The 226,642-nt window shown below is 43.1% G+C and overlaps 2 protein-coding genes and 1 long non-coding RNA gene across 4 annotated transcripts; 1 reads left to right on the top strand and 2 right to left on the bottom strand.

Annotated features, from left to right (window-relative positions):
- Nucleotides 1-3,901: 3,901 nt before the first annotated feature.
- fam113 (family with sequence similarity 113) lies at nt 3,902-25,189 on the bottom strand. Its single transcript, XM_035425029.1, has 10 exons — nt 25,089-25,189; nt 24,028-24,142; nt 19,655-19,734; nt 18,002-18,234; nt 13,624-13,774; nt 10,208-10,463; nt 9,827-9,961; nt 9,658-9,732; nt 9,007-9,147; nt 3,902-4,632 (listed from the first exon to the last, which is right to left on the bottom strand). The coding sequence occupies exons 2-10, from the start codon at nt 24,098-24,100 to the stop codon at nt 4,505-4,507; spliced, it is 1,272 nt and encodes a 423-aa protein (XP_035280920.1). The 5' UTR covers nt 24,101-24,142; nt 25,089-25,189; the 3' UTR covers nt 3,902-4,504.
- Nucleotides 25,190-29,806: 4,617 nt separating this feature from the next.
- Nucleotides 29,807-186,557, bottom strand: LOC118231732 (disintegrin and metalloproteinase domain-containing protein 33-like). 2 transcript variants are annotated; one of them, XM_035425875.1, is made up of 24 exons: nt 186,371-186,557; nt 159,701-159,783; nt 126,997-127,073; nt 93,570-93,648; nt 81,723-81,799; nt 70,556-70,739; nt 66,977-67,042; nt 65,296-65,367; nt 63,251-63,417; nt 61,813-61,897; nt 61,211-61,353; nt 59,905-60,082; nt 57,114-57,203; nt 56,314-56,509; nt 53,693-53,801; nt 52,898-53,102; nt 51,597-51,674; nt 48,644-48,752; nt 47,962-48,103; nt 40,230-40,329; nt 36,181-36,438; nt 35,349-35,527; nt 34,907-34,924; nt 29,807-33,350 (listed from the first exon to the last, which is right to left on the bottom strand). In XM_035425875.1, exons 1-24 carry the CDS (start codon nt 186,498-186,500, stop codon nt 33,299-33,301), a joined length of 2,877 nt encoding a protein of 958 aa, XP_035281766.1. In that variant the 5' UTR covers nt 186,501-186,557; the 3' UTR covers nt 29,807-33,298. The 2 variants fall into 2 exon arrangements, with proteins under 2 accessions (XP_035281766.1, XP_035281767.1); XM_035425876.1 differs by having other exon boundaries at nt 159,701-159,780.
- Nucleotides 88,167-100,396, top strand: LOC118231733. The gene is made up of 2 exons (XR_004766134.1): nt 88,167-88,277; nt 99,870-100,396. It is a non-coding gene; the product is annotated as an uncharacterized LOC118231733 (long non-coding RNA).
- Nucleotides 186,558-226,642: the final 40,085 nt, after the last annotated feature.

Here is a 226,642-nt window from a genome sequence, read left to right as displayed (position 1 = left end):
ACTCGGCAGCACCAGCGATCCAGGTCAGTCATGCATAGACTATGCTCCCCTAAAATGTGGAGGCATATGTAAAAAAAAAAGGGCTGCGATTCCTACATGGATCACCCCATATGGATGTACATACCTTCACATTAAAGTGCAGACTGTCAGCTTTAACCTCATATTCATTGTTGCATTTCAAATCCAATGTGCTGGACTACACAGCCAAAACAACAAAATTGTGTCACTGTCCGAATACTCATGGATTGCACTACATACAAAAATTGCTCCCCAGTATGCTGCAATTGATTAGATTACAACACATAGCAAGCTGGATTTTTCTACAGTATGTGGAAAGCTTCAATAACACATTAAGTCCTGGATATATACTATTTTGAGGAAGGGTTCCTGTATGAGCCACTACTATAAGAATTATTTTCCCCACAGATTCTTATCCATACAGCCTACCATTCTTGGATGTATTTTTCAACCACATATGATATATATAATCTCACAGAATGTGGGAGCTGATGCACAAGTATTCACTCAGACTGCCAAACAAATCATGGTGAATTTACAGAACAACATCAGATCAAATAATATCTAGCAGCTAGTTTGCACGAAGAGCAAGTTAGTGTTACTAACTCTTCACAGTAAATTCATGAATTAACAAAGATATGTCCACTTACCGGGAGAACTTCTGGTCACACTATACAGTGATTCTTATAAAGGCTTTATATAGCATGCATAATGCCTTCATAAACATGATACAATGGCCTCATAAATCATACATAACCAAATGTCATGCTATATAAAAAATGGCATACCTTCTTATGTAATATGTTGTGCCAAATGTGATATAATCAACATTATCGCCTGGCTAATGAATAAACGTAATAAAAGGTGACATAAAACATGCTTATGTAGGGTGCTAGGCTAACTGCGACATAACTCATGATGCCACTTGATGTCATGGAACAATCAAAATCAACCCAAGTGAAGTTAGTCCCCTTAATTCCTGTTAGGTCACATTTGGTATAACTTTGCATAAGAAGCTGTTACATCACCCTTTATGAAAGGACATTTAGTTGTGCATGATTTCTGAAGCCATTATGTCATGTTTATGAAGCCATTATATGTGCTATACAAAGCCTTTATGAGAAATACTTAATTCAATGTATGAACAAATGACCTATGCATTAATGAATGAATGAATGAATTAATGAATACAGCCTTAGTTGAATTCATTTCTAGCTTGACAACAACTGAACATTGCATTCCTTGGGACTAGAAACTCAACCAGCTTACCCCCAAAGATCTCACATCCTGACTACAAAGAAGTGCACTGTAGGCAGACTGACTGCTCATTTCAGAAGCCCCCTCACTGCTTTAATAGGAAGAGTGCTAGTCGATAAACCCACAGGCTTTGAAATACCAGACACAGCATGTTTCCTTGTTGGGGGAAACGGGAATACCAATCACAAGATGGAGGTATGTAATATACAGTACCATCCAAGCATAAAACTGGAGGAGTGAAGGAGAGAGGGAGAGAGAGAGCAAGAGAAAAGAAACTCCATGAGGTGGATGCCTCTGTGCAGACACGAGTTCATCGAAGGAGAGGGCAACGTCAATTTTGATAATTCAAGCTTCTGGCTGGATAGCATTTTTAATCTCTCATGACTGCGTTATTGTTAGCTGTTCCCTGTAAATTAATTAACTTAATTCTTCTGAGTCTGAGCAAGGGCTTGCGTACTGGATCCAGAACTCTAATTTAATATAAATGACCTGCATGAATACTTCACTGATTCACAGCACCCAGAATCCTGCACCATAGAATGCATTTAACAGTGATAACCCTACAGGGAAGAAACCTTAACAGGTAATACACCCCAAGGGGGAGAAACCATAGGAAAAAAGTAATTTTACAGCATTATACCGGTGAACAGAGTCAGTGCAGGGGCTAGCATACCAAGTTCCTCACAGACAGATTAATGTCTATCTGTCATAATTGAATTTTCACTTTTCTACACTTTTGGAATGTTAAAATATAAATTTTTCAGCCATTTAAAACCCACATCCTGCTTATCAATAGCCAGGATCCTTTGCATGTTGTAGCTCAGGACAAAATAGCTAGAGGAAAAATCGCTAGTCTGGGAAATTTTGATAAAATAAGATTTAAGAGCTATTTTCAGTTCAATCATCTTTTTAGTCTGAGGTAACTTTAGGGACAGTTTCACATCTTGAATGCATTTAAAGACAGGTCACCTACACTAAAAAGGTACAGATGTCAACTGCTAATCCACATTACCTTTGGATGGTGCAATAAAATGTTATAATGCGTGTGCAAACGCATGGATCTGGTAACAAATCCAGAACGTGTTGACTAGACTGCAGCCCAACACACAATTGGCTCTAAAATCATGTGACATCGACCTCCATATGTTTTGGAGGAAAGCAAAAGCTTGTCTTTCCTCCCCAAAATCAATAGGGGAGGTTGTGGCAATAAGCACAAAGGAATACAATTGGGTGTTAAACTGAGAAGGAAAAAGGTGAAAAAAGAAAAAAAGTTGGAAAGCACTTTTACTTTTTTCTGGGAGATTTTTGTGGAGAAACACGGGGCTGCATTTTCAGGATAGAAAGGGGTCGACAAACACTGGCATAGATCTAAAACTGAGAAAAATCCACCTTTCAGAAGAGACGCGACCCAAAGCACAAGGCCAAAGCTACACTCGAATGACTAAACAAGAAGAAAGAGAATGTCCTAGAGTGGCCTGGAGCATGTCCAATAGAAAAGGCAGTAATATAAAAAAGGGAAATGTTCAAAAGAAACACAAGAATATTTCCATATCACTTTACTGTAAAAATCAATTTGGATAACAAATAGCAAATGAAAAATCCTGACTTAAGAGTTTTTTCATTAGTAAATGTACCTGCCTCTATCTTTGGTGAAACATTTTTTTGAAGGAAAATTAGTAAGATGTATAATTGTTTATACATGCACAATGCAAGATGTACAGAGTTGTCTGTATATGCAGAGTGTAAGTAGAGTTGTTTGTATATACACAGTGTAAAGTGTACAGATTGTACATGCAAAGTTTCATATGTACAGAGTTGCTAGTATATGCACAGTGTCAGGTGTACAGTTGTTTGTATATGCATTACAAGATGCACAGCTGTTTGTATATGTATAGTTCAAGACGTAGTGTTGTTTGTATACGCAGAGTGTAAGGTGTGCAGAATTGTTTGTATATGCACAGTGCAAGACTGCTACAGAACAATGAGCTTCCAATGCAAACACCACTGCAGAATTGAGCACTTTCAAGGTTGAAGGACCGGCACGGCCTCTGCAGTGGTTATGCATGTAGGGTTCCCATGGACCCTAAAAATTTCATTTGCCACCTGGAAAGTCCTGGAAGTGTCGTGAGGCAAAACGCCCCAAAATCATCGTTTCGCACCTGCGCACCCCTTCCGTTTCGGAGTATGAACATTGTCCCGCCGCCCTCCGGTGGCGAGGAGGCCCCGGGGTCCAATTATCAGGGCGAAATTAGCCGTTCCGTTGATTAATCCAGAATGCAGTAATTGCCGCGGCTGCCGGGTATGGAGCCGCTGAGGGGTGACGCACTAGCGGCACTAGTTAGCGCGCTCACCAGCCGGTGCCGCTACTCCTTCATTTTAATAGCTGCATTGGCGACTTCCACTGCATTGCTATTAAGGAAAGCGTGCCTCGTGGTTTTTTGTCCTGCCCCCCCACTCCCCCAGAACGCTTGGCTGTCCCAAAGTTCATAGCAACCCAACCTATCTGTTGTGTTATGAACAAATATGTTTTTTTTGTTTGTTACACTTCCACAGTGTACCTCGGGCTCTGTAAGTTGGTCATACAGCTTCCTTGATTATTGTCAGTAACAGAGACACGGGTGTCTTAAGTTACAATTAATACATTTTTACTCTGAACACATCAACATCAAAAAAGTGCATAATTTGATCTCAACACAAAAGCACAGTGACAGAAAAAAAAAATAAAACCCAACAATGCATGCACATAACCACACACACAAAATATACGTAAAAAAAACATTTCCTTCAACAGAATAATGCACAGCAATACAGAACTACTCGAAGCAAATAAACATAACACCGGGCACTATAATTCAGTAGTCAATACTGTCCATCAAGTAGACTGAAAGACTTGGAGTGCAGTCAATAGGGAATGCTATGAAACATGTGGAGACTTTGTGTAGTCCAACACGAGTTGCATGTACGGATACTGAACGCAACTGAGAATGTCTGCCTGATGACAGTGCTGGGTGAGAAGTCAAAAAGGAGCAGGTGGCTTAAAAATCTAAAAGGGTTAGGGGTCAACAGACAGCACTGTGTACGGTTTATTCAGTGCCCTTAATCTGGGTCAAGGATTCGTTGACAAGTGCTGTGGATTCGGCCATTTTGACAGCAGCGGTGCGATGTCACTGAAGAGCGCCGTGTAAACGATTGGATACCTTCAGCCCCCCCCCCCGGCTGTCGTGTGAACTCAGTACCTGTACAGTGTCTCTCGCGAGTACGGTTTGTTGTGCCGTGCGGAGGACCTCTTCTTCATCACGTAGTGATTCTGCGCCCCCGCGGGAGCGGGGTGGTACGGTCCGCCGCCGAGCCCCCAACCTGAACAGGGCGACAGAGACGGGGCCGTCTGACAGAGAAGGGATCTCGGAGAGCGACGTCGACGCTGCAGAGCGCCGAAACGATCAGCCAAGGCGTTCGCACGCGCTTTTCGCAGCGCTAAATATTCCCGGGAAAAATGCTTTCCTTCGCAGAATCACCGATTCCACAAAATGCACCAACGGAGCGATTTGTGCTATATTGCATTGTCACGCCAAATATCTTCGGTTCTTTCAAACTGACGAGAGAGAACTTACTTACAAAAGAAAAGATTAGACTTGAAGAATCTTTTTCTTTTTTTTTTTTTGAAACCCAAGGAAAAACACAGCAAAGTTTAGGTTTGAAAATTACAGTTCCGAGCAAGAATAAATTTGCAGCCGGGCGTTTATCAAAATGTATATGCATGGCGCTCACGAAGTAGTGTGCCTCAGGTGAATGTTAAGTGGGATGACTTCGCCCGGGCAAGTCTGCGGCAGTTGCAACGTCCTGCGTGTGTGTGTGTCTCTGTGTGTGTGGCCTTGTGCCTGTCCTTGAATCTCCCCTGTGCTTCCCTGGATGCCGTTTAAGGTGTGGAACACTCAGTGGCGTTTTTTCAGGTTCTGATAAATGTTGGTCTGGCTGCTCGGAGTCAGCATTTCAGTATGCGCATAAGGAATAATGATATGCTAATACGCCAATATGATGTGGGCGGCAGTGTAGTATAATGGGTAAGGAGTTGGTCTTGTAACCTAGAGGTCACAGGTTCCATTCTCAGGTAGGACACTACCCTTGAGCAAGGTACTTAACCTGTATTGGTGTATAAACGGACGCAATGTAAATGCTATGTAAAAGTGGTGTAACGTTTTTTTTAAGTCGCTCTGGATAAGAGCGTCTGCTAAATGCCTGTAATGTAATTCAAATAAATCAAGAGACTGCTGCTCCCGTTTCCAATAGGTAGAACATTCAAGTGACATTCCAAGCACAGAGGTTCTCTGTAGGAATGCACTCAGTGTACTAGAGAGAGAGAGTGAACATGCAAATTTGACAGCTTAGTTCGGTCACTGTAGGCCCTTCGTAACGTCTGAATGCTTTGCTTCCGACTGTACGGAGGACGGAGTGTAGCACAGTGGGTAAGGAACTGGGCTTGTAACCGAAAGGTCGCAGGTTCGATTCCCGGGTAGGACACTGCCGTTGTACCCTTGAGCAAGGTACTTAACCGAAATTGCTTCAGTATATATCCAGCTGTATAAATGGATACAATGTAAAATGCTATGTAAAAGTTGTGTACGTCGCTCTGGATAAGAGCGTCTGCTAAATGCCTGTAATGTAATGTAACTGTACACCACGTTCGGAACCTCAGTCCCCAACAGGTGCAGTCTATTGTCATGTTTTTTACGCCGTTGGCATTTGTCTAACTGAAGTGCTCATTTTGAAGGGAAGTCAATGCGCGTGGGTCACGTTCACCTGAAACAATTCACTTTCTGTCAAGCTTCAAAAACACCCTTTCCCCCCCCCCCCTTTCTGATTTGCTTGTCTTCAGACCAGATGCATTACATTTAAGTACGTGTGTTTTGGGGAGGACGCATGCGAAACGGGGTAATTGTTTTCACGTGGGAACTCTTCTCGCGGGAATCCTCGGCCTGTACACGCGACGTTCTCTGGGGAAAAACTGGCGTGATGGAGGGTCCAGGCTCCCCGTGGGCCCTTTAAACGTGTTAATAGCGCATTCACCTATATCTACAGTAGAGGAAGAGGAGGACCCAACAGGAGTGATGGGGAAAATGCTTAACGTCGCCAGGCAGCACGGCCGGAGTTCGGGCGCCCTCGTACTGAACCCACGTGAGTTTGGGTTTCGTACCGCACGCGGCTCCAAGAGGCCGAGGCCTGGCAGCGAGTCAAGGACCGCGTTTGGTGTTTTATTATCTCCCCCCCCCCCCCGGTGCGAAGCGATCTGCTCCGACTAAACAAAACTTGCTCTGATTCTTTTTTTTATTTGTTCCTTTTTAAAAAAAATAAATAAAAAGTAAAAGAAACCAATGTCAAGTCAAACTAGCGGTGAAATCAATCCACACCTCCCAACAGTCCCATTGCAAAACACTGCTCAAAGTTCGCTGGTGGAGCTCGAACGTACTGCGGCGCGCGCTATGGTGCGGTCAAAAACCACTGCCAAACGTCCGTGTGCTTTCCTTCCAACTGTACACGGTCTGAATAGTGTTCACGGTGTGAACTAAACTGTGTTCTCGGCTAGAAATAGCTGTACAAAATAAGTATTGTACCTTACTGAACCTGTGTTTAGCGGCTGTCTATGACCATGAAATGCACTTTTTTTTTTTTTATGTCGCTTTGGATAAAAGCGTCTGCTAAATAAATGTAATGTAATGTAATGTAATGTACACAATGTGTTTTCGGGAGGGTGCACGTGAAGCAAGGTCATTGTTTTCAAAAATCTCTGCCGTCTGCACAGCAGATTGTGCACACGCCCTCCGTCTGCCATACCTAGTTAACAGGGCACTGCCATCTTGAGAAGCAGCCCTACGCGAAAGACGTTCTTGAACGTGGGTTGAAGACGACTGCAATGCAGCATTGAATGATGACCGTGTCCAGAAAAACTTGCAACGTGTCCTTGTTACCATTGCAGAATCACCAGAGTCCCTCACTGTTGGAACGTTCGGAACGCTGTTCCCATTTTTCGTTTGCAACCTGCATATAAATGAGCACATTAAATGCCCTTTATGTTTATTCTCACAAAAGAAATTCAGTTGTACCATTCACGTGTGAGAATGATCAACGGTCCATGCTTGGCTATCACAATTTTTCACTTCCGCAATGACAAAAAGTAGCTCTCAAATGCAGTCTGCCATTAGGGGTGAACTGAAGAAAGGCGGCACCGCCATCTTCGATGAACACGACACCGAACTGAATGTATTATATGAGGGGGAGCCTCAAGTTTTTTTTTTCCTGAACACAGACCTGGAAAAATTTTAACCTGTATTTTGTTCCTTGTTCTCCAGGCCTCATTGTAAGACAGCCTAATAGCATTAATCAACGGTAAGGAACATGACCAAGTACGCAATTAATGCCCAACTGAAGCGCTTATTTGCACAAGGTTGTACGTCCCTTAACCGGGGGGTGTCTAATTTTATCTGAAATGGGCAGGTGTGGGTGAAAGTTTTCCTTCCAGCCCAGCACTAAAAGGCCCGACTTTACTCATCCTGATTTAGATTCGCGGTTTTGATTGATCGGGTCATTTGCTCTCTGTGCTGTGCTGGAGCTAAAAACCGCGCCCACCCCAGACCTTCTCCAATTACACTGAACACCCCTGTGATAACTGAATGATTAGCTGAAATAATAAAGAGTACCAGAATGTTCTAATTCCTTAACCAGCAAGTGGCACCAGAAACTCCCATATCCACTTCTTGGTGGAGGAGGAGGACAGAACTAACGGTTTTAAAAACATGATACTACAGAGCACTAGATGTTAAGATAGCTCAGATAATCTGGGGTTATTCATGTAAGTGAAAATGAATAGGCCACCCACCGACACTACTGCTCAGCTCCTCGTAGGACTATCATTAGCGCTCACGTTTTCTTCGAGCCGAGTTAGCTTCCGCTAATTAAACGGCCGCACAACCGTTCACATTCTACGGGAAAGACAAAAACTGCTGCAAACTAAAATGTGCGCTGATTATTTTGTTGCGCCTCGCAACGAGCCGACAGCGTCTCGGCGTGCGATGCGTCCCGCGGGCTCACGTTTAACCGAACGGCGAAGACGGTAAGAGTCGACAAGCGCAGCGCGGCCGGCCTCCACTCGCTAGCGTCGGCGCTGGGGGAGCAATCCACTAAAGCTCCCCCCCATCAGCATCGGGAGTCCAGAGGTCAGATTCTTCTGCCGCGCTCGCGGGCGAGGAGCGGAATCCGATACGCCCAGCTGGACCGCGTTACATTACATTCACTTACATTACATTACATTACAGGCATTTAGCAGACGCTCTTATCCAGAGCGATTTACACAACTTTTTACATAGCATTTTACATTGTATCCATTTATACAGCTGGATATATACTGAAGCAATGCAGGTTCAGTACCTTGCTCAAGGGTACAACGGCAGTGTCCTTACCCGGGAATCGAACCTGCGACCTTTCGGTTACAAGCGCAGTTCCTTACCCACCGTGCTACACTCCGTCCTTAGCTTTCACTTAGCAGACGCTCTTTATCCAGAGAGAGAACGTTAGGGCAAGGGTTCAAACGGGCCATATGGAAATGCAGGGTAGCGCTTTGCGCTCGCGATGGGGGACGGCGGGGGAGGGTGGGTAACAGTCGTTCGCCGTCGGCGGGAACGCGCGCCGGGGCATGCTCTCGGCCGACCCGGGGCCACGGCGCTCGAGCGCGGGCCTTACCGCCGTGGCCGCGTCTGCTCCTGTGGTCGTTGAAGCTCACGTAGCCCGCGGCGTGACCCGTCCGGCCGAAGGGGGAGTCGTCGCAGAAGTAGCCGTGGGGGACCCAGTAGTCCGGGGCGGGTGCCCGAGGCCAGGGCAGCGCTGTGTGGGGGGGGGGGGGGGGGGGGGGCGAAGAGAGACAAGTCACCCGAAAATGCGGGAAACAGGGAGAGGGCTTTTATGTGGCCAGAATCAGTCAGCTTTTCTTTTTCCTTGGCAACAACAGTCTCACTGGCCACATGACAAATACATACAAACTAGGTGCCTTTGACAGTGGTACGCATTCACAATAGCTGAGTGATAGAGACTGATAATAGCTCTTGAAACAGAAAAGTTTTACCCTTACATTAATGTTCCCTCTGGGAAAAATAAAGTTATTCTACTCTATTTCAGTGTAAGACATGGAAATATGGTTTACAGAGAATGCAAATGCTTATTGTTGCCTACAGACATAATGTTCCAGAACTACAGCATGCATATTTCACAAAGAGACTTCCACTGAGGTAGTTGAGGTTTCCCCAAACTGAATTTGACCAGAACACTCCTTGTGGGAATGCATGATCTCCAAACCTAATGAACTCATTCCAGCGGTAGTAGAGGGCCGTGAACTACCTGGATACTGGTGGTTGGGATGAACTTCAGGGAATTCCATGTAGGGGTTGAAGTAACCACGGTTACCGCAGGGCCCTGGGTCACAGAGAAACACTGGTGGTGACTGACTGGATCGCTAATCGGCCCACCCGCCTCCCCCTGTAAACGGCTCAACGGCTCAGGACTTTACCGCCATAGCGGTAGGGGTCCATGGCTGGAGGTCGGTTGTGTTCCCGGGGAATCGACGGCTGTGTCCTTCTGGCCTGCTTCCGCTTTGCCTTGGAAGGAGCGGGAGGAGGAGCGGGAGTAGGAGAGGGGAGGATGGCTGCAAAAGAAACAAAAACTGTGTTCAGCATACCCAAACGGACGCACACCAACACACCCACACACGCAAACACACATCAAGGCATGCAAACACACACACACACAGAGACACACACATATACACACGCATGCTCACAGACACGTGCGCGCGCACACAAACAGACACACACACATAAAAACACACACACACACACAGGAACGCACGCGCACACACGTAAACGCACACAAGCACACAGAAAAGGCTGACCGTGGGCGCCCCCGGCGGCAGGCGGGGGGTGGAGCTCCACGCCCCAGGCCTGGGCGGCGTGCTCCAGCAGCAGGCCGCTGATCCGGCGGTGGGCGGCCGCGTCCCAGTGCACGCCGTCCCGCGTGCGGTGCTGCAGGCTCAGCCGGAAGTGGAAGTGGAGGTCCAGCACGTCCAGCCCGTACGCGTCCGCCAGCCTGCCGCCGTAGAAGTTGGCCTCGATGACGTCGTAGCGCAGCGTGGGGGCCATGTGCTCCACCTGCGGGCCCCGCTCAGGGTTAGGCGGTCGAACGTCCGCGCGCCTTCGACGGCGAGCGAAATCGACCCGGAGTTTATTGAATATGAAGGGCGTTTGTGCTCAGCCTGTCGAAGCGCTTGCTTTTGAGCACAGGCTGCAGAGGACAACAGCATGAACACTGCTAGGCTACACGTCACTACCCGACTGTAACTGGGGGCAGTGTTGCCAGATTGGGCGGAATCCCGACCAATCGGGCTAATTTTTTTATATTGCTGTGTGGGGGAAAAAAAATGGCTTAGGTCAGGTTCACCGTTTTCAAATCTGGCAACATTGACTGGGGGGTCTGCGGTCAAGGGACAAGTTTGTCTGGCAAGGGTACAAAGCGTTTAAGTGGGCCAGAGGCCAGCCAGTTTGCTAACTAGTGGAGGGACAGATGAGCACGTGCAGACAAATTAGACCTCTCCTGAAAAACAAACTTCCCATTCGATTCACAAAACTGGAAAAAAAGAAAAAAACCCAGAATCTCCATTAATCTATGGTACTGACTACTTATCAATCACCAGGAAAAGCAGCCATGACAAATGAACTGCTAACTGAAATCAATAAACTAATTATGGCTGGGTGTTCATCACAGAAGTCACACATTTAGTTCTTGTTTTATGTTGCTTTTATACTTCTTTTCTTTCTATTAGTCTTATTTGTCTAGCTGTATTCGTCTTATATCACTATTTTTACTTCTGGGTAAAGCACTTTAACTGCTTTGAAAAGTGCTATATAAATTAAGATTATGGTACAATTATTCTGTGATATTTGCCATTTTTTTGCCAGTTCTGTGACTTTCTGTTTTTTGTCCATTTCTTCAATTTCCTGTGTTTTAGTGCTTTCTGTGGTTTTTTCAGCAGTCCCGGATGATAACGGTCAACCTTACCTTAGCCTACAGCCTGATTTGCATAGGCCTAAGCATTTTAGTCATATTGCAAAACGCTGGTGAAAGTGTGACAATGTGTACAGATTCTGGAATGCCCTGCGATCAAGATGGGAGGATGGGGGGAGGAGGGGGGGGGCGGGGCTACAGATTTTAACAGTCTTATACATTGAGTATGGGTGGGGGGGGGGAATCATTAATTCACCCCGGGTTCTTCAGGATACTACCACATAAGCTCCCACAGTTAAGCACCAGGTGCCAACAAGTTACCAAACGCATCAGTGATATATGCCTCGCCTCGCCTGCCATGTGAAAGATGAGCTTGAAGGCAAACCCATATGCGCATACCCCGATATACACATCGCCCCGTCCTAGCAGTTGCATCCGCCGGATTGAACTCAGCAATTACAGAAGGGTGGAATCTCATTCTAAAAAAAAACACTTACCTCTGTCACGCTTCCAAATAAAAAACAAGTCTTTCTGTTCCTGAGCCGGCGCCAGCGCTTTCCCGCGAACGTCCACGCCGGCGGGCGTAAATCAATTGCGCCTGAGCGTCAGCCGATTAATTTGTTTGTAAAAAATAAATAAATAAATAAATAAATAAATAAAAAAGCCATCCTCGGGTTCGTGGCTCGGGGCTCCTGTTCCAAGTGAATTACTACTGGGAAAATGATTGTCCCGACTTTTTTTTTTTTTTTTTTTTTGCTCGCTTGGCGGAGCGAGCGCGTCCGCTCGCGGACTCCGGCCTAAACTGCTCGAAACGCAACCGAGGACCGCCCGACAGGAAATTGAACCCAGTGGGACGGCGTCCGCCCGGTTCGCTTTTCGAGCCTCGCAACCGCTTTCGCTTCGGAGGGGGGGGGGGGGGGGGTCTGCCGGAGAACCCGCGTTAATCTGGAGCCCCGGGATGGCGGTGCGCGCGAAATCCAAAAACGAGTCTCTCGAGAATAACGCCCCTGTTGTGCGTTTTTTTTTTTTTTTTTTTTTTAACGCAGTGCTTTTCTCCCCCCATTTTCGAACGCGAAATCTCATTCCGTTCTGCGGTCGCTTAGCCGGGTCTATTTTATTGCGCGTGTCGGCGAACGGCCGGGTGTTTGATCGAAAGGGCGTCGCGCGCGGAGATCTTATCGGGGCCCTTTTGAACAAAGCAGTAAAATATGAGCGTCGTTTCAGCGGCACTCTGGAGCTCGGCGAATTAAATGGTGGCCGGAGGGGGGAGGTCCGACTGCCAGGCTCTGGAAGCTGTGCTCATTTATATCCATCCAGTAAAAGCAAACCCAAAAACCACATGCGTATAATGTGTACGTTTTAAAAAGGACCATTAAGCAAACTTCTATAGCAAAGTGGTCATACAGCCTGATTCAGATCAGAGAATCTCAAGTATATGCAACCACACACTGACGTGAGACAAGTAATCCACATAAAACCACAGCTGCCTGATTATGAAATTGTTTTGTAATCAGGAGTAGAATTGGCAATGTAATTTTAAACTCGGCAAATTAAGCAAGAACCTTTCTTGATTTCTTTTCATAGTGCTTACAAGGGAAGTATAAGAAATATGAATGTAGCAGCAGAATTTTTTGATTGGCTCTATTTTGAATGCTGAAAGGATTTAAATACTGTAAATGAAAGACCTGACCACATGAACGTTATTTAAAACTCTCATGTGTTTGTGACTACACATCAATGTACACCAATCTTAAGCATTACCTGATTAGAATTATTACTGTAGCCTTTTTTTTTTACTTGGTTGAATAATTATGTACTTATCTCCGTTTCATTAACTTCTTTTTGGCAAACACTGATTTTATTGTGGTCCTCAACATTAAGTGCTTGACTTTCTCCATAATATAATCTTTAACAATAGTGCCAAGACATGTTCCTTGTCTAAAATTGACAGTAAAGCCAGTATTTCTCGATTGCAAGTGAAATTTCCATTACACGCTTGGCTTCTGATCCGAAGAGCATTTCAGTATGCTGCTTTCGTCTCTCTTTCCCGTTTGGTTGACTGCTTATTCCGAACTTGGCGGTTTGCATCTCTGAGATGTTACCGTTTAGAGGTGACTGCAAGGTTGCATGACATAAGCATCCCTTTTGTGTATATTGATACACAAGTGACATTTAAAGCACTGGATTACACAACCAGTAAATTAGCACACCTTAGCTATTTGTCCCAAATGATGAGACTTGGATCAATAATTAAAAAAAAAAAAAAAAAAACAATTCACATAATCATAGACAAGGACAGACACGTACCTCTGGCACCAGGAAGCCTCCGATGATCTTGCTGCCCAAAGGCATGGTCATGTTCCACAAGATCAGGCATTCCGGCGGAAGGACCTTCTTCATTTGCAGGAAGAACTTGTGGAGGTTCTCCCTGTAATCGGTCACCCACTTTGGACCGTACCTGGAAGACATCGTTGCAGCTCAGTCACTCAACACCGACTTGAGGAGCGGTGAACCTGCACACTACCCAACCCCAAAACCGTGCCCTTCTTTGGGACACTACTCGCAAATGAGCGCGTGGTTCCCTACCCTACTGATTCGACTGGTTTCAACGAAGTCCCTCTCGCAGCCAGTCAATGGCTTGGGGACAGATATACAGAGCAAAACATTCTCAAGGTGCTAGCCCCCGCGCTTTTGCCTTCCTGCGAGAAAAGGTCCAACCCCACCCAACCTGAAAAGGTTCTGGAGCTGGGGTGGTGTGGCGACAGACAAAGCCTCACAGGAGCAATTCACTCTGGGTAAAGATGCATGCACTTACTTTTAAATTCAACCTGAACACAAGTGCCTATTTGCTTAACGGTAGGACTAGGGCTGTTACGTTGTCACGGTTTCACAGTAGGTCACGGCGTATGATCTGGTGGTTACTATTAAAATACATCTCTGTCAATTGAGCGGTCATATACAGTAGCCTATATGCTTTACTTTTTTCCGTTCTTCCATAATTAATGGCAAGCTGTCCTGTGTTCAAATTGTGCTGCTGTTCTGTCTGTTCAGAAAATATGTTTACTTGCCATGATGCCTTCTTTGTGATGTCTGTGCATTTTGTAAATGGGCACATGATATTGTGAAAAAATAAAACAGCGATGTTTTTGGTCAAGCTTAACATGCCGTGAAAATCTCACACTGTGACACCCCTATGTAGGAAATCGGTTGGTAAGCTGATCCGGGAACAGTATCTGAGAAAACAAAATACTACAAACAGTACATTAAGAGGATGAAGGACATTTCATGTAATGATGTTGATAACTGAAGAAGTTGTACAAAAAAAAGAACCTGAATTATTTAGGATTTCAGGCTGCGGGATTGGTTGCACTGAATGCATCGTCGTCATTTACACGCATGGGATGCGCGCACGTACCCGTTTGACACCTGTCAGTTCACCGGCCATGCAACAAAAGTGGCACGACGAGTCTTGACATGTCCACGCGTACCCGGGCGGGGTCAAAACGCCGGCCTGACCAAATGCGAACCCGCACAAAAGCGAGGTGTTCTGTATTCAATTAGCATGCAACGCGGCGTCTCTCCCGTACAGTGAATTTATTATACAGCGGCAGGGCCTGTCTGGCACTTCGCTCTGCGGGATGAAAGTTTTCCTGCCGCGCACTTAACCTGAAGCTCAACCTCTCCTCATCAACATCGGCATTATCGTTATCTTCAAAAAACCCCCGCCTCCGCTGCCGAGCTTCCCTGGCTCCGCGCAAGACTGGGACTACTTCTGGACTGCAAATCGCTCTCTGAGATCAGGGTTCAGTAATGCCGGCGGGAAGCGGGGGGCGGGGAACGCGACCAGGAAAAAAAAAAAAGAAAAAAAAAGAAAGGCGGAGTCTGGTGTCGCCGCTCCATTTCGCATTCCGACCACTGGCGTCCCCTATGAATTATGCAGCGTTTGCGGCACCTGCCCCGACAGCCGCAATTCATCACGGCGCACTGTACCAGCGCACCTGGACACGCGCTGGGTCTGGTTCTGACCGGCGGGGCCTCGCGTCGAACACTTCGGCGATAAGAGGCCGGTCACAGATCCCCGAGCATCGCCACTGTCACCGACCGGCAGTAGGAAACGGAGCTCGCCGCGTGCGCCATCGTACGAGTGTTACTTCCTCCGTGGCGCAACGATTTTCTAACAATTACTCTTCCGTACGCCTCTCTCTCTCTTGCCCAAACTGAGGAATTGGTTATCCGGCTTAATAGTACGCGTAAGCTGATGGGACGCCTCCTTTCAAGGTTAAATTCCTCCCTTAAAATGGAATTGCGAACACATTAATCAAATAAAGAATGTAGGAAGACAGAGCACAATTGAAAGTTCTTCAGACTGAATACAGACTACTGTTCATTGAGAGACTCTAGGCCTGGATTCAATAATGCTATAGAAATTGCTAGAACAAACTTGCATCGTCTTATGTCTAATACCCATTTTGCAGTATTGATGAAACTGTAAACGCGTTTGAGTAATCTAGAGCTCTCAAAGAATTATGATAAGTTCCTTGGGCCCTTAATCAAATAACTGACACCAGAATTTCAATTTGCATCAGAAATCAGATCCCCCTTTGTACTCATGAGATTTGTCACTCCTTGTTTAAGAAATGCTAAATTGGAATCAATTTAATCAGATGCCAATGAAGAACTGTCTGAAATGATAGTGTGTGTGAATTACTCCACACGTTGCTTAGATAAACTAGGCTATGTCCTCAAGCGCTTAAAAAAAAAACTTCAGCTTTCTTTGCACTACCCTTAAATAAAGCCTTATAACTTTGTGGCAACACACAGCAGAGACATTGTTAATGACAGTATGTGAAGGGCACATGTCTACCACCAAGACTGAAGTCACCTTATGCTATTTATTATAGTATCAACTTATCAACTTGCTCTACTGTATATATCACAAAATCCACATCAGCTAGAGAGAAAATTGCAGAGAAAATTTAGATTTAGAGAAAATGGGTTTTTCCTGCATAGAGAATTTTGAGGCAGCAGCCTCTATCAAATTTTTGTGCCGCCTCCACAAAATTCTGACTGGTGTTTGGCGCAAATAAACAAATGTGAGCGTTGTGCTCGGGGGATTTCTATCATTTGTAACTGAAATGGGGGCACTGCGATACATCACCATTTCGGATTAATCGGCACAATGCACCAGGAAAGGCACTACCCAAGAACGCAAAGCTACAGCGCTGTTTGCATGGAGTGCATGATCAGACGTCGCTCTGAGTCTGAGGCGTTCGCTCAGGTAGCTAAAATCTTGTTTTCTTTTGTACTTATTTTCCAAGAAAGTTTCCTTAATTACATCCTATCAGTTTAATGTTTCCAATGCTGCAGACAGAGTACCATAGAACAGCAAATGTATTTTTAGAAAGAGTTTGCAAGGAAGAGCAGGTGAAGACATCTGATCATTACAGGCCATTAAAAAGTATAATTCACCTTAATAACAAGATGCGTTAAATTTGATCACGTGATCACGATGAAAGTACTGCCTCTGCCTCATTTCAAGCCAGGAAAACCCCTGTATCATACATGGTTCATTGTCAATACGTCAAAAGCCATCAAATTCATCAAGGGTTTCCAAGGAAAGCCTGCTTTTCTCACTGAAGATTCACTTTCTTCAATAACTTCGCCAGAATAAAAAACCTTTTTCTTCCATCATCAGTTTAGAGCCCGTGTTTTTTACGATACAACGCTAAGCTGTTTCCAAAATGACCGCTGAGATCTAAATGGCATGTGCTGTCTGCCTACTGCCCCCCCCGCTGTGTTGGCTAATAAGAGCCTGGCTGCTCATCGCTTCTCAGACAACAAAATGGAAATCGGCTCAACACGTTCTCCCGAAACGTCAGATTGGTTTCTTTACTTGTCCGTCATGTTCTAAGTGGAGATATTTCGAAAGGATTTGAAAATTACAAATGAGAAAGTTCATATTAAAGCTGTAGTTTCCTGAGCCATTTTGGATTACAAAAAAAAACATTTATATGGACAATTGAACCATCAAGATGCAAGTACTGGGTATACCGGAAGCGAATGTAATATAAATACATTCTGACATTTTAAAACTTTTTCCTGGATAGTTTATTCAGCAATTTTGACAATTTGGTGATTTATTCTGAGGTGCTGCCCTGAAAGCTACAAAGGTATAAAATTTATTCATGCAAAAATATACAGTGCAAGGCAAGATGACTGCAGAGTTTAAGAAAAAAAAAAATTGGTTCATGATGTTGTTTATGGTGTAATGAGGGGTCTGGGGAGGCTCCCTTTTGTTTCATTGCCCAGAGCTAGCTGCAGACGAGTCTCCTGGAGCCTCTGAGTGTGAACTTGCAGACGTGTTTAACGTGGATAAGTTTTAATAAATTGGCGATTTGTGATAAGTCATAATTCTGTGGACGGTTACCACTCAAACCCACTAAGACAGCAAATCTGTGTTACATCAGAAGAATGAAAGGTACCCACAACATTCATATAATGTTTTAAGCATGAATCATAAGGCCCGTTTGTCTGCATTAGTGTGTGTGACTGTTTGCATGAGCGGGAAGTGTGTACGCGTCCGTAAAGTACAAGCATTTATCTGTGTGTGCACGCGAGAGAATGCGTTTGCACAGGCGAGTTATGACTACGTGCGCACGCGTGATTGCGTGTGAGGGTGCGTTACCTGGACAGGTCCCACACGCAGGAGTTTATGATTACCACGTCAGGCTTCAGGCCATTCTCGAAATCTGCCAGGATGCTCTCCATGTAGCGGGAATAGATGCGGGTCAAGAAATAGAATCGGACCAAGTGGTGGTCCGAGCGGAACTGGCGGACCTCTCTGTAACCTGTCCCATTGTTCATGGGACCCAACTGCCCCCCTTCCACCAAGCAGTCCTGCTCAAAGTTCATCTCCCCCTACAGGACAAGAAGTAGAAGAGATGTGAAGCAAGTGCATTCGAACAGAAAAGAGGAGGGGCTTCACAGGATTAGATGGGAGTTATCAAGAGGGATTAGACAGGAGTTATGGAGCAGCTATCATGAGGGATTACACAGGATTTAGGAAGTAGTTTAACAGGGATTAAATAGGAGTTACGAGGCAATTTAACAGGAGCGATTAGTCAGTGGGGGGGAGGCTAATTTGACAGTTATACATGTGTTAAAATGCAACCACAGGGTTCAAACATGAACAGACCTTGTTCAGCAACCCAAGAGAACGGCAGGTCTATAGAATACTTAAGCACCTGATTTTAAAAGACAAGACAGATAACACAAGATGAGATATACTTAATTGAACCCCACAGGGTAATTTGCATTTAACTCATCCTAGGTACTTGAAAGCAGTGGGCAGCAATAGTGCAGTGCCCAGGAACCAACTCCAGTTCTGAGGCCAGTGCCATGGTCAAGGGCAATGGCAGGAGTATATAGCTAACCTGACTTTCAGTGTAGTAGGAAACCATAGTGCCCGAAGGAAACTCACAAAAACACGAGGATAGCCAGCAAACCCCACGCAGAGAAGACCCGGGCGGCTGAGACTCAAACCCAGAACCTCCTTGTTGCGAAGGCTCCAAATCCAGAGCACACGACTGACCAAACAGGATCACAGCACAGAAACACTTAACTGGACTGGGGAAATTTTTGTGACATCAGTGTTTCCCCGGTCTGGAGGCGCACCACATACGGCGATTTACATTTTAACTTATCCCAGTTACACCTCTTCCTCGATAACCTGTGGATTCTGATTACTGGGGCTTGTGGCAAAGTAATAAAAATAAATGTTGGGGGGGGGCTCAATTACTAATAAATGTTTAGGAAAAAAATGGAAATCGAAATCTCCTTCTCCCCCATCTTTCAAAAACAAGATGTCAAAATAGTAACGGACCAAAGTGTGTATAACCTACCTGTTGCCCCCTCCCCCCACCTCCGAGTAGTAGCCATTTGTAATGTTTAACACATGTACAGACATTGCATGAATGCAAATCAACAGACATCAAAACCGTACCCCCAGACACAAATAACAGTCAATGCCCATTCAGAAAGGGAAACTTGAGAGCCAGAGAGCCATCAATGCCATAATCCTGCGCTCCACTGTATTTGCAAAGAACGGCCTTGGCCTTTTAAGTCATTCAAAAATGAGAATCAAGCAGCAAAGTTTTTAATTTACCACTCTCTGGATTTTGAGGTCATGTTATTCCCAGTGGATGTGCCTATTAAATGCATATTAAATGATTCACTTGAAACTGCTGAGAATTTCTTGCAGGGAACGGTCTCTAAATGCACCTTGAAAAGGTTGTTCCATTTCAAAACGGCAGGCTTTGAAACAGGACATCCATTTTACCTTGGTCTTCAGTTGAGCCGTGGTCAGGTATTTATCCTTCTGCAGGAGTAACACAAGGTCCTTGTACACTGCCCGCTGTACTGGAAGACAAAGGGAATCATCCAGTTTCAGACAACATTCAGCAGGCACGGCAACATCCTCTCAGCAAAACATTCACAGCCATTATCCAGCCAGAACAAACAGCGTCGGTGCAGTGAGTTCAGCACAGGCATTCATAAATATGTTAGCACTGAACAGCTGGATTTCAGTGTCTCACCCTGTCTGCTTGCCCATTGGCTGAGTGCATTTAACAAGTGTCCAAAAGAATGGCTGAGGACAGTCAACTCTTTTTAAACTTCTAATAGAATACACCAGCGATAGCCAATCTTGATCCTGGAGATACACCGGCCAGTAGGTTTTCACTCCAACCTGAACAAAGCACACGTCAACAGCTAGACTTTTCATTGAGCTGCTAATTAGTACAATTAGGTGTGCAAAATGAGGGTTTAAATGAAAACCTACAGGATGATAGATCTCCAGGAACAGGAAGCAATTGATGCTCAACCCGCTTCTACCCTGTACCTGATGCAGATTTCCTTCTGCAGGACATAAAGGTATACTATGCAGTTATTTTGTAGCCTTGCTGTGGTCCAGTGTTTACAATCAAAGTTTCCTCCTCTGTCTTCAACCCCGCCCACTCAACCCAAGTACCCAACTCTGGCAAACTAGCTATCTAACGTAGTTAGCTGGATAGCTAGAGGTAATTTTACTTACAGGTCCAACAGAAAACACGCCAACTCTCTGTCACTTTTCATGCCCTTTGTGAACTTCAGCTGTCGCTATCAAGGAAAAGAAATTCCAAGGTAGACTTTGATTTCTGAATGAGCACTGTTGGAGAGTCGCTTCAGTTTGCTGTACTTGTGTTCCTTTACTTCCACCATTGCAGTACCTAGCTAACAGCCTCTGTGGTCACATCCTCCCCACCCCACACAGAAAAGAATGTCATGCCCAGAAATGTCCTAAACACATTGTAGAAGAAAAAATGCACGCAGAGGAGCACAGATTTGGCAACTTTGTGCAAAGACAGAGAAAATTCCAGTGCATCATAGAGCTGACTTAATGTGCTTATTTTATAATATTTTCAAGGCAAAGTCCTGCATAGTATAACTTTAATAAAACTGCAAACTGACTCTGAAGTGCCAATTCTTGGTCACGAGAAAGTGGCCATTCCTGCAGAGTTTGTGGACCGTGGAGGCGTGTCTGAAAGGATATCCACTCCAGGTAGGACACTATTCCTTGACCTTTGCAGACCATTAATGACAATCTTGCTCTGATAAAATGGAGATTCGGAACTCTTTCAATTCTGAAAAACCTCTCTTTATCTCTAGAGTAAAAACAAAATATACATATTCCTTGAATAAAAAATCCATGTAGGCATTAGGGTAAAACAATTTAAAGAAATACTGGTCAAGGCAATTGCCTTGTGCATTGGTGCTTTGCATATACAGTGAGCTCCATAACATTTGAGACAAATACTTTATTTTCTTAATTTGGCACTGCACTCCACAATTATAGATTACAAGTTCACAGGTACAGATTCTCAGCTTTTATTAACGGCTATTTTTAAAAAATACATTTTGGTTTCACCATGTAGAAATTACAGAACCTTTTATTCATAAGCCCCCCCATTTCAGGGCACCATAATGTTTGGGAAATAATGGCTTCACATGGGTGTCTGGTAAGTCAAGTGTGTTCCATTGCTTCCTAAGTGGTAAATGGTAAATGGACTGCATTTATATAGCGCTTTTATCCAAAGCGCTTTACAATTGATGCCTCTCATTCGCCAGAGCAGTTAGGGATTAGGCGTTAAGTGTCTTGCTCAAGGACACTTCGACATGCCCAGGGCGGGGTTTGAACCGGCAACCCTCCGACTGCCAGACAATCGGTCTTACCTCCTGAGCTATGTCGGTATAAGAGACCTTTCAATATGTTGTCTTGATTCTACTCTTGATTGCCTTTGGCCGTTCTCAACGTGTGGACCAGAGTTATGTCAATGAAAGTCAAGCCATAATCCATCCATTATCAAACCAACTTTACCTGGCGAGGGTCATGGGGGGGTGCTGGAGCCTATCCTAGCATGCATTGGGCGAGAAGCGGGAACACACCCTACACAAGCCACCAATCCATCGGAGGGCGCACACACACCATTCACCCACGCACTCATACCTAGCGGCAATTTAGTCTCTCCAATTATCCTAACTTGCATGTCTTTAATAATTTATCACTAATTTAAGACAATTCTATTTTTAGATTCCTGTGTCTAAATTAAATAAGAAATTAAATTGCCCTGGCACTTGACTATGTTCATGATGCCTTTGACAAATTTAAGCAAAACCGGTCCCCATAGTATCAAAGATCCACCACCACACAGTAGGTATGGCAGTGGCGTAGGTTTCGTTTGAACATTGGGGGGGAAGGGGGACATTAAGCGGGGAGTCTGGAGGTCCTCCCCCAGGAAACATTTAGCGTCAAACACTTCATTTCCTGCATTCTGGTGAATTTTTATGCACCAATTTGTGCCTTTTCTGCATCAATTTATGGTGGAAATACTTCTTTCATGTTTTTATTGGGGGGGGGGGGGGGCAAATGCACGTGTTCTAAATATTGAGGGGGACGTATCCCCTGCGTCCCCCCCGAAATCTACGCCTATGGGTATGAGGTTTGTTTCAACAGACACATGCTTCGGTCAGGACCACGCGATTCAAAGTTAGAATCTTTACGAACAATTTAAAAGGCAGCAAGTCTGGCAGTATGGCTCTGTTCCAGAATCCTTCCCAACCATCCACACAAGCATGCATGAAAAAGGCAGGGAAAGCAGCAGCAAAGGGTACACAGAGAACAGATCCAGCAGCAACAAGGACAGTCTTAGAAACACATCAGGGAAGAAGCTGAGGTGGAGGAGAGGGTTTTGACTGGCAGTGTGCATACATGCAGGAGCCAAATGAGTCGGGGGCCAAATGAGTAGGGGGGGCCATTTAAATGAAGCGCCCTGTTACGAGAATGGAGTGAATGGACTGTGATAGGTGAACATTACTAACACAATGTTCAATTTCTCACTGAGCCCACCCACTGACACTTCGATTTGCTGATTGTTCCCTATAAATACTTTTTTTTTCTGGGAAACCTTCAAAATATTGGTATGGAGGAGGAGTCTTACTAGATTTAGTGCCTAGTTTGCTTACCAGTAATTTGGATGAAAGAACCATGATCTGTACGTGCTGTTACTTTCTCTGCATCTTCTTTGAATCTTTTGAAGCTATGGGCATTTATTAATTTGACTGTGCCATGTGTCTGTCAGTTGTTCGACCTTAATGTACGATTCATCTATTCCAATCTTTCTACTCAATGAGATCACTTCGACCAGACTTTTGGCATGCTCCACAAACAATCTGTGTGGTTCCCCAGAACTCTCGTTGCCCAACAACTCCCAAATCTGTGCCAGCACAGATGTTTCTGGTGCAATATCAATTTTCAGGTCCACAAATCTGGAATAGAAATGACAAACTCAACTTTTCTTGCTTTTTTCCATTTCACATTCCTCCCTCTACCCAGTGTATTAGGTCAACTAATTGCTTTTCTGAGGGTCACAATTGATCTCTATTGCAATTGTATAATTAGTCTAGAGATTGTGACAATCCAACCCCTACGGTGTTCCACAGAGATTTGCATGGTAATTTAAATTGAAATGATTTTGGTTCATGAGCTCCAGATAAAATGGTGTCCCAAGTTGTGGAGAAAGACATTTCTATTTTTTATCTTTTGAAAGTAGGACTTGTTTCATACCAACTATAGGGTGGCAATTACAAATTCTCTGTCGCAACATGTGATTTACACAACATACCTATAAACAAAAAAAATAAATAAATAAATAAAAATCAGAACATCATTTGTCAACTTTGGGAAGAAACATATGAAAAAACATTCTGTGCATATTTCTCAATAAGGTATAAGGTATTCAGGTTGAGATACTGTTATTTAGAGTATCTCCAATAGCAATTAATGTTGCACACAGACTTTGAATACATCATGCCTATTTGAGGCTTAGCACATTGGCACAACTGAAAATGAAAAATATTTTTTGTTCCTCATATTAATTGGCATACATACAAAATTATTTTCAACAGTTCTTACCAAAATTATTGAACAATATCAGAGTATGTGTAGATGCGTACATTTACAAAAAGCCTATTTTGACACAACTTATATAAAATTTGCATCTCCCAATTCACAGATCCAGGATAAGCATCCCCCTGAACTTAACCCCATGTGCATCGCAAAACAAAATGACACTCATCTTTTTTCTGAACTTGGCGCTGCATAAATAGGTTACTCACTGGAGTCTCCGAGAACAACAACAAACTTGTTGTGTAGAAGCCGACTGGCCTGCCTTTGGGTCACAGACTTCATGATCTTGAATGATGCTGCTGATGAGGTGGAGAAATCAACTGGCTACAGGCAGTGAGATGGGGGAAAAACATTACAAGGAGAATGCTTATAGTTTATTTACTACCTTTTTTTGGGGGGGAGTGGGGTTGGTGGATGGTAACCCACGACACAGTTCAGAACTACAGCTACAGAACTTGGTGAAAAGTGAAACTGCTCTACTGCAGCTGAATGTTTAAGGGAAAGTACACTATTTGTAGTTTATTGATACCATTTCATTTTTACTTTATTGGGCCCAACTATTTGTAGTTTATTGATACCATTTCATTTTTACTTTTTTCGATATTTAGAGAAACTTCTGATGACCCCAAACGCCCTACACCTGGTATTGTAAAGCCGGGAGGGGAGAACTGAAGCCTCTCGAAATAGCCTAGTCTATTATTAATCACAGCGTAACCGTTTTCACGGCGATATAAAAACTTACACTAAAACTGAAATATTAACAAAATGCGATATACCACTTTAACATGGGCAAATAAAATGGAGTCTTCTTGAAAGTCAGTATTTTCTAGTTTTAAAACCACCTAAATCCGCAAGACACCTTCTCCCGAATAAGCATCAGGCTTCAGGTTTGGTCTGGTTCTGCATATCAGACGATAGTTTTTGACGTTACCCAACTGACCAAATGGATGAAGCTCTGCAATGTAATTTAGCTATGCTCCATGGCAAACAGTGGAAAGTTACCGCATCTAAATTAGCACTTAAAAGTTAGCTTGCTTGATAACGTTACAATTTACTTTGTCTTATCAACCGTTTAATTAGCTGCAACCTGAACAGAAACACACATAATTGTTGTCCACCACAAAGCTATCCGACATATAGGCTATTATATTCATGAGTTTATCTGGGTTTTCCCTAGTGTTGATCTTGATGTTTCGATCATATTTGGAACAGTGCACATTATCGTGCTGCAGATAGAACTAACCAAACTATGTTAGACTAAAAAACTCACCTTTTGAAAAAGCGTCCCAATTTAACTGCACGATAATCACTTCACCTGTTTATATTCCTGTGCGAAGTTCATCTCGGACAAGACGATCCTCATTGGCCAGTCACGTTAGCTAGTTAGCCAGGCTCAGCGAATTAAACTTTTCCGCAGTTACATATTTTCAGTCATTCCACGCAAGCTATTGGAGCTGCCAAATGTGTGTGAGTTAATTGCTTCATAAACGTGAAACATAAAGGCAACATTTAAAATAACTTCCGGATGTCTAACGTTACTTCACTGCTGTATTCCTTCGTTCTTGATCTCTCCATTCAGTCGGATCTGGCAAGATGCAACACTCATATTTACAGATATTACAGATAGAAAATCTGTTTTTTTAAACTAAAACAAAAATTTCCTGTCAAACAAATCGTATTTTAGGTAGGCTAACTGTTGAAGATTTTACGATTTTACAATCGACCCACAAAAGCCCCCCATCACGCTTTTGTCAGAACTTGAACACGTGGTTGCACGCACATCAGACCACCGAACGTGGTTCTCAAACTTCGGTCCTGAATGCAATAAGCGTTTCTTACAGGAAAAGAAATACGACTGATGAAAATTCCAGGGGGACCATTGGGTATGCTGGTTTTCATTCAATCCACAGCAGAGCTGACATGGACCACAACCATGCCTAGGCCACACAGTTCAAGTTTAAGTAGTAGGTGTGACTGATGTTGGAGAACTTTGGGGCCACCAAAACTCTGGAGTTGCCTCTGATCCACACTCCAGTTGTAATGTCAGATATAACAAACTTTATTATTGTTTGATGTTCAGACCTATGTTTTGAGGGATGAATTACCGTATGGTGCCACATTTTTCAGAAATATCTCTGCACCACATGAGGAATAAATGTCTCATATTCACAGCCCAGTCAGTCATAACAACTCATTTTCTTCTGTATGCTACATAACATCTTTAGAAAGTGAATGACCTTTTTATCACATCCTAGAATCACAGGTGGAATGAATTGGTTCTAATTACTGAAAAGTATACACCATTGAAAATAAATACCGAGCCAAACCTGCATTGTATTCAAAGGAGATTAAAAAAAACATTCTGACAGAACTCAACCACCTGTTTTCAATGGTTTTAATTGGTAGGCTATGACAAAAATCAACATAGCATACCACAGAGGTTTCCAGAGAACTGAGTTTGAGAACCCCCTGGTGTTAAAAGCCTAGAGCAGAACAACTTTGTTCTTAACCCTGATTCTGGCAGGGTGCGGTGTGTCTATTGGTTTATGTCTTAATCTTAAAATCAATAAAGATTTCAGACCCAAGAAACCAGGAAAAGTGATTTAACTGTGTAATCAGCTGCTTTAATTGACCAAGGAAGTGCTGAAGAATAACGAAAACCAGCAGATGCTGCAGGCCACCAAAATCAGGGTCGAGAACGTCTGCCCAGAGAAAAAATTTAACCAAACAAGAGGTTGTTGGTGAACAGACTTCCCCCCCTCCTGCTTCTAATGCGCTCCCCGATCTAATCTGTGCAGCGAATGGAGTTGTTCTCGAAGGGACCATTAAAAAAAGAAAAGGAGCACACACTGTACACAAAGTAAAAACAAGTAAAAACCTGTTTTTTTTTTATTTCTGCATTGCTGTAAATTGAAGCACTTTCTTTCCTGGAGTTATTAACACAAATTATATTCATTCACAAACAAGCAGGATTATATTCATATATTAACAGACCTGGGTCAAATAATTTCAAATATTTCATGGCCATTCAAATACATGTATTTCCATTATTTTATTTTGAAATATTTTATTCCAATTTGATTTTTTCAGAGCATTCAAATAATATTTAACAACATATCTGAAATATTTATTTCATTTTTTGAAGGCATTTCAGATACCTTCAGAAGTTAAATTCCAGTAGTTTAACCCATTGTTGCCCATGTGAGTAAATTATATTTGAAAATGGATTCATTTCACTGTGATGGTGATATTTTGGAATCTTGGGGTGGGGGATGGGGACTGGTATTTAAAAATAGTTTAGGCATTAATTAGTGTCTGACTACAAAGAATTATCATTAACTATGATGCATGCAAATTATGAAAGTATGAAATTGTTAAATTACAGCAAACCTGTCTGAACTCATCCCTATTTCTCAATTTTACATAATTTTCTCTGGTCTTCAAAGCTGTAGATTCTCAAGACTGGGGTTGGAGTCAGACGATTAATACATGTAGAACATTTTTTATTTGAAATATTATTTTTAAAGTATTTGAAAACAAACTGAAATTGCATTTTGTATTAATTTCTTGAAATTAGTATTTGAATCAATCATTTAAATGACTTCACATGAAAGTTTTTGTTCCATTTACCAATTAATAACAAATACCTCAAAAAAAAAGTGGTCTCAGCTTCCCCATGTTATTTGCAAATAACTGAAATACACTAAACAATTAAATTGTAAATGCAACTCTTCCGAAGGGTAAACTTAATTGGAGTTAAATTACTATATTAAAGTTTCAAAGGGCAAAGCACTGAAACATCTCTGATGTCATCTTTTAGTTTATCTTAAAACAAAAATAAAATAAAAACTCTTACCATGGGTATTGTGTCCCCTCATCCTTTTTGTAAGCATCATTTCAGCATAAATTGAATAACAAAGAAATTAATTGGATTTAAGTTCCTCCACATCCCAACCAAGCCAAAGTCACCCCCTGCCCCCTTTTAGAAATGAGACCAACACTGACGCCCATAAATATTCAATTAGCCTATGTCAGCAACTTTATAACTTGGTGAAATTTTCAAAATGGATGCCTGCCAAATCTCTACCAAATCAAAAAGGCCAAAAAGACTGCATTTATTTAGCAAATCAAAAGTATTATTTTCATAACCACCAGTGGTTATGACTCGTTTGTACAAGATATGTATGTTTCTAAATCTCATTGAAGATCAAATGCTGTTTAATTTACATTATTTGTTGCATGAAGTGAAACGAGCCCATTAAATGTAATGTTTCATCACTGCTTTTGCTGCTGAAGGTGTAAAGCTAGCTTTGTATGAAATCAAAACTTCTGGAATTATTTGTCTTGGTGACATCACAAATGGCATTCCCTTTTAGTACATAAATGTGTGAATTCTTCCTTGCCCTTCACTTCACGTGACTATTTTTCTGATCTTTACATACATTAATAACAATACACATAGTCCAGCACTGTTAAGGGACCACAACTCAACTGGCTCAACTTTGGGGGAGGAGTTTAGTCAGTCAACAACACTACTATTTTGTACAATGTCTTAGACACAAAATCAAGTTTAAAAAAAATCAATTTTCCATATTGGCATTGTATTATGAGGTATAACTTTCCATGTATTTGCTCTTCTATGGGATTCTGTAACAAATGCCAACAAGACAGTGTGTCATAGGAGGGTGGTGATGGTGTCTGAAATAGGATGAGTAACACCAACAGCCTAGATCAGGAAGAGCCTCTAACTCACATTTGAGCATATGTTTCCCAACAAGCATCTGGGGGCCCCTGTCGTTCATCCCCAGCCTTTCAATATGTCACTAATTTGTGAGAGTGACTGCAGTTGTCTGCCCTGAAAACCACTAGAGATAAATCACCATTTTTATAGAAAAAAATGAAATATGTTAAAATCATTCCTGCATTTACACTTGAGTGAGTCATTTGATCAAAGTACTAATAATAAACTCTTATTCTAGAGAAACTTTTTTTTTTTTTTTTTAATGTGCACCTTCTGTGCTGTCATTGGAGGTAAAAATGCACTTTACTAGGGAAAACAATACTGTATTTTCCAATGGCTTAACTTTCATATGTACCACATGATGGAAAAATTAAATGGAATAAGAATGCTGTTTATGATCTGAATAAGTTTCAGCTAGATTGCAAAGTACCGCATAACATTCATAATAATATAATAACATACTGTTCAGAACAAAAAAATAGAGAATTTTTTTTAAGCTGATGAATTCATTTGTAACCTCAAGGTAAGAACTCCTTTGCTTCCATGTTACCTTATTTAACAGTGCAATGTCTTGTCCTAAACAAGTATTTTAAAAAGACAATGGAAAATATAGGAGGTGCTTATTTTTGTATTTGCACATTTGAGAAACTGGGTTCTGTTAAGAGGAAAAGGCATCAAAATAAGATGAAGCATTTATTTTGCATTAAATATTTTTCAAGGAAGAGGAAATTTAATTATCAACATGAACCAAGGAATTGGAGGTAAGAACCACAATGGCGACTGTCATGTTAATCAAGCTTTAATACCAACCGTGCTCCCTGCTGCCCATTTGAAGCTTATTTTTAATTTCGCAGTAAATTTGCACTTTGATGAAATCACCAGAAGCTAAGCTGATGGGCATAAAATGCTGGAGAATTGGCAATTGGAGATCTCATGACATCCGTAGATGGAGCTTCTGTGTGCTGTCAGTCACTTAGCACTCATCAGCACTCCAAACATACAAACATAACATATCATTGGTTGAAAGTTGTTGGTTTAGCGAATCCCTGCTGACACGTGTTGCACCATGAAGCCTCATTACACCCATCAACTGAAAAATGAAACATTCCGGAGAAATCCCCAGTGATGTCATCATTTCAACTGCAGAATGTAGCCATCTTCACAAGCTCAGCACAACTGAAACATTTGTTCACAGCCAGACACACAACAACAGACAAACACAAAAAGAGCAGACTTTTTTTGTTTGCTTTTAGCAGTGTTCTTTATACAACAAACAAATTGGCAGTGCTTCCGACAGGCAGTAAAAAAAAAAAAAAAAATCATTTTTCTCAAAAGCACCAGTACGGTTTCATCCCAAAGCAACACCAGTGCCTTGGACAATTACTGTACATGTGATTTTAAAAATCTCCACCACCTGTCAATCAAGTATAAGTGACACCCTGCCAATTACTTCAGCAGTGGGAGCCGACGCACAAATGATGTGCCATGTCAATTCAACATTTTATTGCTCTTAAGAAGTATGACATACCATTGTTGACTTAAATCCAAGACTCTACTACACGTATGGACAGATGATTCAACAGGTAATTCATCAAATGCAGCGTAGGTATCATAGCTAATCAACGTACAAGGCTGCGACATCAGGCAATTTCTCTTTTAACAAAGCCAGGCCAAAGAATCCATGGGTTCCACCAGCATCTTTAAGCATAAACAATTTTGCCTTTGAAAGAAGGCTTGCACTGGACCTTTTCTGGAGACATACCCAAGGCTTATCTCTACGATGGCTGCGGTGGTTGCAGGCGCGAGTGTTGTAAACATGTTTTTATTCAATCAGCGTGCAAACTGGAGAGCCGCTCTTTGATTTCTATACAATCACTTCAGACAAACGGCATTTCATTTCGGTCACGTCGCCCGTTCGCCATTGATTCCAGCCCCGGGGGGGTGGGTTTCGGTGTTGTAGTAATGGGCTAGAAAATGTCTGTATCGATAAATCTCTCCCTGCAAGCCCATTCCTCTTCGCTGACGACAGCTCTTCCACTCGAACCCCGGACGCCCCGAACATATTACTCCCCCAAGATAAGTGTTGTGGGTTGCAGATATCCAATTTTCAATTTCAATCATTATGGTTATATATATATATATATAACAACATGTGTGTGTGTGTGTGTATATATATATATATCATTTTTAAAGTTAAAATGTATAATTTCAGGTTGCCAAATGCCCACATTTTGAGTTGATTGTTTGGTCTATCATACACCATGACTAGATAGTCTGAGGTCACCTGCTTTTAACAAGTGACATACTATACCCTCAGGAAATGTAAAAATTTGGCTTGTAAATTGTATAATTCATGTGGAGGAATTAAGTTATGTATCCACAAACTAAGTGAATGAATTTATTTCAAAGTTCATAATTATTAGTAAGCCCGCCAACCAAAAAACTGACGTGTTGAAACTGCACTGATATTTGAAAACAATAAAAACCTTTTTCATTTACATGTTATACAGATATACTCCAGTTTAAAAAAAGACATGACTGGCAGTGGCCTAGAGCACAAAGAACATTTTAAAAATCTAAGACCAAAATGGCTTAACATGGTCCTCCTAAATAAGGCTTTCTCACCAAAGAATTGTCTCATAGCAGATCACCCAGGATGGCCAAATGATTTGTGGAAATGCTATTTCAAAACACATCGTAACAACAAAATACAAAAAAGCTAAAAAAAATAAAATAAAATAATAACATAAAACTTAAGCACAGATCTATGGAAAATCTAGGGTCAAAATTAAGGTATTTATACCTTTATAATTACAGCCGATGTCCATTAGAGGTCATTATTGTCTTGTTCAGTTTCAGTGTGATGTGTGGGTAATGCATTTTTCTACCCTGAAGCAGTAGTTCATCAGCATTCCCGTGTCTTGCTAAAAGCAGATTCCTCAGAATTGATCCTTTTCTCCTTTTCATCACGATTTTCACCAGTGGAAAACGACTGCATATGAAGACCCCTTGTAGCTGGTTCGACATGGTACATGAGAAAAAAAAAGTGTGCTCCATTTGGAAAATGATGCTGCCTACACTACACTATGTGTGTGTGTGTGTGTTGGGGGGGGGGGGGTGCTATTGTTATAAAAGTAAAAAAAGAAATAAATTTAATCTTCAAAAAAAAACTAAAAAGCTGAAGTACCTCATGCTGCCTCTTTACCCAAGCCAAAAAGCAAAACTGACTGTAACATCGCAGAATAATGCCTTGTTTAAATGATGTGTGTTTTTGTGTGTGTGTTTGTGTGCGTGCGCCTCTGTTGTGGTGGGGAGGCGGGGGGGCGGGGGGGTCGGGTTTGACACACACAGGATCTGTGATATGGAATATCTACTCGTGGCAATAAAACGTGTGCCCTATGAAGCCAGATTAAATGAATCCAATTCATTTAAACTCAGCGGGAGGAGAGATTGTGTCTCTTCCAAAATTTCAGATGGAACGAATAAATTGAACTCCAGCAGTTCCCTCAAACCGTGATTGTAACTGCAGAAAAGTGCTGTTTGAAATCGCAAACTTCCAACTTCTTATCTTACTGACGGGCAACAGCTGTCTTTTTTGTTCTGCGCATTTTTTTTTTTTTTTTTTTTTTTTGCAGGGAGCCGCCTGAAGAGGATATGGTCGCGTGATGGTCATGGTCGTGACGTCAGGTGAAGAAAGTTTTTTTGCGGTGCGCGATTCAATCAGTTATAAATCTTGGAGGGATAAACAAACAGAGACACCGAGATCACGGTACGTGTGCAACGTGCTTTGCCACATCTTTACCGAACGTGCCCGTCTTCACCACCAAGGCTAAAGCCACAGAGCAGGCTAATGTTTACTGAGGTAGAGATCTGTTAACGGCGCGCATGTATAAGATCGCTACTTTTCCATAACTTACACGTTCGCTCTGACAGAAACTTTGACACCAGCTGTTCCACAAAAATTTAAGCCTCCCGAATGTACAAGAATTCTTTTCATGACATGGTGAAAACAAGGCGTTTTACTCTCCTAAATTTGTGTGTCCTTGAAATACAAATCAGCATCCTGAGCGAGTCAGAGACACTGTAAGAACAGAAAAAAAAAAATGACTAGGAATGTTATTTCAGCTGACATTGGCAGCCTGTTTGATGCTTTCTATGATGGTGTGGATAAGAGACTGTGACCTGACCCATTTATATAAAATAGCCTACGAAGGTATGATTCTGGAACATTTTTTTTTTTTTTTTTTTCAAACAACATACAGCAATGAGTAGCGCAAATAAACAGACAGACGCTGAACTCTTTGGCACGTTACATGTACAGCTGAAGAACGAACAATCGGACGACGACGCTAATTCTAATTCGGTAAGAAAACGCTATGGTTATACATATGGCGTGTTAAACCCATCGAGCGAAGTGAATATCCCCGCATGACGACTGCCCGCCCGAGCTCCGCCCCTTTGACTCCGCCAGCCTTAGTCCGCAGCCAATGCAGAACCGCGTCCTCTCGTGAGCTGGGTGTGGCCGTCTCCAAGCGAAAGCGCGGGTTCGCCTCGCAAAAGACGAGGACCAGAAAGTCAGGCGGTAGGGTCGCCTCCCGCCTCCCACCAGCCACCTCCGTCTCGATGATGGCTCCCTCGGCTGGACAGCGTGCCCCTGTACCGGCTCTCCGACGTGGGCTTTTTAGTGCAAATAGTCCTCTCCTCTCCGCCCCCCGCCCCCCGCCCCCCCCTTCCGAGGGTCATTTTCGGAAAGGAGACGAGGCTACGTTTGGTTTCACTCCCGGGACAGTCCTGGTGGAGGGGAAAATAGCAGAAAGTGACAGTTATTGCCGTTAGCAGCATTGCTCTCTCTCTTATAAAAACTACCTAGCGCTCCCAAGGATAGCATCCAATACCAATGAAACGACCCTGGGATTTTACAACATTGTGCCACTGTAGATTGACTGTATATTCATTGGCTTCACTGTGGCTACGAGTGTCTGGTCCCTGTAGGAGCAGATAGTTTTTTTTTTTATTTTATTGCGGTTTCCCAATTTGGAATGGGCCGATCGCCTCTGTAAACCTGACCCACTGTCGCAGTGTCCTCTGCTAACTGGGCAAGGCCACAGGCTGGCGCGCGTTTCTTCCAAACACAAGCAGCCGGGGCTCGCCGCTTCTTTCAACTCCGCAACCCGCTAGCCGAGTTGCCGCAGTTACGGCGCTAATGGACCGTGCAACCGGGCGCGGGGGCCAGATCCAAGACACCCAGGACCGAGGCCAGAGGAGCCGCTGTTACCAAATAAGGCAGGAGGGCTCCCTTTCTCTCGGCAACGCTAACGGCCAATCGCAGTCACCGACACGTCACCCTGCAGCACCTGGCTCTGGGTCACATTCCAGCACTGCGCTCCACACAAGTCCCCAAGGACCACTTACGTAGGAACTTTTTAACTACAAAAAAATAGATTATTTTTTTTTTTACTCCCCGTTCCCGCACGACGAATAAAAACGGTCCGAGGCGGGAGACCGGTGGGAAACGCGATCTTTACGCGTCTGCCGTAAAATGGCGGACGGTCGCACCACAGCCCGCGCTCATTGTTGAGACGACGTGTTACAAAAGTGCTGCGACCGTCCGCTCGCCGCCGATTGGTTTTTTTTCTTCTTTCCCCTGTAAAAACCGTGAGTCCGGAGATCTGTACCCAGAGCTTTTGAGTCCCCCCCACCCACCCCCCCCCCCCCCCCCCCCGCAATTCCAGGCAGATTTACACACGCTGGGTGGAGTTATTGGCCGGGCGGCTTGGGATGGAGTTTTTCGGAGACTCCGTAGAGCCTCGCCAGCGGAGCCGTAAACAGCCCCCCAGATAAGCAGCTACGGGGGATACGGCGATATTTTATTTCAGAATGTCTGTCGGCCTCCAATTTCGACGGGAAGGAAACACAATAAAAAAGCCGGGCTCCGGAAGGGATTTAAAGCACGCCCCAGATTGGATTGGAAAACAAGAAAAGCTGTTTTAGAACATAGTTTTCGAAACACTGGTGGAGATTCCGTGGGTAGGGGGTTTGAACAGGGATGGTCAAGGGTTCGAACTGCAACGCTCTATTGACTGTTTCTTTCAGCAAAAGTGTTTGGCAGTGAAACCCAAATTACAAAAACATCTAAGGATCATCTGCTTAACTGCAAGCTTGGCCAAACAAACACTCACCCTTTAATTTTAAGGTAACTATAGTCTTCTTGAACTTTTAAATTAACACATTAAGCTCCATAGAAGCAAATATGCAAACAGATTAGTGAAATCTGTCTTAAGGGGTACCTGTTAACACACAAAGACCAACTTCAGCAGACAGACGGACGGAGGGAAGACAGGACTTACTTATTTGGTGGGGAGGGTCTGCAAACATAAGAAAACAACATGAAAGCACAAGTGAGATAAGAAGAATCCGGAAACAAAGCACATTCTAAATCAACAAAAAAGCAGAGGCTTAACAATAGTGGAACCCTTTTAAAAAGAGGACAGCAACACAGCTGGCAGGCTACTTTAACATATTTACATTACTACTGCATTTAACATCAATGGTGTGAAAACTATGCAGCTGGGCAACTGGAATCTACGTTTCCAGGCGCTCGTTTGTAACTTGCATGCGTTGCATGGAATGTTGGAATGATTCTGCTGGAATGTTTCATTGGAGTTCATTGAGCTGAGCACTGAAGATGGCAACGTAGAACTGGGGCGGGATTTGACCCCGTGACCCACAGTCTCTGAAACCCTTCCCGCCAGGGTACTCAGGTGAAAGAGGGGGAAATTCGGGGCCCACCTGAGCGCTCTGAGCGGGGAGATGGCCGACACCTTCACCACGGGTTTGGGTCCGACGGCGGAGGGCATCATCACCATCAGCCCGCTGGAGGGTTTTGGCGGAGCCCCGCGGGCCGGGCTGAGGGGAAGGGGCCTCTGGGGCGGGGACGGTGAGTGCCTGGGATGTGACTCTGACACCAGCTGAGAGAGAGAGAGAGGACAGATGGGGGGCGGGGGGGGGTGCAGAGAGTAAAAAGAACCTTCAGTGGAACTGTCACGTTCTCAATTTTCTGTCGTTACAGGAGAACCGCAGTGAGATCCAGGCACAGAACCGCCAGCGTGGTAACGCAATCAGCATCAAAATAAGATTTTGCAGTTCTACATCACCCTGTCACTTCTCATCATTTTACGAGGGAGCGGTCTGGAAAATTCAGAGAATACGTGCTGGAGATTAATCATTCAGCAAAAGATAAGATTCATAAAAGATTCATGGAAGAAGATAAAAACAGGGTTACTGTTTCTTTTTGTCAGGCCTGACAGATCGGAAATAAAATAAGCTTCGTAAGAAATGGGTTGGAGATTGCAGACATTGGACTCCATGGTAATTAATTTAAGACAAGATTCTTCACACAAAATAAACACAAACCTACAAGCTGCTAACAATATCCTGGATCAACTTACTCAGACCTTCAGTACTTCTATTATGACAGAAACTAACTGATCCAGGCTTGCCCATCAATACTGCTGATCTAAACCATTTCATGAATGATCTAGGGTGGGGGAAACTACCTACAGCTTAAAAGAGCGACTGGTTCACGAAGAGAACATGCGGCAAAAGCGGTCGACTGGCTCACCAGTGGTGCTCGTGCTGGACTGACCGGCAGGGGCTTCTTGGGTGGGTTGAGTTTGTGAGGCGGGTGGGCCGGGGATTTGGGGGGAGCGGTCGGAGGTTTGCCCATGGGCAGGGGTGGGCGGGGAACTCTGAGGTCACGCTGGGCGTGGGGGGAGGGGGAGGGGACAGGGCGCAGCGGGCGGACGATGTTGATAGGCTGGCTGGTGGGGGGGGTAGGGGCCGGTCTGAGGGGCAGGACCTCCTTGCTGGTGTGTGGCAGCTGTGGGTACAAATGAAAGTGTCATGGTCAGAGGTCAAAGGTCACAGGACAGCTCACTGTACAACACAGGCTCCAAACAAGAACAACACAAATACGCACCGAATAAGTGAAAGCAAAACTCAAATTCACAATTTTCTATTGAACCTCTCTCACCTTACTCAAAAATTATTGGTTTACCAAGAAGCTAAATTTAATATTTGGATTCTGTATGAAGTGATATATATTTTAAAAAGCAAAGGCAAAATATACGTGAAAGCAAAAAATATTTGTTGTAATATTCTAATTTATAGCAATGATTTCCAAATTCATGTATATGATTTCTACGATGTACAATTACAACCCGAGTACTTTTTTTGGTTAATAGCTTTCAGTTTCTCTCTATGCTTTAGGCCATTAACTTTGCCTACCTTTTTTGCAATGTTTTGGTTTTTAGAGAATTCTAGAAGCTCTGCTTATTTGTTGCTTGCAGTTGTCAACTCCAGATTGTGATTATTATGTTGCATCTCATTATGGTGTGAAATGCACTTCACTTTTGTTGCTCTGGCTAAAAGCATCTGCAAAACTACTAAATTATAAATTGTGAACAGCATTATGCTGTGTCTTTCTGAAAGCAAGCGCAGTAAAAAAAAAATTTGAGATCCCCCTAACCACTTGTTTGATAGTTATGAGAACCCGTCAAGGGTGGTGCGCTGAAAGCACAGAAATTGCACTTCAAATGCACATTAGACTAGACTGGAATTTTCTCTCATTTACACAACTTCCAGTTTGTCACAAATGTTTCCAGCTTTACAGTATTTCCAAATACGAATATGGACAATTTTGTTGGTTGAAGGCATACAGATAAAGATGTGTCATCTCTGCAAACTGTTACTACAAACAATTAGTGCAATTACTTATGAAGCATAACAGCAGAACAATTTGTACATACGCACAACATTTGACATTTAAATTGTCAGGGAAGTGAGAATTATGTAAATTTCTGAATTACGTGTTTAATTTCTGAATCCTTCGTTTGACGTCCGACATTATGAATACAGAATGCAAGTGTATCAAACAGTTAAAACCCCTCACTTATCCAACATGTAAAATCAATTTAGTCGATTTAATTTGTTTTATTATCAATTATATTAATTATTAATTAAACGCCAAATTTGTTGATTGACAGAGCAACCTGTTGGATCAACCTTTATCAAATATTCAACTCACAACCAGATTAAAATGAAGAAGTTTACAACAAATAAGTTTAATCCTTTAATCCTTAATAAGACAAGGTTCAACTATCCTTAAAAATAACAGATGTTTCAGACATGGACAAAAGAAATGAATGAAAGAAAATAGCACACAAAGCTTTCTCCCAAAATAGCCCCAGACACAAGAAGTCTAAAAACCAAAAGACAGCTGAATCTTCCAAAAAGCCAGGGATGAATATGTAAAAATACCAGCTGAACCGTAAGACAGAAGCATCAGATCCTACGTGCACCAAACACCACACAACACTAGGCCCAATGTAAGGTCCAGATTCCTGCAATGGCAAACAACAAATATCCACCCCAGAATGTCCACCACAACAGATGTTACTGGCTGATGTTAAGCCCCCAAGAACTACTTTCTTCCTCCTCACTTTGACTCTTACTCTGACTCTAACTAGAAGACAAAGAAAAGTCTCTATTTTAAAGCAGTTCTACAAGGGAAGGGGGCATGGTTGAGAGAGAGGGGGTCAACCTGTCGGCGTTGATTCAGTGAGGTATGAAGTATGGGGGTGGGGCTACAGTCAATGAGGTGTGAAGTATGGGGGTGGGGCTACAGTCAATGAGGTGTGAAGTATGGGGGTGGGGCTACAGTCAATGACAGTCTTGACTGAAAACTGGTCCTTTATAGAAAGATCAAAAATGGCTATTTCTAAAGGTTATCCAGCTCAGCTGTCAAAGAAAGAAACATGGACGTTTTTCCAATTGCTCCTGACAACAAGAGATGAATTTTTGTAGACAAATAATTGTTCAGTTTCGCCAGCTGTGATCTCTACCTTCACGCAAAATATTTTCCATGTAACAAAACCAAATCGTTCCACGTTGGTTTCCGCTTTTAACTGAAACTAACTCTAAGAACGGCGATCTATCAGAACTCAACAACCATTACCTATATAGACATTAAGATTTTCCCTCAGTGATTCCAATGAAATATCAAAGATTGCAGTCAGATTTCAGATCACAAGGAACATTCTTTGTGTGGCATATAGCCATGCATGGTTGCTGACTGTTTTGGTTTCCTCCAGAGGGCAATAAAGCCATAAAACTTTCAAAGAAGAGAAAACTTTTCAAGACACCCCAGTTGGAAGACCTCCGGGGTGACCGTACTTGCCCAAGGATGTTCACCTTGCTGTTTGTGGAGCGAGGAGGGAGATAGAGAATAAACAGGCAACATCCCTATGGTCACACAAATTATACAGTCTGTTTCTCAAAGGTGATAATTTGAAAACAACCTATCCAACAAAATATAACCATGAAATGATTTCATATTTCAATTTATGCTCTTTGTAGGGTGATATGCTTGCCTGAATGAAGATAGTGAAAACCGTCTTTTGGAAACCACAGTATTGCCCAAACAGCATGATTTTCAGTTGCATTAGCTGTATTTTCAAGCCTTTTTATTTGCTTAAAAATTATTCAAGATAACCAATCTGAAGTTGTTTCCAGTCATAACTAATCTCCAGTGCTACAGAGCGTTGCACATTAGCTCTACCTGAGTATTAAACCACTGCTGACACATGTATTTTCTGTTATTTCAGGTAATGTTGTTCTCCCTGATATGATGCAATAGTCAGAGGAGGGTTTCCCAGAACAAAGAGATTGCTTCAACACGTTAAACTTTGTGAATTGGTTATGAAACTGGCTACTAAAACCCATTCCAAAATATTCTCAATTCCGCACTTTAATGGCCCTTTCTCTTCTGGTTAATTTATAGTCGTGGAGCCGTAATCGATCTTTGAATATACAGCGAATGTTGAGCAAGGAGAGAGAGAGACATAACCGTAGTTTTAGACATAGCTGCTGCCGTCCTCCATCTTGGACATAGTTGTTTTCCTCCCAACTTTACTCGGGGGTCCTCCAGAGACACAGCTTAGCTTGGCGTTCAGTTTTTCTAAGTGTCTGGCCACAAAGCACCCCCTCTCTTATCTCCAAAGCACATTCTGTACGGCTGCTTACAAACGACTCACAATTGCACATGTACTGGACTGTGGGGTTTTTTGGTTTGTCCAGGGGAAACATACACACAGCAATAAATGAGAAAAGGGAGAAGTCTACTTCTCGAAAGTGGACAAAGAAACAAAGGAGCGCCTCTTCAAATACAATTGTTTATCCTTCACTCTCGCAAGATATTTGTCTTGTTGTATGAAAAATTGCCAAAAGATATTAAAAAAATGAAATGATTATTGTTCAAACAAAGAGCAAAGATGTTTAATTAACTTCTATCTTAAAGAGCATGACGTGCTGTTGATTTAAAGACGGTAGGTAATTCACAACTGCCAGTGTGCATTCATACAGTGTATGTCTTATTTCAGCTGCAATTTAATTTGAAGTTTCTGGGTTTGCGAGCCAGTGTATATTTGTCTTTCAGAGAAAGTGTTCATAGTTAGTATAGCCAGCACACAGTACCCAGTAAATTGCCCTCACAAGGCTGACTAATAAAAATGGCTTTGTTCTTTCACAGAAGAGACTCAAATGCACTGCCTGCATATTAGAGGAAATAGAAGAGACGGCTCAAAGCATCAGTTACCCAGGCCTGTGACTCACCTTCTTGTTGTTGATGTTTTTGCCAGATGACCCAACCACCTTCAAGTGGAACGCCGGATTCAGGTGTCCGTTCTTTACCTTCTGATCAGACGTGTCTTTCCTGGGGTTGGAGGTGGGTGGAATAATAAAAAAAAGGTGAAAAAATTCAGGTTTTTCTGGTGCAATATCACAGAGTTGCTCGTAAGCAGATTCCATTTAGAATGGATCTGAGGCTGGTGATGCTTTCAGTGCCACTGGAAATTGGACTTGCTGTTCCCGGGAAACATTTTCCCTCCTGTCTAATTTTATACACTGCAGGCCGAACAGCCCTTTTACGACAATCCATATGAAAATAAGCAGCGTACATTATTCAAATACGCTTGTGTACATTTTACCATGCTGCATGCGGGTGCTGTTGAAAAGAGTCTACAAAATGAGCATGAAGTTACAAATGTGAGAGTGACTGTAATGTAGTTTCCAACTCATCCATGGATCACTTGCTCTGTTCCAACACAAAGACACAAGAAAGAGAAGGTAAATCCCAGGCCAGAATGTGAAAGATTTCACAAAGACAGCATTATCTGTGTTTTGCATACACAGAACAGAGAAAACTCACCCAACAAACTCTAAGTATACCTCTGATCTGCTACAAGGGAACATTTGGGAACACTGGGGGACATACTGGTTAGAATCCACTCGGGTTGTGAGATAACATTATGACGAGAATGTTTCCCAAACAGCCAAATACCATGCACACTGAAGAAGTTCCATGCATGTCACAAACACAGTTACTGGGAACATCTCCTGAGGCTCTGGACAAATGTAGGTGCTAGGAGCATTTATCCTGGCTTTCGCAGAACGTTCTGGGAGCCAAAGTCTCTGAGCTGGGCATGCTGTCGCTCGGAAAGTAAAATGTTGAAAGGTCATCCGAGAGCCCTGGCAGCAATATCCATTCTTCCTCTGAGTGGGCATCTGTCATGAACTGACACCCAGTCCCCACCTCAACCCTCCCCCCAAAACACACACACCCCAATCGTACAATCCTCACCCTGGCTACAGCACTTCGGTAAGTGGCAAAACAGTATTATCTAAAATAGTCAAACCACCTTTATGACCAGTCTGCTTTAGTACAATGTACTACAGCAATCAGGGGTAAATCTGTACAGCATGTAAGTATATGGACAGCACCACAATTTTTTGTTGTTTAGTCTCTGTACTCCAGCACACTGAATTTGAAATGAAACAGTGAATATGAGGTTAAAGTACAGACATGTCAGTTTTAAAAGAACACTGACCCCTAACTGACTGAATCCTCCCATCCCCAGCCAAATGTGCGTCGCCCTATGGAGCTACTGGCCACAGTCGGCACAGACACGGTCCGGATTCGATCTGAGGCTGTGGGGCCATGCACCATAGTGTGGTGCCTTAACTGAAGCCACCCAGTAGCCAGTGCTGATTTATATATTGTCCTTCCTTCCATCCCCTCCTCTCTTAGCTGTTTTCTACACTTCTCTTTCTACTTCTTGAACCCCACATCAACTTTGATAAATTAACCAGATCTGATAGAGCAACAAGAGGGGGAAGAGATCAATTTATGTTAAAAACTGTTTGGCTCTTTCTGTCCTACAATCTCAATCTGTACCAAAACAAATTGAGTTCTTATCATTAAGTATTTCACTAAACTGTGCTGAATCCATAATTGCTGTGGGGGCCTGGCACCCTCCTATGGCTACCTGTAGCGCTATTGATAAGAGTACAGTTTTTAACTCTGAATGAAACTTCAGAGTTAGCGGTAATTGGTGATCTGAACCTTGACTGGCTATTCTCCGCATCTGTTAGTCTGAAAAATTATTGTAGTGAATTGAATCTCACACAGCTCATTACTGTGCCGATGAGGCCTAGCTCAAAGAATCCCGAAAAATCTACCCTGTTGGATTTATTTTTGATAATATATTTCATAAGTACACAGCCAGTGGTAGTCTTGCAATTGATGTAAATGATCACTGCCCAATTGCTTGTATTAGAGATACAAAGAAGCCAAAGCTCCCATTATTATCAGTATTCATGTCAAAATATGAACTTCTTGCGATTGTGCTAGAATATGTGATATCCCTGAGCCTTTTTTTGCTAAGCATTCTCCCTTCAAGAAATGTAGAGTTAACAACAGAAACAACCTACGGTTCTAAGATGAGCCGTCAAAATGTTTAAGATTGAGGGAATGGGACATGTGCATCAAATTCTCAAAAGAAGTGACAAACCTGTGGGCAGTTGCGGAAACTGTGCACCAAAGAAATGACAAAAGGCCTCGTCATACTAATTTGTTAATACGCAGTCTCATTTTGGTGCTAATCCTGCACAATTTTGGAAAACAGTTAATGTATTAAATCATAAGCAGGTTTCCTCTTTACCTAATCATCTCATTCACGGCTCAAGCACCGCATCAGAAAAAGGAACCGACATGTAATATTTTTAATTAACATTTTATTTCTGCAGGCAGTTTATTTGGAAAAAGCATCCCTATCCTGTAAGATCACTACGGCACAGACTCAAAGGCGTAAGCAGTCACGCTGGGCCAAACTTTTCTTTGAGACTGGCATCCGTAAATGAGAGCTGGAAGCTTTGTAGTCCATCAGCCCAAAAAAGCTATTTGTGCTGATACTCTTGATCTAAGACTTTTATTATTGGCAGTGCCTTTTAAAGGTTCCCCACTACCTCATTTTAAATCTGACTATCACCGCTGGAAGCATTCCTAATGTTTGGAAAGTAGCATATGTCTTACCCTTACAAAGAGGTTGTGATGTAAGTGATCCAAATAACTACCGTCAAAAAAATCGAAGCTTTCATGCTCGGCTAAAATTCTAGAAATGTTAATTAATAGTCAAATCCGTTCATATCTGTCTTATCATGGTATTTTAAATGCCCACCAGGCTGGTTTCAGGCCTGGTCACAGCACTCTGACAATGGCCTGTGAAGCAGTAAATCACATTGTCCGCTGCCTGCATATAAAATAACATTGCCTTGCCTTGTTTATTGACTTGTCAAAAGCCTTTGATACAGTAGTCCATAAAATACATGTAAGTGGTTTGAGAGCTATTTAAATGGCAGACCACAAGCAATTAGGCTTGATGGGTATCAATCTGTTTTCAAAGGGCGTGCTACAAGGCTCACCCTTGGGCCCTCTGTTATTCACATTATATAGAAATGGGTCATCAGTTACCAACAGCTTGATTAATTATTATGCAGCTTACACTGTCATTTATGCCTCTGTCAATTAATCTAGCTTTTTATTAAATTGCAGGCTGATTTTTCTGCCATTCAAAGTGCTCTCATTAGTCTTAAGCTTGTTCTAAACCCCACTAAGACTACCATTAAGCACTAAAGAAAGTAGATCTAAATAAATAATTGCTTTCAAAATTCTCAACAAGGATGATATAGAAATTCAAAGGGTCTAATGTTATAAATATTTGAGTATTTGGTTAGACAAAACTGTATTGTACAAGATATATGTTAACAAAGGACACTGGATTCAAATTGTGGTGATATTCTCCAGAAGTGAGGATTGATTGTCTTATATTTAATTCAAGTTTTTAACCCAATTATATCCATTAAACTATAATGAACACTATTAGATTATCGTGACCTGCAAGGACAGCAGGTAAGGACAGAATGGGCGTGCATCCTCCCCTCATTAATATTCATATCTGTAAGACACCTCATATGTAAACCATTCATTGTGGCTAGGTTAGAGCAGGTTGTCCAATGCAGTAACATTAGACTCCCTGACAACATGAAGGAAAGCAACATAAGCAAGGTAAAGTTAAAGCTGCAGATCATTCAATGTGTAATAACACTATAACACTGAGCCACTGTACACTAATATCAGACTCAACAGCAGTGTCTAAATCCAGACACTACACCCGATTAAAGAAAGGCTTCCACATATCTGAACTTGAAGGTTATTGTCATGGTTCTGTGTTTTCCCTCTGTCTTTCCTTGTTGGGCTGCCAGATGGCGGCACTTCTGTTTTGTGTCCTGCTCCCCCTGTTTAATTGTATTATTGTTTTCAATTGTTCAATTATTATTTTTTGGTTGTCTCGTTTTCCCTTCCCTCTCTGTGGCCTGATTGTTCATTGTGCCCTCCTGTGTCTTGTCAGTGTCGTGTCTATTTAAGTTCCCTTCTCCCTGACTCAGGTGCTGGATCCTTGTTGGTTGTTTGTTAGTGCGTGCCTCTGATCATGTTCCTGCCCCGTGTGTTCCTGCCCATGTTCTGTTTTCAACGTGCTTTTGAACTTTTGGATTTTCTTGCTTCCTGTGTTTTTTGAAGTTTTCTTTGTGTTTTGTGAGAGTTGCCCTGCGAGGCCTTTTGTTCGTTTTTGTTCCGGCTTTGTTTGTTCTCTTTCTTGTTAAGTAAAGCCTTTGTTTCTTACCTTTTGGAGTTTTTGAGTTTTTTCCCTTCACTCTGCTTTTGGGTCCTAACCCCCCACCAGCTCCCCTGACAGTTATTTAATTATTTCAAGATGACGTCATGCATACTGACTGATTCACTCAAGCGTCCGTTCCACCATGAGTGACACTAGCAGCAGCAGTTGAGCAGGAGCTGAAGGGAGGGAAGGCACGGCACCATGAACCAGAACTACATTTTTAGCAAAGCCACAGTGTTTGGTAGATAGCTAGTGCACTCCAGCTATGAGTAGTACTCGCGAAAATGGGCACTACAAATATTACGCTTTGGGGTTACTGCTCTATGGGCCTCTACAAATTATATGAAATGGGCCTCCAGAAATGAAACCCTTTTCTTGGGTCTCTTCATTTTTTGGAAAAGAAAAAAGTACATTGGTTTTTATGCAACCAGAGAAGGCACAGTGCTTAGGCACTGCCAGCCTACTGTAGCTTTTCCACACAAAAGTGGCAAGAGCATTTTAGTGACATGCATTGTACCCAGCTAACCCCGCTCACAGAAAACCTGGTGTTTAGTCAAGGGGGAAGGCAAGCCAATCTCAGCTCAGGCTTTTCTACATTTTTTTTTTTGCAAGAATTATCTGAAATTATTTCTGGGTCATTTGTGAATGCAAAAAAGTATTAAAACAACACATCAGCAAATTATTCACAGATTTCAGTTTCCTGGACCTTTAGGATTTACAATGGCCCCTCACAGGAATACAACGGTCTGGAAATACCTCATATTAAATCAGAACTAGGGAAACCCGCCTTTGAGTTTTATGCATCACAAAAACGGAATGATCTACAGAGTAATTTAATATTAAAACAGTTCATTCCACGTAATCAGTTCAAATTATTGTTGTATGAATTGATTTAATTGAGTGCACTTGTTCTTAAATATTTTATTGTTGTTTTACTTGTTGCTTGTATTGCTATTTTTATGAGTATTTTTATTGTTATTTTCTCATTAGTATTTTTCTGCAATGAATTATGTCTTTTAGATATAAATGATATTTTACCTCTTTTACTGTCCTACTGCTTTTGTGTATTCAGGGTGTCATTGTAAAAGAGAGCTTAGCTCTCAACTAGCCTTCCCTGATTAAATAAAGGTAACTGAATTGAACACAAGACCACAATTAGGAGATCGGATGATAAATCCCCTATTGCACATTTTAAGTAAAGCTAACCACTGATTTATCCTTTTGTGCTATACAACAGATAAAAGTATCCCACGGGTAGGGGGAGGATTGTAACAGTGAAAAACAACTACTTCAAGCAGAATGTAGGTGGATTTATTATATTAAATCCCCAAGGATTAAATTTAAATGTTCTCTACGATATGTGATTGTTACCTAATATACTTAATAAGATAATGCTGTCTATGGTTCATTTCATATATGTATAGGAATATGAAATCTAGACACACTTCCTATGCTCTCTTATCCTACTGGCTAACATCCTCTGGGCTAATTTCTTGATTAATGAAGGTGATGAACCTACATGGTTCAGCTGAGTGCAGTTTGCTTCTTTTGAGGACTAATGATGGTATAAAACAAAAAAAAACGACTTCTTTCTTTGTTTCACCTTTTATTTTGTCTACATTTTTTTTTACACGAGCACATGGGAATAAATACATTTTTTCAACAGTATATCTTTTTTTGGATTTTCTCTTTTTTTTATGTCAGTGTGCAGGTTTCTTTCATTTCTTCCTTCATTTATTTTTGTGACCAATGCTATCTATCAGGATTATATAAAGAACGTGAACTATTTTTGGAACACTTACACACTCACTCTCTCTCTCTGTCTCTCTCTCAGTCTCTGTCTCAGTCTCTGTCTCTCTCTGTCCCTGTCCCTGTCCCTGTCTCTGTCTCTGTCCCTGTCCCTGTCTCTGTCCTTGTCTCTATCCCTGTCTCAGTCTCTCTGTCTCTCTCCTTCAAAGCACAGCCTCGCCCTTGCATCCTTTCTAAAGGAAGTGGCCGTGCTGGTTTGTGATTGGCCTTCTGAAAATGGTTGCTAGACAAGCAGAAGCAGCCACCGAGAAACTGGTCCTTGGCACCAGTGCCGTGCTTGTGAGTTGTCAATAAACGCAGTCCCGCTGCCTGAAACCAGATGAAAGGAAATGCGTTTTGCCGACCGAGCCGCTCAGAGCCCACCTGCGCCCCTCACTCACCCTGATGATGAGGGCTGTCACATGACTCCTCCTCCGCTCATACATACGTGACATGTTGTCACATCTGAAATGCCGAACGCTAAGCAGGGCGGCGTTTCCCTCCGCTTTCGTGACCCAACGAGCCACCCGCTAAAAGAGAAGCCCTCTCTTCCCAGCAGCGACATTTCTTTCATTGCCCTGTCCAATATGCCTTCCTCACCGAGATGTATAAGTCACCGAAATCACATGTGAGCCTGAACTTTATCTTGACACTGAGCAGAATATACCTCCGATGTGATTCTTTGGAAAAGAAATATATATTATAATGCTCAGGAAATGTCAGACAAAGTAGACAGAGGGCATGTGTCAGACATATCGGGCATGTGTCCAGCTGTCTCTCCCGTACAGTGGAGCAAAAATAACAAATGTGTATTACAAAAAGAAACAAAAACACCAGGGAAAATGGGATATCTTTCAGTTAAGACTGGAGGAATAACTCAGCTAAAAATACAATAAGAAAATCAAATACTTCAATCCAAATCCATTTATGAGCAGAAATATTTAAAAAGGGCGTTCAGGGGTTAAGAATTTTTCTCCATCTCTAAGCCTGGAGAAGCACATAGAAGATTCATCAAACTGCCTGTGCTAGGCCTCATAATTCTGCCATTATTAAATACCTGTAAATTATTTCCGGATAATTCTTTTCAGTGTGCTTTGGTGTTGTCTGACTGTGTGCGAGAAGCCGCACACAAAAGACCTCACCTAACCCCTGAAACGCTGCAACAGTCTAAGTTTCGACAGAGTCTCGCAATGTTAGTGAAATATCCACACGGAGAGCATACGCAGTTTTGTGCGAAATAAAACATTCGATCTCCAAAGATAAAGCGAAGAAATAGTGCTCCGGGACTTTAATGGAACCAATTAAAATGCAGTAGCGGTCCGCACTTCCTCAGGAGACCCGCTCAGTAGTGTGCAGTGCGGCTGCGATTCATGATCGCCAAGCGCAGAGAGATATCGCATAATATTTTAATCTCAGATTCACCCGAGCCAATGAGAATACGTTTCCCCTCACAGAAAAGAAAAAAAGAAAAAACGCTCCCACGGGCTGAAATCAGTGAGTCATCAACCCTTTGCCCGGTTACAGGGGGGTGAAATGCTGGTTACCTGTTCTCCTTGTTCTTCTCCCTCTGGGCCAGCCATTTGTGGAGCATGGAGGTCTTGGTCTTGTAGCAGAAGAAAGCTATGAGCACAGCTGGCAGCAGGACCAGGAAGGCAAACAGCAGCCCTACCACCATGCCCAGCTGACCTGAGAACAGAACCAGACCGTTACGCAAACAAGACATAAAAACGCTCAGCTGAAGTTAACGGTCCTCGAACGCTCGACTGGAAAATACAGGGTCAAAACTCTCAACTATATGGTCCAGAAAATGTGCACAAAGACGAGCGCAGAACCTGAAAGTTCAACAGAAGTAGCACAGAACTTAAAGAGCAACATTGAATACAGGACTTAGCTTTCAATTGAGCAACCACTTGAAACATAGCAGGAGAAGAGTTCAATTATGTATATACTGTACAAAACTGAGCAATTGAAGTCACTCTGACCTTCTGGTTTCACAGTGTGGATGGAAAGCTCTTTTAGAGACCTAGCGTACAACTGGATGAGAAAGCCTCAACACTGAGGTAGCTCAGGCCGCATGCTGGCTTCAAGCTCCATATATAACAGCGGGCTGCAATGAGAGGAGTCCTCTGAAGGGGCGCTCTGAGTGAACGACGGTTTCGATTGCGGCAGAGAGAATCGGTTCACGCTGACGGAAGCGGAGGAGGGGGAGGGGGGGGGGTGACTCACTGTCGTACTGGACGGGCCCGCTGTCCACGCTGCCCCCGAGGCCCGGCTTTTCGCAGAAGGGCGGGGCCCATCCGCGGTTGCAGTGGCAGTTTTTGTTGCTGTTGCACACCTGAAACGCAAAAGGGAGAGGAATGCTGGGAAAGGGCAGGGCGCTGTGTGACGCACGCCGAACGGCTGGGTTGAGGCAGGAGGGCGGACAGCGCAGAGCAGCTCTCCGAATACAAACTTCAGCTTCTTTATTTAAATGTTTAAAAATAAATTTGGTGCCTAATGTATGTCTGAGCATGTCCGATTCACACCTTAATTTCCATTCATCCACTTTCCAAACTGCTTATTCCTGGTCAGGGTCACGGGGGTGGAAAGGGGAGGCGGGGTAGGAGGGGGAGGGGGGCTAGAGCCAATCCCAGCATGCAGTGGCCGAGAAGCAGGACTACACCCAGGACCGATCAGCAATCCACCGTAGGGCACGCACACCATTCACACACATCCATACCTATGGGCAGTTTAGACCCTCCAATTGACTTTCATGCCCCAGCGGATATAAGGACAGCATGCAAACTCCCCACCCCAATTTGGAATGGCCAATTATCTGCAACCTCAGCTGCAATCATGCACCAACCCCACAGTCGAGTCGGGAGAGTGTGAACATCCCAGGTCCTCGCCCACATTTGGCACTGGCATGGTCCGGATCGGACCCATATTCGACAGTAATTAGACAGCAACGAGGTGCCTTAACCGAATGAGTCACCAAGCAGCCCATTTTTTGTGATTTTTCTAAATGGATCTAGCCATAGTAGTTAGGGTGAGATTCTGAGGGTACAGCATCAGTGCATTCAGGCTTTTGCATCTCGATCCATAGATGGACGGTTACATGCCCCGCCTCCAGGAAATATAACGGAGTGGACGGAGTGTAGCACAGTGGGTAAGGAACTGGGCTTGTAACCAAAAGGTCGCAGGTTCGATTCCCGGGTAAGGACACTGCCGTTGTACCCTTGAGCAAGGTACTTAACCGGAATTGCTTCAGTATATATCCAGCTGTATAAATGGATACAATGTAAAATGCTATGTAAAAGTTGTGTAAGTCGCTCTGGATAAGAGCGTCTGCTAAATGCCTGTAATGTAATGTAATGTAATGTAATAACCTATCGCCGTTATTTCAGTATGTGTGTTATGGAAGAAGATTCAAAGCTCCTCTCCCATCCTCTGATTAGCCGGCCACATAACCGCATTTCAATTCAAGCAGCTCCATTTTCTGCCCACCTTACACAGCACAACCGTGGGCGTTGTCCTGTTGCTAAAGAAAGGGGAGCTTGTTTTCCCATGAAACTCAGTGGTAATCCCCAAACTGCTGCACAGAGGCGGCAATGGATTTTCAGAAAAAATGCGAAAGAATGTAAATGCGGGCATTATAGGACACGAAAAGGACACAACATCTGACGCTACGTCCTAATGCTTGTACTTCAAAGTACTGCCCGGGCATGAGGCACTGAGATCAAGTGGCAAGTTCCAGGAGAGCCTCCGCTCAATTTTTCGGTTTCTTGTGCGCTTTCGTCGAACCTTTTAATCCCCGAGACCCTGCCGATAATCCCAACCCTAGCGAGCGGTGCTCATTTTGGGCGCTGATGTGCTGACTGACGGCGATATCCAAATCCACCAAAGACCGAAGGACCGAGGTGTCTTTGAGGCTAAGGCGTGGGGGGCGGGGGCTGGTGTGGGGGTGAGGGGTGTGGGTGGACGGTGGCGGCGGCGGCGGTCGCGTGCTTTTGTTTGCTCGGCAGCCCATCTTAAACCCCCGGAGATTAATCCGAGCCGAACAGCGGCGCGAACGAAAGCCACGGAACAAAAGGCGTTGGGAGTAAATCCCCCCCCCCCTCAAATCCCCCCCTCCGGATCGCCACGCTTTGAATGCAAACAAACGAGCGGCAGGCGACGACAAACGAACACTCGCGAACGGATTACGGCGAGCGGATTTTAGGGGAAATAAACGGGGACGGACGCCCGTTCGGACGCGAGCGGCTCGGCGACTCAAGAGGCTCCTCGGAAAAAAAACACGACGCGGAGAGCGTACCGACGCGGGCCCCGCCCGTTCCGACGCGCGAGGCGGCTGCGGGGCGGCGAGGAACCCGGAGGGCCGCTTTAAGGGGATTTGCGAGTACGAAATCGCACCCGTCGCGACGGGGCGGCTGGAGTTGCCGCGGCGGACCAGGGGATGGCGCTGAGACCGGGTTCGGAGGGTGAGGCGGAGCAGGGTGGCGAGGGCGGTTGTGCGGTCTCTGCTTCTGCTTCGTCCGGCCTGGAGAGCCTCGAGAGCGCGGGCTGTCAATCCCGGACGTCGGATTGTTCTCTGGTTGGCTGCGGCCTCCTGGACAAAGCCTAAGCTCCACCCCCCGCAGTATCCACGAGAACCCCAACACCACCCCCCCCCCCCCCCACGTCCTAAGGCCCTTGCTATAGGATTTGGGCGTAGCCCCGTCAGGCCATCTTACGCCCATCCCCTTTCTTAAATCACATTCCCTTACACCTCAATCATTACTGTGGCTGTTACATATCAGCCCATTGCTGTTTCATCAAAAACCAGGCAGACAGGCAAATGGGCATCGCTATTAAAAGTTTATGGAGTCGGTCAGGGAACACGCCACACACACTGTCCTGCCTTCTGGGCGCTTAATTGGGCAATAAGCCCAACGGAGCCATTTTTTTCCTTCATCATCGAAACGAATGGAACGGCGTCGCAGATTGATCGGGTTACGAGATGAACGGGATTACAACCGCGGAGACGAATGGGAATGCGTCGCGGAGACGAATGAGACTGCATCATTGAGATGAATGCGATGACATCATAGGGAAGGGAGGAAATATATCACAGAAAAGAATGAGGTGGAATCGGAGGGATGAATGCGGCTACATCACAGAGACGGATGGCTCTGAGTCCGAACCCGGGCCCACTACCCACCCCGTGTCCGTGGCAACGAGCGATGCACTGCTCCAGGTCCGTGAAAGAGGCGTTTTGGCAGCGGCGATCTCGGCACACCTGCAGCATGAGAGACAAGGGGTGGGGGGGTGGGGGGGGGGGTTGGTAGAGATGGCACGTTTGGGAAACTGGTGCAGTGTTCATTTCAATGCCGAGAAGCCCACAGGAAAGATTTTTCTTTTTCCAATCAGAGAGAGGGCACACCCGAACGTGTGTGTGTGGGGGGGGGGGGGGGGCTCCTGGGGTAAAGGAGAAGCTCTGAGCCTGGAGAACAATGCTGGCAGTAATCAAAGGTAATCCATAATTCATAATGGCACACTGAGAATTACAGCTGAGAATATGATCTGATGTGGGGCGTTGTAACAACACAAACTCTGAACAATCTGAACACAAAAAAATGCAAATCATAAAACCCTTGCTGTTTAAGTTCTGATATTTGCTAATGCTGTATTCATCCATTATTCAGTTAAAGTCAAAACAAGCAACCTTTGTTTTAGAGCTGTAGCACAGTGCAGCAGTGTGGTGTAGCCCTTAGGGCATGAATACTCAAATCCGGCCCTCAAATCCAAATCCGGCCCAGGTTTTCTTTTCTCCCAGGTAATTAACTTAACAATAAGTACTCCTGACTGACTGGACTGTTTTTACATCTGACTCCCAGGTAAAGGTAGGGTGGAAAACTAGCAGTTCCCAGCCCTCAGGGAAAATTATTTGAGTAGCAGGGCCTTAGGGAATAAGGCTAACAGGATTGATGAACAGAATATGGACACTTATGATGATGGATTTCCTTCTTATATAGGGGCTTTTCATTGACCTCAAAACACAAAACAGGGGAAGTCAAATTAGCCACCAATAGCCTGTAGCACTTGACCAAATCTTATCCAAAAAGGGCCGGTGTGGGTACATGTTTTTGTTTTAGCCCAACACTAAGACACAAGATTCTACCTATCACTGTCTTGATTGAAGACCTCAATTAGTTAATCACTTGAATCAGGTGTCGTACTGCTCGACGAAAACAAAAAACTGCATCCACACCGGCCCTTTTCGGATAAGCATCAGACAGCCAGCACCAGACTGAAACACGGCAGCCATTTTGCACTTTCTGAACTTCGACTAACAAGCCCAGGCTAGTTTCTTCGTATTGTCACATTTCATATCATACCCAGCAGCAGGTGTTTTGAGTGGAAACAGCAATCCGAGCTCTAGCAGGGATCAGGGATTGAGACTTGAATAGCCTGTGAAGGTGGTCTGCTGACCACGGGGGGGGGGAGGGGGCGGTAACCTACCTTGCCCTCCCCGCACTTGGTCCCGGTCATGACCAGCCCCGGGTCCAGGAGGTCTCCCTGCCCGTCCTGGGTGGCGTAGACGTAGGTGCCCCGGCACTTGATCTCCATCCCGTTGGTGTGGATGGTGGTGTCGATGGACACGGCGTTGGTGCCCTTGGGCTTCTTGGCGGCGCTGTGGCACTGGATCTTGCCGCACTTGGCGTCGCTGATGGCGAATTGCAAACATTGCCGGCAATAAGCGAGGTCCTTGTGCTTAACTGTACATAACATCCTTTTATTAAAAAAAAAAGAATCAATTTTACTGTTCACCCTATCGCGTAAAAAAAAAAAAAATTTAAGTCCCTGCTGTAAGTCAGCTGCAGAAAACAATTATCGCTTGCAGTGCTAGCCTCCCATTAAGCCTCATCAGAGATAAACATGAACACAAGGGGAGAAGACAGCGAGCAATTGCTGGGAATGGAGATGGACCAGCACACTGCAGCACTTTAGCAGAGTGGTCTTAAATGGGAAATGTTTTATTTCCTCCTTGTGGGACCACAGCAGAGTCACTGTTGACTTCGCATTCCTTTCTAAATAGTTCTAGCCCTTATTGAAGCTGTTTCAAAGGGTTGTGCTCTGAACAAATCAAGCCGGTGCTTAATGAAGCTAATTTGAATGGAAAAGCTCCAGGTTTTAATGAATCAATCGAGGCTGGCAGGGTGCTATGGCAACAGGCGCTGAAGTGTGGGAGGAGCCAGGGTGTGGGCCAATAAGCCACGCGTGCCGGGGGGTGTGAGGCGGGGCCAGGGCCGTTACCTCTTCTGACACTTCATGTAGTTCCCCTGCCCGTCCTTGCCGCAGTTGCCGAAGGCGTTCCCCGCGGCGTTCACGTCCTGGAAGCAGGCGTCGTGAGCGGGACGAGCGCCTGCGTACAGAGGTCACACACACACACACACACGCACACACACACACACACACGCGCACATACACACACACGCACACACACACACACACGCACACACGCACGCACGCACACACACACACACACACACACACAGACACACAGACAGGTGCACACACGCACACACACACACACGCACACGCACACACACAGAAACACTGATTTTTCCCCTTTTATAAAATGCTTAAAATGCAGAGCATTTTCAAGCTCCTCTTAAAGGAGAACATAAGGAGACTTAAACCTGACTACAAGCAGAAAGTGGTTGACTGAACGCTGAGCAGCTTTTGTCTGACCTGTTCCTGAAAATATCCAGCTGTACAGAGACATACATAGATTTTCATTGACTGTTGCACACATAAATGTGTCCATGTGCAAAAATGTGCTTGATTTCGACATACATGTTTAAAATGTTTAAAAATGAAAAATGTATGATGAACGATCAATTTTAATAGTCTAATCTGTAGACTGTAAGTACTCAGAGTACAGGAACACTAATTAATCACACTAATCTTCTCTTTGTGCCCTCTGACCTGGATAAACGTTAGAACCATGCCAGTCGTGAACCCCGTGAAATATTTTCTCACTCAGACGATCACATCATACGCAACATATTCAACAGACATCTACTGAAAAGGTCCCTCTGACTGCTCTGAAAAGCTGCTAACATTCAAGGTTGTGCCATTTGCCCTTCGTGTATAATCAGTGCTAATGCAAGCCTCTTCATTTTTGCATTTTAACGCAGTCTACATTAGCGGTCCAACACACTCACGAGAGAACATGGCGTTCCGAAGGCGATGAAAAGACTTCTGAGCGCAGTTAATTAATGCTTTAAAAAGAAACTGGTCATCTCAAATCGAAGTTATGCTTGTTCACTTCATGAGAGTGTCCAAACTAATGTTCCTTTACATTCTGTGTTGTATAATCAAGGTCAACTCATTTAACGGTGTATTCATGCATGCTCGAAAAAAACACAAAACACTAGCCGGCAAAACTTTCTGCACAATGATCCATTGATGAGTGTGCTGATGTATAATTTAAGCGATAAGTCATTCAAGCATGCCTTCACTAAGTAACAGAATCATTTAGTGCCTAAATACATTTGTTTAAATGCCCAGCCTGATTACAACAGAGTGATTCAAATAAGTCACCATCAATGCCGCTGCTGCAATATTGAGCGAAACCATTCATTGGTTCTGATTCGTAAATGTACTGGGAACGCCCGCACGGAGAACGGGCCCATTACGAGATGACAGATTCAAATATTAATTTGTGATAATGTGGCTATGGGACATTAAAAATGGAAACTCTGACGTGCATACTTCTTGAAGAATGTGGATGTAGTTCCAACCGATTCTTCTCGCAAAATATAAAGCTTCTCGGCGTGGAATTTCAGCTTTTTTAGACGCTCCTTCCTGATTTGATCGTCAGAATACATTGCAGTCTAACAGCGCTGAACCAATCATCCCCTCGATGAATTAGTAACAAGAACCATTGTGTGTGTCTGGAGAGAGGAGGAGACGCTATCTGCAACTCTGATGAATCGACTAGACTTTCTCAAAGAGAGTACTGATTAGCTGTATTCAAGTGTTACACCAACCACTGCTGTGTGTGTATGAATATTAAGCACATGTGCATACATTTCTGTGGGTATATGAGTATTTAGGGGCATATATAAATACACTGCTGTGCGTATATGAATAATTAACAAACACATCCACATACACTTCTGTGGGTATATAAGTATTTAGGGGCATATATAAATACACTGCTGTGCATATATGAATAATTAACAGACACATTTACATACACTTCTGCGGGTATATGAGTACATGAGGGCATATATGAAATCCCGGAGCTGTGCACTGTGTGTATATGAATAATTAACAGACACACATACATACACCTCTGTGGGTACATGAGTATTTAGAGGCACATATATATATATATATACACCTCTGTGGGTATACGAGTATTTGGGGGCATATACAAATACATTGCTGAGCGTACATGAGTAATTAACACTAACAGACACATGTGCATGCAATATTATGAGGCATATATAGGTAACTGTGTGTATATGACTATTATTTGTGAATTCTGTCTGTTTACATGAGGTCAGAAGTTACAGACGTTAATGTTTTTAAGGGCTGAGAGTCTGTGGTCATTGCAGGAAACCCTGAAAAGTGCCCAACTCTCGGTACTGTATGGGTATGGGGCATACCACCCCCGCCAGGCGTAACTTGGCGGACGGCATATCTGCCATCCCGATCTACAACAGCGGTGCCCGATCGTGTGCCACGGAAGGCTGAGAGGACGCGTGTTTTTGTTCCAACCAATCCCTTCGCCTGCTGATGCTAACCAGTGAAATCATCAAGTGCAGCGATTGGCCGGAAGTAGAAGCCTGCGTGCTCTGGGGCCTCCGCGGCACGCGATTGGGCGGCGCTGATCTCCAGGCGATTGGGCAGGCGGGTCTCACCGTGCCCCCAGAGTTGCAGGCACTGCTGCTCGTGGGTCAGGCACATGCCGCTGTAGCAGTAGGCCCGGCCGTACTGGCAGGCCGTGCCGTCCAGCAGGTAGACGTTGGAGGGGCAGTAGGGCGAGGCGCCGGTGCAGTATTCGGGCAGGTCGCACGCCCCCGCCGGGCCCCGGCACATGGTGCCTGCCTGCTTCAGCTGTGGGGCGGGGGAAAGAGCAGGGGGGGGGGGGGTGTGGTCAGTACAGCAATCCATCAAAACGTCTGTCAGGGCATTCATACGTTGTCCATCTGTCAGTAAAATAATCCATCAAATACCTTTCAACCATTCAGCAAAACATCATGTCAACAAAGCTCTCAATCAAGTAATATAGCTATCAGCAACACCATCCAACAAAAAAACCATCAAAACATCCATCATCTGTCAGTGGGAAAATGCATCAAATATCTATCAACGAATCAGGAAAACATCATATCAAAAAGGCTCTCAATCAAGTCACTCTATCAAAAATACCAATCAACCAGTCCATGATCAATCAGGGAAACAGCTAAATCTAAAAACATTTCAATCAGTGAAATGAGCCATCACTGTAATTACGATCATCATAACAATATCATGATTTTCACAGCTATTCAGTCATTACTTAATTTACTTGCCGTTTGTTTGTAATTGATTACTTGTGAAAAGCTATAATCATGAAGAAAAACCGAAGGAGCTAAAAATCTCCACCAGGACAGGTCGGCAGGTATCTCTATGGTAAATGAGCCCGGCCCACAGGGCGTTTCGGGTTAGGGAGGGGTACCTTGCAGTCCTTGCAGCAGACGCCATGGGCACACTGTGCCCCCGCCTTCAGCGTGCAGTTGTTGGCATTGCAGCAGGAGTTCTCACACTCCTGTGAAAACACACACACACACACACACACGCACGCGCACACGCACAGACAGACACACACACAAGCATGCATGCACGCACACACACACACATACACAGTCACATTACAATGCCTGTGGAAGAAATATGCACAACGTAATCTGAGCAGACGCGCCCAGTTTTTGCATATGTATTAGCAGCTGACGGCACTGCAACAACAAAACATGGTTACAGACAGTACAGAGGAAAAGGAGGACACTATATTTGGGTGTTTACATTTGGAAATGCGTCAGTAAGAAGTCCGGGAGACTGGTCCACCTAGCAAGCCGACTAGGCTGACTAGCTAGCTAACTAACTGTGCGCAAACTACATAACATTTTCCCAAAAGGGATCAATTTATTATTGCTGTACCCTCCGACGCCTACCCTCCAAGACCCGCGCTTGGAGTAACCCCTTGATTCATTAATCTAACTTGTCAGCTATTTCTTGGATCAGCAGTTTTCCTCCCCAGAAAGGAGCAGTTCTACCCAGCTGAGGGGATATTTCTCCAGCAGGCTAAAAGCAGAGGTAAAAGGCCTGTAAAGGGATTCTGCAGTGTGACAGGCCGAGCAACTGCGTACGGCCTCGGCCAATCCCAACCTCTCTCTGAACCCCCTCAACCCCCCCCCCACCGTCCCCCAATCAGTGTGACGGTGGTAAAGCGCTTCGCAGTAAAGGGAAGGAACAGAGAGGTGATGTGGCGCCCGCCGTTGCCATGGCGCCGTCTCCAGCCGCGCAATCGCATTAACCTGATGTGGGAGTCTGGGAACGGGATAAGAGGCAGCAATTAATCCTCGGGGAGGGAGTACGGGCGGGAAAATGATGAGCCCCAAAACGTGGGAAGCGGACATGAGATAGCCAGGCCAAGCTCAACCGGTAGATTTTCACAACTACGATTGTGCGTATTTTGAATACGCAAGACCACCTGGAAATGACCTTTAAAATGACCTTGCAACGGGTGACTCGATGTCCTGAGGGATAAACGTATAGCTGTATTCTCAAAATCTCTCTTTGTGGAAGCATACCTTATATGGGGCCTGCCAATATAAAACCGTATGCAGTTTACCTCACATTACACACTTATATCATATGTAAATCTAGCGGGAGATACTAATTTCTAATTTCCTGTGAAGTACTAAAGCGATTAATCCCGGGGAAAATGTTTTGTTAAAGGTGCCAAGCACACCACAGCCCAAAGAATGCTGCCTTATGTGTATGCTGAAAGATGATGCATGAATGTCTAACCAAAGACTTTCAATTTCCTCACATTGCAATATTATCCCAGTGGACCTCTAGCTAAACAAAACCAACGGGAGAGATAAGCAAAGAGAAAATTAAGACTTAAGTTTAGGATCCTCCAGTCCCTGAACGCAATAATCCAGTAAGTTTAAAGGGCACTACCACTTGGAAAAATAACATGAACTCAAAATGCAAAGAATGCCAAATTAAAAATCTCATTGGGTTCCTGTTGCTTCCTTTCTTTATTCTTCTCTGTTTAATAAGATGTGTTTATAAACACGATGCAGCAATGCACCATGGGATTGCTGACTCTCCGGGCTGCAAAGCCTCCCTTTTTGAAGGGTTGACTGTTCTTGGCAACAAGGGTTGTGGCTTTCAAAGTCATTTGCATTTAACCAAATGCCTTGGTGTCAAATCAAAACTGTTTTAATCACACATTTTGAAACAGGAATGAATTAAATAAGGGAAATTCGTACTACTATCGACATTTTTTGTTAATGCTTTGTTCTCAGTAGAATTTCCCCGTAATCTTACTGATAAGTTAAAAAACTGAGTGCGTGCCACTGGTTTGGATGACGCACTGGGCAGATTAACAGATTTTTAAGTAGACTGATACTTAACACTGTTATTCTGGTTTATTGCCTGTGAAACACAGAAAAGATTAAAAGTGGATTTGTGCGTTACAAGTAAAGGTGCAAGTAAAATTGCATCCACATCTTCACTTTGTTAATTTGTGATCTCTAATCTGGTCATTTCAGACTAGTACACTGCTCAATGTAACGGCATAATTAGCTGTTTTAGGACCTCAAAAAATAATTGAACAAATAATTCAGCCCAGGAGAAACATGCTCTAGTCTGTTCAAGAGGCAGACAGGCAAAAATACAGTGAATAAACATCTTTATCTTTATCTTTTTAATTAACAAAAAATACCTCTCCCAGTAAATTTCTAATATAAGGTACCTACAGCTGATTAAATGTCAATTGGGAATAACAGACTACTATTGAGTTAAAAACCCAATTGAGCCAAATGAATGAAGGCAGCAGTAATAGAAACTGGTGCATACAACTCAATGAGAAAAGACGTGGACACAGTTCTTTGGAGCCTTGAACATTTCTGTGACTCGGGTTTACTCCACATGGAGTGTGATGAGTCCAACTCATCACGCACCATGTACAGTTAACCCTTGAAAGTGTGATGTCACAAAATGTGATTATAATGTTCTTAACTGAACATTCTAATGCTGATGTAACAATCATTACTGTTAACTGAAAGCAGCGGAGTTCTAGAACACTGTGAAACAACAATTTTGATTAACAAAAAAAAAAAAAAGACATTCCAAAAAAACCTACACTTCAAAGCAAGTAACAGAAATGTTCAGTGTTCTGAAGAAGGTGCATTGAGCTGGGTTTGGCGTTTGGGTTTAGCTCAGCAACGGAGCCTCACCTCCGGTTCCCCGCAGTCGCACTCCTCGCCCTTCTCCACAAAGCCATTCCCGCACCTCTTGCCCCCCACCAGGTCCGTCATGTTGGGCATGTTGAAGAGGCACATGCCCCCTCCCTTCTGGAAGTAGTTGTCCAGGTCCCTCTTACTGCAGCGGCTGAAGACGCGGGGGAAGGGGTGGCTGCAGAAGGACACGGCGGCCGTCAGACGCACCGTACCCTCAGGGGGGCGGCCGCGTGTCCGTGAACAAAACGGATCACTGCTAATGGATCGTGCTTTTCCTACGGGGCTCACACGCTGACCTGGGTCAAACACGTACTTGTTTTGGGTTCAAATACTATTCTGTGCTTTACTGAACTTGGTCTGGTGTATTGGAAACAATGAAATACTCTCAAAAAGTGCAAGCCCTGCCTGCTGGTAATATTTGCAGGCTCAATTACACCAGGCAAGATCAATAGAGCACAGAAAAGCATTTGAATCCAAAACAAATACGTATTTGACCCAGGTCTGCTCAGACACTAATGAATGATGGAGAGAGGAAGGCTGCCTGCAAATTTTCTGCAGCTTGGCCTCTATTTGGTCTGCATTTGTCTGTATTTTTGTCTGCATTTTTATGTTTGTCAACTTTTGACAGAATAAAGTATTCATCCAACGGTTTTTCAGCTGTGTTGTTCATATAAAATAAATACTCAATGAAATTAATGTAATTAATCTAGCTAGTGGTAACATTTCCTAGTAGTAATTAAACATGAAATAATACCAATAAAAATACAATTTTCCTGGTCATTACTGGGTGCCTACACAGGCACACAATATACGCCAATGTATCTCAATAATACAAAAGCAGAAATATCTGGTACATTTAGCAATTTTTACATTTTACAATTTTCACTACACTTCAATAAATTTCTTCATACAAAATGGCAATATATCATTTTTAGTATCAATTTCAATTTTTTTGCTGATATTTTACTAATAAGGCAACATTTTTTCTTGAGATCTTTGGCATGTGTAGTTAATGTAAATGGTAAATGGACTGCATTTATATAGCGCTTTTATCCAAAGCGCTTTACAATTGATGCCTCTCATTCGCCAGAGCAGTTAGGGGTTAGGTGTCTTGCTCAAGGACACTTCGACATGCCCAGGGCGGGGTTTGAACCGGCAACCCTCCGACTGCCAGACAATCGGTCTTACCTCCTGAGCTATATCGCCCCATAATGTCAGAAAAGCCTTCCATTGTCTTAAAATAGGACAATGGCAGCATATTTGATATCTATATCAAGTCTCTATAGCGACAGGGCGTAGTTACCCGGTGGCTGCCGCCATGACGCAGCCGCCCTGCTCGGGCGTGGCCTCCACGCAGCAGCCCTCGTTGTCGTGGCTCATCCCGAAGTTGTGGCCGATCTCGTGGGCCATGGTGGCCGCCGCCCCGACGGGCAAGTCCGAGTGGTCCTGAGGAAAGAGAGAGCGGGAAAAAGGGACCACGTAACCACGGATACCATTAAAGACCGAGACGGCCCGCCTTCATTCTTACACTCCCGCACCCGCGACGCTAATGACTCATGTCAAATGCCACGCCCTTTTCTTGCATGGCGATCGATGATATGTTGGCCTCTGCCTCACAAAGCCCAAAGGTCTGCCCCCGTCCTCGGTGTTGGGGGGTGGCTGTCCGTGGCTTAGGTCAAACGGAGCGACCCCCGATCCGACCCCCGACCCCCCCCCCCCCCCCCCCCCCCCCCCGCCTTGCCCCTCAAACCCTGTCTCTCCTGAAGATCCCCTCTCCACGCGACAGCCTATCGCCATTCTACTGCAGTCCTTGACGGTTGCTCATGGAGCGTGTTGTCGCGGGCGCTAAATCGTTGTTCCTGCCACTCCCCCGTCACGCCTGTCAGGGGGCGGGGGCCCACGTACCACATTGATCCCTCCCGAGTTCTCGTGGCTGCACATGCCCTCCAGCGGCGCCATCCCAATGGTGGTCCCTTTGAAAATCACCCCCCTATGACAGACAGACAGACAGACAGACAGACAGACAGGCGGAAGGGAGCGTCACTGCACTGGCCCTTTAGGAAAGGACCCGTACGGGCGGGACGGTTTATTACGGTGACGGCAGGTGCAATTCTGCGCCCGCGGATGTAACCCGGTCGTTCGCAGCCAGTTTCCATCGGCAGCGCGTTCCCTGCTCCGGTCCCCTGGGATGCCGTGACAAATGAACAGTGCCACAACCTCGGGACAGTGAGCGCCTCTCTCCTTTGTCAGGCAGTGATTGCAGACTCCGCAGGACTCTTTTCAATCGGTAACTTAATTAATTCATTTAATAAGTTCTTTTAGCCGGCTGTGCTGTACGACTCCACTGGAGTGTGCCAGGTCAATTATTTCGACCAATTATATACTGGCGAGGCCAAGAAACACAGAATATTCTGTAATGTAACTGCTGTTGACTTGTTCGACAATAGACGCCAAGAATAAATTAGCCACAACAAAAACGCATATTGACTTTTTCCAAGACAAATGTTTAATGGGTTTAAAGGGTGAATTCAATGTAAATGTAAAACTTGCTATGCTGTCCACAGTCTTAAAAAAGTCCTCCACTACTTACTAAATGTTCAGTGCGCTCAACTCTGATAGAGCGCATCTGATCCTTTCTGGCCTCGGATAAACTCTGTTATCCGAGGTGAACTGACACTGAATATTTTACTGTGCACCTGAAGCTAATTGTACATACTTCTAATTATCTAATGTCATGGAATTAATAGGATGCATTGCACCTCCCTGACAACTGTAGCACTTGCAAATAATGTGGCTGTAATTCATTTCAATCCATTAACGTTGGGCCGACGGCAAATGCAAATTCTTTGAAAGCTGACGGACACTGATGACTGAACCTGTTTCAAAAGGTTAATCAAATATCTCTTCATCACCCACATGTTAGAAGGGGGATGTCGCATTCTCGCTTTAGAAAAAAAAAAAAATATGCAGAGGATATGGAAATCTTTTCCTCGATATACATACTGTATGTAATTAACACAAATAAACGTAAGAACGTGTAATGTAAGGTACAATATACATAAGTAAATTTGTGTTTCCTAGCCACCCAAAATAGGCAGAACAGTATCAAGTTCAGACACAACGTACATTGGCTGGTCAGTATTTGTGTGGGCAAACTGACAGACAACCGTGACAGACGCCAGCACAATTACCATTGAGAACGTTCCAGTGTGATGATGTCATTGTTTTCTGAGTTCAGATAAAGGTTATTTTTGCATTTCCCAGCATGTGCCAGAAGTCATGTTGCCTAGGCGGCACCACAGGCCTTTGTGACAACACACTGGCCTTGAGGGTGGCCACTCACGTGAGGAGCTGGGCGTTGTCGTGCTTCTTGCGTGACTTGAGTTTCTGCCTCCACTGCAGGAAGGACCAGAGCGTAGCGTTGGGCTCCTCGCTCACGATGCACTGATCCCGATCGGTCCACACCTCCAGGCCGATCAGTGGAACGCGGATGTTCAGGGCCCTGTAGAACTGGGCCAACATCACACTGCTGTTAGAGATAAGATTTTGTATATAGCCCTGTTAAAATGGCCCCGCATCATCATTTCTATATACACTGTTACACAGATTCCTGATTTGGACCAGTACACTATTAAAAGGATTTCACATTTAAATTTGGCAGTGGTAAATTTGTGATTGATTTTATTGTATTTATGGTATTTCATTTTTTAATGGTAATACATTTATAGTGCTTCATACTTAAAAGTACATTTGGTAGGTGGGTTGATGACTATTGACTATTCCTACATCAATAGTACAAGAAGCAAACAGTAACAGAAATCATACTACGCTTAAACAAGGGTTCAGTAGGGACAAATCTAACAGCAACAGCAGGGGTTGCGTGGAAAGTAAAGCTGAAAGTAAAGGGATGTGTCTTGGTGAACGTCATCACCCTGGTATGGAGTCACAGCGGTTTCCATTTTAATTAGCTGAAAAGAACAATCGTTATTTCTGGATACATTATAATAACATAACAACAAACCAAAACCATGACAAACAATAACAATAACACACAAAACAATAAAACACGAGTAATAATTATCCAGATGCTTATAAGCACATAAAGCAGAGCGAAAAATAGGAAGTGTGTATTGACCGTTTCAGGCTGTGTGTAACTGGAGTTTACAGAGAGGAGGGAACTTTCTGAGGAAAACCTGCAATGATTGGCTATATTCGGGTTTACACGTTTATACACATTGCCCATTTGCGATCCTTTTTTCCGCATCACTATGCAACCCTAGGCAACCTTAAGACAGAGAGCCAATAATACATGCTGCTCTACCTTCTGATATAAAGAAATACCAGAATAAAATCAAACAGAAAGGAAACCAAAGATAACTGAAAACATGTTTGAACCAAAAAAAAAAAAACCAGACCAAATTACAGCTGGTTAAATTATCGGTTAGTTTAAACTAAGGTCTACAGCTATAAAATGAGAGTAGCCAATTTAAAAATAAGTTTACAGTTATTTAAATAATAATTCCAATAACAAGATTCTAATTATTTAAATTGCTCTACCAATTTAGCAAAGGAACATTCAAGTTACAAACTTCCATTTTTAAGTCTAAGAAGTCTTACTTCACACATATATTTACTTAACAAAGACGTTTGAGACTGTAGAAATTGTCCCTTTTTCCAGCAAAAAGTCCTACATGATCACGTCTGCTCCATATATTCAATATCTATGCACACTGAGAACACAAAAACATGGCATCACAGCTCAAAGGAAGTCCTGGCTGGTGAAAACAGCTAATTTTGGTACTGTGCAAAACTTGCACAGTACCAAACGTTTTTACTGACACACTCCTATTGCGTTTCTTAAATCCATGTTGACACCACAAGGCTACTAAACATGGCTCAGGCAAAAAAAATAAAAATAAATGAAAAATAAAAATTCTGGTCGCACAGTATGAAAAACAGCAATTCCACTATCACCCCGCATTCTTAAGGCTGTCACCAAACCAATGCCCACAATATCAGCTGAACAAAAGTGCTTAACATCACAACATTTATTTAACTTGGTTCTTTGTGTATAATAGAACTACTAAACAAAGATTATTTTGAGTGCAGAGTGTATATAATGAGTTCAACAAATGCACCCAACATACTGCAGTTTCTTTGGGAAATGACAGCCATCTTCTATACACCACACAATAGCACCTCCAAAGTCTTACAATGAGAGAACTTAGACCAAACTTGTGCGTAAAACAACTCTTGAGATTGCGCAATAAGCAATTCATGCAATAAGGAATTTAAGGGGAGCACTGCAATTTAATTTGAGAAAGGAAACTGGGGGGGAAAGAAAATATAGAAAAAGACTGAAAAATCACCCAGGCGGGGTCGGCTTACCTTATCCACGTAATTGGCAATCTCCATGATCCTCTGCTTGGTTTTGTTGAGGTCCCTGTTTTGCCTTTTGTACTAAAATCGAAAGAAAGACGAGAGGATTGGACTCAATGGAGTGCACTGCTACAGAAATGCAAATCAAGGCTCTAGGAAAAGTGTCTGGAAAAAAACTGCCCATTACGGTATATCCTCTGCTGCACTCGTCACTTCCAGAGATTCCTCTACGTGCACGTTCTGGAAACTGAGCCCTTGACTCCGTTTTTAAATCGCTTGGCGAAAAAGGCAAAATGACACATGGGGAACACCATGGCATCTTCTCTGTGATCACACCTGGAGCTCCTGTTCTCAAACAACACTCCACCATCCAGCCATGGCCTGATATTTTTTAAGTTTGGTACCCGGGTCATAGTTTCTGATGTTCGGGCACTGTTCCAAAATAGACTGCAGATTCAGTCAAGGTCATCCCGGGAGCACGAAGGGAGATTTGCGCTTATGGTCAAATGGACCGCCAGACTCCTCTGTCACAGTGAGTAACTGTTCTGAATTACGCCCTGGTCGTGCGTAAACCATCCAGATGACAAACATGAAGCAGGAATTTCAAATAAATCCTTTGTGCGCAGCTTAAGCAAGACTTGAGTGTGTCAACACTGCGGCCTCAATATGAAATATATATAGACTCCCAAGGTAGTAAAAAGTTCAATGATGCCTTTTTGTGACTGTTTATAGTGAGATCTCCAAGTTCTACACATCACAACGTTACAGAAGAAACACCAGCTCCTTCAACTTGTAAGATCCGTTCTACTAGACAGAGATTTTGAATCTGTCTTTGCCAAAAAAACATATTTGATGTTTATGGCTGTGACTGACTTCACCAACTGACTGACTAAGTGAGATATACCCAAAATAAATGTTAAATATTAATAAATATCTTTATTAATCACCAGTGTAATTGGTAAGAGGTTAAACAACACAGTGAATTCTGGGGACACGGTGCTAGTAGAAAGAATAACAAACCTGAGCGAAGCTGCACGTGCCAAACCCATGACAGGCACTTAACTTAAGGTTAGCCAGGATTCCTTTTGTAATGGTTTCATTTGTGTTGGTTTTGTGAATGTGCAAGAAATTGCACAGCACGTCTCTTCTGTGTGCCTGGCTGGCTACCTTTACACCAAAACAAGCACAAATAACTGACGGATAAAAAAAGAAGTTCTATGCAGGATACCGGGCTCCCTGATTCTGATTTTGTAAGAATAAGAATCAAAGCCAAATCCAGGGGTGGTTTCATTAATATGCTACAGGATAGAGGAAATACAAAGGCCAATAATTATTTCCCACCATAAAGACTGCGTTGCTATGTACGCCCACCCTTTGAATGTAAAAAAAAAAGAAAAAAAAAGCATAATGACATCACATTGACCTCGGCTTTGAGCAGCTGGAACAACTTAGTGATCTGCGCTTCAATAGCAGCATTAGTGCATGCTTCAGGCTAATTAATTAAAGGGCATGACGGGACAGGTCTGATTAAAATTATAGCGCACTCTTGTAATATAAAATGATTGATGGAAGGCTCCGCGGTCGCTTTCTGCAGAAAGTATGCAAATGGAGTTCTTTGAACTGTTTCATTAGCTCTGTGCGTGTTCTGGACACCGCGGGTGTCCCATCGCCATGGCAACGGTCGGCTTACCAGCGCGCTGTCTGCCACGATGTACAGCTCCATGTACTTTGTGGTGCCCCAGGTGTCCCGTCTCACCTACGGACAAGAGAGAGAGAGAACGGGATAATGGCCCCGGCGACTCGGGTTCCGCTGTGACACGTCGCCGCTGATGCAGTGCGCCGTGTCACGTCGCTGACGCCGCCATCATCGCGCCGCCGAAGACCGGCTAATTTGCGCGAATCATTTCCGAGTAAGAAGACGGGGAGAGGCGTGTACGAAATCGCAGTTACAAAGTGAGCAGTTCATTGCCAGCGCACACACTGTAACTCACCGCAGGGAGGCTCAGCCCTGACCCTGCAGGGACTCCAGCGTCCGCAGGCTTCCGTTCCTGCAAGCTTCTTAACTGAATGTTTCAACTCGTTAGCTCGTCTTCGTGAACCAATTTATTTTCTCCAAATTAGCTTGGTTTTCCCTCCTAATTGCTGAGTATGTTACAGTAAAGATTTACAGAAGTTGGAAAGCCTACCGGACTTGGGCTCTTGTGCTCTGCATCTTCCATGGGTGTGGTTGTTAAACAGCCTGACTGACACACGGGTGGGGTCATTGAAGAGCTTCACTCTAACATGGGCAGGGTTATTAAGCAACCTCACTTCAGGGAGGGTGGGGTTTTTAATCAGTCCTACTGTCAAATGGGTGGCATCTACCCGACTTGAAAATATCATTACCAGTGTTCCATTTACAAAGGAACACTGACATTGTAACTGACATAGCAATTCACCACTTAGAATATGACAAGCAAAACAAACTTAGCCAAACTTATCAATTTTAGAGTAGGAGTCATTGGTTCAATTTCTCAGCTGATTATAACCATTAAGCAAGTATTGAAGGAAAATGTTCAAAAGATGTATTTGGAGCACCTGCAAAAGTGACTCTAAGTACTGTCTGCAGGGACTGTATCTTTCTTTTTTTTTTTTGAAACAAAAACAAATCTCAAAAAATGTTGGCTGTAGCTCAAGCTCTGTGGAATTACTCATTGCTGTGGTTACTGGTTAGGACGTCCTAGACTTTTGTACATACCATGGTTTTAGTGTACACATCAACCAAACTACGACAACAGTAACCTGAGAACTTTCACATGTATCAGGAGAAAACAAATACACGACTAGATAGATAGATAGATAGATAGAGAATAGTTTACAGTTATATCTTGCTTCCTTTGTGATGGTTACTTATTTGTCTATAATTTCTTTCTTCATTGCCATGTGAATATTTTCATGTCATACATTTAGGACTACACTTGGATAGCATATGGTCAACTGTGCTGTCAGCTTCAGGGAAAAAAGTCTGTAATTTCTTCCAGCAATTTGCTTATAGCAATTTCAGTAGAACCCGTCTTTAGTTGACTGACGTCGTAACAGCAACTAAGGGGGCGGGGGTGGGGAGGGGGCACTTTTGAAAAGGGCCAATTTAATCTGTCTACCTTTTATCCTGGCACTAGTTCCCCTGCTGTGAGACATCTGCAGGAAACCCACATAGCATACCAGCAGGTATTTTGGGATTATAGCCACTCTACTCAGGTTTCAGTGTCAAAAACAAAACACAAGACCGCATTATACTGGGCATGCTTTTGGAGAATGGCGACCATGTACATTAAACCAACATATACCAACTGCAGCCAAGAAACTGAAGACGCAGGGGCGCCACCAAGAATTTTGGGCCCCATGAAAAGATTGGACACTGGACCGCACCGTTCCAGAAAATTCTACGTTCTATTTTTTTTTTTGAGGGCCCCTGTCAGTGAGGGCCTTTGGAATCATCTTAACCCCATCCCTAATGGTACCCCTGCATACATGTGTCACTTCAATCTCTGAACTGCTAAATCATTGTTGGCACTGTACGCATCCTGGCTAGGTCTCACTTCTAAAAGAGTTCTAATCTTAGTGTGACTTCCTAGTAGAATAATGCATCCATTATTTTTCTCATTTTAATGTGTATCTCTAAATAACATTGCAATAACATGTATGCACTGCACTCAGCAAAGAACCTTGAGGTAATGTGGCTCCACATTAGAGGTAATATAACCACCATCTCAATATTTATCTGGGAGACAGGAAAAGGTTTCCATCAAGTCTGCCGAGACCACAGTCGGGAATCACCGCAGACAACCAGTCATTAACCAGAGAGACAGGGAGAGAGAGAGAGACTCAGGGATAGAAACAGAGAAACAGAGATAGAAGGCAAGAGACCTAGGGAGAGGGTGGGAGTGAGGGAGGGAGAGCGGGAAAATGAGAGAGAGAGACAGAGAGAGAGATACGGTCGTCTGTGATTGGAAAAGGCAGAGTTCTATAAAAATCCCATTTAAGCAGAAAAGCTAAAAGGCTGGAGGCTTGGGTGCAAGGCTTTGTTAGGTGGGCAATGCACAGCTTCTCAGTTAAAATTCACCGCCTCTTGCCATCCTTGGACAATACTGCACTCCCAGGGGAATGAGCTAATTGACAGGCAACAGCCAGAGGATCCGACAAAGGAAGGCGCGCCGACACCGCGCTCGTTAAAAGGGTATCGTGGCCAATGGCAGGTTTTGTTTTGTCTGACCTGAAAGTGGTCGAGCGGTCCGTTTTCTCGGCAGGACTAAACGCCTCTCCGCGCGGGACGGCTGAATATGGAAATGCTAACGTAGCAGGCGGCAAAGCCCTCCGAAATTAGCGTTCAGGCATACATATGCACCAAACCACACGGGCGAGCGCCCGTCATATTACCGACAAAGGGATCGCAACAGAGCCGGCCGTGGCATGAACGCTCTATGCACCCCATCCCCGTGCCACACAATTCCAGTTTAAGTGGTGGGTGCGATTTATGTTGGAGCACTTTGGGCCACAACACCATTCTTGTTTAGGGCCACCAAATCTCTAGAGCCTGTTCTGGATCACAACTACAAATATGCATACCACCCTCACAGACTGCAATCTTGAGTGCATGACTGTTGTTTTGATTTGAAGGCTCACCACCATTTGTCTATGTTTCTATCGTAGGATATATTTGCGGGAGAATGTTAAATTAATGCATTGTGTACACTGTTAAATTTGTCAAATTCATTGATGAACTCATTGTTATATTTTACAGCATGTTTTAAGCCTCTGTGAATCCTTTTCAGTACACTTGGCTGAATAAACCTAGTTATGTCAATTGGTTCCACGTAACTGAGTTCAGTAGCATCAAAATTGTACTATTCAGCCTGTTCACATAACTAGGTTATGCATAAACATTTCATTTTCTGAGTGTACCCATTCTGCTTTACTACCATCTATATAATTAACCTGAATCCCAAGCATCTCCTACAACCCTTTGAAGTGTGCTTGGTGTATTTGTACCGCTTGTGTGAAAACCCCTGGTTCACAGAATTATAAATTGACAGTTTGCATGATTAAATACAAATGTGATCCAATAATAATCTAACTCTGGGCTGTACAAGGTTTTCTTTACAACACATTAACTGCTCACGGATCACTTGTTTATTTTCATGTTCCCTTTCCATTTTAATTAAGAAGAGGATGAAGCAAAAGCTTGCCGAAGACACATTTTTTTGCTGATCGAGAATGCAGTGCCCCTTACCCTTTGATGCAAAGGTTTAAGGAGACTGGAGACAGGGTCCAGGTGCCCCGACTGGTGGCCATGTCCGCACGTGCCCCGTTTGACCTGCACGTGCTCTGTGCGGTAGATTCTGTGCTGGGGAAAGTCGAGCCCTCCGATTGGTTCAATGTAGTAGCTGTTGTCTGCGTTCAGGACGATCAGGCCCCTGTGTAGAGAACGAGAAGGTAAATGGCGCAGGGCGAGAAGATGGAGAACACTAAAGCCTCAATTTAATTTAATAGCAGAGTGCTGCAGCCTGAACCCAAACTAATGCATTTAAACAATTGTAATACTTTTTTGTTTGTTACACATTACGGTGTTTGTGTTTGATGAATAATATTACGGAGGACTCTAATAGAAACAAAATGCACTATTTCACCTGCTTAGGGCTGCGTTATGTTGCTTGGAACAGCAGAGTAGAGCCATCCATCCTCTTGCCTTGGCACACACATTCAAGCCCCAGGCAGAATTCTAACAGCCTCTACGCTCTGACCTGGTAATTAGCCATGAGTGGTTAGGCCTCCACTTAACCGTACCGTAATTGTGGGAAAGAACTCTGTAATCAGTCAGCAAATCACCCACTCACTGAAAACAACAGCGCAGAAGCTATTCCTGATGCTCCCCTATAAGTCACACGCAAAAACACACGCACACTCAAAGCGCAAACACCTTACACACTCGTACAGTCATTCACAGACACTCACAGACACACACACACACACACACACACAGCTGAGCTTTTCCCAAAAATGTAATCAGAGAGAAAAAAAAAGAAATTATCCCACTTAAATCTTTTAAGGTTTTACGTGAACTATCATTTCAGAAAAAAAAAGCTCTGTCCTAGGATGGCCAGGGCAGATGTTCCAATGAAGAGAAAGAGAATCGTTGCCATAGCATCAGTGCTGTTGACTACCTGGGCTTTTGCATGACAGATTTATACAGTGGATGGCAAAAAAAAGCACATTTCCAACAAGACTGCTGTATGGACATCCCTGGGCAGACAAGGTGCGGAAAGAGAACACCCCAGATGATGCATCACGTACTTGCGTGTGTCACCAAGCTTTTTGGCTTTCACTAAAAGGGCGTTCTCAGTGAACAGCGCACTCCTGCACCTGTTGCATTGCTTGTAGCTTCTCTCTTTGCAAGGCATTTCCTTCTGCTGAGTAAAAAGTGTCTCACTTCAAGTTAAAAGGAGCAGACATTGTGGAAGTAGAAAAAAAAAAAACCTTCAGTGAAATATTTCACTATACTGAATAGAAAAAAAATAATTAAAAGGCTTGCCTGCTTGTTGTTGAAAGCACACACACAAGGAAACAAGCCATTAATGTGGCAGATGCCTGGGAAAATGCATCTAACGTTGCACCTACTCTTAACAAATAAAAATGGAACCGCACTTTGGTGCCACGGGAGGGTCTTATTTCCTAGGCAGGGGAGTGGGCACGAGGAGCCCTGAACTTGGCACAGGGCAGGATGCACGGCACCACTGGAGACCCTGATAAAAGCCAGGCTAAGAGGTGTAACTGATTGGTCGGCGGGGGCGGGCAACGGTGGGGGAAGGATCAAAGATCCCTGGAGCCCCCGATCAGAAATTGGCTGGTCGGGTCAGGGCGCTGGGAAACAGCCCCGTGGAAACAGGCGGCTAAACCCATTTCACCAAGTGTGACGCACACAGCTCGCTTCCGTCATCCTCCCTGGTGTGCTCTGCACCATTTCAGCTCTCTCTCTCTCTCTCTCTCTCTCTCTCTCTCAATTCAATTCAATGAGCTTTATTGACATGAAATACATATAGTGCATATTGCCAAATCATGTAAAAACATGAACAAGAGTTCATATTTCTAAAATTATAATTGGAGTTCAAATATAATGAAATTAAATAGTGAAAGTGTAAACAAAAATCTCAAATTTGTTTCAAATTGAAATTCACAGAAAAGAAATGAAAATGTACATGGAAATGGAACACATAAAAATAAAAACATAAACGTGTAGCTCTGTCTCTATCACTCCCTGACTGCACTCTCTCTCACACATATTGCCATGATGTTGATGATTTGTGACTAATGTTTATTTTTATCCCTGTTTGCTTCGGGTTTGATAATGTGTCTATTGATGTTTTTTTTGGTTCTTTATAATTATTGTTTATTTTTTTTTTTTTTGTAATTAATTGACAATGATGTTCTAATAAAGGGTCTCTCTCTCTCTCTCTCAGCCTTTTTTTCAAACTTGGTCTCTCTGTTCTGTAGTTCTGTGAAGTGTCATTTCTCTTTATCTTGTCTCAGTGTCCTATAAACAACTCCAAACAAATGCACCTCCATTTTGGAGCAACTCTACTTCCTGCTCTACCAGTTAAGGTGGCAGAGTGTGGCTCGCATTCCCTCCTCCCAAACTGCTCCTGGGCAGACAGTCAGCGTTCACCTACAGTACTTATCGCTCTGATTCTTTCTGCGTCGGAACATCCACACCATTATTCGCTTCATCTCTCCCTCTCTTCTCCTCTCGGTCCACCTCTCCTCTCCACCCCACCTCTGTGCGCCCCTGCCTTTGCGACAGCGTACCAGCTCAGCTTGTTGTTGGGAAAGGACAAACAAAGTTATAATGACTCCCTTACCCAGGTCTACGGGGAATATGAGGAGGGTACATCATTGCATTTTAGTTCCCTCTAATCTTTAGCCGTGAGCCTCTCTGAATTTTGAGGCGTGCGGAAACAGGAATTCCCCTACGGTCATAGCTTTGTCATTTTCGGCAAAGTTTGAGGAACAATGAATTACTCCAAGCTGAAGTGTGAGCTATGCTGGAGAAGATCTGCCTTGTGTTGAATACTAATTGGATGCTTCAACCTTGGCCAAGCAGCAGCCCAAGGCTTCTATGATTTAACTTTCGAATCTCGTGAAGTTCATCCTCTGGATCTTGGTCATATGAGTTAGAGACACGTGAGGCCTACTACCACTGCTCCAGTTTGCAACTATCGATCAAGTGCCACTGCTTCAGCCTCTCCTAATACACACAATGGGTCAGTCTGCTAATGCTTCAGCCTCTCCTGTTACACACAATGGGTCAGTCTGCTAATGCTTCAGCCTCTCCTGTTACACACAATCGGCCACACTGCTAATGCTTCAGCCTCTGCTGATACACACAATGGGCCAAACTGCTAATGCTTCAGCCTCTCCTGTTACACACAATGACCCAAACTGCTAATGCTTCAGCCTCTCCTGATACACACAATGACCCAAACAGCTAATGCTTCAGCCTCTCCTGTTACACACAATTGGCCACACTGCTAATGCCTCAGCCTCTGCTGATACATACAATGGGCCACACTGCTAATGCTTCAGCCTCTCCTGATACACACAATGGGCCGCACTGCTAATGCTTCAGCTCCTCCTGTTACACACAATTGGCCACACTGCTAATGCTTCAGCCTCTCCAGACACAAACAATGGCCCAGTCTGCCCATTCCTCAGCTGCTCATATAACATACATAGCCTTTCTTTCCCCCAAAATTGATTTCATTTTTAACGATTTTCTAAATACATCACAGACATCTATGCAGGCAATGTACAGAGCCACTGGAGACACAGTCGAAACACACAAAGACAATTAAATACAATGAACCATGTCGAAGAACAAATGCCTAAAATACATTACAGCGTAAACTGCACATACAGCTAGATGAGATTATACAGGGGCTGGGGCATTAACCGGCATTAACAGGCACATGCCATAGTTTGAAATAAATAGAAAATTTAGCCATAAATAGGAAATGTATTGCGCAAATTTATTATGTTATTCAGAGAAAGGACATCAGGACAGGACCATGGTTTTATCAATAGAAGCCAAGGGGTGTGAGGTGAATATCTATCAACAGAAATCTGTAAGATAAATATCTGCCTCATGAATAGAAACCACCGTGCTGTGAGATGAATAGATGATTTATCTGTAATTTCAACTCCTACATTCAGGAATGATCCACATGAAATGCGTTTCGCCAAGATGAGGCTAACAGACTCAAATGTTTTGGTATACGCCTTTGTCACTGAAATGGTGTTGTATGCCGGTGGCAGTCTTTTATGCCTTAACTCTACGGCGTCACCACAGGTGTACAAGCTAATTAGAGGGGAGCTACCAGTCAGAACCTCTATTTTCAGAGGTAGGCTATTAAGGAGTTCTTAACTCGTGGCAGAAAATCAAAAAAAATCCATAAAACATCATTTTCACCTCCACCATTTTCCTGTCCTGTCACTCCACTTTTCTGCTAAGCTATGAAGTCAATGCACTTAACTGAAGCACAGCTTCTCCAACTGGAGGCTATTTATGTCTTTTTTTTCCCCCTCTAAAGGTCTGACAAAAATAAACTGCACAAAGCACAGTCATGTGACAGCCAAATCATTCCTGTCGGCTTGCAGATGCTTGTCTTGATGAAAGGCGCAAAAGACAAGAGGAATGTTACACTTAAAAAAAGCAATGCTGCGCTATCAATCACAGCCAAACCCCCTGATATGAATAACAAAGTTTGGGAGCCAGGGTTTGCTGAGTCGACTTTTTTTTTTAGTATGTTTTTAATAAGACTGAGGTCTTTGACCAAGCACAAGTAATTTAATTTGAAGCTCAGTAAAGCTGTCTGACATCAAAATACAACCCAATGCAATAAAACACAACTTTATTTATCTATCTGGGCTCAGCTGAAAAAAAAAAAATGAAAAAAAAAGTCTAGCACAAAATACAGCCCATGAACAAAGCTTGCGCATTACGTCCACCATAAGTACAGTACACCGTAAGCAACACACAAATTATGATGTGGCCCTGCAATCATTCAAATAATTAATATGAATAATAGTGATATGGTAAGGTTGATGTGGAACAGAGAATAAATAGTATTTGTGATTTAGTGCCCAGATATTCATTTACCAGGCCAGATGCTGGCTGGGTAGACAGGCTGGGTCGTGGCCTGGGGCAAACAGTACTGCTAAGGAACATGCTGTATATCTGAAATACAGAATGGAGAACATTGGTAGAACCATCTATCATTGAAAGGGTGCCCATGAATCCTGAGGCCTCTGATCTCCCTCTCTGCACTACAGTAATGTTACTATGTCACCAGGAGTGCTGCTCTGTATTACAGTGCACTGCAGCTGGTTATTGCCTGTTAGACAGTTCCAATGTACCTCCCAGGGCGCGACCGTGTATCACAGAATTCCAGCGGTGGGGCTTATCTGGCCTCACACCTTCAGGGGGATTATGGGTCTGATTCGGTCAGGTTTAACGCAGCACCGGCTGTTCCCGGCCCCGCGCCAGTCACAACCCCCCCCCCCCCCGACCCCCCCGAGGCGTACGCCTCCCCTCCGATCCGCGCTAGCTCTCCTGTCATACGCGGTGGCCTGAAGTGTGGGAAATAGCAATCGCAAGTGGACCGGAGGAGTGCACGCGCTGCACTGCTCTCTGAGTGGGTGCAGGTGGTGGAGCGGTGACTCAGGAAGAACATTTGGCCAGCTGCAAAATTTGGGGCGAGAAAAACGGAATGTCCCCCTTTGCTGAAATTTGTTACTGTGCACTAGCGAGTGTGACAAAGTGTGATTGGTTTAGAGTGCGGTACAATATTTTCCTGAAGTTCTTAATGGGAATGAAAATGTAATTGTTAGATTTACAAAAATGTAAAGCCCTTTAAACTGCTGATCTTTAAACCCAGGTTGGGGGATTCAAATGTATACCGCATTTTGCAGAAGGTTTTTACAGAATTTCTCTGCAGCAAACTCCAGTGATATACATGTTCAGAAATAACTGCAGGTTCATTCACATATATCAGAGAAGTGCCCTTTAATTAAGGCCTCACCATTGATGAGGTCAATAGGCTGTTTAGATGTGAGCTAGATAGATATATGTGTGTTCTTCCCTCAATGTACAATGATATTAATCAAATCAGAGAAGCTTAATGGGAAAGGAAATGTCAAGGTTGCGTCTATTATTCAAATGAAAATGTAGTTTATTTACAAGCCCTCTCAACCTCTGCGCACCACCCCCACTGATGTTAAATTAATTCCTAATCAAACTAACAAACGAAACACATTTTTGCAGCGAGAGACAAAGATGCATGCTTGTGTAGGTACCATGGCCTACAAAAGACACTAAACTACAAAACCCATATGTCCACCTCAGACCGACTCATTTAACCATGCCTCCTACCACAACTTTCCTGTGACAGTATTGGCTTACAGTAAATTTAAAACGCGGAACCTTCAATGAAACGGAGGTTGCCGTTGTTTCACGCTGTGTTCCATTTTCCTCTCCCCGGACTCGCCACCCTTCTCCCGGTCTCCCTCTCGCGTGAGGCCACATGCCAAGAAGAGTTCGCAAGGCCTGCAGCGGAGCAAGGCAGCGTATAATCTCGGCTACCGGCTGCGGGAGCAACGAGGCGCTCCGAAGCGCTCCTACGATTAGCGGTGGCGGAAGAACCGGGAGAGCCAACGCACGACCGACGCATCCTGCAGAGAAAGTCCCACTAGGCAAGTGACCTGCGACAAGGATCAGGCTGCGTGTTTTGGGACCAGGAGAGGGAGAACAGCTTCCCGTTCTTCATGACAACTCCCACAGACTTCGCACTGGAAACTAGGAATCATTTCCAACGACGGAACCAAAGGACTCCAGTAAAGGCTGTAACTCTGGGCATAGCATAATTAGCAACGGGCTGATTATACTCATTCACGACTAAATGTACATGACGATGCGAACGGTGATTGTGTTTTAATGATGAATGTGAACACTCTGTACGTTCAGCTGGCTCTAAGCCATCCACCGCTCTGCGTTAGTTTTAATATATGTCATGCATTTCTTGCATGCGATCGATTTTAATTACTAACTGGTCTTAGCACGGCATGTTGGTCTCGTTAAACATACACCCATAGCCATATAGCCAATATCCTTCGTGTTTGGCACGCTCCATGCGCCATCACTACTTACAGCTTCTTCCAAAAACCCCTCCATTCACACACTCCATTTCGTTCCTTTGTTCTCCGTGAACACGCGTCCACGGTACACCACCCCCCACGCAGGAAAACATGCACGTGCACGCACACGCAACATCCAACACTCCCCACAAAAACACGCACTCACTTAGTTTATTATACATCGTTGTAGAGAATTGTGCTTTGCCCTTTTCGGGTACTCTTTGTTTAATAAACTTTATTATATTTGCACGGTTGTCTGCATTGATATTACTCTTGTGTTGAATTGAGTCAGCCGCTGCTAATCAAAATAACTTTAGAGAATACCTTCACCTCTTAGCTAAATCATTTATATTAATTTAGCATTAGCTGAATGTATGATATTACGATTTGGTTGAGATTGGCTATTAATGTGTAATTTTAATAATAATTCATTTAATGATTAATTTAAACTACCAATTTCTAGTTTGTATACTTAATTTATGAGACTGATTATTATATGCTGGCACCACCTGTGAGCATATTGATGTACATCTTCTACATTTTGGCGCCCCACTATGAGAAGAAGCAGCATGCCCCTTTACACTTCAGCAGCATGATGTGGCAAGAAAAAACGTTGTTTTATTTTTTGGTAAAACAATCTGTTAACGTTCCTTCATAACAGTCACATATGACTCCTTCACACACATTACATAGTGGGCTCTGATTTCCAGAATTAATGTTGCACGGCACATGGGTGCAGTCGATGGCACAGTGAGTGGGCGTAGTGGGCACAGCAAGTGAATGCTGGTATTTTCATCAGCAGAGACGAGGAGCGTACGGCTCAGAGTCTGTGGCACAGGTGAAACATGGGCTGAATTATACTGAATATATTATCAATGGATGTGGTATTCTGGATTTATTAATAGCCAATCGAATAGCCTCTTTTCATTCCCTTTAAGAGCTTTGTGCATTCCAAGGGACACACTGCCAATTTCCACAGCCTAAGACTGCAATGGAAGACATAGTCTAAGACTGTTGGAGTTTATTCAAATTTTCTTTTGCCAGAATTTTAATAAAACAGATTTTTTTTTTTCCCTGCTTGCGGGATTTATATCAAAGTCAAATTGGACAGCATATGATCCATGAAAACTGACTGGAAAGACCGGCTTTTCAATAGGCTGTGAATATGTGCACATCGAACGGTATAGTCCTGAAACAAGCGATCCGCTGCACACTGGGCTGTAGCTTGTGCTGTAGATGTGGTCTGAGCAGGTGGGAGGAAGAGGGTGAAAATGGCAGACTAGTCGGACACCGATATCTGACTGACTGACACATCCCCAGCAGCGGCTCTCCTCCCACTTCAGCGAACAGCGAGTCGTGGAATTACCGAACGCCTCCGAAATCGAAATCCAGGACGAAAACCCCACTGTGCCAGTGCGACGGCTCACAACATGGCATGCGCCGGCCAAAAAACAGAGCCCGGCATCTTCATATTCGCTACACAGACATCTGTAAATGCGCACGTCCATAACTACGAATAGGTACAGTGCATGGTGTGTGTAAAATAGGTATGTCATGGTCATGCTTTCATCAGCAGTGACATGAAACATATCATTTCTACTACACCTTATGACACAAAGATTGACAAAGGTGTACGATCTATTGCAACATTCTTTGTTAACAGGGAAGAATACAGACCGGAACGTTCATCCTCCTGCATGTAGCCAGCCACCTCTAGTTTTTTTTTTCTTACATTGCAGTCCACCAGCTGAGCTCTAGAGCCATAGTGCCAGAGGGCTGCACTGCTTTTACTGTTGATGCAGGCGGCCTGCATGTCTGCGGTTGACCAGAGCCATTGCTCCTGTGCACAAGCAGGCAGCGCTCAACGGCCCCTTTTATCGTTATCTTCACTGTAAAATGCACACCAAGTTGACATCCAAAGGTTTGCTGGGCAAGTCTAAGTAATCCCAGGTGGAAAACAGATTGAGTGCCAGAAGGTTTTTTTTTTAACAAGTTTTTTTTTTGTTTTTTTATTTTGGTGCTAATGAGTCTTTGTTTCTCCCCGGCTCATGTTCTCTCATGCTGGGGTTCCCAACCTCATTACTGTGGGTTTTTACCGCACCTATGCTTAATTACATTTTTATTTGACAGCACTGTATTTATCAACACATTCGCACCACAAAAAGGGCCCTTAAAATAAAATGTTTTCTTTTCAGACTGCTATTTCTTCTCCCAAAAGTGTCTGAAAAGAAACATCACATTGATTTTTTGGTAAAAAACAAACAGGATGCCGAACATTAGACCCTGCGCAATCAACCTTTGGTCAAACATTTGAAATGTTCAGCAAGCCGCGAGACGTACGCTTATCACTACATGAACAGGAAAATGAGGCTGCTCCCTACGGATGTACATTAAGTAATTTATACACTGGAGAGAGGAGGCCTGACAAAGCATGCCTGTTCTGTATTGATATTCACTCCAAATGCATTACTGATTAGCCCATGAGAGCTGCTGTGAAATGCAATATGCTATTAGCTACACAAGAAACAGTCACCAAATAACCAATACCAAATTGCCCTGTGGTGGCCAGAGTAAGAGGTTTGTTTGCTTTTAGGAAAAAAACCCTCACAAATATCACCTGAATGAAATATGCTTTATATCATACTCAATGTTCTCGCTTGTTATTTATGAATAACTATTAAAAACTATGAGCTTGATTGAATAGGGTCTTTGATGAAGAACGTTAGAGGTAAAAACATATATCCATTTATAACATCTTGCTTCCCTTGAATAAAACCAATTTCCTAATCAGCGGTGGGTGTGTGTTCCGCGAGGAGGGAAGGGGCATGTGGAGATCCTGAGAGAATGATGGGAAATACTGGCACCCGTATATTTCATTTTGATATTCGCAGGGCTGTCAGCATTTAGCACATGGTCTGCATTCGCCACCTTGATAGGTACTCAGAGGGAGCTTGTACCTTTTAAAATGAAGATCATTCTGTAGGAAGATCATTTATTAAAAAATAATGGCATTAGAGGGACAGCGGCAAACTGACTGTGCTTTATTAAAAACTAGCACATTCTCTATGGCAAGTTATTCAACTGGCCATAGAGAATTACTCCAGGACCTGGGCAACTACAGTTAGTGCTAAATTGAGGAACCCTGGTACGGAAAGGCAGAAAAATACATTTATCTGCCCCCTACCAACTCACATTTTTTTCCTCTAGTTTGCAATATGCAATCAAAAATGTACGCTCATCTGACTGTCGCAAAATTCTGCATCAACTCAGGAGGGTCACAGCATGTGTGACGCTCGACACACCCGCTGCGAGAAGACCGCCTTTTTTTATCGTTTTCTTATCCTGCAACTGAGCGACCGTGGCAGGACTGCCCGGCGAGGAAATGGGGATGCGTCACTCACGCTTTTTCTGACCTTACCCCTTTCCGAGGAAGCTCTTCTGACGAAGCCTGTTGCTAACTGCGCAGTGACATTTTGGACAGAGGGAAACGTTCTGTCCTACATAAGGATGTGGTGGATGTGGTGGATGCCCCCCCCCCCCCCGTCTCTCATTTCTCCATCTACGGTTCAACGGAACTGCTTTGCATCTGCATTTCGCTTCTGCTTACAGGGTCAGACGGTTCCACCCGCTTCCTCTTTTCCTATTTTCTTTCTTTCCTTTTTTTTAAAACCACAAGCTCCCTCTTGCTGACCAGGGTAGCCTGCAGAGGTGAAGGCTGAGACCGCATATGTGAAAAGCCATAGCAGCTACCCAGCGATAACGGTCTCAGTTGGAAGCACAGGCTTTGAGGAAACTGGACTCGTGTCTCAGTGGTGTGTTTCAAACATGAAGATGCAAGCTTCAAAATCCCTTTGTACAATGTTACAAAAGGGACAGCTAGGCCCAGGCTATATGGAAGAGGTATCAGAGAAAACTCTTGTCTTGACTCCATGATTAAATCACCCACCATAGAAGGCTTACATGTGCAAATGGTTTCATCAAGTTAAATGATCTGCAATTCTGTTTCCTGCCATTCAAAGTAACACAAATTATACACAGGAACTGAAATATAATTACATGGTAAACAGATAAGTAGAATGATGCAAATCTATTTCCAGAATTTCTGAGGGACTTCAAAACACAATAAACATAAAATACATTGATTATAATCCTGGCTCCCATGAACCTCCCCCCCCCCCCCCAAAAAAAAAACCCAGAATCACATGATAAGATACCTTATTCCGGAGCAAGTGCTGAGGGCTACCCAGGAGTCCGTGTGTCCACTGACATGCCCATGGTAGTAACAGTGATCCTGTAAAGAGTGAGAGAGCCAGGGGGAAGGGAAAAAGAAAGAGAGAGTAAGAGACCAGGAGGAACAGAACAGACAATGACAAAGAGGGGAGGGGGGAGCGAAGGATGACAGAAACAGCGGGAACGAGGGGCAAGAGTGAGATAGCGGGAGGCAGAGATGATGAGAAAATGAAAGAAAGGGCAGGAAAGAGAGAGAAGAAGGAGGAGGAGGAGGGGAAAATAAAAGCCATTAGAGACTCGTACATTATGTATGACACTAAAATCACTTTCTGCCAGAGTTACTGCAGTTAGCTGGTCCACTGTGGTGCTTCGAAGGCATCGCACACGAGGCCAGAGTCACAACAGTCATTAGAGCCAGAATGGGGCTGAGAGTTGTGCTTTATTGTACAAATAACCAGACCAGACCCAATAAAACTGTTTTCTTCTTAACAAAAAAAACAAAAACACGCACAAAATAAACTTTGGCACCCTGGGATAAAATGCCATTCGAAAGGTCAACTGGCCGGAAGCTTGGCACTATTAAAAAAAGACCTGAAACTTATCATGGTGTGCCAAATTTTTGTTTGTATATGCATTTAAAAAAATATATATCTTTGTTACACCTGGGCATATTTGGCTGTCTGAGGTGTGGACACTCAGTCATTCTGAAGCTCAGGCACCATTATCTCAGAGGTTGATTGTTACACAGCCAGAGAACTTGCTCTGTGCCCTGTAGAGTCTGGGATATTGGAGAATTGCAAGACTCCGGGTCTGCCCTCGATGTTGTATATCAATGGCCCCAAATCCCTCTCCTCATTCATAACAGAGGATTACTACCCTCTCCGAACACTCTGTGCCCACCGACTATCGGCACATGCTGGCTTTTTTCAAACAGCTTTCCGGAGAATTCTGAATTTGCCGTCGTCCCCTGGAGGAACCACACCAATTTACAGCTGCAGGAGTGAGACACGCTTTCTGAAAATTTAACCACCGAGTCGACATGGGACCTGTTAAGAGACAGAGTGGCTGTCCTCAGTCAGTATAACTCCTTAAGTTGACTTGACAAAGTTTTTTCAACCTTGAGCGCTCTTCTTCTTTTATTCCAAAGAGACCAACCCCCGTGTCCCCCGCACAGACGCGGACAAACACACTCCAAAGTGGTGTAAAAAAAAAAAACACAAAAAAAAAAAAAACACACAATCCAGATGGGAGGCTAACTGCCCTGAAGGAAGACGGGTCAAAGACTATCAGCAGCATGTTGTAGATTACAGGGACTCTGGCCTTGCAGCCCAAAGTAATCAGGGTTTGCTCCCAGGTGGAGTCCTACAACCGCACTCTCGAGGCAGCCACTTACCCTGAATTACACCAGCACGTTGCGTCGCCGTTCGCTTTTCACTGGATAATTCACAAAAAGTGAGCCGTGTCAACCTAGGCTTCGCCCTGGAATCCGCCGAGCAATAAACAATACAAGTGAGAGTAACGGAACCATACAGGAGGTGGCCTTCTAATGAGTTCCCCCCAGGACTCACAGTTTTATCTGCAGTTTATTTATCTACAGTTTTATCTGATAAATTGGTGGCCAAGGCAATCTCTGGCTATTCTCAGACCTTTAACAGGTCAGAGATGCTGGCTCAGAGCTGGCAGAAAAATGGCAGGTACCTGGACCCCCATTTCTGGGGAGATGATACCAATGCAGTAATTTAATATGTGGACATATATGTCCATATTTAATAGAAAGACTGAGTATCTTCTCTGGTGATGCTCGGCCAGGCCTATGCTGCAGCTATCTTCAGCTCCTGCTTGTTTCAGGGGCTGCCTTAAGTTTTCTCTTCAGCATATGAAAAGCATGTTAATTTGGATTCAGACCAGTTGAATGACTTAGCCAGTCAAGATGTTTCTGTACACTTCATAATTCATTCTGCTTCAGCTATCTGCTCTTACATCATCAATGAAGACACTGTGCCAGTACCTGTGGCAGCCACACATGCCCAAGCCATAACATTCCCACCATGTTTCATAGATGAGGAAGTGCTTTGGATCTTGGGCAGTTCCTTCTGGCCTCCATACTTTGCTACTGCCATCACTCTGATATTGGTCTCTTCTGTCCACAAGACCTTTTCTCAGAACTGTGCAGACAGTGAAGCTTGATAGTGGTTTGCTCTCTTCTTAATGATGTGTGAAACAGTTGATTTTGGTAAGCCTAAGGTTCGGCTTATGTTTCTGACTGTTTATTCATTTCTCAGCTTCACAATGACTTCCTTGACTTCCATTGGCACAACACTGGTCCTCATGTTATCAAACGTCAACAGACTCCAAAAACAAGCCTAGGATCAAGACTATATTGTGAAAGCCTCTTATATGTGCACTAAAAAAGCAATTGAACATACCTGACTAATCAGAAACACCTGTAAAACTATTTGTCCCAAACATTACGGTTCCCAGCAATGGGGGGAGGGGGGCCTATGTATAAAAATGGCTGAAATTTCTGCATTGTGAAACCAAAATGTATAATATTACACTTTAATAAAAGCTGAGAATAAATAAATAAATAAATAAAAGTTGCACTTTAACCACATGTGAATTGTTTGATTATGAATCTAAATGTGTGGAGTACAGAGCAAAATCAATTTTTAAAAAGTATTTCACTCACTGTATATGCACATATATGTTGATGTATGCTAGATCATGGGCCAAATTTCATGTGACATATGTTTAAATATGTAACTTCCATCTCAATATATCTTCAAGAAATATGTTTCATTCATGCAAAAACCCAACATTTGCATACACGTCAATCACATATATGTGCACAAATTTCTGTATGGGTATGCAGGGCTGCCATTGTGGGATGCAGAAAATATGGGATCAGAAGGTTTTACTGCATTTTAACAGGCTTTATAACATTCAATCCATCTCTATGACAATAACTGCAGTGCTTCTGGGCGTCACTGTCACGGGTGAAGGGAACGCATTTTGGGGGATTACCTTACTGGCTGTGCTCGAGCTAGCCTTCATAATGAAAGCCATCAGTGCCACGATGAAGCAGAAATTCACGCTACCGTGAGTATCTGGTTAATGTGTTTTCGACTTATTCCCCCAAGAACAAGCACATGACACTGACATCCCATGATTTTTTTGCGCTTTTAACCAAAGAAAGATAGTAGGGATGGAGCTCATTTCATTTTCTGTCATATTCATATTATGCCACGAGTTTTGTATCTGAACCTGGTTATTTCTACCCCATAAAATCAACGTTATTTTACAATTGTGCACATTGTGTATGTTAATTACACACCCAAAAAATCCTTGATGGTGTGCTCCATCAGGGAATGCTGCCTAACTACAAGTGAGTTCAATAAATTAAACAACAACAACAACTAATCACATATGCTTAATGAGTGAAAGATACAGTCTAAATGACTGGTAAATACAGTCCAAAATGATTGGCACCCTTGATAAAGATGTATAAGAAAGACACAAAACGAAAAAAAAATAACACCATTACGAAAACATACTGTCATTTTTCCATCCATAGCCATCTCAGCATCCTTGCAGAAGCAACCGGGTTTCTGGCTAGAATGTCCTGGTACTTAGTGGAATTCATTAGGCCATTGATCTTAACAAGATAATAATGACCCCTGGACCATGGGCAAAGAACAGCCCCAAAGCATCACTGATCCACCATCATATTTGAGAGCAGGTATGAGGTGCTTTTTCTGGAATGCATCCGCCTTTATACAAACTTAATGACGGTGTACATGGCCAAAAAGATCAACTCTGGTCTTATGTGACAATAGTACCCAGTTCCAGTCCTAGTTTAAATGAAGATTTGGAAAGTACAGACACTTGAATACCATTCTTTGTGTAACCTTTCCAAAGAGCCTGTAAGTATTGAGGTGGTGTGCTATGGCTGATTTTGAGAGGTGTTGACTCTAACATCAAACTAAACTCTCAACTTTGAGCTCATATCTGTTTAACAAACATCTACATGGTATTCTTTCAATCAATGGTAAATTAATTAACGAAAGAAATACAACATCTCCCAGCTCCCGAATAAAATTTGGCTTGCACATATTTTAGCCTGTGCCATTATTTTTTAGACTACGATCACGATCTGTCAAATTATGGACCACCAAGAAAGCATGTATGACTTTATGTTATGAGAAATGCACCATATTAAAATTTCTGGTTGGTTATTCTCATGTTTCTTAATCTGTGCCTTTCCTACAGTACCATAACAGCAGCAGAAAAGGTTTTCTTGCAAGCTAACATCACCAAGGCAACCTTATCAAAGTTACATAGTAGTTATCTATCAGTAATGAGGAATACATTTTTATTTTATCTTTATTTTGGAAACATTCCACTCACATCTAAAGCATTGTCAGTCTCCGCATTCAGATTTTCCAAATGATGACATTTTGTTTGCCTGAGTTTTTTGTACTGTGGAAAGTTGTATTTATGAGGGCATACATTTCTAAAGTAAACACCGTGGACATGTGGTTACACCGAGAAGTGTCACAGCCTGCAGCAGATTTGCAGCCACTGTGGGTTCCAGATTAAAGCTCATCTGACAATAATTTGTAGCCTATTCCATCAATTTGTGCGTTCGCAACGTAAAGTGAAGTAAGATAAACAACTTGAGTGGCTGAGGTGGCTTGCAGTTTCAATATTTAAATGATCAATTTGTTTGTCCCATGTTTCAGCACGCATGCCTTCTGAAGACCGAGCCAGAAAATGTTCATCACACTGGCAACAAAATATGAGCCTGTTAGACAATATATAAACTATAATAAACACAGCAAGTGGCACAAATTTTCCCTCCGTTTCATTTTTTTCAGTCCACTTACATTCCTAATAGCACGGGTCACTGCACCTTTTTAACACTGCAATAAAAAGTGGACAAATAAATTTGTTATTTTTGCTCTGCGAAGTATTAAGCAATGCAAATATCTTCCGTTCTTTGCTAATTTTTGCGTAAAGGGAAAACGCAAAAACAGATTTCAAATGATCTTACGGATCAATTTGTCATTCAAACGCGACCCCCTTTAGTTCTCGAGTGAAATTGTTTTTCTTCTTCCGTTATCACGCGCCTGTCCAACGTTACCTTACATTATTTCCCGCCCGACGGATTCCATGAGAGGTTTTTTTTTTCCCTCCCCCCTCCTTCCCGGCACCACACTTAGGGGATTATTCGTTTTACTGCTTGCACCTCAATCACTACTTAAATGACAATTCCCAACAATTAAAGGGCTTTGTCTGCTCGCCAGACCATGAAATTAGCTCATTTATTCTGACAGCACAAGCGCGAGGTTTGAGGAGAACAATATTGGAGGCGGTCGGCCGCCCGCGGTCGGTGGGATTGGGGCGCGGGGGCGGGTCTCGGCTTCTCCGTGTCGACAGGCTCCCGCGCGTACGCCGCTTTAAGACTTTGCCCTCCGCTCCATCCCTGCTTGCACGTCATTCGTCCTCCAGGGGGCGCTGCTCCACAGTGCTTCAAGCTGTACTCCTCCACGCCAGCAGCGGTGGCCCGTAAAAACACAATGGATATCTGTTTGGTTTTAAACACTGCGAGAGTGTCGTGTCAAATAGCACATTATGAATATTTGTACAACGTTATGCGCACTGAGGGAGTTTTGTGTCAAATAATGTGCAATAAATGTTTCACAGTCTTAAACACAGTAAGTGTGTTTAATGTCAACAAACACTGTTAAAGTCTTCGAGATATTATATATCCACTGGCTGGAAGGCCTAGGATAATATCCACAACTACATTAAGTATTCAGAAGGGCCCCAGCTAACAAGATGTTATGAAAACGCTGGAAAAAAAATTTATGAGCATAATTGATAGCAAAAAAAAAAAAAGAAACGTTCTTGATTCCCCAAGCCCTTCCAAATCACCAGTGTTGTTCTTACAATGTTCTGTTTGTGTTTGGAAAATATTTCCTTAGAGACTATTTGAAAGAAAAACACCCTTCAGTCTGATTTTGTTCTTGAAAACGCAGCCCCTACAGGCCACTTAATACTATGGAGCAGCTAGCACCAGTGGGTGGGGAGATGTACGTGCCACTGAGGATGACTGGGAAGTTGTGGAGGGTAATTGTAGGGGGGGGGGATCAAATTTAATCTAGCGGCAATGTGCTTGAGTGACAGCACAGACTGGTGGTTTTCTTTTTTTTGTTGCTATTTTTCTCCCATTTTCTCCCCAATATAGTCGTTATACCAATTCCCCATGTGAATCACGGTCCTGGTCGATGCGCTATCCTCTGTTGGTCTGGGGCGGGCGTAGACTACCACATGCCTCCTCCGATACATGTGGAGTCGCCAGCCGCTTCTTTTCACCTGACAGCGAGGAGTTCCACTGGGAGAGCATAAGGCGTGCGGAGGTTCACACTATCTCCCCCAGATCCCCTCCCTGCTGAACAGGCGCCCCGACCAACAAGTAGGAGTCGTTAATGCAACAATCAAGCTGGAGGATTGAACCCGGGTCTCTGCGGTGGTAGGTGAGTGCTTATACCTCTACACTACCCAGACGGCTCTGCCTGGAGTTTTTAAAGTATGTCGTTTAGCACAAGTCAGTTGGCAGTTTGCACAGCTATAATATTTGATTTCCTTAAGGACGTTTTCAATGCTTGGGTACTGGAGGGGGATTCAATTAACCAAATATCAGTTAGGCTTATGGGGAAAAAGCTGGAATTCAATCTAGGAATGAACAAAGAGAGCAGATGATTTTCTTAATCTTTTTCAATCAGTCTTTTACGTTTACCCAGAGTGCAATCTAACTGAAGCAGACGTCCGTGAGCTGCGACCGGTCCGTTAATTCGCACAAGCAACCGTGTCTCGTTCAGCTTCAAGAAAAAGACACGCGCAGTGTTTACAACGGTTTGCACCGATACAGACGGTGTGAGCTCATGTGCCTGAAAGAGGAAGTGGTCATGCCCATCTGTCTTTTGCCACTGTCTCTTTGTCCAGATGTTTCCTTGAGAAGTAGAGCGGGTAGGTGGGGGATAAATATGGCACACCGGCTCCCCTGCTAGCCCGATCTTCGTGCGTGCGCGCACTTGCGTGAATGTGTGCGTTTCGCGTGTCGCGTCTGCGTGAACCTGTAAGTGTGAGCATGTGCATGCGCCCGTGTCTGTGTATGCGTGTGCGTGTGTGAGCCTATGTGTGTTTGTGAGTGAATGACTGCACGCGTGTGTTTTTAAGTTAACAGCAAACCCACTGGCATTTCCTTGAGTGATACAGTTCCCAGAAATGGAGCAGATATTTTTCTTTCATTAAACACGCTTCTTGAACAGCAGAGTGTCATTGATTTCTCTTTCAGTCTACATGCGGAGATATTGACTGGGTGATTTAATGGCGAGTTCTAAGATAATTATACGCCCAGATACTGTGCAGACCATTCTTTTCCTTGCCTTGACATCCATGCCACACATTTTCTTTGCTTTATTGACAGTGTGCATTGAGACCATACCGAATAAAGCAGTAACACTGTAAGAAAGAAGGAGAGAGAGGACATACCTTTGTGGTATAACCTCTAAGAAATTGAAATGCTAAATAAAATAACAAATCTTATAAGGCCTTATAAGGTGAAGTCTGCATAAGAATCATATGTAGTAAGGCTCAACTACGTCTCCCAGAGGGCCAGATTCCTTTTTTTAAATTGAGCATACAGGCAAAATGCAGGGACTCAACACAAAAACAGCTGTTCTGAAAAATGGTAAAACACAGGCATACAATTATCATGAAATGAAAGCCGATTTTGCTTTCGCCTCATATTCATCTTTTGATCTCAAATCCGAATGCCTTACGTGTATAGCAAAATAACGAATTTCACTCTGCCGTTGCCCAGGGGCACTGTACATATGCACCGAATGCCCAAAAGTATGTGGACACATGACATCCAACATCTCATCCAAAATTATAGGCAACAATAGGGAGTTGGTCCACCCTTTGCTGCTGTAACAACCTCCACTCTTCTAAGCAGGCTTTATACTAGATGCTGGAGCATTGCCGCAGGAATTTGCTTACATGCAGCCAGAAGAACATTAGTGAGGTCAGGCACTGATTGGGCAGTTAGGCCTGGTTCGCAGTTGGCTTTCCAATTGATCCCAAAGGTGTTCAATGGGGTTGAGGTCAGGACCTGTGCGCAGGCCAGTCAAGTTCTTCCACACTGATCGGGACAAAACCATTTCTATATGGACCTTGCTGTGTGTCTGGGAGAATTGCCATGCTGACACAGGAAAGGGCCTTCCCCAAACTGTTGGGGAATCACAGAATCATCTAGAATGTGATAGCATGCTGTAGCATTTGCCTTCAGTGGAACTAAGGGGCCTAGCCCAAATCATGAAAAACAGCCCCAGACCAAGAGGTGTCAAGATACTTTTAGTCATATAGTGTATATATGGCAGGCAGAGGATCCAACCCCACTATGGCACCTTCTGAGCTCTGAGCTCTGTGCTATCCACTACTCTCCCTGCTTTTCCTGTGTCTGCAGCATAAAACAAACAAAAACTCCACCCTCCTTTCACACACACACACACACACACATATATATATACACACACACAGACAGATGACAAATTAAAGGAAAAACTAACACAAAGTACCTAACACAAAGGTGCGTGGCCACCACAAGCTTTCAGAACAGCTTCAATGCTCCTTGGCATGGATTCTCTGGAACTCTACTGGAGGGATGGAACACCATTTTTCCAAAAGATATTCCTTCATTTGGTGTTTTGATGATGGTTGTGGACAGCACTGTCGGTTCAAAATCTCCCATAGGTGCTCAGTTGGGTTGAGATCTGGTGACTGCGAAGGTCATAGCATATGATTCACAAAACTATTTTCATCATCATCAAACCATTCAGTGACCCCCTTGAACCCTATGGATGGGGGTATTGTCATCCTGAATGAGACCACTCCCTTCAGGATAGAAATGATTCATCATCAGACAAAGGTGATTACTCAGAATAACTTTGTTTTGATTTGCAGTGACCCTTCCCTCAAAAGGGTTAAGTGGACCAAAACCATGTCAGGAAAATGTCCCCCACAGCATAACAGAACCACCAGACCCCCTTACTGTGGGGTTCAACCTTTCAAGGCTGTACCATTCTCTTGATGTACGTTACATACTTGTCAAGAATATGGTGAAGGATGACTCAACTGATCATATCACTTTTTTCCACATCTCAGACCAGTGCCTATGATTTTTGCACCACTGAACTCAAATGTGCATTTGTATTTGTTATGAGGGGTTTATGCACTGTAACCCTGCTATAATATCAATCTCTATGTAGTTTTCCACAGGCTGCTCTTGCTGACACAGTTTGATCATGTCCTACATTGACATTCTCAGTCACCTGAGGAAGAGTTGCTCTTCTGTTTTTCCTTACATATGGTACTAATGCAAGAGCATCACGGTCATCGAATGTGCGCTCTCGACCACAATTTTCGACTCTATTTACTGATGTCTTTCCCATAGATCTAAATGCAGTTTTAGTCACTTTAGGCACTGTTCCTACAGAAACATAAGCCAGTTGAGCAGGCTTTGTGACTGAAGCTCAGCCCAACCGTGCCCCAATAATGAATCTCTTTCACAGCCACTTAGATCTTGTCCTCTTTCCATCTTGTTCCAAAATTGAGGTCAACTGGGCCTGCTCAGCATTTTTGTACATGCTATAGAGCATGATAGGATGTTAAGTGCTTAATTGTATCTTGCAGTACACCTGTATGGAAGCATCTGCATTCATTATGTTTCTTCACTCATTTATTCAGGATTTACATTTAATTTGTCACCCACATATACATACATATACATTTAATGAGCGTAGACTAAATGTACAATTATAGGTAGCTGTTTTACACAAGCAAATGGCCGCTCCCCTCACAGATACACACAAGTTTGATTTACTGAGAGGTTTGGATATCGGTCTATGTTTATGATGAAAAAAAATAAAAGAGGGTTATCAACCAGGCCTCATTGCGGCTGGCTCTTAGCCTGGAGCTCTGCTCCGGTCTGATTGCTTCCGTTGCCCGTGCTAAGAGCATAACACGCCCTGCCAGCAAACGTCCTGTGCCGTTAGCAGCCCACCGTGCCACGTTTGTCACTTTAGCGTGGCACTTGCAGCGCGGACAGCATTAAACCTGGCCGCACAGATCCACGCAAATCCCGTTGTAATGCCGACACGTGTCGTTTTCGTCCGGGATGGAGTGGTTCTTGTTCGGGATGATGCAAATGAGCAAACTCAATCAATCGATAAAAAATATACTCGGTGTAGTACTCTGCAAAAAGGGTCCGTCAGCGGGCACTTTAAAAGCAATGGTATTCATAGTCGATAAAACATAAATAAATGCCTAGTCGATCTAGACGGTCCTCCCAATATTGAGTCATCTAAATAGTGTACTGTAGGCGTGGGTGATATGGACTAAAAAAAATGATGTTTCTTGACCCTTAAGCCCCAGAGCCAAATCGAGCTTGCCACTGGAGCTTGCGGCACTATTCCGGTGTTGCAGAGGCAGCGGGGAGAAGATCTTTGACCTCATAGCCAAAGTGAGAAGATCTCACAGCCAAAGCGAGCCGCTCACAGTTCGCACACGAATCTGACGCCGCGGTCAGAGACGCCGCGGAGCCCGGGGTTCGAGAGATTGCCGCTCCACCCGCGGCAAGTATCCGCCAGAGAGGTTCAAACGGTAGCGGAGCTCAGGATTTCGCCTCCCCAACCCGGAATCGAATCTTCGCCGCCGAACATTAAGCGACCTGCGACTTGCGCTCTGCCTACCTGCAGGTGACCTGATGCTCGCTCATGTTCTTGATAAAATCCATGAAGCGACCCCCTAACCCCATACGAGACACTGTGGGCGTATTTAAGATCTATCGTCTCAGCAGTTGACAAATCTTAATCTGCTCGACCCCCCCCCCCCCCCCCCCCCAACCCACATTTCTAGTGTCTAACAGATCATTGAAAAAGTAGCCATTCACCCAGAGCTGGAGCTGTTGAGAAAAATAGCCATGGCGTCCCATTAAAACGCCTGGCATATTTCACTCCGTTCCCCTCACGCACAGGGAATGATTAAATAGCGAAACTGTGGCCGCTCTGCAGATTGAAATATCCTTCTGAACGCGCATTGAACAGGAGTTTAACTCCGTCTGTCGCAGCAGGGCCGAGGAGACTGATGAAGAGGCTAACAGATCCGTGAAGATATGTCTCAATGCCCGTGGGCCAGTTTGTTACAGAACAGCAGTATGTGTCACATGAACGATGTGAGAGCCAGACTGCGATGATGCCATAAAGAACGCGCCCAAAGGGGAGGTAGTGTCATAGACGTGACAAATATAATTGATCTGCGAAATCACCCCCTCGAGTCTCTGGCTTTTTTCAGTGCGAGCGCATGTACTTGTTTGTGCGCATGTATGAGCGTATGTGTGAGTGTGTATGTGTGTAGACTGTGTGTGTGTGTGTGTGTGTGTTTCTATGCTTTGTGTGTGTGTGTGTGTGTGTGTGCGAGTTAAGAAAACACGGTCATGAGGTATAGCATGTGAGACTGTTTTTCTCCTTGCGGATGTATGTCTGAAATATCATGTGGTGGGCTTGTGATTTTCGAGCTGGAGGGGTGACAGGGAGAGAGAGAGAGAGAGAGAGAGAGCGAGACGGGGCAGGAGAGAAGAGAGAGGGCGAGGAGAAAGCGAGCGAGAGAGAAAAGAGATGAAGACATCGAGAGAGGAAGAATGGAGAGAGAGGGGGATTGCGGGGAGCGAGAGCGGCAGGAGAGAGAGCGAGCGAGCGCTCACTTACGGTGTAATTGGGACTGAGTATCACAGGCGTGCCGTTCGCAGCATAGTGGGTCTCTGTGAAGTCCCGCCCGAGGAGCTGACTGCAAGAAGAACACAGACCAGTCAGATCTGCTCATTAGTACCTACCAGCTACAGCCAAAAGCTACACTCACTCAACTACCATTCTACATACAGTCATTCCAGACAGTAATTCCACATATAGTAATTCCACATACAGGTATTCCATACTGTAATTCCATACTACATTATAGTAATGCAAGACTGAGCAATTTTGCATACAGTATTTTAGATGCAATAATTCCTCATGTAGTAATCAAGTAATTACAGATAAAATTATGCCACATACAGACATTGCAGGTATATTTATTCCGCATACTGTAAACTGAAATTCAGCCATTTTAATGAAGTAATTCCACATGCAGTAATTACAGACATACTCCCTGTGGGTGGCACGTTACAGAGCACAGTCCATTCAGCCAAACGAATTTCTGCCTACACATCCAGGAGCCAGTGAAAGGGAACTGTGATCAGTCTACCCGATCAGGTGATGGAGGCATCTTCCTACCTCTCTCACATGGCCACAACAATTTCTCTAGCTCACGAGCTGCAATTTGGGTTTTCAACAGGGGAGTCCTTGAAGGCACTGTAAGGGGTCCCTGGCCAGACTTGATATGCAATGACTACATATAGATTTGGGGGGGGAGGGGGTGGGTGGGATGTAACCCTTTTTTAACATGTGATGGGTGTCCCCTGGATGTCTTTGAGCCTGGGTAGGGGGGTCCCTGGATCAAAAAAATATCGAAAACCCCTGCATTACGGTAATGCAACGTGACCGTGAACTTGTGGTGGTAATTTGTACACGAGCCAAGAAAACCAACAAAAAAAACACCGTCCAGAACCGAAGGTTCAGGTTGCTTCGAGTCCTAATTTTGTTATTTTATATCAGGCAGAGGTCGAGCTCTCTAAAATTTGAGTGAAAAGTACTGTGTGAGCTGCGAGGCAGTTGTAGACAAGCTTGTCTAAACTAAGCTATGTGAGTGGCAGAAATGATGCCTCAGAGCCAGTAAGAAAAGTTATTGTCAGGGGAGAATGAAGTACAACAGCAACCATCAAAAGGAAAATCCGAGGTCTGGGCAAACTTTCACATGGTTGTGCAAATGCCAACGGGCAACACTGCGGTACTCAGTGTTGCCAAGCAAAAATTATAATAATAAATTAAGCTAAATTAATAAGCTAGCTAGTGTCCTCGAACAATAGCAACCATAAATGTGAAAAAAACAGGTGGCTTGTTACATTTTCAAACAGACAACAAACTGATTTTTTTTTAAAACAAGCCAAAAAAAACCACAACCTGTGACTGCATTTTTTCCAAGAAAATTATTTTTTAAAAACAAGCCCAATAATAAGTGGAATTCTGGTGATACCCTGCTTATGCAGGCCTATGGTAGCTGTACAACTGGAACATTAACAGTTATGACATATGGGGAACTGCATAAGCCTGCAACCGTGCACCCTCCACTGATCCTACCCAGACCTCAATTGAATCTTTTCCAAACAGAACTGATGCACTGACTAAAGTTGAGTTCAAATCGGGTTGGGCTTTCAAAATGGCCGGGCTAAAAAACTATGTGGGCTCATATCGAGTCGTGCTGAAATTTCAGGACCCGTTGCAAGCTCTACCACGACCAAGGAGAGAAAATTTCGTTTTCTTAAGGGATTGTCCTTTTTAGGAAATGTAAAGATTTTCTGTATTTTTCATGTTTGATATCAAATCACGCCAAGCTCTGCCTTGATCAGTCTCAGTGCTCCCTGAGTCTACATTGTATATTTTACTGTGTACACGTAATCCACCAAGGTGTTGTGACTTTTGTTTTGTTTCAACTGTATTACAAATGGATTTGAAGTGCCAGGGAGATGAGGGGTTCGGAGCGCTGAACGTTTCAATCCACTGGGCGAGTGGACTTTCATCTATTCAACTCAACTCTTAGCGTTTCAACTTAGCACGGCCGTTTTTGAAGTAGATCGCGCATTTAATTGCTTTTTCTGTTTTCAATAATGCACACTGTCCTAAATCTGTCCCGCTTGAATTGTTTATTGTTTGTCCTTTGTGGATAATGCTTTTTGCAGAACTCTGCAAGCAGGGTTTTTGTTGAGTATTCTATTTCACAAAATTATGCTCTCAGAGCAGATGTCGTACTTCAAAGTCACATAATGCAATTGTGTTAATAGCTTGTGCTCAAAATATTACATTCATGTTTTAGAGGTTCATATTTTATATTTTTGGGTGTTACAAATGAACTTCTCTTTAAGGCACCATAGTGCTCACTTTGTTCTGTGTGAAACAGCAGAACTGGGGTCATCTGCACTGAGTAAGACTGACATTTTCTATGTCTTCATCGGTGAGTGCAGTGGCTGAGGGGTAGCTAGTTATCTCACTCTTTCTCGCTCGCTTTCCCCCCTTGAGACAAGAACTGAATGTGAGTTTAAGTGCCACCGAATGACTAATAATACAGTGAACTTTAAGAAATCGTGCGGTGTTTTGAACAGTGCTTCTCTAACTCGGTCCTGGGGACCACTGTGTATGCTTGTTTTCAATCTCTGAATTTTAACAAGCTGCTCATTTTTTTTTAATTACGCTTTTTGCGTTTTGAGGGATTACTTACCCTCTTAAGCCACATTATGGCAGAAATAGCTAAGCATGCCATGAAGCCCCATATTCACATTGTGCTATACTGCAAAATATACAAAAGTTTAACGGATCAACTTAAACACTGCGGTGAGTCAGCAGACTCCTAATTGGCGAAAGTGTGAACACCTGGACACTAAACCATTTGGTATATAATGACAAATTCAAAAACACAACAAATAATAATGAGCCAAACATGTGGCTCGAAAAAACAAAATGAAAGAAACACACGTTCGACAAAATTAGTTGAGCAAGATATTTGGATGTAGCAAAGACAGAGGACAGCACCAGGTTTGGGAACCACTGGGCGTAATAAATATTCCGGGTAAATTAATCATTGAGATTACATTTTTCCCTCTCCCACCTGTTAGGGATCACCTGTTGGTGGTTATATACCAACTATTGTGCCTTCTGGCTACTGCGTGTATGCACGTATTGGTTAGAATTTCTGCTGAAGGACTAATGTTTCTTTGAGTACCATCCCTCCCTCTCATCCATGGGCAGTGATGCCACACGGCCCAGCGCCACAACGAGTCGAGCCACCCTGGAGTCCAAAAAAAACGCACGCTTTAAGCGCTGGTCGGGTAAAGCTAGCTCTGAAATGTGTGGCTCTCCTTCTCTCCTCTTCCCATTCCCCTCCATCCCTTTTTTCAAGCCGCTCCCTTTTCTCTTTCGCTCTCCTCTCCGTGTCGTGGGGCCCGTTGAGGGACCGAGCAGACCGGACCACCTTGCGTCATCCGGTGGGGTTGTGCTCTCGGGTGGAATATTTCCGCCTCAGTCAAATCGAGCCATCTCATCGTATTAAAAAAAAAAAAAAAAGAAGAAAGAAAAAAAGAAGCTTTCAAAAGGGCAAAGCTACAAAGTGCACAATGATCACCACCCTTCAGCTCCTTTCACAAGGCAACCTTTCAAAGGAAGAGCACTTTATCAGCTCCCTGTGATCACCGAGTTTGATGTGCTAAACAAAATAAATAAATAAATAAAATCCATCCCCCAGCCACGGTCTACTCAATTAACAAGGAGCGTATAAAAGAGGCGGCTTTGGTGGAGGCGGGGCGGTGAGGGAGAAAGCGCAAGAAAGCAACAGACCCCCAGATTCAAATCTCCGGTGTTATTTGATCTCCTGATACTGGGCTGTCACTCAAAACTCCCAGGCAAGACGTGCGTGATTCCACGTTGACACATCTCTCTTGTGCGTCTTTTCCCGTTATCTGCAGAGAACAGAAGTGGTGACGAATACGTCTCACAGAAGGACTGGCGAAGATCAGGGACCAGTTTGTTAAAGGTCAGGTGACACTGGGGGGGGGGGGGCGGGCGGGTATTTGCACAAGGTCTGATGCATAGTAGCAGGAAACAGTGTCAGAAGGTTGGGGGGGGGGGGGGGGGCATGTTATAGGATAATATGTGCCCGCTCACTGCCCCCTGCTTTCACCAACTCATGTTACGTCCCGCACAATGAATATTAAGGCTCACCCTCCAGCGGTGGGGACACAGGCAGTACTGTTCCAAATACTGTGCACAGGCTGCGTTGCTACGTGATGCAACTTGCAGCTTACAATGGTCCTGTCAGTCATGAAACAAATTATGTTTTTCATTTTTTTCTAAACTGAGTAACCTGGATTTCAAGAGCTTTACATGCATTTCACTTCAGAAGAAAAAGGTTAAATTTAGTTCTTACAAGGTAATCTCCTTTTTGTGAAGTACCGTGCAGTTGCTTGAACGCATAAGCGGTACAGAACATGATTATGGCCATTACAGATGACGGGAGCACTGCTAAAGGATTCCTTTGAATGCCTGACAAATTTAGTAACACCTGATTATATGCTGCATATTTCCTTGTAAAGCTCCCACCCAGGAAAGCTCCCGTCAAGTTAGAACACTGAGTCCTAGTGAAGGAAAAATGGAAACCTGCTGCCTTCATACACACAAAAAAATTTACACACATACAAGATGGCTGTGGCTCCTGAAAGATCAGATTAGGTTTTGATCTGATTTTTTTTCTAACAGCAGGAATAATTAGAGGACTGAAGTTAGATGGGAACTTCTCCCAATTGGCTGTTCAGTGCATGTTATGAAACAAGTCTCCACTGTTCTATACCAGTGGGTTGGAAAAGAAAATCCTCTCAAAAAAATGTACTTCATTCGGAAACTGAATTTTGTCTCTAGTTAGGACAAGGAGTTGGTTTCAAGTTTGGTACTGAACCTCATACGAGGGGTGTGTGCGTTCTGAATTGGCTTGCGTTTCAGTTCGTTGTAAGTTTAATGATCTAGTTTCTGTCTGAAATGAGTAAATTGCTAGCACAGTTTAATACACTAAATAAAACGCACATTTTGACACGTGACACTTTAACAAAGACGTAAAGACAACACACGTGCACACTGGAATCACAAGGGAATCGCCTTACCCAATTCTGTTTCTAATGACAACATGAACACATTCAAGAGGATATAACCCTATGGACGCAATAAAGGTTAAACCATCCTAACTCAAATGGATGGTTTACCCACGGAATGACTCCTTTTCTTGTCTTGAGAAATGTCCTTTGACCTGAAAGTGCTCTGCAGTATCTTTCTGCTGATTCGATTAGACCGTCAAACAGGCTCCACAAGACCTCATGTCAGAAAAAATCTAAGTCAAAGAAAGAGGAAGACACAGGTTAAGGCTCTGCTACATTCATAGCATACCTACAATCAGCTTGGCATCGCAGTGCTCCCATTTCAGGAGCATTTGCTCGTGAAAATGGATGCGTGCTAACCGGAAGAATAATTCAGGAGCGCATCTACTAATTGGGATTTATTAGAAGCACAAAAACGTCAGCGTAAAGCCCGGTTCGGGGAGATGGGGCGTGAGATGGCGAGCTGATGCGATAGACATGGTAGAGTTGGGATGAAATAGCCACAGTTCCTGTCCTTTGTTTGTCCTTTCAGACATTCTACCCTGTTAGTGCATCCTGTGGCCCTGCAGCCATAGGGGTTTATGGTCCCAAACACAGGATGGAGTCACAGGAATTTCAATTGCTTTACACCAGGCCCGTTTTAGATGATACACACACACACACACACACACACACACACACACACGCGCACACACTGCAGAAGGAGAGAGAGAAATGGGCGCACATAACAGAATGTGTGGAATGACATTTGGTTGTGCAAATCCATCCAAATAACCATGAGTTACAATTTTCAGTGCACCGGCATACGACAGCGTTAGAGATATATGACAGTTGTTAGAGATATAAAGCCAACCCCCCCAAGGGTACTCAGAAATATGACATGTTTATAGTATTATAGCTGTCCGTCAGATTGACCTTTTTTAAATTTATCAATTAATCAAGTGTTCCACATGCTACAGTTGCACTCAAATACATTCCTGAAAAACCTGGCAAGGAAATTCTAAACTTGTAACTCATTCAAATAGCCCTCAACCCAGGCATTTGAAAGAGAGACATGAAACTGTCACATGATGCATAACAACGCACACAAACATAAATACACATTCCTTGAATAAAATGAGACCTGATACTGCAAGGCAATTTTTCAGTATGTGCAGAAATACCGCTTCCGACAATTGCAATAATCCGCATTCACGGTATTTATTGCTATCATCAACAGATACCGGAGACAGATATACGCGACAGAACCGTCAGAGCCCGAGAATGCAGAGAAGCTGGGGGAGTGCCGGAGTGGGCGTCGGCTCCCTCGCGGCTCGCAGCCCGACAGCAGACACAGCCGAAGGCCGAACGCCACGCCCCCCTGGCCCACGCATCCTCAGACCGGCACGCCCTCGGCGACCCAAAGGTAGGAAACAGCCTAAAAAAAAAGTGCAGACTCGGTGATCTTCGGCGTCGCTTCATTAACTTCTCTGGCTGTAATTGCTCGGAAAACAAGGGAATGACGCTCACTGGAGTGTCTGTAAACTTTGCGGCGCTTTTAAACCACTTTGGCGGAAGTTCATGCTGAACGGTTAGATCGCGGGGACAAATGAGGTGATTAACTTCACGCTGCTTTCCTTCCAAACGGAGTCCCTTCTTGGCTACTTTCAGCGGGAAGCAGCAAATCCACTTTCTTATTGCATATATTGTTTGACAAGGTATCACGTTGGCTCAACTAAAATTTCAATAAGGGAAAATTGTTTTTTTGTGTTTTTTTTTTTTTTTTAACGAAAAAAAAAAACAAAAAACACGCCATTTGGCAGAGAGAAAATGTTTCGCGTCAAAGTCAAACCCGGTTTCCTGCGTTTCTTGTGCAGACGCCGGTGCCAGCGTGCAATTACCCTTTCACAGCACGCATTCACACATCCCAGACAGAGAAAGAAAGCTGCGAGTCTTCCCCTTCTCCTTTCTTTGGTCTCCATACTCTGAAGGAAGTGGAGGAACGAATGAACTTCCTGACCCCCCCCCCCGGAGGTTTAAAACGTGAGCATGAGCGATTCGGCGGCTAATTGGATTATTTACTGGCGACGCTACCGTCGCTACGAGTGCGCGCGATCGGTCTTTCTCCGCCGCTATAATTATCTTCGTCGCATGCTTCATGTCTGATGCACATTAAAGCGCGTGAAATCTCTTACAGAGTCTCGCACATCAGGTAGGCAGGTAGCAAGTGCACTTGTTTAAAAGACAGGTTTGATATCAATCACTCAAATGCGCAGCCAGATCAAACAGACATGATTCCACTTTAATTAATTTAAGTAATTACCATCGGTAATATAAGTGCAGTGGTTCCCACTTCTATTAACACATAAAACAAGACTCAGGGCAGCTGCTGCATAATACAGATCTAACATCCAGTCTCAAATATATTAATTAATAAAACTATTTTTTTCCATAAATGTAACTGAAGGGTATACATATCTGAATATTAGATTAAATCTTCTTAAATAACCTTCAATGTCTCCAGAAAAGACCCGTCATAAATTCAGTCCTGAACTAATATGAAGGTTAAGAGAAAATGCACAAGATATCACTGCTGCCTTTCCCTCAGTGACCACACGGCAAACTCCCTGAAAACAGGCGTAGGTGTCATTTCTTATCCATTAACCAATAGCCTGCTGTGAAGCGAGTGAGGGGGAAGACAAAGAGGGCGAGGGGGGAGAGAGCAAGAGAGAGAAACAGAGAGAGAGAGGGGGGAGAGAGTGTGAATATTGGGAACATGTTTATAATGTAGTTTCCTCAAAAATGTTAATAGTTTAATTTAATTGTTTAATTTTTTCCTAAATTTTTATCAGTAATCCAACCAATTACACTATGGCAGTCAGGTGGTGTGGGGTCCACTATCACAACACAAAATTGGCAAAATAGGACTGTCTAGTTCGATCCTACTGTACATGCGGAATTGTGTAAAAGTGTCCTCCGGGTTCAGAGGAATACCACAAACAATGCGGTAAGGGCAGAATTAGGCCAATAGCCACTACTAATTAACATACAAAAAACAGCCATAAAATGTTGGAAGCATTATAAAGTTGATAAACCCCTTCTGCTACCATTACAAAGCCCTGAAATGCCAAGAGGCGAACATACAGAAGAGTCCCCTCATTCAATTGGTCCCGATACTTAGTGAAGTAAATACTAACACTACTAATGATACCCAGGACAGAGACATCCTAGTTCAGAGAATTTTACCAAACAGAATTCTTGCTGTATTAAAGAGCTGATATTTGATATTAAACAAAACAAATATTTGACCTATTGGACAGAAATACAAACTTGATCGCTATTTGGCCCTAAATAGACAGTACACCCAAGGGCGCCATAAGTTAGGATGATTCCCAAGGGCACTGACCTACAGGGGCACTCAAAAAATATTCCAATAGGATTTTCTGTGAAATCTTTTCATGGGGCCAAAAAGCCCTGATGGTGTCCCTGTTCACACCACGGCTGATTATCTTACCATGGTGACAGACAGCAATCAGAGAAAAACATTGACAATGTACAGGCTCAGTAAAGCACAGCCTAGCCATCGAAAAAGGCCAACACAAGCAGACCTGGCTGAGACCTGGCTGTGCTCACACTGCAGTTGGGGAGTGGTGGGGACAGAGCTGCACTTCCCTACAACATGTGGAAATTATCAGGACAAAAGGCAGACACTCTGTTTGAATTTCATAACAACATGCCCTGAATTCGAAAGTTTAAATGACCACCAAAAGCTCCCATTGTTGTTAGAGGAGCAGAGGTAATGTATAACACTTGCAGCAAATTATGTTGAAGCTTTCTGTAAACAGAGGGACAACCAGTGACCACCTATGTGAAGAAAAGTGCAGATGTTAAAACGGGGTGAATTTGTCTGTACACTGTATGCCTAGATCTGTGTTTATGCGTTCAAGTGCATATGATCTGTGCTTTGACAATATAGGACGTATCTTATCATGCCAATGAAGCATTTTTGAGAGAGAGGGAGGGAGGGAGACAGAGAGAGAGAGAGAGAGAGAGAGAGAGAGAGAGAGAGAGTGAGAGACTGAAATTACTGACAGAGTATCTCAGTGTGTTTACAAAAGAGCTGGAGACACTGGTCCCTAGTGGGCTTGGGAAAGAGCAAGCAAGGAGAATGCACTCGCGCAGATGGATTGAGGAGCAGCATTTCAATCATCTTGATGCAATTAAATATTTAGGTGTTATTCAATGTGGCAGGGAGCATACTGCCATAGCAGCCAGAGAAAAAAAAATGTAAAAATGAATAAATAAACTGAAAAAAACGTCCCAAACCTTTAAAACAGAGCGCCTTTTCACTAATTAGTCTGGATCTGTTACTGCATCACGACAGCTCTGACCCACTGTCAGCAAACACATGGCAGCTAAATGTGCCAATAAACACTATTTAATGGATCGGGGCGAGTGGCTGCGGTAAGTTTGGAAAACGCCTTTTTCTTGCCAGGCCCGTGTTAGTTCTCACTTTGCAAATGATGAGACAGCGCCCTGGACAAGAGCCGAATGAGGCTGACGGACCAAACAGCGGTGTCTAGAGGGAGCCTGGATGCTGTGGTTTGAGTAGTGCCCGAATGCAGTGGTTTGAGTAGCGCCTGAAGGCTGTGGTTTGAGTAGTTTCTGGAGGCTGTGGTTTGAGTAGCGCCTGAATGCAGTGGTTTGAGTAGTGCCAGAATGCTGTGGTTTTAGTAGTGCCTGGAGGCTGTGGTTTGAGTAGTGCCTGAATGCTGTGGTTTGAATAGTGTCTGGATGCTGTGGTTTGAGTAGTGCCTGAATGCTGTGGTTTGAGTAGTGTCTGGATACTGTGGTTTGAGTAGCGCCTGAATGCTGTGGTTTGAGTAGTGCCTGGATACTGTGGTTTGAGTAGTGCCTGGAGGCTGTGGTTTGAGTAGTGCCTGAATGCTGTGGTTTGAGTCATGCCAGAATGCTGTGGTTTTAGTAGTGCCTGGAGGCTGTGGTTTGAGTAGTGCCTGAATGCTGTGGTTTGAGTAGTGCCTGGAGGCTGTGGTTTGAGTAGTGCCTGGATGCTGTGGTTTGAGTAGTCTCTGGATGCTGTGGTTTGAGTAGTGCCTGGAGGCTGTGGTTTGAGTAGTGCCTGGAGGCTGTGGTTTGAGTAGTGCCTGGAGGCTGTGGTTTGAGTAGTGCCTGAATGCTGTGGTTTGAGTAGTGCCTGGAGGCTGTGGTTTGAGTAGTGCCTGAATGCTGTGGTTTGAGTAGTGTCTGGATGCTGTGGTTTGAGTAGTACCTGGAGGCTGTGGTTTGAGTAGTCTCTGGATGCTGTGGTTTGAGTAGTGCCTGAATGCTGTGGTTTGAGTAGTACCTGGAGGCTGTGGTTTGAGTAGTACCTGGAGGCTGTGGTTTGAGTAGTCTCTGGAGGCTGTGGTTTGAGTAGTGTCTGTATGCTGTGGTTTGAGTAGTGCCTGGAGGCTGTGGTTTGAGTAGTGTCTGGATGCTGTGGTTTGAGTAGTACCTGGAGGCTGTGGTTTGAGTAGTCCCTGGAGGCTGTGGTTTGAGTAGTGTCTGTATGCTGTGGTTTGAGTAGTGCCTGGAGGCTGTGGTTTGAGTACTACCTGGATGCTGTGGTTTGAGTAGTGCCTGGATGCTGTGGTTTGACTAATATAGTTGAGTTCCTGCTCGGGCTAGTACCTCTGCTAGGCCAGGCCTGAAGTAACCAAGCAGCAAGCTGGGTGGCAACCTTTCATTTATTTTATATAAGCTTTATTTAACCAGGAAAACCCCATTGAGATCAACATCTCTTTCGCAAGGGGGACCTTGGACCATTAATGCAATAATAGATTCTAAAATAAGGGTTTGCTCGGCATTCTCACGACATGTCTTAATTCAAAAGGAACTAACTGAAAAAGAAAACGCACATCTTGTTTGGTGAGGTGCAGACCAAGTTACTTTACAAAGACAGCTTGCGGCTGAAACAGTGCTAATAAAAATGGCGTTGGAGGGAGCAGTGTGCACGACCTTCCCTTTTTCTTTCTCTGTGCAGGCCCCTAACCTGTGGAATGCTTTGCCAGCGATAACCAAGTTCTACTTTGAATCCCCATTTACGAACCCATGAGTGAGTTATTTAGTGCTAAAAGGAGGCAATCAAAAAGCAAGAGGACACCATTTTTTTCTCTATTTTCCTGACAAATTTGGAACTCTGTCAAAATGTCTTCGGTCAAGCAGCCTGCATGTGTTTTTAGAAAAACATGAGTGCTAGTGTGCACCATCTTGAAAACACATGTGCAACCTGGCACTGCTTCCTCCACAGGGGAATTAGCTACAGACAATTATGTCCTGGCCATAGATGTTATCTGAACTGTAGGGCACATCACTGAACAAACAGAAGTGCCTCAGTTCCCTGCCTCACTGGAGAGCCCCCTGAAATGTAACTATTCTGTGCTGAGTATACTTCTGTGTCCCTCTATGTGTCTTGGCCCTAACAAATAATAGAGTCTTTTTAAAGGACTCTGAAAACTCAAACTCAATCTACAGTTGTCAGACTGCGGCACACTTACTGTAGGACCGCATTACCATTTATAGATGACATTTTTGGAAACGATCCTTTAAAAAGCATATTATTTTTTGACCTTTCTTAGGTGCAGCCTAGAACCTGTTTCCTATTCACTGCATTTCATGTTTATGCTAGTTCTGAAACATTCATGGGTTGAAAGAGTTTCTACATTTTGATTTACTTTTGCCCACAATTTCTATTTTGAAGAATATTTCACACTGTAACCAGTGCAATGAAATATTATGGTCAAAAACAAATCTTTTCAAAAACATTTGTTGAATTCATTCATTTTTGCTTATTCATATTTTTAAATGGCCTCAGGCACCGTGCCTATTTCCAATTTTTAAACAGATTATTATTCAGGTATCCCCTGGCCACAAGAGATTCCATACAGCTAAATTGTGAACCTGGTGCTACCTCCAGGTACATTCTGTCAGGGCAGATGGAGAGTGGTTCAAAATACAACTCTTACCTCAAATGTTCGCTAGTTACACATGGTGTGCTTAACTCTTTCATTCTCGCCCGCTGTAACATTACTCACAATGTCCTGGGTGACCATAACCAGACGAAATCAACTGTGACCCAGTGAGGTCACGTTGCATTGTTATTTTACCCCGGCAGATGATGTGACAGCCTGCTTCAAGACAGCTTCACAGTGGTAAGTTGTTGTTCAACTAATGCTAAAATGCTGAAGGTGTATTTTCAGATGTCTGGAAAATTCAGGTTGAACACCACAATAATACCCTCACTTTAAGAACCCTGGGGCAGCTGGACGAGCCTCATGGTCTGGGATTGAATCTAGACCGTGACAATGGGGAGTGCGGCCAGTATTTCCATAGGGTGATGCACAAGTGGTAGTTGCCAATTGGAAGGGTTCAGTTGGTTAGGGGTTTTTGCATTTCATCACTCTTTGGAGATCCCCACTGGCCAATCGGGTGCCCTAGGACTACATGTCAAAACCACTTATGAAAGGTCTTTCTCTGAATATAGCTTGGCTATAGTCTGCGATGTGAAAAGAAGCAAATGGTGACAGCGCATGTTTTGGGGAACCATGGACTCAGCAGTGGGGTTCACGCATAAATGCGGGTGCAGCTGTGGTTGCAGATAATTGGACATTCCAAATTAAGGTAGGAATTGGACCCTGGGAATGTTCAGCCCCAAGACATTTACAGGAGCGTACCATTTTATGAAGTTGTATGCCATTATGAAGTACCACATTTATCGGCAATTGTTGTTGTGCCCTATGCACCAATGCCCTTAAAATGCTGAGACTAATTCAGACACACCCCTTTTTGAGCTCTTCTAGTATTGTTGTAACACAGACAAATTTTGACCTCACTTGGTGATTTCTTAGTATTCAGGCTCTCTCTAGTCTTATTGTTCCTATTTCCAGTTTCTGTGAAGCATATTCATGACTCTGCGTCGTTGTAAAACTGCTAAACAAATTAAAAATATTTTTTTAGTTTTGTTCCCAGACCTTTTTTTTTTTTTTTTTCCCACCTTAATCCATAGTGCTGGAGTGGGGATCAAAAAACATAAGTAGTATGGAAAAAACTTTAGTAGCTGGCACTGCTTAGAATTTATTTGATGGCTTGTTTTATTCAATGAACCTCTGTGGGTTCTTCTGACAGATTGTTCATTGTGCTCTAATTTGTTTTTCCATACTGCTCCCCTTCACTGGCAGTTCTGAACAAGCAAACCAAGGGAAAAATTGATTGATTAATATAGTTAATTAACCACAAAACAAATGCTCAGATTCAAACAACATTTGAACATTTGAACAACATAAGGGGCGATATAGCTCAGGAGGTAAGACCGATTGTCTGGCAGTCGGAGGGTTGCCGGTTCAAACCCCGCCCTGGGCATGTTGAAGTGTCCTTGAGCAAGACACCTAACCCCTAACCTCTAACTGCTCTGGCGAATGAGAGGCATCAATTGTAAAGCGCTTTGGATAAAAGCGCTATATAAATGCAGTCCATTTACCATTTACCATTTGTCCTTAACATTTATTTATGATTTTGAGTTTTTTTTCTCCTTTTGGAGATTGGTAAACTTGTTGAAGAGAGTTCACTTTTTTGATGTTTGGACAAAAAATAATTTCAGTTTTCATGTATGGTTTTGATTGGCCCAAACAGATCTTATGCGCAATGCACCCTTATATTTGCACTCTCTGATGACTTCCTGGCTTTCAATGGCAGGTATCAAGGAAGCTTGTGGGTTTTTGGTTTAAAGCAAGAAAACAAAAGTTCAAACTCCAAGCAGTTTGTATAGTGACATTATGTTTCACAAAACTGTCTTGGCCAAACAAAAACGGGAAAAAAAAAATATCTTAAAAAAATTCCAGAAAGTGAACTATCCATTTAAAGCAAAAGAATAAATAAATACAATTCAAGTAGCTCTGAATCAGCTTGTACAGTGGCGTTATGCATTCGAAGACTGTATGTGTGTACATAACCTAATTCTATTTTTAAAATATAGTTTAATCTTCTTTTTCAGTTGGAACAATTTCATTCGGCAGATGGAATCTGAAACTGCTGCACTGGAAGGATGTTCATATGCACTGCCTCTTGAGAGGTAGCATCGCTTTGAAATTATCTGACGTGCATTCTCTTGCTTTAGAAACCACAAAACTGCTAAAGCCCCAATGCCAGCAACATATACACTAAAATGTACATAATATTTTTAAAAGTACAGAAAGTGAAATATCCCTTTAAACTGTGGGGGGAAAAAAAAAACTTTGACTGAAAAAAGTTTGACTGAATTCAAGCAGGAAATATATGTCTAAGGACTGTTTAGAGCCAACAAATCAAAAATATTACTGATTGTACAAATTATTATCATTATTACTTTTTTTAAACTGCACAGATGTTTTAAGATGGAAATCCAGACATTTAAATTGGACAACGGCTTTCAGACAGTAAGACACTAGAGCCAAATGTTGCAAAAATGTGTTGCGTAGCATGCCGCCCTGAATAGTTAATAATAAGTTAAGGGTGCTCTTGTGTTCCTTTGAAAGAAAAGATTAGTCAAAAAAGAGTGCCCTGCTATCAGGAAACCACAGCAGAAGCAGGATGATTGCCAGTAAGGCACTATCTGTAGAGGAGACTAACGGAAACATGAACAGAAACCAGACACCATCTATAAGCGAACGCTACAGAAGAACATTCACTGAAATCTGATCCATGTACTGGGTCAAAAACTGACATGTAACTGACAAAGTTAGATGAGGCAGACAATGGGTTCTGAGGAGCCTGGGGCTGGCCTCACTCGATGGTGATTGGAGGGATATCAAAACCTCACAATCTTTGTGGAGTACGCTGTGTTCTGCTAGATTGAGGGCTCGCGAGCAGTTCGGATCTGCATCAGGGCCCACAACAGTGTGGAAAGCACAGGAAACAGATTCAATCAGAAATCTTAGCTGAGACAAAACTTGCTGTGAAACAAAAAAGAGTATTTAACACAATTTCTGAATAATAAGTTTTGGGGGAAAGTGACACATTCTACATCTGAAAATCATGCAGATGCATGCAAAAAAAACCAGGGAAACAGACACAGAATCATTTATAACCACCACCAGCCTTGAAATGCATTCCGAAACACTTTTAAGCAGAAGTGACAAATCTCTGATGGGCGGCAATGCATCTCGCAAAACATTCACTTATGACAGGAGTGTGCTTCCAAAACCACAAAAAAAAAAAAAAAAAAGACTTTATTGGGTTCTTGGCTGGGAACCTTTGGTCTGAGGGTGGAGATTTCAGAATTTTACTTTCTCTGCCTTCGACTGTAATACTGAGGAAACGGTACTCTCCCCTCCTCATTTAAGTGAAGCTGTGGTTCTTTTGGCAGGACTCTGACAGAGCCGCAGAACTCTATTGGGAGATGAGTTGTCCTGGTTTCTCTGTTTGTTCCTTCTGTGAATATTCTGTGAGTAAGAATTAATTTTTTAGACTGGAAGTTAGACTCCTGCTCTCCCATTTTTTTTTCTTTCATGAAACACTGTACTGCCATTTATAAGAACTTAACCAGTGCAAGATTTCAATAAAAGCTTTACTGTCAGAATCACCTAACATTACAAACTGTGCTGTTCACCTGAAAGAAATGAAAGAACACTTGAATCCTGCTTCTTTTAATATTTTTTTTTAACACAAGCACACATATACACACACACACACACACACACACACACACACACAAAACTGGACGCAATGTTGCCTCTGAAATGGAAATGGTGCTTCCTAAGGTATTCTTCCTTCCGTTTGTTAAGCAAACAATGCTTTCCAGGTTTCACAATAACGCATAAACAAACAACAAAAGAGCAGCCAGCTGCTCCCTCGTCGGATGATAAAGCCGGTATCTGCCTATCCATCCTGAAATTATTTCTGGTTCTAACACAGCACAATAATAATAATAATAATAATAATAATAATAATAATAATACATATAGCTGCAAGCAGCAAAAAGGGGGCACAGTGCTATAGTGCCTCCATGTGACCAATTCTGGTGGTTGCCTAATTTGATCTCATTACTGTAATGTTCCCCCCAACATTTGGTTGAAATATATGCATTTGTTTTGGAGCTGGACTGGGCGATAGCGCTAGGAGGAAATGTCTAAATGTTTTTCTTTACAAAATCCTATGGCTGAAAAACAATATGGTTGACAGCATTGGCCTGATTTGCAAGTTAGGATATTTTAATCGCCATATAAAAATGCTTCCTATGATAGTGCCTCCAAAAGGTCGAATTTCATGAAACTTGCTGTGTACCCCATGGCAAAGAAGGTTATCAAGTTTAACATCAATACAACAAAGCATTGTGGAGATATGGCTCACATCCTGAAGCCTTCAGCTTCAAATTTGTCTGTTTACAGTAGCCATATTTTTTGACCTACTAACTAGGGCGGTGGGGGCGGTGGTGCAGTGGGTAGTACTGTCGCTTCACATCAAGAGGGTCCTTGAAAAAGGTCTGGAGCCTTTCTGTGTGGAGTTTGAATGCTCTCCCCGTCTCCGTGCAAGTTTCCTCCGGGTACTCCGGTTTCCTCCCACAGTCCAAAGACATGCAGGTAGGCCAATTGGAGACTCTAAATTGACCATAGGTATGAGTGTGTGAGTGAATGACCTGTATGCCCTGTGATAGATTGGTGACCTGTCCAGGGTGTACTCCTTTCTCTCGCCCAATGCACGCAGGGATTGGCTCTCGTACCCCCCCGCAACCCTGCCCAGGATAAGCGGGTATGGATAATAGATGGATTGACAGAACTATCTTTTAATAACTTTTGGTCTCAGTTCTACGAAGATGATGCCAAATGACAGTTATAACACCATCAAGCGGCTAAATGGTTCCAAAATCACTCAGTGACAATATGGATATACCCTCCATGAATTTTGGTTTCATAGGTCTCACTTATGTGGTTAAGTCTAAACTGGGAACAGAGGAAAATTGGAAATATCAATTCCAAAATTCCAAGCAATCTAAGATGGCAGCAACATTTAAGGCACATATATATGTTCCAGATTAGGAAATTTATCACTAATGCAAGTTTAAAAATGTCTAAATTTTTTATTTTATTGTGCCAACTTTTGATTAAATTGATTCTATATTGCCGATATTGACGGGGACAGGTGTGTTCAACTTGGCAGAACCTAAGGATTATGGAGGAAAAATAACCATGGCATGGCAAAAATCTAGCCTCGATTTTCACCTGTTGGTGGTGCTAGAATGGTGGATGGACTGACCCCAAACTTGCTGTCTAGATATCTTGGCCTGTCATCCATCAGTGTGCCAAATTTCACAAAAAATCCACCCAGCAGTTCTATGGGCGCCCATAGACTCCCATATAATAATACTGAAAGATTTTAACAGTTACAGATCCCTTCACACTGTTAGTGTTTTGCCCTTAATAAAGCAGTCATAGAGACAACAATGCCTTTCTGGTCTGTAGAAACTTACACATATGCCATCTAAAACACACTAATAGCTTACATTTCGAGGATTAGGGCCTATTTAATTCAAAACTGCAAAGCTGTTAGAACAGCAACAAGTCTCCAAACTGAAAGAGGGCAAAACAAACAAAAAAAAAATAACTCCTTGGTGTTTCCCTGCATAACTGAGCCTTCCCCCCAAAAAGAACCCTATCTTCTAAATCTTTGCATATCAAGGACGCAAAAAATAAAGTGGAAATGAATAAATGATGCTGTGTGAAATATTTATTCTTGTGCACCACTACTTCCAGGCCCGTGATGCAAAGGAATGGAGCGGCGTGATTTATCGCTGTAATTCCTCTAGACCAGCCGGGTCCGGGGAGAGCTCATTATTGGGAAGGGGTCGTGGGTGGAAGGCTTGGCCATTGGAAAAAAAAAAAAAACGCGCCACCGCGCCCCCTGGCTTACGAATGTTTGAAGGGTGACCTCACACTCGGTGTCTGCGATGCCATGGGGTTCGCCCCCCGGAAGAGGGATTAGTGCCCCGTGCTCCATCTTCAGGGCTGCATTTACCCAAGTAGAGTCATTTGCCCATTATGCTCTCCCCGGTCGACACTCCTATTGAAGTCCCGGCTTGCTAGCTGAAATCAGCCTCGGGCAACTTACCGACTTACTGGAGAAAATTGCGCAGCGTGAAGTAGAATGATGGCCCAGGGCTTTTAATGACAGCATACGACCACGTGCGCTCAATGTTGTTCGGTTACCAATGGCTGCCCTCTGTGTCTGTAAGGGCTAGCAAATTGCAATCTGCTCACCAGGGTAAAGACCCAGTTTGAATGTCAAGTGGACCAATCAGGAGCATGCCACGCTCTAAGGGGTGGCGTCAACTTCTCGGGTTAGTTATTCATGAAAATGGCAGGAATCTGTGAGGAAAGAAGTTATTTCGTTTGCTGTCTGTATAATACGGCTACAGTACACACCAAACCAACGGTGTGGTTGACTTTTTATTAGCACGCGAGGCACAGGTCTGGGTCAGCTAGTCCGCATTAGCACGCTTTCCTGCACGGAGGAGAGGTTCTCCCTGCGCTCGTCCGAAACAGCCAATGAGAGGTTGCCTGCGCCCGCAAATGAATCTGACAGGTAGGGTACCGGCGGACGCGCCGTCGGAGGTTCAGAGGAGACGACGGGGCATTTTCAGAGTCGGACATCTGTATCCGCCTGGCCGCCGTCGGCGCGGTGGCGCTGTTCCAAAGTGGGATCTCTGACGCGCGTGAGGCGGAGCGGTCCCGCAGAGCTCTGGCTCCGACCAGCCGCTGCTCCTAAACCCTAACTCCGACCTGTTCCTCGCTTTCCGTCTGCTCCTGCCTCTCTTTCTCCCACGCCCTCACCAGAATCACCGCAACCACACGGCAATTTCAAAATCAAATTCAAATATTCTTTTTCCGGCCTTACAAGTAATCGCTGCTGCTAAAGCAATTACTAATATGAAAACACAAATAAAAACAATGGGCCATAAAAAAAAAACTATGATTCATGCTCCTTATATATAAGGCCACACACAAGCACACGGATACACATACAAACACACACACATACACATGCATACACGGGCATGAACATAAAGACACTAAATGGTCGCTCCCGTGTGTGACTGAATATTAATAAAATAGTATTCAAATTATTATAAAATAATAATTAGTTTGTTGACTCAGGGTGTAAATGTGATCTTTCATGGAACGTTTTGGTAATAGTACTTCTCTAACAAGCACAAGATGTGGTGCTTGTTCAGGAAGTGTTCTAACCCTTTTCATCCCAAAGCCACTTGAAACAGGACCAAACTTCTCAACTGAAACCTGCTGCAAGTAGCTATTAACAATCTGCACTACGAGTGTTCACAACTAAATCTGCTCCACAAGGAGAAAGTCAGCTGCATATAACCTAGAAATCCAGAAAGAAAGAAGTGCAGATCAAAACAACAAATGAAATCAAAAGTCCATTTCCAGGAACGAATACAAAAAAGAAACCTGCCTTCAATTTGCACAATAAATGCACGGCATGTACTTACATTATTTTATCTTGATTTAAATTATTTAAATAACAGTTTGCAATTATCAGTGGAATGGGTTCTATGCAATAGACTTTGCTTGGAGGGAAGTTTTCAGATTTCTGCCAGTGTTTGATCAGAATGGGTGGTGAGGTCAAGGTCCACACAGTATTCTGATGGTAAGAATAATGACTTAAGTTTCTGTAAAATCCTTCTTTTGTGATAAAAGGCAATCTAGCTGAAATATTGCTAATATTATCCAATCACATTCAATTAACATTCCAGCTATTTTCTTGCTCAAAATTGTGCCTATAGGCAACTCAGTACACATTTCTGTAGTTAGGTCACTGCGCATAAAATTCTGGCAATTCAATCTGTAATGTGCCCAATAGATAAGTTTAATAAATGTCACAAGGCACAATAGTGGAGCTTTGCTAGGAGAGCTCAGCCCTCCAGTTGGTCCTCAGAAACACTGTTCAAAGTCAGACACTGACAACCAATGTACAAACTCTGAAATTCCCACTTCCAAACTGGGATTTGGTAATGTTAGGTAATGATTTGTAAATCATTGACAGCAGAGAATACCTGGGATCATCCCTGCCATTTAGGTGGGCTTACACACAGAGCTTTTCAGGCTAGGTTTTATAGAAAAGCCTGGAAAGTGAGGCTAGTGGCTATTGAAGGCTAATACACATTTTACTTTAGAAATAGCACGGGCATATCTCATAAATTCAAAACCATTTCCAAACGTACTTTGTGGTGCATTTGTTCATTATCGGGTAATTCGATAACCATCATTTATAATGAACTTGCCAAGTTAAATAGGCAACAGGTAAGGTATTTTTTCAGAACTAAGCATGCCTGTTTACCACAGAGCCTATTCTCTGTGAAATAGTATCAATGCTACTTCGGTGGCTTTAAGCGGAATATGACCATTAACTGTGAAGTGCTGTATAAATAAGAGAAAGAAAAAAGAGGTGGCTAGACTCAGCAAACTGGAACATTACGCCATTACCATTATGCATGAATAAATCACAAGATGATTTTCATCAAAAACATTCTGAAACCTAACCAATCTATTTATGACTGACTGACCCCAGTTGCCTCCGATTTGAGATGTACCCTAATTGTGCTGAGGCTTCCCACTGAATTCTATGAGAGCAAGATTGATGACGTCTGACATCCCTCTCCAACTTCACCATCCTCTCTTTATCTCAAATTTGCCCTCTCTCTCTCTACACTTCTAAAAGACGCAAACTGCCATATTTTTCTTTTTTTTCTATCAGTCTTTTTTTTTTTGTCTTTGCCTCCAAAGCCTGCGCAGTGCTCCAGTGACTGCATCACACCCTAAAGGCCACAGAGCGCGGAGCCTTTTGCCAGTTGTGCCTCCGGGAGCCTGGTGCGTTATTGGGAGAAACTAATGAGGCATTAAACCAAAGAACCTGGCCAACTTGAGCCCATCCTCCCCCCTGGCAGACTGATGCAAATTATGTACAGCTGCTGCGAGCTCCCAATCATTGTGTGCTAATGACATAGTTAGGTCTGAAACAAGGCTAGGGGCCTAGCCTGGCACAAAGCGAGGTGCTTCACTATCTGAAAGGCGCAGGAGCTCATTCAAACCGGCTTCCGCAGGATGACAGAGGAGTCATTCGATGCTGTGGCGGGATCGACCCTCCTTCCCCTCCCCGTTTCTGAAGAAAACAAATCAGCATAAATAGAAAATGGAAAAAAGATAGCAGGATAATCCTCTCCCCTTCTCCGTCTCCTTTTAAACCTTTCTCTCTGCATTTATTTCTTCGCTGGTGTCTGCCTCGGTCTCTTCCTCTTTTTCTCGCTCACCTCCAATTGTGTCTTCTCTCTCTCTCACTCTCTCCATCTATGTCTCCCTCCCTCTCTCCCTTTCTCCTTTCACGGCATGCAGTGCTAGTCAATGTATGTACAGTGCAACTCATCAGTCCCTGCTTTTGCAACATCTGCTTCTGAGTGGGTTAGCCAGCTTGGTGTCCGTGTGGATCAGGTGGATTACAGGAAGAAAAAAAAAGCTCAACATTGATTTACATCACAATAACACTGGTTGTGGAGGGGCAGAATGCCAAATTAAAATAAATTAATTCCCGGGGAAGACGATTTGGGTTTGGAAGCAATGAAAGCACCAGGATGTAGCTGAACTCTCGCTGTTGTTCTGGCCTAAAGTACTCGCAGGATTTCGCCTAATTAAGGCCCGGCGAAGCTCATCTGCCTCCGAGATGATGCTCTTTGATTGCGCGAGGCCATTTTCGCTGAGCTCTCATCATTAGTGACTTTGAGAGATAGGATGCAGATTGCTCATTTCCCAAAAGTGGGAGCCGCATACATTTGTTTTGAGGGAGATGAAAATGTAATTGATGCAAAAAGCTCTCCATTACCATAAAGCCACGGCTTACTCTTAATCCACTGTCGAACCGAGACATTTGAAATTCAAATTTAATGTTGCATATAAACGGTCCCCACTGTGTGGTAATTGGTGCTGTGTTTGCGTGCGTGTGTGTGTGTGTGTGTGTGTGTGCGCGTGTGTATGTGTGTGCATGTTTCTGTCAAGTGCCAACTATCCACGTCAACAAAGGGTGTCAAATTGGAACACCCTCTATTTATCTTACAGCTCAGCTATTCAGGAAAATGAAATATGTATTTGATGCCACTTATGAATAGATTATTCATGAGTGGGTAAATCATTTAAGCTACCATCTAAGCATCAACATTTTCAGCAATCCCTTTAGTAATAGCTCTTACACATTGAAATATGTGTACGACCTTTGGAAATCTTATTTTCATAACATGCACATCTTTTATTATTTTTTCCTCACAACAAAGCCACGAGTAAACATTAGAGAGTCAGACAGTGCAGTGGCCTTGTGTGTCCTGTGTTTATTTCAGTGAGCTTTCATTTTGTACACGGTCAATCCATTAACCCCCCACCCCCCAACCCCCCTTCCCATCCAACCTTGGCAATCGTCCAGCAGCATCGAAGGGTCCCGGTGGGAGGTGTCCTGCCAGCGGAGCTTTGGGAGGGGAAACGCGAAACCCCCCCTCCCCATCACCCCGCCCCCCTCTGACTCCGACCAGTTCTCTGTCCCTGACCCAGTTTCTCCCCGAGACAGATTAAACCTCTGAGGCGCGCTGCTGTTCCCAAGGCCGGGGGGTGACGTTGACGCAAACGCAGTGGCCGTCGCACGCCCCCGCCGTGTCAGGATCGCCCCGTCTGCCGTGGGAATACTCGGGAGCCTTAGCAACACCGGGACTGCCGACCGCAATCGCGCAAGTACGGGCAGGGCCAATGTCTCCTGAAGATGCTTGCTGGCTATCAGCCTGCCATTTTTCATACCACTGGTGTCGGAGTGTAGCACAGTGGGTAAGGAACTGGGCTTGTAACCGAAAGGTCGCAGGTTCGATTCCCGGGTAGGACACTGCCGTTGTACCCTTGAGCAAGGTACTTGACCGAAATTGCTTCAGTATATATCCAGCTGTATAAATGGATACAATGTAAAAATGCTATGTAAAAGTTGTGTAAGTCGCTCTGGATAAGAGCGTCTGCTAAATGCCTGTAATGTAATGTGTCGGGAGGGGATTTTAGGACCTCCCGATCTGGACCCTACACTTTGCTTTCTGCTGGCCAGAAAAGCACACCCTTCAAGTAGAGTTCATAGTCTGGTCATGTTAAGGAATTTTAATGCGCATATTTCTGTTGTCATTTCATCAACAATAACGGGTGAGAGAAGATGAAAGAAGTTGACATACCAGACTGTATGACAGCTAAAATTACTTGTTATTCACATCATACGTTTGGTGACGAATGATGACTGCTGACTGTTACAGACTGATCATGCAGTGAGTAAGATAACTTCTTTCTTTGCCAACAGGAGGCCAGACAATGAGGTGGAAAGGTGAAGGATTAGGCTAACGTCAGCTAACTGGAGCATAAGGACATACGCTATATGACCAAAAGTATGTGGACACCCCTAGTCTGTGGCTGTTTTTCGGTGCCCTGCGATAGTTTGGTGGCCTGGTGTATTCCTGCAACTTGCCTGATGCATGCTGGGATAGGCTCCAGCACCCCCCGCGACCCTGCCCTGAATGAGCGGGTATAGATGATGGAGGTAAAAAACACCATGAAAAACTGGTGTTGAAATAACATTGGTATTGTAATGCTGTGAACCGTCTGCATTTTTACATGCCACTGTATATGATATGACTGGATATTGGCCTGACCCTAATTCCCATTATTAAGGCTACAGACACTGCTCAGTAGGAAAATCAAACGTCTAATAGATGCAACCCTACAGGAAACTGCACTGTTAATGGTCAGGGTCTTTCTGGCCTTCCCTAAAGCATCTCCAAGGCAACTCGCATTCCAACAGCCAGAAACAGCCTCCAGCCTGGCACCCCAGAGAATGTAAATGCTTCTCTCTCTCTTTCATGCTCTTTGTATGAAATATTTTTGCCTCATAGACACAGACATAATATTTATGGTTGCATATTACATGTACATTACACACTGTAACTACTATTTTACGGTACACATATTCATGATCTCTTAATTTGTTCATGCATATTTCATAAATATATTTTTTGTTTAATGCCATCGCGCCTTACTCACAGTCAACGCGTCGTAAGCTAATTATTTTCCCCCACCTCCCCCCCCCTCCTCTCTCTCTAGTTCTCTCTCTCTCTCTCTCTCTCTCTTTGGTTCATTTGCTCCCTGCCTCGTTTATCACTGCTGGCAGCCCGAGTGTGCGTTCGCAGGTATTCTGCTGATAAGGGGGAAATCGTAGCGGTTGGTTAGCGGCGCTGCTCTCGAGGTGAGATGTCTCAAAGACCACCTGCTCTCAGAGCGCTGCGTCGAGAGATAAGGCCGTCCCCGGTTTCTCGTCTTTTAAAAGCGAACCGCCGACAGGACCGACGTACGCCGCCTCGCAGGCTACCTTTCGTCACAGTGTCAAAGAACGTTACCGGGAAGAATGGCACGCGGCAGAACTGCCGTGACTTTACAGTATGTGCGGAGCCTCACGTGCACGATCTCATACGGTATATTCGCATGAAGACAAACTCGCACTTAAACACTTATAAGCATACTCGCATTCTCATGCACGCATGCATGCACACACACACTCACTAAAATACACACATGAAGCAAGAACTCAAACACACAGTCCACATCCAGTAGACAGACACATACATACACACGCACACATCTGCAAATAATTATACACACACACAGATGCATGCACTCACACACTCATAAGCCCACAGACACACAGACACACACACACACAGGCAGTGGCAAACACACAAAAACAGACACGCGCACACACACACCCACACCCCAGGGCACTTATCCTTTGCATCACCTGACTGAAGACCGAAATACTCTTTGCCCTGCACCTTAGACACGTATCCCCTCTGACAATGCTGACGTCAGGCCGCAAGCAGAAACCCGCAGCCCTGCCTCCGTCTGGCCTGAATCATGACTGTTTATCTTGCAGGGCTGAGAAAGCCATGCTGAAACAGGCAGCAGCAGAGCGCTCTCTCCTCAGATTCCTCCTCCTCCAGTTTCCTCCAGCCTCTCTGACATCCTGTCTGAGACTCAGTTTTCCTCCAGCCTCTCTGACATCCTGTCTGAGACTCAGTTTCCTCCAGCCTCTCTGACATCCTGTCTGAGACTCAGTTTCCTCCAGCCTCTCTGACATCCTGTCTGAGACTCAGTTTCCTCCAGCCTCTCTGACATCCTGTCTGAGACTCAGTTTCCTCCAGCCTCTCTGACATCCTGTCTGAGACTCAGTTTCCTCCAGCCTCTCTGACATCCTGTCTGAGACTCAGTTTCCTCCAGCCTCTCTGACATCCTGTCTGAGACTCAGTTTCCTCCAGCCTCTCTGACATCCTGTCTGAGACTCAGTTTTCCTCAAGCTCTGAGTCAAATCCGCTTATCGACAATCCATATAAAACTATGACTCCTTCGACACTGGCCTGATTGTTGCCTCGTCGTAAAACTGTATCGCATCGAAAATATGAAACGCTGCCAGAATGCGGCTGCGCTTACAATAAAAATACGAATAAAAAATACAATTAAAATGCGAACGCAATTAAACAGCCTCGCTTTGAGTGCAGAGTCCCGCACAAACTCAGATTCGGTCTCTGCCGCATCTGTTAGGGTAATGAAACTGCGCTGTTGGAGACGGGCACTGCCTTCACCTGGACTCCGCCCATGACAGACGGCTTTCTCAGCATCCTACTACGCATTAGATTACCGGGGCTTCGACAGGACGCAAATAACATTCCAGCTTTAGTGCGACCTGGCAATGGTCCCCAACTCTATTAAAAAGCTGCAATTTCGAGATCCCTAGACCTTCAGATCATTTAAAGTCTGTGTCACAATACCGAACAGAAATCAACAAAATAACAATGCTATTACTATTAAAGCACTTTTACAAATAATAATGACAACAGCATTAAATTAACCTGGGAGCACGATGCAGTTGCAAGGCAATTAAAAAATATTGGGCCCCACAAATCATGGGTACGATCACATTTGACTGCGCATACAATTTACAAACCGTCAGCATTCATCGTCTCATACACCTGGGATATGCACAAAAACAAAGGTCTGCACATGTGTCATGAATCCCATATTGGGTTTTCATAGGAACAAAAGTCAGCATAATTTTTTTTAAAAAAGCTTTGTGAATGAGGCCCATTGTCTATCCCAGACAAATGAAAAAAGGATCAAACATGAGCACAGACTGAAAATGAAAAAAGGAATTGAAAAAAAATGGCTCATGGCCATGCGAATCTGAAGTAATATATCCTACTCATAACCACCTAATACTGAGGTCCAGCCTTCGGGGGGAAACAGACATGGCTGACTTTCCCCATCATCGGTTGACCTGAATTGACACCGCAGCCGTCTCCGCGTGCCCCGCAAATCCCGCAAACTGGCGAAGCCTTCACCCCAAAATTAGCACCTTGGGGGAGCGGGATTACCTCAGCGCCGGTGGGTTTTTTTTATGTTTCACCCCATGGTTCCGACAGCAAGGGGAAGACGGAGGGGACACGCCTCCCCGTTTAACTCCTTTCTTCTCTCGTTCCCGCAGAGAGTGGTTTACGCGCTCGGGTCGAACCCCGGGGAGCGCTGCGATGTGACGGGCTAATAAAGAGCAGGTCGGCCATTCCCTCCGCTCCCGCGCGTTCGACGTTCGGCTAACAATTAAAAAAGGGAAAACGGCACCGCCGCTTCGGGAAAGAAAACGGATTTGTCGGCATTCGGAGGCGTGGCCGCATGAAATCTGTCGCGCGGCGTCCTGGTTTAACCCCGAAGCCCTTCGACCGGAAGGGTGAGAAGATTTTCACGTGAGAAGCTTTTAACGAGTCAAGTAAACACAGCATGGTGTTTAAGGGCTTTATATGAGAGGCCACGACCCTGGGTGATTCAGAGTGAAAGTCTTTAAACACAGCCGAGCGTTGGCTTCAGAAAACTGTCTTGAGCCTGTGAATTGGTCTGAATGGGCTTTCTTCGTACGACAGGGCCACTTTGCCCCAAAGGCATTATGTGACTGGTTTTTAACTATAAATGGCAAAATCCCTCCGAAAAATTGCGCCGTGGAGAATTTATTCTTATTTTCTCCTCCTCGAGGGAAGAAATGATCTGAAGTCTGGTAGATTCAGTAGAGCGCACTCCTCTTTAAACTATTATGCTTTTCTTTTTTCTTGCTGTAAATACCGGTGCCGAACGTGGGACTGAACATGTCCAATTCCCACCCTAATTTGGAATGTCCAATTAGCTATTTGCAACCGCAGCTGTGTTCATGCACGCTCCACTGCCGATTCGGGATAGTGTAGACATCCGGGGTTCTCCTCCGAAACACGTGATGTCACCAGCCTGCTTCTTTTCACACCGCAGCCCACGGCCAAGCTTGCATAGGGTGGAGTCAGAGGAAGACATTTCACAAGTGGCTTTGGCATGCAGTCCACAGCGGCCCGATTGACCAGTAGGGGTCGTTACAGAGTAATGAAACACGGGCACCCAACCCAATGAACTCTCCTGTACCCTGGATGACGCAATCAGAATGTGCACTGGCACTGGCAGTGACACATTCTGGGTTCGATCCAAGACCATGGGGCTCATCAGTGCATCGCAGTGTGGTGCCTGAACCGACTGAGCCACCAAGCAGCCAAAACTATTCTTTGTTTTTTTTTCTTCAAATTTGATTCTTAAGAGACATGAATGGAGCTTGCTGGTTCTGCGTCAACACTTGAAACCATTATCAGAACAGGAACTTCTGGTGCTCTAGTTGCAAGGATATTGTTAATGTCACTAAACTCTTTCAAATTTTCATCCGCGCTGTAAATGAGCAGATTCGTACAAAAAATAAATAAATAAATAAATACACTTTCCTGTGGGTATATAGCTGTTTGTCTGAAAAAGTTTGGGAAAACTTGCCTATTTCCCTTAGAATGACTAAACACCGTAACTGAGCAATAAGGCCACATGGGTAGTCTCTAATTACAAAAGAGGACCATTCAAAAGTAAAACATTCTCCTTTGCATTTACACTCAAGTAAAAACACCAAATATAAAGTTTAGATGGTCATAATAGTTTCTGTAAAGTACTACTGCAACCCAGAGACAATAAATAAAATAATAAAAACATTTTTATAAAACAGCTAGTTGGCTAACAGTAAATATTTTCAAACGTGTTAACCAAGTACATATATATATATATATATATATATATATATATATATATATAGCTTATATATATATATATATACAGTATATATAGTGAGCTCAATAATGTTTGGGAAAACATGTTTTCTTCTTGATTTGGCTCTGTGTTCCACAATTTTAGATTTGTAATCAAAGATTATTTTTATACATTTTGGTTTCACCATATACTGTATAAATTACAGTACTTTTTATACATAGTCACTCCCATTTCAGAGCAAATGGCTTTGCAGGAGTTTCTGATTAGTCAGATGTGTTCAGCTGCTTCCTTGGTGTGGGTGTAAGATAGCTTTGAGTATCTAGTCTTGATTCTAGGCTTTTGATTGCATTTGGAGTCCGTTATTGGAGCTTGTCAACCTAACCAAAGTTGTGCCAAAGAAAGTCAAGGAAGTCAAGTAAAAAAAAAATTAAAAAAACAGTCAGAGACATAGGCCAACCCTTCGGCTGACCAAAATCAACAGTTTAAAACATCAATAACAAGAAAGACAGCACTGGTGAGCTCAGTAATCACAAAAGGAGGCAAGCATGGATGTGTCAGTGCCTACAGTCCGCTGAAGACTTCACAAACAGAACTACAGAGGCTGGCTACACTGCAAGGTGCAAACCACTAGTTAGCCGCAAAAAAACAGGATGGCCAGGTCACAGTTTTCTAAGAAGTTCCTAAAAGAGTCTGCAGAATTTTAGAAATGGTCTTGTGGACAGATGAGACCAAGACTCACCTATTCATTTTTTCCCATTTTCTCTAGCATAAAAAAGTCTTCCACCCTCATCTTTATCAAGGGTGCCAATAATTTTAGAGGACACTGGAGCTATTGATATGAGAACCTAATAAACCCACTAAAATCTCAAAGTTCATATATTTTTACATATATTGCCACATTTTTACAGAAGAAATACTAAAAATGAAGGTCACTTTCTCATTTGATGACACGATTGATAAACTTTACCAAATCTCAGATGAAGAAATTTAATGAAATATGTGAAAAGTCCAGACAAGGCGTAATAGTGTACTGGCGTACCAATTAAGCACATAAGAGTTCCAAATGAGCTCATCTCATGAATTACTGATGAAAAATTTTTTGAGTTTAGTTTTGAGTACAGCGTCTTGTAAAGATTAAATAGTGATTTTTGAAAGTCTTTCCATATGCCTCCAGCATGCATTGAGACAAACTATAATACATGTATCAGACATACATGTTTCAGAGATCATATCTTAAAAAAAAAAAAAAAAATGTTAATTGTTTGCATGTACTTGCATTTATTGTAAGTTAACTGCATATGAGTAAAATCAAAACAGCGTTATCCTACACTGTATTTTAACACTCTGTTCTTATCAGCTGGGCTTAATATAAGCATAGTATGCTTCATTGGAATAACTGTGTTCCATGATAAAAGTGGGAATAATATATTTGAATCAGAATACACTATGAAAACAATTGTTTGAGCTACTAAATAAAATGTTGGCTATGACACTATGCAAGGTTTGTATTTACCATGCTTTTTTTTTAATAGTTTGCTTTAATTTTAATGTGTTTTGTTTGTGGAATTTTTGAAAATACATATTTAACATGAAAAATATATTTAAATGTTATACATCTATTATGTTGCAGGATGCAAAATTATGCTACTAGTGTTTTTACTGTTACACGAGGTGTGATTACCCATATTTTATCAGATATTTGTTTTATGGGTGATTTGATGTCATATGCAAATATTAAAACATTAATCTTCGAACTTCACATAAAAACCTGATCTTACCAAAGAAAACAAAGAAAATGTCTGTAAAATGTCACCTTCTGAAAGTCCCCTTCAGAATAAGTTTTTGCCCAACTTTTAAAATTCCTGGCAAGAGGTATGTGCATATGACCATCCATAATTCAATAACAACAAATCTTATCAGTTTAGAATGAAAAACTGGCATGGATATAAAAGTTGATGAATTGGTAGAGACATAAAACTGCACAAAATAACTGTTTTTTAAATTCAAATCCAGAAATGGAAATGGGCTTAGTAGGTGCACTTACATTATATATTGTGTGCAGGCCAGTCTGTAAGTATTTGAACAGCAACGTCTTTGTTGTGTGCACTCTACTCCATATCGCATATTAAATTTGAAATTAGCCAATGAATATGAGATTAAGGTGGGAACAGTCAGCTTTAATTTGAGGGTAGTCACACGCATATTGGGTGATTCGTGTAGGAACTGCACCCTTTTTCATACTTATTCTACACCCTCCATTTTAGGGATCGTGAGTAAGGCTAGGTGTTTGACACAGAAGTCACATGTCACGGATTCCAGATAATTAGTAGAATTATTTTTCCATTTCCGCTGTTTTTAGTGCTTTCCATGATTTTTGGGCAGTTTTGGATGATAACTGCCAATCTTAATGTGCCCTACAGCGTTAGTTGTATATTTGCATAGCATTTTCACAACATCGTCAAATTCTGGGAGAAACAAAGTGTGACAATGTTTACAGATTCGGGAATGCACTGGGATCAAGATACCCAACCTTGTCAAGTTGTTTCAATCAGATGCTTGAGCGCCCCTGTCAACAATGTCGATGCCCAGCGCTCCGACCCCATTAAAGTAACAGTCAGTGACAAGAGGCGCTCCATCAAAGGCCAAACTTATCAATGTGCAACATGTACCAAAACAAGCTTTAAAGCAATAAAAACGGACACACAGCAGCCAAGTTTTAGCTCCGGAATGCAATTTCAGCACGCTCTATTTCTAACAATGTTCTGTTAAATTAAAGGCAAAGCTCCATGCTCTTTCTTTCCTATCTATATTTTACTCGCAGCCATTTGTTCCTAGCCCATTGATTTTTTGAAACTTCAGGCACTTGTTACCGTTGCTACAGTTGCACTTGTTATTTTGATTGTTTCCCACTGCTACACATGAGATATATTAACTTATTTTTTTTTTCAATGTTTTGTTAGACTGAGATTTCTACTTTTTTCAGTTTTCTGTGATTTTCAACAACTTTCACTTCACTATAAGTAATTGGACCAATTAACATAATCGAAAATAAAGTCATGATATTTAGCACCTGGTTGAAAATCCTTTGCATTCTATGACTGGCTGAATTCTTAGGATTTAGTCAAGAACATTCCACTTTTTGGCCATGAACATTTGGTTGCTTTAGCAGTATGTTTAGGTTCATTGTCCTGCTGCAAGGTGGAACAACGTCCAATGAATTTTGAGGCATTTGGTTGAAACTGAGCAGATGTTTCAGCATAATTCAGAATGTATCCTGTTTGCTGCCATCAGTAGTCACACTATTAATGAATAAAAGTGAGCTAGTTCCAGTGGCAGCCATGCACAATTCATAACACTACCACCACCATGTTTCACAGACGGGGTGATATGCTATGGATCATGACCTGTTCCTTTCTCTCTCTACACTTTCTTTTTCCATCACTTTGGTACAGGCTAATACTGATCTCATCTGCCCATAAGACTTTGTCCAAAACTCTGCAGTTTTTTTAATGTACTTTGTAACAAACTCTAACCTGATCATTCTATTCTTGAGGCTTACCTATATTCTTGAGTAAATTGGAATATTCTTGCAGTGAATTAATGAAGTGGCACACAGCTGGCCAAGAAACAGATGAACAGTAAACTGTCCAATTCCTTCAGTCCCCTAAAATGGGGGGACAATACGTAAAAAGGCCCTACACACATCACCTAACATTGATGTAAATACCCTCAAATTAAGTTTGACAGCCTGTAATTTAACCTCAAAGTCATTGTTTCATTTCAAATCCAATGTGGTAGAGTACAGAGCCAAAACTGTTTGAACACTTGCAGACTGCACTGTGTATGCACTTACTAAGTCCAAGTGTCCAGTAAATACTATAAATACTGACAGTCTGAGGCATCCTCAGACGGTTTATATTGTGTTCTAAGTTGAAATCCATTTCAAACTTTATACACGGTATTAAATTATGTACATTGTCATGATTACTATTATTGACCAAACAACAACAACAAAAAAAAAACAAAACAACAAAAGTACTAACAATTTTAGGCTATTTTGCACAGCCCTATATCTGGCTCTCAGACAGGAGATCCAGGGTGTCAGAGGTAAATCAAACCATGTAGAGATCTAGCGCGATGCAGTGCACTCTGATAGTATGATAACATCACAACGGAGGACGCCCAGTGATATCACCAGATATCCATCTGGTTTAGGAAGCACGATGACACAAACAGAACATTTCTCAGTCAGAGATAAGATTAAATGGTTTTCTGAAGACGGGACTGTCAAAAAAGACTGTTCTTCCCAGTCCACAAACAGGAGAGATGTTCAGCTAATGCTCATTGGGCACCACTGATGAACTCTACTGTTTGAGTTTGATTGCGGAGAGCAGACGGAATTGTTTGCTGTGACCTTCAGATAAGGTGCAGCCAATAAGCAGGACTCTCGTTAATGGGAAGTGAAGTGCCCTTTCACCATACTGTCAGTCATCTCTGTAGTACACAGGTTACGCTGTGTACACGGCTGTTCCTCAAGAGATTGCCAGGAACAACTCTCGTACCAGATGATGGCCTGGATTCACAGGCTTTTAGGTACATGAAAGGGATTAACAAAGTGAACTACAAGAGATTCTTCAGGTCGTACTGCCAGTAGAACGAGAGGGGCATAGAAGGAAATTAACAAAGGGTAAATTCCACAGACATCAAGAAGCATACCTTCATACAGAGAGTTACTGTGTGGAATAGCTTGTCAGGTCATGTAGTAGAGGCAGGAACTCTGGGGGTTTTCAAGTCTAGTCCTGAGACAGTGCAAGATACTATCTAGCTGAAGGTAAACGGTGAGCACTTGGTACCGTTTAGTGTTAGGAAAATGAAAAGCAATGTTGGGCTGAATGGCCTGTTCTCATTGTTGTGTTGTGCGGTGTTGTGTCATGTGGTGTCGTGGTGTTGATGTTGGTGTTGGTGTTGTGTTGTTTTGTGTTGTGTCGTGTAAAACCCCTTGTGGCTGGTGGGGAGGTACCATGGCCCCCTACGAGAGTTTTTAGACTTCCTCTCAGCTGGGACTGAACCAAGGCGTGTGGCGAGGAAGGGGGGGGGGGAGGGGGTAAAGGCACTTACTGATTGCGCTCCACCTGCAGCAGCAGCTTCTTGCCCTCCGCCGTCAGCACGATCTCCCCTCTGTCAGGAAACGGCGCCTGCGAGACGAGAAGGCGAAAGGTCTCATCTCCGCGATGCCACTTCTCGAGAAGGACTAAAAAAAAGTGCCGCGTGGACGCCACGGCAACGACAACGCACGTGCAAATGCACTCTTGCACACAAACACACCCATGCACGCCAATGCAGTACAGTGTAACCTCATGGTGCACACATCACACACACACACACACTCGCACAAGCAAACATACACACACATGCGTGCAAACACACATACACATTCGCATGCACACACACAGGAAAATGGCACTCTTGTGTCGTCCAGGGTCGTGCTCATCCTGGGTCCAAATGGGGCGAAGCTGAAGGAAGAGTTCAGCTTTCTTCATCGTTCCCACTGGAATGTCTCTGAGCGCCAAAGACTACAGGCTTCCATTCAATAAATAATCACAGCAGTTATATGTCAAAATAATTGTGTTGGGACAGTTATGAAATGCAGATCAATGCTGACCTCAAAACCCAATAAAATTGCAAGCTGCAAAGATTCTCCTCTGCCCCATTTCTGTGTTTATAGCTATTCCGCATAGGAACACATAGTTATCTCCCTTTTGATGGACAGAGACCCTTCCTCAATAGAGGGGACTGTGGAAAAAAGCAGATTTCTCCTCAAGGCGTGAGTCAAATAAGTTGCTCTTTCAGTACACAGCGCTGCATGATAATTGATCGATTATGATAATCAACCATTATAATAATGCCTTATCTTCCTCTAATCAAGTTCCTCTACTCAACATTTCTAAGGAATACTGCCACTCCTGGACAGCACAAGAGAAAATGAAATGGATGATAAATACATTTCCAGATAAACAGAAATGTGGAATGCATATTTGCAGCAGTTCAGAGGCTAAACTCACAGGAGACCGAAATAAATGAGCGTCCTCAATTTTGAACTCTGCTAGTGCGGCCACGGACTGGCAAAGAGAAGGCGTGAGAAGAATGCTGATGAGCACAAATTATCTCGGTTCAAGCTGGGCTCTGGATGCTGGCAGTTTGAAATCCCAGGGTCCTTCAAAGTCAGTGGGACCTCAAGGGGACAAAAGAACCACCCCCACATTACAAACCCCTCCCCCCTAACCACCACCCCCCCCCCCCCCCCCCCCTCGCAAACCCCTACCCCCTAACCGCCCACCCCTACCCCAAGCAGGCTATCACTGACTCAAACAGGACACATTTTTGAAAGAGACCACGGTGCGCTTCATTCGATGGTGAATAGAAACAGGAAGGGGGAGGCGGGGGGGGGGGGGGGTGTGATATCATAAAGCCGCGGTTGACCGAATTGCCAGCGCCGGCTCGGCGGGTAATCTGCTGCTGCTCTCTGGAGCGCCGAGCGCCGAACGAGGCAAGCTGCGCTCGCCGATAGACGGAGCGTTCCGAGCGGGAGGGGGCGGGGCCCGCCGTCTCCGCGATGCCCTCTCTCCGTGGACGCCGCCCCGCAGAGATGCGCGCGGAAGCTCGATGCCCGCGGGTCTCCCCGCCCCCCCCCCCCCCCGGGCATCGAGGGTCACGGCGGCAGGCTCCGATGCTAAGCTCCTGATTAAGCGGGTCTGACTCGGCTGCCTCATCTCTTAAAAGCCACCCGCTGTTATATCTCGGTTACGCTTACGGGCGATACTGGAAACTATTCATAAGAAATAACTTCCGCTGAAACTTGCTCGACGATGCTGTAATAAGGGCATGCTTTTTGCAAGCGTGTTGCTAAAATGGATATGAGTGCAGGTGTTTCTGCGAAACGCTTCAATTCATTTCGGCTCATTAAAACGATTAGCACTGCCGGCAAGAACGCAGCTTCATTAATTAAGAGTAAGTGCTGGTTTGGGGCCTCTGGTGGCGCAGTCCGTAGAGCGCTAACCACACGCTCGTTGCGAGCCGCGACGTTGGCGGTTCGAATCCGACAGCCGTTCGAATCCGACCACCGACCTTTGTCGCACGTCTCTCCCTCTCTCTCTCCTCCTAATTCTTCCTGTCTCTCTACACTGTTCTGTCAAATAAAGGAACAACCCCCCCCCCCCCCCCCCCCAAAAAAAAAAAAAAACAAGAGTAAGTGCTTGTTCAAAGGTACTAGAAATACAAATTGAACAGCTAATAAAGCTTGAGACAGCTGGCCCAGATCTGCTTGACTGACAGACACTAAAAAAAATGCATTGAGTAAACAACTTTGCAACTGTATCTTTGCAAAAGTAAAACTGTATCTCAGACAAAAAAACATTTAATTCGTGAGCAATCCGAATAAAAACGCAGAGGTGTCTTTCATAGCATCGGCGTTGAAATAAATACTCGAGCTCAACCTAATAAATTAAGAGCTTAGCTGGAACAAAAGCCGGGATAGAACGGTGTGATCCTGCCGGCTCATCGAGGCACGAGAACAAAAAAAGCGAAACGCGAACCCAGCTGCAACCGCCTTTTTGTAGCGCGAAAGCGATCCCCTGGCGTAGGCTTAGTGTTTTTACCCGCTAACAGTGATCACCTAAGCTGACAAAAGAGGCCCCCAGGGTCGCGCTGAACTTCACGCTCAGACGGAATCCCAGGTGCTCGGCGGATCCCCGGGAGCGCAGAGGGAGCGGATGACGACGGCGACGGACGTCGCGTTCCATCACGAACGGCAGCCAGGGGCCGCAGATTCATCGCTTTCGCAGTCCCGGGGGCTCATTCGCTTGGCCGCAGAAAGACCGGGACCCGACATTTCCTCGCCTGCTAAGAACGCACCGGTTTCGTTCTGTCGTTCTGTCATGTGGGACGTTTACGGGCTCGGGCCCCCTTGCGCAAAAGGTCGAGGCGCCGTGTCGTTTTCGATCGTTTCAAAACCGGAGACCGGGGGGAAAAGCTCGGGGGGGGGGGGGGGGGAGGGCTCCCTCCGCGAATCGGCCCCGGGGAAAAGCCGCTTCTCCAAATTTCGCTAAAACCCGAGAGATGCGAAGTCGCGGTCCTCTAAGCGAGATTCTAAATATGGCTTTACCATGCCGCGTGCGGAACAAACCCTACACCCCCCCCCCCCCCCCCCCCCCCCCCCCCCCAGTCCCACCCCCCCCCCGCGGGGTAGCGGTAAATATGGCAGGAAACGATGCGACCTCAGCGATGCACCTTGGCACACAAGAGATTCTGGCTGGTCGTGGGCGGCGAGGGGCGCACCATTTCCTCCCATCTGAGCGCGTTTCGGCTGAAGAGAAGCGCGCACAGGAACCGCAGCGTGGTGGTTGGGTAGCGGAGCGTAAAAACTGCAGGGCTCCGAGTTCACGATACTAAAATGGGACTTCCCTTCGACCTGTGTACTCAGCTGCAACTTGAACCTGTATCCTATCAGCTGCGTTAATGGATACAATGGCATAATGTGCCCAGGAGCAAATAGCCAATACAGAGGTGGTGTTATACGGCGCTTAACAAGAATGCGTTTGCCAGAAATTACTCAGCATAGAATGCCTAGTACACAATGACTCTCTTCAGACTTGGAAACTGTTTTCTACTAAATATGAACAACAACCACCCCCCCCCCCTCCTCCCACCCAGAACACAAGATGACACCGTTCACAGACGTAACCCCACAGTAACAAGTGGCAGTGCATGTGGCCCAAATGCACAACGACAGGACACACGCTGTCCCCTGCTGAACATCACGCCCTGGACCGCATTTTATCAATTACTTTCTCAGAGGCCCTTCTATACCAGACCAGACATCCTGTTTTCCACAGGCCGTGCTGGCATTCCAACCCATTTTCATGTGACCCGACTTATTCTGAGAAAATTTAGATTTGCCCCATATTTCACCAGCACCACATTTCAATGGGGTTTTTTTTTTTGGACAGTGTTTGCTACTACTGAAGGTTCTCTTTGCACTATCTACATGGCCTTCCAGTGAATTTGGCCGCTATATTCTTTCCCCAGGGTTGCTGCGCAGCTCATCCTTTCTCCAGTTATTCTGTGAGAGAATGGCAAACTTGCTGAAGAGGTTCTGGTTAAGCATGCAGCTCATGAAGCGTAATTGGTCGGTCGACTCAATTTGCACGGTCACATACGTGTATGTCTGCCTGGTTACAGTAACCAGCTCTTCTCAATTTATTTTGATTTAGGAATGTGTTAAACTGTCATTTCAGAACGTAAATTTTCCATTGTTTCACCAAACCCTGATGGAGGCCGTATGCCAAATATGCTGGTTTCAATACCAAGCGCAGCGACAATATTTTATCTGCTTTAGGGGCTGCTGCTTCCTTTTTCGTGCACCTGAGTGGTTTAGCATAGCGGCGGCAGAGCGTTATTTTTCTTCCACAAAACCCACAGCTCCTCCACATCTCTTCAACTTTCAAGGGCACGACTGGTGAAATGCCCCATTTCTCAGCCAGAATGCCATCGACCAGACGCAGTCAGTAGAAACGATAAAAACGCCGGCTGGGAAAAACCGCCCGACAAGAGACGCCGTAAAAAAAGACCCGGATAGCGTGGCGCGAATGAGGGCGGAACTCGGCGAAACGCGGCTTCTGAGCGGGTTTCAATGAGACGTCCGCGGCGGGCGTAAACGTCACTTTTAAAAAGATGAAGAGGCCCGCCTGCCCGCGGGCTCGTTACGCTCTCGCGTTTTACAGCGCTCGCTCTTATCAACGCCCGGCGAGACACTAATGCTCCCCGAAACAGTCTGAGGGGGAGAAATTCAAATCTCCTGCCATCAATCAGGGCCCGCTAATGAGCAGGGAAGCTGCGAGCGGATTGGCTAACGGAACACGCAAACGCGTCCAGTGGGCGGGCGGGAGGAGGGAGCGGATACGTGGCGGGGCAGCGAATGGGGGGTTGCGGCGCTCGTATAACAACCCGCCTTTTAACTGACAGCGAATCGGCTCCGTAATTAATCGACATCCACCGAATGCCGGGGAAGCTCAAATTAAATTACTAGTCTGAAAACCTCCCAGAGGGCTGTTGGGGGGGAAGTGGAGGGAGGGAGGGAGGGAGGGAGGGGCAAAGTGGACCTATTAATGCAGTCTGTGAGAACCCCTATGTGCTGAATATGACACAATTACATTTTTTTCTTAAAAGGATTCAGAGAATCGCTTTGGGGGAATCGGTCGTGATTTTTCGAATTCTGTAGATCCAAATGCGTGGGACGTCTGAGGATGTGGCCAAAGGGGAGGAGGGGAGGGGGGGAGGGGAGGGAGTGGGTGGGAGACATTCGCTACGAAGATTGAGTGAACCTTAAGAAAGCCGGTAATGCGATTACGCAGCCCGCGGGCTTCGGGCGCACGGTCACAATGGCAACTTTGTACCAGCCGCGCAGTCGCCTGCTCCCCCCCCCACTGACGCACGCGCTTACTCAAACGGAGCGCGTTCGGTTTAGGTACGGGCTGAACGCGTGAACGCTTCGCGCGTCGTTCGCTGTCGCGGCAGTGACACTGCGCTGTTGCGTAACGCGGACGGGAAGGAATCGTCCTTTTGAAGGCTTCTCGAAGGCGGCGTGACCGTGGAGACCCAGCAGGGTGTGACCGATTAAGGTCAGCGCTTACACAACGGCGCAGAACACTTCTGATATCTTCCGAGGCTGCGCGTAAGGCCGAAATCCAGGGCCTGGATACAATTTCCTCTCTCGCAAACAATAACATGTTTATTAGCCACAGTCACATGGTCCAAAGACAAGCCCTGACAGAACACTGGACTGAACAGTACCGTGTCTTACCTTAGTTTGGTGACAAACACAATCACACAGGTCAAGAACAAGACGTCACATATCCCGAGACTAAGGATTACCTGACATTAACACTACAGTACCAGCATGCTTCTGTTCCATTCATGCATGGTACACTTGTGGTTTACCTCATTACTTTATTTAACGTGTAGAAACTGTAACCCCGCCCCCGCATAAACTCTGTTCTGCCGGGTGTGTTAATTGGTCTAGAGCCTTATAGGCAGGGCCTGAAATCTGAGAGTGTGTTATGAACTGTAAATTCCAGTTCTACTAGGGTCTACCAAGTGGACTACTCTCTCCCCTAGGGATGACTTTTTTCTCAACTCAAAGGAAAACTTCTCAGAACATACAGAGCAACACATACATGTGCACACACACACACACACACTTCATAGCACACGCAACGCACAAAACATTCAGCCAACCATGGGGCACCTAGGAAAGATATCAACATGCAAGACAAGCATGGTATATGTGGCAGGAAGTGTGTGTGCGTGTGTGTGCATGTGTGTGCGTGCGCATGTGTGTATGTAATCAGTATGAAACCATAAGGGATGAGAGTGAATCCTAACCCACCACTCCCCCAGTCCTCGCTAAAGGGCCGTCATGTTCATAACCCAGAGCCAGCACTGCTCGCCCACCCACCCACCCACCTCTGGGTTGCGAGTTACGGCCTGCAGGCGACGGCAAATAGAAAGAGAAACATCTGTGCAAAATCTATTTGAGTTCAAACAATGGCCCCAACCCAAGATGACACACTTCTCCCTACCTCTCCAAGAGCTATACCAAGGCCTGGTGGCAGAAAACATTACTTGATTTGGCAAAGGCTTGAGCGGGAATACCCCCTTTCCTAAAGGAGAAAATACTGCAGAAATAAAAGGCAGACAGACAATACTGAATTTAGACACCACAGCTCTTATTTATTTATAATTGGAGAACTGTTTGCGAGAGAAATATTAAGGTATATGAAAATACCAGGGGCCAATATAATTTTTTTTTTATTCTATTACTAGAAAAGCCAGCAGGAAGACCAAAATTCTCACTCTGCATCAATCTCCTAAGGACTCGACTAAGAACGAAGGGACCTCTGTCCGTCCGTACCCAGTCTATGGTGAGTCAGTGGTGAATAACGGAACAGGGAAATGATTGTGGCTTAGTTTCTGGATATGAAACAGTGGGTCGGATGCGGGTGATATACAAAAGGGGAAAAACGACAAGACTGTCCACTGTGCAGTGTCATTTTGTGTTACTGCACTCTTAGCCAGAGTCATTCCAAACATAAATTATGCTTATTTATTTAATACGTTGTTTAGTTACAAGGTAGAAATGGAAATGCCATTATGAGAAATTAGCCTTCACCTCAATTTGAAAGTTAAAGGGAGCACACGCTGGTGTCAAGTAAATCAGTTTCCACACAGTGGGTAAGGAACTGGACTTGTAACCGAAAGGTCGCAGGTTCGATTCCCGGGTAGGACACTGCCGTTGTACCCTTGAGCATGGTACTTAACCAAAATTGCTTCAGTATCAGTATATATCCAGCTGTATAAATGGATACAATGTAAAATGCTATGTAAAAGTTGTGTAAGTCGCTCTGGATAAGAGCGTCTGCTAAATGCCTGTAATGTAATAATGTAAAAGTTTCCACATGCAACTGGGGTTTGGTGGCTTGACCAGTGCTCATTTCAAGCCTTCAATCTCATAAATCTCAATTTACTTCCTCTCTCTGTGTATTTCCCCTTTACATTTATCTTTGATTCAAATAATGTGAGAACATTCCAGAACCCCTTTTACAAATTTCACTGTGATGGACCATGGCTGCAACAGTTCAATTTCAGCAATGTGTCCATTCTAAATTAGCGCTTAATTCAGCAGCGACTCCTAAACAGTTTCCCTGAACAATCACCCCCCTCTTACCCCCATTTTCCCCATTACAAACAGCTGACGGTATGGCTATCTTAAACAGGAAGTAATAACCAGGAACAAACACGAATGACTGTTTCACTTGAGAAGGAAATTGCATTTGGGTCCACAGTGACATTGCGGAAGTGTGGTTGTCGAACCACACAGAAGAATTAAAGAGGGAACTGAGATGTTTTGTGATTACCATCCAATACATTTGAGAACATTTGTAATGAATACACTATATTTAAAAAATATGCACAGGGGAAAGAGGTGATGTATTATGGTAAAGGAACCAAAGTTGCATTACCATGTGTTTGCAAGTGTAATTCATCACCCCTAATCTGTGGATCCGTCACTTGACCTCATTCTCCGGGTTCCTCTCTCGCCGTCACAATTCAGCTCGGCTTCTCACCCTCCCTCTATTGGTCCTTTCGAACAGTAAAGTCTTTCTCAGACCACTGAAAGGCATTTCCCTTTCAGCCTAAACTTTCCTCAGAAGTTCCTTCTGAGCCCATTTATGGTTACGATGTGGTGCCCGCCCAGATATGACACATGCGACCGTTATGAAACATGCCTGTCATTTTTCCTAGAAAAAGCACAAAATCAAGAGTTGTTGGGCTCAGCGCGAAGGTCACATGAAAAGATGAGGACAAAGAAAACATCCGCGGAATTTTGCCTGCAGCCAGAATGAAAGACCACTCTATCGCGTACAGTGCATCACTCTCCACTGTAGGCCAGCTGGAACCCATGCAGTTACAACAAAGGACCTTGATCGTTTCCATCATTACGGCTGAAGGTTTAAGAGAGTGTGCCCTTGGGATACACTAGGTGCACGGCCCCCATGTTATTGCAGAACTAATGTACAGTCCTCGATTCGTCCAACTGAAGAAATGTTTATTGATATGAATAGGCAGGGGCACCGGTATGCAGACACATTTATATATTAATTTCATAGACACGTTTGTGTGGTGCAGGCTAAATATGTACATGTGTTATATTGATAAATGTGTTCAAATAAATGAACAGTAGTGGAGAGGAATATTATTACTCCGCAGAAACCATTTCAACATGGTATATACGTATGGAGGGCAATGTGTGAACTTATCTGATGCAAAGAGATCCATGTCCGCTCTGCTGAACATAGGCCAACAGGCCTGACCAACATGTGGGCAGAGATGACATAACAAAGAGAGCTCATCCCCGCTTCTGGGCTAAGGAGGCAGCCAGCAAAGGTAGCCTGCATGTCATTCCCGCCAGGCTATCTATTTAGTCGTCTATTTAATGGTGCTAACAGTAGCACATAGCAGCTTCGTCGTACATTTGCTCCTACAAACGATATGTGAGAGAACACTGCTTTCTCAGTGCTTGGATTGTGCTAAAAAGAATACAAGGGTGAGTATTCTACACAAGGGTGAGTATTCTATTTATACAAAAAAAGAATTACCAACCCATGCGCTCAAAGAAGTTTTTAACAAACTAGGCTATATAACAAATGAATGGTGTGTTGACTTCTCATAAATAATCATAGAAAGGAAAGACGGGAGCCTGCACTCTTAATGAATAGACATAGATTATGAATGTCTACGCAACAAAATCATTTTCATTTCTATTTGGACAAAGAGCTACGCAACAAAATCATTTTCATTTTTATTTCTATTTGGACAAAGAGCTACGCAACAAAATCATTTTTATTTTTATTTCTATTTGGACAAAGAGACAGACATGTTTCGGCCTAAGCCGAAAATGAAAATGATTTTGTTGCGTAGACATTCATAATCTATATCTATTCATTAAGAGTGCAGGCTCCCGTCTTTCCTTTCTATGAGTATTCTATTTACCCATGTATACAAGGCCTAGCATGTTTAGACAATGATGCCCCAAAGGCTCGTGCTTCTAGTTATAAGAGGAGCTTGCACTGAACTTACTGAATATAGATACCATCCAACCCAAACCTAAACAGGGTCCAGTTGGTGCAAACACAGGAGCAGTAAAATTAATATAAAGCTCGTCAGCATTAAGGGAAGGCACCACCCCTTAATAGGAAAAGAAAATTCCCTTACTCATATCAAAATGAAATTTTACCACACAAATACAAGGTTTTTTTCTATTATGACTTTTCATTTTTTTATTTTTAAAATATGAAAATGAGCTATTTGCTCATTAAATATGTACTAATTTGCATATAAGGTATTCGATATTTAAGCTCAACAGATCAAATCTGAACTGTTTTTTTTTTTTTAATGTGATCGATAACTCAATAGTTAGGGCCTGTCAGAGACTTTTGTCAAAATATTGTTTTTTTTAATTAATCATTCCAAAAACAATATGTACATGCTGAAAAAAACGTTTTTTTTTTGTTTTTTTTTAAAACCTATTTTTACTGATAAAATACCACATAAAATGAAAATGACAACACATTAAAAAAAGCCTCTGACACGCCCTACCTATAACAATTAAGAAGAATATAAAATTATGTAGCTGTATCTATTGTTAAAGTTGAGATAAATTGACTACCCTATGGGCAATATACAGTTTTGAAGAAATGGCTGTTAAAGATTTGCTAATGTAAATGAAATCGAAGAGTTCTGCTTGTCTTTCGCCCATCCTCACAGTGACAGCAAAGGAAATAGCCACATATGGTTATACTGGCTATACGCCCCAGGAAACAAGCTTTTTAACGATATATGATTCAACCAGGTCAGTTTTAAAACCGCGGAGGCATTTAATCATAAAAGATGCTATCATAAGCTTATTTTATGCTTCGTGTTCTTGACGATGGTGTTATATTATTATCTAAATTAACTATTTCTAATGATTACTTATATTTAGTTTGTTCATTTTATGAAACTACAGAAGTTATAGAAGCAAACTACCAAAAAATATCAAAATTGACATATGGAACCAAAATCATTGTTTTTGACGGTGGTGCCTCCCCTTAAGAAGTAAAGAACACAAAGTGTAACCTACTCAGCTGTAAAATGAGATTAAATACTGATTATCTGAGGCATTTATTCCTGTGGGGAATGCAGAGCCTTCATATGATTGGCACGCGTTCTGGCCAATTAGCACTGTTGTGTAGGCTCTTTCCCTGCATGGGTGTGGTCACAAAGCTATGAAGTCGGTATGCCAGAACAAAAGGGAATCCTCATTCTGTTCCTTCATCACTGTCTGTTACGATGGAATCATTTTCAAACATAGTTAGTATATTGGTAGTATGCATGTAGTAAACGTATAATAAACCATATGGTGACATTGATAAACTACACAGATTGCAGAAGTTCAAAAGATGTCAATAAGTTAAATGCTTTGAAATTATGCTAAATGTTATTCAGACACATTTTAAAATAGTAAAGCAATGTCTAGTCCATTAAAGTGCACACCCTTACTAAAGAGTAACACTCTTCTATATTTCTATTTATAACGCTTTAAATATTTCATGAATATTATAAATAGCAATGCCTTGATAAAATTATTTTCTAACAAAATATCAAACATATTTAATTCCAAAAGGAAAAATGCCCAAATCAATTGTGGTACGCGGCATCATCGGCCTTGAATAAAAAATAAAGATGAAACAGTCGGCGAGGGCAACCGCGGATATTAGCTCGGCTCGCGCTCACCTGCTCCGGCGGATTAGCTCTTTCATCTCCCCTCGTTCGCGAGAGCTCCCCCCGTCCCCTCCCCCCCCCGAAAAGCCGAAGCCCAGTCAGAGCGCACAGAGGCCCTTTGATCGTGGGCGCTGGAGAGCCTTATTGATCCCGCCTCTTTCGGTGCGCCTCGGAGCACCGCTCCCCTCCGTCGCCGACGCTCTTCCTGGCGTCACGCCCCCCAAACGATGGCCGTTTCCCCCCCCCCCCCCCCCCCGGGCTGACGTCGTTCCCCGGGGTCCTCGACCCTGTAGGAACCCGGCTACTACTATCTTTTGGAATGGTCATGGTGAGGATTCATACTGTTTTTGGGTCCCTCGTGACATAAATGTGCCCCTTTGCGTTTCGTGTATTTGCGCGCGACTGCAGGTGAAGTAGACTGAAAGAATTTCCTTTCGATATTTCACCTCATAGCCAAACTACACTGTTTTTCTTTTACACATACACACACTGACAAAGCATCAGGCGGTGATCAAATGATGAAAACAGAAAATGAGAGAGAGGGAGACAGCAAGAGAGAGAGAGAGAGATAAGGGCAGAGATAGAAAGACAGAGAGAGAGGAAGAGAGATATACAGTGAGAGAGATACAGAGCTTGGTTAATTTACAGCAGGCTTGCGAGTGTCGGTACGTCTGTCTGGGCTGTGTTTTTCTAGGCTTCGTTTTCCCCGGAGTCAGACGCTGCTCCTGACACGTACGATACTCCTCACGGAACCCTGCCACTCTTCCCGGCTGGCTCCCTCTGAAGGCGCTCGGCCCAGGAAGAGCCCGACGTGAAAAAGATCGCCGCCCCTTCAGGACACTTAATGAGCCCTCCACTCCCGGCCATCTAATGAGAGACACGTTTTGGCTTGCAAATGCCGGCAGGAATCATTTCTCTCTCTCTCTTTCTCTTTTTATGTTTTTTACGTTTCACCCTTTTTTTCCCCTGCGCTTGTCATACACGGGATCGCATGCTTCCTGTGTGGTTCTGTGTTATTTTCCAAGTTATTAAAAAAAGCTGGACATCGGGAGAGGCTGGGGGAATTAGGGGGTAGTTCTGACCCAAGGGGTGAGGGGAGGAACGGATTTAAAGGCAAAGCAACAATATTTGTGCGAGATGTGGGCCATTTCAAAAGACCTTGTTATATACTTTTTTAATATGAAACTGCCATGTATTTTTCCTGCACTGAGAACCAACAATAAGATGAAAGGAAGGCCCTCTGGAACCATGACTGGCACCTTATTGATCCATAAAAAAATATGAGAGCCTTCTGGCGGAAGCTCAAAGCTGATAGATGCATGGAGAGTTTTTTCAGTTTTTGCTTTTGAATGTGCGCAGCCACAAAACAGGGATTTTGAGTGGAAGAGGCTCCTCTTGATTAGTCCTACAGACGGACTGTCCTACACACAGGTCAACAGGCTGGGGCAAAACAAATTGGCTCTCCCTCCCAACACAAAGGTTTTGATGTTGCACTCGTATTCAGAAAATAAACAAATATTCAGCATTGCGCTTGGGAATCCACATCCTGCTTAAGCCGGGAATATTCAGGGGTGGAAATGTTCCATGGGAATTAACGGGAATATATGGGAATTAACAAGAATAAAATGACATTTACCCTGTCATATGCATGTAGAAACACAAGCCTTTTACCTTATCCTAAGCAGACGTAATTGCAAAATGCTTCTGACTATTTTGTTAAACAAATGAGTTTACTTTTTACATGGTATTATTTCACCAAACAACAAAAACAGGAATGCTGAATAATGTATTCCCTCTAATGGAAGAGTATTCCCTCTGTCTATACAGAGAGTTGCATTTCGACTGAATTCCCATTAAATGGGATGCTGACAATTATCTGTGCATGAGATGCAAAACTGCACTGCACATGAGATGGAAGAATGTAAACTACAGGGTTGTACTTCAACTGAATTTCATTAAATGGGGATATTTAAACCAAAATATGGAACAATATTTAGAACTAACTTTAATGTGCATTTTCTCCAAGAACTATTTACTAGCATAAGCTCACATTTTATACTGAAATTGGGAACGTTTCCCACAGTCCCAAGCTTAATCTTACATGGAAATTTTCTGGAAAGCTCCCAGGAAATTCCCGGAAATGTTTTCCAAGCCTAAACCTTCCTACCCCAACAGAGCTGTTGCAGGAGCTCCAGGGCTTTCTTGTGCTGTGCCCCTCTATGCTCTGGCCCGTCATGGACAGACCCTTTAAACAAGCAAAGGCGTGAACATTATGCAAAGGCATTGGAGCTCCCCAAACAATGCTGGTGCTAAAATATTAGGAAAATATGACACCCCTCTACACAGATAACATGACGATGTCATATGTATAAGTTCCTTATGTTCACTAGTGAATACATTTTAGTCTCATCTATCCCCATTTCAAAGAAAACTGAATTTCACCACTTCATTCTCAGCCATCAGTTGGACAGTTAGCTTTTATTTCTTTTCTGAAATGTGATTACAGACAAAAGGAGGAAAAAGAAGACCCATCTAACTGTCCTCTGCTACATTATGATCATGAGCCAATCAAAAAAATTGCAGTGAAATATGCAAAATAAAATTCCACAATGCTACTGTGGTGCATGGTTTAAGAACTGAGGCAAAATCTGTTGATGCCAATCCTGTGTGTGATACCGTAACCAAAGACAGTAACAGCTGTAACCTTGAGCAAGTTTGTTTACCAGAACTGCCACAGTAAATATGCACTCGTAAAAAACTGTTGAGTGTAAGAAATGCTAACTATGCAAGTCATCATGGGTAAGAATTCCCTCACTAAGCAACGGTAAACAAATAAAATAAATAAATAAATATCATTCAGAAAAAAAGCATTTATTTTATACTGGATAACACGCACACCACACAACAAACAAACTCTGAAAATAGCAAACAAGCAGAGGATGTAGTGGCGTGTTTTTCTGAGGTACATCTCTCTAAGCCTGTGCACAAATGCCCTGCCAATTACAAACATGGAAGGCATCTGCAGACCAGCGAGAATGCAAATCCTCTATCGACTAAGAGTCAGCCGGCTCAGAGGCGTCCGCATTTGCCAATTACACAAACGGGCCTCCTGTCAACCTTCAATGGTAGAGAAGTCCAGTCCCATCATTTGTATAAGTTTGCATAAGTTCTCTCGACAAAGGCCACTTCAAATGCCTTTTAAATGAAACGACTTCCCTGACTGACTGGCAAGGGGGCGAGACTGGCCCATATTCATCTGAATTCCCTCACCCCCTGCTTCCACTGGCTGTTCCCCACCGATCTCAGATCAGTATCTCAGGCAGACTGGCTCCTGGTCGGACAGTCATGCCATCCCTGTTTCTGTTTAAACTTGTGGATGAGAAGAAAATGGATGGATGAGAGGTGGATGAGATTACCCAAAACCGATTGGGCTGTTTAAAAAAGGATGTTAAATTGAAGGAGACGGCTTTAGTATTCAGTTAGCGTGTCTGCCTTCTCTTCTTGACCACGTTCGTCCGCTCAGATGAAACGGAGAGGCCCAAATGAAGCAGGGCAGAGAACAGAGCCATTTTTATAGGCTTTGAAAGCAAACTTCGGGACCAAAAGTCAAACCAAGGTCATGACTCCATTGCCTTTCTATGATTCATTTTACTTGCTTATACCCCTTTATCTTGGGTGACTGACATGGCTAATTTAACTGAAGAACTGCATTCAGAAAAGATCAACACTCAAAATTTTCAGTTAAGATGAGGCCAAAAGATTCAAATGTTTTGGCATACTGCCTTCATCTGTGAAATGGATTTTCAATGACGAAGCGAAGCGAATCGCGCAACAACATTCAGAAACGATCTGAGATTTTTGTTTTGTAAAATGTAAATTACTTTTCAGATTTGCTGCACGATTTAGGTACTCCATAGCCTACCAGAAAATAGTGTCTGTGATTGGTCGCTCATCTCTGATTAGCCTATACACCCCTGGTGATGCTATAAAGGTAGGTATATGCAGACTTCCATCAGCAGGCAATATGCAGAAACAAATGAATCTTTATGACTCATAAAATGTTCAGTGTCGATCTTCCCTGAACGTTCGTCCTCAATTCCAGTTTTAACCCAAAACGCCAAAATAAGAGTGCAATCATTTACATTTAAATTGCATATTATTTAAAAAAATACATAGTATGAATTTATAAAACTGTACATTTCACTGAAGAAATTCAATTTATGTCCCTTGCCAAGGGGCACAAAAATTATGCCTAGCCTGGGATTTGTGCCTACAAATTTCTGGTTATAAGTCTAATCCTGTATACTTCATACAGCACCACACTGTCACCCACTCAAGAGATTTGGTCAGAAGGAAAGCCAAGCAGATATTCTGAAAGGCTCAGCTCTTCTGAGCGGACAAATCAAATGCGCTGCCATCTGAGGCTCTGGAACGGACTTCAACCTAGATAATGCAGGGGGTTTATAATAGAATAAATCCTATTGGCGTAGTCTCACGGACTACAGAAAACATGGCGACGCCCTTCATAATTAGGACATTACAAATTAGTTCTTCCTTGCGGAAAATGTTTCGATGGGGTCTTAAGAGCGGCGAGGGAATCGCTTAAACGTGTTCGCGTCCTGAGAAATTCTCCGCTCTAGATGCATTACATAACATATGCAGCGTAAGCCTGGATAAGCCAGAGTTCCTTGGGTGTGCTGACACAACCTGTCAAATGTTCTGAATTAGTTTTTTTTATACAATGTGATAAGACGTGACTCGTGTGGGATGTGACTGGCGTGGGAATTACAGAATGCCTCTCTGGTTCGGGCCTGCTGGTTCATCGCGAATGCTGAGACCAACACACGCCACACACAAACAGACCAATCACAGAAGATGTGTGAGGTTCTGGATTTTGCTGTTAAAGTGCACGCGATGCTTGGGCTGTGCGTTTGTTTTCCACTGGGTCTGCTGTTGAGAGCGGGGGGGTGGAGCAGCCACGAGAACCATGGGTGGGCTGGGAGACGATTCTTGACTTTCCCAAGAATCTGCCGGGAAATTCATGGAAATATGTAAATCCATTCCAGGAGTTGATAAGATTAACGCAAACGTCTGGCGAAAAAAATATTATTTTTAAATTCGGAACCGAGATCTTGAGAGCTGAGCTGTTGTGCTGGCTGTGAGTGAGAACATGCATACACATGCTCGGGTAAATAAACGATGCTCTCCGGGGCCTCGAGTGGCGCAGTCCGTAGAGCGCTATCCACATGATCAATGCGTGCCGCGACGTCGGCGGTTCGAATCCGACCGCCGACCTTTGTCGCACATCTCTCTCTCCTCCTAATTCTTCCTGTCTCTCAAGAGTGTTCTATCCAAACAAAGCTGAAAAAAGCCCCAAAAAAATATATAAAAAATAAACGACGCTCTGTCTTTCACCCTGGTTTTCGGAGATGTGCTGTAATAGGAGAAGAAGAAGGTTCCTCTAAAAAAAAAAAAGAAATAACATTGCTAATTCTTCAAGCGTGAGAAATATCTGCTTTGAGGATCTAAAGTCAGACTGTTGCCGTGACGCATTAAAATGCGCTCTATGTTGGAAGACGGTTCGCTTCAAGCGATAATCTAGATTCGCACCATTTACGGATTCGATTGTTCCCTGGAATGAAAAAACATCAATCAGACTACGAAAAACAGTAATCTGACACCATAGCCCTTTATCCTTGGCTAATAAGACCTTCTTTTCTCTTAACCTTAAACAGTTCTTTTTCTCACTATGAACAGCATTTCTTTTGCATAAGCAAAGCTGGTTAAGTTACGTCCAGTTCACACACACACACACACACAAACAGACATATAGTTACAGTATACATGCATTCTTTCACATACAGCTATGTATGCACTGTCCCACACAATAACTCATATGGAAGGGCACTCAAAGCTATGAGTCATTGCCTTTAAATAACAGCAAGCCAGTTCCCAAGGGAGCGTGCTCAGAGAGCCACTTAAAGTGGAGGATTTCGGCCAGCGTAGAGCCCCGAGTGAGGGCCTGAAACGCAGCAGGCCCAGACTGTGAGGAGCACAGGATGGGGAACGGGAGACCCGGCCTAGATTACGCAGCGTCTGACATGAGCATTGGCATCGGAACTCTGCCTCCCAAATTCACCAACTCCTACCAGCTCGCATACAAAAACCAAGCTGCTTTGAGTCCTGCTTTGAAGGTATCGGCCCAGAGCAGATGAACAGGTGGCGCGAACGCTGGACGAGTGGATACGGGTTCCCGTCCCATCAGGTTGTGAAAACTCTCAGCTGCCTTGGGGCACCTGCCAGCCCGTGACACTGTCCCGTCTTCTGATACCCACAACGCGCTGAGGCAGATTCCCCAGGTGTTGAACACTGTGAGTCTGGCTACGTTGCGGGGGAGGGTTGTTGCATGTATCAAAGCAACAGGGCAGAAACCATCCCCGACACTCTGTTGCTTGCTTCGGCCAATCCCTCTTCCGGAAAGAGCTGTTCGCTCCCTGAAGCCGCTTTGTGGAGACGTGCACACAACAGTATGAACACCAGCACCAAGGGCCCTCATTTCAGCTTCTCCTGGCTGTCAGTTGCGGTCCTGTACCCGGGTCTCCACTGAGATTAAGGTACATCTGCCAACTGGCATCGGGTCTAATTGGCAGGTTTAGTGAAAGGATATTGATTTGGAACTGATCAAGCTTTTATTTATCTTGTCATGCCATGTCATATTCATATTAAGTCAGAGAAATACTAAATTACTTATGTGTGTGTGTTTGTGTGTGTAATGTGCCAAGTGTGAGTCTAGGTCTGTTTCTAACAGAAAGCATGACTGTTGTGCAGCTACCGTCACTGTTGTGCCATTAAATAATGAACCCAAGCACTCCGAAAGCCATTGTAAGTTCTGAAAGCTGTATAAGAGTACAGTTTGTGGTGCTAAAACATATCTTTTGTGAGGAATAGCCCAGCCGGCTCATAACGGGCAGCTATATACGGACCCGTCGCTATGGGTGGGCCTAAGGGGGCCAGGCCTACCCACTCAGAATGCCGCTCCCCCACCAGAAAAAAAAGTCCTAGCGAAGGGACTGTGTACACGAAAGCCTGTCAGAGTGCACGGTGGTTCAGTCATCAGTAATACCGGCAGGTTTTTTTTTCCCAGCTAGTTCCCTTTGGGGAGATCTCACTGCTGGACTGCTGGTGTGGCAGGAAGCGCGGCCATTCCGTGTCAAGGCTCGGGACCCCCTTCTCAAATCCGTGGGACTTAGAGAGCCTCGCCGACAGCAGCGCACACAGTCGCCTTTTTCTCCGTGCCAACTGTCAATCGCTCCGAAACCTGCTTCTGCCGTACGATCGCAGACAAAAACGCGAACGTGCGAGCGCGCGTGGGACCGCGCCGCCGACGCGCAAAGTGCGTGCGGTCACGAGAAAAAAAAAACGGTCTTCCTATATTGCGTTCGACCCCTCCGGGGTCCCGGGTCCCATTGTAATGTTTTAATGCTCCCTTGCCGCGCGTCGGCCCATTCCGATTTACTCCCGCGCCCGTTAGCCCGTTAGCGCCGTGCGAGAGAGAGCGGGCGCTTTCGGGGCGGGGAGCGCGAGGCTCTTCGTCCGCCGAACGCGCGGTAAGCGAGAAAGGAGCGCGCGCGGCGCGGCGAGCGGCGAAAGCGACCGCGCTTCTGGCGGGGGGGGGGGGGGGGGGCGTCGCGCTTCGGTTACGCTGGGTACAATCAGCCAGGGGCAGAAACCACAGCGCGTACGCGGGAGTCTGAATTTCAGCGGAAGCGCTATCGAACCGTTTAAACCGCTTGCGCAATCCAAAACCTACGGCGTTACACTGCCTGTACGTCGGCACGCATCGCACTGTGCCGCTCAAGGATCGATGCGTTTCCATCCATGCACTTAATGCAGCACGTATAATAAGATTATATGGTGGAATACCTGAATAAAAAACGAATGCATTAAAGAAAGGGGCAACAGCAGATTTTGCCTGTACGAATCTGATTACCTTTTTATTATTAACTTTGGATGCCATTACTTCCGTCGCGATTCAATGCCAACGCCGGTCGCAGTGCTGCGTAAAAGGACCCCAGGGTGGTTCTGCATCACAGCCAGACCCAAAACCCCCCCCCCCCCCCCCAGAGAAAGCGCTTAACTACAACGTGCCGAGCCATTTCATTTCCAGCGGATGAAAAGAATCGATGCGGGCTGACGATTACGAAGCCCCGGCGTTTTAAGGGAACCGGCCGCGGGCGCGCTCCGAGGCGCGGGGGGGGGGGGGGGTTAGGTTAGTCGGAGCGGACGTGGGGCCGCTCGCCGAACGGGTCGGTCTCGTCCGTTCTCGGGCCGGCGGGCTCGCCAGCGGGCCGAGGTTTCCCCGGGTCCCGGAACGCCGTCGTTTTTTTTAAAATTATACAAAGACAAAAATGCAGACTCGAGAAAGGGGTAAGGTGACCTACGTGCGGAGACGCTCCACGGGCTCGGTAAGGACAGTCCTCCACCCAAAACTCCCCCCCCCCCCCCGCACACTCATCCATCTACACGCTCCCTGCTGCCAATGAGGAGGGGTACATCTGAGTTTACATCTCTGCATATTCACCTTCTCTCCCGTTGCTGCGTCTGTATGGACGGCGTGGAAGGCCTCGATTCCTCGGCTGAACTGATTAACTCGGACTGACGCTCGGAAGTCAAGGTTTTCTCTTTGACTGGGAGACAGAACTCTTTAATGTTCATTCTGTAGTTATCAAGCCGTATGCCATATCATAGGCTTATAAGGTTTTCTGGTTGGCAGGTTTTCTTCGTTTTATTTTTCCATAAACATTTTTATGTAGCTCTTTTAAAAAACATTTGTTTCGGCGATTAGCCTATAAATGTTGAGTCCACACACAGAAACACACGCACACACACACACACACAGAGTCCAGTTCTCTCCCTCTTGAAGAAAAACTTGCCCTCTGTTTACCCTCTGTCATTTTCTACCTTCCCGAACAACCAATGGTTTCTGTCGCCCCCAGACAGCTGCTGGGAAAAAAAAGCACCTGGTGTATTTGCTTTAAGCCCCATACCTTGGCCCATTATCAACAACAGGCATCTCGCTCACTTCAATCTTTCAGGACAGCCAGTGAGATTGGTCACTGACTGCCAAGTCTTCACTCCATTAACCTCCTGTCACACAAAGCAATTTACAAGCAACTAGCGCTGCCTGCAAAGGCCACGTTTGATGCGATGCCATGCAAATTCACTGTTACGCCACGCGATTTGTGAGCAATTCAAAAGGGATTTACATCACAAATGACCCGAGCGGCATCAAATCACGTGCGAGGTGCCGTGACATTTTATTTTCCGTGAAAACCCTGTTCGTAAACATCTCCGGATTACACGTTTGCATAGCGTACCTGTAAAACCGCGTTTAAAAATGACAGCAGAGAGCTAAATCAACAGATGGAGGAAACGCTATTGGCCGAAGCAGCTGGAGGTGTGAAGTGCACTTCCTCGGTTAGAAGAAACAGAAACGGGGAAGCAACGGACGTGACAAGATGAAAGGAGCAAGTACATCATTATGCTCAATGTGAGACGGTACGTGACATGGGTTTGAGCACCGATTGGACGCCGCAGAAAACAAATTGCAACAAAAGACAACCGATGCCTTGTGGGTAATGAGTTTCAACGGAGTGGCTTGTGAATCTCAGATTTAGCTCTGCGTGCTAAATGAAGCAGCCCCAGGTGGCTCAGGTGGCGGATGTTGGAGGCTGCATGTAAAATTGCTTCGTGTCACCTGAGCTTCAGTCGGCCCCTGCTCTTGAACACAGCCGTCTGTCCCCAGTGAGGGCCTCTCTCGCCCTTCCCCCGACACTGGTGTTAATCCAATGTGGCCCTCCCTTTTCAAAACGTTACACTGCAATGCTCCATAGAACAGATTCCATTAGGCCACAGTATTGATTTCACTACAGCCTCACCGCCTGTCATAATATTGCGGCCAATCAGCATTTACAAGTACATATAACTAGGCTGGGAACTGTGGGAAAGAGCCCACCGTCACAGCTAAAACCCAAGGGTATGGATAACCCATCAAAGTGTTAATTAGTGCAGAAGACTAGTGTTGTGTGATTGTTTTATGCAAGTCATCCGGTCGAAAAGAGTTTTCACAAAAATGCTTGAAAGACTCCTCGGTCTTGAGCTGAATCAAATGCTACAATAATAAAAAAAAGCACTAAATCCAGTTCCCGCAATAATGATGCTCTTCGGCGTACAACAGCACGGGTAATTCACTCTACCGCTGCAGGGGAAATCACAAGTAAACTCTGAATTTAATACAAAGTCAGTGAGTGTTCATTGATTTTTGGACCATTTTAAATCATTTCAAAGATTGGTAATATCCTATAAGGGAGAGAGTAAAAAGCATTACCCGCTGTGTAATCAAATCCAATTTTGGCTGGATTTCATAAACAAAAAAAGTCACTTAAAGGTAAAAAAAAAAAATAATAATAACAATAATCGCACCTAGGTGCTCGCTTGGTTCCAGCTGGAAGCAACACTGAATGCAACTTCAAATTGCGCGTCCAGGTACCTCTGAAATGACCAGCAGGAAATGGAAGCTCAAGTGGTCCACAAAACACGGTGATCAGCCGAACGTGGAGGTTAAGAGCATGACTGGAACAATGAGAGCGATATGTGGGAGTGTGGAATCAGGAACTAGGTCACCACAAACTCCGCACTACGAGCCTTTTGAAAGCTTTTGATTACACATCGGTAATCGTCTCCCATTGACTCCCATTAGCACCCCATTCAGGAAATAGTCCTAATTTACAGGTACATTCAGGAATATAAGTATAAATATTAAAAAAGGAAAAAAGAACCTTGCGTACAACATGTTTCTCCGTATAAGGTGCTTAATGCAGCAAGAAATGAATCATAAACTATACAAGTTCCATGAATCATGAACAATATTAATGGCTTTTTGCAAACCGCACACTCAGTACAAAATAATTGCACTCTATTGCATAAATGGCTCAGTTAACTGACACAAAGGATGTCAAAGACGTGTTCCGCTGTAGTTTCTTTAGGTTCTCAGCAGAGGTTTTCGCAGACTTGTGCCATTCAACTGTGACATTATGCAGTAAGGTCTAACACACACACAAGTACTCACAAACACACACACACATGCGCACAAACACGCACACACACACACACACACACACACACACCCGTAAACACACACACCACAAACACGCACACGCATGCACGCACACGCATGCACACACAGACGCAGACACACACGCGCACACACGTGCACAGACACGCGGACACACAGGTGCACAGACAAGCACACACACACGTGAACACACACCCAGAGACACACACGCACAAGCACATGCACGTGCACTGACACACATACACACACACACACATGCGCACCGACACGCAAAGACACAAACGCGAACACACACATACACACACACACACGCATACACACTCGCACACGAACACGCACACACACAAATGCAATACAAACACACACTCTTTCAAAAACTGCCGGGAACAGGGAGTAAGTGATCGGACCGCTCGACAAAATGACAGAGAGGGATTAGAGAGTAAAACGGTCATCCAGCCCCAGCTCTCCAGAAAGGAGCGGAACCGGGGACTCTGACAGGGCCAACCGGGGTCCGGCGCCACGGCCGCGGGCTTCGTCTGCCTCGGCGGATTCCGTGGTTACGGCGTGCCCGCCCGGCGGCGGCGGCGACGACAGGGGGAATTCGGCGGGGGCACCCAACCTGCCTCCAGCGTGCTTTTTCTCTCCAAGGGGCGGGGGGGGGGGGGGGGGGTCTCCCGTAGAGTCTAAACTCTCAGCAATCTGGCGGAGGCTGCAGGCCAGAGGCCCGCTCCGGATTATTACGCTGTGACTGTGCGTTCGTTCGCGCGCGCGGCCGCGTCCGAGCCCGAGCCCGGCTCCAGCGGGCCTACGCCTCGCTCGCTGGCCGCTGCGTAAAGGCTGCAGAGGATCGGGCCTGTGATCGCCTGGCTCGTGAGCGGCGGCGGCGGCGCTATCCGTTACCCGGCAGGAGAACAGAGCGAGCGTGAAAAGTGAGCGCGTTCCGAGCAGCCAGCTCCCTCCCATATCCGCTCGGCACACAGCTTACTCTTTAGGAATAAAAAGGCCCAGGCACTGCTGAGGCTTACACAGCTTTATAGAGGATGGAAGGAGATGGGGAGAATGGACCAGCAGCTGCTGGAATTCAAATGCAGCAATCATTTGTTATCAAAATAGGAAACATTTCTAGAATGTACTTGAATATAAAAGCTATGAGTAGCATACGATCGAGTAATGCTAATAATCGATGTAGAAAACAAGTACAGTAGGCAGAATTCTGCTTTTGGAGTGAAAGAGTGGCATCACATGCTCGGAGTGGTGTACAACTTTTTTTGTTTTGCTGCTGTATTGCAGCCAGGGAAAGGCAGTGCTGGCAAGTGCTAATACTCCAAGCCATGAATAACATGGAATAGCTGCACGAGTTTCAATTCGCTGTGTATCTGTGTATGAACACGTGTGTGTATGTGTGTGCGCACATGCGTGTGTGCGTGTAGGTGTGTGTGCACGTGTTTGTATGTGTGCGCGCATATGTGTGTGTGTGTGTGTGTGTGTGTGTGTGTGTGGGTCCACATGTGTCTGCACACTCATGCGCATGTGTCTGTACAAATTAGGGGAGGTCTGCTCATCAGAGAATTATTTCAAATGAACACAGTTCATTTCTAAAGAGAGATCTTAAGATGCACCTCGTGTTCACAAGAGAAAAATCCCGCCTACTTATGCCCTTCTTGTCACAGGCGTCCCTCAATTACGGGTGTCTGCATTCCTAAAGAAGCGCACACAATGTTAACTAAAGTACATAAGAAAGGACTCGCATCTGTTTCAATGGGGCGCGTCCTGGCAGTGCGTTCTGAAAAGCGTACATCGTGCTGACAAAATATTGGCTCAGCACTGATTCATCCACTCTTTTTAACTGCTGGAACACAGCAGTTAAACAGTTTCCCTGAAGAATAACTAAGAATCTGCCGCTTGAAATTACATTATTTTACAGTCACAATATGTCCCTTCACACACACACACAACGCTTTTGACTGGAAAATAACTCTGGCGGTGAATGAAAAGACTGGGCTTTAATAAAATATTTGGATTCCATGCACTTTTCAATGACAAAAGCGAAGACCTGCGCACCATACTGAATTATAATTAAGCCTAAGTTTTATTTTATACCGCAGCCTGTACAGTACAATCATGGCTATATTAGAAAAAAAAAATTCCCTTTTTATTAATAGCACAACCATCAGCAGCATACTTTCAGTATGAGTCTCTTGTCTGCAGGACTGACCTCGAGAACTAAAAACAGAAGTGAAATGTACTGGGTTGTGCTCACATCAGAAAAGTGCCACCTACAAACCACTTACAGTTCAGTTCCCGGAAGGTGTCCCTTAGTGGTCAAGACTTCAGAAGGACACTGCCCTTTTCTTTTAGTGTGAATACAGCATATGAATATAGAATATGAACTTGAACCATGAACTTTTTTTTTCTGCTTATTAAAAAAAAAAACATTTTAAAATGTTTTTATAAGCATTAACGTCATAAACTGAACACCGAGATGGATATTTGTAGGTCAGATTGTTTACAGCAAGTTAGCCATGGAAATTCACTGTGGACATGACATTCACTCCACAAAAGCACATATGACGCACTGAACTGGAGTCCCATTGTGTCTGATTAGACTGTTTGCCTCTATAGTCTCTATGGGTGTCTAGGTAGACCATGACTCAAGAGCCCTGCAGTGCTTGGGTAGACACCGTTTCCACAGTCTGTATGGGGTCTAAATAGACTGTCTCCATTCACCTCTGTGGTGGCTGATTAGAGTCCGTCTCCACAGACTCTATGGTGTCTTGAGGGCCTGGTGGTCCCTTGGAAACGTGTAGCTGGAGGGAAGCCCAAGGGTCTGGCTGTGGGTTTATCATCAATGCCCAAAAAACCTCCCAGCCTCAGGCCTGCAGGCCCACAATCCCTCAATAAAACACTAGAATCAGCAGCACATGAACTCAGAGCACTTTTCTCTGACACAAGTATCTCTTGTGCGCGTTTTCTTGACGCACGCAACCTTCCTGCTTTTCTGCATGCGAGGAGCCCACACAAAGCTATGGAACAGACAAGAGAGCTCATCTAAGACTTGGCAATATTCTCTATAACATTTATACCAACAAAATTTAAATTTATATTTCAGAAGTATAGGCCATCTCACATCAAGACTGTTTAGAAATTCACACAAGCGTACACCCAAGAGACTTTCTGTTAAGATCATCCTCTGTCGTCTGGTATACAAATTGCGAACCGAAGGTGGAGAGGTCACGACTCAATTCCCCTTTCCGTAATCAATTTTCTCGGGGTTATGCGTCCTTTTTAAAAAAGCCATCCTTAAAAGCCACGCCGCTTCTCAGCGTTTGTTTTCCCCTGGATGAACTACCCGACGTCGTGCCCTGAGGCCTGCACCGAAGCTTTCTCAGGCAGCCTGCCGCCCTCAGGGACAGCACACACATGCAAGAGCGGACCTCGGAGCCGGGGTGAAGCGGGAAGGAGCAGACTGAGGAGCCCAGTGCCGTGGGGTGGCACCGTGTTATTTCGGGTACATTTCAGCAGACCCAACCCCCGCTCCCTTCCCTTCCCTGCTCTCCTGTGCTATAATCAGGCACAGATGGGAGATGGTGGTGGGGAGGGGGGGGTGGTGTTGGGGGGTAACTGAGGGGTTTTGGAATGTGAGAGAGGGAAAGTTAAGGCTCTCTCTCTCTTACACGTCTTACCTAGGGTCTGGGTTTGGCAATCTTTCCAAGAGCTTACACCTTCAAAACAAGGCCCAATGGAGGTGAAACATATCCCATGTTTCCTTCTGCATCTATTACTTTTGTAGGATTGCCATGCCAATAAGTGATTTCCAATGGGGAAAAATTCCATTGCTTTTCACACAACCCTTGTGTTCCTACCGTTTTCACCCAATCAGAGATTATTCCAGTAAACAAGCATATTATCCACTCTATAAAGCTGTGTAAGTCGACTAGTTCAGACAGTGGCTTGCCTAGCAGATGATCAATTTATGTTCTTGTGTATTTGTGCTTAGTCTGTTTCAACCCTCTAACTTGGGTGGATTAATGAAATAAAAAAGAAAAAAGACTGTTGTAACTGTTTATACCAGTCTTAAAAACTGAAAATGGTGAGTGACAGCACCAACCTTGCAGTGAGGCATCAGAAACACACAGTCAGCCTGAGTGAGTCTCACCCATCAGAAACACACAGTCAGCCTGACTGAGTCTCTCCCACCAGAAACACAGTCCCACTGAGTCTCTCCCATCAGAAACACACAGTCAGCCTGAGTGAGTCTCTCCCATCAGAAACACACAGTCCTCCTGAGTGAGTCTCTCCCATCAGAAACACACAGTCAGCCTGAGTGAGTCTCTCCCATCAGAAACACACAGCCCTCCTGAGTGAGTCTCTCCCATCAGAAACACACAGTCCTCCTGAGTGAGTCTCTCCCATCAGAAACACACAGTCCTCCTGAGTGAGTCTCTCCCATCAGAAACACACAGTCCTCCTGAGTGAATCTCTCCCATCAGAAACACACAGTCCTCCTGAGTGAGTCTCTCCCATCAGAAACACACAGTCCTCCTGAGTGAATCTCCCATCAGAAACACACAGCCCTCCTGAGTGAGTCTCTCCCATCAGAAACACACAGTCAGCCTGAGTGAGTCTCTCCCATCATAAACACACAGTCAGCCTGAGTGAGTCTCTCCCATCAGAAACACACAGTCCTCCTGAGTGAGTCTCTCCCATCAGAAACACACAGTCCTCCTGAGTGAGCCTCTCCCATCAGAAACACACAGTCCTCCTGAGTGAGTCTCTCCCATCAGAAACACACAGACCTCCTGAGTGAGTCTCTCTCATCAGAAACACACAGTCAGCCTGAGTGAGTCTCTCCCATCAGAAACACACAGTCCTCCTGAGTGAGTCTCTCCCATCAGAAACACACAGTCCCACTGAGTCTCTCCCATCAGAAACACACAGTCCTCCTGAGTGAGCCTCTCCCATCAGAAACACACAGTCCTCCTGAGTGAGTCTCTCCCATCAGAAACACACAGTCCTCCTGAGTGAGTCTCTCCCATCAGAAACACACAGTCCTCCTGAGTGAGTCTCTCCCATCATAAACACACAGTCCTCCTGAGTGAGTCTCTCCCATCAGAAACACACAGTCCCACTGAGTGAGTCTCTCCCATCAGAAACACACAGTCCTCCTGAGTGAATCTCCCATCAGAAACACACAGCCCTCCTGAGTGAGTCTCTCCCATCAGAAACACACAGCCCTCCTGAGTGAGTCTCTCCCATCAGAAACACACAGCCCTCCTGAGTGAGTCTCTCCCATCAGAAACACACAGTCCCACTGAGTGAGTCTCTCCCCTCAGAAACACACAGTCCCACTGAGTCTCTCCCATCAGAAACACACAGTCAGCCTGAGTGAGTCTCTCCCATCAGAAACACACAGTCCTCCTGAGTGAGTCTCTCCCATCAGAAACACACAGTCCCACTGAGTGAGTCTCTCCCCTCAGAAACACACAGTCCCACTGAGTCTCTCCCATCAGAAACACACAGTCAGCCTGAGTGAGTCTCTCCCATCAGAAACACACAGTCCTCCTGAGTGAATCTCTCCCATCAGAAACACACAGTCAGCCTGAGTGAGTCTCTCCCATCAGAAACACACAGTCAGCCTGAGTGAGTCTCTCCCATCAGAAACACACAGTCCTCCTGAGTGAGTCTCTCCCATCAGAAACACACAGTCCTCCTGAGTGAATCTCTCCCATCAGAAACACACAGTCCTCCTGAGTGAGTCTCTCCCATCAGAAACACACAGTCAGCCTGAGTGAGTCTCTCCCATCAGAAACACACAGTCCCACTGAGTCTCTCCCATCAGAAACACACAGTCAGCCTGAGTGAGTCTCTCCCATCATAAACACACAGTCCTCCTGAGTGAGTCTCTCCCATCAGAAACACACAGTCCTCCTGAGTGAGTCTCTCCCATCAGAAACACACAGTCCTCCTGAGTGAATCTCCCATCAGAAACACACAGACCTCCTGAGTGAGTCTCTCCCATCAGAAACACACAGACCTCCTGAGTGAGTCTCTCCCATCAGAAACACACAGTCCTCCTGAGTGAATCTCTCCCATCAGAAACACACAGTCCTCCTGAGTGAATCTCTCCCATCAGAAACACACAGTCCTCCTGAGTGAGTCTCTCCCATCAGAAACACACAGTCCTCCTGAGTGAATCTCTCCTATCAGAAACACACAGTCCTCCTGAGTGAGTCTCTCCCATCAGAAACACACAGTCAGCCTGAGTGAGTCTCTCCCATCAGAAACAAACAGTCAGCCTGAGTGAATCTCCCATCAGAAACACACAGTCCTCCTGAGTGAGTCTCTCCTATCAGAAACACACAGACCTCCTGAGTGAGTCTCTCCTATCAGAAACACACAGTCCTCCTGAGTGAATCTCCCATCAGAAACACACAGACCTCCTGAGTGAGTCTCTCCCATCAGAAACACACAGTCCTCCTGAGTGAATCTCTCCCATCAGAAACACACAGTCAGGCTGAGTCTCTCCCATCAGAAACACACAGTCAGCCTGAGTCTCTCCTATCAGAAACACACAGTCCTCTTGAGTGAGTCTCTCCCATCAGAAACAGTCAGCCTGAGTGAGTCTCTCCCATCAGAAACACACAGTCAGCCTGAGTCTCTCCTATCAGAAACACACAGTCAGCCTGAGTGAATCTCCCATCAGAAACACACAGACCTCCTGAGTGAATCTCCCATCAGAAACACACAGTCCTACTAAGTCTCTCTCATTAGAAACACGGTCCCTCAGAGTCTCCTGTCACATAACATTCACATAGTCCCCTGAGTCTCTCCTGCTCACTGTACCAGTATGAATATTAACATTCAGAGCAGCTTTTTCATGTACCCTTTCCCTGTGCAGTATTTATTAAGCACTCTGATCTCTTTCCTGGAACTCGTCAGAAGTGCAACATGCTGCATCAGTTAAGTTTCCTGTCGGAAGAGGACTTGAATAAATAGGCACGCTGCACCCCACCAGAAGGGTGATGCTGCAGGGAACCAGCTGCCTTTCAATTACCACTTCCAGTTCCCACCGGAACGTCCTCTTAATCTCAAGGACAAATACACTAGAAAACACTAGAAAAAAGATTCACTGCAGGAGCAACAGAGACCTCCAATCCAACGAGTAAAGCAAACACACACACACACATACACACACACACACAAACACATAAAAACGTACTGACACAAGTCACACACGTACCCAAATGCTTAAAATCACACACATATTGACCAACGTAAGGAACACACACAAAAAGGCAGGCACACACACACACTCACATGCATACACACTCACTCTTGCTTGTGTCCACCAGGCTAACAGTGGGTTCCACAGTTTTCTGTATTTGCAACAGGTGACACCGGCTGTGCACAGTGTATGGCATGGATGGAGCAGCACATAATTGAATCTGAACACTGAATAGAAATTGTAAGTTGAGTCAGACAATGGGGGAAAATTGCTTCCATTTTCTGGGAGATGCAGCAGCTCTGTTAACCTGTTAACCTTACTCTCTCTTTCAGAGAGAGAGAGAGAGAGAGAGAGAGAGAGAGAGACACACAGAGACAGAGAGCGAGAGAAAGAGAGAAAGACAGAGTAAGAGAGAGAGAGAGAAAGACAGAGAGACAGAAACAGAGAAAGAGAGAGAGAGAGAGCGAGAGAGAGAGAGAGACAGAGAAGGAGAGGGAAACGTTCTCAAACATTACGTCAGTGTCCTCCACTTTTCAACATTAGTTTAACATCACTTATTTAAAGCCAGCTGTCGCATACAGGTGCACATTACCCTGGGATAGCTCTAGTCTGCCACCGCAGGGGCCCTCCACCGCCCGCTATCTTAAAGCCTTTCGCCCCGGGGAAAGCCAGCCAATAAGCTGCTCCTTAATATTCCGCCCGACGCCCGGGCCTCGGCATTGCGAGCGTGCTTGCGAGGGCTTTAGTGCTCCCCCGATGGGCCGGCTGGCCAGGCGCACCGCGAATCGCCTCTCGCTCGCACCGCCAATTACCGCCGGAGCGGCTCGCCCGACGCCGATTTATGCCGAGACACGCCCCGCCCCGCCCCCTTCAGCGCGGTGGGGCAAGGACAGCGGCTCTCGTTAAGCCTCTGTTAAGCCCCCCCCCCCCCCCCCCCCCCCCCCCCCCCCCCCCCCCCCCCCCCCCCCCCCCCCCCCCGCCGCCCGGGGTCTAAATTGGCCGGCCTACCGGCGATGGCCGCTTTTCACCGCGCCGGTGACGCCACACCCGCGGCACGTGGGCCCGTCGCGGAGCGAGTAACGGGAGCAGGCTGCCGTCCAAATCGGTCCCTCTCGTGGGCGTGCCCTCACGACCGTCGAGGCGCGCGCGTTCAGCGGAGCGGCGGCTTTTTTTCCCGCCGCGTTCCGCGCCGCCCGGGGCCCGGCGCCTGCGACAGACGTTACTCCGCGCCGGGCACGTTCCGTTCCCACGGGCGGGAGGTTGGCTCGCGTTCGCGTTTGCGCACAGCCGACTTGTTTCGACGCATTTCTATCCCCGTTTGGAAGGGAAGGCTCTGGTCAGGAATCTTTGGTCCCTTTTTTTCTGGTGGGGGGGGTGGGTATCAGACACTGACTGGGACGTGGCTGCACAATGGCCATTTTTTCTGTTTGTTCGTTGGACCGTTTGAAAACACACTTTGCCTGGCGCACACACACCGAAAATGTTTGAGGGGAAACACAAAACCGCATAAATTTCATTTTTCGCCGCGGTCCCCTTGCAAGCACAAACGTTGCCAGGGACAGATGGTTCCAGCGGTGCTTTCAGTGGCTTCTCGGCGCATCCCGCTCTGTGGCAAAACGGCCTGTCTGGGCTTGCTTGCTGTCAAAGCCGACTTCGCTCTCGCACCAGGCGCTTCACGCAAGCCCCTGGCAAAGAAATGAGCCGCGGGGCTCTGAAACCGCAGAACCAATCAGGACAGGACAGGGACCAATCAGGACAGGACAGGGACCAATCAGGACAGGACAGGGACCAATCAGGACATGACAGGGACCAATCAGGACAGGACAGGGACCAATCAGGACAGGACAGGGACCAATCAGGACACGACAAGGACCAATCAGGACAGCACAAGGTACCCAGACGGGGCTGAGGCGAGTTCTATTTGTGAATGCGCAGTCTATTAATTTTTTTTTTCTGCTGGCTTTTTAAAAAATGTCTGTTTTCTTCCCAGGACAACCATCATACTAAACGCAGCCCCATGCACTCGCTGCTCGACTAGTTTTTCGGCGGCGAAGCACATATACCTCACAGCGGCAGATCACAGAAAGGCAGAAATCTTTCCATCACAATGAGCTTTTCTCAGTGGGATGGCTTGCCTTGGTTGACAGGTATGCATTATCTGAATAATCTGTGCATTCCAAATATTATATTAATGATGCCCTGCTGCAGTAGGGTTCTTTTCCTTCATGTTACAATACTGGAAAACATATTTCCAATGTAGAAATTTAAATTGCAAACTAACTTTGAGTTGGACGTTGGCTCATTTTCATGAGAATTTAGATAAGCAGATCTTTATATTGATTCCACATATCAGGGTAGATGGCTCTGTGAGTCCTTAAAATTTACTGGCACATAGACTGGGCTTTACTATGCTATCAGGACTGATTGGTTGAGTACAGGTCCAGATACAGGGGTCTGCTGTACTTTCTGCTGCTTCTCTCAAGTCTCAGACACCAGATGCTCTCTCTCTCTCTCTGCTGTGCCGTGTGTTAAAAGGGCAACAGGTGCTGGCTGCGACGTTAACTCCTGCCTACAGGCCACAGTGCCCTGTGCGCGCAGTTCTCGGTCCCCGCAAATTCAATTAGCGTTAGGCTTCAAGGCTTTTAAATACGTGGGCAGAATCTCTTGGATGACCCGGGCCCCTTTTTAGACTGGCTTCTCAGGAAGGACTCATTTCTGAGAACCTTCCGGAAACAACCTCTCATGAGAGGTTTTTACCGTCGGCCCATCCTCCAAAACCCTCAGTAATAGACATTTAATAGCGCAACGGAGCATGAAAATTTCATTTTCCTCAACAAAAACGTACTTCAGTCGGAAGAGAGGCTTCCGTAAGAGCTTCCGCATGAGGGGAATATGAGATCTGCAGCGAGGGACGACAGTATGCCGTTTCAATTAAGGAAGGGAAGAACGCAGGAGGGCCGTCGTCTGGCGTCCCGCTTTGGTACAGAGTCGCAGACGGCCAGCCCCCGCCCACGGCAGCGGCGAAGTGCCCGGAGGAGCAGATGGTTCGGACGTTAAGGGTAGCGGCGAAAGGAAACGGCTCTGACCTGCAGCGGGATCCCGGCCTCCCTCTTGTTCCGCGTCCGGGAGAGCCAGCGTGGCACCACGGTCTGTCCCCGGAGCTCCCCTGCTGAGAGGACACAAACACTGGGGGTCAGCGCGCAGGAAAGCAGGCGTCTCGCCAGGGGCCTACTGCCGGATCTACTTGGCAGGCCCCGCCACTGACACAAATTGAAAACGCATCTGCCGCCCGTCTCCGTGCATTAACTCCACCTATCTCTATGTCTATTGGGAGGACAAAAAAGATATTTTGCAAGTCTGTATCGCCGACAGTGAGACGTTGCCTTTTTTTTTTTGGGTGGGGGTGAGGTGTGTATTGTCTGTTTCATGTGCAGCTGGGATGAATCACTGAATGTCAAAGGCCAGGCAGAGCTCAGCCACGCGTGGCCTCCAAAGAGCCTTTCAGGTCAAGACGAAGCTGTGAACCCGGCTCTGAAGCCCTTATGAAAAACAAGACCCCCCCCCCTCCCCCGTAACACCATATGAAGCTGTACAGAGACAACAGACCAATGACATGCTGCAAAGGGGTCTGCACTTTCTCACACTGGTTTGAAAATAACATCTAAGGCTACTTGAATATATGAGGAAAAAAAGAAATGGTGACAGACAAAAAGGAATAATAATGACAAGCTGATGTGTGCTGTTCCCAATAGTTAATTAGTGTTCAATGGCCAAATTCTCAAGGCCAAGACCTCAAACAGTCAAATAATCTGTTTAATCCCCTGTTAAAACGGGGAATGCTGATTTTAGCGCCTTTTAAGTAAGTAGGGTACAATTCTTTTGTTTCGATTTTAGTGCCTGAGAAATAAAATAGCGGAAGCGGAGACTCCTCCCAAGATAAATGTATGAATGCACAGCAAGACAGAAAAAAAGAAATAAACAAAAAGAAAGAAAGAAAGAAAATGAGCTTTCCTTGCTCAAAAAAAAAAGGTGGTATCTCATCCAAAATCGTGAAGGGGCTAAACCCTAGCCACAATTCATGGTGTAAATACATTCTCTGAAACTAACTTCATTCATATAGTGGATATTTTGAGAAACCCATTTCACCATAGTTGTACTCAGAATCATTTGCTTTTGCAGAAGAATTGAATGAAGATTTGGTTGCTTTATATTCAAATTACCCCAATTTTGGCTGTCAGTAATAATTATAGATCAACAATAATTTGCATAACAGCGCAATGTAAAACTCACCTGATTTGGAAACTAGACATTCAGAAGATTCAGATTCACCACACCTTCATTTATTTTGTATCGCTTTGTTTTTTGTAATCCAATTGTAAATTACCCAAAGTTTAAAAGTGCAAATGGAAATTTAATTACATTTTTTTCTTTGCTTAGTTTAGCATTGTTTGTTCAAAGTACACCATTTAACAATGTACTGCTCCAGTTTTATCCTACTGTAGTGAGACAAAATATTTATATATTTTCAGTAAGAATTACAACCACAGGTTGTGCTGGTTTGTTCCTTCCCTATAAAAAATGCGTAAATAATTCTAAATATATTATGTCATAATACTTCATTGTAAAAATTAATATAAATAAAACATGAATTCGTTATAATCCTGAAGTTTCAGAAATTATATATTTTTTTCCAAAATATTTTCATTGGCTGTATCATTGAGTCGTTAACTTAACAAGCAGCAATCTACAGTTTTACAAACAGGTTTTATAAGTTATTTTCTACTACAAATGGATATGCTCAGAATTTTAAATCCCATAAATGTAACATGAGATGTTGTGAGATGTGATTGGAATACTAATCTTGCTAATTGTGCAACAAAGTTTATTTTAGTATAAAAAGCTCACAAATGCAAACTGGCAGGCTAAAACCGGTAGCCTTGGCTTACAAACCGTGGCTTATTGTCGCTAACTTCACAGACCTTTACAGCAGCACAGTAGTTTTCTTCTTCGTCACCAACGCCTTGTACCAGATGTTCATTTCTGTTGATTACACTTGCAGCACCAATCTCCAGCAACGCTGCCGTTGTCAATGACGGCAATCGACTGTGCCCAACGTTTTTCGAACTAGGCTTTGTTCTTGCCGACTCCGGTCACATGTTTCTCAAGGCCGTGTGGAGAACGATCAAGGCGGCCGCCTTGAAATTATCTATCCAGGAAAAACCCCAAACGGCAACACATGGTACACAAATGACAGCTCGATCCAAAATGGCACCACGTATCCGCCAATGCCTTGCGCCCCAATGGCTGTGACACATTTTGCCACACGGGCACTCCCTGTTGCTAATGGTCTCCACCAAGGTTTGAGACAGAGCCAATGAAATGAGACCGACTGAAGGCATAATGAGCAACGTGCCGGTCAGCATAGGCTGTCCCCAGTAAAATCAAACGATGAAAGCGTGCCATAAGAAAACAGTCCGTTGGCCCGCCGCTTGTTTAAAATGAGACTTGAGGAGGCTTCGAGGGCAGGACGTCTGCGGTTATAAGCACTGCATTATTAAAACCAGAAGCCAGCTGCATCACAATAATTGTACTTGTTTTCTTGCTAAACAAGCCATTGACCACAAATTGGCTGCCTGCTCAGGCTAGACAAAAACAAATTGTTCAGAACATATGAAATGTGATGAGAAATTTTTGATGGGATGCACATCTGCTGATACATACAGGAAAAGCCTCATTAAGCATCCGCTGAAACAACTGTCAGTGTGTTAACAAGCAAACCGCAGTGGATTAAAAAAAATCTCATGGAGAAAACTATACTATAATGTCCATCTGTGGTAATTTAATTTTGAAGATTATAGGTTTACGTTTTTTATCCTGCTTTATCAATTTTGAATGGTGTTGCAATTCATGTCCCTTTTGATTTTTCGGGCACAGATTGCTTGCGGAGAAATGCACATACAACAACAGTCACTCGTATATTCTTGGCACTGGATATCGTCCCGATAGATCTGTGCAGTTCCGCAATAGGCAATTGTTGCTTAAAGCCTGATTTATACATTGTCGCATGACCCTTTTGACAAGTGTGTGATAAAAATGAAAGTGTCGCATGATATTTTTTTACTTATACTCAGGCAAGGCCTGTGGGGAGGGTTCACATGGCAACGCCCAGTGAAATTATTGAGAAACGGGAATACATTTTATATCTATTTTTGTAAAAAAAAAAAAAAATTTTTAATTAAAATAAATAAAAATAACTGAAAAAAGAATGTGGTCCATCACTCAAGCCAAACAAGGGAAGAACAAAACCAGGCGAATACGCTATGTACTAGCCTTGTTAATCAGATGTGATACATGCTGGATGAAGACAAGCTTTTCAACTATTTTAGGTTATTTTTGGCTAAACGGTTCAATGATTTAATTAACTGCATCCGTCACTAAGGTTTTCCTCTTATTCCCACCACGTTTACCAACACCAGTCAAAACCAAAATAATGAGGTGAAGCAAAAAAAAAAAAAAAAGTATCCATGACAATGAATTTCAGGGTTCCATCTGGCAGTCAAGTCAACACTGCGTGACAGAAATTCTAGAGGTGTGCAACACTGAACAAAAAAAATTGTGGGAAGTGTTGTGTGAAGAGCATTCTAATAACATATTTTTGGATCTTACACCTTAAAGGGTTAAGTGTGGAGTGACCCTTGGGTGGTCCTGTGTTGGGAAAGGTTTGCATATAATGGCACTCAAAAGTGTTGTGACTCATCAGTGCTGCGTGCACAGCAACCTCAGAATCTTCCGGGGCGGGTGTGGCGAAGGCGGCCACTGCGGGCGCGGTGGCTCGGCTCCGGCCCGTGCAGGTGGACGCCGCTGGGAGTCAGGATCCATCGCGTACTGACCTCGCCCCCCCGTCACCAACCTGTCTTATCTCCAACCAATCAGAGCAAAAGGTCAGCGCCGCTACCGCGTACGTCTTCTCCTGCCGGCCAGCCAGGTGTGAGATTAATTTAGACTCTGGATAATCAGGCACATGCTCGTCCGGCACGGCGCTGTGGGTCGCTGCAAGATAATAAACCACCCCGAGTGCACAGGAACAGGGGGCTGTGACATCTCTCCCAGCTCCCTGAACTAATGAGACCCTGTGCACTTATCTTTCTTTCCAGGAAATGAAAGCATAAAAGGTATTTTTTCGGCACTCTCCCCCCCCCCCCCCCCCCCCCCTCTTTTCGCCCCCCCATGTCTTTTGAATTAAATGAGAGGATGCGTCATCGAAAGCTACTGAAGTCAAGCCCCTGTTTTCACCTGCGACTCAGCCGGGTGACCTAGAGTGAACAGGCTCTGAGGTTTTCAGCGACGCCCGAGGGGCACCATCTACCTCGCTGATTTGGGCCCTGGTGGTGACTTCAACGACTCATAAGAGCTAGTGGTGCTGGGCTTAGCTTTTTTTCCAAAAAAGCACAGAAAAAAAGGGTGCAATCATTCTGTGGGTTATAGAAGGTGGGGGGGGGGGGGGGGACAGGAGCAGAAATTGTGGTGATTTAATTCGGTGCTAAGTGCGACCCCCTCTAATCTCTCCTTGTGAGATTCTGACCTGCTCTGTAAAACCGGTCCGAGGACAAAGGGATGGTGCTTGGCTGAAGTTCCAACCCGAGGCTGAGACAACATCCAAACAACACAGATGAACGAATCATACCTAAACTTACAGGAAACGTGTCGCGGGGTTTCGTCTTCACTAAATTAGCGCGAGGCACAAGATACACTGAATACCGGGTGGATTTTTTGCATTTGTTGGCGTGGACGGTCAAGTCGTTCTTCCTTCGCATCGTGATGTTCCCTTAAGGGTGTCACGTTGAGTTCCTCGCTGCAGCCCAGGAAAGCAGATATTCCTTCAGCAGGATAATCCCAACCCAACAGCGCAAGAGGGACTCCTCCGGTCAGGCCGCGCCAGCTGTGCAAGTCGTGAAGTGCTCTGGCACAGTGGAGCACAGAATGAAGAGGCAGCGAGCGCCGCATGTCACCTGCATACCAATCTGCAGTCTCCAAAAGCGACGGAGGACACGGCTGTGATGGAGCAAGCCTACAAATACGAAAGGATATCTGAAAATGAAAAATGAAAAAAAATACCGGGGAATAAAAGACGATAAAATGGACAGAGGATCCCTTATGAAAAAAATCATGTGGAATTTGCATGCGAAAAATCATAATTGCACACATGAATTTCACATTTGCACATGTGAATTAAAATATTCACATGCGAAAAAAAACATTTCACATGTAAACTGGACATTTTGACATCTGATGGCTTTTTACATTACATTACATTACAGGCATTTGGCAGACGCTCTTATCCAGAGCGACGTACAACAAAGTGTATAACCATAACCAGGAACAAGTATGACGAAACCCCTAGAGAGAAGTACCGGTCCAAGTGCAGGGAACAACCGCATAGTTCAACTTGGACCCTGGTGGTTAAACTGATTAACACTAACAACGAGAACGGCAACAACGCAATCTATGGAAAAATAAAAATACAAGTAGTCGTTAAGACTGGCGCATCAACTAAGTCACCTATTAAACAGCTGCCTAGTTACACCCCTAAGTTTAGTCATTTACAGGGGGGGAAGGGAGGGATGGGGAGAGGTGCAGCCTGAAGAGGTGGGTCTTCAGTCGTCGTTTAATGAGACATTTGCATCTTCACTTATTCAAATGTGAACTACAATTTTCACATGCACAAACGAAACATGTGACTTGAAATAGCATAGGCTACCCATTTCCGCTGTCATTTTATAAGTGGGATTATATTCATAGTTCACATGTGCACTCTAATGTTGGGTGTTCACATGTGGTTTTTGAACATGTGATTTTTTCACAAGGGATACACCTCCCCCATGACAAAAATATGTGTCAGCATAAGACACACTCACTCCAAAACACAAGGAGTCTTTATTCCAAAATAAAAACATTACATATGGTATATAAATGTTTTTTAGCACAACAAAAATTGACTGGAAATGTCACAGGTCAAGTTGTGTATTTTCATTTTATGTAGATATAATATGTCTAGCGTTACAGGTTGAAGAATGTGTCAGTATTTCAGTGTATCGGTCAAAATAAACCTGTAGCAGTAGAGTGGCCATCTTTATTGCCCTACCCATGGGTTAATTCACCCTGTCACACTCAGACACACGGTTGGTGCTGGCACATGAACTGTGGCTCTCAAGCTTTTTCGAGGGGCAATTTCAAAAAATAAAGAAATAGTCACATAAAAGCAGTGTTCAACCATGAATGCGAGACACATTTTTCTGTGGCACATGCTGCAGATGGGTTCTCTCCAAAGGGTTGTAACTTGCTCAAATGCTGAGATTTTCAGCCAGAAGACATGCCCACAATTTTGTGTCTGGGAAGGGTTTGTACTGTAACTACTGGTGATTGCTTCATTTAAAGAGAGAGAGAGAGAGAGAGAGAAAAGGAATAGCATAGAACTGGGCTTCATCAAAATTGCAGTTTTTTTTTCAAACTGTAAAACAAAGTGACTTGATTTTTTTTAAATGGGGGCGGGGTGTATTGTGCCTCTTCATGATGTTAATTCATCTGTGGATGGTCCTGCAGATTACATTTTTAGACCTTGCTGCGCTCCCTAAAAGTCATCATCCTGAAAAGCTATTCTTCAGTTGTGCTTTTGTTTTTGTTTCCCTGTTTCTTTAAGAATCATTCGCTGGCTGCTGCATCGATTGCCATGTGGGGACCTGAATCCGATGCTCGTAAAGTGCCTCACAGGGTGCAAGATTGCTGCTTCTGTCATTTTTGAGACAAAAAAGTGAAGAATATAATCTGCTCCCATATCCAGGCTAAATGCCCACACAGGACAATTATATACGTTGGTCTTGTGGGGGGGGGGGGGGGGGGGGGGGGGGGGGCTAAACTGAGAGATGCTTTCCTTTCTCAGTATGGAATTCCTGCTATAGAAACTGTTTTCCACTGTGTATTTAACAAGGCACACGGTGTAAGAAGAGCAGAGGCACTCGGAAAATGAAGCACTCTCCTTGTAGTAAGAAAAAGGAAAGTCTTCTTCGCTGCATAGAGCCTTAAAGGCTGGAAACCATTTCATTTCTAATTAGCTATGCTATAACTACAGATCCTACAAACTAGAACCAAAAGACCACATTATTTACATTGACCTATATACTAGACATACTGACATCAGTCTACTGCCTAAAAGGGCCTGGTGCCCGTGCCCATAAAGACTAAAGGCAGATACACACTGAATTCTCACTCGCAAACTCTTGGTGGCCATCAGGCAAAGCAGGGAGCTCAGGTAGGTTCTGCATGCACAGGTAGAAGGCGCATTCATATTGTACCTGTACACACGGCTAGAGTTGAGCGAGTGAAATTATTTATAATTGTGTAAAAAAAAAAAAAAACAATTTCCAGAATTCATCAAGGGAATACATTTCTTTGAAGTGAAGAGGCGAAAACAAACAGAATAAGTAAGTTTGTGTTTAATATTATATGTAAGTTTAATATAAGATTGCCATCCCATTCTTCCAGTGTGTTTTAAGTTGCTCACCGCCCACCTTGTGAATTTGTATGAACCGCACAAACTCACCATGTGTGATTTTGTCAGTTTTTTATTTTTTCAGGTAGCAAACAGTCCCCATGTGTACACTGAGATGTCATCACTCACCAAGTTTTTGCAGTTGCGCACACATTCAGCAGGAAGGTGATTGGCTGGGCGTTTTTTGACCAAAGAAACCAAACCAAATCAAAAACCTATTTTTTTTTTTTTTTAAAGGTTGAAACAACCATTTAAATAAGTAACATGTTTTCCTCTCCATAGGTTACCAAAACTTGAGAGGACAGCACAATATCCGAGCCTGGTCAGAGGGTTGTTTCCTACTTCTTACCACAGAGAACATTTGCAGCTCTGGAGCGACGATCTCGGATGACAGACTCAGCTCGGCCCCAACTTCATGACTTCATCATTTCGCCCCGTGAAAGCCATTAGCCGAGGCTAATGGGCCCGGCGAAGGCATTAGAGGCCCGCAGGTTTTTAATCACAGGGCCCACTGAATGATGACACTGGCCATGGCCGCGGCACCGCGATCGGCTGCCTAATGAATGCGGAGAGCCCTGAAGAAAATTAAGTTTCGTCAGCGTCAAATCACGAATCACTAGTCTATTTCCCTCTCCCTCTCTCCACCGCAGTATAACTTCGGCGGACCTTGTGACAGCACTCATGCAACTCCATTTTGACAAATGGTCCCTCTCTCGCCAAAAGGGGGGCGTTTCAATGCGTCAGCCAGAGTGCGCAGGACACCTCAGCTTATTACAGCGATGGCTCTCAGACCAAACGCCTCATCTTAAGGGAGGGGCCCTATGGTACGCGTGGAGCTTTCAAAGACGCTAAGTGCTGATGTCACTCTAAAAAATATAGTTAAAAAAAAATGGGGTACACTTTATAGCATGCAGTTTAGAAAAAGAGATGACCAAGGCCAGCGGGAACAATCAGAAATGTGCTAATAAAGGTGGAATTAATTATTCCCGTACCCTTCCACGTTTTGTTTCCCGAAAACTTTGTAACGACCTCAAAAACTGCTGCTTCGTCAAATTCGTTACCATCCATTTCTCCCACAATGCTGATTATGACAGGAAAAAATGGAAGAGATTGAGAAGAAAATAAAACTGCAGAGGGTAAGAAAGTTTTTTATTGCTTTTGCGTTGGCCTGCTGTCTCTCGCACATAAATCATCCGGTGCCTGCACACGGGGCCCATCCCAAAAGGGCAGCCGGAGGAGTCCACTGGGTGGCACTACGTCTGTTCCACGCACATGTGACACTGGCCTCCGGACAGAGACGTTTATGGGTGGGGGTCACCAGTGGGAGGCTACTGGGAGGGATGGTGCCAGGACCTGGCATTAAGAATGAGGAGATGCAGTCATAGGGGAGAAGCAGTAAAAGTCTGCTGCGATCAAGTTCGATGAAAGGGGTCCAAATGACACCTTCAATACCGGCTCAGGTTCCAATATTGCTCCCAAAACCACATTAAAATCTCAGAGATGCAAAATGCATAAATAAATAAATAAATAAATAAATAAATAAATAAATAAATAAATAAATAAATAAATACACTGACTGCTTAAGCAAAAACTTCTTTGGACTTCGAGGTAAACAGTGCAGCCAGGTCAAGACATATCTGCTGAATTTCATTTTTAAATCTTCCAGAGGGATCAGCTTTTTAATGGGTACTTGAATACTTGGCTGTATTTATGAAATATTAAATGTGCCAAACAGAAAGATGATTCATCTCCATTTCCGAACGCAACTGAAAAATATGTGTGCGTAAGCATGCGTGTGTGTACGTGTGTGTGTGTGTGTGTGTGTGTGTGTGCGTGTGCGTGTGCGTCTGTGTGTGTGTGTGTGTAAAAAGCTTCTTAACTGCATTTAGGTGGTTCTGAAGAGCAACTAACACTCCTTGCAGCCACAGGTATGATGAGTGCAAATAAATCAAATCAAATCAAAAGCTGGAAGACTCTTTTGGACTGTCACTTTGGGAAGCCAAGCTGACGTAACTGCCAGCTTCCTCTTAGAGCTGACATTTTCTGTGATGGGAGTGAAATGTTAGGGCTTCCAAGTTACTGGAAAAACTACCCAATAAACACACAGGATTCTAGATGGGCATGGGGATAAATTTGTCATCATAATCGACATTATAATAAAATGTAATTGTCATTTTATATAAATCGCAGCTGCCTATGACCAAGATGAGTTACTCTCGACTTGCCTTTTGGCTTTGAGGCGCTCTGCCCATACCTCTGTCCGCCACGTGCTTTAACAGTCAAACAGAGCCACTCTGTTTGCAGGGGAATCTTGTTCAAGGGGACGAAGGGAGCAAGAGGAGACCCTTTATGCTTCACAAACAAATTCTGATATTCATATAATCAGCGGGGCTATGAGTCAGCAGCACATTCAACGTTGAAGGCATATTTCACTTTGGTATAACACGCAATTTTGTAACGCTTACCCCATTGTATGTGCACAGCGGGAATACTAGCAACATCAGCTGTCCCTGCTGATCGTTAATGGTATCGCCGTTCTTCCCGGATGTACATCTCCCAATTCACTCCCATTCATTTTGAAATTCGAAATTAAGTTTTAAACTACCAAGGATAATAGAGCAATAAAATAGTATGATCATCAAAAGGTTTTTTTGTTTTTTTTTTGGATTCAGATTTAGATCCTTTCCCAGTAGTCTCATGCTGTGGCTTGACCTCTGAGAGGTCCTAGTTCCTAGCCTGTGAACTGTCCCAGGAGGTAGCGCATACGCTACAGAGTGCCCGGGCTCCTTCCACCAGGGTGGCGTACTCCTACAGGTGCCACTTGTTCCAGTCTAGGTGCAGGGCAGACAGAAGGATCCCTTGTCCTGTGCAACACCTGTGATCCTCCAGCTTTTACAGGAGTTGTTTGACAGGGGACGGTCTCCTGCTACACTTAGAGGATTTGTGGCAGCAATATTTGTCACTCACACATCCTCGAGATTGTCTGCGGAGGACAACCATCTGATTAGGAAGTTTCTTAGGAGAACCCAGCGGTTTAGGGCCCAGAGGGCATCCTGGCTTCCTACCTGGGACCTGGACCTGGTATCGAAATCTCTAATGTGTGCCCCATTTGAGCCCCTTCGACTCTGTGGAGCTGAAGTGGACTTCCACGAAGACAGCGCTCCTTTTAGCTATGACATCAGCTAAAAGGGTGGGTGAACTGCAGGCTCTCTTGGCACATAAGTGTTGCTGTTGATTCACGCCTGAGGGTGTGGTGGTGGCAGCACTTTGTCATAACCCAGCCTTTCTCCCAAAAGTATTGTCCCCACGTCATCTAAATCATTGAGCTGCACCCCTTCTGCCACCCTCCACGGGACACAGAGTAGGACCACAACTTGTCTCTCCTGTGCCCTGTTAGGGCCTTATAGGTCTACATAGCTAGGAGTGAACATCTCAGGATGACAGAGCAGCTGTTAATTTGCTATAAGGCAGAATTGCTTGGTCTGCCACTGTCCATAGCTAGGCTGTCCCATTGGATTGTGGACACGATACAACAGGCGTATGCTTCTTCAGATGCGACCACACCCCCAGCAGTATGAGCTCACTCTATGAGGGGCGTTGCTACCTCATGGGCGGTGTTCCGGGGTGCATCGATGCCGGATGTTTGCGCAGTAGCAATCTGGTCAATGTCCTCTATTTTTACCAGGTTTTACAGTCTGAATGTGCCCCCCACTACCTCCTTCACGGTTGGCTGCTGTGACACCCCCCAGCCCTGCTAGGTCTGCGAGGGTGACCCTTACCCTACGGCACAGTGTTCCGGTATCAGCATTGCTGAACTGGAACCTGTGCATAGGATTGTCTGGCACCACACCTTCAGGAGCAGGTGGCTCAGCATCCGGTGGTCCCCATTCGTATGAGGTGTGGCATCAGTGTCTCGCTGACGTCGTCCCTCGTGGGGTGCTGCAGAGTGAACATGGCTCCATATTTGTATTTAGCCAGTTCACTGTTTGGCACTGTATATAGTCCATTCGCACCCTCAGCTCTTAGCTGCAGGGCACCGCATCGCCATGAAAGCAAACAGGCTCCATGGCTAGGGGATTGGCAATCTGGTGTCTTGCCGTTACCATCCCTCAGCTTCAGGTTGCTGCAACCGCCTCGGTGTAGTTCAGCATCTGCTGCCACATTCCGCACAGGTTGCATCGCATTTGGAATCCTCCTTTAGAACTCCTTCCTACTGGCGCTACACTGTTTGTCAAACACCCTAGCCTAGCTTGGGTTGTTAGAGCACGCTCAGTCTTTCACTGTGCTTGTGTCTGTCTTTGGTGCCCCAGCTTGTGCACTGCGGCTCCAGGGACCTGCACCTTCTCCTTGCGATGGGTCTTACAGGGATTTCCCATACATATGGAATACGTATCTGGGTGGAGAGATAGTGTCGATATGACAGAGAATATTCAGTTATGTCGTAACCTCGGTTCTCTGAGTGAGAGACTATCTCTCCACGCAGACACGCCAGAGAGTCGCACTGAGACGTGTAAATCAAAGAGGCTTATATAGCTTAAGGTCACGGCCAAGGCGCATGTGCTAGCAAGCTAGGGTGTCATACAAAGCACCCATATCACATGCCACCGGTGTCATAGTCCTGTAGTGAGGTTTTGTCAGGTTTATTCAGAACAAATACAATTTCAACAACCGATGAGAATTCTGTATGAGTGTAGATCCCAACTTAGTGAAATGACTCTAGCCTACTGATTGATGGCAGTGCTAAATAAAAAGTGTTTCAATACTTAACGGCAAGAAGATGCCAGTTCCGTTAAATGATGTCAGCTTGTCAGCAGGTCAAAGGTCCTGGCAGGTGCGGGATTCCAGTCAAGACGACTTGGATGTCAGATATTGTACTTGGGCCCGTGCCAAAAGGGAGTTATTGAAGGAAAGTCTGAAGATACATGTCCTCAGGATGCAGTACCATACATACTACATAGCCTAACCAAATGGTCATCAGCCATCAATTCTATAGAAAAATATACTCCTCGTACTGAAGTAAACCCATATGAATTGTAGTACTGAGCTGTGCAGGCTGGTTTTAAAGAAGAGGAACTGAGCCAGTTAGTTATCCCCTTGATAGCTGTGCACTGTCACACCCTTAGGACAACAGGTGGCTTCTGTGGATTAAGCAGGAGAGGACGGGGGTTCATGGTCTGCAACGTATCGCCGTTTCAGTTCAGTGCATACAACCGCTGCTCTAACTGCAGACAGCGGAGAGAGTGCGAGAGCCCCATCAAAACGCATTCCCCCATCTTTCACCCGGCAAGCTGTCACTTAGCACCCACGGTTCACAGAGAAAGCAATAAGTCTGACAGCGACGGCGACAGTGAGAGCGCGAGAGAGAGAGACACACCGAGAGGCACAGAGAGAGTGAGAATGACTGACAGACGCAGAAAGAGAGAAGTGAGATCGAACTGAGCACGGAGAGTGGCCAAAGAAAGAAATAAAATTGCTCCAACCAAAAATTTCGCAAACAAACACGAAACAACTGCCCACCCTCCAGAGGGAGAGGAACTGGATTTCAGTCAGAGCAAAGTACAGAGATATCACTCTTACCTTTTTAATTTAATCACTTTGTGCCCAATTAGCTTCTTTTTTTTGCAATATACACAGCATGAAATTTCAAGCAAAAAAAAAAAAGAGACAGTGCAAATGGAGATCAAACTGAGAAAGAGGGGCAGTGAGAGAGACAGTGTCAGAGAAATTATACCTATGCATTTCTGCCAAACAGCGCATAAGATGGCCTTACAATGGCAGAGAATTTTTTTTTTTTTTTTAACAGCTCACAGTGCACTCCACGTAATAAAGAGCAGGCTCAACAAAACTCAAATACAAATTCAAATTTGAACCAAACTCTGAGTGTGTTATTCAGGATATTGTGCTGTCAGGAATGAGATTTGCAGTCCGCTCAGTCGGCTAAATCGCAATGAATGGAATGGGCATCTAGTAGAGACTCAACATATTGAAGCTGGTTGAAGCGGAGAGACAAAAAATCAAAATAATACATACATTGGTCAACTTCCCCTAAATAGCAAATCTCCAAAAAAAAAGTGATAAAATTGTCGATTTATGCTACAGATCAAAGTTCTAAACCCCAGAAGATAAACCCTGAAAAAGTCCACCGATCTTGAAGTTTAAAAACCAAAAAAGCCAACTCATGCCATCTTCTATCAGGCAGACAGATTACAGACAGAGACAAAGATGCACTTTCTCCCACACTATTTGCACATTACGTAACCCTTAGAAGCCGCTGTTCTAATTATTTAAATTATTCCTCCCTTTGAAAAAGATGACAGAACAAGACAAGCTGTCAGACCAACAGGGGGAGGTACACACAACATCATCAGTTGCCTGTGTTGTGACATTCTGTCAGAGCCTGTCAACCAAGCAAATGGGGCACAATTTCATCATTATACTTAAAAATTTGTTATAAACTATTTAAAAATTGCCTCTAGGTTACTTTTTAAAAACCATTGAATGATTTTTTTCCCATTTTGTCCCCACTAGTAAGTATGTCTCCAATAGGCATGTGCCTTGTTAATATGATATTGGGCTCTCCATTCTGGGGCCCCAAAAGGCCACAACACTGTCACAACAGCAAATGAATATTCTGGAACCTTTGTGCCAAGGTTGGTATTTTTGTCCCAGTTATTTTGGTGCTTGCCCTGAGTGGGTCAAATGGGGCTTCGTCAGTCATTTGGGAGATGTATCCTGGAGCAAAACATATGGTGCAGTGGTATTTAATAGATATACGGGTCTAAAATATGTGCTCCCAGAATCTTAGTCTTAAAGGTGGTGCAACCATGCATGAGTGCTTGATGAGGGGTGATTGTGAAGAAAAAATCACTTTCTGAACATATAGGCTAATACAGCCATTGACAGATAAAGATACAGACACAGATACCACAGTTACAATATCAATTTTGAAACCACTGGGGTGGACTCCCACTACAGCTACCATTTTCTTTTGTCTCAGATTACCGAACCGGTTCAGCTCAGATTAATAAACTGGTGCTTTAAAACCAAGGGAATTGGAATAAATGCAGTTTGAATTCATAAATCAATAATAACTTAACTGATGATATTTGACTGAGATTTAAAGTGATTTCTACAGGATCACTATCAATTGCTTCTCCCTTGACAGTGGTTGGTGGTAGATTCCGATTGAGAGAAGTACCGGTTAGTATTGTAATTGTATCTTTATTTGTAGTCCCCTCCTTTAACAGCTCAAGTACGCAAATAGCCTGTGCATGCAGCGTCTCCCTTTGCTTGCAAAAAAAAATCTAAAATTATTATAATTAGTGTGAAGGGAAGAGGAAGCACATTAAAGAACACCTCAGCATATTCTTTTTTTAATTTTTTTTTTAATGTGACATTCACACAAACATTGAGAGCCGAATAGGAACATTTTATTTAATGCAATGTTAGCACACTGAAGACGCGCAGCCACTTGCTATTTAGGTCGATGGCTATTTATTACCAGCAGAATAAGCTTTCTTTTTTTTTTTTAGGAGAGCGGGACAATCTGGCCTCCTTTCGTATTTTCTGCATTAATCAGACAGGTAGAGAGCAAAGAGGGTTACAGACAGAGAGCCACTGCCCCCGTCGGGTGGGGGGCGGGGGTCTGGGCATATGGCTCGCAAGTTGGTTATCATGGACTGAATCACACGTGTTGTCAACAGGCTCTTTTTCATAAATTAAGTACCCACCAAGCCTGCATTTTTTCATCTAAATTAAGTGGCACTTTACAAGTTTACCAAACCCCTACCTTTTTTTTTTGCTTACTTTATCTGGTATTGTACATGTACATTAATAGCAAGTATTGCCAATACTTTTATAGACAACATGATAATTACTTATTTTGTTGAAATATCAGAAGGAAATATTACCATATAACATTGAGTAAAATTTAGCATGTAACACATAAGACATAATTGAGCATTTTTTCTGTAATACTTGTCACAACTTGTTCGTTACCAACTGAAATGTTGTCTTGACGCAATGCATCCCAGTGCACCGCATTCTTTTGACTTCTTAAAACACTGAAACTTGTTTAGTGCCAGAGTTTGACCAAGCTACTGCCACCTGCCTTCACATCCTCGAAATAAAATTTAAAAGTGCATGAATCAGAGTGAGGAGGAGTGAGAGTGACAGAGAATGAGCTCACAAGCACCTGCCTTTTGCCTTTGCCTTTCCAGTCAGCATTGACAGGAGCAGCTGCGGTATTGGTAACTCCTACCCGTCCATCATCAATTGTCGAGATGGAGCCGGAACAAACCCACTCGACATCGAGAGGAATGGCTGTGGTTTGACAGCGAAGAAAACAAGAAGCTGCGCTTCCCACATACTCAGAAATGACCCACATCCGTGAGATGGAGGGGGGGGGGGGGGGGGGGTCGGGGGGGGGGGCGATGCGTCAAGCTTCTGAAAATACCGCCACGCTGAACCCCTGACAAGGCAGCGAAGCGCTATCAGCAGCGGATGAAAGCGGCTAAATGAGTCGCCTCCCCTGCAGCACCTTGACAGCATCTGAACAATGGCAGGCCACTCTGGCGCTAATGTGACGCTAACGCGGCAGCGAGGCCCCCGGGGAGCAGGGATCCGCCGCTCGCGATCCCGTCGCCCCCCGACCGGCGGACTCGCCCGCCGGGCCCCCCCTTTCGTCTCTGCGCCGGGGCGCTCCGCTCTCGCCGCAGGGGACCCTTTTCGAATTCCGGAAGAAACGGGGAAAGACGGAGGCTTCCGCCGCGGTCCTGGCGGAAAACCGAGGGCGGCGACGGGACCCGTTCGGCAAACCGTCGCAAACGAACTCGTCGGAAAAAAAGACACAAAATGGCTCCGCGGGCCGAGCCGCTGGGAACGAGCGGCGTGCCACGCCCAAAATCCCGCACGTGAAGCGTCGGACGGGGGGGCCCTGCTGTTATACACTTTAGCCTGGGAGGGAGGCCAGACACAGATCAAATTTAGCAAAACGTTCACATTGGCCAAATGCAGGGGTTGACAAATCACATACCTATGTGGTAATTCTCTCAGCATCGGCAACCAATTCTCTCGGCCTCTCGAGGCCTATGCCAAGACGGAGTAAAACATACCGTGAGTCCGAGATAAGACTTTAGCCTGAATTACAATAACCCGCGCCCCACTGCACAAAGAGGTGACCGGCAGTAATGGATCTCCACACTATAGGACAAATAATTACACAGTGCCCAAAAGCAATGTAAGCCAACGCCTGATCAAAACCTCTCTAGCCAAACTCTAGTGTCTTATCGCTCACTGCCACAGATAAATGCGGACGGTGCAGAGGTAATGAGCAGTGCATTCAGAGGGCCGATATAAAGTACAGTTCATCTGCTCAAGCTGCAGTGGGCACACAGTCACTTCCTTATAAGGGAAAATAACGAAAGTGACAAAAAGCCTCCTCGCTACAAACAAATGGTAAATGGACTGCATTTATATAGCGCTTTTATCCAAAGCGCTTTACAATTGATGCCTCTCATTCGCCAGAGCAGTTAGGGGTTAGGTGTCTTGCTCAAGGACACTTCGACACGCCCAGGGCGGGGTTCGACCCGGCAACCCTCCGACTGCCAGACAATCGGTCTTACCTCCTGAGCTATGTCACCCCACAAACACGTACAAACTGCATACTGTAGCAGTTCAACACGATTAATCGAGATTTTGTCATAAAAAATAAAGTACGAAACATAGAGCGTTCACCCTTCAAATGGGTGGTGTCCCCGTCTGACATACAGCATCTATACAACATCCAAAATGATATGCAGAAGATTTTTTTTTATTTTCCCCCCCACCCCTTAATGTTCTAATGCAAGAGTGTGCGGATTTTTGTTTAATTTAGTCAAAAGGGACAGAGCACAGTAACCGACATATCAGCAACTATGTCGATGACAGATTTATCTACACAGCTCATTTCCATCTGCTGTCCTGTAGCGGGGGGGGGGAATATGTGCAGACTGCGTGATGAAGTAATAAAGGACGAGCGTAGAATGACGGTGCGCAACGATGCATCGAAGGGGACATTTTGGCTCCTCTGACCAAAGGGTTTCCGCTCGTCTCAGACTGTGCAGTGCTCCTGACACAACAGAGGCAAAGGGGCGACATAGCTCAGGAGGTAAGACCGATTGTCTGGCAGTCGGAGGGTTGCCGGTTCAAACCCCGCCCAGGGCATGTCGAAGTGTCCTTGAGCAAGACACCTAACCCCTAACGCCTAACGGCTCTGGCGAATGAGAGGCATCAATTGTAAAGTGCTTTGGATAAAAGCGCTATATAAATGCAGTCCATTAGGGGCCCGTTCCAGCACTCCTGCCTCCACCCTGCGAGGGAGAATTCACATCACGCGGGACAGGGGCGCGTACAGCAAGGAAATGGGGTTCTGTGGGTCTTCGCCACGGCGTTCAAAGGCCGCGGCCAGCACGGCGGGGAGCCGTTTCAACTGGGGAACGTGGCAAAGCCCCTAACCGGAAAAAAGGCCCGCGCGCTTGCTTACCTCAACTGATGCACGCACACGGTGGCAAGGTCACATTCAGCTTGCCTTTTTTTTTCAAAAGCTCATATTACTGCCATTATATATCAGCTTTATAGAACTTTGGTTGTTGCCACTGACTTACAAGCTAGAACTGTAAGGTTAGCTGCTGCAGACTTCTGTGTTCTGATCATGTTTCATCATGGGGGTCACACAGAGTGCTACAAGCCAGGTTCATACTGGGGATGCTAGGCAGCTAATTAGAAGCCATGCAGGATGCAAGCAAACTCGACTTCACATAAGCAAGCTAACAGGACATCTACCTAGTTAGCTATCAGATTAAGTTCTGGTTAAACTAATTTCTCCCATATTTATTGTTCTACTGTAAGGTATTTTGTCTTCCACTGAAATCAGTGCCATGACTAGTGGGTGAATGACCTGAAGTTTGGCAATCAATAGAAAAGATTCACCAAAGTTCAACTCAGATTAACTCCACCCCATCATGAATATTTATGAATAACTGAGCGTCAGGACAATAAACTCAGACAAAACCCTCTAGAGAACAGAATCATATTCAACAACCAAGAAATGCACAAGGCCCATATAAATATCTTAGCCCCATATAAATCCTGTTCAAATTAAATTACCACTGATCATTTAATGTGCAGTGAAGTGAATTTATAGGAACAAAATTTTAAAATCCAATCGTGTATGTGCATTTGAATACTAATCAAGCTGTTAATTTACCTAATTAGGTTATTTTCATGTTTAGAGGGATTATTTACCCTAATAAGCCATGTAAATACCACAAAGAGCTATGCAAGTCATGTATAATAAACCTCCCATTTTCACGTTGTGCTACATTACAAAGAATTCCATTAAAAAAAGAAAACAAAATTATTCTACTGATAAATCTAAAGACTGAGGTGGATCAATAGGCTCCTAATTGGTGAAAGTGTGGACACATGGGCACTAAAATTAACCATTTGGTAGATAATGATAAATTATCTACCAAGTAACAAGCCAAACCTGCATTGTGTTAAAGGTTTGATTACCCAAAATAGAAATATCTTTTAATATCATAACCCAAATTTTAAATTTAGTACCTTTCAGGGACACGTCAAATACACATACTGGCATAGCCATGTGGGCTACAGACTCATTCTGTGACCCAGCTCATAAGCTCCTGTCTTCCATTTTGGGTCCTCACCCATAGTTTAAGAAATACTGCTTTAACGTATAAGATCACAAATATGTGATCAGAATGTTCTTAACTGAACATTCTAATGCTTATGTAGCGAAACAATCACTGCTGGCAATTGAAAGCAATGGAGTTCTAGAACAATGACTTTTTGTCCATGACAACAACAAAAAAACATTCCAATAAACTTACCTTTCAAAGGTTTAACAACAAGTAAGGAACTTTCAACAATAGACAGACTATAGGAATGACTCATCTCCATAAATCACAAAGATGTGAAATAGTTTAAGTTGTTTTTTTATATTCTTACTGAGAGTGAAGGCAGACGCTTGACCTCTTAAATTTAAAACAAGGTGGACTGAGACTTTGGTTCCCATGATGAATCAGTGCTCATTCCCCTTTTTAAAACATGTGGTTTTAATTAACTGTCCCAGGGCCTGGTATCTGTGGGAAAACCATGAAGCAACATTCCTGTCATTTTACCCACTGACACATTTGCAAGAGCTTATTGCAAACATCTGATGTCACTCAGTTCATGCTGTGCAAAAGGCTAGCTGGGTAGCAAAATTGCTATGGCTACAACTTGGCTCGCGACTAGGACACCCATGCTGAAAATATGGGCTGAAAGATCTCCGCTTCCCTTGCACTTTGCACATAAAAAAAACAAGACACAATCCTGCCGTTTGAAAATATAAAATATAAAAACACGCACATATATGTCACTGGCAATTAGGGCTTGCACAAATTGATTACATAAGAAATAGCATTAAAAATATATCAGTGTACAACTATTTAAGTTCTGTAACAGTCTTTTTTATTGACATTCGTTGTCTTTGTACCACCATAAAAAAGATCTGCAGGCTATTTTCAGTTTTAAAACTGTTAGCTGGTATTTAGAACTCTGTTGCTTTTCCTTAGTGCTATCACCCACTCATCCGTCAGCTACGTTTGAAGTGTAGGAGATGCAAAGACAGAAGCAGAGGTATTGCAATTGTAAGCATTCTGTAATTGAAAATAAACATAACTGGTGACTGGTATAAACCTTTTTGAAAACCCATCATTACAGTAAATTTAACCATGTCGATTTTCATAACAGCCAGTAAGACAGTTATTCTGTGATCATGACTGCCCTTGGCTAAAAAACAGCAAAAAAAGCTGCACAAACAAACCCAACACTTCAAGCAGTGTACTGCAAAATTCTCCACACCATGGGGAGTATCTTTAAGCCAGGTGGGTCCTATAGGCAGAGGTGGAAAGTCCAAAAAAAGAAAACGTGTTTCTTCCACCCATAAACTCAGTCAGCTGATTCCCGTAATTTGTTCTACCTCTTGGGTGAAGGATTGTGGTAATTAGCAAATCCAGGTGATTGGAACAAAACACTGGGATAACTTTTAATTTCCGAATCTGGATCTTCCATCTCTGCCTGTAGGCCCACGTTTTTCTTCACGCTAAATCAGCTGCATGTCAGTGAGCCTAATTCAGAGTAAACCTATCCCGTCACCCTGCCAGGACAGTAAAAACAGTGCTGTGAGTTGCGGTCTTACAGGGTGGACTGTTGACCCACAAGCCACGGGTTCAAAGGCTAAATGTGAATCAGGGAGGGCAGACAAGGTCAGCTGATCGCTTCCTCCAGGGACCGCACATGCTTTTTCGGTTCGACGACCTCCTTCCGCGAACGCCCGGGGCGAATAAACGAACCACGGGCAGAAACCCAGGAGGCCCAGACAGAAAAGGTGCTTTCTCAAGGCCCTTGCGCCTAGCGGGTCTTGCTTTGTAAGCACCACATTCATTCTGCATGCGCACTAATTACATCTTTGTGCCCCCTCCCCACACACACACACACATATAAATACACACAGACATTGACGCACGCGCGCGCACTCACGAGATCAGGCTAAAGAGCTGCTCGACGGAAGCAGAGAAACCAAATTAAAATGAGAGCTCCGACCATTCCAGAGCCGGGAGGAGACTCTCTGAGCGCAGCGGCATCGGCACAAAACGATCTTCCTGTCAATGCCCGGCTCTCCTTTCCCGCTGAAATACGCCCACACTCTGAAACGTAACTGCCCCATTTACCATTCTGTCAAAAAGAGCACCAGACAGCAAGAAGTGCCGCATTCTGTGAACAATATTTTATTGAGTATCTTTTATGTAATGACCAACAGTTTAAATCATTGAGAGGGGGCAAGGACAGCTTTTTTTTTTTCTTTTCCAAAAGACAACATAAAAACTATGTTATGAATACAGGCAGCAATGAAGTTCACAACGCTTTACCAACTGTTCAAAGGACAAGAGCTTGTTCTTTTAACGCAGCATATTTGCTAAGCAGACACCACCCTGGATCAGTGACTTGATTTATGTTCGTATATACATTATTTATTCAGCTGGAAATGGACCAAAGCCACGCAGGTCATGTCATTTTGCTCACAGGTGCAAAGGTGATGCTCCTGGGACTGGAACCCATGATCTTCAGGTTGCAATCCCATCACCAAAACCACTAGAACTACACACTGCCTTAATGGGAACCTATGGCTATTGATAAAAAAATAAATTAATAACTGCTATTTACTGTCCATGTCTAATTTGTCTCTGATATTAGATGTTTCGACAATGGCTGAATTACAGTATCCATCTAAACAACAAACCTTTTATCAGTATCGGCTGTACGACAGAAGAAAGGAGACAGTTTCTCAGTCTCGCTATATAATAGTTCATACAAAACTAGTAAAACAATGCATTTTCAAAAAGAACGTTTCCCCATAATAAATGGAAGAAACGGGAACCAATTTTTTTTATTCAAACTGTAGTTGTTCTGTTTTTCAGTGGTACAACGTAAATTGCCAAGTTGACCCTTGAACAGGCTCACCCACAAAAAAAATCCATAGAAAAACGATATTGCTTTCCGGAAAAGGATTTACAGGAACTCATTTACATAAAGAACATCTCACGGTAATGTCTGTTAAAAGCCACAGTGAATCATCTGTACTCTGTACAACAGAAAGATGTCATTACCAATACATGTAGCTATATACAAAATAAATCTGACACGTTTATCATGCCTTCACATGTCAACACAAACAAATGATATATAAAAAAAAAAAAAAACATCTGTATCTGCATTTCTTGTACTCTTAATTTTCAGAATTAATTTCATGGTCACTTTTCAGAATATAGCATCTCACATGTAGGGTGTCTAACTCACAAATCCAAGCACATATACTGCCGTTTTTCCGTTCTCACATCATTTGGCAGTTTATTAAATGGTTGATTAAAGTGCAAAGGAAAAAAACTATGTTCACTACTGGCTTAAACTGGTCACTGTTAGTTTAGCATTAGGATGCCGTCAATGAATTTACAAAAAAGGTCAAATTATAAGAAAAGCACTCTGGAGTTTGATTGAACTGGCCTTTGTTTAGCTTATTTTATTTCCATCTGCTAGGAGCAGTGTGGGACTGCCGCAAAGGACTGGACCATTATCACAGTAGGAAATGATCCCTGTTCTACCCTGTTCCACCGACAGCTGAGCCAGGATCAGCTTAAATCAACTGTAGTTATAACCCAAGATCTTTGCCAAAAATTATTAAGCCGAATTGAATCCGGACCGTGCCAGCGCCGACTGGCCTACAGCCCTGCTAGGCAGTGCCCGGGATGGGTGTGAGTTTTGGCTGGCAGAATGTGGGTCTCTCATCACGCACCAGTGAGCCAATCTGGCCAGCCAGGCAGCCAGAATCTGCCTGCACGAGCTGCACGTACGGCGGGCTCCTCTGACTTAGCATCTGTGAGAGCTTCACCAGTGAACAGCAGAGTGACACGAAGCGGCAGTTTGACATTGCATGCAATAATATTTTTCATAAACTAATCCAGCGTCAGTTGTGGGGACAACGTTTTCATCACGATTCACATGAATACCGTAGCACGGAACTCCGCCTCCCCAAATGATTATTATTTTTTGAGCAACTAGCTACTTCATATCCCCATTTCGTGATCAACAATTTGGAATTCCAAGCTTCAACCCTAAGCCCGTTTCACTGCTGCAGCATCCTCCTTCAGTTCAGGAGGGTGCACCGAAATGGGTAAATCCAGCCACCACTACTTCTTGAAGTCCACCAGCTAAGCTGCACAGCTACCGTAATGGGCAGGATGCAGGTGCCTTATCAATCGGAGGAGCCGCCATTGTGTGGCATAGGGAGGGATGACCCTGCTGGCTGAAGCTTCTTGGTATCTTTGTGGATATTTATGCACTGCCCTGTGAGACTCCCTGCCACCAATGGCACTGTCACCGTTGAAATCACATTCCGGACTGAGGACGAATCACTGCACTACGACTACAGTGTGCACCGCACATGCCACCCGAGATGCATGTGGCATGTGCTCTGCAAACCCATGCCTTTGCATAATAAATATATTAATTATTGAAACTGATTGTAGAATTTCAGCACTGTTCTCAACGTAGATTAAAACACATTTTTATATTACTAAGGAAAAGAAAATGAATGACTCCCGTATGCTGTTCAACATGCTGTACTGAAACCTGTGGATTCAAAGACTTGTACATAGACCCGCTCTTCAGTGTGCCGAAAAGCAAAGCAAGACTGGCTGCATCTTAAATCTGACAGGAAAAAAATGTGTAATTAAAAGTCACGCTGAAGTGATCCCTATATGACCCAAATCCTATGTACTGTATTAGGCTACATATTATATCACGAAACTGCAGTGTATGTACAAATTTAAAATGATCTGTAAAAAAAATTGGCCCATTGCAAACAAGTAAGCAAGACCGAGTCCATTTCCCATATTTGGTTTGAATTTTTGGACACATTCGGAAAAGGGCTGGGTCAGCGAAGTCATTTTGATATTTGGGTGATGATTTCATGGAGTTACCATTTCAGAGTTTTGTTTTTTTTCATTGAAAACCTTTCCGTCATTAAATTGTTGTTTTTCCCTATTTTGACTGTTAGAAACACTACAAAAACAACTGCCAAAAGCTCTGGTTTACCCTGGAAATAGAAAGTAAGCGTGGCTGTGAAGAGAAGTGGCGTAATACCATCCTTCAGACTTCAAAAGTCATTTAATTTTGTTGCCACTGCAAGCACACAACTTTAAAAATTCCAAAGTGCTTTGCTATGATCTGGAATGGCCCTGAGTGATAACAGCGCACTTCCACCCACACCTGAATGAAACAGGCAATTGAAAAACAGTATGGCCACTTTAAAATCAGATTGACATAAGCAGACTTAACCCCTGACACCAGTCATATTCCAAGCTGTCAGTACCTTTAAGAACTTAAAAGTGTGCAGTTATGAGATAAAGTAGTACTTGGGGCAGAGAACAGCTTTAGCAACACTTCTCTCAGGACCAAAGGATACCGATGTGGAGAGCTCACCACTTTGAGCTAAGAGCAACTGCAACAATAAATGATTTGCTGTTGTATAGAGCAGGCCTTCCAAAAACTTAGTCACCACCCCCTAATACATTCTAATAACACTGAAACTTCTCATTTGTAAAAAATGTGTCAAGTAACATTTTGAAGCTTTACTGAGGATAATTTACCTTCTTAATGCCATATTATATCAGAAATACGTAGGCTACCCAAACAATGATGCAATGAAGAATGTTCTATATTCATCCAAAGACTTTTAATCAGACAAGCAAGTTCTCAGAAAACAACTGCTTTCATTTACGTTCAACAAAGAAAATTTATTTTCAAAGGGTTCACAATTGTATTGATTGAATGATCGCCTCAGACTGCCAGGATAACTGAAACCAAACCGTGGAAAATTAAGTTCAGAGCTAACGCAAATGGCCATAAACCAAACCTGCACCGTGTTAAAATTGATTAAAGTAAAAATACAGAGAATGAAAACATGTTATCTACAACCCAGGCCTGCAGGACCTACAGTAGTTCGCCAAGCTCTGGCAGCCTGTAAAGTAAGCTGTACCAGTGACCTGGGACTCAACCAGCAGGACCAGTTCGACGGTGAGGGGTGTCCAAGTTTTACAACGCACAGTAAAGCTTCTATTTATTGGGTTTTGGGATTTAGGGTCCACGTGTCAAGACGGATGAATGAGTGTGAAATACGGCATTAGGTAATTCCCTAAACAAGAGATCAATCGTATCCCATCGCGAGGCACGTAGCCTAGGTTAAGGGAGACCTCGATGGTAAATGTGGTCTGGAAACTATTGTTCTGAAAACAGCGGATATGGCATAGGATACCTGTTGCGCTGGAAGATTATTAACACACCCGCGGGGGGAATTACGGAACAACAAGCGATTAACCAAAAATGCTACTTTAAAAATGTAAAATGTACTTAGTCCTACGGAATAGTTATCTTTAAAGGAGTGCATGTGTGTTTGGGTCAAAACTACTGTGGAAATATCTTCTGGTTAATGTGGAATCTGTTATAAGGACATGGTTTCTCGAGTTTCTCATTACAGCTTGAATAGAGACCCTGTTTACTTTCAGGGTATTATTTATCCTGCGTCCAAGCGTCACAACACGCAAAATGCACTTTCTAAAATAAGTTAAACAGTCCAGGCTAAATTAAATTGTCCATTTAAGACAACTATGCACAATTCTTTATAGAACATCAGTCAGTCCTTTTGGAAACTGCAGCTAAATCTGCCCCAGTAGCAACACCGACGGGAGTATTAATCTGTATTTGCAACGTAACTCATTCACTTCAGTTGTCTTTGGTGAATAGTTTTATTTATAGGCCTAAAGGAAATAGCGACACATTTTATTAAAGCATTTTCGCAAAGAAAACGTTTTTAAAGGTAGGCCTGTGTTTAGGCTACACTTAATTGCCTATGGTGACATTGTTTGGCGTCTATGCAGCGGCGTGCTCAATTGAACTGTGAGTCACTTGATAAGCCTATTCAAATAGTTGAATATAGATAGGCTATACGGCAAGATTAAGAAAACACTTCACAAAGCGAGATACCAAACGCTGCTTTTTTTGTTTCACCAAGGGCAGAACTGCCTTTAACCCACTCGTTTACTTTTTAATGTACGATCAAATAAAACTGACACATAGGCTACTTCATGTCACAAGACCTTTTCCGTGACAAGCATAGCCTACATTGAATGTTTTCAAAGTAAACACAGAGTAGCGAACAACAACAGAACTATTTATATAGCCTACATCGCTAGAGATGCTGACATGCTCCTATCCTAACATTTAAAAAATGTATACAATGGCTGCTTCAAGATATCTGACATACTTCTTGAATGATTCCGTCTCAGCAGTTTATCCTTTTATGGGAATAGCATCGACAATGAGCCTACATTTAAAGTTCCACGGTTACAAATTCCGCACCCCAATTTTCTTTTCTTTTTTAAATCGAGAGAATCCCGGCAGGCAAATAATCCCCGAGAACGTCAAAACAGTTACATTTGCAATAGGCACGATTATTTTCAAAACATATCATCAACAACACTCGCGTGCAGGCACGCGCAACTGGTTGATGACAACTTTCAAACTACAAAGAGGGACGCGTGCACTGATTTACCTTGTTCTTTGCTTTCTCCACTCACAGTTTCCAGTATGATGTTCAGTAGAAGCAGTAACACGAATAATATCGAACGTCCACATTCCGTCGATATAATGAGAATCTTTTTCTGTCTATGTTTGGTGTACATCACTAGTCCTCTAAGTACCGCTCGCCGTCTCCTCTCTCCCCCTCGTTGATCGCACTATGTCCTTCTTACTCTCTATTAGAAATAGGGGCACGCAGGAAAACCAGAAATGGATCTCATGGTGAGCGCGAGCTTTGCTCTGTTGCCCGCGCAGAGAGTGACGCCACGAGTCAGATTTAGGTTTAACAACGGATCGAAATAAATCTACGAATGAAATCAGTTTTCCATATTACCCATTTAGGTCAATTAATGTAATGTATTAAGAGATGTGGGCATTTTTCAAAAATCATCTTTATGAAAAAAAAAATCGTGTTGCTGCTTGGCAATATGCATATGTAGGCTTACTAATGAAGATACCATATAAAACATGAACAGAAATCACTGTTCTGCCTCATTTTACTTGCATTTTTCATGAAGTGACCAGAGCATAAAGTCACAATAAAAGCAATCTATTTCCTCACAGTCCAATCCAAATTCCATTTAAGAATGCACATTTCTTTAGAAAGGGTTAGTGATCTTTAGCCTATAGAAGACAATTTCCTGGCAAGTTTATTTTTCCCATTTATAAAAAAGGCACCTTACATTAGGCTCGGTACTGGCATTTCCACCAGTACTAAGTAATTGAGAAAATTAAATCAGCCTACAAACCTGTGTCAATGAGCCATTTGTCTAAAAAGCTATCCATCCTCTTTAATGTTGGAGATAAGCCATTACTAAGACTTTAATTAAGGCAAACTCCTGACACATCTGACTAAAAAGTAATGGAATTAATTTATTTTAGCAGATGAGCTTGTACATCGTATTCACCATTAATCTGCAATGGAGGTTAGAATGGGTTGGGGGATGTGACTGAGAAGAGCTTACAGACATTTGAGCAACCAGAACATTGCTGTGAGGAACTGTCGCTGAAAAAGATATCCCTGCTACAATGCAGCTGAGCCATTTTCATTCTTATCTTGTATGCCTATAGACGACAGGGATTGGAAATGTTTTAATGTTAATATGCTTTGTGTTCCACATTATTTACCATCAAATCCAACATTATTGCTGTTGTTGTTGTTGTTGTTATTATTATTATTATTATTATTATTGAGAGTGGGAGAGACAGAGAAAGAGGCACAGAGAGAAAGCTGTGGCGACATGTTCAGCCGTGTTTCATGTGTAACTGAATCTCACCCTATTCACCACGTAGGGGCCTCTGTGGAGATACTGCCTGTAGTTAAAAGCAAAAAAAAATTTTTTTAAAAACTGTGCACAATATTACAGAGAACAAAAAACAAGTTCACTGATCACAGAACATTGCCCTCTTCTCATCTTTGCATTCTGTTGCCAAAGAATAATTACTGCGCCATTCTGAGATACACAGAGAGACTGATGAATATATCAAGCTGAATGTAATGCTTTTCAGTGTGAGGGTGGCATGTCTATTTGTTTGGACTGTTGGATTTGTGTCTGTTTGAATAGATAATGGTTATTGTAAAGCGTTTAGAGTACAATCTTATTCCTGCACCTATCATCATTTATTCCTTTTACAATAGGTTGTATCTATTTATGTTATCCTAGGCTCAGCAGATGTGAGAATCCAAGGTAAATGCCTATGTTTTAACATGCAATGGAATTTAAAAATAATCCTGCCAATCATATGTGGCTGTAAAATCAGAGTGTGGAAAGGGCAGAAAAAACCAAAAACACATTCCTGAAGTTTTTCAAAGATGCTTTCTAAGGGGATGTTTCCGCAATCTCTTCAACACAGAGAAAGAGTGAGGGAGAGAGAGAGGGAGAGAGTGGGGCACAACACATTAATGGACTGTAAGACATGGAGATAGACAACTAGCCTTTGCTGAGACCAGTTTCAAGACGCGCTCATAGCTTTTAGGTTTTAAAATAAAGCAGCATGCAGTCGACAGGTAATCACCTGCTTTTCATTATACAATTTATACTGTGTACACTGGAATTCATTTAGCTAGGTCAGCACAATAAAACAACACTGCTAGTACACACTCACTAGCCCATCACCACCAACAACAACAGGGTGACTCCTGCCAAGAGCGCCAAGAACCTTGGTGTGATCCTTGACAACAAGCTAGCCTATGAGGCCCGCATGCCTACCATCAACCGCTCATGCAGAGAAACAGACTCTTTACTCTTTCTTACTTGGTCAGGCCCACACTCTTCTCCTGCCTGGCTCCCAGGTGGTGGAACAACCTTCAGTCGGGACTGCAGAGGCAATCCAAAGTTTGTTTTTTTTTTGCAATATGAACCCTAGTGCCACTATGATGCACTTCTGCTGCTTGCTTTGTTTTAGCTAGATGTATGTTGCTTTTTGCTTTATATTAATACATATGTGTGTTCTGTAGTCTAGTCCCTGCTGTCAATGCACTTATTGTTTTCATGGCACTTAGAGGTTAATTATTCACTCTGCAGGTGTTGGATGTTCACTCCTATTACTTTATAAGATAAAAGTGTCTACTAAATATGAAATTGTACATTTTAAACTGTAATGAGGCATTAAAAGTACATTGGGGAGACAAACACATAACAGATACACTTGACACTTGACAGCCTACATAGACGCAGTGTACATAGTACATTTGCCTGGCACCACAGAAACTGTCCCTTGTGCTTGATGTGTCTCCCTTGTGGAGAAGCCTGATGGCCAATGGGATAAGGCTCCTGCCTCTGGATTTTATTTGATGGGAAAATCAAAGTAACACAATGACTGTCATACTTCACCACACTGCACATCGATTCCACATATCTAATAATCTACCTGTCTAATGAACTATCTCTGTAGCAGCTCAGTCTGAGTTTTTATTAAACAGTGTTATAATTCATATCACATAGCTATATTATTACTTAGAACTGTTGTTGATAAACATGTGATTACACAGGCATTAACGTGGTCTTTTCAAATTGTCCAAGTCATACAGATTAATCAGAAATAATAAGTACAACGATCTTGAGATAAGATTAGAAGTAAATTATTTTCCTCATCTTCTGGCACCCAGGTATGCAGAAAATCACTAAACACACAAAATTACAATGTTCACTTTCTGAATTATTTTTATTTGTTGGATACCAAATCTTCCAATATACCAGGAGACTCCTATATCTTTCCGTTTCCACATTTTTATATGAATAGCATGTTCCAGACAACAGATTGCAATCTTCCATTTTGTTATGGTGAATTAGAACTGAGATTGCTGTGTGGCAGACATGGATTTAAGAGACAGAGGCTAAAATGTTCTCTTTTTGATATTCCGATGTCTCTGCCATATTATTTATGATTCTTTGTGACTGACATGCTATATAATCCTAGAAGGTAGGAGATAACTGCCAAGCATGGATCCGGGGGTTTATTTTAACTTCAACTGAAGACGAGACCATACTGATAAATAGATTAGAGCCTCAGCCTTTTGTCCCATTTAGAAGAACATATTAGCTGAACATAATTCTTTCATTTTTTATGTTTACAGGACTTACTGAACGTTACTTTATTTATAGAAATCTGTGAGGTACATGAGCAATAGGTTATTTGTGAGTCTCTACCTGCAGTCAGCAATGTCACAAACAAATCAAACGGTCCAAGCAAATACTCACTCTCTACTAGAATGTATAAAACCTGTAACCTCCAATCAGGTGTTTACCTAACGGAAACCTTAGTCCAAGCATATTTGCACAGCTTACAATTTCTCATATTCGCCATTCACGTCAACTGACACTTACGGCAGCAATACAGTGTACAATTGATGTTAATCACCTAGGAATCATGCCAGCAACCTTGCCTTTCCCTTAACCACTGTGTCATACTGCTGCCGTAGATTTTAGATGACTAGGCTAAATGAAACTTCTTTGAATAATCAGCAGTCCTAATGAAGACAGGAACCCATTAACTAAACACATCATTATCTGAATTCAGTTTGACGGAAATTTGATTAGCTGCATAAATGCAAGATAATCAAATGAATGAAGCCCACTGTACATCATTTCCTCTTAGAGGCTGCTGCTATCTTTTGTAATTATGATCCGACCTTTATTTGAACCTGGGAACTTTACAGTGGCAAAACGATGTCCTATTCTGTCCTCTAGAGAGAGCCAATCTACACAGAAGCAGCCTCCTGTTAAAAATGGAAAATCTTGAGTAGATGTGTAGAGGACTGAAATATTTTAACGCTGAACACACCTCTCTTCTTTATCACATGTTTCATGCATTTATGTAATTTCTTTTCAAATACTACAGTAACTTGACACACTCTGTATTTGCTATCATGATGTATTTGCTGTCATGCCATAGCTCTTATCCTCCATGTCATAAGAATGTTGCAATTGCTTCCATGAAATATACTGCATAGAAAACTCTGAATCTCACATGTCCACAAAAATGTCACAGAGTTCCTTGCGCGATAAAGAATGAGGAAGGGGGTATTACATGGGATTGTATGATCTCATCCCAGGTGTTAGTGTCCTGCTCACAATGACATCTGAATCCCCTTGGGAAAACAATAGCTTTTTTTTTTTTTTTTACAAAGCACAGTGGCCTGTGTATTCATCCCATAAGCATTATCATAAGATGTAAAGAAGTCCTATTTTCTTTCCAAGACATTATTCATTCTGCTGCCTGTCTCCTGACAGACAAGATCAACAGAAGGGATGCCATTTACAATCTTCTGTTTTAACCTAGTTTCTTTGTCCAATCAGCTCTGTGTTGCCACTTTAGCTTTGCAATGAATTTAGTGGGATACTATCACAAAAAAAAACAAAAAGGTACAGCAGCTTTAACCGCAATCACAACAGGAATAACAACAACCATAGCTACAATTAAAGTAATAACCAACATCTACAAACAATCAAAAAGAAAAAAGCTTGATAATAAACATAGCATCATCTACAATAGCAATAATCACAATTGCTAAATGGACACTTATTTTGTAGCTGATAGTAATCTTTACAAATACCTTCCTTTTGAAAAGCACTGGCACAAACAGGATTAATGATTCTTTAAACAAACAAAAGAGAGGATAATTCAATTATTAAACCCAACAGAGGCACTGGAAGGTAACAGTCAGAAACATTCTATACTAAGTTGACTTGTCTGACAACATTGTTAAAAATGACATTACTTTTTTTTACATTACTGTTACCTGGATTTTGCATGATTTAGCAGAATTCTTTCTTTCACCATAAAATATTGTAATCAGAATTTTACTGTGAAATCAATGCTTACCTGGATTTTACAGTATTTAACAGCAATGTTTCACAATGTAGTTACTATATTGCTGTGAAATCAATGCAGGTTATGGGAATATTATTACAAAATATGATGAAATTTGAATATTAATTGAACTTTACCACGCTGCATTATGAGATATGGCAGCTGTTGTTGAAACCTAGTGGCATCAATGGCAAATTTGTTATCGACTATCACACAGATACGGTCAGTATTACGGTCAGTATGAATTTATCAGAAGCTTGATCAATGACAACCATGAACATTTTCCTTTTTTGCATTTCTACTATGCAAAATGATGTAAACTATTATGCTTAAAATATAAATGTACAACTGCAATAACACCATGCAGCAAATATTATCAACACAAAAAGTATGGCAATACAACAATTTCAAAACCTCAGATTAATGCATGAATGAATGAATTAAATAGAACATCACATTTATATTGCTCTTTTCCAGATGTACAAAGTGCTATACAGTGAAGGTGTAAGCTCATCTAAACAACCACCAATGTGTAGCACATACTTGGGAGATGCACGGCAGCCATTTTGCACCAGAACACTCACCACACAACAGCTAAGGTGGAGATAAAGTGAATAAACAATGCAACTATAAAACCTCAAAAGTAAACACAGAACACAGTCCAGTCAGAAAATTATGTTTACATGGACATCCACTCAAAATCAACTAGTTTTCTCAGAAAAGTACAAACTCTCTGGTTGAAGCCGGCCGTCTTTGATTTTGAGTCCCTCACTGGGTTGATGCCCAAGAAGCACTTGTAAACAAAATGCCAAGACCAAAGCTTTCACTTTCATAGACATTTTTGACATTGTTTCTCCAAGGTACATGCAATAATGCTTCTTTCCTTCAAACACTGAATACAAAGAAAATGACTGAAAGCCAAGTGAGATATGATGCCACATTCATCACTCAACAACACAACCTAAGAAACGTGGTTCATCAGAAGCATTGCAGTTGTAAAATGTTCAATTAAGCTGACAAGTCGGCTAATAATTTCAGTATAAAATGATGTCAAATCACACACTGCCCGCTTCCCAAATTGTTTAACATTTGATATTAGATGTAGGTTACTTACAAAGATAAATCATAAGCAACCTTATTTCAAAAAGGATTAATCTCTGAGACACAAAATATCATTCATTCACTCATCCATTCATTGACTTTATGATTTTAGATAACCAGGCGAATGTGAAGTTAACGCTACTACAGCTGAGGCCAAAAGATTACATACACCAAGGCTAAAGACATTCAAACTCCATTTTTCACAACTCCGCACATATTACCGTACATTTCCTCTGTTAAGTCAATTAGGGTATCTACTTAATTTCCATAAGAGGTAATTTCAAAACAATAGCTAAGAGACAGATTTATTTCAGCTTTTATGTACTTTATGAACCAAAACCACAAAAACTGGCAAACACCCAACACACTGTGAATTCCCCAGCTCCCAAATGCCTCTTGTCTAGGCCTGGGAGCCAGGCCTCTTATGGAGCCATTAATTAGGTAATAGTCCACAGCTGATGTGGCCATACCTGTCTGTAGTGCTGGCACTAATTCCCTTTCTGGCATTACAATATTTTAATGTAAAATATTATTGTTACATCTTGCAAAGGCAAGTCATTTTTAACAGAGCAGCTTACACAGGGGTTCCCCAGGACCAAACTTTAGAACCACTGTTCTAGCGCATGGATGGGGCCCATAGTTTGATTTCAAGACTAGACTACGACAGTGCTGACTGTGGCCAATAGCTCTGCAGAGTGACGCACAATCACTTTCAGCTTGGCCCGTAGACGGGAGGGTTTCAGCCACAGCGTTCAGTGGTTTTAGCGGACCAGCTACTCATTGCTCACTAGTGACCACCACTGGTCAATCAGGCACCTGCAGGTCCACCTTCAACTCACGTCTGCGCGAGTTTGACTTGTGAACTGTTGTGGTGTGACAAAAAGTGAGGTGATAAGAATCAATAGTGGAGATTGCAATGAGTGTTGAGATTCTCTGCAATAAAAATGTAATGAAACACTATTCTTCTTCCGGGGGGTCTTTTGGAGTCTTCTGCTACAATACGTATCCTCATGTTCTCATCTCTTTATGCTACAGATATCCCCCCTAACATTTCCGAATATATGTCATGCAATTACACTTGTTTTAGAACTTTTTGTTTGGATTTTGGTACAATTGTGGATTGTAGCAACAACTTTACTTACATAAGCAATTATGTTAAATGAAAAGAACTTTTCTACACTCCAAATTAATTTTGTATGTGTATTTATACTAAAAAGTTGTGTGCAATTTTTTTCTTTGCAAAACATGGAGACACATGGAAAAACCCATTGGGATTGCAAGTTTGTACCAAGGTTCTAAATTTTCCACACAAGTATCAAGCAACCAATTGTGTTAAAAGCATCAGTTAGATCGAACTTACCTCATATATCCAGACTCTGCTGCAGTGTTTGATAAGAACCTTGTCACAGAGTAATCTGTAATGTTTGAATTTCTAACCATGTAGAACCAGGATTTTAATGGCCTATGATTTATACAAAGGTTTTATATTTGCAGGTAATTCTCCCTTTACCAGATGGCATCTAACTGAGAAGCTTTGTGTATATGAGCAACTTTACATGCAGACAGTAAAATGCTCAGTGTTAATTAAACTCTACCAGAGTTTATATGAGTCCAATAAGGAGCACAAATGTAAATATAAAAATTTTCACTACCACAGTTGATTTAGTGCATGGGCATGTTCCTATTAAATAAGTGCCATTATGGGGATGAGATTACATTTTAAAAATGTGATTATAATGAGAAAGAGACTGGAGATTGAAATACTGTTATGACCGTCAAGATCTATTTACATTTTATGAAAAAACTGCCTACAGCATCAATTTTACTTAATTTTAACGGCATAGCAATAATTGTTGGCTAAATCATAATTTCAATACTGATCCTTCTGAAGAATGAGGGTGAACAACTTATCTACAGGTAGATAAATATTGCTGAAAATCTGTCTAGTGCGGGTAATTTCTGTCAAGAACAGGACTGGCAAGGCCATAAAACACTTAATTGGGAAGAAAGTACCTGTATGTACATAAACCCATTCAATGCAATCACTTTTTGGTAACATTAGTTGTCTCTGAAAACATTTTATAATGAGCAAATTCAATTGTATTTTTTGAGCTGTATACAAGTCAATACCGGTAATCTTAATGTTTAACTCTGGGACAGACTCTTGGTAGTGGAGCAGCTGAAGCCAATTTCTCCTCTCTCAGATATAATATTGCACTGTTCTAAATTAGCAGGGGAAAGGGCTACTCACCTGGAAATCTTAAATGGTTGAAGTGTGAAATATTCATGTGCAACTGATACTCCTAAATAATGAAACTATGTATCAGCAAAGAAGTGCAATGCCATACATCTTTTTATCAATAAATTTAGACAAGAAAATATAGTAAATGTAATCAATGTTATTTCATCTTTTATCACTGGATGAAAGTTGTGACCCAGACTATGACAAAACATTGCTTGAGTTGAATTATTAGCAATTAATTTGAAGGTAAAAAGCACAATGGAAGAAAACATTAAGCTAACATGAAAACTAGGTGAGATAATTGGAATGAGGTGAATAACTGTATTGATTCAAAGTAATAAGAGCCTACAGCTACTGTAATTGTTATATTTAAATTATTTTTAAAATAAAATCACCTCAAAAACTAGAAGCTAAATGCTAAGTGAACTAATAAATCATTGATGTCGATGTGGTAAAGATTTCAGTAATTGTCAGTAAATAATTTACCATCAACTTGACAGCTTCATTCATCAGGAGGAGGAGTACCACCAAAACAAAAGAAAACGTAATGAAAACATCCTGGATTCAAATCCCTTAGAACTATTTTTATGGCACAGTAGGACATATCAATAATGAATTTCTAGTATTTGCTTTTTTCCAGGTCTAGTTTAGCTACAGTAAATGTAGCTTTCATATGGATTTTCACATTGCAATAAAAAAAATAAAAATAATAAACAACACTCAAAAAATGACAAGTAAAAAATTGGAGTAATTTTCAGAAATATTCACAAGATTGTATTAAAATGCAAGCGTGATTATTTCCCAGTACTGATGTGAGATATTAAACTGGAGGCAATTAACTCGGGGAAATAAATTCTCATGGGATAAAGGAAAATCAATAATGTCATAATGCAATGAAATTAGCTGAAATCAGTGGCTGTGGCCCCTGGCAGGTGAGAGAGAGTCACTTCTGTGTACAGAATTCAATGAATCACATTATTAACTCATCCCTGGCAGATCCTGCTTACCAGAAGTGCACTTTGACTTGTTACTATAATTAATTTCATCACTGAAGGCAAGAGCTAATATGTAAGTACAAGAAATTACAAAAACAACTATTACTCCTTGGTCCTTAACACTGCTGCAAGTGACTGCAGATTTCTGCAACTCCTTACTCCAAAGCCTACTTAAAAGGGAGAGACGAGGTGAGTTTTGGGAGCATGCCCATAGTGGCACGTGTAGCATAGTTACGCAGTCAGGCGAATTGCTGGATATGTGGCTTGTGTAACATTGCTGATGGAAATGAATATGCCCCTCTTGCTTGGCATCCAGAAACTCCCCCAAAAATGCTTGCTGAATATGGAGACCACAAGAGACAGGCTAGGCACTTAGACAAATCCTAAAACCTAGCAAATGCACAGGGGAAGACAAAGCACTTAAATACTAATAAACACAGGTGTGGAACATAAGCAACAAGGAGGCACAGATGAAGGCAACAAAGAACCAATAGTACAATGAGCAAAACTAGACCCACAAGGACAGGGAGCTGGCGGCCTCTTGTGGCTGCTGGCCAGAACTGCGACACCGGCAAATCGGGACGTGGTTCTGGCCAGGGCAAGGGCAAAAGCCTGACTGAACTGGATCACAAAGCCTGACTGAAATAGATCAGAAAACATTGAGTCAGATGCATTGCAGTGTGGCAGTGTGTGTGTGTGTGTGTGTGTGTGTGTTTGCATTAGAGCCCTACCGATATAGGATTTTTGAGACCGATACCGATACCGATTTTAGAGGGGAAAAATTCACAGATTACCGATATGGCGGCCGATAATGAATTTTTGAGCTGGAATGAAAATAAACCTTTTCCATGTGGATTGTGCTATTGTGATATGACCATGCAAAGGTACTCAGAAGGCTGCTTTCTTAAACAAATAGCTTTATTAAAGAATATTTAACATTATTATTATTATTATATTATTATTATTATAATATTAACATTATTAACATTGTCAACCAATTTTAGAAAAGAACACTGAGAAAATAGTTCCAGGTCACATGAACATTGCTGATGAAACACTAGGTGGAGTGCTAGAAACGCCTGTGTGTCAGTGTTAAAAAAATAATAATGATTATCGGTCTTACATATCAGCCACACGTCGTCTACCGATACAGATATGGTCCAAAAATGCAAATAGCGGCCCTATGTGTCAGTTGGGCTCTAGTTTGTATGTGTGGAGAACCCCTTACAGGTGGTCCCACTTTTCCCTTGGCAGCATTCAACCTATGACATGGACCATTAAATTTAAGCACACATTCTTGCCTCTACGGTCTTTGGCTACCTTTGGTCCAGGGTCTACCTCAACAGAAGTCAATCGCCACTCACCAGATCTGCAGTTTACACAGCTGTCTGTGTCCCAACACTCCTGTACGGTTCAGAGGCCCGGACACCATACAGCACACACATCAGAACCCTGAAGGGCTTTCACACCAGATGCCTCCAGCGCATGCTGGGCCTGTCAAGGGAAGACAAAGTCTCATACAGCAACACTTACAGCTGTACTCAGACCCCCAGCATCGACACAGTCCTGGAACAATGCCATCTGCATTGCTTGGGTCATGTGATCTAAATCATATGCAAAACCACCTCCCACGGTGGATCCTGGCAGGGCCGCCTACTCTTGTTCTGGGAGATCTACCGTCCTGTATGTTTTCATTCTAACCCTAAAATAAAACACTCCATTCAACAGCTAGTTGGGCTGTTAATTATAGGAACCAGGTGTGCCAAATTAGGGTTGGAATGAAAACCTGCAGGACAGTAGATCTCCAGGAGCAGGGTTGGGCAGCCCTGCGGCCAGCAGTAGGAAGAACAAAGATGTGCTGGGGGACAGAAAAAGTGATACAACAACCACATCAAGATATTTCAAATAAAAAGTTCTGCATTGTATGACTTTAGGACACTAATATTTATAAATCTATGGAGTTACTGGATCTTATATTTTTGTTACTAATGGCCATACTGTGCACAACCATAACACAGATCTGATGCGCAATGCTACATTAATAAGCTGCTTTCCATTGTTGAAATGAAACACACTTTCTTTTTCTCTTTTTTTCAAGTGCATATTCTCTAAGTGTAAATAGAGTCTGATGTTTTAGTTGAGGGGGGTCAAGATGCTGCATTTGTGGTCTGAAGCACCCAAGCAGAATAATGAATTTCTACTTAATTGCACCTACTACTTACTACTTACTACTTTTATATAAATTTTCTTAACTTTTAAATCTTTTTTGTTTTTCATATTTTATCTTCTTTTTTTCTTTTTTTTTCACATTTGTTGTCTTTGAATGTGTTTGAATGTGAATGCATGAGTGCCTGTACATTTTTAGGTTGTGGAAAATTGGGTTGTCAAAGTCGTGAGTATTCTTATTGTGTTTGCAGGAAGACTTAGCCGGAAAGTTGTGGTTCAGTGGTGGTACAAAAAGAAATGAAAATAAATTAAAAAAAAAAAAAAAAAAACTTTGCCACAGTATTGATATTCACTTCAGCCATACAGCAATGATGGAATAAATTGCAAAATGCAACTTGTGCAAACTGGATACTGCCTTTTCAGACGATTTACCTCTGTGAAACAACTTCTCACTACAAAAACAAAATTAAGCTACAGACTGCTTTCTGAGGATAGACATTTAAAGTCAGTATTAGCCAACAGATTGAAATAGGCAGGTAGTTAAACTGAGTGGAACAGCTGTCATTTTGCACACTCAGTGATGTTATTATGCTGCAATTCTTTCAATATTGCTGCCACTGACAATTTCAATGATATTTTATGCTGTCCTAAGCATTTACATGCACAGTTTTAACTAACAACAAAAACTACTAACAAAAAACCTTTTGGCAGCTCAAATTTCATGCTGTTTCAAACACAGCCTGTTCTTCACATTTGCCTCTGTCCTCAAACCCACTCCCTTCCACCAGCCATCCCCCACCCCCAGCCATCCTTTACCCTCAGGTAACTTTGTATAGAACTCTTGAGCACACTTTTCTCAGGGATGTTTAATGAAAGGGGTCCTACCCTGGTGTTTTTTGACTCTGAGGAAGATGCCGTGGACATCGATTCGTCAGTCCTACCCTGTTCATCAAACAGTGACTTTTGTACTGAGCAAAGTGTGCTCCGGTGTTCCTTAATTGAAGTGTCCAGGTAATGAATTTTTTACTGTATTTTGACTGTCCTGGCAGTTGAGGACCTATCTAGTCCTATTTTACTTAACTGGCAAGAAGCGTGTTGGGCATCTTCTTTCATATAGTAACTTTGTATGATTTTGAGGTTTTGAGAAGGTCAATGTCCGCTGTAACTAACTCACCCCTTTCTCTACCGGTCTCACATTCTGCTAACCGCCCAACATCTCTGTCCTCCATTTCACTCCTCTCTAACTCTCCAACTGCTAACATCCCACCACCCTGCAACCAATTCTACTATTATCAACTGCTTTGTGTCAATCATCAAGGCGTCTGCTGCTCTTAAGAGGGCCTGCGTCTAGGGTTGCCAGATTTATAATTGTCAAAACTAGTTGGGGACTGTGGTGGGGGGTTTGCTCTCAGAACCGATCATGGACTGGGGGTGGGGAATGCGTGCCATTGGAATGGGGGGAAGAAAAAGAAAGTGGAAATGGAAGAAATTCCTTACAAACCAGTGGTCAAAATAAAATCAGTTATTCAGACCAGCCATTTACATTGTCCAGTCAGGACCACAAACCAGTCCTTTGCAATACATTTGAAAACTGGACATTCTGGTACAAAATAGGGAATCTGGCAACCCTACACATGTTACTCCTCTTTCAAGAAGCCCTTTTTGAACCAAGTAGATGAACATAATTACTGGAATATCTCACTCCTCTCATTTTATCTAACACTCTCAAGTGTGCAGTCTGCAGTCCGACTGTCTCTCCAGTTCCAGCAGAATAACCTCCTTGACCCCAACCAATCAGGTGTCTGGCTGCTGAGACTGCTGACATCACAGTCAAATAGGCTCTTCACTCAGTGAGAGCTAAGCCACTTATCCACCTTGACTTGTTTGTTCCATTCAAAACTGTCAACCACAGGATGCTTCTCTCATCCCTTGAGGAAATGGGCATCACAGGCTTTGCCCTCACGTGTTTGCATCAAACCTTGATGGACGACCCTACCAAGTCACACAGCGTCACACATGGCTTGGTGATTGATCCTCTTCATACAAAATCCCTTCTTCCGGTTATCTGTGCTCATGTCGTATTATTGTTACACTGATGACACTTAACTGTTTTTATTATTTTCTCACTCGGACACTCAAGTTCACGCACATATCTGCATGCTAACACTTGTCCTCCTTTATCTTGCAGGTTAAGAGTAAAGCACTTTGACAGTGGCACTTAACTGATTGTAACTGCTCTTACAATACTTGAATATACAGTTTTGTACATTGCTTTGACGAAAGCTTGTGCTAATTGATTAAATTGTGAATTGTAATTGTGAAACTCTGCCATGATAGTCAACAATATCTGATTGCTGTTTCTTTGAAACTTGAAGATTCTACAATGTATGTGATAATACACAAGTTAGCATATGACTATATAGTGGCTGAGTCTCCCTTTATTTTATTTTGATTAATTGTAGAGGCAAAAATTCTAGTTTCGTTTAGTTTCCTGAGCAGTTTCCTTTGCCTTTCTTATTTTTATTTCAGTTTATAAATATATTTTTAATGGCTATTTATCATTTTTTCAGTTTTGTTTATTATATTAACCATGGTTCTACCAAATTATTTTAGTTCTAGCAATATACACTACCATTAGACAGTGCTTATGCTACCAAATAGCTTTACTTACTGTATAGCTTACATAGAGAGTAAAATATATATTTTTAATGGAAAACTCTTAAATATAAATACTTACTTAACTTTCAAGGTTGCATTGACAACATGGAGTCCTCCATGGATATAAATTAATGTATCTACAGTATGCCTACAAGCAGGATACTTTGTGTGTCAAAGCACAGAGAAAAGCGTTAAATAAAACTGGATTAATAGGAGAATACCACTGAAATCTGCTTTAAGCCCAGGTAGATGCCTTTCAAACCTCTGTGAATCTATTGCTAACAGTGAGAAAAAATTATGTTTGGCTGTTTCTAGCTTAATTAAAATCATAGGGGATCAGTTACAGAGTAACAGAAAATACAGTACAAACCCCAAGTTCAATGCATGCTAGGAGCGGTTCTTGCCACTAAAAGACAATGTCAGTGAGGAAACATTGAAAGGTGAGTTGCATTCTGTGGTTGTGAAGATGGCTTCTGACAACCCATCTAAACTTCTTCTAGCACTGTTAATTAATGAACGCCTCTATCAGTTTAAAAATGCATTAATAAGCGTGATTTATTGTGAGAAAATGTTGTCACAGTGGTTACTTTTCATTCCGCAGTGTCTTCTGAACTAGCTCATTTTAGATGCAGTTGTTGTTTGAGGCATCCATTTCCTGTTTTTAATAAATTTATTTTAATTTATAAATAAATAAATAAATTAACTATTAATTAATGAATTTTTTTTTTTTTTTTTTTTTTTTAATCAAAGTGTCGATTTATGGCTCATTTCTGTTTAATGCTCACTTTTTGCACAGATCACAAGATATTTTCTGTGGTACTGGAGGATTTCTAATACTTTCAAAGGAATGAAAAAGAGAAAATCTTCTGATAATCATTGGCCAACTTTGGGAAGAAAAAATATCTGTATGCAATGCATTATCTGTGTCTTTCTAAATAGGCTGTTCGTGGTGTATACACTTGTAGGATAGCCTACTGCATGTATTAATCAATGTCATCCTGCTGGAACTTGGCTGGTCATGTACAATAAAACAGGAATGCTCCCTGTAGACCAGATCCACAATTTCCTTCCACTGAAAGGTGTTTAAGTCCTCAAACTATTAAGTATCAGGTTATAATAAACTGGAACAGAGCATGTGGCAGGAAATAGTTGAATACCTGGCATAATTTATGATTTAACAGTAAGTTCAGGAGCTAAAAAAAACCCTCCAAAATGATAAATCAAAAGAAGACGCAACAAGAAGAATTGTTCTGTCACTCCAAGTGATTAAATGATGTTCACAAAGCATTGTTTGGTTCGCAGGCTTTGCCACATAAATATTACATAGAAAAAAATGTAATTGCATTGCTGTTGTAGTAAGTTACGACACTTATCAGCAAGACACAATCAAATTTTCTTTGATTTTATGCAACCTCAAGCTAAGCTGAACTTAGTGTGTGTGCATGTGTGAGTATGTGTGTGTGTGTGTGTTTCTATGCTTTGTGTGTGTGTGTGTGTGTTTGTGCGTGTGTGTGTATGTATGTGTATATGTGTGGGTGGGTGGCTGTTTAACATGTTATACAGAACAAAACAGCTGCGTTTTGGCCTCGACCACTCAACTTCCATCATGAAGCAGGACCCACTTCCTGTTTGTCTATCATCGCAGTGCAACTTCAGAGGACAGGGACTCGGACACCAGGAGAGATACCATGAGTGAGCATTGCTCAGTTCTCCTGTTGCTTCTCTACGTTGGCTGTGTTTCTCTCCTACTTGGAGGAACCAAGACTTCAGGTAAATACTGTTGCCAATTAATGCATGGTCTGGGACTCCGTCACTGTCTAATGCTTTAATCATAGAACAGAAAATGACCTTATATTTGGTTTATATGAGGCACAACTTTCCCGTAAAAATGTCAAACAAAGGAAAGCAATGTATCTTACAGTGTAATGGAGGTTTCAGATTTACTTCAGAGACCAGCAAACCAATATCTAAGTTTAGTAAGATATACATCTCTGGAATATAACCTGCAGCTGGTTACCCAGTGATGATGATAACACAGTTGTAATACCATCAATATCATATTGTAACTATATAATTAAGAATGCTGTTACAGGTGAGCTATTACTAACTACTTGGATTAGGGTAACAGCTGAAAATTGGAACATATCCCTTATCATAACTTATTTAAACCAGTGTACAGTCTCCTATTTGGACAACATGTAATGTGCTTAACTGTGCAAGCCTGTATTGTTTCTAACAATTAAACTGATGCTTTGTTCCAGATTTCACTCTCATGAATGTATATCAACCCCCTCACATTGAAGCTGAGATCAGACATCCAGTCAGGTTTACTTGTGAATTCGACTATACAGGCGACTCCGATATTTCCGAAAAGGATGTTTGCAAAATTATTCACACAAAATGATCATATGAAGGATTATGATACGAATGTGGAGTGTCTTCAAAGTGTCTATAAAAACACCATGTCCTGCAAACTAAGGATGCAAATGTGCACCACTGCAAAGTGTTTTTTTGCGATTAAAAAAAGTGAATGCTTTAAATTACATTTTTTTGAGCGTAAGAACATTGGGAAGATGGTGAAATTGCAACAAGAGAGGAAACTTTTTTAATGCATTGCAAATAAATGTGATGCTTTGATAAATGGCACATTTAAATATATGTATACATTAAAATGTTCAGTGTTCAATCAACTCTTACAAAGTACATGTGGTCTCTATATGTACTCTGTTAGATCTGAATTAACACTGGACATTTTATTGCGTAGTGACACTTTATAATAAGGATGCACAAACTGACATTAACACAAATAGCAGTTTTTTGATAGTAAATGTAATTTTAAAGTCAAAACATCTAGAAAGAATAAATGAATGATTAGATAGTTACTCACCCTTACACACGCACACTGGACTTTTTCTGTGTTTATTTTTACTGTGTTTTGGATAATAAAACATGCCATCCGGGTTTAAACATAGTAGCATATATGGTTCTTGAGACCTACAGGGGACAAAAATGGTATTTCTGTTGGGAAAAATGGTCCAATCTGAGAGTTTTCACACATTTCATACCTACAGTAAGAATATTACTGTACAGCAGTAATTACAGTAAAATATCAGCACACCTGTCTAGCCTTTGGCAGGTGCCATGGAGAAAATTAGCATATGGCATAAATAAAGAAACTCCACGCAACATTGCAACTGCAAAAATCACTGCACTTTAATAAAAACATTCCCATTAGAACAACAAGAATATTCATACAGAGAAAATCCCACACTGTACTAGACTATAACCAACAAGAGATTCCAATGACTGGTGATTCCAGTGATCAATTAAGGCATCAATTTTTGACCAATATTATAGGAATAAAAATTGACCAATAATATAGGACTATTTTTATCCATTGTTATCATGAATAGTATTTCAACACATCATAATAAATAGCAACTTAATTTGTCATTTATTTACAACATCACATTTGACAAGAGTTCATTGTTTAAACCCCTAGGGGCCAAAAGTCTGCAAAGCAAAAATCCAAAAAGCTTCCCTTTAGCAGTACATCAAAATTTCCACCCCATTTTTACCTTCTCAATCCCACAGAAGGTCAGAAACATTATGATTACATTACATTACAGGCATTTAGCAGACGCTCTTATCCAGAGCGACTTACACAACTTTTTTACATAGCACTTTACATTGTATCCATTTATACAGCTGGATAGATACTGAAGCAATGCAGGTTAAGTACCTTGCTCAAGGGTACAACGGCAGTATCCTTACCCGGGAATCGAACCTGCGACCTTTCGGTTACAAGCGCAGTTCCTTACCCACTGTGCCACACTCCGTCCTATGGTTACAATTATTACAGTGAACAGCTACTGGGTAGTTCCTATCATTCTTTTTTTATTGTACAGGTGTGCTTCCTGAAGCTCTGTTCAAGTGCTCTAGGTTTTCCTATGGACTGTATCTCGGACGACAAGGACAAGTTATCACATATATAACACAAGTAGAATAACGTGTGATGACCATTTTTTTCTTTATGACCAGAACTACAATGGGATCAACTTTTGCTCAAGATTACGAAATTTTATATGTTGGATTATTTGAAGAAAAATTGATTTACCTCTCAAGCAACCCCTTCCATGACAAAGTCTTTAAATGGCTTCTTCATCTGAATGACATTTTCTATATTTTCTTGTGCTGTGAAAATAAATTTAAGGCCCTAGGGGGTTAAACAATGAATTCTTCTTGAATGCAATGTTGTAAATAGATGACAAATAGAGTTGCTATTTATTATGATTAGCGTTTAAATACTGGTCATGATACCAATGGGTAAATATTAGTCTTATTGTGTTATTGGCCAAGTTAATGATGCCTCATTTGCTGGTGCCTTAATTGATGATTGGAATCACCTGTCGTTGGAATCTCCTCTTGGTTTATAGCCTACCACTTCAGTGTGGGGTTTTCTCTGCATGATGATTCCTGTTGCTCTAAATGATCAAACGGTTTTAATTATAGCGCAGTCATTTTTGCAGTTGCAGTGTTGCATACAGTTTCTTTATTTCTTTCATACACTTTTCACACATACTGTAGAAGGTTAAATAAAGAACTAAAAAGTCTTCCCCTATGGAGACAAGCCATAGAACCCACAGAGTGTACACAGTCCTGGCCACCGAGAGCCAAAATGTCTGCAGGGCCAAATGTGGTTCTAGAGGGTCCTGGTTGTCTGAACCCTTTTGTTCTAGATTCCTTTTCGTCTGAATAATTCTGCTTCAACCTGGAACTTAACGGTATGATTTAAATAAGGTAGTTGGGTTATTGAACCAGATTAGCTTCACTCTTCTCAAAAAGTTCTCAAAAACATTCTCAAAAAGTTACTGTTTATGAGTACTGCACAGTATAATGTCTCGTTTTAATTCAACTCTAGCATACAGTTTGAGCCAAACAGAGACCATATTTACTCTATAAGAGTTAATTTAACACTGAACACTTTACTGTGTAGCAATCCCCCTGAAACCCAGCCCTCAAGGACCGTATTTTATTTGTCTCTACCACAGTTAGGCTAAATCTTACAGTAATTAGACTGAACAGGTATCAGGTAAAATCTGTGTGATGTAAAGCAGTGAATAATGGTAGTGATCCAAGCCATTAAACCTCTGAGGAGTTACTAAAATGTGTAGTTTATTCATGAACACTTAGGCATACTTTCTCTACCTCTCTTGATGGACCCAGTGCAGTGAGTGTGACCTCACACTCAGGTTCTGTGGCCAATGGCTTCGTGAGTGTGGCAGAGGAGTTCTCTGTGAACCTTAGCTGTGCTTCCGACGGGAACCCCAGTCCAAAGATGCAGTGGCTGAGGGGAAACATTACAGAGCTGAACAGCACTGAGGATCTGTACATTCCTTCGGTGCTAAAGGAAGATGAGGATGTGTACTGGTGTGTGGCACAGAACCAGAATGGACAGAGGAACACCAGCATTACTCTGCTGGTGACAGGTTCTGGTGAGCTTCACAACAAGTATCTCTGATGAGCTCTGATTACTACATTGCAAACATTTTGTACATTTCATAATTACCATCTTAGTCTGTTTTATTCACGTCACGTCATACACCTTGCACTGACAGACCCAATCAGAAGTTATCCATCTAAGAGTCAATAAATCCATTTTTTTCCTGTCCCACAACAGGAGTGTGCACATGATTGCTGGTGAAACTACTGTTAATTGGGATTTTCATATTGGTTAATGTCATCATGTTTACCATCTTCATTATCAGGAAGACCAAAATGGGCAGATTTGAAGTTAAGGAGCTCTCTGTGCCACAGACATCACCTCCACAAGGAGAGAGACCCAGTCCCCAAACTTCCATTGCACCTGAACCACATTCTTTATCAACCAATGAGATTCCGCCGCATTAGAAGCACTGGAAGGGGAAAAACTGATAGTTAAATGTTGATTTCCTGGTGTGGAGTGCCCCCTGGTGACACTTAGTTGCAGGACTAACCAATGCATGCATTTTAAGATGTAAGACCGAGGCTTTTGAATAAAACAATTCATGGAAATATGTTTTGAGGTGTCTCCTAAATTTTTCTCCTTATACTGGACAAAGCTCTCAGTGCACAACTGTATAAGTTACACCATGGTTTACTCAGTACATTATATCTATTTACAAAGTTAAATTTTGATTAAATACTTTTTGAAATAGAGAGGCTATATATAGTTCTGCTCTCCTGTTAGTGTCCTAAATGTTTATGCCAAAACTGTACATTATCATATTAAAATACTTCCTTGCTAACTTTGAGGAATGTCCAATCTCTTTCCAACCAGACAAAGTTCTTTATGTTTCATTGTGTCAAAAAAGTTGTCTTTGTGATGTATGGCATGGAAATTTTTATTTATGGCATTTTATAGTACGGCATTTAGAGGTTTGCAGTTAAATGCCCAGTGTCGATGGAGAAAAAAGAGAGTGGTGGCAACTTTGTTGAAGTTCAAATCGAGAGGTTTTTCTGTTGTGCTGCCCTTCGGCCACCAGAGGCCAGTACAACTTCACTGAAAATGCACACCAAGGTATAGAGAAATTCATTGGGACTTGTATTCTACCCATCAAATTCCAGGTTGGCAAAGAATGCCCCATGTATATACAACACTAAGAGTTTTGCACGTTTCAGGGTTTTCCATAGAAATAACTACCATGACAACAAACATTAACTTATATACCCTTAAACCTCTAGTATACAAAAACCAGACACAGTGCCACACAGGCACAAAGTGAAGTTCTAATTATTGCATGTTTCTTCCTTATCTTTAGTGTTGTGTATGTTCATGTGCATACAGTAGTTCCCAATTGCAGTTCAAGAATGGTACTTTCTGTCAGCCATCAACAATCTCAGTGATCATTTATTATTCCTTATATATGTCAAAATTCTAATCATAAATTGGATTCTGTATTATTTTTATTCCCAGTTTTGGGAGTAGTGTCCATGAAAGCAAAGTTATGCTTCCACATGGTTTTATATATTGGATCATATTAATTGTATGACATTCATTCATAAATTTGTATTATTTATATCAATTGTGAATATCAGTTTTTAAATTGTGTTGGTACTTCTTTTTTTCTTAGGTGGCATGCACCATATGAAATAGTTTCAACTAAAATTCAGATGTTATTTTTTGAGTATTTTTCAATTGTTAAAAAAATAATAGATGAAACAACTTGGTGGGCAGGATGACCTTTATGCATTGTGCACCAGCGACCCCTTCTGGTGAATTGGGTGTCGATGCAGTTTGCCTGTGCAAGTTGCATATGAAGCATGCTGCTCCGATACAGTAATTCTGCAAGCTAAGCTGGTGGACTGCGGAGTAAAACAAAGCAGAGGCTGACAGCATATTTTTTTTCAGAGGAGGCCCGCATGCTTGGCTGCTTGTCTGAAAAGTTACTTTTTACTTTCAGTTTTCTTTCCTTGGCTTCCCGCCCAGGAACACCTGCGTCTGTAGTCTCTTTGGGCTGCAGCACAACGGGCTGTCTGACAAAGCAATATCTGTGGCTTGGGGACGGGGTGCACCTGCGCGATGATGTCAGCACTCCTGTCTTGGCCACGGTCACCTGGCGCGTGGCACACCCACAGCTGAAAGATACGCCCGCCTGTCCATGCGCCAGAGTACTTGCTGCACCCAAAGTACCTTCTGCAGCCAGACAATCACTACAGCAATTAGGAAGGATCACAAAGCCTCTTTCAGGAGATCTGCAGATTAAATATTTGCATTTTGTCTGGATAATTACATCTGCTAATTGACCAAGAAAATGTAAGTAAGGTTTTGTTTGCAAGTTGCGAGTGCAGCTGTCCTTCCTAACAAATTACAAATAAAAGGTCTAGTAATCCATTCTAAATGCAAAAACAAAACATAAAATAACAATTCTGTCAGTGGAGCACAACAGAATGACATCACAGATGCTCTACTAATCAATAGTGGGGATACAAACAGACAAGCAAAAAAACTCAATATAGCTGTAGTGAACAAAGGTCATTCAAAAATTGATGTCTTTGCCAAGCACCAATTGCATTAAACATATAATGCTAGAACATGATTTTTGTAGAGAATGGCATCACATTGAGTTGATGTTCTCCTTCAAAATCACAAAGGAATTTCGTTTATAACTCAGACTGCAATGTAATATGAACATACATGCATCCCTCAAAGGATTTACTCTTGAGGTGAACAGCATTACATTTTTACACACTGTTGTGAATAATGCTTACAGTGCCCGATAGTTAAATCACAGATAGTTAAATTTTAAAGGCCTCATATCAACAATGATTAAAGTAATAGTCAAATAACAAGTTGTTTGCACACTAGCACAAAGTAATTGTAAATACAAATAATCAAACTAATTTCCAAGCAGACTTATTAACAGTTAAAATAATAGACACTCGGAATCACAGGCAAAAACAACAGTACACAATGGAATAGAAATAGAATGCAATACAATACAATTTGGAAGTCTTAAGATCAAGAATCAAAAATAATTTTGGGGATTATGAACAACTATCAAAGATACCATAAAATTTGTAAACTTGATATGCCTGCATTTAAGTTTATGAGGATAGAACAGTAATTCAGATGCAGTCTGCAGAATGCCCGGAGAATAACAGCAAAATGGCAAAAATTTCTGCTGTGTTTCACAGCAGGCAGTTACACTGCACATTGCCCCAATTTTTATTGACCCCAATCCGTCACAGCAAAAATACGGATCCTCAGCCAGAGACTGGCCATTTTGGGAAGCTTTAGAAGGGGTCACCTCAAATGAAAACTGGTAAGCACATGAGCTCATAGGGTTTCAGAAACGCTGCTTTATGTCCAGCCTTCTTCCAACTTAGCTTGGGAAGGGTTGAATGAGTCATTTCGCATAGTTATTAGAATGATTTCACATGACAATAAGAAGTAGACAAAGAATCATTGTTGCATGATTCAGTCATTATCCACAAGCGGCAAAAGGGTTGCTCTGCTTAGACCCAGGGACCTTGGGAAACTTATATTAGATGAACTGGCCCTTATTTGTCTATTGGCAAAAAAGTTCCACAAAAGTTTTGTTTGTTCCGGATAATGACACTGCATTCAATTTAAATTAACTGGAAAAAATATATAAAGTTACTTTTGCTGCAACATATAATCCTGAATTCCCCTAATACACACTGTTTGAATATCATTTGAATGAACAAATGATTATTATTATTATTATTATTGTTGTTGTTGTTGTTGTAGGGTGGCATAGTGGTACAGTGTCACCTCACAGCAAGGTCATGGGTTGGTATCTCGGCTTGTGGCCTTTCAATAATAGTAATAATAATTCCGGGTTCTAATGAGAACACAGACATTTCTATTTTGCTTTTTCCTGTTCTGTAGATTTCTTCTGCATTTCTCCAGTTAAATTTTTACAGTTTTGATAGATTCAGTCAAAATTGTATTTCAATTGAGGACTGTTGTAATACTTTTCAATTGCATAAAAGTTTGGATCAATTACTATCGATTGATTGGCTTGCAACACCCATACACTTGTATTTTGCATCCTCCATCTAAGGATGTGAAAAAATGGAAATGTACACTGATGATTAGGTGAATGCTGAAGGATATGGTTTATAGGTCCCACACTAAAAATACATGAATGAAAAAACACATTTAAATTGTTGTTTTTGAATGAGGACCACGTACAACACAAAGTGTTCTAATCCATCTAAGTCCATCAGTCACCCAATTGCTACTGGTTTAATAGTATAAAGTAGAAGTCTTGATATTTTTGCTTGTCTGTCGTGGTGGTGGCTTTGGTCTGATATGCTTACTTATTTGTCTTTCTTGAAGTCACATTGATATTTAGGAAAATATGGTAGCTGGAGGTGTACATCTTTCAGGAATGTTCCTTGAAATATAGTAGAATTTGAATGAATGTTTCTGTCACTTTTGTTTTTTTTTTCCTTTTGTTTTCATGACGAGTTTGGGAGAATATAATCAAGATTTTCCTACTGTGGAATGAGCCTAGTAACATTCCGCATAAAAATAATAATTGAAAAATGTTAAATGTCTTTTTCAATACCATTCTGTGCTTTTTGACCCCTAAATTGCTGCTTGCAGATACATTTAGTTTTATGCTATTGGTTGCATGAAACAATCAACGCATGTCAGTATTAGCTTCTGAGACTCACAAGTCATACTGGAAGCTCATACAGAGAGCAAGTCTCTTTACAAGAGGGACAGTTTGCTATGTTTAACTCCAGGTGGAGCCATTGTTATACTTTTACTAAATGTGTTTCCGTACTGTGTTTTGGGTTTATAAAAATGTGTGGACATATACTATATGCTATCAGGCATATGCTATGATTTATGACAATACCTACAATTGTCATAAATGGTTATCGTACACCCCCTTCATTTGGTAAGCCAAATAGGTTTAATCTAACAAATGTTAAGAAGTCGAAAAAGCTCCCTGTATAGGCTACAGTTACAGCCAATAAGCAGCATAATAAACTTTATCCCTTCTTCAAGGCAAATGCGGCTACCTGTGTAGAACTCATGGTCCCACCTCAATTACAAACAGGCAATGTAAAACTTTGGGACATAATGCATCAGCGTGGGGGGTTGCTGGGTGACTAGTCCTGGTGAGACACTGTTCTTGTGCATGGATGGTCCCCCACAGTATTGGTATGTGCTAGTGCTGTAACTGGCAGCCCCATAGGGCAACACAGAAGTGGCACCCAGGGAACAAAAGAGTTTCAGTTGGTTGACATTCAAAAATGGGTCTCATTGTGCACTAGTGACCTCTATTGGTTGATTGGGCACTTCCTCCAACTTGTAGACTGTGGTGTGATACGCAGAGGAGATACTTCAGAGGAGAGCACATGCTTACCTGTGCTTTTTCAGATCAACAATGGAGGCTACAGTAATAAGTACTGATTATGAGTACTCTAGGGCATTCCAAAGTGGGAGACAAAGAGAAAAAAGCCTGAAATGAACGCATCACCAAACCTTATCACACACCAGATTCTTTGAGACAAGAACTAAGTTAGTAAGTTCACTCCAAAATGGCTTCCTGTGCAGATGGTTGTTCACAGAGAATGGCCAAAACAGCAACTTTTAGCCGGATAACTTGGAATTCAAGCACAGATGCTCCATTCAACATGTAGTGTGAGGGCATCTTGGTTTTGGGTTCTGCACACCTGTACATCAATGAGCAGAATCATTCTAGTCACTGCTTACCAGGTCTGATAAAGGTGCCAGACACTGCAAACAGAATACAAGTGGACAGATAATTGAGACCATCCTAGATGAAGAAACTGGTGCATAGCCTAACTGGTATGTGTTTCCGTATCATGAACAGAAATTTAACTAACACCAACAATGTTTGACCGGATTTGCCATGCCCAACGTAATTTTAATAAGATTTATAACATGAAAAAACATATCTAACTGTATTTTGTTAAATTGCTAACATAATAACCATACGAACTGAACCAAACACAGTGAATTTTGCCTTTAACACTCATGATAGCAGCAATATAAACGGTTTGTCCTGGATTAGGGTTACATTGGTTCATGATCATTGAAAAATGAAATATAAGACGAGAGCCCAGCCAGTCTCCCCCTGATGAAAATTCAGTACCCCCCTGAACCCCAACCCCGCACACAAACAAGCCAGCTACCTCCTCTCCTTGGCCTGATGCCCCCAACCTCCAACCCCCACCCGCTGATTTATAGATAATAGTGGTGCCCCCCACCCAGAGCTGTGGACCCCCTGAAAGTGTTCCCCATTGCCCCCTCCCAGCAGAGATAGAATTTGGCCCATTCATTAGTCTAAGTGGATGAAGCTGCCTAATAAGGGCTCCCTTCCCCTCAATAATTGCTGTTGATTGGAGCAAATGAGACCCTAGTTGCCAGACAGGCGATTCACGACGAGGATAATCCAATTCCCAACTCAAACTAATAGGATTTTTACTCTGGGCTGGCCTCATGTCCGTCTGCGAACTCTGGCTGGGTCCCTGCGCCCTGTCCGCTTCCCGGCCTCTGGATCATATCCGCGCGCTCCCCTCACGCCCCCCTGACACACACAGATACACACGCGGCCCTCTGGACAGGACCACATCCACCCCCCCCCCCCCCACCCCCACCATTCCGTGACTAATCCACCCTATATGGCAATAAACATCAAGACCATTTGTGAAGATTAATGTTTACTGAACAAATAAAGAATGGAGAGACAGGCTCTGAAGTCCAAGGAAGGAGAGGTCTTGGGCATGGTTGGGCACATCTGGGCTGGGAGAAAGTCACAGTTGAAATGCAAGCCACTTAGTCTCCATTGCTCTATCCCGGTCACTGTAGTGTGTACTGATGTATATCAGAAATGAGGTTTTCCCACACTCATACATGTGTGCATACAGGCATTACATACACACACACAGAATCCAGAATCTTGTCAATAATCAGCCAAAATATTTTACATGCCATGCCTTTTTTCATCTCTTTCCACAGGTTACCAGTATCGTGACACGGATAATTATGGTCTTAGCCTACGGGGCAGCAAAAGGAAGAGCATCCTCTTACCTACAATGGTTTATCAAACTTTAGACCAGTACAACCCGCAACATCTGGTCACCTTGCTACCGTTTTTCAAAAAGGTCCATCTTCCCAGGCATTTCTTTTCTCTAGCCCCCCCTGTGGTACAATATGCTCCCTGCAACAGGCAAGTCACTGCACTGCCAAAAAATAAAATATTAATGGGTATTAACTGACGACTTATGGCTTTTCTTGTGGGAACTTTCATTATTTAAACCCATGAAAGGAAGCGGAATATCGCAGATAATAAACCATTTTCTCCGCTGAACTTATCTTGAGCAAAAACGAAATTGCCGTTGACAACTGCCCACCGTTACGTTAACGCGGTTACCACCTCAAAGGTCATGATCACTGGCTCCAAAAGTGGGCCCCATTTCCACATTTGGACTTTGTCATTAGAATGATAAGGGGACGTGCTGGTGCCTAGGCCCCAAGCCTAATGAAACTCCACTCCATTAGTGCCGAATCGGACAGATTGCTCTCCGGGAGAAATGAATTGAGTTTTTTGTATTTGTGAGATCATTCTCCCTCCATTAACTGCTATTTATCCCATCTCTTCATCACGGCTAAATCGCGTTAGGCAGCCATGATTAGCTGGGGAGGCCTCCCTTCTTAAGTGGTAATTGGGTTTGGCGGCTCGGCTGATAGCGCCATTAGGGCCAATAAAGACCCAGTTTGGCTCGCTGAGTGGAACAGATTCTTCAAGACTAGACGGCAGATGGAGCAAGGGGTCAGTGGAAGAAAAAAAAAGTTTGAGCGTCTCAAATCTCAAGTACTTATTTTTTTCCCCACTTCATTTTAATCCTTATTTTGCCCTCACGGAAAGGAACCTCATAATCGGCTGTTTTCATTTTTTACATCCTGGATTCACTAACAATTCTTTTGTTGAGATCCTAGCACCTGTACAAGTGAAATAATATTACAATTCTCTGTGGGTTACTTAATACGGGCCAGTGACTGGATATTGGAGAAAACTGTTAAAACAGTCAAAAATGGTTTGCCACTTATAATTCACCTAATTGAGATTTATATTGAGCTACTTGTCTCCATACAATGTTAGAGGATACATTTACAAAGATAACATTCATTCTCCGCCAGAGTGTAATGTTACTTCGTCACTTTGAAAGCAAGTGGTCTGAACTGTCAATGAAAGCCCAACTGGTTTGCTGCATTTTCTAGATTGTTAACACGGTTGAATTAATTCAGAGAAGTTTCAGAGGTAGCCTTCAATGGACTGTGTGCAGAAAAGAAAAAGAAACTTGGGTATGGATGGTTATTCACCATGTGATTGTCCACCTGAGGATAAAGATTTAATGTTTTTCATGTGGGTGGGCCTGATCTGATTTTGAGGCCATATGGAAATTATAAAGGTTTTGTAAGTTTTGTAAAAGTTTGTGGGTGTGTGTGCATGCGTGCGTGCGTGCGTGTGTGTGCGCGTGTATACATGTGGGTGAGACAATTCACTTCAGTGGACTGTAGAGCTGTGTTTCCCGCTATCCCTTCCCCAGGGAAACTCTAATGAGAAAACACTTCAAATGAATTATGTACAACCATATTTAATTATTCAACTTGAGGCATGCACCACCAGTGACTTTTGGGAAACAAGTCTGATGTCATTTTGGACTTTATTTATTTATTTACCTGCAGAATGTTTTATCTGTTGGTTTATTATTTTGCATCAAGATATACCTGATATGTGAAGCATTTGCTGTATTTTTTTTTTTTTGCATTTTGGAATAATGACCCTAATCACTTTTTTTCACAAGTTTAAGCAGCATGATTTTCTGAACATCTTTGTAGTAATGTGGATTTTCTTTAAAGTGTTTTCACTTTAGTGCCGTTCATAGACAGTCACAGACTATGTGACAGCAGTGTGGCTGTGGATATATGCAAAGTATGGAGTATGAAGTTACAGCGTGTAAATACTCCTTGATCTTCCAATGTAGTGTATATATAGATGCAAATGTTTCAACATGTGTTTAATTTCCTTGAGTTGTCAAAGCAGAGTGCGTGTTTGTGTATGCATAGACTTGTGTTGCAGATGTGTGTGCTTTATACATGAATATTTGTGTAGGTGTGTGTGTGTATGCGTGTTGTGTGTTCAAATGCAGAATGTGTCTTGTATATGCTGGCATGTTTTCTATGTATACATTTGTGATTATGTTGCACATATGTGTGCGCATGTTTCGGTTTGTGGAACATGCATACACGTATACCCACAATGACCCTGAGTCTTTTGCTGATGTGATGATGACGATGTGCATGTTTGTGTGTGTGAGAGAGAAAGACAGAGAGATAGAGTGTGTGTGTGTGTGTGTGTGTGTGTGCGTATATGTGTTGTCTACAGGACATGCCTGTATTCAATGCACATTTCAGTGAGTGCAGGTTCAGCTCTGCACCAAGGGTTTAACAAGTTATACTGTCCCTTCCACAGCTGACACCCAAGCTTTTAAGGAATTTCCCACACTTATTTTATTTGTTTCTACTTGCTGGGATATTTTTTTAGAAGGACTGAAAGCATTTTCCATCTTTAACGTAAAAGATTTGATGTCCCAGGTAAATGTTGATATTCTAGAGTCAGGATGTAAACAGCAGTAAAAGGCCCTTTGTCCTCTCTTCACCACAATGAATCATTGCCTTTGTGTTATCAGGGTCCACTTTGAATGATCCCCAAGGTGATGTGTATATGTCCCCGGTTAGCACTTACCATAATACGATGAGCATTCAAATGGTAATACCCTTTCATAGCTTTTAACATCTATGCTTTGAATTATCTCCACGTATGACTTCCTCTCTGTGCCAGCATAATAAAATAATTGCCATTTTCGAGGCTCCACAATGGCTACCTCATCATTCTGTTTTCAAGGAGCGCATTTCTTTCTGCAGAAATTGATGTCTGGATGGCTATTTGCTCCCCTCTTCTTGTGTATGCTTATTAAATGATCTTGTTTTCCCAGCATAAGGGGCCCATTTCATAGAGAAAGGCAATCTTTCAAATAGGGGGGGAAAGTAATGTTAAAAAAATAAGAGGCCATCGATCTTAATAGGATTGTGCTTCCCTTCCCTTTTCAAATGGAAACATGGCAGGAACCGACAACATGAGCGGAGAATAAAAACAACTTTAGGACTTTCTCCAGAGACCGCGGTTAAGAGAACTCTCACAATGGAGGCACGGCTCGCTGAATGAGCTCATGCTTTCCGTGGCCATAAACAAGCTGTTTAGACATCGTGGCGTTGTCTTTCCCCTCTCCCATGAAATGGCTAATCCTCGCATTGACAGCACAGTAAATTAGTCATTTAGCAGGAATCTAGTCAGAGCTCTAACCTGCTGCTGTACTGTAGCTCTACAGTAAGGGCTGCTGACTTCAAAGGTAGGAGGAAAGGAGAATGGGTCAGAGAGTGGATCCTAAAAAGCAGTATGAGAAAAAAAGTCATGAAAATTATTACAGGAGCCAATTTGAAGACGGGTATCAACAGAAGGTAACAATTCATTTATAATAATTTAATTACATGGGTGATGTTGGCGGTTGAGAATTCACTAGCAAGTCTGAAAACAATACACTAAGCTCTCTGGTAAAATAAAAACAATAAATAAATAAATGACATTCAGAACTTTTGCAGCACTTTCGGTGTGCGCATGTATTTCTTTTTTTAAATAAGAGAGTGTTGTTTTTGAAACAGCGCAGCGAAAGTGGGTCTGATTGCTGATAATGCTGGAATGCTTTGCTGTACTCCCCCTGGTTTCTGTCAGCATGTGCTGCTTTTTCTCTCCCTTTCTTTAAACTGCTTTAGGCCCGAGGTTCAAGACTGGACCAGCAATATCAAGAGCTTTGCTTCGTACGGTGGCCGAGACGTGTCAACGCTTTGCAAATTCGAAAAACACAAGCGCATTAACGGAAAACACAAATGCAAAAATCACAACACAAATGCAAAAGCCACAACATAACAGAAGTGAGCGACAACGGATGTTGACAATGAAACGGGCTGACTATTTATTAGTGCCTACACATGTGGAAGAGGAAAGTGTAAGTGAAACATTGTTCGCAAGCTAACTATGATTACTATCGCTATGTGATTGTCACAAATGAGCAATGTTGTTCTTTATTTTTTCATATTTATGTACTCTGCCATCTAACGTTAGGCTATTATGAAGCTAGCTATGCAGTAACGGGACAAACATCGGAAATTAGCATATGCTATAAATGCTGTGATACATTGCATTGGATATTGTTTGACAATAATCTATGTTTAAATGTATCTGTCCCTATTGAATAAGCATTAAATAATGTTAGCATTACGTCATTTAGCTAACGTTAGTCAATCAGATGAATGTAACCTAAGCTGTACCCACGTATGGAGACATAGCGATATTAGGCTAACGTTACAGTGAAAGTAGATTAACTGTAGAGATCGTTCTATGCAAATGTTGTGTATTTTTAAACACGCTCAAGCAAGGGCTAGCAGACCTGGCATGTAGGCTAGGCTAGCCCACTCTCAATCCATCATTGAACCACGTGCAAAGGAACATTATATTTAGTCTGTCATGTATGGAACACCAGTTTTCAAATGAAATAGCTGAGTAATTTCCTTGATGACCCAATAGCCTAGATGGTAGATTACATAAGTATGAAAATATAAAGACCCCCTTTCTTCCTGGCTCACTGATGTAACAACTGGTTTAAGCTCATCTTAACTGGTTCAAGATGGTCTTAGTTGGTCATGTACCAGCTCTTGCTGACCATCAAAAGTCATGTGAAAACATACTTTAAGATGGTCATCAAGCTGGTCAAACAAACTGGTCAAGATGGTCAAACAAGCTGGTAAACCTGTTTAAACCAGCTACCAGCATAAGCTGGTTTTTAGCTGTTTTTTTCAGCTGGGATAAGAGGGACACCAGAAGCTAAGGTGGAAAAACTATAATCGTTTATTCTATGTACAATAAGGAGTATGGTGCAGAAATAAGCTACTATATGGGTCTGTGTATGCACCAGTACAAATGTATTAAGCTGCAAAAGGGGGTGGCATAAAAATATTGCGAGAAGAGTAGCTACAGCCCCAACGCCGCAGCTTGTTTACTAATTTTGCTTTGAGGCTGCATGCAGTTCAGAAAATCACCTGGCGACCCCCCAAAACTATTGGTGTTCGCCCAGGAGGGTCCCGACCCACAGTTTGAGAACCAGTGCCATAGGTTGTAGCCTAAAACTTTGCTTCCCTTTGTCTTTTACCAGGTTATGTTTTGTCCATTTGGTGGAGTGAACCTTCAACCCGTTCTGTTTGTGGCTCATGTGGCAGAAATGTTCGATTTTTAAGGAGGCTTCAAGATGAAGGTATATTTTGTTCTGACAGTTGGTCATTCTCTTAAAGATGATGGATTTTTTTGATTGATTCCTTTTTACACCATACCTCTAGTTACACACCCTCAATGTTTAATCTTCTTGATGTCTCCACCACTTTGGTTGTATGATGTTATTGAATGATTTGAGATTTGTTGCTTTTCTATTTGTATGTATAGCCTCTAAAGATTGGTGATTTGATGTTTTTCCAAGTATATACATGGCCTCTTTATATATTTGTGCTATTTTACCGTCATTTTTTCCTAATGCTAATGCTAATAACATTGTGGACCTGTTTAATATTTTAGCTACCTGTTGCATCAGTGGTAGAAGTTTATTGGTTCATTTAGAACACCACCTAGTGTTTAAAACAGTGTAATGATCTCCTTTGTACACCATAAACCACTCCTACCAATCACCTTAATTGAAGATGGTTCATGGGAGTTCTAATTTAGACTCTCTTTGTTCCTTTAGTATTCACTCACTTAGTTTTTAATCTTTTTTTCAATATGCCAAATAAAGGCATTTTGAATACATTAATTTTGAAGAGTGCCTTGGCTCCTTGCCTTCTTTCAAGTCTTGTACACCCCAATACCAAAGAGCACCTTCGACTTACTATGTACACCCATTTAATCCAGGTAGCGCTCTCAATACAGTGACTTTTTCTTAGTACCAAAACTTGTTTGATCTCTCAATATCTGGGTAATTACCAAATCACCCACATGCCAATTTAAACAATCAATGATAAAAACTTAAATGATAACACAAGATGCATCAGTCAGCACTGCCGGGCCAGATTCGGTGCAGATCTGGCCCAGAGTACCTGGCTATCTGGGGATAGTTCAATGATAAAAAGACATGTATTTGGAAAAATGATTGGAAATAAAACAATTTATTGATTTCTAATGCCCCCTTTTGATATTTCTATTCAATGCTTTACTCATGTGAAACAATAATGTAATGTTTTTGAGTTGAAATATCTTCATTTGGGGGCTTTTCCAAGCAAATAGTGATATATGCGATTAATTGTGATTAATTAAATTAATTAATCAGCATATCATGTAATTAATTTGATTAAAAATTTTAACCGATTGACAGCCCTACTTTAAATACAATGTATGATTGAACAGAAAGAAGAGTCCGCGGTCTGGGAATTTTATTTTTATTATTATTATTAGTTTTGCTATTTTATTTTCAGTAGAAACAATGTTTGAAACAATGCCTTCAGTGTGGCTTAATGTACGCAAAATGTGTAAAGTATACAGCTGGTCTTCATAAAATCGAACAAACTAAAGAATATGGTGTAGTCATCAGTGTTGTTTGCTACATAATCATAAATGAGACTTCCACACTACTTTCCTGACATTTAATTGATGATGTATTATCTTTCAAACCAAACTACACAACAAAGCAACATGGATATCTGCAAAACCGGCCCAAATGTTTGTCCACTACTATTAACGCAGTACAACTGCAAACCAAAAGCATTTTATTTTAACAGTAACTTTTACCACATAGGTAATTCAATGACAATCTAGTAATCTACTTTCCTAGTTTCCATTGCACCTCTTGACATTCCTGGGCCTTCTTCTGAGTCAGAAAGTACGATCTGTATAACAAACCATAAGAGGGATTGGACTGGTGAGTGGAAATACTTAAGGATGTAAAGTCAGGGGTATCAGATGTCATATTTAGAAAGAAAGGCACTATTCTAATGTAAACAAACATCATGTGGGTCTCTAAATCAGTGTCACGCATTACGTCATGTACTGTAGGACAAATTAGTTGTGCAACAATATTTTCAGACAAAGCTACATGTGAACAACACACATTAAGGTTCAGGAGCCACATATTACTGGAGCTGCTGAATCAACGTGTGAAGATTCTCCAACACCATCACTGGTACTGTTCAAGATAGGTTCAAATAGCTGGAAGTCGAAAAAATATATCACAGTTACACTTAAGATTTGATTGACAGAATCTACAATATAAGAAATGTCAGTGTCTCTCATGTGATGAGCATCCTGACCCAAACTGGTAAAGGGCATACCATCTCTGACCTGCACTTAAGTCATGTAAGCAGGTACAACATGGCAAATGTTACACTCACTACTGTATCAGCCAAATTGAATTCTACAGCACTTCTGCTTTCAATGATCACCACTGAATCAGATGAGTCTGAGTTGAATTTCTGAGCTGTGAAATACAAGATCAGACATGAGATTCTGAATGAATCTGAACAATGGACCAATTTACTTGAGAACTAATCAATTTAAGAGAGCTCTTCTTGTTTGGTTATTCATTTCAGAATCACTTCCATTTGGTAAGGAAATCTTCAGCCGTACAAATGTACACTGTGATGCGTTGGTACGCCTCCCCCAATGCCTCCTTGTAGTGTTGCAGACAGAAGGCTGTTTCTGTCCCTGGTATATTATTTATCTTCGTACCATCAGGGTAGAGCAGGAGGTAGGGGCCATCTTGTAAATTTTTGTTAAAGTCCTTCATTTTTTTTTGGCAGCTTTGAGCAATTGGTCTGCATCCGACCCTGGTTGCACTACAAGGGGTAGTACCACTCCTCTGACAAGTTTCAGCACTCCACCCACCATCCGCATAATGACTACTGAAATCTACAGAGAAACATAGAGGTAGGCTACTGTAAACAGGTTAATTGACACACTAAAAATATATGACAGAATGGACTACCAGCAAAATGATTAGCCTACATCAGCAAAGAGAAGTTACCTTCACACATTTTTCTTTCAGTGGTTCTTTTTTCTTTTTGAAACATGATTGTCTCTCCTTCTCTTTAAAACTCTGGAAATTCCAGAATGAAGCCAGTGCACTTTTTCCTGTGCTTCCTGCTTCAAACAGAGTCCAATCAAATATCATTAGTGCATAGATCACTGCTAATCCTGTTGTTCACTTATCCAGTATTCTGATCTATACGCATACAGTATAGAATGTGGATAGCCTAAGCCTAATTAAAAAATAAGTAATCTTTGAAACGTTACCTTCACTTGTGCCATGCTTATTGGCATCATACAGGAATGTGATGTTCTTGCCACATGAACTGCAGAATGTCATTTCAGAATACAGGTTGAATCCACAAAAAGGACAATACATTGTAATCTGTAATAAAACAAATGAAGTATCATTAGGCTAGCGCCCAGAATGTAGGAGTGGGTGGACCTTTCTAGGGGGTGTCTAGTCACCGGAACCACTAAACATGAATGGTATAGCACATATAACACTATGTAGGCCTCTATTGACTTAACATGATCGAAAGGGAACAATGATAAGATTAACGTATTGTTTATCAATGTGCTCTGCATCCTGTACCGCATCACCATGGCTAAGTAGAGTATGAACAATGTTAACCTTTCTAGTGAAGTGGGTGAACATTTTTGCATTTTAGAGACATTTATAGACAGCATTTTTGTAACTTATGTATAGGAAATCACAATAAAATCACAGTAAATGCAGCTGTGTGCTTAACATACAAAGTCATCCTAAATCTACCCTACCTATTGAAACCAGCACCTCACCTTGCAGCCAGAGAATGACACAAAATATACTGCTAAAGCAACCAACAAGGGCCAAAAAGGGAATGTCCTTGACTGGCCAAGTTAATTACCCAACCTGAATCCAATTGAACATGCATTTCACTTGCAGAAGACAAGACTGAAGGTAAACATCCCCGAAACAAACAGGAACTGAAGATGGCTGCAGTACAGGCCTTGCAGAGCATCACCAGGCAACATACCCAGTATCTGGTAATGTCTATGGGTCACAGACGTCATGCAGTCATTGAATGCAAAGGATTTGCAACAAAGTACTAAACATGACCACTTTATTTAAGATTATGCTAATTTTCCTAATTACTTTTGGGCCCCTAAAATGGGGGTCTGTGTATAAAAAGGCCTGTAATGTATATCTGTATGAATACCTTTACCTGAACACTAGAAAGGACAGAGCTGATGCCATCAGATGTTTATACTTTAAAAAGCAAATTACTCCAACATCGCAACCCTCCTCCTTCCATGACTTCCTAAATAGTTAAGCTTAAAATAACTTGTTAGAATAAAAAATCAATTCATTAAATAAATACAGGTTTTTTGTTCCAGTTCCTTCACAAACCCCCCCTACCAGACAATAGGTAACAGGTGCTGATAAACAGCTGTGAATGGGATGCTCTCACCTCCGACACGCTATTTAGCAATTAAATGACCAACGCTTCGGTACGAAATGCTGGGTGAAGCGCTATCAAAACTAATTTGCACATACAATCACACAAAATGCATTAATTGCAATTGTTTGACGAAGATGATTTACTTTGATTATTAACTTCAGCGTGGGGATCAATAATTGTGGGCTTTGTAGTCATCAAACTTATGGGTTTATAACTGAGTGGAGATAATGCCTCCGACATACTTTCAGTTTTTCACTGAAATGCTGACTTTGAATAAACTCTGAATAGATTACAGGACAGCAAAATCAAGCAAAATCAAGCGAGCAAATGGGACCAGAAGAAGCACTGCAATTGCTGATGAATGACTTGTGGGGAAATTACATGAAGTCGAAGAAGCAGCAGCCACCAAACCAGTCACAGTCGCAGCATCAACTCGCACACCCATCACTCCTGGGAAGAAAATGCAGTGCCAGGTCGGCAAATTCAGTCGGAATAAGGCTAAAGACATCTGCGTGAAATGTAATTGGAATGATTAGCAAGAGAAGAGAGACGGTACATATGCAAAAGCTCAATCGAAATAGCAGAAGCAAGTGCAAGGAGAAGTGATCAGAATTCCTTATCACTGAGGAAATGACTTGAATATTGCACATGTATTTCTATAACTACTTTCTCCATTCTGTGTTTTGCACATTTTTATTGATTTTATGTCTCTAATATGCCGTGGTGTATTTTCCCTTACCTATGTAATAAAATTGATATAATTTAGATGTAAAAATGTTGAAATTGATACAGTCATATCATTTATTTCAAGAAATTAGTTTTGCAACATAATGTTTCATAATCTTTATGAAATTAGGTCAATGCGCATTCTGAAAATGTGAAAATGATGCTGTAATGCTGGATGAGCCTGACGCAACTGAGTATCATCCTTGGTGGTTTAAGGTAGTAAAAAAAACGAAACAAGGCCTTTCTTGTGTTATGGGTATTTACAATGAATAGATGGATTTCCTTAATCTCTTAGCGCAAAGCCCCCTAGTGGTCGGCATGCCGGCGTGCTGAGATTACTGAACTCAGACATTCAGTACTACTGCAACCAAAGTATGAGTTAAAGTGCATCTTGCAGGTAAAATTTTTACGAAATTTTTATTTACACCAGATAAAATGTCATCCCACCAAATTACGGCTTGGTGGTGCAGCATGACCCATACCTATACAACATTGAGAGTTTGGCACTTTTCAAGGCTACAGAAATAATCACAATATTACAATGACCTCAGCTCTTAAAAACATTAATTTATATACCTTTTGACCCCATTTCAGCAGTCTGAATTCACAAACAACCTCACACGTCCACACAATAAAGCCCCAAACTTAGGGGATTTCGCATTTTTTCCTTCTTCTTTTTCCCGCTTGATTACATAATCATAAATGCTCCAGGCTCACAAAGAATACGACTCCCCATTGGACATTTAGGCACATCAGTCAATAAAAACATTGGATACACACAGAAAAAGGACATATATATATATATATATGCACACGTTTGAAAGAACAAAACTTTGCACCCCAGATGTCAGCTTACTTTGTAGCGCTTGGTTTAGCATGTTTGCTTTTGGAACTATTTGGAGGTGTGACAGACCCAGGTTCAGATCCCCTCTTGGACTCAAGTGACCCTCTAACTAATTACACTGGCTTGCTGGCTAACTAACTAACTGCAAGATAATTACTTCTTCACGCCAGGTATATCGATTTTCTTTAAGTCAAAACGGTTCACGTTCACTGCTGCGCTTGGACTGATACAAATACTTTTAAACTAGGGTACTGTAGCTACCCAGCAACACCACATTTCTAAATTAATGTTAGCTGGCCTTATAGATCCTTTACCGACAAACAAACAATTTGAAGATATGTTGTGTACAATAGTCCATTAAAAACACTTCCATTTAAAAATATGACATACACTTTTATTTACTTTTCATTCATGGCAAAGGAGAAATGGTTGAATCCATGCTTGTGTGTTTCTTTCAGAATGTAGGCTTGTGTGTGTTTGCATGCATTTATGTTAATGCATGTCTGTCATTGCCTACATTTATATATGCATTACTGTTATCACTAACTCATAACAAACACAGTACAAAAATAAATGATATCTGATTAAAAACATGTTTTCAATGTACAAAAATGGCAAGTTACTCACACATACAATGCACTGTCTATAAGTCATTCATTTAAACTGGCAAAATCTAGGCCTGCCATTAAAAGTATTGATAACAAAATCACACCAAGTTACAAGAAACAACATTAGCTGTTTTACCTCACACAAATTGAACAAGCTGTATTCCAAAGCAATGCTACTCAATGTTTCCTAGATTGTTTTTAGGAAACATTGGGGACAAATCGGAACCAGCCACTGCATGACGCTTGTTGTCATTCACTAGAAACTAGAGTCAGTGAATGAGAGTGGGAAGTTGGAACGACTTCCCACCCTCACTGCTTGACTTGTTCTCATTTGCAGAAGTCTGAATGAGAGCAATGAAGGAACCGGTGAATGAATCCATAAAAGAATCCTTTTATGGAACTGAATCAAATGATTCAAGGAACCGTAATGTCTGCCACTATAGCAGGCTAATGCCTGGTAATGTCCAATGTCCAATGCAGATCCTACATAAATAGCCTATAGTTACGCATGCTTATTGCTGTATCCAATCAGGGGCTAATACATCCAAATGATACCTGATCCGGAACTGGAATGATGTAGCGAGTGCAGCGGATGCAATCTGTTACACCGGCACACAAACAGCTGGTTAAGTGAGTAGCAGCCAAAGTCAACAAAAACTCTGACACATACACATGCTACCTGAATCTCTTTCCTTTATGTGACTTGCAAAACGCTGAAATATTATATAATGACATCAGACTGACACTTCTGAATTCCTTATCAGTACGGCAGTCCAAATCTCTACAGACTGCCACGTAGGCTGCACCTGGTTAATAACACCCTTTCTTTGCCGGTAATAAACCCATGCCTGACACACCAATAACTGTACTTACCTTCATATAAAGGAAGACCATCTGTGGTGGTCTTGCTCTGAAAGACTCATTCAAATTGCTTATTTTATCCCTCCTTTTGTACTCTGTCCATGTCTGACTTGGAAATTGATCAAGGTTTGCCATCTCCAAGAACATTCCTACCTCAATGTGCCTTGAAGGAGGGAGGAGCTGGGAGGCTATTTTGTGTTTTCCCTCATTTTCTTCTTTATCAGTTTTCTCATCTTCTACCCCTCCTAAATGTTTCTGCCATTAAACATTCCAGTCCTTCATTTATTAATGCACCATCTTGGACTATACCTGCTTCAACCAATGGCACTACATGTGCATATATAGTTCAATCAATGGTCAGTTTCTCTTCATATTAGGAAATAACATGACATAAAAGCCAATGAAGTGCATATGAGGTGTTAATTCTACTTGAGTACATTTAAAAAAATGTAAATAAAAAAATAAAACTTGATGGACAGCAAAAAAGCAGTGGGGCTAGGCAAGATTCGGAATCAGATACAAGGAACGCAGGGTCAAACATACAAAATCACGATGTAAACACTAGAAGGCAAGCTTCGGAGTCAAAGGGAACAAGCCAGTAGTCAAACAAGTGATCTA

The sequence above is a fragment of the Anguilla anguilla genome, chromosome 7, assembly GCF_013347855.1.
Source record: "Anguilla anguilla isolate fAngAng1 chromosome 7, fAngAng1.pri, whole genome shotgun sequence".
NCBI lineage: Eukaryota > Metazoa > Chordata > Actinopteri > Anguilliformes > Anguillidae > Anguilla > Anguilla anguilla.
This window is presented reverse-complemented; position numbering and strand designations above follow the sequence as displayed.

What these genes read in the sequence shown, in the direction of transcription:
- LOC118231732 (XM_035425875.1), bottom strand. Translation starts at nt 186,500, where the DNA reads ATGTACACCAAACATAGACAGAAAAAGATTCTCATTATATCGACGGAA. An exon ending in TCTGCTGCAAGGACTGCAAG is followed by an intron (nt 56,510 to 57,113) that starts GTACCCCTCCCT and finishes CCCGCCCCACAG; the next exon opens with CTGAAGCAGGCAGGCACCAT. An exon ending in CCTGCAACTCTGGGGGCACG is followed by an intron (nt 53,802 to 56,313) that starts GTGAGACCCGCC and finishes CTCTGTACGCAG; the next exon opens with GCGCTCGTCCCGCTCACGAC.
- fam113 (XM_035425029.1), bottom strand. Translation starts at nt 24,100, where the DNA reads ATGAAGTCTGTGACCCAAAGGCAGGCCAGTCGGCTTCTACACAACAAG. An exon ending in TGCGTGTGGGACCTGTCCAG is followed by an intron (nt 13,775 to 18,001) that starts GTAACGCACCCT and finishes GATGTCTTCCAG; the next exon opens with GTACGGTCCAAAGTGGGTGA. An exon ending in GGACCCCTACCGCTATGGCG is followed by an intron (nt 9,733 to 9,826) that starts GTAAAGTCCTGA and finishes TCTGTGACCCAG; the next exon opens with GGCCCTGCGGTAACCGTGGT.